This window comes from Pezoporus flaviventris, unplaced genomic scaffold, assembly GCF_033815535.1.
Source record: "Pezoporus flaviventris isolate CSIRO_AGI_PZ_B2104156 unplaced genomic scaffold, CSIRO_AGI_Pfla_v1 ptg000130l, whole genome shotgun sequence".
Taxonomy (NCBI): domain Eukaryota; kingdom Metazoa; phylum Chordata; class Aves; order Psittaciformes; family Psittacidae; genus Pezoporus; species Pezoporus flaviventris.
Genome location: NW_026892678.1, coordinates 1,340,001 through 1,623,573, shown reverse-complemented (window position 1 = coordinate 1,623,573; position 283,573 = coordinate 1,340,001). Strand labels below are relative to the sequence as shown.

Genomic DNA, 283,573 nt, shown 5'->3' with positions numbered 1-283,573 from the left:
TATCTTTGAAGCAATAGAAGTCATGTCAGCCTAGGGAACCTGTGGAACATTCAGACCAATGTATTTTAAAACAGCAGTAAGGCTGAGCTGGAGTATAAAACCAGCCTGAAAACCAGATATAGCTTCTGTGTGGTGATGGCCCTTGACTAGGTGCTGTGTATTTTTCTGCATGTGGCGTTCGTTTCTGTGGCTATACTTACCTTGATGCACTTCTCCTGGCAGAGAGGGACTTTTTACAAAGGGACAAGGTGACAGGACAAGGGGAATGGTTTTAAACTGATAGAGGGGAGATTTACATCGGGTATTAGGATGAAATTCTTCCCTTTGAGGGTGCTGAGGCACTGGCACAGGTTGCCCAGAGAAGCTGTGGCTGCCCCATCCCTGGCAGTGTTCAAGGCCAGGCTGGACAGGGCTTGGAGCAACCTGCTCTAGGGAAGGTGTCCCTGCCCCTGGCAGGGGGTTAGAACTGGATGAGCTTTACGTTTTCTTCCCACCCAAACCATTCTATGACTCCATGAACATGAACAGTGCTGGCAGCACTGCTGGGGTGCTCTTGGCACATGACTGTTGACCCCCTCCTAAACAAGTTCAGTGTTAGCAATGCCAAGTAGTCATCTTCTTAGGCTCCCTGGATACAGCCACTGCTTCGTGAGGGCAGGAAGGTTTAATGGCAGAGACATACATTCTCCTGTACCCATCAGCCTGAGCACCAGAAAGCTGTCCTGGACAAGTTTAATTTACTCATATGAACATAGGCTGCATGGCTTATCTGTTATTGCAGATGACACCTATCAGAAGGTGCTTCACTGTGTCCTGAAGCACAGCCCTGGTCCTGCACAGCACTGCGTCCTGAGCATCTACCTACTGCTGCCACAGTAGGTATTAATCACTTCACTGCAGGGCAGCAGCCCTTTCTAGACATCCAGACACTCAGCAGGTATGCACCACTGCACACTTGGCACATGTGTAATTGCAGACCTGTGTCCATCCTGCCTCTCTCCCAGCTGCCAAGCAAGGTTAGCAGCGGGATGGGATGAGGCAGTGAGGGTACTACTGTACAGCAGGCTGACACAAACAGCACAGTGATGAGGAGGTGGCATTACCACAAAGGCTCCCAGTTTCTTACAAAGGAAGAAACTTCTGGTAAACTGAAGTCTGTAACTTCATCCCCACAGCTTGTTCATGAGCTGTGCTTTCCTGCTCTTGAGCAGAAGTTCTATGGTCTGAAGTCCCTCTATGGTCTGAATGACTTAACTACTTTTTACCAAAATTTTCTAAAAGCATAACTTCAGTTAAGGAATATTTCTGTACTTTGTGCTTCCTGCAAAAATAGTTATGGAAGTCTTTTGTTAGCATAAAGAGCAAATGATCTGATGGCCTTTCTGTCTGAATATATGCCATTTCCTTTATGTTCTCTTGTGTGTGGCTTCAGAAATAGTTAGCAGTAGGAAGACTACTTGTATTGCATTAGCCAGAGATAGGAGAAAATGCATTTATGGATCAGTGTAATCCAGTCATTGGTTTATGGATGCAAAGTCCTTCAGGGACTGTCACAAATTTCCAGCTGTCCATAAGTGCTAGGTTTTGCAATGGCACCTCTGAGCTACCTGCAGGTAAAATTGTACATAGGCAAACTCCTGAGAGTTTGCATCTGCAAAGGCTTGAGAACTATTCCAGTAAGGATGTGCCGTAAATTAAGCTCAAGAAATTTGCCTGTGAAAAATTTGCCTCCAAGAAATAAAAGTCTTAGCTAAATCTTCCATGGGTGGAAGCCTCTTTAGCAGAGGTAGACCTGAGCAAATGCAGGCAGCTGTTAAAACTGAAATTACCAGCCCATAAAAACTTATTTTTGTGACCTTTGTATGCTTATGAGCATGTGTACCCATCACTTTTTAAACAAATATGATGATATTCTTGAAAACTGGTGAGAAATATTACATCTGAGTCCTTTAAACAAAACAAAACCGTTTAACTTCCTTAAATATCCTACCCAATCAATATACCATGACATAAGGATCAGATTTCCTACTGGGCAGAAACAAAGATGCCTTGTGTAGGTTCTTTGCCAACATAGCAGAATATGTTTGGGAATTGGCAAGGGCAGTATTAAATGAAGAGAAAGTCTCCATAAGTAAGATCAGCACATCTATTTTCTTCTTGTCTGGGATTTTGCCCAGTAGGCCTGGAGGAGGAGATAGGTGTATTTCCATGGCGTGAATGTGTGGGGATAAGAGAAATATAGGAATTGGAAAACAAAAAAACCCCACACACACCTAAAAAAAATCCAACCCCCCCCCCCCAAAAAAAAAACAACCAACCAACCAACCAAAACCAAATAAACAAACAAAAAAACCCACACCACCAAAAAAAGAAAAAAGAGGCAAACAACCTAGCAACCTAGGGACAGGTAATGACAGTATGTAGCTACTCTTTACAATATTGGAGTGTAACAGATAAGAATCGCAGATTACTACTGGTAATAGACAAAGCGCAAGAATTTCAAAAGCAGGGCTTAGGTGACTAAGTCCTTGATGCATTTTTCAAAATTTAACAGAAGATGCCCATATAGAATTATGATAAGCCAAACCTGCATCAGTAACAGCAAAAATAAGGACTTCCTTGCTCCATGTACACCTGCTCTTCCATCCCCATATTTGATGATGTCTAATAAAGTGATGATTCTTTTCCCTTGCAAGAGTGCATAGGCAAAATAAACAAGGGACAAGTGAGAAACAGGTTGTGCTTTCTTTTAGGATGACTGCAAAACAATCAGCCTAATTTGCTGACAGCTACATTGCAAAGACTGTTTTTTTTAATTTATTAACTTGCCTAAAGTCACTCTTAAAGTAGTTTTTTCTTAGCTACAGTCTCTAAGGCTTAGTTAAACCCACTTTTAAAGATATTTTAATAATTTTATGTCATTTGGCTAAAACATAATACAAAAGGCGCTTGTGTTTTATTAAGTTGTCATTACATTAACCTATGTACTTATATGTCTGTTAATAAAATTTATCATCTTAGTTACATCTTATTCTTCACCCTTTGCTTAGAAAGTACTTAGCATTAAGTACTAAGCATGCAGGATTAGCATTTGTACTAGCATTAGTATTAGTGCTAATACTCAGCAGTACTGAATCTTCTCTGTAGATGCAGTAACAAAGCATTAAGATCCATTAAAAACTTGCATAAAAGAGAACTGCTACCTTTCTAATTTTGAGAAAAATTGGATCTTAGTCTTTTAAATAAAAATGCCATTAGACACATAGGATATATCTAAAAATTCCAGTGTCTCTTGCAATTTCCAAGTAAGTAATACTAAGGCGCTAGCAGCTGGAATCACTAGCCAGTAATGTGCCACTTCTGCACTTGAATTAATGGATCAGTCTTGGAGGAGTGGTTGAGCCTATCTGACAATCCTTCGTAATGGGGATATATTGAATTTGGGCCTCTTTAACCTCATTTATAGTCTTAATTCCTACACCACCTTGGAACTTCCCTCCTTACACGATTAGGTCAGCATTTGTTCCTTTTTCATGTACATAGGTTGAGCTGAGGACCTACAGAGTGCCAAAGACCATTAAAAATCCACAAACATAAGGGCATCTACTATTCAGTCTAACTTGAGTTCTGTCGATTTCCAGACACTGAAGAGGCTGAAGTTTTTAAGCCTGTGAAAAAGCTACTGGAGAGAATAAATAACATTTTCTCATTGAGAAGCATTGCTTTTATAAAGTGCTTTGTGCTGAAAAAAGCAACAAGGTCTTCAACAGGTCAGTCAAGAAGTGAGAAAAGAGTTACTACTACTTTTTAGCAAGTTTCCAGTGGGACTTAGCAGTGCCTTATACAAGAGAAAACATTTAAAAATTATTTTCAGTGCTAAAAATAAAGCTATATCTGGAAGCAGTGCAAGACAAAGTAATAAAGCATATGTTTAATATAAATTACAGTTAACATTTACCTTAAGTCTTCAGACCAAGAACATACTATTAATCAAAACAGACCTTTTTAAGTGCTATTTAAAGTAGATTGTATCTTGTTCTCTCAAGAGCGTTGACACTATAATAATAATACCTCTAAAAAAAATTACAAGAGACCTTACACACTTGATGCTTTTTTTGTGTTTTAAGTGCTTGCATTAATAAGTTTTTCAAGTTGCTCTAACAAGCGAAGGAGAAAATCACTTAATCCCTTCTTGGTGAAAAAAAATAAAGCTGTTTGCTTCTGTCCTCTTCCTAGATGCAGTCTCTTCTCAATGTTCATGCTTTGATCTGTTCAATAGAAAAAACAAACCATAAAACAGACAAACAGAAAAGGGTCTGGTGTAAAGCCTAATTCCACCAAAATCAACAAAGCCAGGATCCATCATGTGATGTATGCCCTCTCCAAATCAATGGCAGAATACTGTGGCTGCTAGGACATTCTCTGTGAGTGTGCTGGTTAACAGAAAGCTGGTTACTGCTGGTACTCATGTATACTGAGAATAAACCTATTAAATAATATTGCTGGGCACCTGCACTGTGACACCTAAATGAGTCTTAGCACTTGAGTTTAATTGACAGGCCACATTCCTGGTGCTCTTTCTGCTCAGTTTCAGAGTCCTTCACTTTAGACTTCATATAGAACAAATACGGGAAAAAATAATCTTTCATTTCAAAGCTGAATTTAATAAAATAATGAAGAAGGAAAAAGCCAGCTTCTCTTCTCCAGCCACTTGGATTTCAATCCCTCCCTTTTATATCCTGCTTTACCTACCTTCAAAGTTAAATTTGTGTCATCCTTTGGATTCTTCGGCATTTTCCGTTCTTACCCATTCTTGCTCCACTTCCTCAAGGAAGAAAAGCAGACATTTAGGGTCAGCTCAGCACAGTAGTATTTCTTCCATTTCAAACCCTCCTCTATTTCGCTTTGTGGCCTGCAGCTGTGAAAAAGGGAACAGTTTCATGTTCCTAACGGAATAAAAATGATGATGTGCTGCTTTTTACTACCATTTCTTTATTCTCCCAAACAGAAAAACAATAGACCTTTGCCTTAGAGAAATTATTGTGGACATGAATTTGGCCACATGTAATGAGAAGAGCATTTTTCTCTTTTTAATCAAACAAACCTTCTCTTTTTCCAATCAAAATTTTAAATTGATCTTTCTATAGCATTTACGTTGATAAGCAAGTGGGATTTTTAATTATTTACCCATGTTGCTGCAAAGAGGTTGTGAACGACTGCAAGTTTAAAACGCAAAGGAGAAAAATTAATTTAAAGTGATGTTTGGTATAAAGTCCCCTCTGAGATCCTGTTGTGTAATTGAACAGATTAAGAAAACTGACAGTAACTTCACGGCATGCCTAAGTGGAGGTCTCTATGGGTCAACTCTCAGATCTTGTGCCGACACATTAAACAAGTTTGTCAATTTTCCATCAGATTGATTTTTCTCACAGGTCTGGAAGCCTCGTCTCATTTCATCTTATTTCCACAGGGGTTTTTAACATTGCAAACTGCCATTTACTTTTGTCTTAAAGTGTGAGGAATGATTTTTATCTCTGAGTGGCAATCACGGCAGGCAGCTCCAGCTCTGCTTATAATATCGTACATTGTCCTCCCTCACCAACTGGGGTTTCTTTTATGTTTTATCCCTCTTTGGGAATTATGTGGATTTTTAGAATACACTCAAAATAATTATTAACAGAATGTACTTAGGGCAGATGTCTGCAGTCTCTGAAGTGAACAAAAAAAGCAACAGAAACCGTGGGGTTTTTTCTTTGCAGTTTTTAGCATAATGAGGGGTCAGCTTGAGAAAATAATGATGGTCACGGGGAAGAGTATTAACCTTTCTTTACACTTCCATGTCTATTATCCCCTCCTGTTAATGTCAAGGGAAGTTATGTTCACAACATAGAAAGAGTGCATGCTTCTGAATAGGTGAATGCTGCTGAAGATTACAATGGTATATATTTGGATTAATTGCACTAATGACAAGAATCTGTTCTTACTCTACACTGAGTAAGTTAAACAAGAGCAAAACTTGTCTGCAAGCCTGTGAGACCTGATGATATTCTCACATGGCTGTACAACCATGCAGTCCGCTTGTCTCAAATTAAGCTGTTTGGAACTTAACCACTTAGTTGACCTAACGACCTATTGTTGGAAGAAAAGACTGCCATTTACATCAGTGATATGAGGGTAAAACCACTGGAGAGCCAAACCCCATGTTTTCTCTAGCCTGCTGAGTTTGGTAGCTCTGATAGTCATTTGCACTTGTGAAAACTGGCTGTAGTCAACCATTAAAAACATAATTAATGTCACGGTGTTTATAAGGATTTCTCACCAGCGTTACTATCTCTGTCAGATACAAAGCAATGAGCCTAATTCCTACTTTTCTTGGTGCTATATACATTGTTCTGGTAATAATATGGAGACGCTTATCATCCCTTCTTTTGGAACCTTGTAAATGTCACAGTTTTAATACAAATGCAAATAAGGTCCATTATTTTGTCCTCTGAAATGCAATATATTTGACCTAATTGATCCAAGAAAATGTAAAAAGTTACAGAATCATTTGGTTAAAGCAATTCATCACTGTTTGAAAATATTTGCTACAATTTTAAAAACCTATTTAAATAATATGAAAAACAAAACCAAAACAACTTGTAGTGATGTTTTTTTGCCATCAGCATGACTAGAAAGCAAAGTAAACATGAAGACTGGTGGCCCATGGTGTGATGCCAGCCCAGCAGTGGTTCTGCCCATGCCTGCTCCTTCCCATGCCTGCTCCTTCCCTCCTTCCTTCTTTGTTTAATCTTTAGTGGACAGTAATGATCCAAGGGTGCTTTTCCTAGGGGAGTTGTTATTCTCTCCACAACCCATGCTGTCCCAGAGGCTCTCATGGAATTGTCTTGCCAGAGACAGAAAGGTATAGTCTCCACTTTTTACATAGTAGCAGCCACTTTGAGTAGCCACCTCTTTCCAGGCAGAGGTGGCTACTCAAACACAATAAACAATAACAGGGGTGGAATGCCCAACAGGGGAAAATACAACCAGAACTTCAGAGAAAGGGGAAATAGTAGTGGCTACAAAAACCAACCTCAGGGCTACAAACAGTGGCAGCAGGGTCAGTTGTGAGGTCAGAAGCCATGGAGTTAGCGTTATCACCAAAGATATTATTGAATACCCAAATAAATTAACAGATAACTATTTCTTCAAAACTTTCAGAAGAAGTCAACTGTTTTCTTTAGTAGGCTAACTTTTTAAACATTCCACAAGAGGAAGTGCCTATGGGTTGCTTTTTTAGAAGCTCTGTGGGTTGATTTTTTTTTTCTCTTTTTTTGTACATTTTTAATTGCAGTTTAAAGTGATTCACAAAAGAACTTCATCGTGCATGAGAATGTGTCAATATTTCAAGGTTCTACATTCTATCTGTAAAATGTGACTTTTTTTTTTTCCACAGCAAAAGTAAAATGTTGCTTTGTACCTGGTGTCTTTTTATTAAAGAATTTTCTTTTTCCCCATCCCCCAATTTCTAAGAAACAATCGTGAGTCGTGTCACAATATGATAGAGATGTTAGCATTAGATTTGCGAGGAGGGTCCTTGGTAGCCCTCCTGAACAGCATGAGATTATGTAAAATTCATTTTACATAGTGTTTAATTAGTTAACATTAAAAATCAGTATTGAATATTGCAAATAACAGAAAGAAAGGGACATCTAATAGGTACTTTTACTCCCCTCCCCCTCCCGCCCCCCCCAAAAAATCTTTCTCTAGTTCTATTTTGCATTGTTTGATTGCAGCTAGTATGAAAAAAAAACCCTGACCTGAGAGAAACTCCTTCCATTCTGCATTGTCTGTGAGGAAGTTACTTGACTATAATGAGAGATGACTTTGTTACTTGACCATAATGAGGGATGACTTTGTTGTGCCAATGGTTGTGTCCATGACAGGTGAGTTTGATTTGCACACGTTGGCTCAGCACATTTTTTTCCAGATGCTCTGGAGAGTCTCGTGAGTGAGCCCTTCTTTTTTTGCTTGGATTTACAAAATGAAGATGCAAACTGCCCAGTGATGACGTGTTACAGCTTAACATGAAAATTCACTGCAGCAGACTATATTAGTAGAAAGGCATGTCAACAAATACTTACAGGTTTTTGATCATGGTGTACATTCCCCTAACAACACTGCCTGAAATGGTAATCTGTTGGAGATAAAGTTTAGTGAGATAAAGTAAGATAGATTATTAAGCTTTAAAATACAAAAATACCTTTTTCCAGCTGTAGTCAGTTTCTGTGCAAACGCTTCCCCAAAGCTGAGCCTTCACCATGTGAATGAGGAACAGCTTCCACCACAGCCAAGATGGCAGAAGGATAGGGCTTGGCAGCTCCCACTTGGAGTTGGGTGCCCCAGCCCACCATCCCTCTCCCACCTACCTGGTCAGCTTTGCCCGATAGAAAAAGCCTCTTGTCATGTGCCCCTGCAATGACCATTAACAGACATGATGTCCAGGCCTGGGCTGGATTCTAAGAAGCAGAGAAGGGAGTTTTCTATGGATTACATGTGTATCCCAGAAAGAGAAAATTGCAGTCTTCTGGTTATTTGGGTATTTCAAACCTATCACAAGCGTTTAAAAATCTTGTAAGTCCACTGCAAAGTTAGCTTAATAGACACTTCTCACAATTAAATATTTTAGACATCTTACATTTTTCCCATAATTCCAACAATAATTAGATCACAGTATGGATTAATTTCTTGTCAGATCCAATTTTGAGTGGCAGGATATTTTGAGGGAGTGGAACACAAAAACAAGTTGCTGACATTTGTAAACTCTCCCTTTTGTTGTACACATAAACATAAAATAGCTGACATTTTGCTCTTTCATTTTTCCTTTCCTGATTGTTCAGTGCAAATATTATCCAGACAGACATGTTAAACAAATATCATATTATCTGCAAACACAGATATATAAATCTCATTGCCCTGGTCAGAAGCTCAGGACCAAATTCTCCTCCTGAGCAAGTCTGATCTATAAGTGACCTTGAGCTAATTGCTTTCCCACTCTTACATGAAAGTCTTTCTAATCTCACAGAGTTTATTTATTTATAGGTAGCAATACTGTATCAATACCAAAAAGGTAACCTCTAAACTGTATTCATATGCTTTTATGGGATGGAATAACAGGATGATTTACAAGCAAATTTGTTACCCTGTTTTCTAGTCACTGTAATTGGAGAAAAATAATGAAGCTATATTGAGGTTTTTTTCATCTGTTTGGGGATGGAACGGGGTGCTGAAATTGTCAATTTTCTGTTCAGTGACAGAACTACAGCCTTTCTGAAAATTTGCAAGAGCTATGCCTGCTGAAACTACGTACTTGCCAGTGCAAATGGACTCCACAGTGCATTTCCTCAGAATTTGTGTCTTAGTGCTGTCATCTTTTAAAAAATATTGCAAGAATGTTGGCTAGTAAAAAAAAAAAAAAAAAAGTGTCTGCTTTGTGCAGTCATTACTGAATATTAAATGCTCCAGTCTCTCAAGACCCCTTTAAATAAGAATGATGCTATTTTATACTTTCAGATTTTTCTTGGTATGTGAAAACATGAATAAGCAGAAAAGCTTATGCTTTGCTTTAACGACAAGCTGCATTAAGAGCTGCATTAAGTAATATGATGGCCTCTGTGGTGACTTCTGTAAGTGCTGTCAGTACTCAGCATAACCCAGGATCAAACTTCTCGTAGGAAAGGACCTGTCATCGTTTAAGCCCAGAACCACACAGCTGCTCACTCACTCCCTCTCCCCTCTTCTTCCTCCCCCCACTCCCAGAGGGATGGGGAGGAGAATGGAAAGAATGTAACCCCCTTGGGTTGAGATAAGAACAGTCCAGTAACTAAGGTATAACACAAACCACTACTGCTACAACCAATAATAATAATGATAAGGGAAATAACAAGGGGATAGAATACAACCACTCACCACCTGCTGACCAATACCCAGTCTGACCCATGCAACAATCTAGCCCTTCTGGTTAACTCCCCCCAGTTTATGTACTGGGCATGACGTGCTGTGGTATGGAATACCTCTTTGGCTAGTTTGGGTCAAGTGTCCTGTGTCTGCTTCCTCCCAGCTTCCCCTCCTCTCTGGCAGATCATGAGACTCAGAAAGTCTTTGGTGAGACTAAACATTGTTTAGCAACACCTAAAAACATCGGTGTTATCATCACTGTTCGTAGGCTGAAAGTCAAAAGCACAGCACTGTACCAGCTACTAAGAAGGAGAAAAATGAGTGCTACTGCTGAACCCAGGACAGGACCAAATTGATTCACTGTTTCCTGCTTTCTTATTGAATGCTTTTATTTCTCTTTCATAAGCATGTGAAACTCCAAACATATGAAATGAAGAGGTTATGGAGGAATGGCAGAAATGGCTAATTAGAAGAGCCATTCTCCTCTGGGAACTGATTCTGGAAGAACTGCACACTTTAAGGCCCTGATTCAGGGACATATGTCAATACTGTAGATAGTGCTAAATCATGAAATCAATATTTCAAATTAAGTGTACATGCTTTCCACTTGGCCAGGAGCTGGTTTGCAATAGCATTTCCATACTGTTTAAGAACACAGTTCTAATTTCTTTTGAAATGTTTTCTTATTGTCTTGTTATTCAACTCTACCGAGATGCTTTCCTTTCATGAGCCTCCATAAAGTCTGAAGATACTATTACTGATTGTGACTTTGAACCACTTGAAGAAAGAAAATCTTTGACAAAACATTTAGCCTTGAATGGGGTTTACAAGCCTTGACTTCCAGACTCATCGGTGGCAACTGGACTCTGGTGACAGTGCAATATCCTTGAACATGATTTCTTGTGAGCAGCAAAACTAGCCAGGACCTACTCATGTTTAGGTTTCATTTATTTTTATTCTTTTCTGATGCTATCATCAGGCAGAAAACCATGATGTGTATGTTTGGCTTGTTTGGGTTTTGTCAGAGCCTGGGCTGTGCAGTCAGTGTGGTGAGTCAGCCACAGCACCGAGACACTAAAGCAGACTGAAAGGCTTTGACAGAAACTCCTAAGAAACACACCACCACCACCAAAAAATGTTGAGAGCAAAAAAAACTATGAGAGCAAAACAGTTTTTGATGCTGAGCCTGACCTGTAGAGAGCTCAAACTGGTCCATGTAATACTGAGCCTTTTTTCTTACCTTGCCAGACCCTGGCAGCATCCAATATCACACCCACTGTTTATCTTGCAAGCTGTCAACCAAGCTGTTTGTGCCCAACTTGTTACATTTACTTGCTACATTTACTCCGTCTTGAAGATATCAATCTGACCAATTGATCAGGAATCCGAGGCACTACAGATTCACTTTGGAATGGGTAGGCAGACTAGGGAAGTAAAGAAGGGAGGGGAAAAAAAAAAAGTGTAAACTTTCTTATAATTCTGGGATTAATATAAATGTGATGGAAATAAATGACTAAAATAAATATGTGTGTGTATAACGACACAGGGGGATAAAGTTACACACCAAAGATAGGAAGAAGGTTTGACATCTGAAATAATGAGCCAAAACAGATGAAGGTAACAGCAGTGATAACAGAAATATTTAGACTACAAGTAACACTAATAGAAAAACACTGATCTTGTTTCTTGCAGGCAAAGCTGTTTTCTTTTCATGAATTAATCTTTTCTCAGATACAGTAGTTCATGGAAACCCTGATAGCATGCAGCTTAAGTGATATATTTTACGGATGCCTGTAGGGCAGTTACTCTTTTCCAAGCAGGACGGTTTCATTTTGGACTGGTCATTGCAGGAAGAACACAGGTAACTGACTTACTAGTCATATGCATGCAGTATGCATGCAAGCATGCTTGCTCTCAGTAGCCTGACACTAGTCTCCACTTTCTGAACACCAAGGTGATTTTTCACATTTGCTTCAAAATTAGCAAGTGATCCATTGCAGCATGATAGCAATGGCAGAATACCAGCATGAGGGCACCTGGAGCTAAATGCTCAATATGTATTAAACCTGAATCATGATAGATAGTATTAATGGGGAAAAAAATAGGTTTAGCTGACAGGTAAAGCCCACCCAGAAATACCAGTCTGTGAAAAACAGTCCCTTCACTGTTTCCAGGGGCATGGAGCTGTGATGAAGCCTTTAGCATAGCTGGCAAAGATGTCGTTTTATTGGCAGCCTACCCTAGCCACTTGTGGTGTCACCACTTGGAAACAAGCTATAAAGACCCTATGCAGAGATGCTATCTGCTTGGTTATTACTAGTTACCTGATGTTGCTACAGTTGCAGTCCTAGCGTCTTCTGTCACATTCCTGTACGTGCTCACATGCTCGAAGTCAAGGAATAATGCATAGATACAGTAAGCTGTATTTGTGTTTCACCAGTTACTGTCTGGATCAAAACATATTCAACTTAGGGAAAAGTAACTTATTGCCAATTAAAATGAGTTTGGAAAGTGAGGAAGAAAGACAAAAACTAAAACGCCTTCCTCTCCCCACTCCTTCATGCAGGCTCAACATCTCTCCTTCATTCAAGACTCCTTCACCCCATCCCTGCATACAAGAGGCACAGGGAGTGAGGAGCAGGGGTTGTGGTCAGTATACGACAGCTCCTTTCTGCTGCTCCTTCCTCCTCAGTTAGACACAAGACAGTCCCGGGCTAAGATTTCAGCCAGTCCACTTGAGCAGACAAAAAGGCTGCATCATGACCCTACCAGGGAAAGAAGCCTGTGCCTTGCAAGCCAAGACTTAATAAGTGCCAGCACTCCCAAGACCCAGTGGAAGGCTAAAAATGGATGTGTGCATATTTCCTTCCCTTCTGGGTTCTGTGGAGCTGTTTCAAGTGGTTCAGAGAAGCTGATCCTCCCAGCAGGGTGCAGACCTCTGTTTAGTAATCAGTAAATGAAAGCTTTAATATTCCTTTGACGGGGAAAAAAAAAGAAGCGTGTTCTATAAGTTTGTACAGAAAGGATTACTGTCCCACCTCTCTGAGGAAGAGCCTGTGATAGAAGATGGATAAACAAATAATCCTGGTTTTAATGAACATATCCATTATATCAGCAACAAGTTATGGCAACAAGAATTATGTACTTTAAGGCAGCATCTCTTGCTTCTTGTAAACACCTCAGCCTTCTGTCAGAGTCCCCGCTGGGGCTATTTACAGCTTCAATATTACAAGGTAGCTACAGTCTAATTATACACAACTGGATTGGTTTCTACCATTCAGGTCCCTGGTTAACCCTTAATAATAATTATTTTTTTACTGTTATGCTGTATATCAACTTAAAACTTTCAAAAGCTAAGGTGTCCCAGTAGAGTAGAAAACCTATTAAGGTATCAAGACATGTACACTTTGCAACTTCTGTTTTCAGTAGTGGTAAAAGACCCCATACTAAAAAAAAACAAACCCACAAAAAGCCCCAAAACAAAAATTAAAAAAGGGAGCAGCACAAAGTCACTGGAAATGGGTCTCGGAGCTTACACAACAGCTCTTGTATTGCAGGAGGCCTGTTGTCCTCATTTACTTGTAGTTCTCTTTAAAGAATTAGCCTGCACTCAGGACTTGAGTCCAATGTGTAAGTGTGTTAATCAGATCTGTGATAAGCAGACAGTATGTGACACAGCCCTGGCTCAGTTGATTGAGTTTTCCTCACTGCTGAGCTTTTATTTGTTCTGCTATTGGGGGCAGCCTTTATGTAGGCATTTATGTAAGTCTTGCTGTGAACAGAATATCACCTGCTTAGACAAAATGGGGTGAAGGAAAGGGAATATCTTCTGCTAGCCTAACACAATTCTTCATAGTGACGTCCTTTGAGCAAAGCAATCAGAATTATTCTTGGGTCAAGACCAAGAGGGTAATTAAGACCTTCAACTCAACCTGCACCCACAAGCTATGCTTTTACACTGGGAAAAGGTGAAACAGTAGAAAAAAAAACGTATTAATCTATTTCTCCCAACATTCCCCCCTTTTCTTTCATAGCCATTTGATTAAAACAGTAGGCTGGGCTCTGCTTTCTTTGTCACAGGTTGTAATCAAGCAAATCAGGGACTATGCATTTGTCTCAGTCCAGGAAACATTCAGAGATACAGAACAGCTGGTGAGAAGTGAATACAGAACTGTTTGTCAGGAAGGAAGATCTACCCCTGAGAGCAATTCCAGAGGAAATAAACATCAAAATGACTGAGTTACAAGCCACTGTAACTTCATTTGTTGACAAACATCCTAGCTGTAAAACTCATCATAAAATGGTAAATTTGAGATTATAAATGCTAGAAAATCAAGTCAGGTCTTACAGTATTCACACATGGATCAACAGCGGTAACAGCCAGGAGAAGAGCACCTCAGGTGGGACAAAATAGCTCTGTTTGTTGAGCTGTAGAGGACAGGATGCTCCTGCTATACAGAACAGGTCCCAGGTGCTTTTCAGAAGAAGGCAAATGCAAGGCGACGCATCACTCAGACCTGAAGCATTTACAGGCAACAAACGGGCCTTTTGGGGTGATCCATGCTGCAGTTTGATAAGCTCAGAATACAACAGAGCTACAGGTACAAGCTCTGAATCCAAAGCTGAGAGTAGTAGGTAAAAACAAATGGACTGGTGGAACCATAGTCCCACACAAAGTGGTCAGGGATGCTGTGGAATGAGAGACTGCTAACACAGACGGGCTCCCAGTTTCGCTTTCATGTGCCTTCAGGCTAAGGTTGACAAAATGTGTTTTCCTTTATCCCATAAAGGGAAAGGAATTAAAAGGAAAACAGCTTATTTTGAGCCTCTCCAGGAGGAGAAATACAGATTAAGAAGACAGCGTTATTAGCTCTGGGAGCCATTTCTAGAACTCTGTGGTTTAACCAGAAAAATTAAATACATCTTTAGGTATTCATTCAAATTTGCTTCTCCTCCTTTATGTTTAAAGCTTCACAACTGCAGCAAATGCATGTAGAGGTGTGTGTTAGCCCTAACAATGCAATTTACATGATGTTTGTGTTGCATCCTTTCTCTTTAAACCCAGGAGAGCAGGCTGTGATTTATTTAATGTTAAGGCTTTCCTGCATTTGTCAAAATGACTAAAGCTAGGGTTTTTTTTTGGTGGGTGCATGAACACAAAGACATCCTTTAGAAAGAATAGACTTTTCAACACACAGTTGCTGTATTTCTGAGACTAGATCAGATAACATTAATTGTGTAGTTACTCGTTTGCCCATGCAAATGTGGACAACGGATATGTACACTGGTGGATGAATGTGATCATATGCAAAATGAAAACCATTTCAAATCCAGTCTGATGCACCTGAAAATATGCCAGAACTAACAGCTTTTTTTTTTACAGCTCTGTCCTACCAATATATTCAGTTTCTATTTCTTTCATTCATTACAAGGAGATTGTAAGGTTTATGAGCCTCTCTAAATTTACTAATGGATATACCTACTAAAGAAGGACCTTGAAATATGCACTTATTTCTCTGAACTAATATTTTTTGCCATTTTCTCTCAAACCAGCATGTTGCTTAAATTTATTTAGCTATTTCCCAAAATAATTTGAGTTTGGTTTTCATTTTTCATTTGTATGATGTGGGTCAAAGGCAACAAGAAATAGTTTGGCTGTTCCTAATTGTTACCTCCAGAAAATTTTGCACCAACATACCAAGCAAAAGGCAGGGTAGAGGGAGGACTGGGACAGAAATAGCAAAAAAGCAGCTCCAGAGGGTCTGGCAGTGATACAGTGTGCAGCATTATAATGCCATCATACCCTCTCAGCATGCTCCTTTATATCAGTTGAAGCTGGTTTTTCACCTTCTCAATTGCAACTTACAAAGAGAAAAGAGTGTATGGTAGAGTTCTGCTATATAACGTTTAAATTCAAACTTTTCCTATGAAACTTTTTTTTTTTTTCAGAAAAGCTTCAGATGTTGCCATTTAAATTCTTTCCTCCTTCTGCTGCTTTTTCCTTTTTTTTACCTTTTCCCTAGGCAGGCTAGTTTTTATTATTTCCATTTGTATCTTTACTTTTTTTCACCTTTTCATATTCCATTCCATATTACATTTTCATGTTTACGAAGGTCACAGAGTAACAGAAGAATGGAAATGTTGCAGAACTGTTACTCTGCATCTTGAAAATACTTCAGAATATTTGAAAATTGGCTGAGGAGAAAGAAACAAGGAGATAAAAATGAAAACAAAAAAAAATATTTTATTTTACACAGAGGCAACAGAGGGAAAAAGACAGCAAGTATGAGTTTTGGTTTTGTTTTGAAATAGTACAAAAATAATGTTTCTGTGCCCATTTTTTTCTGAAGTCCCCAGGTAAAAATCAAGGATGACATTTATAAACCAAAATAAAACCATCTCTTAAAGTTCTAGAATAAAGAGAACATTTAATGGAAAACCTTTGATCCTTCTTACTCAAACCTCTCATTCCAATCACTAATACCTAGATTTTTAATCGTTCTCCTATATCTGCAGTCCTACTGCAGCTGCTCATCAGAGGTTCAGTGGTCAGTTAAAACCATAATCTATTTGATATTGGTATGTAGTAATCTATTTGGTATTTGTATGGTGATGCTCTATTGCCTGTATTAAAAATTGATAAACTGTGGACCTGCATTACCTTCAAGCAGAAAGCTTTGCTTCTCACTAAACATGGATTAAATCTGAGCCCCACAAAAGTCAGTGGTAAAACACCCACCGGCATAAGTAGGGAGGTGTTTAGGCTATGCCTTCTGCAGTGAAAGGATTGTGTTACTTTTGTACTGACTGGAGTTGGGAATGAAATGCTGGCAAGTCTACTTTAATATCCTTGGCTTGGATTTTGTCTATCTCACTGCCATAGTCAATTTGTTTATGAAATAGGTGTAAAATTGTGTGTGTCACAAAGATCTCCACTGCCTTAAATTTATACGTTGGAATGAAAACAGCTCTGTAAATGCAAAGTAATAATAACCATGTGAAAGTATTGGATCCTACCCTCAGTGTTCATATTTATGTAGCAGTAGGCTGAAAACATCACAAGATAAATAACAAACATAGACCTCCAGAAGTCAGTTTAAACCCCCAACTAGTGCACTCTCTAGCAATATTCCCTTATTGCTCTGCTGGGTGCTATCAAATGATGTGACAATAAACAGAAACACTGGAAATGGAACAATAGAAAATAAAAAAAATAAAAATCAGGAGCTCTTCATTGCCATATGAAAAAAAATCCCCCAGTGTTTCAAATAAATTCTCATTTCATTGAAGTCATCTTTCTATGAAATGTATTAATATATTTAAAAAAAAAGCTCTCTGTCACGCTGCAAGTTCCTTGTTGACTCATTTGATGGCCCCTGACAGTGTATCTGGAGAGCTTTATTTGGAAGGACACTGGGGGAGGGCAGATTAAACAGACTTCTGGCTGCATTCAGTTTTCTCTAGTTTGGGGAGATTTTGCAACTTTCTTGGAGATTGTGTCAGCTGGGATTAGCACATTCCATTTCCTGCACTCCTTATAAGACTGAGAGCTAAAGAAAATTAAAATAAGGGTCAGTGAACTTGGCTATGCTTTTCTCTTGCTGAAAATTTGTCCATATATTTGCTTCTTTTTTGCTTTGATCACATCTTGCTTTGGCAGGCTATACATATGTGTGTACGTGTAGGGCTTTCATGTTTTTCCATTCTACTATGTAATTGTTGTGTGGATTCATCAGGATTCAGCCCACTTCCATTCACTTTTGTTTATGGAAATAATTTGTTTTTAGCTTTGCTTTCACTCTTCCATAAAATTTGCTTCTACATAATGACGGAGGACAGCTCAAGGTGACCCTTCTTCTCAATTTGAGATGGAAGTGCCCTGTTGCCCTTCATTGTCATTTCCCCCCCTACAGGAGAGATGTCCTCTCATGCCAGAGATGCAGGGCCACCCTGTCCTGCCCATCCTGCTGCAGTCCCACGGCCTGCCGTGGCATATGCTCTGCAGCGCCCTGGACACAAACACTCATGCACACCCCATGGCATTGCTTAGCAGACCCAGTGCCAAAATTGCTTTGCAGGAAATCTAGATCCTCTGTGGAAGACCCCTCTCTGCCAGAAAGTGGTGTCAGCAGTGGGATTTGGCAGCCAGGACATTTGTCTCTTGTTCTGGACTAAGGGCACCAAGCCCATGTCACCCAGCCCATCAGTCAGTCTCTTGGTAGTTAATCTGGGTCATTTGAACAGACTGGATGTAAATCAGTAACCTAATTGTCACTACCAAACTCCTGAGTCAATTGCTAACCTTTGTATATTTATACACCTGGTCTTCCTTATCATAGTTCTGAAAAAATACACAAATGACTCTTTTTTATATATCAACACCCACCTTTTGGAACACATCTCAGATCAGATCTTATAGCGTAAAAATGTACTTTCTGGCTTATGTACATGCTAATGCATGGACAATTTAATTGACAAGGTTTCACTGTTAAACCCAAGTGTAGCAGGGCAGAGGAGGCAGGTCCTCAGCAAGCCAAGGGGAGTGAGTCAGCATGAGGGCTACCTTAACAGACACCCATAAAAGCCTGTGCGAAATACTCATCTCAGGGCCCAGAATCATAACACACTCCCCTTTGCTTGCCTGCAGTACACCACCCTTGCCATTTAGTTGTGTGTTCAGAGGCTTGTTGCCAATTCTCCATTAGTGTATCATAATGAGGTCCAGCTTCTGTTTGATTTCTACAATGAGTCTGAGCAAAAGAGCCAAGAAGTCAAATAAGGGCAGACACTTTATGCAACTGGATGGGAAGTATGACTGAGCTCAACTAAACCTAGAGGGGACAGCAAAGGGTAAACCAGCTTAAAATTGGTCAGGCCTTAGTAGTTTTCTTCCCCCTGCTTCTAATTCCATGTTCTAAGTATTTTGGGCCTACAAAGAGCTTTATCGCATATGTCATTAGAGCTTCCTTTAATTTCCTTTTTTCTTTCTCACTAATATATTTCAAATTAATTTCAAGTTAAATCTGACTCTGAGGCTCCCAAAGCACCTCTGCTATATGGCTCTGTGTAGGGGAGAATGGCTCAAAAAGCTCTAACTTGTCACCTTCCCATTTTACAGTGAGTTCAGGAAAGTGAAACTCATGTGAATACTGTTCTCTGGGATATACCACACTACCCATAACTCATAACATGATAAATCTTGGGAAGTGCAAAACATCTGGCTCCAGTGCCTACAGTTCTCGCTTCTTGCTTTATAGTGCAGTTCAAGTGAGCAAACTAATGCATGAATTTGCAATCTGTAATTCCTGCTTAGCTAGCAGATTAAAAAGGAAGATTAGGATCAGAGTGAAGGAGATTAGCAGGTATTATGGGCAGAGAAAATGTTAGATATTTGAGTAAGTAAAAATACATAAATGAATGCATTTAGATTTTAGGACTTTACTTAATTTAACATATGGCAGGAATACTTTTCCATCAAAATTCCTGTCAGCAGTTCAGGGGTCCAATAACGATCACTGAAAAAAAGTACTTCAGCATTGCAGGAGATTAGGAGCAGTTTGCAGATATTTTGTACTCAAGATCTACTCACCCACTTTCATTCATGGAAAGCTGGCACCAGGCTGAGCACCATCTGTGAAGCTCTGCACGACAGAATCTGGTGAGACCCTTGGGAATATGTCTATTTCTCATCACACGTGTAATTTTTACTAGAAAAGAGTCTGTAGGGAAACCTGCAAATGATCAAAACATATGCTGTGGAAGTCAGGAAAAAAACATTGCCCGTGTTCTATTGCTCGACTAGCTATTCTCCTACTGTAGTATGGAAAGAGACGTGAATCTCAAGGGGGTTGTTCAAAAAGAGATACCTATATCACTAAATACCACAAACATGAGAAGTAAAGCATACATGAAATAGAAATAGACCATTACCAGCACACTGTTCACAGTGCTGAGGACTGGTGGTGTAAATATATTACTGATGGAGAATAAAAGAATAGCAAGTATATGGATGCTTTTTCACTGCACAGATTGCACTGTAAAACCTCAGAGGGCATGACAAAGCTAAGGCAATGAACAGCTAAAATTAGCTGGTGGAAAATATATACTGAGAGAAATTTTTAAGAACTTGTGCTAATTGTTATGTTTTACAATAAAACCACAGAACTTCAGTCTGATCAGATCATAAAAAAACTCTGATTATACAACAGCGAAGGAAAAGTTCAACTTGGGATGTGTAACAAATGGAACAGAAACTAATATCTAAAATATTATCATGCCATCATATACTGCAGAACTGAAGCACCTTCACTGGGTATTCTGGTCTACTCATTTTCCTGTGGCAGTTATGCAGCAGAAATTAATAAAGATTCAGAGACCATATATGAACTAATACGTAACTGTCCTTACAGTTCTAAGTTCAAGTGATAGATTCTCCTTTCGACTTCTTGGTGAACTGACTAATGTGACTATTAACAAAAAGAAAATGAAGCTGAGAGATAAAAGGATAATGCCATCTCTCTCTTCCTCATCTATTGAAGAAATTATGTCTTCAATTAGGTAAATTAAACTATGACCACTTCTTTTCTCAGGTCAGTGAACACCCATGCTACCTCCTTCTCCCCAGTCTTCATGGTTAAGGTGAAGGACAACACAGAAGGTGAAGGACAACACAGAAAAATAAGTTTTCTAAAATCTAAAATATGCTTCATAAACCCCAACAAAGTTTAAAAGCCATGCTATTAAAAAAAGTTTCAAAAATATGCTGTTTTCACTGTGGAATCATGCAATGGCCTGGAGTCTTGGAAAGGGTGGCACAGAGAGCCTGAGTAATCAGAAACTGTGGTGTGTTGGTGGTGATACTGCACCACAGTGTGCTAATAGTGTGCCCTTTACTTACCACAGCCCTTTAAGAATTCAGCTATGGCAATCGCATATATCAGGAGACTTAGTGCAGCCAAGTGTTAAATAGGGCAAATTGGGTGCAGATCAAAGGGTCTTTCATAGAGTCCATTCACAGGCATGGGCAGACAATGGCTTGCTAAATAAAGACGTGGCAAGCCATGTGTGAAAAATTATCTCTCCGGCAATAATTCTACTGGTGACAGATGATCAGAAATTTAAATGTTATTCTCATCTTTGGAGAGCTCCTGGAATAATGGAGGATGCATAAAACCACTTGTATTTGAAGAGAGAAGCTAAATATTTTAATATTACAAAGCAAGTTCCAACAGCACTGGGCAGATAAATGATGAAATCCCAGTGCAGTCTATCTTGTGCAGTTGCCACACTAATTACAGATCAATTACTTCCCATTTGTTTGCAACCTTATCAAAGAATAGTAAATTTACTGAAAACAAAATGTGATGTCTTTTCATTATTACAGTAGACTTGTTGAAACAGCTCTGATAAAATTAATAAAAGCTTTTCCAAAGCTTTTATTCTGCTCTCTATGTATATAGATCTCTATGTATATAGCCAGAATTTTAAAAGCTGAAAAATTCATCCTAGGCATTATCATAAAAATTTTTGCTTCTATTAGTTGTTACCATGCAAACATTCTTAATACAGAAAAGGTGGAGGAAAAAAAGATTAGTCTGGTGATAAACTGAAAGCTGTTTATAAAAATATAAATATAACTTTTGCTTTTCACAGATCAGATAATGAATAAGAGTAAAGTACAAAGACAGGAAAATCTATAATTCAGATTTTGCGGAGGCTTACAACACTCAAAAGTGAGTGTATGCGAGCAAGGGATGACTTTTATAGAATATTAGCATGAGAGAAGAAAGCAGTGAGCCTTCAAAATGTTAAAATAACTGAAATACAGTTCCGTAGTTTGAGAAGAGCCATTGCACATCAAAATATCTTGACTTTTCCCAAAAATATTTCAATGATGTTCTGACTTTTTCCCACCATAATTTCCACTCATTTGCTGTGTAAATCCTGCAAGCTGTCTCTGTGTGAGTCTGCACATCAGCCACACTAACTTACATTCCCCAAACTGGTTCTGAAGGTAAATCCATAAATTTTTACTGATTCCAGGTTTCAAGGTTCTGGAGAATTATTATGATTGCAGTGTTTTCTTTCAGTTCTTCTGTATTTTTTAGGGGTTTTTTTTTAGTTTGGTTTGTTGGGGTGGGGGTTTGTTTTTCTGCCAAAATTAGCCAGACGTGGGAAAACTGACTTTAGCTTTTGTGACTGCAATGATTTAATGTTTTTGTCATTATGACAGCTGTTTAAGATACTATAGCCGTTACTTGTTGTTGCTCTGCTCTTCTGAAACAACCCAGGTACTCTTCTCCAGGGTAGATTCTGCTATACCATCTATTACTCTAAGACAGATTGGTTAACTAATGAGTTCAAATGGGTCTGAAGCCTAATTTGTACACTCCCAACAGGACTGTGGATATTTGACTGCTAGTCTAGAAAAGCTGTAGCTCTGGTGGTGTTCAGAAGGCAAAGAGATGCAACTGGCCTAATTGCTTTCCCAAATGAAAGAGGACAACTTGAGCTTCTCTTCAGCAGATATTCGTAGGAACATTCTGTGCTGCGCACCCTTCCTAACTCCTGGCTTCTGGATGGATGACTTGGCACACAGGCTGAAATGGAGCTCAACTATTTGAAGATGAGGTACCATGGCTCACTGCAGTGCTCTCTTATTGCTTAGATAAGACGTCTTCAAGTGTCAATTCTCCTAAGTGAAAGCCTTCCAAGATGAAACAACCTTTCAGGATGCAAACTTGCTGGTGATTCAACAAGTCTAATTCATGTAACAACAGATTTTTCCTAGACCTTTTTATTGTTTGTTTTCATCAGCTCAATAACTTTTTAATTCTTCCAGTCATAATGGAAGAAGTACAGAAGTACAGGTTTAATGATTTCTATTGGAGTTAGATCAGGTCCTATCTTAAGAAGACTTTTTCCATTAAATGACCATAGAGCTGACTTGTACTTTGAAACTAGCAATGCTGAATACCATGGCTCTGAATGTTCAGAAAATAACAGTGGAATGATTAAGGTGTTTTTTGTTCCATGGCACTCTGCCATTTATGAAAGGGCAACAAAAATCAATTTGTTAATGGCGGTAAAGTATTTTAAAGAAAAAAAATGCAATTTAGATATGATATATCAAGCAATTAATTTTTCAAAAGAAAATTAATTAGGAAATAAAATTACCTATTATTTTACTTAACATACATTCCAGAAAATAGAAAAATAAAAAGGTTCAATTTAGCGGGTAATATTTTTAATAAAAAATTGCACGTATGGTTTAATATGCCATAAATTTATGAAGAAGCATTTTCATCTCTTCAATAAGTACAGCTTACTTTCAAATAAGTTAAAACAATTTGATACAAAGATTCAAAATCTGGGAACCTTGGCATTCAGACTAATTCACATGGGTCTGACCATACTTTATCAGAATGTGTGAACCATGCTAAGGGTCTTGAAAGGTTCAGAGTGAACCAGAAATCTAGCTCCCTGCAATCTTCCTCAGCATTTCCTGTTTCAGTTAAGTAAATCTTTCTCAGAATTCTAAAACCCATTCTCAGATGCCTAATTCTTCTCCTGCATTTAATTCAAGCTTACAAGAAAATACATGAGCTAAGATTCTGAACAATTGTCGGTATGTGCCCCTGTAGGTCTCCAGTAGATCTACCCCCTGAAGAACAGGTAAAGTAACTTTATTCAGGTAAAGTAACTTTACTCAAGTAACCTTAACCTATGATTTCTGCTGATGAGCTTTAAATTTGAAAGGCACTATGCAGTCCTAGTTGAGGTGTCATTACTAAGACTATAACTACCGCTGGCAGTGAAGGCACTTGTGTTTCTGAAAGAGATGAAAACTAGTATTATATGTACTACAGCAGTGTGCAGAAAGGGTTACTTTTCACCTTTGCCTATCTTTGAAGGGTGTATCTTACTTCCAGTTCTCTCAGATGAATTAATCATCTTTTGGGAACCAGAGCTTGTGTAAGGAACTGGGACTGATATCTTGTGCCAACTCTGCTCAAGGACCCTGACAAGTCCCACTGATTTCAGGGGCTTAAGCAGCCCCATGTGCTGCGGCAATTAATTTTCATAGAGCACATGTAGCTATTGACCATTTTCATGGCTTAGGATTACTCTGTGGTTAAATATTTTTCTTGCTTTAACTCCTACTTGCACTTTGGAAGCTGAGAGATTTTGGAAGAAATGTGCAGTTCTGACTCCAGAACTGACACCAGTGTTTATTGAACTAGTTAGAGCTGTGTTGCATCTGGCCTACAGATGCTCTCAAAACCTGTTACAAAAGACAGCAATATCAGGAGCTGCATAAAACCTGAGACAGCCAACAGAAACTGTTGAAGGGATGGTAATACACGAGAGGAAATTGCATAGAATAAGATTGTTTAACTAGGCACTAAGAAATGATAGTGAAAATGTGAAGGAGTTTTCAAATAATTGAAGGGCACTTATGCAAATTATAGTAAAACTGGAAATGGTTTTCTTTACCTTTGCCCCGTAGCATGATAAATTAGGAGGTACAAGCACGCTCAGAACACAAACAAGGAAATCTTGATTCTCCTGGGGAGCAGCCAGTCTATGGACTTCACTGATATGGCAGGTCCCTAAGGTAACTACTCTGGATATTTGAAAGAACTTTACCAATTTATGACAGCTCACAATATTTATAGGTTTGCAAATTAGAACAGTAAACTTAGCACAGAAGCTATGTGAGAGAGAAGACATTCTCTCTTAGTGCACTTGGGATATATCCCCTATTTGCACACAGGCAAATAGAGCTGCTTCAGAAGGCTCTGGTGTGGGCTGTTGAATTAGGAGGGAAACCACTTTCAGTGGAACTGGTGCCATGATCCAGCATGGCAAATCCCGTGCTGTTAAACCAAGGCTTTAAAGTGATTTCTCAGTATCCCGAGAGGCCTTTACGTTTTAGGCAACAATGGGAAATAATCTGGATAGACCCTGACCCTTAACCCACAACAGTGAATGCCTCAAACATGGTACAACGGATCAGAGTTGTTCTAGGTGCCCTTTGCCCTTTAGCATGTCTGAAAGCCAAACATCTCACAGAATCGGAGATAATCACTCCTGAATGCATAGCACCCCTGGGGTTTCAGCCTTTAGGGCATACGGGGTGGAAAGATGACCTTTTGAGGACCCTCCAGCTCTTTTCCTTATAATTCTATGATTCAAACTGTCAACTAGAGGTATTCCAGTGAATTTTGAGCTGAACACAGGATGAATGTGACTTACATTCCAAAACTATTGCCCAAACATTATTCATTAGCGTGTAACTTCTATGAATGAGCCAAGTTTCTTTCACTGATTGGTTTTGTCAGTGGCTGTGCTAGAAGCATCTCACACTGAGCAAATGCTGATTCTGTGCATGTCATGGCCACTATTTAATACGGATGGAGGCCAGCTGGCTGCCAGAAGCAGTAAGATTGGTAGTCCTGCGCTTTGTTTCTTTTTTATGTTTTTTTTGTTTGGTTTTATTTTTGACATATTTGCTCTAGAGGTCCTCAGTTTGGTGTATATGAGGAAGTACATTTATAACTGAGATGCCCTTTTGTAATAAAGGAAAGGTACACAGTGCCAGCAGGGACAAACACATACCTAGGCCCTAATGACTCCAGTCTCCAGAGGGTTGCTGTGCTCGTCACCCTCGCTTCCCTGCTGGCTTGCAGTATGTCCACAGACGAGCTTCTCTAAACAAAAATCTAGTCAGGAAGAAGTTTTATAAGTTTTTTCTTCACTTTTAGGAAAAACTCAAGGGACTAACTTTTTACAGTATTTAGTGGTGCAGTTTGGCATGGCATTAATATAGGAGGGAGATTCCTCCCTTTCCTCCTTCCTGCCCTGCTGTAGGTGGCTGTCACATACACACCATGGCTATGATTGCTTGCTCTGGAGTAGATTGTGGCTGCTTCTGACAAGTCCGGGAGTCCTATATGAGGAAACTACCCTGTAGCTCCCCATGCTTTCTTTCCAGGTGGACCTGGGAAGTGCATCATCAAAATCTGAAGAATAGCACATTTCTTCACATTTTCACAAGCAAGTTAGAAGCCTAGGTATTTTTATATTTTTTTTTTAATCTGCCTGTACAAATACCCTTTCAGATGATAGCTGTACTGCTTTGTGTGCCCTATCTTAAAGCTGTACTGCTTTATGTGCCTTATCTTAAAGAGGATAGCTCTTGGAAAGTTGGCCTCTTCAGCATTTAAGTCTTTAGATTCTGCCCGGTTCTTTGTGAGAGGCAATGGGGCGTGCTAGGACTCTCTGATAGTCTTCAGTGAGTAATTCAGAGGACCTGCATGAAGCCCTGAGGGAACACCCACCCAACACCACCCCCCCCCCCCCACCCCCCCCCCCACCCCCTGAGATCTTAGGGATTTGAGCTGTCCCTATAGGACCCAAGGTTTGTAAAATTCATTGTCCTGGGTTCTGTTGCTGTGAACTTTCACTTATAATTTTTTTTTACCAGAATGAAAATCATTATGGAATTAATTTAATGTAATTATAAAGTTGAATATCCCTCAGCTGTCCACATTAGATTTATGTATTAGGTTACCTAAATGGACCAGTGTCCAGTCAGGACAGCATTTTCCGGACTCTTGACTCACTGGCAGTCTGGTGCTGAAGTGAGCTAAGTAATATCGCAATAATTCTTACAAATTATTTAACAAATGTTAAATTATTTTCTTGACAGGCTTCTTCCGCCACTGCTGATTTGTATCACAGTGCCTGAAGTGCTCTGCTTCCATTTAAAGCTTTTTGTGCCTAAGCCTCTGCCTTCTGCTGCCCTACCTTTTTGCAGATCAATTTGATCTTTTTGCAGCTGCCACTTCAGAATTTGAAGATAAGGGGCCATCTAACATAGCAGCATTTTTTTTTATATATATCCCATGCCCATTAACATGATTTTTTTTTTTCTCTTAAAAAGGTACCTTTGTCTATAGCTTCCTGCTACAACTTCAAGGAAGAGACATTTATCTATTACCTTACTGCCGCACTGTGAAAGTCATGAATTATGTTCATCTACCCAGATAGATTTTCACCCTGCTTTCAGTAGGTCTCCATTAACCCGCATCTGCCAAATTAAACTGACAGGTTTAGAAAAACTTGACACAACAGATTCTAAAATTAGGTCTGCTACAAAAATCAGAGGGATTGAGACTGTGGTTTCCTCCTTCTGTGCAGCTTTAGTTGAATCAGAGTGACATGATAATACAAAGAGGTAAAAGGGGAAACAATGTTTCAGTCCTCCTTTATAATAGGGTTTTGTTATTCTTGCTTTAAATTTCAGTGACAAAAGTGGTTCAGAAATCACTAACAAGAGTTTTCTGACATAAATGCTCCTTGTGTTCCTTTACTGGGGGCTTCATAACTTTTTTCTTTTTTTTTAACTATTTTAAGGACATCCAAGGGCAGTATATAGAGCAATTGTTGGGAAAGAAGTGAACAAAATTTTAAAAAATTGCCAAGCCTAATTGTCCAAAAATGGACACTAGCTAAAGTTCCAAAAAATGAAATCCCTACAACCAGTCAGTGTGTGTTCACTGTGAAGTGCAGTCAGGGGAATTGGGAATAACATTTTAAAAGGACTCTGGCCACAATTCCCAGATAATCAGGTATTTTAGCTGAAATCTTGGCAGTGAATGCACCAGCAGGCTTGAAAGCCTTCTCCATACCAAGAACACTGGGGTAAATCCCATGCTTGCCTGAAGAATGAGAACCTGAGGCAGGAACAGTTCCTGCGGTCTGATACAACTCTGGTGGAGGTCTCCTACTGCCAACCAGGCAGAAGTGCCTAAACATTTCAGAAAGTCTCAGAGGTCTCAGCTCTTCTCCTTTCAGCTCCCCTTTGCAAGAGTTCTTTGTTAAAAAAAAACAAAAGCAAACCAACCAAACAAAAACAAATAAACAAAAAAACCCAAACAAAAAAACCCAAAGAAGACTAAAAGACCTGAAAACTGATTCTGGTGAACTACTTGAAATTGAGCATAGTGATGTGTGTTGAGCATAGTGGTGTCTGTTGAACATGGGCTTACACCTCATTGCTGGGAAACATCAGGACAACTCAGAGTTATTCTTTGCAGCCATGTAAGAGGGAAACAGTATTATCGAGTAAGATCCTCTGTCTTCTGAATCTAAAGGAAACAGAGGAGCTGGCAGAGCAAATCCAGGCTACTCCAAGATCACAGACACCACTTTCTCTGTATGGAGCTTCTTCTCATGACACTCCAGAAGGACTTGCTTGATAGGAATGTTGGATTGAAAAATATATATCGCCAAATTTTGCCCTTACTCAACATCTCTTAATTTTTATGATAGAGTCCTTTATAGAGCTCTGCTGCTGAGGAAGCCTCCAAAATTCTCCAGGAAATGCAAAAGATTAATAATTTTTCTTTAATCAAAACTTGGCAGACATTGAAACAGACAGCACTGAATATCTAGAAATTAACATTTAACACACAACAAATTACTTTTAATTTTCCTTTCTGAAAGTAAAAAGCAAAAGCAAAGGAGAAAAATGAGGAAGTTGCTGTGTCACAAGCAACAGTTTGAAATAGAATTTATCAACAGTTTTTCTTTTTTTAATCCCATCTCCAAGAAAGACTCTTTCCATACAGGTCCTGTTCAGTTTGCAGAAAGCTGGGCCTGTTTTTTGTTTTCTTGCTCTAAAGACTACTGAGATTAGTAAACCCCAAGGACTCAATTAAGCTTCCCCCTTCTGACTGTTTTTTGGTGTTGCTGTTTTACAGTTTCTAGAGGCTGGGAGCTGGTGACCTCAGGACATCTACCTAGCAAATTTTTTGGCAGATTGTGTTTCTGTGAAGGTGAAATCCATTACTTCATAGAGGGCCAAACTGAAGCTTCACTTTGGAATGGGAAAAACACCTTTTTATACCATAATACCACTGCTTTCACTTGGAGTGATGCACTGAATGGCAATATTTTAATATTTATGTTTATATTTTGTATTAACTCATTGTCAACATTTAGTTATTTTTACAGGATTTCACATTTTATAGCAATGATATAAACTCATGTTACTGTGTGGTTTCCCTGCAGTTGGCTATACCGTTACAAATATCTGCAGCCCAGTGATTTTAATATTTTTAAATTGATTTAACACATGTAATTATAACAGGCTATCATCAGAGTGATTTTAGTTCACTTTTATCCTAAACAAAGTATGAAGCGGAACTGTCTGGTAGTTTGTTTATCAGACTCCAAATGAGTAACAGAAGCATTGAACAAGTCAGTTTTATGCTGATGTATGCTGCAACACAGTCTCACTGGACTTGTTTCTCTGGGATCACCTGTAAATCTAACATTTTCCCCTGGGTATTTCTAAATACTAATAAAATCGTTCAGAGTTCTGCATCCCCTTGAAGAGCCATAAGAAACTCTTGATTCTAAAACAAGCTTCACACAGCAGATCGTGTTTTACTGTTGGGTTTTGTATTGGGGTTTTTTTTGGTTGTGTGTTATCTGGGTTTTGTTGGGTTTGGTTTTTTTTCTTTTCCCAAAATGAGTAAGGACTGTGCTGGAGTTTTTATTTTGATCAGAAATCAGTACCAAAACCCTAGCAACACATTATAATAATTTAATCAAACATCTTTAAGAGCAGGTTGTTCTGTGTTATCTGAGTGGCCTGTCACACATCACATACTACGTTATAGCATGTGCAAATCTCAGTACCTGCACAGATGTTCTTGTGTGCATTTATACACATCACTTGGTCTGCATAGATGCATATAATTTATATGTCTCAGATAGGGTTGTCCAGGTTGACCAAAACTAGATCTTTCACTCAGAATATGCTAATAACATCTAGAATAGTTGGGATTCAGTCCTGTTGAAACCAGAATTCACAGAAAGAAGGGTTTTTTTGTTGTATAATATGTATCTCTATATTACTGTGTGGTAAGAACACCTTCCTATAATCCATAGGGTTTTCTTTTCTTTTTTAATAGCCATATTTCTTGTGCAAATGTTATAAAAGCTATACACAACAGGTTTATTTTACTATTTAGTTAATTCAAAGCTTCTCTGAACTGATCCAATTTAAACAACTGTAGGCACTCGGACTGAAACCAACAAAAAAATTACTTTCTCCAATGTTGATTTTCAAATTGTTTGAAGGACCCCAGAGATTACATGATAGATGTTTGGCATCTCTCTGTTAGGATCATTTTTTATTTTTAATAGAAATTTTCTGACTGAGACAAAAAGCCAAGCAAGTTAGTGTCTAGCAAAGTATATCTCATGTGGATAAAGCAATGGAAAAATAAAAAAATTCCAAGCATCATGCAGCACCTCAATCCCTTTACATGACCCAAGCATCTTTGAAGCTAGTAGTAATTCATCCATTTATGGATCTGCATCTGTTAGCTTAATAGGTGACACAAGGCTGGATTTTAAATGAGTCTAACCCAATAACCAGACTTATTTAATAGACTTTTCAGGAAGACAGAGAAGGAAGCCTTAATGTTAAGAAACCCTAGCTCAAAGTATCAGTTCCAGTAGCTCCAATGGCTAACATTGATCCTTTCTGTCTGTCTGTCAGTATATTAAACCTTTCTGTCTGTCTGTTATAACTTTCCTTTGTATTTGCTTCTCTCTGGCTATCACATTTGCACTAAGACTCCTTTTTCCCTGCTGTTAACCCATGTGAACGCACAGGTGTCTGCATAATAAATGAACAAAGGAATTTCTTTTTCATGGTTGTTGCTGCTAGAACTTGCACATCACATGCAACTATTTTTCTTAATTAGTCCCAAAATGCAACTGATATTATGTGTCCCACTCTCTGTCACTCAAACTACATCAAAAAGCGAAGTAACTTGGTTGTTCATAATAAAGGTAGTATCTTGTTTTCTTTTACAGGGCTGTTCAGGCAGAACATGATTGTCTCTTCCTGTATGCTGATCTAACTCCATTGACTTCAGAAGAATTACTCTCTATTTATTTTGCTGAGAGATGAAGAGGCTGATGATTTTCTACCTGAGATGAGTTTCTGGCACAATAGAAGTATTATTATATGTGTTGGGAAAAAACCCAAACATTCTGTGTGGTGTGCACAAACAGAATGTCCCACATAACTCAGTTAGTTTAACATAAGAAATGTTTTTTCTCAGAAAAAGCCAATAAGCTAGAGCTACATTTTATTTAATGGTTTGGAGAAAAAATCCAAAATGTAGCCATATGAGAAATGTACTTCATTTTTTTGTTTTTGAGCAAGTCAACAAGTAAGGCAAGAGTGCATATTACCAAATTTGAGAGCACAGCCTAGAAGAGCATACTGAAAGGTCCCTTGTAATGCACAATTGGATGCAATGAAAAGATGGAGTGCTTTGTGTACCTGCAGAGCACTTTGCTGAACTGATTGGTTTCAGATGCTGTGAATCTCCAACCTTGATATTGGTAGACATTAAAACAACAGTGTAAATCTTCTGTCTCTTATTCTCTCCTGATTATAGACATGGCAGAACAGAATAAACACAGCAAGGCATCTTTGCATTGGAGACAGTTTCAGGGAAAAATACAACCCTGGCGTAGGAAGGCAAAACTCTTATTGACTTCAGACAGTGCTATGCTGGATTGCTCCCGGAATGAGTTTGATCCTCAGTGTCTTTCTAGTAACAAGAGCTGTGGCAAGAACATTGAGCACTACAAGCAGAGAATTAGCAGTTCCAGTATTATCCATGTTGTCAAAAGACATGGAGAGCAAGCAGGAGGCAGAAGGAAATACTGTGCATGCTTAACTGGTTTGCAAATATAGGCTGATTAAATCAGCAGCAACATATTGACAAAGTTAGGACTTTTTTCTGCTCACTTCTAACTGTACTTAAAAAAAAATGACATGTTTAAACCAGTTTAAAGCAGATATTGTGATGCATTAAATGCAAAGAAAAGGAAGTAGTTAGATGGTGAAGACTGTAACAACACTGTATGTGATGCTGTCTTTTATATTGAGTGCTGAAAACATTTCATACATAAACATTGCAAACCAGTATGTATCCTACCTTGAAAATAGATAGTCAATATCTTAACATGAATAAGAAAGCTCACCTAGGCATACAAGAAGTCTGGGAATGTTTATGTATGTTCTTGTTGAAACTGATGTATTCAGTTCATGTCTGAACTCCAAGTAAAGCCTTTCTGTTCAATATTATTGTATTTCATGACAGGCCAAGGAGAGCTTTAGTCTGAAAAAAAAAGGACTAAATTCTAGTAACCTCCAATAGAAAATAAAGCCCTACCATATTAAGACAAAAAAAAAAAAAAGCCAGCAGCAGACATCAAATGAGGCAGAAAGAAATAAAAAAGAAACTGGCAGCCAGAGACAGGTGAGAAAAGAACAGTAACAGGCATACCAGATTTTCAAATACATATTCCCTCTCTCTCTCTTCTCCACACTTAGCAACAAGACCACTTGCAGCCAGAGGCATGCATCCTGCTCCTGGTGCATCCCTCTGGCCTGTGTCCAGCATCACTTGGACCACACTGGGGATCAGAGGAAGGCACAGGGGAGATAGCTGAAAGAGTGCTGGCTACTTCCCCTTGTCTCTAGAGTGCTCCTTTCCCTTTGCCCCATGTTACCGGCAAGTGGCTGTGTTTTGCCAGCAGGTCCATAGGAGCCGATACCTAGGAAAGGAAAGTCTGGGCATCCCACTTGATCAATGCTGTCATCTGGAGAGGCAGCACCTCTACAAACAGCCACCATGCCAAGAAAACCTTAATCCCAAAAAGATCTGGTTATGAATTTGTGTGCCTTTCTTTGTCTGCCTCCTTCTGTTCTGTTTGCTCTCTCTTCTTCTTTTCCTTATGCTTAGAGCATGGGCCTGATCTTTTCCTCATATCTGTTGAGCACCAGACACTTCCTATGACGCTGGGTAAAAAAGTCTTCTGAAAAGTCCTTTTCAGACATAAAGAATATAGTCCTAGGGTTTATTATATTATAGCACCTGAAAAGAAAGGGGCTTCAAGCTAGGTAAGGTTTGTTTCTGAACTAGATGAAGCTATGCAAGCTACAAATGACCAATAAAGTCTTTCGAGTATAGGTGCACTGGGAAATTATTCCAGATATGTTTGTGGATTCAGTTTTGTGAGTTTATCTGTATAAATGGTTTATAGAAATAAATGTCACATTCCTGATAAAATGAAAGATACCTGGAGCTTCTATTGTGAATAATGCCAGCTTATCAAAGATAAAAGAACTGATGAATTATAGCTATAGTTTCTGTATGCAAGCTCTAATTTTTTAACCTATGAACAAGTAAACTGTGAAGGGATGGACTGATTTCTGATAAAATAAGAGCTGATAAAAGCCCTGGTGCAGAATAAAGTATACTTGGGTTGTTTATAGCAAGCAATTATTTTTTCTCCCTAATCTCCTGACCTTCGCTGCTGCTACTAACTCAAGACTATCCTCTCAAATGAAGTGACACTGCAAAGCAAAATATGCGCTTCCTTCAGGCAAAGGTCATATAGGACAACCCAACATGAAAATAGGTTTTATTCTAAACTATAGGTCTTCTGCCAAGTTACAGAAGCATAATTCCCCTACTATCTTTCCTTTAAGCAAAAGAGATCTAAGAGATCACCCTAGGAGCAGCTTCTGAGCTTCATCTAAACTAGCCCAGTGGAAATCAAGTGACATACAATGTGTGAAGAAAACTATATACTTAACCATGAGGTACTCATTGATTCAGAGAATGTTTGTTGGAAGGTTCCTGTGTAAGTCATCTAGTTCATCCTCTCCCCTGAAGCAAAATTCTCACCAGCTGTAGATTAGGTAAGGCATGACTTTGCCTTCTCAAGTCATGAAAACCTCCAAGGGTTGAGAATCCTTCAACCTGCACTATTCCAGTGCTGCAATCTTTTTTAGGAATTTATTCCAAACATTTCATCTAAACTTCCCAGCTGCCTTAAGTGCTCATTACTTTTCCGGATGTTATTTTGGATTATTTGGATATTTTTTGGATTATTTGGATAATGACTAACTCAAGGTACCTATTAGTGATTATAGTCTGGTTGTGTATTGTTTCAAGCTAGTTTTTGAAGACAGTACCTATCACCAGCTGTCATGGTTTAAACCCCACCATGCAGCTTGCTCATTTACTCCCCTCCCCTTCTTGCCCTCCCCTTACTCCTGGAGGGATGGAGAGGAGAATTGAAAAGAATGCAACTTCCACGGGTTGAGATAAGAACAGTTTAGTAACTAAGGTATAACACAAATCACTACTGCTACCACCAATAATAATAATGATGATAAAGGAAATAATAAGGGATGAGAATACAACGCCTCAGCACCAGCTGACCGATAACTCGCCCCCACTCCACCCAACCGAGCACCAACCGATAACTCGTCTAACCCCACAGTCCCTAGCCCTTCTGGGTAACTCTCAGTTACATCCTGGGCATGACCTCTTTGGTCAGTTTGGGCCAGGTGTCCTGTCTCTGCTTCCTCCCTACTTCCCCTCCTCCCTGGCAGAGCAGGGAGGCTCAGAAAGTCCTTGGCCAGACCAAACATTTGAGCAGTAACTAAAAACATTGGTGCTATCAGCACCGTTCCCAGGCCAAAAGTCAAAAGCACAGCTCTGCACCAGCTACTAAGAAGGAGAAAAAAGGACTGCTACTGCTAAATCCAGGACACCAGCACTTACTAAACCTTATCCTGTCACAAACTTGCATTTTGTAGAATGCAAGATTTCAGCTGAAGTCCATTTTTTGTAAGTCTCTGGAGACTTGAATATTTGAAATAAGGGATTTGTCTCAGTGACGCGGTTGATGCGTGTCCCTGAGTACATTAGATGAATCACCCCCCAATTGAATGGGCAATCTAGTAGAGTCCCCATTAAGAGAGCTGGACAGTGTCCTGGGTTCAGCAGTAGCAGTCATATTTCTCCTTCGTGGTAGCTGGTGCAGTGCTGTGTTTTGACTTCCAGCCTGGGAACAGTGCTGGTGAAACCGATGTTTTAGGTTGTTGCTAAGTGATGTTTACCCTGACCAAGGACTTTGTGAGGCTCAGGCTCTGCCAGGGAGAAGGGGAAGCCGTGAGGAAGCAGAGATGGGGTGCCTGACCCAGGCTAGCCAAAGAGGTATTCCATACCACAGCACATCATGCCCGGGGTGGGGGGTGACTGGGAGTTACCCGGAAGGACAGGGGCTTCCGGGTAGGACTCGTTTCTTGGCAAGTGGTATCGTATTCTCTTCTCTTGTTGTTTTCTCTCATCATTGTTGTCGTTGGTAGTAGCAGTGGTGATTTGTGTTGTACATTGGTTGCTGGACTGTTCATGTCTCAACCCATAGGAGCTGCACTCTTTCGATCCCCCTCCCTGTTCCTCTGGGAGCAGGGAAGGGGAGAGCCCCGGGGGGGGGGGGAGCCTCGATTGCTGTCAGCCCGGCACCACTCACTGGGAGTGAGTGAACAAGCTGTCTGGCTAGGGTTTAAACCACGACAGTTCTTTTTGGCACCCAACGTGGGGCACGAGGGGTTGAGATAACAACAGATCTGACCGGATTAATAGTCACGCGTCACAATGCTGATTTATTGGCTCTCAAGGTTGTTCCTCTTGATCTCACAGTTTCAGTATATCGTATCTTAACTTCCACCCAGTATTTGCTGTATTAGTGTTTTTCAAGTGTGGGGCTTGGGCTAAGGTTTTTGTCTCATTGTACTTTATGGTAATGACTTGTAATGCAATAGAATCATTGATCATGAAACTGATCTGGCTTATGTTCCCAGTGTGGTCACCACCTTTATACTTTCGGAGGTATATAATAGAAGTGCTTAGCAATTACACATCTTTTTTCACCTTCTCAGGTGCTCAACCTGTGAAGGAGACATCCTTTTACCCTCCCAGTCCTCCCCCCAGACCATTTACATTTGAGAGTTTTGAAGTTTTTGAATGGCCTTTTAATGCTGTTAAGACTTGTTTGCTGATGGTGATGGGAATCACCATGCTAGCACACATACAGAGTGTGTTTTGCCCACGACTGATTTCAAAAGTTAAGCAGAGTCAGGTTTGGGTCTTGTCTGGGGTCAAACGACAATGTAGGAGGACCAAGAGATTTTCCCTGAGGCTGGACAGCGATGAGTGGCAGGGTGTGCGGGATAGTATGGGCAAGTATCTAGGTCAGTGGGCCCCTCCAGTACTTTGGAATTTCACTACCCAACAACTGCAAAATCCAGAAGAATTAGTAAAACACTTAATGAGGTGTGTGGTCATTCTGGCCATACCTGAGACGGACAAATCATGGCAACGTGCTGGGGCTTGGCCTATGCTTACAGGGCCTTGTTCAACACTATCCAGCACCTTCAAAAGGAAAAGAATGTTGGCGGATCTGAGGGCAAAGCAGCAGTCAGTGCAGCTACTCCAGCTCCAGGCACAGCAGCTTCACCACCCCCAGCGACAAGTACAGTCGCTACTCAAACCTTGGCTGCAATGAACAGCGCAGCTACCCCAGTGGCAAGTACAGCAGCTGCTCAGACTTTGACTGCAATAGGCAGCGTGGTTACCCCAGCTCCAAGCACAGCAGCTGCACCACCCCCAGCAGCAAGTACAGTTGCTACTCAAACCACAGTGATAATCACTGCAGCCAAACCAGAGGACCAATTCGTACCAATATCGGTTGCCCCTGTACGCAAGAGAACAAGCAAAAAAGAGGCAAGAAGGGTGAAGCGAGATGAAGAACCAATGAATTCACCACCCGGTCCAGAATCTGATCAGGAGTCATCATCACATGACAAAGAAGAAGAAGAAGAGGTAACTTCTCGACCTCAGACCTCAACCGAGCTACGGAATATGCGAAAAGATTTTCCCTGTCAACCAGGGGAGCACATCATCACCTGGTTGCTCTGATGTTGGGACAATGGGGCCGATGGTCACAAACTAGAAGGTACAGAAGCCAAGCAGCTGGGATCACTTGCTAGAGAAGGGGGAATTGACAAAGCAATTGCAAGAGAGAAAAAGTCCTTAAGCCTTTGGAAGCAGCTCTTGGCAGCTGTGAAAGAAAGGTTTCCATACAAGGACGATTTTAGGAGTCGTTCGGCCAAGTGGGCTACTAGAAGCAAAGGCATCCAGTCTCTGAGGGAATCAGCCATTGTAGAGACGATCTATCACATCAAGCCGAATAACGGGGATACACCTATAGATCCAGATGAAGTTGAATGTACACGACCCATGTGGCGAAAACTGACACGGAATGCACCATCATCATATGCCCATTCATTGACAACAGTGTGGAATGACATAGTACCACTAACAGTGGATGAAATGGTTCATAAACTCCGACAGTTCGAAGACAATCTCACCCCTTCCATCATCTCAGCTGTGGAAAAACTGTCCCAGGACCTCAAACAGTTGAGGGACGATCTATCTGATTTATCCAGCTCCTCACGTGTACCAACACACCTCTCAGCTATTAACAAAAGGCGTCCTATTGTTCGAGAGAGGAGATACAGAAGGTATACGCCACGGGCTACCCTATGGTTTTACCTGCTGGATCACGGAGAAGACATGACAAAGTGGGATGGAAAACCTACTTCAGCTTTGGAGGAACGGGTGAGTGAACTGAAGAGGGGAGCAAGGGCCAAGACTGATTGCCCCATGAGAGCTACGGCTTCAGTCTCTGGTGAGCAGTTTCCAGATGGAGTGGAAGAGCTGATTTTACTCCAGCTCCTGTGATAATGAAGAATAATCCCTTTTACCGTGACTTAAGTGTCCAATGCTGCGATGACCATGAGAGGGGCCCTGCCTCCAGCCAGGTGGAGGTAGGGGACAATCGGATTTACTGGACTGTGTGGATCAGATGGCCTGGCACATCAGTCCCACAGAAGTATAAGGCTCTAGTAGATACCGGTGCACAGTGCACCCTGATGCCATCAAGCTGTCAAGGGGTGGAACCCATCTATATTTCTGGAGTGACAGGAGGATCCCAAGAGTTGACTGTACTGGAGGCTGAAATCAGCCTGACATTGAGGGAATGGCAAAAGCACCCTATTGTGACTAGTCCAGAGGCTCCATGCATCCTTGGCATAGACTACCTCAGGAGAGGGTACTTCAAAGACCCAAAAGGGTACCGATGGTTTTTGGTATTGCTGCTTTGGAGACAGAGGAAATTGAGCAGCTGTCCACCTTGCCTGGTCTCTCAGAGGATCCTTCTGCTGTGGGGTTACTGTATTTCAAAGAACAACAAGTGTCAATCACAACCACAACAGTGCACCGGCAGCAATATCGCACCAACCGAGACTCCCTGATTCCCATCCATCAGCTGATCCGTAGACTGAAGAGTCAGGGAGTGATCAGCAGGACCCGCTCACCCTTTAGTAGTCCCATATGGCCAGTGTGAAAGTCTAATGGAGAATGGAGACTAACAGTAGACTATCATGTCCTGAATGAAGTCACACCACCATCGAGTGATGCCCTACCAGACATGCTAGAACTTCAGTATGAACTAGAGTCAAAGGCAGCCAAGTGGTATGCCACGATTGATGTTTTCAATGCATTTTTCTCCATTCCTTTGGCAGCAGAGTGCAGGCCACAGTTTGCTTTTACTTGGAGGTTATGTCCAGTTCACTTGGAACCGACTGCCCCAGGGGTGGAAACACACCCCTACCATTTGCCATGGACTGATCCAGACTGCACTGGAACAGGGGAAAGCTCCAGAACACCTGCAGTACATTGATGACATTATTGTGTGGGGCGATACAGTGAAAGAAGTCTTTGAGAAAGGGAGGAAAATAATCCAAATCCTGCTGAAAGCCGGTTTTGCCATAAGACGGAGTAAGGTCAAGGGACCTGCACAGGAGATTCAATTTTTGGGAATAAAATGGCAAGATGGATGTAGACAGATCCCCACAGATGTGATCAACAAGATAACAGCAATGTCTCCACCAACTAATAAGAAAGAAACACAAGCTTTCTTGGCTGCTGTGGGGTTCTGGAGAATGCACATCCCAAATTACAGTTCGATTGTAAGCCCTCTCTATCATGTGACCCGGAAGAAGAATGATTTTAAATGGGGTCCTGAGCAACAACAAGCCTTTGAGCAAATTAAACGAGAGATAGTTCATGCAGGAGCCCTTGGACCAGTCCGGACTGGGCCAGATGTAAAAAATGTGCTCTACAGCGCAGTGCAGGGAGAAAGGTTCTACCTGGAGCCTCTGGCAGAAAGCTCCAGGGGAGACTCGAGGTCGACCCCTCGGCTTTTGGAGTCGGGGATACAAAGGATCTGAGGCCAGCTATACCCCAACTGAGAAAGAGATACTGGCAGTCTATGAAGGGGTTCGAGCTGCTTCGGAAGTGATTGGCACTGAAGCACAGCTCCTCCTGGCACCCCGGTTGCCCGTGCTGGGCTGGATGTTCAAAGGCAGGATCTCCTCTACACATCATGCAGCTGATGCTACATGGAGTAAATGGGCTGCACTAATTACACAACGAACTCGAATAGGAAATCCCAGTCGTCCAGGCATTCTAGAAGTCATCATGGACTGGCCAGAGGGCAAAGATTTTGGAATGTCACCAAAGGAGGAGGTGGTGCGTGCTGAAGAGGCCCCACCATATAATAAACTGTCAGAAAGTGAAAAGCAGTATGCCTTGTTTACTGATGGGTCCTGCCGTATTGTGGGAAAGCATCAGAGATGGAAGGCAGCTGTATGGAGTCCTGGACAACAAGTTGCAGAAACTGCTGAAGGAGAGGGTGAATCGAGTCAGTTTGCAGAGGTGAAAGCCATCCAGCTGGCCCTGGACATTGCTGAACAAGAAAAGTGGCCAGTACTTTATCTCTATATTGACTCATGGATGGTGGCAAATGCCCTGTGGGGGTGGTTGAAGCAATGGAAGCAGAGCAACTGGCAACGCAGAGGTAAACCCATCTGGGCTGCTGTACTGTGGAAAGATATTGCTGCCAGGGTGCGGAACCTGGTGATGAAGGTACGTCATGTAGATGCCGATGTACCCCAGAGTCGGGCCACTGAGGAACACCAGAACAACCAACAAGTGGATAAAGCGGGTAAGATTGAAGTGGCTCAGATGGACTTAGATTGGCTACATAAAGGTGAATTATTTTTGGCCCGGTGGGCCCATGACACTTCAGGCCATCAGGGCAGAGATACAACATATAGATGGACCCGTGATCGAGGGGTGGACTTAACAATGGACACTATTGCCCAGGTTATTCATGAGTGTGAAACATGTGCTGCAATTAAACAAGCCAAGCGGTTAAAGCCTCTTTGGTATGGAGGACGATGGTTGAAGTATAAATATGGGGAAGCCTGGCAGATTGACTATATCACACTGCCACCAAGCCGCCAAGGCAAGCGCCATGTGCTTACCATGGTGGAAGCAACCACCGGGTGGCTGGAAACATAGGCTGTGCCCCATGCCACTGCCCGGAACACTATCGTGGGCCTTGAGAAACAGATTTTGTGGTGACACGGCACCACAGAGAGAATTGAGTCAGACAATGGGACTCATTTCCTGAACAGCCTTATAGACACTTGGGCCAAAGATTATGGCATTGAGTGGGTATATCACATCCCCTACCATGCACCAGCCTCTGGGAAAATCGAACGGTACAATGGGCTGTTAAAAACTACACTGAGAGCAATGGGTGGGGGAACTTTCAAGCATTGGGATACACACTTACCAAAGGCCACCTGGTTGGTCAACACCAGAGGTTCTGCCAACAGGGCTGGCCCAACCCAGAAGTCAGAACTGTCACATATTGTAGAGGGAGACAAAGTTCCTGTGGTGCATATGAAGAATTTGCTGGGGAAGACAGTCTGGGTCATTCCTGCTTCAGGTAAAGGCAAACCCACTCGTGGGATTGCTTTTGCTCAGGGACCTGGATATTCTTGGTGGGTAATGCAGGAAGATGGGGAAGTCCGATGTATACCTCAAGGGGATTTGATTTTAGGGGAAAACAGCCAATGAACTCAATTGTATGTTGTTGCCTGCTGTGTAATACTTTTATAGCCCATCAACTAGATGTCTCCAGGTCACCAGCGACTGGCCCTGACTTCCCTCCAGCCATCATCCCAACAGAGAATGAACTTTGAACATCATTTACCGAATGGACTCGGCAGCATTATAGGGATTGGTCCATGCACTAAGAAAATGATCTTTTCCTCTTGGTCTGTATGTATGTGGATGTATATATGTGGGAGAGGGATGGTGTATTGAAAATGTGGGATCTGAGCACGACGTGAATGGTATGGAATAAGGGGGGATAATGTCCTGGGTTCAGCAGTAGCAGTCATATTTCTCCTTCGTGGTAGCTGGTGCAGTGCTGTGTTTTGACTTCCAGCCTGGGAACAGCGCTGGTGAAACCGATGTTTTAGGTTGTTGCTAAGTGATGTTTACCCTGACCAAGGGCTTTGTGAGGCTCATGCTCTGCCAGGGAGGAGGGGAAGCTGTGAGGAAGCAGAGATGGGGTGCCTGACCTGGGCTAGCCAAAGAGGTATTCCATACCACAGGACATCATGCCCGGGGTGGGGGGTAACTGGGAGTTACCCGGAAGGACAGGGGCTTCCGGGTGGGACTCGTTTCTTGGCCCGTGGTATTGTATTCTCTTCCCTTGTTATTTTCTCTTATCATTGTTGTCGTTGGTAGTAGCGGTGGTGATTTGTGTTGTACATCGGTTGCTGGACTGTTCATGTCTCAACCCGTAGGAGTTGCACTCTTTCGATCCTCCTCCCCGTTCCTCTGGGAGTGGGGAAGGGGAGAGCCCTGGGGAGGGGCCGCAATTGCTGTCAGCTCGGCACCACTCACTGGGAGTGAGTGAACAAGTTGCCTGACTGGGTTTAAACCACGACAGACAGGCTGCTGGGCACAAAGGTCTCATCTTTTCTGGGACACTGGCAGGCTGGTCAAATGTAAAGGGTATGAGGAACCCCCCCTTGTAATCTGTCAGTATTGACGTGAGGGACAAATTCAGACAAGAAGGTGCAAGCACTACACAATCTTTAGACATAAACCACTGACCAAGTCTGAGACCAGACTGGATCCAGCCACACCCAGACCGTTTAATATGTGAGAATCAGCTAGAAAGCAAGGGGATGTTTTCGGAATCTCATGATTCAACAGGACTGTCTCCTTAACTCACCTTGTCCACTGGACTAAAGTCACCACCTGTTCCATACAACTATCATTAACTAATTGTTTCTCAGTATCCAGGTTACTAATTAAATTATGGAAGCATAAATACCTCAACTCATTTTTTTCTTAGGTGCCAACTAGAGACCAATCTATTGATTACTACTAATTAGACTTTTTTTGTCTTCCTTGTCCAACAACAGGCCCAAGTTTTCTCCATGTTTCCTTTTGCGACTAGCATACTTACTAAAGTTACATTATTCTCCTAGTCTAGACCTCGTTTTAGTTCCATCTGAGCTCTGGTACTTTAGCAAACACATCTTACATTTTACCCAATCACCACAGGTGGCTGAGTCATGTGACATTTTTTCTGAACTGTTTTTCTTGTTATATCCCCATAGAATACCCAGGGTTCATTGTTCTTGATCCCAAGACCACCTGAAGACAAGCCTCTGATCTCATACTGGAGCTGAACCTTCAAGCTTCTGTATACAGGATGCAATCCTCCCTCCTCTTCTCTCCCCAGAGAAGACTGTGCCTAATGTACGCATGCTGTCCCACTCAGTCTCTGTGACTGTGCTCACACTATAGCTCTGCAACCAATTACGATCCTGCAATTCTTTCTTACCATTTCTCAAGATCCATACACTAATGTAAAGATACTAGAGGTAAGTCTCAGAATGTATTTGCATATGAGTACACACTTGTTTCATGGGAGACTTTGTCACAGAAATATACTAGCTGTAGTAAACTGAATCAATTAGGTGATCAAAGATTGGAGGCTTGGTAGAGAAACATACTATAGAAGAAAAAACAATCTGCTTTTAACAGAAAACTGATCATTCAGAAACAGTCATTGGCCCCATGTAATGGCCAGTCTTGATCCTGGAGAGCAGGCAATTTTTGTGATGTACCACCACTAATACTACAGGTGGTTGAGGCATGGGACACTTTTTACAAACCTTCTTCCCTTCCCATTTAAGTTTTTATGGGCAAAAACTGCCTATCACTTGGATAACCACAGAGTTGTCATTGAGTCACAGCACAAACCAGCCCTACTCTGTGTCTGGGTTTCATTCAGTGACTGACAGTGAATTCTACAAGTAGAATATACAGAGTGCAAAATATTTTCTGTTTCTTTTGTTCTGTGTTTACTGGCCATTACATTCAGCTTCCTCATTAGTATTTCTACAATTTCACATTTTTATTTCCTTTGGTTCTCTTGGATGAGTTTTATCTGAGCCATGTGATTTGCTATACATGACTTACAGGAGCTGCTCCCTAGGATTCACTGCAGGAATATGTCCATCAGTCTGGTATTTGCATACTTGTCTGTCAAAGCCATTACCTCCAAAATCTAAGTCTTTCTTTTTTCTCCATAACTGTTTTGTCCGTATGTGCCATTGACAGTGCTCCATTGTAGCTTGTCACTGTAGCCACAGTATTCTCCATGATAGCTTCTCTATGTTGCCCTCCAGTTCCTTCACCAAATCTGTTTGGGTGGGTGAGGTTTGCTGCAGCCTGCACTGTCTCAGACAGTCTCTTTAACAACTGTTTCATAATTATTAACCTGTTCACTTCAACCCAAACCACCAAGAACATTGTAAAGAAGAAAAACTTCTCCAAGCATTCCACCTTCTCAAATTTCGAGTATCTGCTTTTTAGCCACATAGTCTGTAAATGTATCCACATCTGGGGTCTGGTGGTTCGCTGTTTTCATCCTGCCAAAGAAATAAATGAGAGTGTGCCTCACTCTGCTGGCACTTATCAAAGGTGATCACCCAGCCCAAGATTAGTGAAGACTTACCAGAAACGTATCCATCTATACAAGCTAACAAATATTTAAAGTAGTTTCTACAAGAGCTGTTGTCATAATTGCTGTGGTTTGCAGGCTGATTTAGATGCTATTCATGGACTATTGATGTTCCTCTCTAAATTGCATGAAGTTGTAAACACAAGAGCATTATCATCTTATTTTCATCAGGCAATCCTCAGTGGTGCTTAGGAGGATTATTTCTTCTTAATGGGAACTCTGACAAAAGTGCACAAACCTCATCTTTCACTGACATCAATTTTTCTAGATAGGTAGATTGAGAAGAAAGCTTCAGCTTCTGCCACATTCCACAGTGCATCACAATGTACCAACATGCCTCAGAAGCTTACACTGTAAGCATCTGCTTTTGGCTATAGACAGAGACAAGATACTGTACTAGATGGTGTAGTCTGATCTGTCAGGACTAATTTAATCTTTTTACATTCTTGCCTTCCTGACTCAAGTAGAGACTAAAAGGGTAATGTGAAGGCCCTGACTGCTACATACACTGTCTTTCTGATGAGCAGCTGTTTGCAACCTACTGAGTTGTGCTCTACTTCCTCGGTAATTTAGTTGCTCTCTGTAGAACTACGATTTTATGAGGGGGAAAAAAATAAATCTGTGAATGAGAAGCAATATTTCCTCCTGCCTGTATTAAAGGTGACCAAGGCCACAGAAGGAGAAAAGCTGCAGAATACGAAGAGTGGTTGCAGTGACAAAAAATGGCATACATTGTTTTTCTGTCCCTAGATAGGGGAGAATTGGGTAAAAGGCTGAAAAGTAATGCCTTTTGGTAAAAGGGTGCTGTCATCATGATCAATAGCTGCAGTGACAACCCAGACTCCTGCGGACTGATAGTAACAAACACAAACATTTCCCATTCAGATAAATGCCCCTGGGGATAGATGGCCTGTTTGGCTTGAAATATTCATTCTTTGTTATTTCTTTGCACCAGTTGTGTTGAAATAGTCAGTATCCCTTCTTATCTTGTGGTAGCAAGGCTTTGGGACTAACTGATCAGAAGACTATACTTCAGGTATACTATTCTATCATATTCAGATAAATTATTTTCCTTAATACTCAGATATATAGTCTTGGGGAAAAGAAGACTACACGTAAAACGTAAAAATGCAAGCCAAACAATTTATTCCCCCATTAACTTGAGAGGTGTCTGTCTATCCTCAGTTTTTTTTTATTTAATATAACACCAGTTTATTGCTTTATGAAATATTTATGTTCTGACAGTCCTCCTCTATGGACCTCTCTAAGGTGTATCTCAAAGCCTGCTTAGTTTTTGCACTGTGTTCAGGATTGTCTTTTCATAGCAGAAATAGGAAGCATTATTTGTGCAATGGAGTAGCTCATGCTTTGTGATGGTTTAAGGTAATGTGAAGTGTAAGTGGCCCAACTATAAAAGCATTCCATTTATCTGTTACAAGGTAGTCTATCATACAGTATGTTGCACTGCCAGCAATATTATTGTTTCATGCACTGAGCCTGACTGTGTCTACCATTCTAGCAAAATGTTTAAATACCTACAGATAAACTGGGATGTTTTTTATCTTAACACAACCCCCACTGCTACAAACCCTTAATACTATTTGCTATGTTTTCTTTTAAAACACCTGTGAAACACTTACTGGATTTTAGGAACATAAAATCACCATCCCAATGACCTACATTTATCTACTGAACTGGACAGGAACAGCTACTGAACAGATACAGGCACTACAAAAAGTTGGACATGCTCTTAACAGTTGACCTGGAAAGCCTGCACAAACTTCCAACAGTTGCTATGCACTTTTCTCTTTTCTACCTAGAGCAGGACCTCTGTGTATGCTATGAAACAGCTCATGCAACAGAAGACTTGGATTTGATTTGAGCTACTGACTATTGCCTGTGAGCATTCGCCTTCTCTATTCTAATGCAAGCTCCAAGACAAAACTCACCTAGGGTCAGTTTCTGAAAAAAATTACATATACTTTCCCACATGTGGATGTTCCTGAGGACTCATAGCACTGCTTTCTTTTTTTTCACTGCATGACTGAAAAATGTTGATAGTGTGCTGTGGAGGAAATGCTTCCTACTCTCCATACCTCTGTGATACATAAAGGGGTCCCAGCTCCAGGCACCAACTTCTTTAAGTACAAAATCCCCAGGAAAGAAAGTAGGGGGGGTTGGGGTTTTTTGTTTTCTTTTTTTTTTGGTTTCTTTTTTTGTTTTGTTTTATTTTTTAACAAAGAAACAGCCAGCTGACAACTGCTAAGCACAGCAAGCAAACAGCTGCCTCAGTGTACCAAGACTATCAAGACTCTTGCCCTAGTGTTAGCATAACTTTAGCATATTTGTTCACTGTGGCTAGAAAGAAATAGGTAAAAGTAATGGAGAGGCTCATTTTGTGCCTGGTAGGCTGGTATCTTTTATGCTGCTGTCTGTTATTGACTAGATCACATTGACCATGATGTTTCAACACTGTAATTCATCAGACAGATGCTGACTAGCTACTTGTCCATTGTTTATTTATGAGCAGGAAAGGATTTCCAAAGGTGTTCACATAACTTAGAACCCAGCAATCAATATGTATATGTATTTTTTTTAGGTTACAAAATAATAAACCTAAGTTAAATTATATTTTGTTTTATGAGAGAGAAAAAAATGAACCCTCAAGGGATAAACAAACTGTTGTTACTGAAAGAATTACCCATTCAGGATGGACTCAGCTGCCTAACTCCTCATTAACTATTTATCAGTTCCTTGGAAGGGAAAATCTACTATACAGTGAATTCCCATCAATATTTAATATAGCAGTACCTGAAGTGCTGTACTGAGTTCCTCACTTGTGCAGACGGCATAAGCAAAGTGTATACTGCCACATCTCTTAATGGGGGAAATCTCAGCTAAACCCCAAGGCTTCTTTCTTCAGTTATGGTTTACTTTACATACTTCTTAGAATTGTTCATGACCTGTTGCTGAGCATTTCTGCAGTGTTCATGCCACTCTTTACCTTGAACAGCAAGTGCACTTATTGATCATCAAGCAGTTTAATCTAAAAGACAAAAAAGACACTGTACTGACTTAGCGGTACCATCTTCTGCTTTGGAAAGTACCTTTACTAGACTTGCTAGCTGTCCATCTGTTTGTTTGGTTTTATATAATAAAACTGTCATATCTGATGGGGAGTTTTGTCTTACTGACCTAGTTTTGGTCCCTCACATACAAAGCACACACTATAAAAACTCTCTTCATTAATACAATTTTCTTTCAGTTTGAGAATTATTCATCATAGTCAGAAAACTTCACCGAAAGATTGCTAGCTCTTTTGCTATTTTTATACTGTCTGCTTGCCTGTCCATTTCCTAATTATAGACATTCTGCCATGACAGTTAAACTTACAGCTGCAAGTTTACAGCTATATTGGTTTTTATCACACTTTTAGCCAAGCCTCAGTTCTCAGGATTTTCCATTTTTCTCTGTCTAGAGCCAGTTCCTGACTTTGTGTGATACTGCAGCAGGAAGTGCTTTATTCTGACAGTGTCACATCTGTCTAACCTGCCCTGAAACAGAAGTATAGGAACTCATTTTGGACTGCTCTGGGCAGAAGGTTGTCATGACATTTGTGAAGTCAGGAGTGCACAAAGATGCTGCCTGCTGAAGAATACTAGATGTTCTTGGTCTCAGAACCCACAGCTATCCCAAGAAAAGTAGTTGTTTTTTGTTATAGCTTCAAGGCATCAGAAATTGCCATGGGTCAGCCAGAGGTGGAAGAGAATTCCTCAAATATGAAATACTTTAAAAAGTAATGAACTAACACTATTTTTAAGTTTACCAAAACTGCCTGCTATTTTCTTATTTGCTCTATCACTCTATTCACTACAACCTAATGACTGCTTTGAACTGTCTGCAAAAAATACCCTGGCATAAGCTGAAGATAACCAAAATATTCTTCTTCCCAAAAGGCTTGAACACAGTAGCCTATTTATTCCCACTTGGGCATGAAGTAATCTCTGTTACCTAGCTGCCACAGCAGCTAATCTAACAGCAACAGACCTAGAGAAAAAAAAAAAAGTTAAGTGACTTGCCTGTTCTCAAAGCTGTTGGTCATACACAATAAGCTGCCAATATCTTAGCAGCCAGTGGTGGTATTTTGATCTGATTTCCCTTACAGCATCAGAATATTTTGCTTTTATTCCTTTTCTCTGGCTGCTCATATTGCTCTACAATGATCTCTCTTTGTTTCATTTGGGAACATGGAATGGCAACACGCCATGAAGACTGGGCTTATTCCACTTCATTCCACTTACTCAACTGTTCCACTTCATTCGTTAGTCTCCTCAAGATTTTTTAGAAAGTTTTATCTTATGTAGCATGCAGTCCTTCTGCCAGATGTACATGGAAGCTTTTAAAACTCAAAGCAAAGTCTGTCAAAGGAGTTGCCAATGACCTTTTTACAAGGTTGACCTGTTAATCTAGAGCTGTCACTCAGAATGCAGAACTCATTGTATTTCTGGTAGGAGATTCCCCAAGAGCACATGGCTTGACCAAAAATGTCTAGAATTAGCAAAACACATAAACAGCTCTTAAGCTACCATTAGAAATAACAGCATCTTATAAAATTTAAAAAAATTGATTATAGTATTTACCAATTGCTGTTACTAATTTTCAGGTGAAGACCTTGAATCAGAAAGCTAGTAATGCCTGTATTTCTCTTTCCATAGGTATTTTTTGAGAATACAGTGCATATTCATCAGACCTCAGATGATCATGTAGTATTTTACAAATTTGTGTTATTGGCTGGAGAATTCTGGATCCATAAACTTGTGAAAAGACTTACAGTCAACTGTAGACAGCAGGAAATCATCTGAGGGCATTACCATCAATGTCCACTTCTGCTGGAAGTCTTCTGCCCACTTGTCTCTCTCTGCTACTATGGTTTATAAACCAGACCTTATGTTTACTTATACCAGTTTGCCTGCTTCACAAATGCAGCTGTGTATTAATGCAATGTATATAATTGTGTACGAAATGTTAGTTATGCAGACTGAACATTATTTGTCTTTCCCTCAGATAATAAATTACAATGTGCTAAACAATTATCTTTCATGCACAACTCGTTGATTTGGAAAAAGCTTTAAATTATTGTCCTGGCTCTATCATTTCAGATAAATTATTTTTTACTGGGTTTGGAGCTTGATTAACACTGTGAATTTCCAGTGAATACTCACCTCTCAAGAAACTAGTAGGGCATTTCAGAATGGACATTTCATCTTGGAATGAATCCTCAGAAATGGCAACCTGTAGGCATAAGTGTAAGAAGGAGCAGGAGTGATGGGACAGAAGATTCCTGCATTCCTGCATCTGAGGGATGGAGAAAGAAGGAAAGTCTTGTGACATAGTTGAAATAATGACACTTTGCACTCATCAAATACCATCTTACTCCTAGGTCTGGTGTGTATAGCTGGGAACAGGAGAAAACCTACACACTGTACTACAGGAGGAGGATGGCAAGCAGCAGTGGAAAGGGAAGGTCCTTTCTTTTTTATTTGTGAGGATTCTTTTTTATGTTCATTTGTGACTTATTCTGTGTCCAAGAATACAGTTTTATAGCATATATTCACTCAAATGTCAACATATAAATATTCACTCAGGCATTACATGTATGTGATCTCCTCAAGTCAGATGTAGTAACAATATTATCTCAGTGTGGCAGAATAATGCATTTAGCCTATTCATGCATTTGTAAAGCTATTAGAATAAGTCATAGTCCAGTGTACTTCCCAGAGGAATATTACAGTCTTAGATTGCTATTTACTTAGAGATCTTTGCCTGAAAGGGGTTAAAATAAACCTTAGCTGGGGTTTAAAGCATATCTGTCTGGTTTGTTCATCTCTGCTGTTTAAGGTAATGTAAGAAAAAGGGTCAAAATTCATTTATGGAATGTATTCCAACAGATTTTTTTATTAAAACACTTCTCAAGTCTGACTGATGCTACTTAGTGGCTCTGGTGATGTTCCTATTACATTAAGAATGTGAGAACAGATGCACCAGGTCAGAAAAAAGGTTTGTCATGTCCAGTGTGCTGTCATGAGAGTGTCATCAGACACACTTAGGGAAAAAAAAAAAAAGTGTCAGGAAAGGATAAGTATAAAAAAATCCCAGTTAGCTAACACATCCCAACTTCACTGCTAGAAGTAGCTAGTTTAATGTATAGATCCCAGTTGTATTTTTATTCTGTTGCTTATTAAGAATGGTGTGAAACAATAGCCTGTACCATCCCTGCTGCTTTCACTCCTGATGACCTCACTAGTGCATTAGCTAAAGTGCATGTATCTTAACATAATTGCTTTCCTCTCTCTGTGGAAATAACTGCAAAATCAGTAAGGGTCAGGTCATGTCAACTATAACTGATCAACGAACCCCCAAAATGGAATAAGGCTCAGAGGAGATGGCAAAGACATGCTCATGAAGTTTAGGGAAGAACACAAGGAGTGACCACAGCTGTTGTAAAGAAAGTAGAGCTTACGCCAGCACAAAGGGGGCATTAGGCTGTCCTTTGGTTTAGATAAATGGATCAAATAGTATTGTAAATGGCCTTCCAAGAGTTAATAAAAAAGGTGTGAATGTCTTCCTAAGCCAGCCAGACCATCATATGGGAAATGTACAAGTGGCTCAGCCTAACTTGTATAAAAACTGAGCTGCCAACAAAATGAACTCTGAAGAGACCAGGAAGTTTGAGTTGCCTTCAGTCTATTTGTTCCTTCCCAGTGACTGGGGATACCCAGCACCAGCATATACAGACTGGTAACAAAAATAATATTTTTATTGCTATTTGACCATATATTGCAATTGCTTTATTATCCTTGTGTTGCCATTTCAGTATAATGCTGTATCATTCCACTGAATCAAAATCCCATGTAATGTCAAGTATCTTAAAATAAGTGAATTTGGTCTTAAAACATGAAAACTGTCCTAGTGTGGAAAATCTAAAAGAACCTGGTCAGAGAGTATTGGACTCTTAACATCAACTTAGTTCTATAACACAGAGGCAAAACTAATTTTTATCATTTTGATTTGAAACATCTTCCAATTAAATTGAAATACATGCATTCCAAGACTGTAAATCCCATGAAGGAAAAGCAATCATTTATGGATACAGCTAGCAAGGATAGCAGTAAGATTAAATTATGAGGAAGTGCAGTTTCAATATCAGAATAAAAATCTTCATGGTTAGATTTGCAACATTATGGAATAGCTTCTGAAGAGAAAGTGAAGATTTTCCTGTGGAATTTTCCTGCCAAAGATTTTTCTTAGCATTTGAAACTCCACCGGCAAAATCACTAGGGACCACACAAAAGGAGTTTGTCCACCTCTGTTTTAAATAGCATGTAATTTATTTTAAATCTACTGTATATGATTGCAATACTTTTTTCTAACTCTAATATGAATTTTTGGTTTTCTTGTTACTGATGTCTTTACTATTTCCTACTTTTAAAGACAAAGAAAGTCGAGAATATGATTTATGTTATTAAATGGGAAATATACATAATTTCGAGTGGCAAAATCAGGTTGCGGTGATCTAACTAATGCAGAATGAAAAGAACTGAGTAAAATACAGTTTACTCATTGTTCAGATTAGTATGAAGATGGAGGTCCCAGAGGAACAAAGCAAGGAGACAGGGTTCTTAAAGATTGTGCTAGTCTATTTGAAGGAAAGCAAAATTCATGATAGGGGTGGAGGAAAAAATAATAAAAAAAAAAAAAAGTTGTATGAAAGAAATTCTTGTAGGATGCAGTTATTGCCTGAGGAACACAGAAGTGCTAAAGCATGTAAAAATACAAAAACAAGGTGCACAGAAAGGCTACTGACTCAGACTTTTAGTCTCTCTAAAATTTTGAATGTATTCCTGCTACAGGGGAACATACAGTTTTTTGCAGGCTAGTCCAGTGAATGAAGAATCTGATATTCCTCCATATGATGCTTGAGCGGATTAAAATGTAGCAAATCTTTCATTTATGCTACTCCTATTTAATGCACAAGTAATGAAATAGAGAAAACATTGGTCATTTTTGTAGACCAATAGGCTAAAAGCCTTCTTTTAGTGCTGCTTTTCTCTTTAGGGTGACTAATTAAGTGCTTCTGAGTCTCTTCATATGTCTGATTCAACTTTACTCTTAGAGGTAATGCATAGGCAGAGATACCTGGCAGTGTTTGGGGCCAGGCTGGACAGGGTGGGGAGATTAGGGACTGTAGTGACAGGACAAGGGGTAATGAGTTAAAAATTAAACAGGGGAAGTTTAGATTGGATATAAGCAGGAAGTTCTTTCCTATTAGGGTGGTGAGGCACTGGTATGGGTTGCCCAGGGAGGTTGTGAATGCTCCATCGCTGGTGGTGTTCAAGGCCATGTTGTACAGAGCCTTGGGTGACATGGTTTAGTGCAAGGTGTCCCTGCCTATAGCAGGAGGGCTGGAACTAGATGATCTTAAGGTCCTTTCCAACCCTAACTATTCTATGATTCTAAGATTCTATGTAGGTAGAGAAATACTTATCTGTGAGAAGCATGAGAATCTCTTACCTTTTATTTGGCTTGCTGAGTCCATTTGCATCCAGTTCCAGTATCCACACCAAAATATGCTGAAAATTATGAAATTGTTCTGTGAAGAACTGCAAAAATGAATGGAAAACTGAAAAGTAGGTTACTATTGATCTCCTAGAACCACTCAGTTGGTCCAGTTTATTAAAGAGATTTTTCAGAAGGAAATATAAGCATCAGTTAGAAGAGATACAAAATCAGAGCACTTCTACATAGCAGACAAAGGCTAGATGAAATCAAAAGGGATAAATGCTGTCGCTCTGCAAATTTGATCCAGTTGTGGAACAACTAGTTTTATGGTATCACCAGGTTACAGCTGTCCAAGGGTATCAGATAGTCGATTCCTTGAACTTTTTAAATCCAAGACTAGACATGATTTGAGGTGACTCTTCAGCAATCACATAGCCAAATGCAGTGAATTTATACGGATACTAGTATTTAAGATTGGATGAATTATTACAACAGTCCTTTCTAGCATTTACAATTCTGAGTCTAAAAGTAATTAATTTTTTTTTTAATTGAATGCCTTTCATCCAAGGGATTTGAAGTGCTTAACAAACACGAATAAATTAAACCCCTCAACATTTGTAAAAAGTAGGTAATTACTACTAACTCTGCTTTGCAGCTATGTAAGCTGTGGATCAGCAAGGTTAAATGATTTGTCAAAGGCTGTGCAACAAGCAAATATCAGATCTGGACTCCTGGAAAATCTAGGGTTTGAGTACTCTTCTAACTATGATAACTATATTATATTCTGGATAGAACAATGTTGATCTTTTAATTTCTTAGCAGTCAGGTGTTATTAAGTAAGTATCTGCAATGATAAAGAGAGCGATCTGAAGAGATTAGGCGAGGGACTGGAGTGCTGGTCCAAGAAGCTGAAAGGTAAGTAAAAAGATACCAACAAGATAATACAGTTTATTTAACAAAACCAGCTGATGATATTAATAAGCATTGGGGTGAAGTGTTTTTTTCTTTGTCTAAAAAAGATTGTAAAAACTTTAAAAGGTACTATTTCTTGAAGCTACTCAGAACAGACAGCATGTTCTGACTTTCCACTCCCTATCTGATTAAATACAGCTTGGTGCTGCCTGGTATCAGCATGCAGGGTGTTCTTAAATCCTGGCCTGGATTATGCTTCATTAAGCTGGGCAAAATTCTCACTAAAGTCAGTAGTAAAACTCTTCCAGACTTCAGTGTTTTAATTTGTGTCACTTCAAACTTTCAGTCCAAATTAGAGTTTGCACTGCTATTACATTTTATTTCTCCCCTTACGCTTGCCTGGGGAGTAATTCCTCTCTCTTGCTTGTAGCATCCTATTAAATTGGCCCACAGAGAACCTGTGAAAATAGAATGAAAACTCTAAGGCATGCCTTTCACAGTGATTTCTCTGCAGCAAACTTCCTGAGCTGAGGATCTTGGTCCTAGTGCTGTCCCTGACAGAAACGTATTTTGGGCACCGCTGCTAGTGCAGTAGTATCCCACAGTTCTGGTTTCTTAATGGGGTGACTCCTACAGAAATCATGATACTGTTAGGCAAGTCTTCCTGTTGACTATTCAAGAACAGTTGAGGAAAACACACAAAAAGGAACTGTAAGTTTCAGAACTGCAGTATCATACTGTTGTATTTGTGAGTAACAGCCTGTTGAGTGAGTAGTGATTTTTAATCCACAGCTATCCCTAACTTCAGAGACCTACAGAAAAGTCACAGAAACAGGCTTGAAGCAGATGGTCCTAGAAAAGCTCCAAACTCAAACACCTCAGACTTACCAGGAAAAAAATAGAAAAAAAAAACAAACCCCACAATACTCTAAATATGGCATTTTATAGTTGTTCCTGCAGGGCCACTCATGCTTCAGGGTGGATTGTCAGTGTCTAGTGGTGATTCTTAGAAACACAAGAATTCAACACAGGAAAGTATCTTCTAGGACTGAGAGCGTGAATTCAACACCTTGCTACTGTAGGCAACTTTGCCTCGTATCACTGTTTGAATAACCATGGGCTAGTTCATCACTGCTAGGTTGTTATGACTTCTATGCCTGCTTGAATCATCTCCTGTTTGCATATGTCAAGTAAAAATGCTAATATAGGACTGAATGTAATGCATTATTTCATTCTAACTCACATTCAGCCTCATACATTTTTCTTTGTTTACAACCAAAGGTATTTTCTATACATTCTCCTGCATACTCCTTGACTAAGCAAGATCTATCTTCATACCTGCAGAATGCAACAAATCAAAGAATTTTCTTTCATACTTTGGAGAGAAATTTGCAAGCTTCTGAGATCCATGAAAATATAACCTTTTTTTCTGTTAGCTGCAAATAAAACACAACTATGTTAGGAGATCTGGCACAGTATTCTGACATTGAACACCACTGAACTGCATACTGCAGATAGTCTTTTTGGTGCTGTTAGATTACCTACTTTGAGTGAAATCCAGATCTCACTGACATTCAGGAGGAATTTTGCCTCTATCTTTCTAAGCAGATCAAATGAAAAACTCCAACTTTAAAAGGTCTAGGCCCATACACACAACTGAGAAGTTATCGGCAAGCCAGGCTGAATACTTTCAAACAATTGTTATGCATATGCAGTCCAAACAATAGTACATTGTGTATGTGGAAACTTTGTGCGAGTCTGAGCTCTTTACTGCTTCTGTGTCTTTTGATGTTAAACAGCCACTTCTTTTAAAATGTATGCTACTAAATTACAGACTGTTCTTACAAATCAGTAACAAAAGCAAAGAGAAGCTAGAGAATATCAACGTAATACAAGTGCAACTACAACTATTAAATGTAACCTGACTTGCTTTTTATGTGCTGTTGCTTAAATGAGTGTAAGAAAAATAGATAAATAACAGCAGATGAGGAAAAGGGCAAAGGACAATAGAGGTATCTTGGGAAAACAATACAACACAGCATCTGTTTTTTTCAGGTCTCTAAATGGCTGACATGCAGAGTACAGTTCTTTTCCAACTTTTTTCTTTTTAATGATTCCAAATAGCTTAAATATATTCTATCTATGCTTAGAGAAAGTAATAAACTGACGAATAGATGATACTTTGAAGGGATTAACTGTCTGCTGCAGAAGAAACTTGATCAACGGCAAAACAACCCAGAAACTGAGTGAACTTATTATTTATAGATCCTTTCCAACAGAAGAGCAATATAGTCAAGTAGTCTTTCTTTGAAAATTGTAGTTATTTTCATAAACAGGGCTGTCAAAGCAACAAACGTGAATACCACAAACTCTAGATCATTCACTTTCATGTAAGGTTTACAAGGTTTCTTGTGAGAATACTTCATAGTTAAAGTATGTCTTTCTTGGGGATCACACAAGCATTTCATTTTTGTTTTGGCATTGGGCCCATTGTGTTTATGAGGTTCTTTGGAGAAGTGGAATTGATTACCATAAAGGAAAAAATGAGAATTACTTATTTTAAACCATGATTATAACCTTTTAAGATTTTTCAGAAAAGACAACTATGCTTTCTTCTAGATATATATGAATAAAAAGGGACTTTGCTGCAAAAAAAAAAAAAAAAAGCGCTTTAGAGTTCCATATTTAGCCTATCAATATCAGGCTTTATATTGTAGGCTTATTTATCATGCTATAGTGATATCCTTTGCTGCTTTGCCAGTTACACTAAATACCATGTCCTACATTTTCTTGATCTACAATACACAGTATTTTTGTTGGCAACCAGAAGATTGCAGGTAAAACTTCAACTCAATTTGATTTTTTTATATAAGCTTTTAAATTATTAATGAAAATTTAATAAACTTTTTATTAATCTTGATTTCTCATCTATCACATTTTTAAATTCACACTACAGATACAAGCATACCTTTAGGAGTTCTGCAAAAGCCCTAAAGACTATGCAGTGGGGCATTGACTTACAGGTACAAGCCATGCAAAAGAAGCTTTGCTGTGGCAGAACTGTGTGATGTGTGTTGCTATAGCTTTTATCCTAAGTGATTTGCAAGCCACTCTTTCTGATAATTTGCATGGATTCTGGGCACAATCAGTTACATTTTGTAGCGAAAGACTTATTTCTTTTACTGTAACTGCCCTGGGTTCAGCAGTAGCAGTCATTTTTCCCCTTCTTGGTAGCTGGTGCAGTGCTGTGTTTTGACTTTCGGCCTGGGAACAGAGCTGATAACAATGATGTTCTGGTTTGGCCAAGGACTTTGTGAGCCTCATGCTCTGCCAGGGGGGAGGGGAAGCCAGGAGGAAGCAGAGACAGGACACCTGACCCAAACTGACCAAAGAGGTATTCCATACCACAGCACGTCATGCCCAGGATGTAACTGGGAGTTAGCCGGAAGGGCTGGGAGACTGCAGGGTTGGAGGAGGTATCAGTTGGAGCTTGATCGGGCTTGGGGGGCGAGTTATCGGTCAGCTGGTGCTGAGGTGTTGTATTCTCTTCCCTTGTTATTTATCATTATTATCACTGGTGGTAGCAGTAGTGATCTGTGTTATACCTTAGTTACTAAACTGTTCTTATCTCAACCCGTGGGAGTTGCATTCTTTTCGATTCTCCTCTCTGTCCCTCCGGGAGTAGGGGGAGGGCAAGAAAGGGGGGGAAGTGAGTGAACGAGTTGCCTGACTGGGTTTAAACCACGACAGTAACTCATGGAAGATTTAGGCACTGTAGGCCTAATCTTGTTTAGTCCCATAAAGCTCTAGGCTAGGCATCCTTTACTGCACCAAAAATACTGAAAAATGGATATGTTCAATGTATGACAGTCTCAATTGGTGCATTCCAGGAGCAGGACATTTAAGTGAGCACTACTATAAAGCAGTTGCAATGTTAGTGGTACAATGTGAACAAAGAACATCCATTCTGCTGCTTACTAGGTGGTTTTGAGCCAGTAACTCAAATCATGCGGACAAACATGAAATTTAACCTCAGGGATCTGTGGCAATAAATTTGATAAAGTTCTGATACCCTAATACATGTTAAGTGAACATTAAATGAATGTGAAACTGGTTAAATCCTAGGTCACTTGGTCATAAAAAACCCCAATGTGATTGCTGACCCCATACGTCGAGTGTCACATTCTGATTCAATTTGTCCAGGATTTTTTCCCTTTTCCTTTTTGCTCTCCACCCCCTTGCTCAGAGAAGACACAGCAACATTTGCACAGCAGAAAATATCAATTTTCACTCAAAATAAAAACCTTTTTACTGTTGTGATAGCAAATCTGTTGATTTCAACATTAGCCTTTAAAGTAATGCAATTTTCTATATTCCATTTTCTACCATATGCCTGTTGACAAAGGATTTCAGAAGTATAAAACAATTACAGTTTTTCTTTTGTTTATGCAGAAATGCTAAATGCTCTAGTGCAAAGAATATAGTGGATTTTACTAGATCTTAATGACCTCTTATAAAGAAAAGATCTGTTTATGAATTCTTTTCATTATCATATATTCACACTTTTATGATATATCAGTAATTGCTTGATTCTTGATTTTGGATTTCCTCTCCTCAACTGTAAAACAATCTTATATTTCAAAACTGTTCTTCAGTCATCTGGTAGCTGGATTCCACTACCTCCTCTGCTTTCTTCACTTTGAAATGTAAGTTTTATATAATCAGTTCTGAGAATACCTTTCTGATGTCAAATATAAGATGCATGTCTTTGGAGTGCATATGGCAAAGGTCCAAAATAAAGAACAGTAAAAAGCAAATGATGCCAAAAATATATGAAATTAATTTCTTAACTGTACAGGTCTTCTGTAACTTCAATTTCTAAAAGTAATATTTTAATGATCGATTTTCATTAAGCACTGCAGTCTGTACAAAAGCTAAGCTGAGATGGAACATGTTAAAAAAAAAAAGAACAAAAAAAAAAGAACATAATGAAACAAGAGGGATCATGACTGCCAAAAGAGACAATGTCAAAATCTAGTTTTTTGACATTATCGTCCAAGAAAATAAAATCCTCACATTTTCTACTCTAACGATACAATGTTTTGCAAGGCTATGTCATGGCTGGTAAGGTGAACAGTATTTACTCAGAACTGGCACAAAGCAGACTATGTCATTCATACTTTTGCAATGTTTCCATAAATTTGCTCTCAGCTACATCCACAGCAGTTTCACTGACAATGACACTATAATCAAAGTCCTGCTAAGCAGGCTTAAAATTTTTTAACCTGATACCTTTTCAGCTTCTGGCTTTCCATGACAATTATCAGACTGGCATTTGTCAAGCTGATGCCTGTTTTGTTGGCATAGTTCACACATGGCAGCTAATTCTGCTGGGTTCTTGTTTGGCTGAGTCTAATCTCTTGGAATTGAAGAGTCAGCCAGACTTGGTATACCGTATACAACAGAAAAGGCTGCTTATGAATACTACCACAGAAGCACTATGTTAGTGGACCCTGATAAAGAAGGTGAAGAAAACGTTCTCCTAGTCCCTTCTCTCATGCTCCTGTCTTGAAAGTTGTTGGTTAGTTGCTTTCTAAAATGTTTTTGATAACTCTCCTCCTTCTTCTGTGTGCTGAAATTGACAGAAACATAAGTCTGCAAATGCCAGGTACTCAAGTCAAAAAACACTTAGGGTTTACTTTTCAAACTCTGCTCTGCAAACTGCAGAAACGTATTTATTAAGTGAACAGATGGCTTTTCCTAGTCACATGCTTCTAAGAACTGCCTTTTTCATTAAAAACTATGTTGCAGTACAAAGAGCACAGCTAAAAACATTGCGTCTTCCATATTGCCTACAGTAAATATGTCTACAGCATTTTAACAATTAAACCTCTGAGATCTCTTTCATCCAACTAAGAACTTCCCAGGTGCATAGCTGCACAATGAACATCTCTAGAATTTCCTTGCTAATTGTAATAACATGAATCATTCTTGTTTCTGTTTGTTCTTTTAACCAGATAAGATTTTCTCCACAATGTAAAGGACCTTGTTCCATTGCTGCAATACCAGTGCTGTACCAAAAGTTGCTCTAACAAGTAAACACCACTGGTGAGAACCTACACACAGCAGTATCCACTTGAGGTAACATTTATGCCATACTGAAGGCCATCTTGAAGTCCATCACCTGCATAGACCATGTGCCATTCATGGCACGTGAGAAAAACACTGTCAGGTCTGTTGCTTCTGCTAAGAAAGCAGCTCCTCTGCAAATAGCTCTCCAGCATGTAATGCACACAAAGTTTACATCAACAAAGGAACCCTGAAGTTTCCTAAATGGAAGGACTATCTCACATAAGCTAGCCAGCTTTGCATACAAACTTCTTAGAGCTGTCATTAGACTATAGAACCCTACCTTTTACTTGTGCTACGAATCAGGGCAACTGCCTCCAGTGCTGACAAAGTAGAGTTGTAGCATGATCTGTAATAACCTACTTTGCAGCTCTTCGTTTGTTTTTGTTGGTTTTGGGTTTCGTTTTTTTTTTTGGTGTTTTTGTTTTCTTTTCTGCTGATTAATTTTCACTAACATGAGTAATGTGAGTTGATGGGTGGTGCTGTGTGAGGAGGGAATGCTATCAAAGTCTAAGACTTTGTTATGCAGTGGAAGATATGCACAAGCAAGCACAGGGTTTTGCAACATATAAGAACTGTTTATGATTTTACAGCTTATGATTCATATGTAGAAAAGGCAGCAAGAATAATGGTTACAGTTTTGCAAACTTAAATTGGAAATTATCCTGAATGTTGATTAAACTCTGGAAAGTGTTAAAGGGCATCTTGGGATCTCTTTTTACTAATCTAAAATGTGTTATTAATAACAAAAATTAATAATCATGTTTACTACATAAGGCTTGAAGACAATCAAGTACAGGATTTCCATCATGTTTCCAGATGACAACAATAGCCTACCCCTTCCTTGATTTTCTAACTTGTTTTTCTTCACTTATCTGGATATGGACAGAAAAAAATCCCTGCTAGCTGCCCATCCCACACAACAAGATATAAGCAAACAACAAATAAAAGACAGCATGCCCATAAATGAGATTATTTGCCCACTAATCAATGTATTACTACAAAAATAAGAACTACATATACCTGCAAACACCTGTTTCTGGCAATATATTATTTTGAATTCAGTATTCAGTTTTGGAGGTTTTGTTTGTCTGACTCCGGTTTTTTTAACCTCTTTCTGTCTATTTCAAAGAACAGGGTTTCTAAGTAAACACTGATATTCTAGATCACCAGCTGTAGTTACTCATTGCAGAGAAACAACCTGAAAACCTAACTTTCATCAAGAAGACTCAGAAAAAATGAGGTCTCTGTATGGGCATTTGAACTGCAAGCAACACAAAGTATCCTTTTAAAACATCACAAGGTCAAACAGGATTATTATTTAACTTAACTGGTTCCGATCCTGCCATGTCATCATAGGAGATGCACAGATGCTGAAATAAGAGCTCTCTCATGTAACATAATCTGCATATAATTATGCATTATACATCTATACATCTATAAGATGTATAGCTATCTGCAATACAGAGCTTTTTGCAAGAATTAACAGCAATCTTTGGAGTAAGTCTAGTTATACTGTCCACTATACCCGATTCTTTTTTTTTTTTTTTTTTTGTCTTATGCTTTAGCTTTATAGTATAGTGCTCAATCTTTCTTGCACCTATGAGGTTTAGGTGCTTGATTCTACAGTGATAATACTCAAAACCGGAGGTCTCGTAAGACACTGGCTCTGTAATAGTTAAGATTGAGCAATAGTTTTCAAAAGTCTTTCAAAGAGATCTTTAATTTAATGTCTTTAATTTGGAGAGTACGGAAGAACTGAACTGGATGACAGGAAAGAAAGCTATACATTTATCCTAGGGCCATGGATTCTCTTGCTTTGACTTTAATGCTGGGCTATTTCAGTTATTCTTATTGACTCAATGTTAATAAAAAATCAGTGCAGTGGGTAAAGCCAGAAACTGTACATACGATCTTGACAGGGTAGAAACAAACACTTTAATTTGGCCTTTCAAAATGATAGCATTAAAAATATCTTAACTTCACAAAGGCAAAAATTTAAAACTCCTTAAAGTGTTTTAAGCAAATTAATTCCTCATAATTAGATATTTATCAAACGTGAGTGAAAGTATTTGTAAAGACAAAACCCCATGAACTTGAATGGCAGCACACTATGTCTAAGTTATTACATATATATACATATATATTACATATATATACAGAACCGTTACACTGAACTTTAAAGTAGATTTTTCTATTGTCTCAAGGGGTAGATAAGCACCCTACTTCCATTTATGTTTTTTTCAAATCTTCTACCTTGTAATTCTTCCTATTGCAAACTTGGGGGGGGGGGGGGGGGGGAGGCAAGGAGGAACACCCAGAAAAACAAAACAAACCAGGAATTTTTTTTGGTTTCTTTTCAAAGTTTTCCTCAACATATTAAACTTCTGAATTTTTCAGACTAATATCCATAGCTATGTACTGAAGAGTTGCTTAATTTGTGAGCTGAAGCTCTTCTGACTGCTTAGCAGACACAGAGATATTGATCTGACAAATTTATATGAAAGCAAAGCTGATACCTGTAGATAATTTTCATTAAAAACAAAAACAAACAAAAACAAAACAAAACAAAAAAAACACCAAGCAAAAAAGCAAGCAAATTCTTAAGAAATGTATAGACAAAGAAGTACGTATGATTTCTGGGCAAAACAACAAGCCTGAAAAAGTCACTGGACGATAACCTCCCTCTCACTCTAAGTTGCCTAGAATTCATTACTGTATTTTCCATTATGGCATTCTCTTTTTTTTTTCTTTTTTTTTTTTTTCTTTTTTTTTTAAATACAAGGATCTCAAAGTTACTCCTTTGGACATCTAAAATCTTGAAGTTATTGAGACTCAGCACACCACATATAAGCATATATGTTATTTCTGGTTGCTAGACTTGAAAATGAGGGTTAGAGAAGCAAGGGAGTTGCCAGACAGTTTAATAAAAAGAACATTAAGAATCTTCATTTAATTGCTCTGTTCTAGCCAGCCAAAAATACACACACAAGTAAATACTGGGTCAGGTTCACCTGCAGCAATTTCATTCTGTTCTCTTCCATAAGATTATTTCTTCCTTCTATATTAAAAAAAAAAAAAAGACCCCCCCCAAAAAAAAACAAACAAAAAAAAAAACAAAAAAAAAAAAAACAAAACAACCCAAAACCAAAACAGAAAGGCAAGTATGGAGTACATACACTCACAGGTAAACGTATCCAAGAGGGAAAAAATACCATTAGGTTAGAGATACCATTTAGAAAGAAAGCTCTTCTCTTACTTGAGAATCTTTGCAGTCAAACAGTGTATACACTTCTCTGTAAAGAATTCAGTGATTCTCTCTAACAGTATTATTTATAGCTTTGGTATCTACTCCTCTCATATGGAAATTACTCTGAGGTTTTGCTCTGTATTACTCTTTGACAGCTTACAGTATCAGCAATTACAGTAAAAGATGAGAGCATTTATAATGATTAACCATTCTGTTCAGTTATTAATTTGCAGAACTTGAAGCTGAGATTGCTTCTAAGTCATCTTTCAGCAACATATTTATGGGATCAGAGAGTGATTAAAAATATAAGAAAGTGCGATGCTTTCAAGTTCCTGAAAAACACATTTCTAGCAATATCACTGATAAACAAAAGAGCTGTATTTTTGTGCAGTCCTTTTAAACAAAATACCAAAGATGATTTAAACACATACCAACTAGAGGATTATATGTTTTTCTGCCCAAACACCTTTAATCAAATTCCTGTGAAATGTTAACACACATGATTTAAAGATATACATTTTCACAAGACTTAGACAAAAAAAAAGTTTTGAAATGCAGCTATATTCTTTACTGATTTGCAAATCACATTCATTTTCCCAGAAAAGTCTTTCCTTAATTCTCCATGTTCTAACAACAGGTGGAAAAGGAAAAAAATAAGCTGGATTGGGCCCTTCTAGTTAGTTTTACTTCTGAAGCACTACTCAAATTTATAAAAGAGAAAAATAATACACAAAAACCGTAGCAAAAAATGTGGATGTATCATTGTTATTTTCTGCGCTTCATGGGTGCTGAAGTAGCTTTGAATGGCAAAGGAAATCACTTAAATTATTGTAACAATACTACCTACATTGTAATGCCAGAAGTCATTTGTATCTGCACAAGATACTAAGTATTGCTGAACAGTGGTAGAAACACAATGCGTATTTTTAAGGGAAATAAGCAGAGAAAGAAAAGGTTCAGATTTATCACTTATCCCTGAGACAAAAGTCTTAAGCTGAGCTCAGTTTAATTATTTTGAGGTACACAATCAATCGATACACTGAAATTCCTTTCAACTACCAAGAAAGTAGGTGCTGTACACTCTACGTTAAAGACTCCTTTACAGTGAAGCCCGAGATACAGCAGCCACAGAGGTTTATCAGAGGCAGTTTCAGACACTTCCTGTGCCTACACACAGTTTTTTTCTGAAGACTTAGTCAAAATGGTCTAACTGATGTTGAATCACTTGTTAATGGTCTTTACCCTTCTGCCAAATGAAGGCTAATGCCGGAGGCCATACGTATACAGAAGCAGTTTACAACTATGACATCAATAATTGTTTAATCATGTAATCATGGAAATGGAAAGTGGAATAGAAGCTGACATGCTTCTGGGTATTGGGTATTTGATGGATTCATACAAATTCATTCTGATGTAACAAAAAGCTTACCCTCTGTTCATTAATGTACTGCTTTTTTACTTGCAGAATTAATTTATTTCTTATTTTAAGTCAAAGGATTTATGCCTTTGTATTGTTTATAAACTAATAAGATAGAGCCACCTACATCTTGCTTGCTATGTAAAGCAGGGGAAGAAAAAGATATCTTCCTGCTATAGTTAGTTCTTTTTGGAGTGTTTTTTTTTTCAGTTATTAATGTTTGAGTCCTTTTACACAGCTTTGTGTTAAAGAAAACAAAACCAAACCCACCACAAACAACTCCTCCCCCCCCAAAAAAAGACCAACCAAAACCAACAAAAAAAAACCCACACAAAGAACCAAAACCAAAAAACAAATCACAAGTACTACATCTCTACAAGTGTATTTTATATACTAGATTAAGCTCTGAATTCACTATTAAAAGGTGCTTTAAGTTGTACAAACCAACCCCTCATTCTTTCCCTGTGATAATTCTCACAAGACATGAACAAAGGGAAAAAAGAAAAAAAGAAAAGAATTATTAAGCTTTTTTTACAAATGTGTCTGAAGGAACAAAAAAAAAAAAAAAAGGAAACACTGGTTTGTTTGTTTTTTTTAAATGAAAAGGAACGAAAAAAAAGTTTGGTTTTATGGTGCCTGTAATACCTGAAGCATTCAGCTGATGTACTCTGAGTCCTGGTGAGGCTAACCCACAGACATCAACATGTTAAAAACAAGACTAAAGGAGACCACAGGGAGACGAAATTTAGACAAGTTTTTAGGCCTTTAATAATTAAGACTTGCAAATTGTACAGGTCCTTCGATAATACATATATGTATTAAAAAAAAATAAACCAAGGGATTGAGGAGAGGAGAGGAGAGGAGAGGAGAGGAGAGGAGAGGAGAGGAGAGGAGAGGAGAGGAGAGGAGAGGAGAGGAGAGGAGAGGAGAGGAGAGGAGAGGAGAGGAGAGGAGAGGAGAGGAGAGGAGAGGAGAGGAGAGGAGAGGAGAGGAGAGGAGAGGAGAGGAGAGGAGAGGGACGCCGTGGGACGCAGAGGAGCGGAGTGGAGCGCGGAGGAGGGCAGAGGAGAGCACGGGAGGGCGGAGGAGCGCACGGGAGCGCGGAAGAGCCTCGTGTGCCGCCAGCCTCGACCGCTAGGGGGAGTAGGGGCGCTTCCGATGGCGGCGAGGCGGGAGGAGCGTGCGGTGCAGCCCCCGGGCCCCGGCTGCCGTCACCCCGGCAACGCGGCGGGGCGGAGCCTTTTCCGGCGGGAGCCGCTCACCTGCTCGCACTGCGCTTTGCTGTTGCCCGCGGCCGGCGCCGCCTCCCGCTCCTGCTCTGGTGCGGTATCCGCGGCTCCCGCAAGAGGGGTGACCGACCGCTGGTACCGCCCTGGGGGGTCAGTGGGGAAGGAGTTTTGTTTTACGATTGCGTTTCTCGCCGCAGTGTTCTGCATGGCAGACAGAAACTCATCCGCACACAGCCCGCTTAAAACCCCATTGCGGCGTCCGGCGCTGAAACGGTTACCTTCAGTGGCAAGGGCTGCACAGGAACGACCCTGACGCCTCAGTAATTCAATTAGTCAGGTTTCTAGAAGGTGGAGTTGGGTGGTTTTTTTGGCATGGAGGGGGAGGAGAAGCCTGGGACAACGCCTCCTTTCTCGTGTTTCGAGCCAATGGCGTCGACGTATTAAAAAAAAAAAAAAAAGAAAAAAAAAGAAAAAAAAAAAAAACCAACCCAAGCTGTAAGCAAACAGCAGGCTGTACGCTGAGTGGCTGTGCGGGCTGACCCCCCCTTCCACAAGTAAACTGCATGCAAAAACGCCACATGATCCAGCAGCAGCGCCCGTGCTCCGAGCTGGCAGCCTGCACCTCCACCTCCTCCTCGCCTCCTTCCCTCCAGCACACCGGCGCCAGCTCCTGCCTCGGATACACGCGCGTGCACGTATGTATGCGTGCGTACCTCCGCGCACCGCGTTCCGCCCGCTGCGGCTGCCTCAGCTGCGCACACGCGTGTACCTCTGCAGCGCAACGCGCCAGTCTCCGAGCTTTTCCAGGTTGCTGATGTCGGATTTACACGCAGTGAAGGGACCGGTCATTGCAAAAGGGGGCGTGACTGTTTAAAAAGGTTTTTTTTTCCCCTTCCCATAAAGCAATTTTTTTTCTTTTTTTTTTTTTTTTCCCAAAAACTGACTTTTGTCCCTCCAATCCTCGTCGCGCTTTACGATCCCTCCCTGCCTGCCGCCGCATTCAAGTTTATTTATTTGCCTGCTGGCGTGGTATATATTATCTCGCTGCTCTTGCTGCTTCAGAGGGAAAAGGGGAGCAGCTGTTGGGCAAGACCGAGACGAAGAACTGGGTTTCTTCCCCCCCCCCCCCCCGCTGTCTCCTTATGTAGTCATCTGAGGAGTGGATTCTTTCTCTTCCCCCCTTCCTGCTCTTTCAAACTGTTTTGTCCTTCCGCAGAAGTTGATGTTCCTGGGACTGGACCCTGCTTTATCACGGAGAGGTTCCGGGAGACTGAAGGAGCAGATTTCCGCACGCCGCCGTGTCCCTCCGTTCGCACCCCTAGCAGAAGAGGCGAGCCAAGACCAGCACCATTAGAGGAGTTTGCAGGCTTGATTTTCTAGTCCAAGGTTCTGCTTTTCTACGCCCTCTCATAGAACAGTTTTTTTAATTTCCATCTCCTTGGCTTCCACGCCGCAATATTTCTTGGATTTGCCGTTCGTTTTTTTTTTTTTTTTTTAACTACCCCACTCCTTTTTCTTTTTTTTTTTTCCCCTTCCATTTTTTTTTTCCTTCCGCCTTCGCTGTTGCTCAGCCCTTGGTGCATCCACCGCCCAGGAACAGGAAGGACAAGAAACCACTCCACAAAGTCTTCAAGACACTCTCTGTGCTGCAGAACAGGCTCCCCAACTCCATCAGCGCAGCAAACTCCTCAGGGCTTTTGCTTCTCTCACCCTCTCCCTCCCCCCCTTATTTTTCCTTCTTTTTCCCTCTTTTTTTTTTTTTTTTTTTTTTTAGTTTTATTGTTTGTTTTTAATTTGCTGAGGGGCAGGAAGGAAAACATAAACTTTGTACTTAAGATCCGCTGGTACTTCTCGCCCCTCTGACAGCCTTTAATACACTGCCAGGACCCCTGTGGGCTTGCGGGGTAAAGATCTTCTTCCCTTTCCCTTCTCTCCTCTCCGCTCTCTCGCTCGCTCTCCCCCAGGCGTCCCCCGAGCCGCGGGGCCGCTCGCAGGGGGCTGAGGAGCGGTGCCTCTTCGCCCGCCTCGCCGGCGGGCCGGTGTATGTCGTGGCGCGGGTTCCGTGCGGGACTCCCGGTGAATGAGCACCGCCCGCCTCTTGCCGCCGCCGCCGCCTGCCTTGGCCCCCACCATCCTCCGCAGGGGTGAGGCTCCCTGAGGGACCGCGAATCGCGCCTCCCTGACGGCTGCCCGTCTGCGGAGGCAGGCGCTCGGTGAGGAGCCGGCCCGCCTCTTGCTCACCGCTTTTTATTTATTCACCCCGCAGCCTCCAGCTTCCCGGCTCGGTCCCGCTTGCTTTTATTTTTGTTTATTTTTATCACCCCCTCTTTCTCCATCTCTCCTCATCCCGCCTCGCCGCGATGCCGCACGTGGAGATGCTGCTGCTGGCGGCCGCGGCGCTGTGGGTGTGCGTGCGCGGGCAGGAGCCCGGCGCCAAGGCGGTGGCCGACCGCTACGCCGTGTACTGGAACAGCACCAACCCCAGGTACGCGGGGCGGGCGCGAATCGAGCAGAAACTGCCCCGGCTGGAAGATGAGGGGAGGGAAACTTTCTTTTTCAGAAGATACAGGCAGCGACGGGGGAAGCAGGACGGAGGCGGTGGCATTTTTTTCTCTGTGCTCCCGCCACTTTCCCCGGGCTCGGCAGGCACCGGGCCGGGCGGATGCTCCTCCGGTGCGCCGTGGGCAGGGGGAACACAGGCGCCTCTAGGAGTTGGGGTGGGATGAGGGGACGCGGGCAGCCGCCGTCCCCCGGGGGGCTGCTGCCTCAGGCAACGCGCGTTCCCGAGGCAGGGGTCTCTTTTCCCGGCGGGACGGGACGGAGCGGGGCGACCGGCCCCGGCTTCGCGGCAGCCGCGGCCGGGATCACTGTCAGCTGCGGTGGAGGGGTGTCTTTCCCCTGGCCCAGCCCTGCCTTGCCCTGCCCTGCCCTGCCCTGCCCGCCCGGAGGGGGGCTCTCCCGGGCAGGCTAGAGGTACCCGTGAGCAGGTAGGTAGGTACGGAGCCAGGGGCCGGGGCTCGCCGGTGTCCCCGGCGGGGTGAGCGGTGCTGCAGAGCCTCCCCGCGCACGGGCGCGCTGGAGGGTTTTCGACAGCAGGCTTAGCATGCAGTTCAGCCAATCTTCTGCTGAAAACGGAGGCTTCATTAATTTTTTTTTTCTGGAGTTTTCCCTCATGTTTAGCATCAGACCTGCTCCAAATGGTATCCATGTGTTTGCGTAAAGAACCACCTGGGTATTACATTTTCTTTTTCCCTTGTTAAAGTGCTTGTGAGCAAACTCACCCTTTTTTAAATATACGCCCCCCCCCCCCCCCCGGAGAGAAAAAACGCCAAATCCACAACCCCCCCGTCTAGCTAGTCTTAAGTACATTTGGGGACATTTTATCTTAGGTTATCTCTTTCTTACACTTCTGATACTGCTGTTGGGTTTGAGATTAGTACATTGATTTTTGTCACAGGTCATGTTTTTTAATAGATCTGTGTTGCTTGCAGAAAACTCCTCTATTCGGTATTCCAGAGTAGCTTCAAAACAGGTGATGCCGAAGTTAACGGGCAGAATTTTCAAGTGCCCAGACTTAGCTACTCTGCCCAGCACTTTAATGTTGTGATCCTGGTAACAACGCCCCAATGATAAGTAGGTGACAAAAAAAAGCTTGAGACAAAGATTTGTCCAAAGTAACAATCGTGCTTGGGAATGATGAGCATTCATATTTCCAAACCCCTCTCTCTACATTTTCCTTGTTTTACACGTTACTTAAAAAAAAAAAAAATATTCAGAGTAAATAAGGTGAAAAGTTACATCTCACATCAAAGGACACACTTCTCAAAAAATTGCTTGTCTCCCAAAACCAGAGTTTATTCTGCTCTTGTTAAGCAAAATGAAATTAACTGATGACTGGGTGGGTGGGTAAGTAAAATTCACAAATTCCACTGGGCAGAATGAGGATTGTTGAAATAGTTCTCACTAAATGCACATGTTGCTGGTGTAACAGCTAAAATACTTAAAAAATAGCTTTGCATTCAATATTTTTCACTTCTGTCTTTTGTGTGATGTGCTTACACAATAACTGCACATAGATAAAGGTAGTTGAAGGTACAAGGAGCGCTTACCTAGTTGGTAGGTATTATGCATTGAATGGTTTTGTAAGGATTCTCGTAAATTTAATCTTATTACCATTCATGAAATTTCTTCTTAGTCCAATATTAAACACCAGCAGACTACAAAGAAAAGGTAGTTTTATTGCTCTTTCAGACACTAGAGAAAGAGTGAATTATGTTTCTAAACCCTCTCTTAAAAACAAACTTGTCTTTAAATATTCACTGCGCTCTCACAGTGCAAGTATGTATTTGGACATGGTAGGTTTATCTGTGAGTGAAAAATATGAGAAGGAGCAGGGTGCAGATGTATTTCTCCTTTGTTTTACTCAGTGTGCCAGTTTTTGTGTGCTTTCCATGATCACTACAGAAAAATAGCCAAACACCTGAATTGTAGGTGTAAGAGACCCAAAGAAAATAAAATCCCCTTGTTTGAATTTGTTTTGTTAGAATCTAAGCTGAAGGCAAAATCCAGTTTGGTTATCAAAATTGTCAGAGCAGTTAACAATGTTGCAGGAATAACTTTGCAGTGATTTAGCTGCAGAGACAGACTCGGGAGATGAGAAGTCTGGTTTTTATATACGTAGAAGTAAGTAGGGATGCTTACTTGGTGATAACCATTTGAAATTAGAAGACAAAACATGCTGTCATTTGTTAAACACAAATGCCAACATTGTGCTTTAGCTTGCTTCTTTATTGTATTTACTCGGAATTAATAAACTGCTGTAGAAATAAATTAATTCACTTTAAAAATGAAATGTTCATCATTTTGACAATGATTAAAGGCACCATAAGGTTCCATCAAAACTTTGAAGAATTTCATAATGATTGTACTTTCCTCAGGTGCAATAATGTTTAGGTTTTTAATATGGAACTCTAGCAACTTATTGAAATTCATTAAGATCTCATCCTTTTTAAAAGGCACATTAGTAAATTGATGAGTAGCCCAGTTCATAAGTGTTCCTGGTGCAAACAATATTTGGTAAATAAAAGAAAATTCCTAAGACCCTATTAGCAAAGTTCATATTACATTTCTTGGTTAGTTGCCAGAGTTCTGCTAGAGCAATTAAAAATGTTCTGTGATCATTAGTATGTAGAAATATCAAAGTTGCATATTCTTACAGAGCTTAAGTCTGCTGTTAGAAATATTGTAAGTATTCCTGTACTTTATTTTTCTTATGTATTTAATTATCAATATACATGAAGTACCATAAATACTGTGGTCCAGTTCCAGGTGAGAATATGTTAAGTATTAGGATCCTAAACTATAATGAAATAAGGGGTGTTAATAATGATTTTTTTTAATTGGAAATAAATCTCAAGTAAGCTTGAAAATGTGTTCTAATATATTTTTTGTTATTTATGTAGGCTTAGAATTAAGTGTACATAAATTGTAATTATCGTCTTAAAGTGCTTTAGTCTTTCAGCACTGTTTGCATATGTGTTCTTGTATGGGGCAGCAAAATGTTATTGTCAAATAGTGTTATTCTGAATCCAGCACTTAAAATAGTTTGTGAGGTTAGTTTTGTAGTAGAGCATATTCACTTAGTCCTGATTACTAGTGTCCTTGAAGTTAGAATTTATCCAAAATGTCATGTACCTGAGCCAAATTTTGAAGCGGTCTACTTGCTTAGTGCTTGCTATTGCTCTTAATCTTGTCAGAGTTCAAGCTGAACTACTTGTAATTGTTGCTACATTTTTCTGCTTGCAGGGTTGTTGCTTCGCTATTGTGGTTTATATTTAGGTATTTCTCTGTAAGTTGTTTTCAGTGGCAGGTTATGCAGCTTCAAAAATTGTTAGAAGTTTCAAGGTGGTTACAAATACTTGCATTTCAAGTCTAGTTTGTGGTCATAAATAGAGGACAAATCTTGTAGTCTCATGAAAGCAAATATTCTTTTATTAGAAGTATTATTGTATTTGTCTGTATCTTATACAGGAAAATTGTGTATAAAGTTACATCTACAAGAGAACTATAAAGACATAGGATGCTGATATATTTTCTCCCTGTGTATTTATGTGGGTAATAAAATAAAGAAATTAGGTGGTTATTAGAGAATTTAGATACTGAAAAATCATTTCAACTTTAACTGGTGAGTTTCTATAATTAAGCTGTTTATCACAATTTGATCATTATTGCTAGAGGTATAGTGTTTTGTGGTTGTTTTGGTTTTTTGTTTGTTTTTTTTTTAATTTTTTTTTTTTTTTTTTTGTGATAGGTATTTGGGAGCAGTGAACAGAAAGCTGAATGCATGCTTCTGAAAATTCTATGCATAGACCAGAATTTGACAATGGATGTTTAAACTCAGGTGGATTTTGTAGCTGAGTGTTTAGGCACTTTTTCAGGACTGCATTTGACTTCCCTGCAGAGCATGCTGATGCACTTAAGTTCTGTTGCAGTTGTGTGGGTGAATGGATGTGTACTTAAGTGCCTCCCTGAACCAGCTAAATGCATAGATATAATTTTTAGAAGCCCAGCTGTGGCTGGTTATGCCTTCCTGGCACTGCTCAGGAGCACTCTGGATGGCTGAGTGAATCTCTGAGTAGCCTACTATCCCTTTACATGTGTTTGGAGATTTCACCATGGCATGTTGGTTGATATGTTGAGATCATGTGGCTGGTTTATTTTATTTTTAATTTTTTTTTTTTTGTTTGGCTTGTTTGTTTTCCAACTAGGAATAGTTCTGCCTATGTTCAGAGATTAGAGAAACCATGCAGAAGCAGTTGAAGTCAGATGAAGACAGTTACGTGTGTTAAGAACAACTAAGAAGTTGGGGATGAACAGGGGCAAAATCAAGGCATTTTTTTTTGTGTTGGTATTCCGTATAATTCTTGTATGTCAAGGGAAGCATAAGAGCTAAAGCACTTGAGATACACACATACATTCTCACTTCTGTGTAACTGATTTGAAACGGCATAGCTTGTATTTTGAGAGCATTTTATCCAGCAGCTTGCTTTGAGAGCTCAAATCTCTGTCTGATTTCTTGTAATTAATGAGTGGTAGTAGAGCCTTCCATTTTTTACGCCTGCTTTCCATGCTTTAAATAGTTTCACTAGCACCTTGTGTCTCCAAAATATTGGTGTTTATTTTAAAAGTGGGGTTTTGAAACAGTTTGAAACATTCTGTGGAAAAATTACACAAAGAACAATGGTTTCACTGGCTTCCACCTTCATATGAAGGGCACCTTGTTAAAGTGGTACATGGTCTTCATGAAATACTTCTTAAATCTTTTTCAAATGGACATAGTGAGGACACTTCCCTGCATTCTTTTGCTAGCCCTATATCTGTTTGGAGATGGACAGATAAAGATGAACCTTTCTTTCTCTTCCCTGTTGCTATGATCCCAGCAATCTACCAGCTTCATGCTGGGCTGAGAAAATGAATGAATACAATTAGTTCTTCAGAGTCATGGTCTTTGAATTCATAAGGAGAGGGGTATGTAATATGTACACATTCGTATGCAAATATGCATACATTTCAATGTATGTATATGTATACTTATGTGTATATATGCACATATATACATATGTATGTGTACCTTGGCGTGTGTCATTAGAAGGTGGTGGGGTGTAGAGTAAATCATGACTGTTGTGTAAGAAAATAATCTCACTCTTAAATGTTTAGAAAACAAGGAGCTTCACAAACTGATTCCCAGGTCCCATCTTCCTGCTAATGTCTTTTGTTTTAAAATTATAAATAATAATGAATTTTTATATTTTTTTTTTAGAATCTGTGGTTTTGTTTTTAGCCATCTTCCCATTGTGCTAATTAGTAGTCCCCAGGTCAATAGGTGGATAGGTAGATAAGCAAGCACTCAGGCACACAAATACAGAGAGAAACAGCAAAGATTACTGGATGTGCTTTGAGAGATCTCTGGGCTTATTAGAGTACCTTGTTACTGCTTCTTCCTAAACCAGTTTGTCGCTGGGCAGAGTATTACGTTGTTGAAATATCAGACTTTAAGAAAGCATGTGAAGAAGGCTGGTTGTCTGGATCACCTTAGAGAAGATACTAACAAAGACGCTACCTTTCCTGAAGAAAGCAGGAATATACAATAGTTTGTCCATAGCTGTGAGTTATAACCTCTCTTGCTTTGGCTCACTGTTTTTCAGATTTTTGAAATCCAATTTGTAGTACTTTGAAACTGGGACTTTTTTCCAACTTTTTGCTCTGCTATCCAGTTCTCAGCACCGTTTTTTGAAAATGTCTTTAGTCTTATGATTAATTTAATCTTCCAGTGTTTCTGAATGGTGTAATCGACTGTTGAGAATAGAGGGCCCTGTTTTGTTTAGGTTCTCCTTGTATTTGTGGTTAAAATTTAGCCAGTCAGCAGCATGCCAACATAATGAAATGGAAACATTTGGTTTAAAATAAACAGACATGTTACTGAAATTGCTTTTTGGTGGTATTACAGTTTTTGTGAGTAAGCTGTACTGTAATGTGCTTCTGCATAGTTGAATGGAAGATCAGAATCCTTCACACAGTAGAAGTCTTCCTTGCATTTCTGCATTCTCTCTAGTCATTGTAGTTTCTACAAGCTAAATAATAGTTGAGCTCATTTAAAATGGTGGTATTAGTGTGCAAGCATGTATAGATGTCTGAAATATTTTTTAAAAATCTGAGCGTAGATTGTTAAGTTACAAACCCACAAATTCTCACTGCTACACATTTTTTAAGTAATCTGTGTTAAAATCAATTATTTGAAAATATTTGCAAAAAGAATGCTGGTTTGCAAGGATTGAGATTATATTCTTTTCTGTAGAATGCCAATAAGAGAAAAAAGACACACACCCCCCCAATACATATATATATATATAATTTCATCCTTCACATTTTACTGTTCACAGGTCAATGAAAATACTTTGTTAGATCCTAGTTTTAGGAAAAAAAATAGTTGTTTTTAATTGCTGCAAAATGTAGAAAAATTGTTTTATGTCCCTGTTCTGTTAACTGGTATGCTCGGAGTTTTATGGCCATTTTTCTGTTTAAATGTATGACAGTAAAAATGCTGTCAAAAGAAAAAGATACACAAGACTCCTGTTAATTAGCAAGATCTGCTTGAATGGCTAATGCCAATTTATAGCAAATTCTCCTTCAGGTTCGGCAATTTTTACTTGAAAAGCCTTGAAAATTACAGTTCTTATTGTCACTTGCATCATAGTCTAGTGGAAGAATTTACAAATCCATGCTGATACATGGCATGGAAGAGAAAAAAACAAAGATCTCAAACTGACAAAACCCCTAAGTAGTTAATTTCTACTTTGGTAATTTTCTGTCGTGAATTCAGCATGTTAATCTAATGAGGAACTGTTCAACAGTAATACCCACGCTAAAACATTTTGCTTTGTGTTTATCATTTAGTAATTTTATATTTGTTGTTTGTTTTCATTGGACTCTTGAAGAACACTGTTATTGATAGGCACCATTTTTAGTTTTTGATGATGGTAATGAAATGGCACTGGAGTGCAGACAAGGAATGATTTGCTTGTGAATCATCTGGTGAGGTAAAAAACTGGAGTAGGAGATGCATTTGCTTTGGCTCTGGCCACTCTTTGCTGAAATATCTTTTTGTTCCATTCGGAAAGATAAAATTTGGCCTTGTGACGTATAAAAAGGATGCATATTTTGACATAATGTGTATTGTGTTGTAGTTAATGTTAGCTGTGTATCACTGACATTCTTTATCTGTTAAAATAGTACAATTTTTCCTCCCAAAAATGATTTAAGTTTTTTGCTTAGAGGTGAGTGCTGGCCAGTGGCTAGCATCTTCTCATTGTGTGAGCTGTTCGTCAGTAACAGTTATCGCTGCAGTCGTTCACTAATGGGTAGCAATGAAACACCACCTTTTTGCTTTTGTAGACTTCAAAGTAGTATTTTTCATAGAATTTCAAGAAATTCTGCTCCCTGACATTATGTTATGACTTAGGGAATTGCTAAGAAATATATATACATTTTTGTTATCATTCTGGTACTATACATTGGATTTTTAATTTTAATTTTTACTTTGTTTAAATTTTATAAATAAATGTGAGTATCTTATCTCAGTCTGTACCTTTGAAACTAGAGCTGAACACATTCTAAATTTTTTCATCAAAACTAATTAAAAAAAGCCAGATCTCTCAATGTCTAGTATTTTGATGTTTTGGCAGCTCTGTATAAGTAAAATATAGGTGTATATTTTTTTGAAGGGACAGAAAAAAGTGTTTTATTTTAGTTACTGTTAGATTTGATGATGACCTTTGTAGCTATACTAGTTCATCAGCATTAGGTGAGGACTGAGAGCAGGTTTCATGATGTTGGCTCCACTGGAACTGTTAAAAGTCATTGCAAAGAAATTTGCTAATTAACGTTGTTAATGAGCAGCAAAACCAGCTATGATTTTTTTTTTTTTTTTGTGTGTGTGTTTTTTTTTTTTTGTTTGGTTTAGTTTGGGGTTTTTTTGTGGTTTTTTTTTTTCTGTTTGGTTTGGATATTTTTTGTTCTTTGTTTTATTTTCTGTACTGCAGTTGTCTGATCAGATTTCAGATTTTTAAAAAATAGTTATGTATTCATGTAGGCAGGGCATTTGGTGAGCAGAAGTTAACAAAGTAGGAGCTATCAATCCTGCTTTCTTTCCTTTTGTTTCCAGCAAAGAAGGAAATAAAGAGAGACTCTGGAATTTGAAAGTATTGACCTTCTGACACGCACACACAGCATGGTCATTGCAGTGGCACACAAAGTGCCTTAAGCCACCATAATGGCAAACTGCATTTTTGAAGTTACTGATTTGAGAGCCAGCTGGTTGGGGGATGGACTGCCAACATCGATTCTGCAGCTATTTGAAAGTTACCACTTTAGAGCCAGACAGCTTCACTTTTATGTTCCCAAACTTACCACTTAGGAATAATGTTGCTTTGTTCAGCTTAGCCAGGGATTTGTGACTGCTACATAGACATAGAACCATTTGGTCCAGAATTGTGTGGTCATTCTTCATAGAGATCTGCTTCACAGAGTAATTTCATTCATCTGGTAGTGGGGGAGGGATGAGAAAGGGACATTCAGATATAGTGCTCTTCTAGGAAATTGTGCATCCACATTAGTTAGTCACTTTTTTAAAGCCTTTTAAAGATAGAGATTTGGATCAAGTAGTTAAAAGTCCAATTCAGACCTGTGTCTTCAGACTGTATGTGATCTCTTGGGTAGGCTTTCCATGCATAGTCTGGAAAAAAACTCATATTTCATGTACTGTAACAGCTCTTCTCCCCTGACCCTCTTTTTAAAAAATTATTATTTGTTTACAGCTATTGCTCTGATACACTTATACATCTTTTTGCAGTTCTCTTGGGGCTTAGTTTATTAAAAATTAGTGATCCATCACTAAGCGGGGTACAGTACAAATGCTGGTGCTCCCAAAAGGGAGGTTTTGTGCCAAACCAGAAGAAATAATAGGGATACAAAAGCTGCCAAAAAGCATGTCTCCCAATTTCTACTTAATCAGGCGAAAAAGCACCTCAGCAACTACAGCTGAATGTGGGAGAGTTTATTGTAAATATTGAATAAAGGTGTGTTAAGCAGGCATAGTATCTTTATTTCTAGCTACATAAAATAAAAAAAAAAGTCATCTATGAGCCAGAGTTGGTGGGGATTTCTTTCATGTTGATGGCATTGTCAGTGGATAGATCTTTCAAAAAAACTTATGTTACTTTTGAACAAGAAGAAGAAGTTAGCATTTTCCTTATTTTTTTGTCCTTAAGGTGGTGGTTATTAATAATAATATCTGTAGACAATAAGCAAAGCTTTAGAGAAGATATTTTAACAAAATCATATTTTCAGTCTTCTGGATTACAAGGTATGGGAGAAAAAGAACCATTGCTGTGAATATCTGGTATCCAAAACTGCCAATCACTTTTGGCACAGCTCCCATCATGGTCGCTGTGCCATAATTAAATGCCTGTCATTAGTGTATTTTTCCATAACATTTACAATAGAAAAGGCAAGGGGTCCTTGCAGAGCTATGGCTGTCAGGGGAACAATAAAAACTAATTACACACTCTGCTGTCACCATTGGCAGCTCTGCTTTTGGGGGGAAAGAACATGGGAAGTGTGTGCCTAATAATTATATATATAAAATGATATATATACAATACCCAATTGGGGAAACTCAGTCACAGTGAAGTGACATTTACTTGGAAGTTTATTATTTGTGCATTCAAATGATCTTAATTCTGGGGTCGTATTTGTCACTTTGCTTATGCGTATGTTGCATACACTTTTCCTTTTGCATTTCGGTCACTTTTGCCTTTCCTTCTTTCTTTCTGTCTTGCACACTTCTTTGTGAACTGAGCTTTCCTATAAAATTGCTGAGATCAAAGGCAATATTTGCCTGCATTTATTAACTGGATGTAAATCATCTTAGCCTTTGTATACTTTTGCTTGTGTCCTGCATAGTAAACAAGAATAAAATAAAATCTAAAAAAAAAAAAAAAAAGTTAAGTGAAAGCAGGTAGTTTGCATGTTTACCTTTTCCTTCTATTTTCAGTCCATGATGTGCAGGTCATCTTCAGGAAAATCAGGTTAGAGAGTTGGGAATACTGCTGTAGCGGCTTTGGTGTGTCAGTTCTACTTATCAGTGCACAAATATTTCCAAATGCAAGCATAAGTCATTGCAGAGTGAATTATCTTTAATGCTGTCTTTAAAGACAATGAAAAAGTAAAGTTGTGCTTCACATTAATATTTATAATTATTATTTGTTATTCTGTAAAATGAGCAATTTATTTAAGCAAGTTTTTTAGTCCGCTGATTTAAAAGAGAATAGATCCTCAAAACCAGAATTTTGGCTATATTTAGGTACCTAGAGTTGCAGACAGGAGCCATGTGAGAATTTTGAGACTGCCTTGGTGCCTGGTTGTCTTAGATTTTATTTTGGCTTTTTATACTCATATGTTCTAAAATATCTTTAAAAAAAAAAAAAAAGAAAAAGTCCTTTAGGTGGATTAAAGTGGTTTAAATAAATATCCTTGGTTTTAACATTTGCCGGAGGCAGTAGGGGCTGATGGGTATTAATGAGGAAATTCGTCTATTTATTTGGATTATGTGCCTCGATAGATACTACAAGATCTGTAATTTGGTTGGGTTTTTTTGATACACCACCTTCTGATGCTTTTTTATTGCAGTGTTTTTGGCAGTGTTCAGATCCAGCTCTGTTGAAGTAAAAAGATTCTCCCACTGCTTTGTATTGGAGTTGATTTAGGTCTGTATTGATGATTTTATAGTGTAGATCATGAGTAAGAGTTTCAGTATTTGGGCTGGTTGATTTTTGTGAGGCCACACAATCTGCGTGTATCAAATCTAGTGAAAGGGCAGAGCAGCTTCCCTGTGGGTATTTGTCTGATTGCATCACAATAAGTTCTAGACTATATATATATATATATTTGTTTTTTCATTTTTTTTAAAACAGTTTTTGCAGAACTGGGGCCTCCATCTTTTAGGGGGTTGAAGCAGGTAAAAGAGAACCTGGTAGCTGATTTGCTGTCATCGGTTTCAAATTGAGAACTGGCTTATCATATATGATTGCTGATGGGCATTAAACTCTGAGGTGCTGGACACCTTATACAGTGGAGGACAATTTGGTATGTGCCAAAAAAAATATTAACTTAAGATCATGAAGGTAAAATTAATCAGCTATAGTAGCACACCACTGGGACACAGGTTATATGTTTTCCAAAGCACTATATGCAATATGCTGTTCTCTTCTAGATAAGATATTCCTTAAAGACCAGATGGATCTTGTGGATGCCCAAATAGGATAGAATTATTTTTTCTTTGAAATAATGAAACATTGTCTTGAGGAAAGAAGTCTCTGTTTTCTAAAAAATAGAACAATATGGAAGTCCCTGTTTTGCTGGAGTATGCTACCTCTCCTTGCAAATATAAACTCTTTAATATATAAATCATGTAATTTATTACCTATTTACCAAAATTGTGAGCAGTGATTCCTGTTGTGTGGTATGTCACGGTATTTTGAGGATGCCGGGAGAATGGGAAAGCAATTTTTCCTGAAGTTTCATTTAATGGAATACCAAGTATGACATTTTTCTTGATTTCCAGTGGACTTGTTGGTATCTAGTGGTTATGAGATACAACGTAATGAGAGGAAGACACATCTTTCAGGAACTGCAGCACATGTTTAATTTGAGACTACACATGTTGATGAAATAAGTTTATTTTGCTTAAAATTCAGCCCCACAAAAAATCAAGTTATAATTCTTAAACTGTATTTATGGTGAATACATTTGGAATTTAATCATGTTTTTGTAGCCTCTGTGTTGGTAGAACCGGTTGTAGAACACTGTGCTCTATTTAATGTTACCTGTGTGTATTCATATTGAGTTGCTTATAAGGTTTCAAGAAATATTTGAAAATTTTCTGTGAAGTTGATTTTTTAAATCTATTTCAAGAGTGTCCTGTGAATGTTTAATAGATATTTTTGCTGAGTTTATAAATGTTATAAAGGAATACATACACAGTTTTATTGAAGAATTTATGTTTTAAACAGTCTTCAAACAACTTACCTTTGTGAAAAATACTAGGAACACTTCCTGCAGAGAACACGATCATTTTGTAATGCGCTTCGTAGCATAATCCTTACTTAAAACCATGAAATAAATCACTCTCTTAAAAGTTATATTGTAGATAGGAACTCACTAGCAGAAAGGCTAAGGGATTTCAGAGTATAAAGAGATTTTTCATTAAAATAAAAACAAAATAAAAAGTGTTATTTGCAGAATCTTTAATCAAGGTGTTATGAAATTTGTCATTAAGCGTCACATTACCATAACAAGTGACAGTGTGGGTGAAAAAGGGAAATTAATTACAGAAGTAGATCATACTTGCTTCTCATTATGTAAAGGCTATTCACTGCATTCAAATTCCAAGCAAACCCTTTCTCTATATTTCAGTTATGTAAAAAACTTACTTGCAAAGAACACTTTATGAAGAGAATCTCTGTATTCACTGTTTCTAGTCTGAAGCATGAATCAGCTTTAAAGAAAAAAAAAGGCTTTTTAGTGATTTACAGCATCACTTCAATATTACTTTTTCAGACCCTGTCTCTGACTGAACTACATTTTATAGCTTACTGTAAAAAGGAATCTCTGTTTTCCATTTTTCATACTAGCTGTCTTGATTTAGTGCTGATATAATGGCCATCTTCAGAACAAAGCATTTGGAAGAGTTTTGTAAGCATTTTATTTCAGGTGTAGACTTTGGAGCTAATGTATTATTACTGATGAAAGCAATTTTGCCTTTGTAACTTCTGTGAGGAAATCACACCATTCCCATGCCCAATTAGGGTTTCTGTACTGTTTTTTCCTTATGTATGGCAGAGGAATGATGCATTTTCTTTGTGTTTGTGTGGTTATTTTCTTCATAAAACTAGTACAGTGGATGGTTATGAGACTTGATTTTTAGATTAGAATTAGTATCAGACAGGTTTAACTGAATCTTCTTGAATTTTCTGTTTTCTGTCGTATTCAGCTCTACCCTTAAGACAAAATGTCCTCTGCTTTCCACACTCTAATGAAAATGCCAGAGATAGAACAAGTTTTGGTAGTGTCTTAGTCCCCCCAAAATATGGTGATGTACCCAGGTGAAAAAGTTCAGTGGTTTTCAGTTAAATATGCTAGAGATGCATACTGATTCCTGTTAGGGATAGTAGTCTTACTGGGTTTGTTCTGAGAAACTTTCCCACCTTTGAGAAGGAAAAAAAAAATTCTGTTTTGTTTTTTTTTTAAGATAAATTCATAGGTTTGAGAACTTTTCCTGCACTTTCTTCTGATCATGGTTCACATCTCTACAGTAATGTTTTTATTTAATAAATAATATGTCAGAATCAAGAATAGTGTTTGTACAGATATAGCTTGTCAGTTGAGAAATTGCCAGATTAATGCAGAATATTCTGATTTATAATAAGGGATTACTAATTACCTTTTTCTTCAGTATTCTACAACAATATAAATAGACTTAAAGTTGTATTCTGCAATATTTATCTAATGAACAAAGAGTAAAAGAAATAGTGTGTTACCCATACTCTGACCATATGCTGGGCTATATTTGCATGAAATTCCCATTGAGCTTACTGAATGATTTGGGATGTTATTTTATTTTTTATGTTACAGTAGTAGATGACAATGAAGTAAGTATCAGTTGTTCAATTGACAGTATTTCACTGTGCCTCATTCTCTTTTATTTCTCTCCAAATTTAAAAAACATTATTAGTAATGCTAAGCTATCTTAAAAGAATAGAACATGATTAAATCTCTCTAAAAAAGGTTTAACGTGTGCTTTTGTTTACCACTTCTGCAAAGCCCGTTTTACTTTTCATTTTGGTTGTTGTTTACAAGATTTTGTTTTTCTCTTAAAAATTTTGGTATCGTCTTAGCTACTGTTTTGAGTATGGTCACACATTTGTTTTACATATATATTTAAGCTTATTTATCTGTATATTGATTAAAATTTTCACCTTGCATATGACATTAGGAGAATGCAATATAAAACATGGGTAAGATAAACTTGTTACAAACCTACACTTATTTCCTTCTGACTGGGAAGCCTCATAACTTTATTCTTTTGAACTCTGTTTTGGAAATAAGCATTTTGCAGTTACTCAGGAGTCTTACCTCTGTTGAAGATGTGTTTGTGTTTTCCTTTAATTGTCCCAGCTCATTCTACCTATCTTTCAGTGCTTAAGAGCTTTCCTTGAAAGTGAGAGGAGTGGCATTGAGAGTCAAATTTCAAAAATTGAACAAGTGCCATGACAGTAATGCAACCTTGTCAAATAAAGCAACTCACACACTTAAAACTCCATGCATTTGAAACCTGAACGTGTGAAATGGAAAGGGTCATATGTTCTGCTGTTGCATACCCTTTAACCTCAGGACTGAAAAAAAATGTGTTTTTCAAAAGATCCTGACACATGTGAAGTTAAAGCTATAATTTTTCCTAATTTATCACTGGCTTGTCAGGTTCTTTTACTCAAAACTTTCAGTGGAGTCTTGGATAAGAAAGCATGTTCGGACAGGACTCTAACCACTCTAAACAAATCAAACAGGTAAATGATGATTGTGTATCCAGTTGTATTTCAGTGATAGAAATGTATTTTTGGAAGGTTTGGTGGTTTTGTGGTTGGTTTTATTTTTTTTTTTCCTTTTTGTTTTTGTTTTTCATTTTTGTTTGTTTGTTGGTTTGGTTTGATTTTTCTTTTTGTGTAATGTGGATATGTTATGGGGAGTAAAAGAAGCAGCTGAAAAAGAAGGTGGGGAGATTCTACAAATGACTACCTCGGTTTTCCACTGTGATATTCCTTTTGATTTTGTTGGTCTTGCTGCAATTCTGCAAACTTTCGATGGATGCTTCTACAGAAGTATTCTGTGTACTTCATCAGAAGTATTCTAATGCATACTTCTACAGAAGTGTGATTGCAATGCAGAAAAAAAAATCCTGATATTTTAATGAGAACAAATATTTAAAAACATCTAATTGTTCTGTCATTATGTGTTAAGTCATCCCTTTTTGGGGACAAATAATTACAGCTTGGATATGACTTTGGTGCTTAATGTGCAAGAATGTAAATTCTTAACCATTTTTTTGTTTTTGGTCTCTTGTTAAGGTGAAAGTGTGTTTTTTACTTACGGTTTATAAACATCAGAAGGTTGTATCTGTGCATAAGGGTGCATTGCTATATCTTATTGTCATGCTATAATGTGTGGTCATGCTGTGACCTTGGTGTTGCAAAGAGGACAGGAGGTGGGTTTCTTTGCATGCTTCATTTGCTTGGGTCACTAAATGGATTTGCATACAGTAGCTGTCTGATGCATGGTTTACAAACTTGGTAATCAGTTTAGGGGTAGAATTGCTTTCCTAATTGTAAGTGGCCAGCTACTCTTCAAACGTAAATTGTAGTATTGTTCAGTGTCCTCTATACCTTTCTTGTCCTCTTTTTTCTTTTTCTGTGACCATAAATATTTCCAAGAAAAAGTATTTTTGGTTGTAATCTGTTCATTCCCTTATTTTTACCTTGTTAGAATAAAATTAAATAAGGTCTCAGGGTTCCCAACTAATGCATTCTGCTTGGGAGAAGCCATGAAACAATGGCTTCGGACTGCAGTTAAGTATTGACTGGGTCTCTGAGCTGAGCCTTGCTCAAAGCTCCCTCTGAAGATTTGAAAGGCTCCTATTGTTCCTTCTCAGTCATCACTCCACAGCCAGGGCTAAAGTATGCATGTGTAAGAAGAAGAAAGGCAATGAGGGAGATTGAACAGCGAACACAGCTGAAGGTGTAACTGCTCACTGCTGAGAAAAGGGAAGCCTCCACCAAAAAAAAAAAAAAAGGAGGAAATGGGGGGACAAGGAATTTATGCTGTGGGTTACATAAAGCTTTGCAGAAGTGGAGCATCCAAAACCACCCTCTTTCGGCATGAGGTATTAGGTGAACGTGGTCTTAGCATCAGTTAGGTAGTGTGTGGAGAAGAGTTACCAACTTTTTCCCTTCAGGGGGTGATTCCTGTGAAAGATTCTGCAATACTTTGTGAACAGCTAGGCAATGAAGGTGGCTTCTTGAGCAACCCTCCCTCCCTCACTCTTTTAATGTTCGAATCAGAGCAGAAATGGAAGTATTTTGGAGAGTTTGTCCCATGTAGCTGTTGGCTTGGCTGTGCAGAAGAAAGGCAAGATGTAGAGGATGTAGTCTAATTAGGCCACCACTTTTTATTAGCTCATTTGGAAACACAGCAATAAAAGGCTGCAGATTGTTGTGCTCGCCTTCGCCAGTTCATCCTCACTGAATGGCATCCTCATTGGATGGCAGAAGCTTATATTTGTGTTGAGTAATACTGGGTGGGTAATATATACTATTACATTACATTCACCAAAACTCTGTATGCCTATAGATCCCTGGCTTCTGTGATGAAAATAATATTCATCTCACCGTGCTTCATAGTTCCCTCCCTTCCTCCCTTCTTGCCCAAGAAAAGCCGCCTGAGAAGAATATGATTTGCATTGTATCTGCTCCCAGTCTCAAAAAAAGATAACTGAACAAAAATAGCCAAACCAAACCCAAAAAAGAAAAAAAAAAAAGCTGCACCAAACTAAAACTTTAACCCCCCCAAAAATATAGGTAATTCTTGAATGTGATGGAAGAGGTATGTCTCCCACATTTCACAATGGTCAGCTGTCCTTCTCCCTTTCTGTTTTGTCGTAGTTCTCCATTCCCTCCTCTCCTTCAGTCTAGATGATATAAAAAAACTTCAAAGGACCCACACCTCCTTTTCTTCTTACTTGCAAGACAAAACCTTGCCCTCTGCATTTAAGATTACTGAGATGACAGTGTATCTGTCTTGTTATTGTAAAGCATATTGGGATATTTTGAATATGAAAGGAGCTATATAAAAGCAAATTCTGTTTACTCTCCTCAGATGGGAATAAGATTGTCTTGTTACTGCACTATTCCTTTATCTAAGTAGCAGAAGTGCTTGACACTGCATTAATAGTGAGTTTGCACTGTGCTTTGCTTGCACCCTCTAGCAGCACTATAGCAGGAAGAAACCAGTCATCAAGGGTGGGGTAGAAGTTGAAACAAGGATGGAAATTACCTGAAATATGAATATACTTTTGATAAGAAAATTCAAGTATGGTGCCTTAAAGATAGCAAAAGCATTGTTTTTCAAGCTTATGGAGAGCAGCATGATTTGAAAGCCATCAAAAATGATTTTTGATAAGTAGGTTAACAACTTATTATAAGTTACTGTGGAGCAATGTGATTGAATTTTAGTTAACCAGGATTTTAATTTAATTAGAGATCAGTTGATTTGGTGTGTAGGTTAATTGAGAATATAAAACATGGTGGGTTGAAGTAGAACTCCCTCCCACAAACATTTTTTCTCCCCTTTATTTTTCCCCCTGATGAGAATACCCTATGCAAATACTATTTGCTTATCTCCAGATCTGTTCAAGTTCCTTCATCTCTTCTGCATGCAGAAATGCATAGTTGAGGCATTTGTAGTTGTGATACAGAAGAGGAAGGTTTAGATTTATTTTTTTTCTGCAGTATTTTCCTTTGAACTAGTGTTTTAAACACATAACAGATGTACACCTTGTTAGTTTTCCAGTTTTAACCAGTAGTTATGTTTTCTTCTGTTTTGGAGTTTGAACCAAGAGCTGGAAAATACATTGTACTGAAAACCACTGCATCACAAACTGGGACTTGAAAAAGTTAAACATCATTAGAAAGAATTTTTCTGTATGCCTGGAATTCAAAGTGACTTTCAATAAAGCCTGTTTAAGGAAACACGTAACTAGACTCTTGTCTAGGCCACTTTATTTTCCTTTTTAATATCTTTCTTATTTGTGTGTATGCTTCCCTTACTTCTTCCTTTCCTAATACAACAATTTTAATATTATGATTGATATTTTATAGACAGGAAAATTCAGTTGCTGCTTCTGCAACAGTTGGAATACTTCTGTTACCTGAGCCATAAGATTTTTATTTTAACCTTAAAGCATATGGATATGAGATACTGTTAAATGCCTGCATTTTGGAAGGGTTTATTGTTCAGAGTGGAAACCAATGTACTGTTGCATAAATTGTCCCTCTTCCGCTTTAAAATTTAGCATAGGGTTTGGTTGTGGGTTTTTTTTGTATTTGCCAGATCAACAGTTCTAAACACCACTTATTTGTGAATTGAATGGCTTTTGTTAAAACAGAGTGACCAATCATAATTGTAATATATTTATTTGCTTCTTCACTCTTATGCTAAAAAACCCAACCCCCCAAACCCCCAAATTGTGTTCCTTCACTACTGTAGCTGATATTTCAGCTGCAACCATGAGCTTTTTAGAAAGCTTGTAAGTCTTTGTTGAAATATGGTCTTTTTTATTTTGTCTCTAATGCTACAGTTGCTTCACAGTCCTTTAATGCAGCTTGATTTTGTATATTAACCATCTAAATATCTGTTTTCCCATTTCAGTAGAAGTCAGTTTGAAAAACAGGTAGTTGTTGGTACTTACTACTGTACACTGAGTTGCATTTGTTTTCTGCAAAATTTTTTGACTCTTTTATTCTGTAAAAAAAATTTGATTTTCAAGTGAGTATAACTGTACCATATTAATGCAAAATGAATCATATGCAGTCAAGATAGAGGTAATGATATATGCCTGCTATTTCTTTTAAAAGTTCCACATTCATCTTTTCTTTTTTTATAATACCAACATTTTATGATGGACAAATATCATAAAATTGAACGAGTTTCTTGCGGTCATTTGAATTTCTTTTTCTTTCTTTTCTTTTATTTTCTTCTTTTTTTTTTTAATTTAATTCTACCTGTGTTTTCTCTAAAGACCTTGAAGCCTTAGAGTGTTGAAAGGCTGTGAGGAGTTGAATTTCTTCAACACTCTCTTCAAGAAGAGTGATTTATTTTACAGTAGCAGACTGCACAGAGCAAAGCAAAATCATACGAAGACCTGTTAGACATGTTTCCATGAAGACTGACGCTAATGGATGTGAGGACAATTTGCAACATAGAGTTACATTGCCTAGTGCACTGCTAACCATTTACACCTTCTACACTGAAAAAGACTCACTTGTGAACAAAGGGAAGAAAAAATGCCCGTCATTCATGCAGATACTGATTTTCAGTTCAGGTTCACTGTAATCAGTTTCCGGGTTTGATTGGTACAGCCAATTGCCTATGGCAGTGTGGCCTTTCAATGAATTAGTTGAAATCACAAAACATGATGAACTGTTCTCCTAGAGCATCGGGTTTGTGCCCAGTCAGTCCATTGCTTTAGGCAGGTTAATCGGGGATGGAAACAGCCTGCTAACTGAGCAGAGTTCATTCATGTGTGTCTTTGCCTCTTTGTTTTGGGTTCAGAAAGGAGTTAAATTTTATGTTCTTTTGTATTTGTTTCTCAACCAGATTCTGTGTTGACTTGTTCAATTGTGACTAACGAGAAATGTAAAAATGAGGGTTAGTAGGATTTGACTTGGTTAGTCAGAAACAATAGCAAACAATGGTACTGTAATTGGGCAACATGATTTAATTTTTTGACAATCCAATACTGAGTTTCATTGCTATATTTTAATTGTAATAAGAGAATAATTTAGGACATGAAATTCAGGAAAATACACAGGTGTGTGTTTTTATTATATGTTTCAGTTATCCTTGGGAAGGATCACTGAAATTGCTGCACCACTGAGGATATGCATATATATCCTGTATGTGTATTTGATATTTCTATTAAAAAAAATCAGTTGTGACGTACACCAATGAAATAAAAACAGTTCTTGCTAAACTGTTATGTCTAAGCCAGTTTCCTTCTATTTTTCTATATTCTTCACATTTGCGTGTATGCCTTGTTTCCTTATTTCTCATCCAACAGTTCAAATATCATGATTTGCATTTTACTGCCAGGAAAATTTAGGATGCATCTATGAAAGTTCTTTTTGAAGCATTAAAATTTGCTCCTTTATAGTATAGAGTCCACAATATGCATGGACGATTTCTTTGGCATAATTACTTATTCTATTGCAAAGTATTAAAATGGCTGTACCAAACAGGACAAAGCATGAGCCCAATGGGTTCCAGAAGTTCTCCATTGTAGTTTACAGGCTCTTAACTGAACTAGAAGTACGAACAACTTAGTTTTATACCATTTTTTGTAAAAAAAAGCCATGAAAAGGTTTATTTACTCTTTGTGGATGTTAGATATAAGCCCAAATCATCCTTGAAAAGCCTAGAGAGGTTACTCACTGATTTAATAGAAGGATTTTTGCTAAAAGCTGCAGTAACGCTGCCTTGTAGAATATCAAAATTCGTGCATGTTTTACAATGGCCTGTGCAAATTTCAGCAGATAAGATTCATGATAAAATAGCATCCTGAAATTCTGGTCTAATATCTGTAAAAATATTTTGAACTTGTCATATAAGTGCCTGTCTGATCATGCAGTTCCTTAAAGTACAGGAACATTATAGTGTTTTAGTAAAGTATGAAACCATGGAGGGATGGTTTTACTTATTAATTAAGATACTGTGATTTTTTTTGTTTAAAATACGTTAAAGAAACTTACAATTTATAATAGATTCTGTCGTGAGTAGTCAGGAAACAGGTACAAGTGACTTGTTTATTCTGCCTGATCTTTTACTTGAGTGTTCGACCTCTGATGTACTGGGAAAAAATACTTATTTTCAGAAATTTATTTTGAAAATATACCTCAAAAAACAAAATCTGTAATTTTCAGCTAGAGAACAGTTGTATCATTTTATCCTTAGAGCCTTAGGTGAGGAATTACATTCATTTGTAGTATATTAAAATGCAAAGATTTGTAATGGCTTTCAACTTTATTAATGCAGAATTTTTAAATTCCAGGCTCTAGAATATTTTTTAAAACCTTATTTAAGTTAGCATAATTTCTGAAGATATGCAAATTGCACATTCAACTTCAGTTTTGAGTGCATTTTTCTACTAAAATATAGCAATTGAGAAGCTCCTATTCTTCATTTTCTTCAGCCTGTTTTCAGGATAGGTGTTCAATAATACCTTTTCAACAGGTTGTCTAAATAATTACTGAAATGAGTTAAAGATTTCAATTACTTGGTGAATTATAAAAGACACACAAAAATCCCTACACTTTGGAAGGGTTAAAGCTTTTCATGAGGGTTAATAGAAAATAAGTGTAGCATTTGAGCCACGGTGTCTATTTATCTCTAATGGTGGGTGACAAATGAAGGATTTAAGAAGTCATCCCACTTACAGTCTCCAACACAAAAACCTTCCGCTTGCATCTTTCAGCTTGCTTCACTACTTCTAATGAAGAAATGGGCAAACTGCTGAATTTTTATTAATCAGCTTAACCTAATGAGATGAAAAGACCTTTTACAGAATTACTCAGGGAGAGACATGCGCATACAGAGAAACCCAGTTTTGAATGCTTTCACATGTAGAAATTTTCTTCATAGCAGTGAGGAAAAGTCATACCTCAGTTCTGCTTCTTGCTCCCTCACCTGTCTTCTTCATTTCACTTTCCTACCTAATATTAGATCTTCTGTAAGCACATGCTTATGAGGTGTTCCCCCATTCCCTGCTCCTTCAGGAACAAGTAGAAGGAAGACTTAATGCAGGTTTGGGGTAGAGATACCTTTGGGAACTGAGGTAAGAAAGCCTAAGCTCATAAAACATGACTCTTCTGATGGGTACCGTTTGGATAACTTGCTTCTAAAGTCTTTCCCTTTCTTCCCTCACCCCCAGCTCCCTTTCTTTTTCTGTCTTGTCAAGCCCACTTCATAAATGGTAGCAGCTGGAGATCTTTTTAGTGGCATTCAGGGATTACTGCCCTTCAGGATTTTAATAAGCCCCACTGCCTGAAATGCCTGTGAGGGTACTCTGAGACAATTACGATTCAGGACTGGAATTGAGGGCCCTTCATGGCCCAGATGTCCAAGGGACTGTGCACAGGCAGATAACACTCCCCAAACAACAGATCACTGGAGCAAAGAGAGAATATTTCTTTTCTCTCCCTCTCTCTCATTTCTTTTTTTTTTTTTTTCTGTGGTTAGGATAAGGAATAGGGAGAGTGGGAAAAGTAGTGAATAAGAGGGTTCTATCACTTTGCAGCTAATCAAAGCTGTTTGCTCATCCTCTTATGCATAACTGGATTTAAACTGTGACCTCTTAAGAACCACAATTTGAGGTTACATATCCCTGTTTGTTGTAAGGAAGATGCTTTTTGTAATTTAAAAGCACAATGCCCTGATTATGAGTAGTATTTCTTAGCTGCCCCACAGGAAGAAATAATCTGCAAAGAGCTAGAACGAGATCTCTTCTTACTTTACTACTGGGAACAGATGACAAAGATTCCAAGCAGAACTAATTGGTGGCTGTGGATGTCTGGGAGAGTCTGGAAAGTTTGGAAAATACAGCTGAGTAACAGGAGGCAAACATTTAGCCACAAGGAATTGCTTATTTAGGTTTGCTTTTACCTGCAGCATGGCATGGCTTCTAGGTGAAGCACATGGAAATGAAGTGGTGGACTTCTGAAAAGACTTTTTCGTTGAGTTTAATTTTAGCCACCGAAATACGGGAAGTGCAGGGTTTAGGAGAGAATGCTTGGAGTGGTTTTTGCAAGGAGCGCTCCTTGATGACTTAAGTGCTTGTGCTTGCAAAGCCAGTTTCAGTACAACCAGAGCTTTTTGGTCTTGCAGTCCTGTGCAAAAAGTGGAAAATGTGGCTTATTAGCTGAACAGCTGTTCTCTGTCTGGATGGACAGACATTAATTTTTTAATCCTTGGACCCCCTGATGTCAGAAAAAACAATTTGTGCCTCTTCACATTAAAGTTAATATTTGTAATACAGACCTCTGTTGCTGCCCATTTGCTTTTGACTTCTACTATGAATACCTCACTTCTAAAATAACATTTAATAAGAGAATGAAATATGTTATTTCATAAAAGAGAGAAATTGGCTTAAATAAAAAGCATACAGCTGTACTCTCTTATGGCTGAAAGGTTTGGATGAATGGGACTAATTCTGTAGTTATTGATCTTGAGGTTTCTTCTCCCATACTCCAGTAAGCTGTAGCAAGTTAATTTGTGGAATGGTTGAAATTCCATCAGACCTTTTTTATCTCTGCGCTCAAGTCTTACTAGGATAATGAAATTAAGAAGAAATAAAACATTCATAAATCAGAGAAGACTTGACTTTAGCAATAGGTTTCACAGCTCTGGTATCAATGGCCAAGTGATCCAGACGGTGCAACACTTAACAGCAGTTTCTCAGTGTTACAGGTTTTGAAACAACTTCTGCTTGCCATACTTTGATGAGCAGACTCACTGGTATGATTTAGATAATCATCAAAGTGGATAAGGAGTAAAATTTCTGCAGTTTCAAGAAATAATACCAGTTTGCATGGTAACTTTTGAGTCCCCAGATTTAATTTGCATAAGAGACAGAATTATATGTTGGAACAAGTGATTTAACATTGAAACTTGAGTCTTCTGTTAAGTTTGAATTGGTGAGACTGGAAAACTTCAGCTAAAAATTACTTGTCTATATATAAATAAAGCTTCAAACAGTCTGGTATATCGTCCAACACTTCTGAGAATATCCAGTGTCATGTACAGCTGCATTTCAGCTATGCTTTGCAGACTGTATATCTTCATGCTGGGACATCTTGGTTTTTATTTTGGTAATAGATACCTGTGTAATGCTACATATAAGAGCAATTGTGTTCTTCACAAACATCAGCGCAATTCACTGATTGACCTAGAACTGGGTGAATATAAAACCAGACTAACAGTGTCATGATGAATCAGGCTAAAACTTTAGTAGGATGCATAGAACTATTTAGAATAATGGTACAGTGTTTCCTTGTGTCAGTGTAACATTAAAATTGCTTTATGGACTTTATGGATAATTTCAAGATATTTCCAGTTTCTGGTATGTGGGATTTATGCCAGTAATAGTGTGTTTTCAGAAGGACTTCTGGTCTGTGAGTGCCATGTGCATCAGCTCATCTCTGAGCATTGATGCAATGTCCCAATATTGATCAAAATAATTAAGTTCCTATTTAGTATTTCCTGTACAAGCCGTATGATTCCTCAGACTGTGTTGAACATCTAGGTTCCTTCTCAATATTCAGGCTTTTGCAAATTTTTTTTTGCCTTTTTTGTTGTTTGTTTTTTTTTCCCTTGGTAGTAGGTTATTTTTTAATACCAGTAGGAGGTGAATTTCTTACTCTCTGTCTTCTATCAGTATTCATTGTTAATAGCAAAGAATGCTAGAGATACATGTAAAGACAGGACCTAAAAAACAGAACCAGATTTGAAGGGCTGTTTGTCACATATAAAAGCATATACCACAGGAATATTTTTATTCCCTTTCCTTCATCTTCCAGCATGATGTGTCTGATCTTAGCCTTTTCGCATTTTTTTATTTCAGTGTCAGCAGACAGTGTATGCGCGGTAATTTACCTGACAGTGTCTACTGCTGCCAGGTCTAGAAGCCTGATGGAGTCATGGAACAGCATTATAGTGCTTGTCATTCTAAATGTCATGGACATTTAGCTAAGGGTTCCTACAGCCCGCATGGTTTCTCTGCATTTTGTTGTTTTAAAAAAGGTACAACTCTTAATTAAAATTTATGCATTTTGTTTAGTTAATAACATGTGCCATGAAATAATTATTGGATCCTAGTATCATAAAGTGTGTGTAAAAAAATTACCTTCCTTTCATTTATCAACAGTGTTGACTGTCCTTCTGTGTGTTTTGTATTCCTGAATAGTTGCATAAATAACTGAGGAGATACTTCTAATAAGCTTATATCAGGTGGATGAAATAAAAGCTGTTTAAAAAATGGTTGCTTGTCCATTGACATAATCTCGGGGTACTATTTATAAACTTAACCAGCAATTACAAATCTAGGAGAAGTAATAGTTTAACATTCAAATATAAATTATTTTATTAACATACATCCTCCAACTATTGTTCTGTTAACTACAGAATCATGTTCTGTAAGTGATAAAAAAAAGTAATTTCACTTCAGCAGTTCTAAAATCTTGGACTTCTGTCTCATGTCTTTAATGAAGCGTGTCTTTTTAGATTTCTGTTCACAGAGAAGGGTGTTGCTATCTCAATGTCTCCGTGAGCACATCCAGACCACGCGGTACAAAGTGCTGCCCTACAACACAATATGATACCCTTAAATGGTCAATATTTTTAAGTGTCCTTCAGAGAAATGCGATGATATTGTTAGTATGTGGGAAAATAAAGGCAGTCCTAAAAATGTAGTGAAATTTGGCAGTTAATAAGAATATTTTTCAACGTGTTCCATGGATATAGTTTCCCATTTGTATGCTAGGGTGGAAATCAGCAGTGTCTTTTCCACTTATGGATTAAAACCATTTCCTCATTCAGAAAATAAAAAATAAAAAATAACAGCATGTAGAAAGCGAGAGGGGAAAAATGTGTCAAAGAATTCATCAGAGAAGAGGACTCTGGGTCCCAGTTGGGCCCTTGATAATTGGGTCTAGTTTTATGCATCAGTGAACAAAAGGCACTTAATTGGTGTTTATTCACTCCAAGTGTCCCAAACAGTAAACAGGAAGTAAAGCGTTCAGAAGAGTCTGCACTTCATTTCCTTACAACTTGCTATGACTCCCGCGTGCTTCTGGTTTTGTCGGATTATTAGTCTGTGAAGGAAGAGATAAAGCATTTCCTTGTATTGAATTTGAGCATGCTTTGTGCTTTGGGCTGAATGAAATATTAAAGGCTGTTTGCAATCTCACAGATGAGTAGGGCAGGGAAACTTTCACACGCACATGGAAAAGGATGGCAGACTGAGGTAGAGGCATCCACAGATTTCTGAATTCAGGAGATTTGTTCATCGTTGTTAGTATTTCCCTCCAACATGCAAGGATGCTCTGCCCACATGGTTTATAATGACAACTTTTAATTATTTTTGTAAGCATCTCTGGACTATGTATACTTGTTAATCCTTCCATTGGCTGTGGCTACTTAAACTATTTCATAAGCACAGTAAACGTCACTAATCGTAATGAACTTTCCCAGTCTAGCATTCCTGAAACTGTAGAACCTGCAAGACATGCTCCTGCAAATGAGAGGTTGTGGATTTAGTGATCCGGTTTCATCAACAGAGCAGATTAATTACAGTTGGGAAGGAGAACAATAAATGATAGAGTCTATTTGGGAAAGTAAAATACTTTGGGATATGTGAGGTGGTAAAATGTAAAGGGTTAGGTGTATCATCTATCTTTATTTCTCATTTTTATAAATATGTATACTTTGTATATGTGCTTACATGGTAGCAAACTATCATTACATAGAGATCGTGAGGTAAGTATTTCTGTAGTGTTGACTAATGTTCTTAATATTGTATAATACTACACAAATGGTAATTGTCCTATAGAGAGATGTTGTCCATGGCAATCCTTCTTGATTAAAATTACCTTACATGTTGGCTCACTGCTGAGACCTTTCATCCCATGGATGGCTGGTTTTACAAGTTTGGCCTTATCTGTCAGCCTGCCTGCGTGGAACCAACTGAAATGTATCTATATTGCTTAATGAGAAACTTTGTCCTAAGTGTAGGGAAGTCTCCCAGTATGAGGCTGCCAACTGCCTAAGCCCTAAAATCCATGATAATTACCACGTCTATAAAATGCCCCTCATTATGGCACATAAAATGCTTCACTGCAAAGAACTGCTGTGTGAAGATTGTGTGCTGCATACCACTCAGCATAAAATAAAACTCCAGGGTAAAAAATAAATAAATAGACATTATACTTGGTTTCACTTGCACATTTTTTTGATGAAGGATATTTCCAAGTTGTCTGGCCATGGTACAGCCACAATGCATTCAGTCTTCACCACAGAGGAATTTAGTGGCATTCCTATAGTTTGTTGTGCTCTTCTAGTCTATTACAAATAAATGTGCTGGCCCTGGGAGAAAATGGTGCACAAGGAGTTAAGAAGGCTATTTGCTGTCTATCAGTACTGGAAAAAATATGCAGTAAGAACCCAGTAAACTTCTAACTGGAGGAAGTATGAAAACTCTTTTCGTCAATTACCAATCGTTAGCTCAAGGCAAATAATGAAATTATTTCACAATTTCACATGATTATTTATTGACTTTGGCCACATTGATTTGCTTAACCATGTGGATGCTATTAAGGTTTGCTGTTTTAAGCAACAACACCCACTGCCACGCTCCACCCCTTATTTTCAGTTGACATGGTCAAACCACAGCACACTTTTGAAACCACAGTTTGAAACATTGTGTATTTCAGTTATAGATGTAACGGTTTCATATTTCTTAATTCTGTCCCCCGACCATCTCCACCCTTTGTATTTTGGTCTTTTTCCACGTAGCATGACCCTCAGCTCAGATGTTAAACTATGAACTGTAGTATTGTATGTGTACTTTTGGTTCAAAACTTATTTAACTAGAGTGTGGACTGTTTTCGAAGTGGAAACATTCCATGTATCCTCCATTACAATATCAAATTATTACTGGATTTTCAAAGTAAACAAAAAACGTAATTTAAAGCCATCTCTCTCAACTGCAGATATTTTAAACAGTCCCCTGGTTGTTTTAAAATAACATATGCTAGAGCTGTCTCACATCTTGTTACTGTGAAGGCTGGTGACAGAAATGCTGAATCATGCAAAGGATATTACAGAAAACTAGGAGCATACTTAAACTAATCCAGATATTGCAAACTTGTTCCTTAGCCATTTTTATCTGAGAAGGGCCCCATTTTGACCTTTACTTATGCATTTTGAAGTAAGTATCAGGTGCTCAATCTTCGGCTATTTGTGAGATAGCTCTGAGTTGAATACTAGGAACAAAATTTGACTCTGGAATAGAAGTTTTAAAATTTGGTATCAGTGTCTAAGTGGCAGCACCAATGTACTGAACAGCCTAACAGGGGAAAATGGACTTCTGATAGTTAACAGTACAAAATATTTTTTTCCAATATTCTGTTCCTTAAAAAGGCAAATTTCTTTTCCACTCTTAAATAGCCAAAGATTATTTCATAGTTGTCTTTTATAACTTTAATATTGCATCCTCTGCCTGAAAACTCATTTTTAACCTTTCGTTTGAATGAGTTAGAGGTGAGGGAGTCAATGTACCGGAGTCTGCAATCTTCTCTGGACCATAGACTTTGAAACTTGCATTTTCTTACATGTGTGACTCTCAGTGATTCTCTGTTCTAATGAAGAAATTCTCTTTTAATGCTCTATGTTGCTAGACCAACAGCAGCATTACAGCAGGCCCCCCCCATCATCTCAGCAAGGGAGTTGTCAGTACATTAAAAGGCTGAGCCTTCCCTATGAGTGCATCCGCCAGCCACGTATCACTGCTAAAAGAAACATGGCATGCAGGTGTTTAAATTATTTACAGTCATAATCGGCCTTTATGTTACATTGCTGAGCCAAGACTCTGTTATTCTAGTGCATAATTGATGGTGCTCAGAAGTGGAAAAGTTAGAAAAGCAGAAGTAATGCGATGCGAAAGTTGAGTGCGGCAACTCCAGCTGGCTCAGTCTGCCTGGGCTGATCTCCTGCATGACCAACTGCAGATGCAGGGTAATGAGCTGGGACTGGGCATTGTGTCAGGGGCTCGAATTGGCATTTGAGGAGAAAACAATTTCTTCAGCTGAGCTGCATGACTAGTGAGAACTTGAAAGTGCTGGTAGTTTGTCCCAGACTGCTTCCATAAAGATTTCGTAGGAATTAAAATCTGTGTTTTTAGGAATTAAATTAATTAAATTCTGTCTTCTCAGAAGGGGGTGATTTGCCATGAATTGTGTGTAATTTTTGTGCAATGACAGGTATCAGTGGATGGCAAAAGAGTTGTAATGACCTAGTCATTCTAGAACAGAGAATTGCATAACCAGAAATATTTTATAAAGGCTATGAACCTTCAGAAATTCTGACCATTTTATCATGCACAGGAATCTCTCATACAAAAAATAATCCAAAGACTGCCCTGTTTTGGGGATGACTTTTGCAATATTCTGGTTATCTTGGATGAAAATTAGCGCAATATATAATACACACAATTGTTTGAACATATCAATTATGTTATTTCCAGGTGCTTCTGCTAATTTATAAACCAATTTAATAGCTCACTTCTGACACAAATATTGAAATACTTTGTAAAGAATGTATGTAATTTACAAATGTGATCTCATTTTTTGCCCTCCCCTCCCGTTGTACGTCTTCTTTTAAATTTTTCTGTCTGTCCGACATGCTACCTGTGTGTCTTGTACGCTAATGCACCTTGCCCCATGTTAGGACAGAGGGGGACTGATTGCTTCTTCAATATATAAAGGAATAACCTTTTTATTAAACAATAATGATTGTCATTTTGGTCTTTGGCCTTTATCTAATAAAGTCTGTGAATGTTTAGTTCTAAATTATTTTGGGACAGCAGCAATTCCTCTGTTGCTAGTTTTTCTAGATTAATGTCCTAATCACCAAGCCCCTAGCATTTCCTGGTTGTTATAATCAGGATGAAAAAGGATGTTTCACTGCAGAAGCAAGAAAGATGGTCAGAGTAACAAAGTAAGTTAGTCAGGAAAGTATTGTCCTTTATATTGTTGATCTCTAGGTACACTGTATATTTTTTGTAGCAGTATTTGTCTTTGAGGCAACTGGTATTTAGCCATGTGGTGTGGTTGCAAGTAGACTTCTTGTGTAACTGGCAATGGATGGTGCTAATGAGAAGGACTTTCTCCACTTTTGTGAAAATGAGGGCTGCAGCTTGTGTAAACAAGTACTGGTGTAGCTGAAATGGACATGTTATGACACAGGATGCATGGCTGAAATAATGAAATATTTGTGCACCTCACTTTTATTTTGATATAAATCCATACTCTTCTAATAGTTGCAGCCCCTAACACAAACACAGTGTTTTAATGCACTTGAACTGATTGTATGTTTTTATATGGAGTAACACACTTGTGTGCATGTTGGAAATGACCACAGACTATATAACTAAACCTCTGCTTATATTACCTTCTTATACAGATGTAGTTCTAATGCTGAGATTTGCATTCTAAATGGTCTTTCTGTGACAATTCTTCAGATGATAAAGTGGTTTAAAAATTTTATTGTAATGTCTAAGCAGAGAAAATGAATGTTTCATTCCTATTAATTGTTAAGAATGGTGCAGAGATCCCAAATAATTTCATCCTTATGCTTTAATAAATTTGTCTCATTAATATTTCCTGCATTAATTGGGCCAAAAAGATCCAAACAAACAGCAATAAAAGAAAAAAAAAAAATGAAGGAAATCTTGCAAAGATTATCATGCCAAAAAAAATGTGCAAAATTATATTTCATATAGACAATGCAGCTTTGTAATATTTAATGAAGCAACACAAATCCTTACAGCTTCTTTGATTATGGTGCTGTAAAATGCCCTAATAAACTATAAAGAAAGAAACCTGTGTCCTGTTGAAAAGAATTACTGTAGCAAAGTCCTGTGCTACAACATTAGAGAGGTAAAACCAGAGAAAAGTAATTAGCCACTGAGGAGGAAAAATCCTCCAGCAGTCTTTTTGCCTGGCACTGCGTTAAACAACAGTTGTAAGGATACAGTATTAAGAAGCAGATTTTTTCAGTTAGAAGACATTTTGAAGACTTGGCTTTGTCAAAGTTGTTTACATACTGGAGGTTATTTTTGTGTTCCAGAATAAGGAAATCAGTGTACATACTATTTATGTGTTTATTTATGACCATGTACATACACAGTCATGTGTTTGTGTGTGTATAATTGCTATATAAACTCATATTATTGTAGACAGTTTCTGTCTACCACAAGTATATTAATATCAGTGTCTAAATAAAAATTTCAACCTTCCTTTGGCTTCAGAAGAGATGGAGGAAGAAAAGGCTTTGTGATATGAATTTGGGTCCGTTCTTCCTTGTCTTCCATCTTTTAATATGTTATTCAAAACATCGACTTTAAAGAAAAAGATTTTTAGTTAGCTAAATAAATGAAGAGTTTATCGCTGGTAGAAATTAATATCCCAGCTGCAGAGGTTTAACAGTAGTGGTGATAGCCTGAGTTTTAAAAGTTGTGTTAGGGAAGTTCTTGCATGCCAGCACTTGTGTAGTCTGCTTTGATAACTCAAAGTATAGTTACCATTTCTTGTGTATCATACAGTTAGTGAGTCAGCAAATACAAATAGTTGCAATTTAGAAGTTAGGTATTCAATCCAAGGTTCTTAAAATGGGATATATCAATCCATGAAAAACCTTCAAGTATGGGCTACTAATATGTGTGGGTTTCTTGATGCATCATTTGTGTCTCAGGTCTTCAGCATGCCAGAGTTTTGTGTTCTTTTTTTTATCTTTTTCTGTTTCTAGGATACTTTTTGTAAGATAATTTGTATTATTGGAATAGAAATATTTATATATGTATATATGTAATGTATATTTGTAAGATAGTTATATCTTTAGTAGCTATAAATATGTAATGATACAAAATTAAGAGACTCTTCTTCTCCAGCAATAAATACGGGCTCTATTTTCTCAAATCTGTCCAGGCATGTTCCTTTTTAGACTGTAAGGAGAAAGCTCCAATGATTTAATAGCTGTAATTTTAACTAGCACTAAGTTATAGTGAATTTGTCTTTAGAACTACATTTCTTATTGATCCCAAGTTTAACTGTTAATCATAGAGTCATAGAATCGGTTGGATTGGAAAAGGCCTTTAAAATCATCTACTCCAACCATTAACCTCATTCTTTCAAGCTTACCACTAAGCTGTGTCCCTAAGGATCACATCTACAGATCTTTAAAATATCTCCAGGGATGGTGACTCCATCACTTCCCTCAACTCTCAACTTCCACAACTCTATGGATCCAGCTATCCAGCCGTTTTTTTGCCCAGTGAAGATTATGCCCATCTAAGCCATGACCAGCCAGTTTCTCGAAGAGAATGCTGTGGGAAAAGGTGTAAAAAGCTTTACTAAAGTCCAGGTAGACAACAACCACAGCCTTTCGCTCACCCACTAAGCTGGTCACCTTGTCATAGAAGGAGATGAGGTTAGTCAAGCAAGATCTGCCTTTCATAAACCCATGATGAGCAGGTCCGATCACCTGTACATGCCACATGATGGCACTCAAGATGAGCTGCTCCATAACCTTTCTTTGTTCTGTGATCAGACAAACAGGCCTGTAGTTCCCTAGATCTTCCTTCTAGCCTCTCCTTGTAGACAGCATCACATTTGCTAGCATCCAGTCAACCGGGACCTCCCAGGTTAGCCAGGACTGCTGATAAATAATTCAGTTGTCTTGGTGAGCACTTCCACAGCTCCTTCAGTAGCCTCAGGTGGATCCCATCTAGCTCCATATACTTCTGTGTGTCTAAGTGGTGCATTAGGTTGCTAATCATAATCATGTTTACTACTTAGTATGTAGCAGTCAATATTTTTGAGTAGAATTAACAGTGGGGAATGTTGTGAAATCTGTCATTTTCTGTTTGGTTAGAGAGGTGTGCTTTGGCATGGCTGGTGAGAGTCCGGCTTGGGACATAGTGGTAGGTGGCTAATGAGCTTTCTGCCAGAAGGATGTTAAATCTGGGATCACAAACAGGGCCATCCAGGCTGGAAGGGACCTCAGGAGGTCTCTTGCTGTCAGGTGTCCCTGAAGCCATCCTTGCTCCCAGTGGAGAGGTCAGATCCCTTGGCCTCTCTTTGCAGGGCTTGTGCTGGAGTCATGATTGTCTCCATGGCCTCCAGCTCAACTCACTTCAGTCTATTTAGAGTGAGAGATATTACACATGAAAGAATTGCACATAACGTACATAAAGTACAAGACCTTAAAGTGTGCCCAGAGGGGTCTGTGCAGGGCATCCAAACCACTCATCTGTCACACTAAATCAGGAAGGGCTGAGGTTGTACTTCTGAGATGGTTGCTCCACCTCCTTACTGCCATTTTGATGCTCAGGCTCACTCAAGCATCAAATCTTTTCCTGAGCGCAGGGCTTGACCTCTGCACGCTATCACTGCAGAGGGAGTGTGCTGCTGGCACTTGAGAAAGAAATTAACCAGACTTGGCCATTCCCTCAATTAGTCAGCTCACTGTGTAGGAGGTGGAGACTTCTAAATAACATTTTGCTCTCCTTAAGTAAATTTAAACTTTATTTATTTATTTTATTTTATTTTTTTTAGTTCTTAGTGTTATTTCAGGTCTTTTTTTTTTAAATGAATTTTTCACATACTACATTCCATACTGCTTGGGGTAGTGTGTCATTCACTCTTACGTGTAAATCTCAAAACATCTTGATATCACAAGTTGCTTTTGTTTTGGTTTTGTGTGTGTGTTTCTTTTTTATGTGCAAAAAGAAAAAAGAAATTGAGACAGATATTTCCAGAGGCAGGCTGCTTTTAAAATTATATTCATTATCTCAGAAACTTGGGGTTAAGATGTGCATTTGAACAGGTACTTCCTGTCACATGTAGTTTTCCTCTCTTCCTCTCTTGGTCCTTGTATTTTTACTTTTTGTGTCCAACAGTATAGTTCTGTGCTTGATTCTGTAGAGACAGAGGTGTCTAGGTGGAAGACACCCTTATTAAAGTGTATAGACTGTTTAGGGAATTGCATATGTGGATGGTCTGGATAGCTCCATGGTGTTTACCTGAATTTTTACTGGCCTTATTTATGACTTGTGCTTGTGAAAGAATATAAATAGCTGGAGAGAAAAACATGTAGGAATACTATTCTGCAGATAAAGGGAGGTGGTGTATTTCTGTATTTAGCTTATCTTTTTCCACTGGAGAAGGAAGAATTAGTCCATCCTTCAGGGACATAAAAGATTTTTCTGCCAGAGTAATTTACAGCATGGCCTAAGTATTTTTTGTAGCTGCCAAGTGCTTTTTTTAATGTTTTTGGAAGTAATAAGGCAGGATTACAAACTATAAATTATTACAGTGGTAGCTGCTCACAAGCTTGCCCACCCATTCATGCTGCATAATACCTTATGGAAAATTATGTTTAATTTCACTTAATGAATACTTAGGACTCAGTCCACTCAAATGCATTGATGGGCTGTTAAAATTACAAATGTCCTGCAGCTATAAATTACAAATAAAGATTAGCAAAAAGAGTACATTGCCATACATTTCACATGATTACCTAATGTCACAGTCCTCTTCTTTTTTTTTGTCCCCAAGCTGGAGACCCACAGATGGTGCAGCAGGGTATGCCCACCATCTGTGACAGTTCTCATGTGTGAATTAAGGTTTAATTACTTTTTGTTGTTTTGGTATTTTTTTCTGTTTGTTTTTCTCATAAGTAGAAGGGAGTGTGCACTTTTATTAACTCATGGACAAAAAAATAGGAATATGGTAATTGCTGTAATTGATAATGACATAATTAAATTGGATAGAAACACTTTTTCACCTACAAAAGGAAGCCAGTGAATACTTTTTATTCTCAAGTATTAATGAATGTTGCTTCTACCAATAAAATATACTAACCAAAGTTTATGAAAGGCTTAATCATTAAAATAATCTGTGTAATCAAGTAGACATTATTCTTTGACTTCACTGAGACATTTCTAAGTGAAAAAAGTATTATTTTCAGTAGTTTATGGATTTTGGAGTTGGGCCCAAAAATCATTTGCATTGTATACGTAACTGAAGGACAAAAGCTGTTTATACCTTTTTGAAATAGATTTTTTTTTTCTTTTTAATGTGTGAAGGGGAAAGCTTAGGCTGCAAATGAAATAATTCAATTTCTTTTCTCCTGAATATTTTCCAAATTTATAAAATATAACTGTCACACTTTAGAACGAATTGCTCTCATTCTTCTGTTCTTGGATTTCAGTTGAGTTTTAGATAAAGAAATGCCGCTGTTTTGATTACTTTTTATCTTGAACATGTCATGTTGTCCTCCCTTCCTCTCCTAAAAATAATCTTCCATTGCACTTGTCTTAATAAATGTAAAAGCTGTTGGTAATTACAACTAAAAATGGCAAAAAAGTTACCAATTTATTGGTAACTGTGTATGAACAGCTCACTTAAGGAATAATAAATGTGCTTCCCTAGTACTATTTTAAATAAGATACTTTAAAAAATATATTTTGTGGATCATTTTTCTCTAAGAGTATACCTGTAAATGAGTCATAGCTTTGTAGTTTTGCATGACTGAGATTTTGTGGAAGGTGAAGATTGCTGTTTTTAAGTGCTTTCGGGGAGAGCCCAGTATGCCTGTAAGGACTTTTTAAAAATATTGCTAGCTGTCCGTTTTGTAGGACAGTAGAAATTTGTGGAATGGGTTCCATGTTCTAAAATGTGAGGGCTGGGGAGTTATTAATGATTCTCTTCTTTTCTTTTTTTTTCTTTTTTTCTTTTTTGTTTTTTAATTTGATAAATATTAAAATTATGGTGCTGTTTCTAGGTGTAATTAAAATTTATGTTCGTGATCCTAGCTGTGCCTTCTGTGAAGACAATGAAAGCTACAGACAGACTGTAAACTCCTGTAAGAAAATCATACAGAAGAGAAATGTTTCAGTGGTCATAGATTATATGGCAAAACTATAAGTGGAGTCTTACAACAGGAACTGGCTTATTAAAGTACAGTATTTACATGTATCCATATTAAATTAAAGTGTATATTGATTGTTGTCCTTAGAAACATTCTTAAAGTGATTTTATATTACACACTAAACAAGAACATGGACTCCCTTATTCTTTTCTAAAGGGAATAATGTTTAGGAGAAAATAAAGCAAAGCAACTTACTAAAAAATGCTGATTTGAAAGATATGCCTATATGGTTCATTCTCTTTCATTTGAACTAGATATTTTCAGTGCTGTTTCTGATTTAAAGGGCTGTTCTGGAAATACAGTATGTAATTTTTCAGAGCTGTGAGGCAGTTTTTTCAGATGGGAAGTGCAGCAAAATGCTGCCATTTGCCTTTTAAGTACTGTTCACTGATTAGGTGGTAAGTAATCGCTAAGCCTTCTTTGTATCCAAGTGTTCATCTGAGGTTACACAGATGTAAGATGTGTTTCAGATATATTTCAAAGTTTACTCAATTTGAGGCTTGCTTCTTTTGATTGCTCGGCCAGTGGCCTGAGACAAATAGATGTTGTTATAAGTGATGTAGCTGGGGAGCAGGACTATATAGCAAGTTTTATGGTGCCCTCTTTGGAAACTGCAAAGGACACTTAATGTGTTTCAGAGGAAACTTCAGAAAGGACAATATTTTCAAGTATTTGTAGGTCAATATATTAGGATTGCTGGCAAGCTAGTAAGGTCATTGAACTGTGAGCACCTCCAGATGTTCTGATGAATAGCTTGCTGAGTAAACTATTGCAAGTCACTTGAACTTCTCTCTGCCAGGAATCTCAACTGTAAAAACTGACATTAAAAACACGGCTTTATACAATTCTTGAGAACTGCTGCCAAATAATGATTTTTAAATCCTGCATTTGTGTTCTAGAATCAGTGAAAGAGTGGAAATAGATGGTAAAGGAGATGGGTGAAGCCAGAAACTAGTTAAGGCTAATCTGAACATGGTAGATTTTTCTCGGGGCAGGTAATTCTTTGGAGGCTGTTAATTTAAACAAAGTGGAGTAGTATCTGAATGTTCTGAAATAATGCATGCTGGACACTGGAATTTGTCTCTTCATTTAGTTAAGTAAAATGAACAAATGAACAAAGAGGCCATTTTTGACCTTTAGTTTTGGAGGCAGAAAACCTAAGGAGAGGACTATTTTCTCCTTTTCAAAGATGCCGTTTTCTGCTATGGCAGTTTTGACAACTATACTTTGCAGTGATCAGTCATTTTTGAAAAGGGTATTTGAAGATTTACTAAGATATCAATAGTGTCTTTAACATGCAGTTTTATGTCACTAGGGGTGGATTTTTACTTGAAAACAAATGATCTTCTGCCTTGTGGATAGCTTCACTTGTTTAAAAAGTATTTGAAAGCTTATCCACATCTTTTGTTCCTGGTCATGGCTAATTCAACAATGTGTTAATAGGATGTATCCCCCCAAGTGAAGCCACACTTGTACTGATTGTATCTTATGGAAAGTGAGAATTGAAATGTTGGTTGTTGTAATGCAGTGGTTAAGGTCCAAGAATTATGTCTATTTAGGTATGGTTTTAGTATCCTCCTTAGAAGTATGAGAGGAGAGGTAGCAGTTTGCCACACTTGTGCAGTTTGGTGAAGATCTGTTCTTTTTTGAGTTCATTGCTTGCGAGTTATTATTTCTAATCACATGCGTGATTGACTCCAGCTAAATGACCAAAAAGGCAGGGAGGTAAATCTAAAACTGTAACAATGTATTTTAACTGAAAATAGGTATTATCTTGGAATATGTTCTCAATCAGCACTTGACATTTATCTGAATATATGGCTTAAAAAAAAAAAAGGAAAAAAGAAAAAAGATAAGCACTGTTCTATCCTTGGGCAGGAGCAGTGTGTGAAAAACTGTGATTGAGATCTGAGGATGAAAATTGAAGCCCTGGAGCACACATAGAAGTAATAAAGCTGAGGCCCCTGATGGGGTTATTCTAAGTGCAGTTAATATTGCAAATATATTATGAGAGGAAAATCAAGTGACCCTTTGAAATCCTTTCTGAGATTGCAAGTAATTTGAAGTTTCAGAAAGATACTTGCAAGTCAGCTAATGAAAGTGCATTTTTAGAATAAAATGGGATTACATGCAAATGTTATCGATGTCAGGAAGATGCACACTACAGTTTTGTCAAACTGTTTCTCAGACAAGATCTTAGATGAGTGCTCTTGTTTTCTCTGTAATGAGAGAAACTCCTGAGGAGGAGCTTTTCAGTTGTTCCCAAATTGAAAGGAGCTAGAGATTGTAACACTGGAATAGTCAAAATGTAAATTATTTTATTTTCAGGAAAAACATGCCAAAGAGAGTGTTTTGGTTTTTTTTGTGGTTTGTTTTTGTTTGTATTAGGGTTTTTTATTTTTTTTTTCTTTTTTTTTCTTTTTTTTTTTAGTAAGGCAAAAATAAAGCTACTTGCAGATTTTTTTTTTTTTGCAGATATAGGAGTAGAGGTTTTTTCTCTGTACTTCAGACATTTGCCTTTTAGTTTTTGTTCTCTCTCATAACACAGATGGAGACTGAGATTTTAAGGTATTGATGGAACTCCTTTTAGGTACAGCAATTTCTTGTAAGCTTTGGAGTATCCAAGGTGAACAAAGGAAATTGGCTTTTATAAAATGTGAATGTATTTGAAATTGGTAAGCTCAAATAAAAACAGAATTGATAAAATGAATAATTTACAATGCCTAAAAATTGTTTTATTTTTAAGGGAGAAAATTGGCAGCAAATGGATAATAAATTATGAGATATGTTACTTTACAATTTTTAAATCTAACTTATTAGCTCATTGAAGTCAGTGGAAAAAATTGTGATTGCCTTAAGTAAAATTAGGAGAATGATCTTTATGAGAACAAAATAGACTTAACTTCAGTTACTTCTGGGCATGTTTTTTTCCTTTTTTTTTTTTCTAGGCAAGGGACACATGGTCATATTTTGCTTTGGTGATTATTGTTTCTTTAGTAATATAAAAGTGAGGTGACTTATAAGGAGATATCAAATGTTTTGACATGGTCAGATATTAGGTTTTCTTACATGCAGAGGATGCTGATGCAAAGTTCAGCCATAAGAAAATTGATTTCCATTTGCAGATGAGAGGAAGATTTTCATTTGCTGGATGTCATATAAGAGAGTAAAGTATGGATCATCTTAGTGCATGTTGTAGACAGTCCCATATACTGGGAAGAATATTTTTTGGGAGGTTGTCAGATAGTGACCACAGACAGGTGCTTGAGTGGCTGTAGGTCCCCCTGGGATCAGAAGGTTAGACAAACTGCCCCTAGGATTTAAACAGGGCAGTTGTTTCATGTCAGTTTAATTATCCGTATGTTTTGTGAGGCAGTCACTTCAGTGGTCTGGAAATATTAGGAAATCAGAGGCTTTCACAGCTTTGAGGGCAAAGTTCTGATTGGGTTTGTGTGGTATTCATTCACTTTGTGATAGTCTTAATGCAAGTGATGGGCTGTTAGAACCACAAGGCATGCTTAGTGCCAGTACAAGATTTAATCGAGACACTATCATTCAGCGGGAAATGTCTTCCAATCCAATTTTATTTATATTAATTTACTCTGCAACTCAGTAATCTCTGCTTGGGGTCATTACTTTGATTTTAACTTAGCAATTTAACTCCTGAAGTGCTTCAAGTAAAAATATCCTTGAAGGAGTAGTAAGTTTAAATAGCTCCAAATAAGTTGAAAATAGTTTTTTAATTTAGTTCAGGCTGGGAGCACAAACTGACAGGAAAATAAGTAGATGGTGGAGGAAAAAAGAGATTAAGCAGAAATAGTTACACTGCGCCATACAATTAAAGAATTTGGAGATGGGGCAAAAAAGGTTAAATATACCCCTTTCCAACATCCTGGGATTAATAAATATCTAGTGACAGTAAATAAAAAGTAGTCACCCAAATATTATTTACTTCAATACTCAGTGTATTTGTTTGCTTGGCTTTGATTATTGTGATGGCATTGCTAATACAGGAGATATAAAAATGTAACTACCGTTTCCTAAATTAACAATTTAGTTACTAAATGAGGAGAAAACATCTTAACATAAATAAAATAAAAATCTCTAGTCATTTCAGCCAACCTCATTGCTTTTATAAAGCACTAGAGATTTTATTTTCATTAGCACTAAAAAGCACTTTGAAATGAGTAACTAGCAAATAAACAAACTGAGATAATTCAAGTTTATATTGTTGAGTTAATAAAACTAATAAAATCTCTACATTTCCCAGGGTTTTCCATTATTACTATTTTATTTTTTTTTTTATTGCAGAAGAAAATTGTTAGGGCTATATAGTCTTAGGCATCATGGGAAAATTCTTTACCAGTTTTATGTTCTCTTATGACTTGATGAAGAAAGTGAGGCTTGTTTTGCATCTTGTGAACAAGGAAAATGCATCTTTTTTGGTTTCATCTGGGTGACTGTTTGGTTCCTCGTTGTCTTTTGCCTGATAGTGAGTGCTTGAAGGTTTATTTCTTCAGCAGCTTTCCCTCTAAAAGGACTCTGGCACCGTAGCATAGATTTTACAGAATAGTAAATAGAAAGTTTAGTAGGAGCTTCTTTCCTTTAGCAGTTACTCTGCTGTATTAATACCATGACCAACAGAAACACCAGGATTTGCAGTTCCACTTGAAATGCCCCAGTCAGTCCTGTAAAGCATTATTCTTTGCCATACTGCTGACAGCTTTTCTTCTATGCAGCTACAGAAATTTAGATTTTCATTCTTTTAATCATTGCTTCTTTGTCCCCTTCCCTTCCCTTCCCTTCCCTTCCCTTCCCTTCCCTTCCCTTCCCTTCCCTTCCCTTCCCTTCCCTTCCCTTCCCTTCCCTTCCCTTCCCTTGTCCTTCCCTTCCCTTGTCCTTCCCTTCCTTTCTTTGTTCTTCCCTTACCTTCCCCATTTGTTACACTGTAATTTGCATTTATTGTCTGACACAGTTATTAACTATGTGATGCTTAAATCTCAGTAAATATCAAATGAGAAGACTATGAATGTGAGCAGAGCAAAAATGCATACAAAATAGCGTAACAAAGTTTAAGTGATTGAAAAATATGAATACACCACAAAATATTTGAGTGAGGGTTTTTTTATTAGGTCATGAGTTTTCTTTAGATTTTAAAATAAATGTCTATCTAACGTATCGGTTTTCCTGACTTCATGGTTAATAACACTGTTTTATAATCTGTACATAGCACACATAAATACAGATGCATATATATGTCTGTCTGAGTGTCTGTGAATTGCTTCTGATCTATGTGTATATATATATATCTATCTATTATTTCCAGAAAAACAAAGTAAGATAGTTGTGTTTGGTTTGTTTGGGTTTTGTGGTTTTTGTTTTTGGTTTGGTTTGGTTTTTTTTTCCTCTTTTTTTTTTGTGGTTTTGATTTTTTTTTGTTTGGTTTTTGTTTTATTGTTGGGTTCTTTTTTTATATGGCAATGACATTGAATTTAAATAAATGTCAGTTGTGTACAAATATACTAATAATGTGTAAAACATTATAATTTTCACTGCATGTACAGCAGCATTTCAGAGGGAGGGAATGGACGAGTTGAAACCACACTCTGTTTGATGCTCCTTATTTTTACCTTCCTCCACTTTTCATTGTAGCCAAAATCCAGAGAGAACATTTTTGTGCATAAGAGGTAGAACAGCATTTCTTGAATGAGCAGATATTTTCGGTTCTTGCACTTGGTCTTGCTGTTAGCGAGGTGGTATCCTGAACAAAGGCTTGGTTTGGGATGAGCTAGCCATCGAGTGGCGATAATTTCACTTCATTGTATGACTGACAGATTATTTTTATACCCCACACCTTTTTTGGGTGCAGGTCAGTTCCAGTGCTTGCTGTTTTACCCCATGCTGGGTCGCAGGTCTGATTTACAGCTCATACCCCATCGTCATTCCCTCCTCCTTCCCATTTTTTGCTTTGTTTGAATGTCACATTAGTCATTAAGGAGTTAATTTCCAGTGAGTGCTAGACAGGAGCTCCTCTGCAGTGTGGTGTTTCATGCAAGGTTTTCGTGTCTGTCACTGCCCCTCCGTTCGTGCTTCTGTGGGTATAGAAATGTTTGGAGACACAGTGGGGAGTGAGCTCTGTGGCCCCATAGCTGCCTGGTGCATCACCCGCTGCCACCTCACACTCCTCTGCTGTTCATGGCACGCAATGCTCTGGGGAGCGTGGAGGAGGGAGACAGTGCTAACTCCAAAATTGCCCTTCCGGAAATTTCTCTCCAAATCCAAGCCTTCCTCCCTCCCAGTGAGGAGGAACACCCCATGCTGGCTATGCTGGGGTATAACTGCCAGCCGACACAGTTATAAAATGCGGGCAATGGCAGCGATCGGTCACATATTTGTGTTTCATTGCAGTTGGTTTTAAATAGTCTTAGATTTGATGCCTGAAACCTGCATGTGGCATTGGAAATAGTAGATAGTCTTTTTTGTGAAACTCTCACTAAAAGTGTAGCTCTCTGACAGCATGTGCATGTTTTTTGTCCTCTGTCGCACCCCCAGCAAAGTAAAACCCAAAACACTGGGAAAGAAGCACCCATGAAGCAATGAAGAAAGGGAGTGGTGCAGCATTTTTTCATGATAAGATGTAAAAGGCTCAGCAGTTTAAGGGGTTGTTTTGCTTTCTACCTAGATTCTTTCTACCTAGTTTCTGTTCCATGATTCTCTGATTCTGTTAGTATGACCTCATTACAAAGGTCATACTAATAATGAAGCCAGTTCATGCATTTGTTGCACTGTTTAGATTTTCAATGCCTCATTTATTGGAAAATATGGAAATACCAATGGTGCAACCTCTCTGAAATGGGTATTGTAACCTCTGAACCCGAAAGAAAAAAATAGGTCATACTTCCTAAAACTATTGTACTCAGCAGAAATTCCCTGTATTATATTGGCTTTGTATGTTCAGAAATGGGATAATACCTAATAACAGTATTGTAATGAAACAAAAGAAACCTCTGAAAGGCTTTATAGTTGGCACAAAGTGCTGTTAATTTTTCCCCCAAGCGAAAATTGTCTAACCATGTTGTTTCCCTCTATAAGAAATGATAGTGCTGTGTAGTGTTTCATACCTTTATCAATTTGTCTATTTAAGTCTGGAAATAAAGGAGAGATGTAGTTTAAGCCTGTGTTTTGAACAGAAATGTGGGGCTTTTTTCTATTATGTTGCCATTCGGGCATTACCTATCCTTTACTCTTACTGTCCTTAACTGTCTCACGTACATTTCTTTAAATTTGTTTCTTTGCTCTTATTCGTGCTTGGTTTTTGGTTTGTGGTGTTTTGTTGGGGTTTTTTTCACTTTATTTTTTTCTTTCGGCCATAATAAATTGAATTTGTTACTGCAGTCTGAGATGTTCAACTTGGTCATCTTTCTTTAATTAGTTTCTGAGTTTGGAAATAAAGTAGACTACAGGCTAGTTTTACACTCAAGTATTTTGCTGTCTAGAAAGTTATGTGCAATAAGAATAAATAAAACCTTCTTTTTCACAAAGAATGTTTCTTGTGATTGTTCAAGATCAGCTGTGGTTGACTGTATACTGGCAGAAAGCTGTTCTGCCAGTGATTCAGTATGATGCTGAATCTCCCAGCCACACTTTTTGCTGGGATTATTTGGATTGGTAACTACATAAGTTCTTATTGGTGTTACTATTATTTTTTCTGAACAGTTCAGGGTGGCATCTCAGCTACTTGCCAGCTTTGGCTTCATTCTACTCAGGAATTATTTGCTTCAATCATACTTGAACCTGCCACTCCTGCAGCTCATGTTTATAACAGAGATGGACAGATCAAAGGAGTCAGAGCCCCAGGAAGAAGGAAGCAGTGCAGTCCTCATCAGCACAAAAGGCAATTAATTTTGATTGTTAGGATTATTGTCTAATCTATAGGAAAGCTTTAGTAATGGAAAATCTGTGAATTAAGTAAGTATTCTCAGTTATAAATCATGATGGTTTAAAGTTTTTTGTATGCAGATGTGGAGCTCTATCCTAATCCTGAAAACATTATGAGCAAGGCTGCTGGCATCCCACCGGGTGAACAGGAGGACTCAGTTTAGTAGGTGCCAGGCTGAATGAACACCATGAGTTGTCTTTGCAGGGCTGAGTCCACAGAAACTACCAAAACAGCAGGCCTATCTGTAAGGCCAAAACTACAAAGTCCTTGAAGGACCTGCAGTGAAGGAGCAAGGTTTTAGTCAAACCCATTTTAATAACTGGTTTAGATTAACAACAAATAAAGGAAGGAACTTGGTTTTACAGCAATTTGTGTCAGATGCTGTTGTGCATAGGTCTCAGGTCTACATTTTTGGTGGACTGAATGTTTTGGTCAGAGCCAGAACCAGAAACAGATGGACAGTAAGGAGGAAGAGCTGCATCTTTTAGAAGAAGATAGGGATCCTTGCCTTTAATTATCAGGCCTTATCGTCTTTCCAGAAAATGACATGATCAGTTTCCTTTTTAAAGTGTATCTTTGTTGTCTGAGTATTAATAAAAGTCATCCAGTCGTTGACCTTCTTCAGTCATTCTGCATCCCAAGGTGGGTTGCTTTTGTGATGCTTCTCTTTACTGCCACGCTGTGGAAAAAGAAGCCTGGCTTGGATGCTGTACTATGTTTTCCACAGCATGGCAGTAAAGCAAAACATTGCAGCTTTATTTTACTCACAAGCGGGATTGGCTTTGCTTTTCTTTTTTTCTTTTTCTCCTGTCTTACCACTCACACCTAAGCAGCCTTACTCACACTATATGCATCCTTAAAGCTTATATCTGGGGTAGGGATTGATGTGCTACTCTCCTCCCATGTTGCGGCGCTGTGTTGACTGGTAAAATCACAATGGAAAGAAATTAATTTTAAATAAAGTAAGATGCTTCTGAATTAACTATGTAGATGTGAATTTAACCGTCAGCGCCATGCTTGTGAGCCTGCCTGGGTAAGAGGGACACTGAGAGCCGCATTTCGGAGCCTGGGACTGTAAGGCATGGTATGTCGAGAGAGAAGGGCCTGGGGCTCTGCAACTGGATTGGATCAGATATGGATCAGAAACCTATCCTGTGAGGAGAGGTCTGTTCAGGAGTGAGTAAATGTACTTGGACATGGCCTGTGTGGAGTGAGGTTTTTTTAATTCTTGAGCATTGGGCTCTTGCCAGATTAGCTTTGGGTGAGCAGCTGGATGGACTTACTGAATGACACTTCGGTAATAAAAACCTGAGTGTTAGCTGTTTAATTTTAAGTGTCTGATCCACTGCCTCTGTACTGTAGATGTAACTTGTCAAGACAACAAGCAGTGTTTACCAACCACAGTGGCAAACACATTGGAAACTTTGTTCAGTGAAGAAAGGTACTGCTAATGTTTGCTCTTTCCTGTGCCATTTTAGGACTTTTTGTCTCATACCTGTCTATTTTCTCTTCTTCCATTTCTCCCTTCCCCTCCAACCAGCAAAGAATCGGAGGAATACAGGAGTAAGGACTGTGGGAACTCAGTCCTCCCAATCATTCTGCCTCAGTCTTTTTTCAGGAGCGGTAGCAATGCAGGAAATGTTTAGTAGGTCAAGCCTACTCTAGGTTACTGCCATTTAAAGGCTATTCATATGCACAAGAAAAGTTTGTGTTTTTCTCACTCTCTCACAACTTCTTTCAGTGATATTAACTAATATTTCTTTTTCATTAATCTCGTGCAGACAAGGAATAATAGATGCCTTTAATGTAACAACAAATGGCTATGCATCTATGCATCATCTAGAAAAATTTAAATTTGCTTTGTCACAAGACAAGGTCTTTTCAGCTTTCAGCATCTACAGCCTCAGCTGCCAGTGAACATCTGGGAGAATAAATATATGTGACAACAATGCTAAGGCAACTATGGGGTTTTTGTTGTGTGAGGTTTTAGTTTTTTTTTTTATTGATTGGTGTTTTCTTTTTTCCCTTGCGGGTGATAGGGGTAGCTCAGCGGCTTAGCCCTTATGCTGTTGTTGGTTTCTTATGTTTTTATTCTGTCAAACAGATCTTAATTAAATGTGTGGCAAAGTGTTTTGTTGAACATTGCACCTTATGGTGGTGAATAAGTTCATGTAAATGTGCGTACTATCAAAAAACTGAGAAGGCATGGTGTTTTCCCGTATGAGTATGTAGAAGATGCTGCTCCCTTTTCGCAGAGGTTATCGAATGTCACCTTAGAGTGAGAGTTGAAAAAACACATTCAGGTCTTTTAGCTTTAATCCTACAACACAAACCCAAAACATTAGGAATAGTAGTTATTGAAAGAAAAACCCCTATTTTGGTATGGAAGACAGTCTTTTCCGTTATGTGTGGTCTTGCAAGAAGTAGTACATTACCTGCCTAAAGTCATAAAGGGTATTGTGGTGGGATTGTGAGTTAGCTACTTTCTCAAGAATTCAGAAGGTAGGCAAGTAAAATGCAGCCATTTGCTCTGTGTGTGTTTTCTGTTGTTTATTGCGAAGGACATGAAAGCAAAACAATCAGAAAAAAACCTTTCTAGCTGCCTTTTTTCACCCTACATATACCAGATGCTTTCTGTCTTCTGTTTTGGTTCAGTTTTTGTTTTCCTTTACTTAAAAATATTTCTGAGGACTGAATTGAAAGGTGGGATCATTTGTTTTAAAAGAAATGAGAATATATTTGGTCATGGACAGTAAATATATTTAATCTTGGGCAGTAACAAATAGAAGAGAAGCCTCTGACTGAGCTCCCAAGTAGCTTGCTGTTGGGGATACTGGATTTAGGGCTTTTTGCCAGTGTCACTGAAGGACAAACCATCTTTTTTGGTTTTTTTTATTCCTATGACTTAAAGCAGGAGCCTACTTTTAGATGACTGTTGGACTGGAGAAAGGTATGTTGTTACGGTATTGTCTTTGTTAGGATTACCCGTTGAGGTGCTTAATGCAATAATATCCTGTCAAACTAGGACCAAAGTATGTAATTCTGAAGAAAAGATGGGCTGTGAAAAGGACATGCCTGCTACTAAGCTATTTCTGATTCATTCACCTAGCAGGGAAAGTCAAATCATTTGAACAGTTAAAGGATTCTTGATTTCCACCTCTCAGCTTTGTCCAGGCACTCGTGTTTTGCTTTTCTGTGATTGCACTTAAAACTTTGTACGCTCTTTTGCCTCTTAATATGTTGGGTCACCTACGCAGTCAGATCAGCTTTTCTGATATTTTCTTTCTTAAGAGAAGCAGAAAGAGTGAAAGGGACTTATTTGGCTTTTGTAGTTTGGTTTCTACGCAATTCTGATTTTCCTGGAAGTTTGAAATTCAGGTGTTTGCCATTTCACTTATAGGTGAAATGCTTCATAGGTGGAATAAGCATGGAGGGAGAAACAAGAAAGGTGGAGAGTAAAAATGCGAAGAGGCAGAACTATTTTGGAGGAACTGGAGATTATCAGCTGTTCAGTGGTTTGGAACAAGCAGCCTGTGTTGTGTCCCATTTATTCGTTCCATGTCTTCCTCTATTATCTGTAACTTTGGTGTTCATCCCACCCGAAAATGACCCTATCTGATACGGTACGAAGTTGAAGATTGTGGTAAGAGATAGAGGACTGGTGTCCCCAGGAGTACTGATTTAGCTATTTAACAATAGCTATTGAAATTGTTCTCCTTGAGTGTGTTACATGAAGTATTAGAGTAGTAAGTGGGGAGTGAAAGTGAAGAATTTCTCCAGGGAATTAAATTATTTTCTATCTTTTTTATTTTGGTACCATGTATGCATTACTTGCTGTATGTTAAAGTTAAAACTCAAAACTACTAAGATTTTTTTTTTTCTTTTCTGAATAAGCAGCATTTCTTCTGTACATGCTGATGTGCGTTGTAAACAGATGGTGTTTTGGCATTTAGAGGGGGGAGGTTGGTGAAAGAATACAAGGAAGGTTTGATCTAGCAAAGGACTGCCGTTCACAAAACTAAACTGGAGCATTAGATCTGCAGTTCCAGGTTGCAGCTCACTAAATTATTAAAACAGATGTTCTAAAATTGCAATTTTACAGCATATTTTCCATATGATACTTGAAGAAGATAAAGGTTAGATTTTTCTGAAACAAGTGCTTTTACAAGTTGTTTTTAATTCTATGACCAGGTTGCCTCACTTGCACAGATTACAAATATAATATAAACTCCTGCCTTATATATGGAGAAGAGGGTCAGTGATGCATGCTTGCTCACTTGCTCTTGCTTGTGCATACACACACACACATATCCTTACTTTCTCTCACAATGTCGATAAGGGGGTCAAAATGGTGAAGGAGACGAATATAAACAGAAAACCACATCCTGACAGCTGCCTCCTGTTACTCCTGTTTTTCCCCCAGACTTTTAAATCTTACAGTGGCTCCTAATTTGTCCCACATGAGTCTTCTCCGAGTGGGGCTGCTTTCAGTTTCCTTTTTGCTTTCATTTGATCCAAAGTAAACAGTTAACAAAGAATAAACCAATTCAGGCAGCTGTCAGTGGACCATCAGCTTTCAGGTATCTCAGACAGGAAGAGGGCATATTATTTTGTAGGTAAGAAGGGAAGATGGGACTGAAACTTTATGCCTGTGTGGACCATAAAAGTATTTCCAGGTCAAGTCTGCTTAAGACAATGTGTTCACAGTTTGTCAAGGAGATAAATTTTAGGACAATTTTCTCAATGTAAAAAGTATTTTAGATTAAAAATGCATGGGGTGCATGACTCAAGGGAAAAAAATCACAACATTTTACTAGTAATTCATGAGTTCTCAAGAGTCTTTTCAAAGGGCCCTGGACTGTGTGAACATTGCAGCTACAAAATATGATGCTGCTGCACTTGTTTGCTGTTTTTTTAAGACAACGTTTCTTACAAAGTCTGGATGCATCTTTCCTTCTACCTAAAGGAGTGTCTAGGAGCAGAGGAAATAACCCACCTTTCTCTTAGAGTTGTATAGAGCATGCCAAAGCAGCTTTCTTCTGCCTGTCCAGTTAGGTTAATCTCTTCTAAGTGCAAATTTCTTATCCTGCCTGTAAAACTCAACAAAGTAATTTATCATGTCACTTCAAAACTTCTTTAATCAATGTATAGGAAGGATCTAAAGGGTTCCTGTGGCATTTCCTCCAAAAAAAAAAACCAAATGCAAACCAAGAATTGATGCCAAAATAATACACTTTATATTGAGGTCTACAAAATAAATGGCATTGCAGCTAGTCATTATTGGCTCTGCCTTACAGTATTAGAGTAACATCTATCTTGCTGCTACCTAGGTCTTTTTGTGAAACTCTATTACTGTATTACTGAAGTTCTACTTCCACTGAAATTTGGAGGCATGTCTACTTAGACTTGCTTCCTGTTATTTCCTAGCTTTGATGGCTTGGGTTTTTTTCTTTTCCATCTTGTTTGTATGAGAATGATTTACAGAAACGATAATTCCTGCTGTAATATGTGTGCATTTGTGTAATGCAGCTCTCAGGGCTGTAATGATACGTGTGCATTTGTGTAATGCAGCTCTCAGGGCTTTGTGCAGTGTTCTGCAGGTTCTCCCATTTCTAAAAAAAAAAAAAAATCCATTAGAAGAAAACAAGCTGTGTTTCTTAAGCCTACTTTCATCGTTTTCCATTATGTTGAAATAACTAACACTGAAGAATTTTCTGATGATAGAAGAATAATGCAATTGGCTTTTAACACCTAATTCTTTCTCAGGCAAATAGTCCTGCTTGGCTACATTTAAACTTCAGGGAGAAGTGGGATTGAATGGAGGCTCGAGCTCCTGAATGGTAAAAAGATCTGTAGTCCTTGCAGTAGTCTCATAGGAAAGCAACACAGTGAAGCCTAGCTGGTGCTTGGATAAGCTTGCCAGGAAAAGTTACATCTGCTGAAAGTGAGGCAAGAAATATATGGCAGAAGTAGACCCTGAGGTCAGTCAGGCCTTGTGAGAGGGAACGGCAGGTTAAAGAGTGTTTGGGGTCAGGACACCTATGGGAAGAATTCTGGAGGCCAAGCCAAGGTTGTGAACAGATAGGCAGAGGCAAGTTTAAATGGGCACTGAATTTCAGAGAAAGCAAGCAGTAGAGCCTGTAGGTGGCATAAGGTGCCTCGTACGTGTTTTTCCCATGAAATTGCAGGGCTGACTAGTAGAATGTCAGAGAAACATAGAGGTGTGATGAGTGCTGCTAAGATGCTAGTCAGAGGCTGAGCTTAGGGGCAAATACAGATGTCTTCTGGGGTGGAGGCAGCCGAGGTATTGAACTATTGTTTGGTATAGACAGGAGGTGTGTTATGTATATGCTGCTCACTGCTCACTTGCTCACTGTAACAGGACCAATTTTTAACTTCACTTTACTTTTTGAAACAAGAAATTCAGGCTTTTTCTGTTGGAGTGATTGGTAAAGCTAGTGCACTTTATAGCATTTGCTGTATTACTGTCACCATGTTGCCATGAATCTGTGTAAATTTTTGTCTCTGTAAAAATACCCCATGTTCCTCCCTAACCTCCCAATAGTTTGCAACTGACTCAGCATTTGTTTTGGTAAAGTACCATGGTAGGGGTACTTTTTTCTCTCTTCCCCAAATTAAATAAAAGAAAAAGCAGTCCCTGTGCAATTTCATATGAGGGAACAGTGTGTATATACACACATTCTGATTACTCTTATTTTTAAAATACTATTGAGGTATGAACTCAGTCCACACCTTACCAAAAAACACAGGAATATCCAGTTTTCTGCTGCTTAGCAGTTGAACAGATCTAATATATATACACATATATATGTCTCCTTATCCCATACAAATTTACTTGTTTAACATTTATTGAAATGGATCTTATTATGCCTGATGCATACCTCATGAACAAGCAACAAGGAAAATTTGGGGCCAGTTGCTCTCCCTGAAGTTTTGTTTTCATTTTATCACTTTTGCTTAGGCTAAGTGCTGGACTGTGTTTAATTTCTGCCAATTTGTTGTCAAAATTGAGTGTCTATGTGTGCTCTGATTTGGTTTTCTGCTTTGGAGACAGGATATGTCTTACTGTTTCAGTGAGCCTATCAGCAGATAATCGTGGTTTGGATTGGAAAGAACCTTAAAGCTCATCTAGTTCCAAACCCCTGCCATGGGCACGGACACCTTCCACTAGGTCAGGTTGCTTCAAGGACTGTCCAGCCTGGCCTTGAGTGCTGCCAGGGATAGGGCAACCACAGCTTCTCAAGCAACCTGTGTCTTACCACCCTCACAGGGAAGAATTTTTTCCTGATGTCTAATCTAAATGTACTCTCTGTCAGTTTAAATCCATTCCCCCTTGTCCTGTCACTACACGCTTTTGTAAAAAGTCTCTCTCCAGATTTCTTGTAGGCTCCCTTTAGGCACTGGAAGCTGCTTTAAGGTCTCCCCGAAGCCGTCCTTTGTCCAGGCTGAACAAACCCAGCTCTGCCAGCCTGTCTCCATAGCAGAGGTGCTCCAGCCTTCAGAGTATCTTCATGGCCTCCTCTGGAGTCACTCAACAGGTCCACATCCTTCTTGTGTTGGGGGCCTCAGAGCTGACTGGAGAAGTGCAGTTCTAGGAAGGTGGTGGTGGGAAAAACACAGAACCAAAAAAAAAAAACCCAAACCCTCTAAACAAACAACAAAAAGAAACAAACAAAAAAACCCCAACCAAAACCACACATGAGTTAGAAAAAACTGCCAGTGATTAGATGTCTAAGTTGAAGAAGTACTTCTGTTAGGGGTTTATGTGTAAGTGAACAAGTTTTGTTGTGAACTATGTGTTAATTTCCCTAGTCATAGTTTTCAAGAGAGAGCTAAAGGAAATGTGAGGATTAAGCATGGTAGTTTGTGGTAGGGGAACAGGGAGATGGGTGGAACTGAAAAAAGGGCTGTGAAGGAGGAGAGGTGTCCTCTGCAGAAGTTGTGAGCTGGACTAGAAATAAGGAGGCAGACATGAATGAGTACTTTGTGCCAGAGAGAGAAAGCAGTGCACACAACACTCACACACAAAATGTGTGTACACAAATCTGTATATTTATGCTGCTGTGAAAGAGTGGTGTATATTTCTGCTCCTATGACAGGGGTAGGTGTAGAAATGAATATCAGTGATGCACAGTTTATGGGATTTTTATTCTTGGCACCAGTATTTGCCCAACTGGGTACAGTAATATATGCTTGTCTCCTGCAAAACATTCCTTTCATCTCCAGATAATGCTGTTTAATATGCCTGGATAAGGACTGCATAAACAGAAGCAGAAGCTGCATGGTTTGTGTGTGTGTGTATCTATGTTTAGCTTCACTGTTTTCAGTCTCTCTCTCACTTGGTGAAATAGCAATTTGAAAAATGTCACCTGGAATGGAGGAAGGTCCTTGTGTGGCTGTTATCTCTCACCTGTTTTTACATGCCTTTGCTTCACCTGCATCATTACCTTCTCTTGGGTTGCCTTAGAAGTAAACATAGCACTGCTGGAATAAGAATAAATCAGATGTATCTCTACATATTTGCTGATTTATATGCTAAAGTGTGTGAAAAAGAGAATAATATCAAGTACAGATACCACCATCTGATTTTTGAGAATGTGAATATGAGGCGCTTAGTTGGGAATGAAATCTATTGTTCTGTTATTTATTTTTTCCCTTTGAATACTTTCACAAATAAAATATAATCTGAGTTCCATTCTTGACATGGCAAAAGCTTAATAAAAAAAGGCTCTGGGGAGACCTTGGGGCAGCCTTCCATTACCTATAAGGGGACTACAAGAAAGTGGGAGAGGAACTTTGGACAAGGGCATGTAGTGATAGGAAGGACAAGGGGAAATGGCCTTAAACTGATAGAGCAAAGATTTACATCAGGTATCAGGAATAAATTCTTCACTGTGAACCTGGAAAGACACTGGAGCAAGTTTTCCAGAGAAGCTGTGGCTGCCCCATCCCTGGCAGTGTTTAAGACCAGGTTGGACAGGGCTTGGAGTAACCTGGTTTAGTCCCTGCTTGTGGCACGGGTCTGGAACTAAAAGATCTTTAAGGTCCCTTTCAACCCAAACCATTCTGTGATTCTGTGATTGTAAAACAGAATATTTGCTGAGATCTTTGTTTTGAATTTGTTCTTTTGGTTTTTTTTTTAAGATGGTGTTATGCCCTCCCATGCTACTCCCCCATTCCCAATTCTTACCCCCAGCAGAAAAAACATAAATGCCCTTTCTCCCCAAGTTCTCCTGCCTCCTACTCTGTCTCATACCCTAAGATGTATGAGGGGAAGTCATTCAACAGTGAAGATGTGTCTACTGTTCTGTAGTATTTATTAGAAGGATAGAATAATGCAGGTTTTTCAGAGATTGTCATGAAGTCAAAATTAAGGTGACTGAAACACTGTGAAAGAAATATAATTTTCTGCACATGGCCTTTCTACTAAAACTGAGGATGTGGTCAGACCACAGCAGTCATGTACATTTAAAGAAAAAAATTAATCCCATGACATGTTCGCTATTATTCTTGTTTCTTGTCTATTCAGTGTCTTGAGATGCAAGTAATAGATCTTGGCCTCCTGTGTGAGGTGTATCTATTTTTCAATGAGTCCCTGGCCTAGTTAGTTGTTTCTGCATTTATTAAATGACACAAAGGACCTTCCTTTGCGAAGAATTGTTGCCTTTCCCGTTCCTTATGAAAATGAATCAATAATTTTTCTCTCTTAATTTCTATCTTCTGTTCCTGTGTTGAATTCTAAAGGGTTATAGTTATTACATATTCGTAAAATCACCCAACTGTGTAAGAGAACTTTAACAACAATTTCAAAGCCAAGCTCCTCTATTATGCTTCATTCAGTGCACATTTTGCCATCAGTGATAGGAAAGCTGATCTTGTGGTCAAGTCCTGCAGATGCTTTGCTGTGGTCTTCTAACAGAAATATGCCACCTTGCCAAGAGAAGTATCTTTGTATTTCAGTAAAACTTGTACAAGCTAGGGCTTCCAAACACAAAATGCCCAAATAGCCATAGCTCTTGAATGGAGTTTTTTTTAATAATCTGGCTTACTGTAAATCTGTACTGCTCAGAATGTTCTTGCTTGCTATTGTGAATTGAATGCCTAAGAATATATGTTGGCTTTTAGTTGAGAGTGGATTTGGCATGAACTGGCAGCTTTGGCTTTCTGTCTCAAGAAATCTAAAAAAGAAAACCTGGTAGACCAAGATGAATACAATGTGGGGGCCGAATGATGATTTATTTTCCTGCAAGGGGTGAAGGGCACTGGGGATCTGACCTTAATGTGCAGGTACAAGACCTGCAGCTACAAGAAAATCACATTGCAGTGCTTGGCACAAGGTTAAATTTTGCTTCTCTCTCACCCTGCAAGTACACTCCTTTTCTAATCTTTCTCTGCTTTTCTCCCCTGTGTTCTCAGTCTGTAGGAAGTACCTGAAGGTAAAGCTTACTTTCAACTGTTTCCCAGCCATCCATTTCTTTTGACCTAGGCTTACATTGGTTATTTTTTAAATGACAATATATTTACAAGAAGAAAGAAAACAAAGATATCTCTGGATTTCCTGCTTGGCTTAATTCCTTTCTTAAAGGAATACTTGGTTGTCCCACTGACAGCTAAATAGTATGGTCCCTGTATGAAATCAGCTTTAGTAAGTGATTCTTCATTTTGCCTTGTGTGTGACTCCTCACCACATCCAGTGGGTCTTTGGTTTTACCCTGGCTTCCCCTTCACTTGCAGTCTGCAGTCCTGTGCTCTTAGGTCAATCTGAATGAACATGCAACATGACAGATGATCTTTGGCACGAGTATCAAGCAATTCCTGCAAATCAGAGATTTGAGGGCCTGAGAGTTGAGATCTAACAACTCTTGTCTGGTTACTTTTAATATCTTATTTCCCCTGGCAACCTGCTTCACCCTTTCCCTCAAAATTGCTGCCTGCTCAGTATGATGTGTTCACTTAACCCTCTGCCAGAGGTCACCAGCTTTGTACCTAAGTGCTCAAAAGGAACACGTTCCTCTTCCCCTTCACAGATCAGTGCATTAGTTTGTTCAGTGATGGAGGGGCAGGCAGGCAGCTGGTACCCAGCCCTCCCAGCATGGTTTGCCAAAGACATCTATTAATGTCCTCAGTCCTTTGTTATAAAAGTGGTAATTTTTTGCCTGCCTGCAGTGGTGAATTATAGTTCTCAGCCTCTGCCTGTGTTCTTGTTTGGATCTATTTTGGAGGTTTTGTCTTCATATTATTTGAGAATGGCCAGTGAGCTCTGGAGCAAAGTGGGTTAAATATTTATTAATCACTGTTAATGCGCTTTTTACAGTTGAAAATGATGCAGACTTGATTCTTCTCTACCTTAGATCTCAGTTGGTTCCTTACCATGCTGCCTGCCATGTCTCTTGACAGGGACAGGCAGTGGTATACTTGTAATTGTTGTCTGTACACTAAAAACCGGTTTGAACTGTGTATATGTGGTGTGCAGACTCAATGAGATTGTATCCTCAAAGTGACAGTCCACACAAGTATTGAAATACTGGAGAAAAGATCTTATCTGCATTGCCATTTAATTAACCCTTGATGAAGCTGGGAAAGTGTGCACAACAGTGTAATTTACACACTGCATCTATTTTAGGAAGTAGCAATACATTATGGGAGCTATAAGTGAGACCACACTCAATTTCAGCTTTTGGTGATAGGGTTTTTTTTTTTGAGTCCGCTGCTAATGGTAAAGGAGCTATGGGCATCCCTCAGTAGATTTGTTTGTACAGTGTAAATTGTACTCACACTGGTGAGGAGAGCTTTGAGACATGGATATTTGACACTGAGCTATAAATTTCTTTCATCTAACAGGCATTTGAATGTTTTTCTTCAAGCACTTCAAGAATCCCATCCTTCTCAGTGTTGCCCTTAGAGTTTTAAGATTTTGGACAAGAAATACATCGCAGGAGAAGGGTCAAATTCTGTTTGTGTTTTTGAAGCTCAAATATATATATAGGAATTGGTAACACTCTGCAGTTTGTGTCTGATTATATTTTGTAAGCTTGATGAAATATGTGGCTATTGCCAAATATATTCTTTCCTAAGGTCTTTTGTGGATAGGTAATATCTTCTTCTCTTGTCCTCGCGGGACAGAGTATATTTGGATCCCATTTACAGATAAGTCAAAGGTGTCTGTTGCTGACCTCTTAGCAAGTTGCTGCACTCATCCCTATCTCCTCTGTCTCTTTAAGGTCTTTAAGGACTTCTTGGAATTGCAGTAGTTTTAGGAGATATCTCTTGGGAGGTGGAGAATAAATATGAAGTATCTCAGCCTCGCTATATCACCTGTATTCCAATTATTCTCAGGATTTGGCTTTTGCTGTGTGTTTTCTATCTCTAGTTTGTGGTTGTTATTCCAGAATTTGGTGAGGAGCTACTTTAGCTTTGCCCATTTTACTGAACCGAGCTGCATGTAGGCATCTGATGGCTTTGTATTTAATTCTGAATTCAAGATGCTGCTGTAGCAACTACAGACGGTGGGGTTTTTGCATAGAATTATTAGCTCCATAGCTTAAGAGGCTGAAAAGCTGTTGAACTCTTGAAGGAATATATAGAGATTTTTTTTTTTTAATTTGGATACCTTTTATTTGGAATTGAAAATGATAACAATTTAGATCTTATTTGAAACGTAACATACAGGAAAACATGAATTAACATTCCTTCTTGTGTAGCTGGTGGCTTTGCTTTTTTTGTGTGTAAGGTGAATGGATGGAAAACAAACCAACAATACCTCTGTTTTCTAGCTTGGCTCATAGGTTTAGAAAATTAGGAATTAGTAGCTGGGAATGACTAACATAATTTTAAGCTTACTTACTGCAGGAATTGTGGTGGGGGTAACCCCCAAAAAATATGAACAGTGGCATTCAGAATGAAATCTTGCTTTCTTGGAATTAGCAGCAGTTGCTGAAGCAATGAACAAGGAGTTAAAGGCTTGTTGTCTTTTAATGTTTTAGAATAATAGCGAGGAAACAGGAGCAAAGGACTTGCTTGCCTCCTTGCCCAACAAATGGAAGAAGTGTCCCTACTTCCTCTGCTGGAGTTCTGTAAAGCAGTGAAGTGTTACCCAAAGCCTAGGTGGAAAAATGTGTTTGTGTTGCACTGAAGTATGCTTATATAAAATTAAAGTGTAGTCTCTGTACTAAAATAATGCTACCAGGTTTACATATTGCCTACAGCTTAAGGCCTAATGGGGAGACTGCACATAAAATCATAGAACAGTTAGGGTTAGAAAGGACCTTAAGGTAATCTAGTTCCACGACCCTGCCAATGTTGCTGATTGTAGGAGAAAATAATTTCACTCCTCTTCCCCAAACAAAGGGAAAGTTTGATGCAGAGCCAGTCAGTGAACCACTGCCTACAACATAAAAGCCAGAATGGTGTACACATTTGTGCTTTGCCATAGAGGCAAATCACCTGCTCCACAAGAGCAATCAATGAGTGAAATTACTACATGTAATTGATGTTAGTGCAAAACAGGTAGCACTTGTTTTTTTCCTTTCTTGTGGTTAATGCTTAGTGTAATAATGCAAATAAATCCTCTCTACCGCTCCCTCCTCTGCCCTGTCACATGTACTTTTTATCTTTTTATTTTGTCTTGTGGGTACTAGCAGTTGCTAAATGGCTTTTATGGAGGAAGCAATTTCCATTTGAGATTTTTCCTGCTACCTTTCCCTCCCTGTGGCCTAGGAAGTGGAAGGCTGATACAATACAGTTATCTTTCCAAGTTGAGTCACTTTAAAGCATGTGCTTATAATATACGGTTTTTAATAATCTTTCCTGCCACAGAGCAGAAACTGGTCTCTGAATGAGGACAACCAGATGAAACTTCCTTATGTGTAAACATAGCTTGGGCAAAATCAACCAGTTTCAAGGTGGATTAGTGTCAGTGCAGTGAAAACAGGATAAAGCAAGTCTGAATGTGGGGAGAACTTGAGCGTCAGTTGTGAAAAAAGAAAAATCTGCATTGGATTGTTTCCCTTCATCAGTCCCCCCAGCCCCGAAATCTTGTCCTGTCTCATGAGCCTTTTGTGCTCTAAGGACAGGGCAACACAACAGAATGCAAAAACCGAAGGGAGAGCTGGCCTCCCGCACAGGTGAGCAGAACGTAACACTGGCTGCAAGACTTTAGGTCCAAATCAGCAGGTTTCTGTTCCTTGTGCTCCTCCCAGGCGCTACCTCTGCTGTCCTGTTTTTGACCAACCTGGGTTTTTTGTCTTAAGTGTGTTGGTGTCTAGGCTGAGGAAGATATGTTTTAAAGAAAAAAGACCTTGTATGACGTAGCATATTTTGAGAGGTTTGTACCAGCTTCACTGGCAGAGAGTCCTTAAGCCTGGGATATCTGGACACCTGCAGAGACCTTTTTTCTTAGGAGTCCATCCTGTAAATAACCTTTCACTGGGAATGCTGTATTTGGGCTGCTGTGTACCTTTTTTCATCCCAGGAACCGCTGCTCGACTTTGTAGCAGTAAGTTACATGAAAACTTGCATGTATGGTGAATTTGCCCTTTATAACCTGGCTGAGCAGCCTGGAGCTCATGTCATTGTTAACTTTTGTTTTACCCTTTACTCATGTATTATAATAGTCCAGGAGATGCTGTGTGGTTCAATGGGTTTCTGAAGCAGGTTTGGAGTGCACTGCTGGTTTAACAGAGCCTTTTTATTCTGTCAAACATATAGTATATCTTGATATTTTCTTCCTCCAAATTATCTTTTTCCATGGAAACAATAAAAAGTGCAATTTATCCTATTTTATGGAGTTTACAAACAGCTCACTAATTCTTCATACTTCTCTCAGATGTTATTTTTTTCTAAATGGCCTGCTAAAATTATCTGAGAATGAAGCTATAAAAAACTGAGGGCTTGCACATCTGAAATGATGGATAAAAAGAAACCGTCAGAAATTTCATTGCGATTTCCATGTGATAGCAGAGATTTTGCCTTCAGGAACAAAAGATTAGCAAGTGGCAAAGTTTTTTGTAGGAGTTTTGTAGTAATGAGGTAGTTGTCCCAGCTTGCAGCAGCTCATTGAAAAGCGTAAAATATATAGCTGGATCAGCTTGCTCTATACTATGTAATTTAGGATAGCACAAATGCTTTTTATATTAAAGTGGAATCTTACATTGATTTATTACCTGATTAATGCTATCCTTCCTATACAAAGTATGTGTTTCCAAATTCCATTTCCTACTGGTTGTTAGTATATAGTTTCTCCGAGGCTGTACTGTGAAGGAAGTTTCTCTTGGGATGAAACATTTCCGGAAGAAAACTTTTTGCTAGGAAGCTGCATGTTAGTTGGCAATGTTTTCTAAGCCAGTTAAGCCAACAGCATACACATATTTGAATCTGCAGAGATTTCTGTGAAAGATCAGTTCTTTTTAACAGTTGCTTTCAGTCGTCTCAGCCTTCATTTTGCTCCTCTTAGAAAATATAAATAATCCCCCAAAATTTCTTTTTTTTTCCCGCCATCTCTTATAAAAATGGATGCAAACCAAAAAATGAGTCATTTCTGCTGTAATATTTTGGATAAGCTTCCAGTTTTACTAACCCTATTTTATTTTAATCTTCTGTCACAAGCTGTAGCTCTTGGCAAGCTGAAAAGTTGTTCAGCTGTTGTTTCCATTTTATTTTCTAAAGATGTGATATGTTTACCCAAATAATGAAAAGCTGTGAAAAGTGCATGATCAACACTTCTCTGCACCTCTTCTCCTCCACTGAAGTGTTTTAGGTGTATATAAAATATTAAATAATTACCCTGCACCTCAGGAACTACCCAACTGCTTTCTCATAGTGGGGTAGGTATAGCCATGTAGATACATGGGGAACTCCTTCTTCAGAATCATGAAAGGAATCTGGACTGTAAATTACTTAAGCTGTTTATCCAAAAAGCCAAAATTCTCCTTGTCTGATTTCAAAATGACTGGATGGCTGTTTGTGAGCTTTGTTTTATTTTGTGTTTCTCATACTTTTTTAATACAGCAAACTGTGGCTGTAAAGTAATTCTGTGCTGTAATATGGAAGCAAAGAAGTAGTGATTTTACAGAAATGATTTTTTTCAGAGCAGAATCTCTCAAGCAATTAGGCTTGTTGTCATTTTGGAATCGAGTGCATGTACTGTAAGCAATAAAATTTCCAATTCAGTGGTTAACAGTCTCTTTGAACTGAGCTGGGGAGCAAGCTGTCTAATTTAAGTCCTGAGCTTGACTCCTGGTAAAGGTAGGAGAGCATTGCGATGAAAGGGTTATTTTCAAGTTGCCTTGTATCACTGAGGTTTCTGAAAGGAACTCAGAGGAGCCTCCTCCTGTTCTTGCTATTCTTGTGTTATGCAAAACTGGTAACAACAGCTTGCTTTGTTCTGTTGCTAATTTTGGTCTGTACTTATGCACCTGGCATTACTGCAATTGCTTTGTAAGTGTTATAAACTTGCAAGGAAGGAGTCATTAAGCATCTGTTTGTAACTACAGAAGAAATGCTGTCAATGCTTTCACAACGAATCAATACCTTTTTTTGTTTTGTTTACTTTGGGTATGCACATATTAGTTTGGATAACAAGTGCAGCAGTGTTGGCTCTGGCTTGCACAGAATCAGATCTTCAAGCCTGGTAGTAACAATATGGAAGGCTACTAAGAAAGTCTACAAAAATATAAATCAATATATTTCCTTAGTGTGCTAACCTAGCTGTTGGCAGTTAGTGATTTAGAGTAAGAAAAAAAAAATCTGAAATTTCGTTATTGAGATTTATTTAAAATATTGGTTAAGAATGAGATTTGGAAGCATTTTAACTTCTTGTGATTTTGAACAGGCACTGGGTTTCTTCTCTGTGTGGGAATAGTTCTGTGAATATATTAGGTGGCCTAAAATTGGACAAAATGTTTCTTTTAGTTGCCCACAGGTTGTAAGGCATTAAAAAACAGAAGGAAAAACTCCCAAGGCTCTAGTGAAAAAAAATGACTATTCTTCCTATGTGCTTTTCTATGTCTATGCAGGGTCTTCTGTAAATTATTTCATCTATCTTGTTTTCTTTATGAGTGAGGATATAATTTGTTCACCTCACCAAAGTGTGTTTTGGTCTATCAAAAATGCTATCCTATGTGAAAATGCTTTCAACCCAAAGCCAATTAGTAGAAAGTGTCTCATATTCTGATAGCAGTAAAAATTCTGGATCTATAGATCTTGACACCATTCAAAAAGTAGAGAAAAAGCAGTAGAAGCAGATTATTTAGAATGATATTTTTGTGAATTTCATTCACAAATTAAATTAAAAAAAGCTGGGGAATAGGAGTTAAGTACAAAGTTGGCCCAGAGTTGAGTAACTTAAAAAGTATTTATATAGGTAGTTTTTCCATTTTGATTTTTAAATCCAGGGACTTTCAGTAGTAACCAGTACTCCGTCTGCTGTGGGGCTTTCAGAAGCAGTTTCTTGGATGTCTGTTGTTGCTACATAAGCTTTCTTGCAGGTTTGACAATGCGATTATGTAACTGACTAGTATGTTGTCTTTATGGCAGGACTGAGGTATTGCTTCACTCCTTGTCCAGAGCATTTAAGATCAGTTTTTATGTTCCGCAAAGTCAATTATATACTTTAAGACTTCAAGAGTGAGAAGTATGTACTGCTTAATTGGTAAGGTATTCTTTTCCTTACATGTTATAGTTGCTATAAGCAGGGAAGAGTGAAACTAACTGTCATATAAAATTATTCAACAAAGCAGCAACACTTACATGCAGTGTAAGCGATCACAAAATATGTCTTCTAAAACAAATAGGTAGAGTGCAGCTTGTGCTCCAGTAGCCTCCTGGGGCTTTCTGTTGCTCCTTTTCAATTCCCCCTCATCCTGAGTTTCCAGTTTTAATCTGGTGAGGATTTGAAGGACTTTTGCAGCTCGCTGCAGGGATCATTCGAAGATATGCATGGGAGCAGCTGAGCCATTTGAGCAAAGAGAAAGCTTGAAAATGAGCTGACCTTGAACAAAACATTTTGCTTTGGTTATCGTTAAAGGTAGGAGGGCTGCCTGTTACTTTCTACCAGGACAGCTCACCCATTGAAGTGAGAACTTTAGCTTTCCCTTGGATTAACTGTGAAGATGGCATACTAAGCACTGTGCTCCAGTGTGTATACAGGTTTGTTCTTAGTAGTGCAAAATCAATTTACTTGCTTCTTCCCAATTTGAAGATTGTCTTTTGGCTGACCAAAGTTTTACAAAATGCATAGCAAAGATTTCTGCTAAGCAGGATGGAGTAGTGATGTTCATTTTTTCCTTTAAAAACAAAGTGGTTTTATGTACAAAGAGAAAAATGCTTTTCTCATCAAAGGCATATCTCAAATCTTCAGTTAGAAGAGGGTGTTCCCACTTTCCACTCCAGCCAAATTCCAATTGAAAAGCATAACTTGCAAGTTTGAAATGGGGCCCTTAGGTTGTTTTAAGCTCCATCATACTGATGTTTTTCTTAGCTTTTGGACGGTAAACAAGATCTGTGATTTCCGTCAGTAATATACCTTTTGGCAAGGTATAGAGCTTTGTTCAGAAAGGAGAGACGAGCTTTGTGGCTGAAGCTACTGAGGGACACATTTTACATTTAAAGATCACCCAACTAATCTCCGGTTTTAGGTCCCTACAAAAGCAGCTCTTTCTGGAGCTCAGCAATTTTAAATAAAATCATCTTTGCCTTTACAAAACTTGGCAAAACACTGTGCCCAGATTTCTTCTAAGCAGGGAGAGGGAAAGCTGATCTCTATATTTTGTAACAATATTCTTTCTTCTTCTGTGTCGGACAGGTAGATTTTCTATGCAGTCCATCTAGAATGTTAGGTGCATAGTAGAAACATCCCACTGTTGCAAAGGGATACTCTAATTTCCAAGTGCTACTAGACAAATTGCAGCTCGGGTTCTCTCAACATTATCTCTTGGGGGTTTAACAGATACAGGTCATCATTCTTGGCAAAAGTGCTTTTTTTCTGTACTAAACCCACTGTTGCATAAGCAGCTTCTATGTAAAAATACACAAACCAACCCTTTGCCAGAATCCCAGGGGAGTACTGTTCATATATTTGTGATTCATTTGGTCAAAAAAAACAATAACCAAATATGAAGGATGGCTTCAGATGAACTCTGAATGACACAAGAAATGAGAATGCTGTTTGCTGCTTTGAAAGTGAGGATCTTGGCTTAGGTTTTGTGACCTGAAAACAAGTGCTGGCAGTGAAAGTTGAAAACCTGTTTGATTGGCCTGTGGTCTTTTTGATCTGTGAACACAATTTAGCATACCATCTGGGGAAAATATCTTCAACTGGCACAGAGAGGAAGTAGGCAAACGAGGAACAGTGTCCAAATGTGCTTTAATTTCTGTTGGTCTTGATGTTATTTTCTCCCTGTAAAATTCCTTACAGACATGGAGTAATTTAGACTCCTTTTCTTCTGTTTTTGCACTTCTTTGCTGAGTATGCCTGGAAAGCATGAACTAAAAAATTACAAATTAGAGAATGGAGCAGAAACACAGTACAATGTAACTAAAGAGAAAACAAAACTGGCTGTATAGAAAATGTGGAATATATGAGAAGGAAAAGGAGAAGAGCCTAAAGGACTCTTGAACAGAGATGGAGCTGAGTCTTCATGAGGCTCTGAAGAAATTTGTCCTTTCAATGTATGCTCAGAAATGCAGATGATATATTGCTGAAAGCAGAAAAAGAAGCTGCCAACACAAGGGAGCTGGACAATAGAACACAGTTTAGTGTGGCTTTCTTCTGCCCTCTACGGTGTCGAATTAACCTTCTTCTAGATTTTTCTTATTCATTAAACAAATCACATCCTCCGTGAGCATTTGAGAGTTATCTGAGACTTCATGATTTGTTTTTAGTGAAGGCGCAGCAAGCTGAAGGGGTTTCTCCCCTAGCTGTTTTTTGCCACTTTGGTGCTTCTATGGAAGGTACTGCTGCCACAGAGCTTTCGGGATAAATGCTCATTCTTTAGTCCTAACAGTCTGGGGTTTAAAACAAAATCCTGCCAGTAAAGGTGTACAAGCCTGCCCTGACTTACTGGGGCCATACCAGGCTGTATTGCCGAAGCAGTGGAGGTAGCATGTGTGAGGCGGGAGTAGTAGAGGGACCAATCGATACTGGCCAACGGTGGGACTTGAAAATAAATGTGTTTAGGAGTGTGTCAGACCCCTCTGATATTCTAATTCAGGAATGACAGAATTCCAGAATTGGTGCAAAATTGTAAAATACTTTGCCTGGAAAAAAATCTCCTGTCTTTTTTATGAGACCACTTTGTGGCACATATTTTTCATCCCTGAACCAGAGTACTAATTCTAGCATTTGACAATTCCCCACATTATTTTATAAATAACCTGTAGATTTTATTCCTTCCAAAGTGAAGTCTATAAAATGATCACTTGGTATGTTTTGGTTTTTTTTCCTTTTCTTTTTTGGACAGTAAGGGAAAACCTGGTATTGTGATGTAATCCTTTTAGCTCACTTCCTTAAATAACATTCTAATCTATTGCAGGATTGTTCTAGTGCATGAGTCTGAGTGACACCATTGTTATGTGGAAAGTACTATAAATTTGTCTTTACAAGTTTATGTGCTTGAGAATGAAAGGTGATCATGTGTAAAATGGAGATAGGGGAGCAGAGAAAGGAGAGGGTTAGTTAAGGAAACAATGTCATGGTAATTGTTTCTCTGTTTCTCCACATTTCCAGCTGAGCCAAAATGTTGATCACTTTAAAATCTGTTCTGTGTGGGGTGCTTGTTAATCTTGCATTTGGAGATGATTCTTTAGTGGCTGGGGTCTGGTGTGCATTGAATGCTTGAATTTACTGTGCATCTTCAGAGATGGGTCAATTTATACAGCACGGCATACGAGGTGTTGAAGGCATATGCTGGAGGAGGTGGTGGCCCTTGGGGAATATTTCTTGCAGGGGAATCGTTACTATGGTGATGCTAGTAAAGCAAGAAATGAGGTAATACTTTGTGATGCTTGGAGGGAGAAGTGAACAACTCTTGCAGATGACTTTTTTGATACCTTGGGCACTGAAAAATATGTTTTGATTTTCTTTTTAATGTTTAGTCTGATTAATCGGTTATGAATTTCTGTCTGCAGAAGTTACTTTTTACACAGTGTATTTTCACCTTATGGTCCACTTTGATTCATCATCCATGTCTTCCCCTGGTTGAGAAGTAGTGAGAGACTCCAGTCCCCGTTTTTGCTGTATTTCAGTGATTAACGGGAAATAGTGTTATGCTTTGTCAAGGGGTGATTTTACATATTAATGTTTACAAAGCAGAGATAGTGCCCTGCACCATTGCTCTTTACCATATTAAAAAAGAATATCCTTCAAAGTCTTTGTCAATGATGGGTATAAATCAAAGTGAGAAAAATGGTACATACAAAATTTAACATAACTTCATTTTTTAATATGTAAGTAGGCTTAAGTTTTCCCCCTGTCTTATGTCCATCAAGAATAAACTCAAGCAGGCATTCACATCCACAACTGAAACCTGTGAACCTTCTCCTTTAAGTTAATCACAGTCCAAACTCTCCCCCACTGCTTTTGTCAATATATCTTTTAAAGGCAAGTGCTAAACTTAGGTTTGCTTTAGTCTTTCTTTTCTTTATTCTTTTTCTTCTTCACAGTTTCAGGCCCAAAGACCCTTTTAATAGACATTAGTTAAGGCCTGGAATTGAGTAGACATTTGTGAAGGAGACTTGAAGTTTGGGACAGAATTGTCCTTTATAGTTTTTCCATGGAGGAAAAAAATCTTCTTATGGGAATAAAGACTTTAACTTAATCTCTTGCCATCTGGAGAATGTAGAAGCCAGAGGTTGTTGGCACTAGGTCACATCCCTTATGTAAACTGTCAAATTCTTTTCATATTAATGGCATATCAAGTTAAACCCATGAGGTTTATCATGGCCAGAGCTAGTTTATTGATTTCTATTTACTGATTTATTTATTTTTAATTCTGATTCTGTCCTATTTAGTACTTTATAGCGTTGGCTGATTTTTTTTTGGTAAATCTTTGTCCTTTAGGCTTAGTGCAGAATTTTCTAGTCTTTCCCAGTTCCTTAGTTCTCTAGTAGATTATTGTGTTTTTTTAAGCCCTTTATGTGAAATGCCCATGAAAGGGAGAATTTTCTCAAGTGAATTTTGCAGCTACTTAGCTTGAAATGAAGCTGGAGACAACTGTTAGGTACAGTGAGATTGCCTGACAAATGCCACCATAAATAATTCTAGCACTTCAGATTTCTGGATGCATGCTGCAACCCAGTGTAGTAGCTATGTGTGGATGACTCCTCCACAGCCTTAAGAAAAATCAGTGAAATTAAGGGGGCTTTCCCCTCCTCCCCTGAAGGATTTAGCATGGTTGTTGCTTTTTGTTTGTTTCTCTGTTTGTTTGTTTGTTTTATGAGCAGGCAGGCTAAGGGGAGTAGGGTTGCCATCACATCACACTCCCTTTCTTTATGCTCACAACATGCACATAAAAGTGACAGCTTGCCTCTGCCGATTACCACAGGAAAACAAAGAGTGTGGGGATGGGGCAGAAACAAAGAATGTTTATAGTCATTAATTCTTAGTCTGGGAAGGTAACTCACTCTGGAAATTGGCCCTTAAGCTCTTAGCTATATTGACAGCTTTATTCAAAGGCTGAACACTGGCCAACAGCTGCTGTTACCAAAGTTGATATGTATTGATTTTTATTTTTTTATTTTCTGAAATTTTTCACAGCTTCTCTCCCATCCCCAAATAAAAGGGAAACTATGAACTCTGTTTTAACCCTTTTGATAGGCTAAACCACTGCACCAGTGAAACTTCGTAAGACTTGTTATTGAAGAAAAAAGACTTTAATGTTGCATGCTGAGAATAATGTCCAATAGGTGAAACCATAATGTTTTATTGCCAGACACTTTGTACCCAGAATATTTTGCCGGAAGGTAAGACGTATGAAAGAGAGCAACGTACTTAAAGTACTAGCAACTTACTAGTACTTTATTCGTTCCTTTCCCCTTTCTCATGTTATTAGGGTCTTAAATAAAGTAGAACAGTAAAACAAGACTAGGCAAACTGAAAGTCTTTACAGCTGCTGATTTATTTTATCCATTATGTCTCTGCTCACTCATAGATCCCACCCTTTTCTTTGGGATGCTTGGAGGAGAGATGGGAGCAGGGGCAGGGTAGGTGTCCCCAGGCCACACAGCCCATCCTCATCCCAGGGCAAAGTTGTTCTCCCTCAGGTGATGAAGAGAAGGGTGTGGGTTTTTTTTCCCCTGGGATAGCACATCTGAAGTAGGGTAGTTAAGAGGGGAAAATGCGGCAGCACCAGTGCCCTCACAGTAAGTTGCCGGGTGTTGTTTCCAGCACCAGCGTTGTTGTTGCCGTCAGAGCAGGCAGAGCTGAGTGGAACATATTGGCAGATTTTCTTAAGTCAACGTTTCCAATTGATGATGATGGGAATGTGCTGGTGGACAAGCTCACTGTCTGTGTTACACAGGATTTTCTGTCAAAACCCTCAAGTACTACAGGGGTGCTGATAAAAGAGGCCCCTCTCTGGTGATGAAGAAAACTGTTGCTACAAAATACCTTTGTCAAACTCCAGTCACAAAACAATGTGAAAAGGGGCAGTTGAATTAAGTGTGAAGGTGGGATGAAGAATAGGAGTGTAATGGAGCAAGAGAGAGAGATACAGAAGTTTCACCTTTAGTTGCTATACTGAGACCTTAGTTTCTATTACATCAACTCCAAATAATGTGCCCTATTGTTGACTAGCAGGATGTCAATTTTTTTTTATGGCAGTACCTCATAAATACTTGCTTATAAAACTTCATCATTTGCTTATCTTCCTATTTCTCAGCAAAGGAAATATGCATGTTTCTCTCAGTACTATGGTTCTGCTGCCAGGGTGCAGGCTGGTGCCAGCCTAGGCTGAGTTAGCTTTGAAAGGAACTGGGGCTGGAAAAGTATTGTGGCTCAAGGATTTTTATTTTACTAAGCCATTTTCTTTTCTTTTATCCCTTGGTAAGATCTTGCAATGGCACAGCTAGTCAGGTTACAGCTGATTAGGGTGAAGATCTCTCCAAGGCACAGTGCCCATGATGAGGAAAGACAGGAGGATGTGCCCTGGGCAAAGGGTACCAGATCAGCAGAGAGAGGAGGATTTCACAAAATCAATTCAAATTTCTCTCCTTTTGCTAAATTAGTCAGCACTGAGGCAATTCCAGACTTTTTCCCTGTATTTTCCTTTCTAGCACTCCTTTTCACCCCCCTGCTTCCCCCAAACCCCAAAACTGGTTTACTCTTGACAGAAGCCAGGGAATTTTACACTATGTATAATATTTAGTACCCTGTGTCTACTCAAAATGCATTTCAGTAGGCAGGTTCTCTGTTGTAATGGTCTCACAGAGATTTTGCTGGGGTGTAGAGAAATTGCTGCATATGCATAATAAAAATCATCTTTAGGGAATGCCATTACTTTTTAGACAGTAATATTCCCAAGTTATGTTATGTAGTTGCTAAAATAAGTCGAGCCTTTTCATTTCTCTGGAGTAAGGAAAGCTTGTTCCTCTGTTGTGTATTCCTCCACAGACAAGGGTGTATGAACACTCCCTTGTCAGTATGAGAACCATTCACTGCCCTCGCATTTGAAACACACTCAAAATTCTAGCAGGAGAATTGCACTGAATTCTTTCTTGTAGCCTGGAGAGGAATGTGTATTCTTAGTGGTACAATTTTGTTCAGAAAACAAAGTGCTGTCATAGATTTGCTTGCTGTTACCTTTTAATTGGGTCATGTAGATTTCTCCCACTGCAGTTTGTAAGACAAGTGCATAACTTAGCATCATCCACTCCCAAAATATGAGTAACACCAAAAATAAAATATTAAATAAAATAAAAGAAAATACATATAAATAGTCAGAACTGGAGATCCCTTTTACTGGCTTTGGGTGTGTTGTACTGTACCCAGACAGCAAGCCATCTGCACAGTGAAAAGTTCACTAGTTGTGTGCTTCAAGCTTATAACCACAATGTGTTGCTTTATCACTGAGTGCCGTGGAGTGACCGACCCAGTGGGTTCCCATGCACTATCCCCCATGTCAGATTATAGGCATCCTTGATGCTGGAGTGCTTCCCATTCTGACTGAGGCAAACCAGAAGAACAGAAGCCACACAGCAGGTTGTGCAGCTTTTGATGAAGCTTTTTTCACAGACCACTTTCTCTTTAACTGGGAATGATCCCCAATAACAGCTGCTACCGGTTTTACTATTACTCACTTATATACAAATCTAATCCAGGAAGGTAATGTTAAAAAACATACATACTGTCAGAGCAGTTGAAATTACATGCTTCAGACAAATTAGTTACACTTGTAGTGTTTTTTCTTTGTCAGTTTTTGTGTACATTTTTGTTGCAAATTTCTTCTGCTTTAATTTTTAATTGTTTCCCTTTGGAAATAGTCTTGTGAACACTGTTTAGTCTGGATAAGGTTTACACCTACTGCTTCCTAATGTGGTCACAACTAGTGAAAATGTGTATACTGTATGTAAAGTTAAAATTCCTGTTAAAATTCCCTAATACATGAGGTTATGTTGTTTACAAATGTAATGTGACGAACCCATTTGGATACCAACCAGGAACTTGCAATTGCTCACACATAATTAAAATCTTTCCATGTGTTTTAATTAGTCGATAGAAGGGATTAAAATGATTGTGTGGAAAGAAGTGCAGCTTCTGTCTTAATAAATCAGCCAATGTTGGTGCCAGATCAGCCCTCAATCCCATTTGAGCAGGGTGCTTTGATAAAGGCGCCGATCAGACCGCTAAGACTTCCTGTGGCAGCGACAAGCCTGTAGATCATTTGGGTTTGCTGATACTGATGTGCAATGTGGGATATTAATCAGGACTAATTATATGCATTGGCTATGAAACAAATTCAAGGCCAGTGCAGGGCATGCTTCTGTATGTAATTACTGATTTTAAGGTACTGGGTTAATTGATAGAAATTAAGAGGACCTTTCATTTACTGATTTCATTTACTGATACTGCATTTCAGAATACCACCTAACTCCATTTGCTCCTTCTTTGTAGTTTGGTCCAGTTAGTTTTAAACACATGCCAGTATATGGTTAGGTAGACATCCCGTACACTTTGCCTATGTTTTTGCTTTCCTATTCTGTACTTTTTAATTTTCTCTTAAATCCTGTGAGAGAGGCAGCAAACAATGAAATAATTCTAATAACATTAGGCAGCATGCTCTGGGACTGCTGTGTGGAATGCCATCAGCTTAGGTTAGACATTCAGAAGAATTGCAAAACCCTGTTTTGTGTGTATAACACTGAGGGCTGCTTTTTTGATGCAGATTAGAATGTGTGCGTATTTACCATATGCATTTGATAATGCACTTTATGTGTTAGGCCAGCAAATGTGTATATGTTGGAGATAAAATCTCAGTCCAGTGTTCTTTCATATCTATGCATCTATGTATAAATTTGAGTCAGTGTGCCTTTCTGATTTATGGTACAAGTGAGCTTATTTGAGAGGTCTGAGAGGTGAACTTCAACACTTGCCCATACAGAAGGGAAACTGGGATAAAGAAAGTTTGAGTGACGACTGGAGATGCTGTTGAGGTTTTACTATCTTAGTCCATGAAAGGTCAGCTAAGATTGATTACAGAACTGGACTGTCGTTCAGGGCTTTCACCAAAATAATGTGCCAAGACAAAAAAATTCAACAAATATTCCCCTTGTTATTTATTAACTTTACACTTCTGCAACTGTAATTGTAAATGGAAAATGAAGGTCTGAGTATCTAATTAAAACAGGTATTTCTGTTTGGGTCTTAGATCCCTCCTTCCTTAGGGCATATTATTAGCTGGATGAATCAAAGAAAATGTAAGAATTTTTTAATGTGTTTGTTGTCATCTGTGCAGCTGTAAGAAGAATGCTCTTCTGTCTCAGGTCTCTTTTAATAAAAATTGGTGCTAATGGTAAAAGCACTATCTTCTTTTCACAGAAATATGTGCTTATGGTTTGCTCAGCACCATCCATAACAAGCAAGAAACTTGATACTGTCAAAGCCTTTTTTCTTTAAGTCTGAACTTCTGTGGCATAAATTGCTTGTAGATAGGGTGTGAGCCCATCCATTCCCATTGTCTGTGCAGAACTAGCCACATGAATGCCACAAATTAATCATGTCTAGCGTGAGCATAGAAAGCTCTCACCCGCTAACACGTTTGTGAAAGCAGCTTTGAATGTGAGGTTAAAGAACCTCTCAAACAAACATAAAAAATGTTGGGCTTTTGAAGGCCAGGGAATTGTGCATCCTGACTGGACCTGCCTGCTACCATGTTGGGGGGAGTGAGGGATGGGAAGACTACCAGCCTGGGAGGTTTTCTGCTAAATGATTTGCTTTGACTAAGTGGTGCTGGGGTCATAAATGAGCTGCTGGCTCAGAGCACAATGCCAGCCGTCTGCTTTGCTGGGGAACAATAGCAGTACCCTTTGGCACATAAGAAAGGGACATTCAGGCATAATGTTTTATTAGACTTTGAGATAACCTTTCCTTTTGCAAACCTCAGGATTCTTATATGGGAATTATGCAGTGTCATTTATAATTAACCTTTTTTCTCCATACCCATTTGTGCATAAGAATTCCTCGAAAATTACCCATGAATGGCCATCATTACGCATTCTGGTCTTGTCTTTCTTTTTCTCTTTTATGTTTCTTATCTGAAAACTGAGGTGATTTTGAATCATTTTCTTCGTGTAATTTAGGAGGGGGAAAGAAAACCCAGAACACCCAGAGCAATCAAGTCAGGAGTACAGGCAAAAATAGTATATTTCTCTGGGACACGCTTGTAATGCAGAGCCCCAAGAGAAGGGTATTAATGTCCTTTCCCTCCCTTCTCCTCAAGTCCTTTGCATATAAAGGAATGATGGAGAACTTTTGAGCTCCTTTGTTTCACAGGATTCTTAAAGTACAAATTCTTTGGAACAGAAACAGTTTCTATTTAGGTGCTTGCATGAAAGCAGACACATACCAGCCACTGTCAGAACATACACGTAATTATTATATTTATAGTTTATGATAACAGGGCTGAACAGGAACAGAAATCCTAGCTAAAGGACTTCTTAACTTGTGTTAAAAGCATGGTGTTTGCCGCATCAAAAAACTTCAACTGAATGCTGTTTTCCCTAGTCTTTTGTTTAAATATTTACCCTAAGATGCTACAAAATCTTGTCTAACAGAAAAAAATGTGCTTTTGACAAACACAAACTTCACTGTGGAAGGCCAGAAATCATATTAGCAAAGAAAATAAAAGACATCATGACATTTAGATGAAGATTATAATAAATACGACGCATCAAGCGGGCAAACTTTTTCTGTTTTTTTTTTCTGATCAACTGAAGATCCTAGCTAAATTGAAAGTCATTTCAGGTGTGGAGCCTGCGTTCTTGGGCTGCACACTTTGTAGTATTTTCCTCTTAAATCTTCCTAAGGCATCATGTGTAATTTTCTTCCTTCTTTCTTTCTTTTTTGTTTTTTACGCATAGAAAGCAGACAGCCTGCCATGGAAGGTGTGGAGTGGGGGAAATGACGACATACGACAATTCTGCTGTGCAGTATCACTTAGTCCTATCATGGACCTTATTCATGGCTTTGCCTTGGAATTGCTCTTATACCACTGCTGCCCTTCAGATCTGCTGCAGCATCTGTACTTTTCCAACCTTAACACTCAAGTCATGCTGAAGGTCATATAACAGCTAACCCCAGAGAGTAAAACATGAAGTAAAGGGTATGCAGTTTGTCAAAGAGATGACCCTTCTGCGTTTGGCCTCTGGGAAGCTGTGGTATAATGACAGAGCTTAACAGCTTGTGCAAGCACTAGTGGCTTGGGGTTAGCCCTGTTAAACAAATGTCTGGCTCATATTACTCACTATCTCTATCATATTAATAACTTGATATTTAAGAAGCACCCTTTAGGAAGTTGTGAAAAGGAGGAAATAGAAGGATTGCAGAGTCTTAGTGGTTCATTACTCACAGATGTTATTCAGAAATTTGCCTCTGTATCCTCTTTTGGACTTCTGTCTGAAAGCAGCTTGTGAAAGCTCCTGTATAACAAAGTGAGCAGCACTGTTTTCTGAAATGCAGAAAATGCTAGAAAAGCATGTCTTGCAGGTACTGCGGAACTAACTGAGATATAGATTTCTGAAATCAGGTTAGCTTTGAACCGCCACCTTTTTAGGTACAGTATCTGTACCCAGATTCAAATGCAGTATCATTTTAAGGAGGAATATATGAGTAGAAGTCGGAAAAGGATGACTTTATCACTGAGATGGTGTTAGCAGTATGATAATAGCTACTGTTAGTTACTCCTTGCTTACCAGAACAAGTTCTGCACTGTATCTTCAGGGTTGTTGACAGCTGATGCTTGCTTTGTATTCATAAGTGATTTTGGATCATTCATATTACTGCACTCTCTTATTAGTCTCTGTATCATTTCTTGTTGAGAAACCATAATATTCAGAAAACTACGCAGAAACCCTGTTAATGCTCTAAAAGCACAAAATACTACCTTGGTCACTGACAAGCTGCAATTCCTGTTCCCTAAGTAGACTAATAAACAAATTTGGAAACTATCACCTATTCCTTTTAGAGTGGTGTGAAGGAATCCTTGACAGGTCAGAAATGTTGTTGGCTTAACAGAACATGATCTAGGGTCTGGACATTTTGGATACCTGTGAAAAGAAGAATCTGGAAGATGATTGTCACTTACTAAATCGTTCGTGCAGTATATTATCAAGAATTTGGTGTAGTCCACCAAAGTAGAGTATGTGGTAAAGTCCTGTAGTAAAAAATGTTCACTATAAAGGGGTGTTGTTACTGCAAAAAGCTATCTGCTCTTCCCCTGTCATCTCATTACCTCTTCCTTTGTATCAGCAGAAAACAACTTTGCAGCAGAATAGACCTATGCGAGTTCAGAGGCATTGTGAACCTATAACGAGTCAAGCGATCTCTGTAGTAAAGGTATAAATAGATACCGAAAAAGGCCAGCGAGGTCTCGAAGGAAAAGAAGAACGCTTATTATTTCAAAACCCCTTTGTCTAAATTTCGGAATTTGGTTCCCTTACACTGAAAGGTTTGTTTAGGGTTTTTTTTTTTTTTTGTTTTGTTCTGTTTTGTTTTAGGAGGGCTGTGGGGGTTTTGGTTTACTTTTTTTTTTTTGTTTGTTTTGGTTGGGGTTCTTTTTTTGTCTTTTTTTTTTTTTTCTTCCTTCTTAAGTATGGCTAGGAAAAAGGTATAAGCTATGTAATCAGTGCACGGTTGTCAGAGGACAAAGTAATTTTTTACAGCCCAAAGGGTGATTTATTGCTGTGCTTGTGTTTTTTTTTAGTGTCATTAAAACTGAAATGCCCTTCTACAACTACTTGCATTTGTACGGTTATATTTATTTATACATTATATTTTGGTTAACTGTCAATGATTCTAGCCTTTACAAAAGTATTTTTGCTTCTTGTAGGTAACCTAGATCCTGAGGTAGCAGAGATCTTCACAGGTGTGTTTGTAAACTCAGTGGAATGTTCAGCAGTAAGACTTCTCCATGCTGCTGTATTAAAGCAGGTCTGTATTATAGGGACCTATATATGAGCTGACTACCAGATTCTTCCTAACACCTAATTTAAATCTACCCTCTGTCTAAATCCACTGAAGTTTAAAGCCATTCCCCCTTGTCTTGTCACTACAGGCCTTTGTAAAAAGCCCATCTCCAGATTTCTTGTCAGCCCCCTTTAAGGCACTGGAAGACTGTTATAAGGTCTCCCCAGAGCCTTCTCTTCTTCAGGCTGAACAAGCCCAGCTCTCTCAGCCTGTCTCCAGAACAGAGGTGCTCCAGTCCCCTCAGTCATCTTCATGGCCTCCTCTTGACTCATTCGAGCAGCTGCACATTGCATGTCCTTTTTGTGTTGGGGAACTCAGAGTGGCATGCAGGACTGCGGGGGAGATGTCTCACAAGAGTGGAGTAAATGGGGAGAATCCCCTCCCTCTACCTGCTAGCTGTGCTCCACGGTTGGATTTCTGGGCTGTGAGCACACACTGCAAGGTCACATTGACACAAGTACAGAATTAATACTGAGCAATTTTGACGACAGATATGGAAGGAAAACTTAAAACTATCTAGCTGTCCACCCAAGCTAAGTAAGCCTTATCTACAAAGATAAAAAAGATCTCAAAGAAATTGCCAACTAAGGCAGTAGTCCATCAATATGTAGAAACTTGGCATGCAAGTACAATGTATGACAGTAATTTTGAATCTGGGAAGGCGTGGTTTTAGCCAATGAATTACTCCTCTGCAACTCCTTTCTATTATTAAAGAAATGAAATAATATCGTAAGATTATTCTCAAAAAGGGGGAAAAAAAAAGGGATTTAGACGATATGAGAAGGTCAAATGTAGCTCTGTGGGTGTTCTGCACCATAGAGTTTTAATAAGGAGATTCAATGTGATTGTTTCCAGAGATTTATGAAACCAAATGTGACTAGTTATTTTCCTCTGCAATCACTCATTAAAGGATATTTAAACATAAAGGTAGAAACATGGTTCCAGTGCCATCTGTCTTTTTCAGAAAACACATACAAGGTGAATTCTTCAACTCCATAGTTCAAAACCTATTAATAATCTGCGGTGCCGCTGATCCATTTGTGACTAAGCTCAGACTGACTGTCTCTCAAGGATTTTCAAGCATGTACATTGAGTTTAAAAACAGTAGAAAGAATATTTTGCCTCAAAGCAGGGGAAATAAATTATTGAAAAGAAGGTTTTTTTTACATAGCTTTCTGCCTTGCTGAAGAGGGAGGCTTCTATAGTGATCTCTGCAGTATAATGAGTGGAATTACTGAGAGAGAGTGTCAGTAGCATTATAACTCAAACATAAACAGCAAAGATAGTCACTGATATATCTGGAAAGCCCATTATTTTTTAGAAAATAAACTTATTTAGATTTGCAACTTCAAAACAGAAAAATCCAGAATGGTTTAAACTGAAATGCACACATATATGTATGACTTACCTCAACATACATTTTGAAACTGGCAAGATAAATAGACCAGCTTTTGATAAAATGTATTCAGATTGGTTCTAGCCACTAACCAATTATTGTGAAGTACTCTGAGATACAAAAAAAATCTGAAAGATGCTACATAAAATTTACTTTAAATTCCTAAATTCCTTAGGTTCCTGATACTGAGGCTGAAGTCCCTTGCATTTAATATTTTTTTAAAAGATTTTTCTTACATTATGAATTGAATTACATTACAAATCTATTCATAATACAGCACTGGCAGAAGAAATACTTGCATAATGAGCAACAGGAGAGAGTCAAGTAGTCATCTCATACACTGTATAAGTCCCTATAACACAGACCTGCTTTAATACAGCAATGGAGAAGTGCTACTGCTGAACAGCGTTCCACCGAGTTTAAAAACACAACTGTGAAGATTTGGTGTGCTTGCGATACAGTTGTTTGATGGTGTTACTAAGGAGGTCTGTTGGCATCATGCAAGTTAATTACCTATCTAGAAAGTGAAGGCTGTATTATGACCAGTATCACCACTTTGAGACTTGGTAATTACTAAGGCAGTATAATTGCTTGATTTGTGTTACTAAATCAAATAGATGTTAGCATTCATTTTTATGAAGCAGGAATTGTTTTAAAGCCTTTTAAAAGGACATTTCCTACTATCTCAATTTGAAATTTTGATTTAGGTTTCTTGGTATGACATACTATGAATATACAAATATAGTCCAGTATTTTTCCAGACCTGATTTTACAGGTTTTGATGGTGTTTTTTGTGCTTTGAAATGCCAGTACTTTCACATCTAAATACTTGTTCTAATGCCTAAGCCTGATGATTTTAGTAATATGTCACTGATTCATTACAGACAGAAAACTCTGAAAGCAGGTAATTGCTTAGGACATTTAATTGCTTGTGTGTTTGCTTTCTTTCTAAATTCATTCTGTGCTGCATAGGAAATAATTTTTCACGTCCTATCAAAAAAATTAAAATAAATCCCAGTAAAGATTTTTTTTTTCTTTTTATGTGAAATGGCTCATGTTTTTCCTACCAAAGAGCAAGGTAGCCAACAGAGGGAGCACAAATTCTGTCATCATGTGCCCAGTCTTGGATGCTGGTGATAGCCTGACTGGTAGGACAACCAGGAGCCATGTCTCATAACAAATATGACACAGAGAACAGTGCTAAAATACTGCATCAGTGCAATGATACTTGAGTACATAAAGAGTGTTGTTATTTTTTGTAAGTAAAACCCATTTCAATTTTTATTCAATGAATCGTTAGGACACAGAGTATTAAAAAGGATATAATACTTAAAACCAAGGTTCACGGATGTAGAAACAGCACACATTTACTTCTGAGTTTTGTCACTGTCTTTATATAGGTCTGACTGACTACAACACTGCAAAAATAATGGATGCATTATTTATTAATTACTTATTTTCATGATTTGTGAGGGCAGGGACAAAAGGGTAGTAGCATCTGTGCATAATTTGAATACAGATTTAAAGGCCATAATCAACTTTAATTTATGTACCCAGAAAAGCTGGTTAAAAAATGAGACTCTGTAACCTTTCCATTAAATAGGCTTGGGAACAAATACTTCCCATACATAGATGCTGTTTCTGATCACTATGACTTCTTGTTTCTTTGATGTTCTGAAGTTAGAAGGTCGTATATTAGTGTAGCTATTATTATTGCTGTTTATTAAATCAATTTTCCTTGAGAGTGTAAGGGTTTCCTTTTGACTTTATATTCAATTGCATGCAGCGTTTATGCACTTGAGTTCTAAATTATTGTTTTGACAGTTTCCTTCACATTTAGTCATTTTAGCCTAATCATCCAAATGTCTAAGCATGTGTATGACTGACCTCATAGGATTGGTTACTCTGAAGTGAACAGGACTGCCTGTATGGGAGAAGGTTTGGGCATGTGTAACTTAAGTAGAGCTGCTGTATGCTTTACAGTAGAGACAAGAAAGACAGTTTTATTTAATTTAATTTAAAATGTGCATTTCCCCCCTAGGTGGTTTTTTAACCTCTGAATTTACAGGATTTTGTATGCATTTGAAATGGGGAGCTGGAACAGAGGCTTGCCAAACTCATCTCTCATGTACTTAGACTGCTAAGTATAGAAACAGCTTAATTGGGCTGGTTCAAAGTGGGGAAATCCACAGATGTTAAAGTCCTTGTAGCTTGCTTGCTAACATTGCTCTGAGACACCCAGCCAGCTAGTGGGTGCAGTGTCAAACCTTTGAGAATGGAGTCTGCTTTCTTGGCAGGGAATTTATTAAATCAAGCATTTACCATTTTAAAACCAGTAAAGGCAAGTGTTTGCCTGGATATACAAACTAAATCTCCGTCGTTATGGTCTCGCAAGCACACTGCACAACCTGCTCTCCTACCCTTTTGTAAAAAAGGCGCCACATGGTAACGACACAAACAGTGTCAAAATCCTATAATGGTCTCCTAAAGACTTTCCTATCCCAAGTGTGCTATTGATTTATACTGAAGGAGCAACTTTTGGCTACACAATGAAAAGAGGAAAACACTGCTGGTAACAATAAGGGTTCCTGTTAGTTGTAGTGAAAAGTAATGGCAATATTGTCTGGGAGGAACCTTAGGCTCTGTGTGTGTGAGCAGTGTGGTTTAAACTCTAGTTTTATAGATCAGTTTGCTGTGTTTATTCTGAAAGGTAGTGCGCATGGCTCTTAGTTGTGTCCTGCATGGGGACACAATCCCCTACAAGGGGATTTATTTTCAGTGCAATGTATCCGAAGCAAGAAATAGCTATGCTGTAAGTGTATGGAACAGAGATGCAGTTAATTTTTACCTCAGTGTTTTTACTATTGCAGTGTTTTCCTTCAGCTTATTTATGTAGAAGCCAAAGAAGAAGAAGCTATTTGCATTGTTAGAACATGTTGAAAATAAATACATTCTATACTTCTAACTGAAATAGTTTCTTAGGGTCAAGTTTTACTCCTCTGATTTGCATGAACAATCGTGTTAAACTGAGGGAAAACCACAGTACTTAAATTTGACACTTAGAATTCTGTTGAAGTATTTTCTCCTATCTACAGGCTTTGGAAGACAATGGAAATAATTAGTAATGAGTGCTACGGAAGTATAATGGACCACAGATAATGTAACCTGCAAGGGTAGCTAAGGTTTAGAAACAAGTGACAGCTTTACTTTTTAAGTTTATAAGGAGGACATTGTATGTTTCACCATGTCTCACCATTTGAATCATTTATTTCCCCCTGAGCAATATGAGACTGTAATGTGAAAAGGTTCAGGCCCTTCTTCCCCATCCATATTAGTGATTAACAGAGTGAATAATGACTTCAGATGCCTTTGTGGCACAGTGATCACAGGAACAGAGTCCCACCATAATGAAATGTGGTAACAAATGGAGCAAAGTAAGAGGAAGGCAAAAAAAATCTCTGCTTTGCTTTTTGTTTGTATTTTAAGCACAGCCAGAGCCCAGATTACTTCTCTGTTCTTTTGTTGTTCGCTGAAATAAGCAGCGATTCTTTAAATCTGTCTTAAAAGAAAAAACTTGAACTTCCCTGTTTTAGAAAAGAAAGAAGAACACTTTAAGATGGGACTCTTAGAACTCTCAAGCCTTTTTATTATTGAGTTGTTCTGTAGAAGTCCTTTTTCTCTTCACAGCAATTTAAAAAATGTTGATAAAGTTATTTGTGTGCTAGAAATTCTCTTAAGGAAAATCTGTATTAACCTCCTGCTAGGGAAAAGCCAAAACAAACCTATGAATATTTTTTTGAGGACTAAGAATAAGCAGGATGTTGGGGTGGGAATCAAAACTAAGTAAAAATGCCATTTTAGAAAAGCATAATGTGTGTAATGGAAATTCCAGTTGTAATTGGAGAGAGTTCTGTAACTATGCAGCACTACACACATCTGTTTTAATGACTTTGAATTAATTTCATTCAGCAAGTCATGTTCAGATTGCTATGGAAGAGCACTGAACTATGTGGTTGGCTCTCATCAATGCTAAAATACACAGGCAGAATACACTGTGAAGAATTTCATAGTTTCCTTGTGTGCTGAGATATCTTTTTGCATGCATCTAACTGCTTTGCCAGCTAAACTGCATTTCTTAGTTAGGATTTTGGAACTCAGCTACACAAAACTGTATGCCCAACTTGCAGGCCTGACTTCTGCTACAACAGGAAAAACTGGTTTACTGTTTGCGTGCCTGTTTAGATTGTGTGTACAGCCAAGTTTGGTAGAAGTTAGCAGCTGGCAAGTTTCTAGAAGTCCTTCAGATGTGGGTTTGGTGGGTTTAGATGAGCTTGTAAGAGACATTCTTGAATTCTACCGCTTATCCACAGAGTACATTTATCTGAAATACTGAAACAAAAGGTTCAACTCACTGCACAGCTTTCCTGTCTGGCCTTTAAAGCACTTATTTGCGTGAGGGAAGTTGAAGATTGGTTTATTCATGCCTTGACTTCTTTGCAGAAGACTATTAGCAACACTTAGGACTATTTCAAAACTGACAGAGGCTTCGGACTATTTCAAAACTGACAGAGGCTTCTGTGAATGGTACCTCTCTGCATGGGAGAACTTACTCCCTATAGTTATTAAAGTATGTCAGTGATAAGAGGCCTTACGTATTTTGTCACTGTGCTTGAACGACTTCTTGAAGTAACTTTGTGTTGCTGCTAAGCAGTTCTGTATCACTTCTGAGCTGTTAGAGCAGCCACAAAGTCTAATTTTCTCATAGTCCCATGCTTTAATAAATGTCAAAGCTAAAGAAAAATGTTTGTTATACCTTTATGGAAAGAATGTGCTTATACCATTCCTGAGCATGTTAATGAGTCCTTTTGCCCAAGAAGAACCTCTGAAAGAAGAAATGGATAATTTTATTATACTTCTAGGCACATGCAGTAGATTAGATAATATAATGCAGGATTAATAGCTGTGGAAATGATGCCTTGCTTGTATGTGTGGTGGCTTTCTGCCTTGTTTGTGAAGTGCACTCTGCTGCAGCATGCTGCATCACTCAGTCACTCACTCCATTCCATGGTCTGCAGTTGCTGCTGAAGGATGTCATCCCAGGCCCTCTATGCAGGTCAGGCTGCAGGAAGGAGAACTTACTCAGCCAGCAAAGGAATCTCAGCCTCTAGGTTTGTTCTGCTTTGTGTTGCTTGGCAAAGTTGTCTTATAAATACACTGATTAACACCACTGCTTGATCATTGGTTTTTTGGTTTTTGTTGTTTTTTTTTTTTTTTTTAATGTGTCTGGCTGATTGGTTTCCTTCTGTGCTATGCATTCAGTTTCTTGCCAGAAGGAATAATATTGACATGACTGGTGGAATTTCATACAGATCAGTAGTATATTTTTAGCCATATTTAATTTGGTTAGCAGCAACCAGGAGTGTACTGAGATCAGATACCAAGGGATTACTCTACTTCTGAATCCTCCTGCACCCCATTATCTGTGTTCTTGCTCCATAAGTTCCACCTCTTAGAAACAAAGTGGATTTGTCTCACTGTCAAGGAAAATTTTGGCTGGATATGCTTAGATTGCACTGAATGCAGTTACCGCTGAATGAAGGAAGCTAAAGGCTGTAATTATATATCTCAGGACTGCCTTGGTGGCAGCTAAAGAAGCTTCCCTTCTCCACCTCTGAGCTTCCCTTTGGCACTTTCCTGCTCCCGCTGAAAACTTTGCTAACACTGGAGGCAAGGCTCATGATTTTGCACTGGAGGTCGCACTATTACTGTATTACTTCAATGAAAACACAAAAAGAACTACAGCTCTTTATTCTGGTGACATAAAATAGGCATCTCCTGCTCCTCCATGATGGGTGCATCTTTTTAAGGAGCACACCATGGAAGGCACTTCTAAACACAGAACAAACTTGCCTTTATGGCATGAACCAAGATGTGCTAGCCACATTTTTTCCTCTGTGAGACACAGACACTGAATCAAGGCAGATCTTTGGTCCCCCAGAGATTGTCTGTCAGTTACATAGCATCACCAGACTGCCAAACAGCGATGACTCTCTTATGATGGAATCATAGAATAGTTTGGGTTGGAATAGACCTTTAAAGGTCATCTAGTTCCAACCCCCCTGCAGCAAGCAGGAACACCATCCATTAGACAGCTTGCTCAAAGCCTCATCCAACCTGGCCTTGAGTATTTCCAGGGATGTGGAAGCCACAGCTTCTCTGGGTGACTTATGCCAGTGTTTCAACATCCTCACAATAAAGAACTTCTTCCTAATATCTTATCTAAAGCTATACTTTTTCAGTTTAAAACCCTTCCCCCTTGGCCTATCACTGCATGCCTTCTCCAGATTTCTTGTAGGCCTTCTTTAGGTATTGGAAAACTGTTGCAGGCTGAACAAGCCCGACTCTCAGCCTGTCTCCATAGCAGAGGTGCTCCGGCCCTTGGAGTATGATTGTAGCTTCCTCTGGACTTACTCCAGCAGGTCCACATCCCTCTTGTGTTGAGGGGCCCCAGAGCTGGACACAGGACTGCAGAGGAGTCTCATGAGAGCATAGTAGAGGGGCAGAATCACCTTGACCTACTGGCCACAGGCCACGCTTCTTTTGATGCAGCCCAGCACATGGTTAGTTTCTGGGCTGTGAACTCACACTGCTGGCTCATGCCCAATGTTTCATCCACCAGTACCCCCAAGCCCTTCTCCTCAGACCTGCTCTCGATCCCTTCATCCCCCAGGCTTAATTGTTACCAGGAGTTGCCCCAGTTCAGGAACGGGACCCTGAACTTGGCTTTGTTGAACCTCATGGGCTTCACATGGGCCCATTTCTTGAGTTCGGCCTGGTGCTCTTGAATGGCATCCTGAAGACATCTCCAAGCCTGTTTATTTGAATCTGTGTTAGAATTAGAGGTGTATATGTTTAATGGACATTGCAATCCATTCCCTGAGAAACAGCTAATTAGATTTAGATATTCCTGTTAAATTCATGAAAACTGAATTATGAAAATTGTTTTCTGTTATCCACAGTATGTGAGTAAATATTATTACAGTGCTGAATATGTATAGCGTAGGCAGTGAAGGGTAGGATAGAACTCAACCAGCTACTCTAGGAGAGGTAAATACTACTTTGTACTTACAAACTATTAAATTTGTGTGTATACCAGCATCTTTGTTGGCATTACAACCAGGTCATAGCTTGTAAGTCAGGGTTTATGTGAAGCTGCCTTTGTTAAAAGAGTCCTTTTGTGTCTCAGGGTATGTGGGGTGACAATTTGTGTTATTTTTAATGTGTTAAAATTTTCAGACAGAGAAATGTGATGCAGCATTTTCCATGCTCTATGTTTGCAATAGGGGAACAAGACTAGAGGAATAATAAAAAGAGTAGCTTTTTCTCACAGTCTGATGGCAGCAATCGTGCTTATATGTGCTAAGTTGTCAGCTCAGGCTGGTCTCCATTTCTTTTCCTTCCTCATTTTTCCATCCATCATTCCTGAGACCATAGAAGGAGGAATAAATAGAGTGTTCTGTGCTTGCTTAGGCCTTGGCAAATAACAATTCATCAACATCCTAGCTTTAAAAAAGAGCATTCTTTGGCTTGAAAGAGCATTACAATTTACCCAATGTCCCCTGGTGTCAAGAAAATCACATGACTGGATCTAAAACAAAGATTACCCTTTCTCTCAATTCTCTTCTTGCAATAAATTCATGGAGTTATCAATAAAGATAACTGCTGTGTTGAAGGGGAAATGCATTAAAGCTCTTGTTGGGTAACCTTGATATTTCATGGATATTTCTTGGAGAAAAATGTTCAACATAATATTGCCCTCAGACACAACCTCCAAAGCAAAAGCAAAAAAATTAAATCCCGCAAAATGTTGCTAGAGAGCTTTCTATCTATAGAGATTTTTTATTACTATTGTTTCAAAGCTGTTGTTACACTGGGGAAGAGTAATATAATCAAACCAATTGGCTGCCAGAGATATTTTTTAATGCACTGCTTTGGACACAGTACATATGCTCTGCAAATAAATACAGAATTAGTGTTCTGTTGGAAGCACTTAGTGAGAATAAGTGATTTGTCTTCCTTATGAAAGGTGCATATATTTCATGTGTTAGCTGTTTATCAGGCTGCTGTTTTTCTGCTTATGGATTCTGAGATGGGATTCATCATTTGTCAGCTTGTGAGCAGATGTTCTGGAGACAACCAGATTGATCACAAGGAGTAACTGAACAGCAGTACCACTGTTGGAGAACAGCCTTTACAAACCATATCTGTCTTGTTCTGGCTCCTCCATCCTCTTATTTTCAGTCATTACCTGTCCTCCAGTAAGTTACAGGAGTAAAGAAAAACCTCATTCATGATGTGTGCATGTGCAAGTTTGTTTTTCTTTGAAGTGACGCTCCAGTACAAGACAAAAAAGAAGGCAAAGACTGAGCCTGTACTGGATTGTCTCTGCTGCAAATCTATAATGCCATCAGGGAAGGCAACATTTAGTATTGCTGGTCTTTTTTTAAGAAAATAAACCAAAATCCCTAGCATGCAAAATGCAGAATTATAACTCTTTAGGAAGTATTGGTTGCTGTTTTCTCAAGCTGTTGCTGTGATGATTTACTTTGTTGTTTGTCTTGCATGCATATCAATGTTTCAGTGAAGTTGATGGGAAGAGATAGCCTGTTACTTGTCAAAACTGACTTTCAAAAGTTTGATTTCCTCTCAGCAGACACAGAAAAGAACTGCTGGAGCTGTGTTGATACATGGACATTAATGACATTTCTTGCAAAAAAAAAAAAAAACCCTCCTTTTTTGTCTGTATGCAGTTGAAAATTGTGGGCTGATGCCAGAGGATTGAAGAGCTAAACGCATGCTGCTAAAGAGCTACATGTGGGTTTCAAACCGCAGGTTTCTGATCCCAGCCTTAAGTAATTAACAACAGCCTTTGGAATGATGCAGCACTCAGTAAAAATTGTTGTGAAAAAATACCTCCCCTTCTTCAAAAAAAAATGGAAAAGTTTGGAAGCAGACATTCTATTTTATTTAGAGCTGAGGGCAGAAGTTAAGTTCTTTATAACCTTTGTAAATGTATTGGTATGTGGGGGCGGGAGAGGGGTTACTGGGAAATGTCCTTGTCAGAATGGTGGATGAGGGAGCATATTGTGTTCAGTGGTCTACAAACAAGACTGCTGTAACAAATGCGCTTAGAAAAAGGTGAATATTTTTATAGTAGAAATTGGAAATCGCATACAGAGTTGTATTTGTGTTTAGTACAGCTCTAAATGTTTTCTACAGCATTAGGTTTTCACTTCATAATGGTTTTCTTCATTTATGCCCCAAAAAAGGGTAATGAGCTTGTCAAGCTCTTTGATACCAGTAATGTTTCGTGTTCGACTGAATATGCGCAAACATGAGGGTTTTGATGCAGCAGCTGATGCAATAAATATATATGGCTAGCAGCTGCGATCACGAAATGCATGCACCATTTGGCACATCCAGGCCTGAAGTCTTGACAGACAGGTAATGTTTGTGAAAGATGTTGTTTTAAGAAACATGGGTGGTTCAATGCATAGTTTTTATTTCCTCATTTACTGGTAAGTAAGAAGAAAGGGTTTGGGCGACAAATAAGAACATATGTTCCAAGCCTGGTGTTTAGCTTGGGGTTGCTGCATGCTGTCAGCTACGTATGTTACCTCTCTATAGAAGCACATTCATTGCAAATAGTAAATACCATAGGTAGGCTTGTGTGAAGCCACAGTTTTAAAATTAAAAGGAGGTTATCACTTTTTAGGTGTGACTTTTAAGAATTGTGTCTGTCCACAGGACATCAGGGTTCTTCAAAAGGTTTATTCATGCTGTCTTTACCTGCACTCCAGTTTTTAGAAGGTTAGAACTACTTTTGAAGCTCACAGAAATCCAGTACTTGCTTTTTTTCAAGCACTTCTTGTGCCTACTTTAAAACTTGGAGTTTGCAAAAGTCTCTGAGGAGCAGACTTTTTCACGTAGTGATGGGTGGATGTGGTTTGTGCTGCATGTTGCAGAGGAAGAAGCTCATCTGTGGTCTGACCAGCAGTGAAGGCCTGGGAGGCTGCCATGGATGCTGGATTTCAGGAGCTATGTACTGCTTATTGCTACACTCCTTAGAGGTAGAAAGGCCTCTTGTATGTACAAGCACTGTCGTTTTATTCCTTGCCTGCCTTTCTAACTCAACAAGTACCAGACTCAGTCTGCATTGGCTAAACTGTGCTGACTGGCTATGACTTGGTGCTCTCCATTTCTCCATGCAGCTCTTCTTCTGTTGCTTAAATTGTTTCAGTTGCCTAACACAGAGGCTTCACTCAAGAGGTTTCAGTGCTAGCTGCCTTTCCTTTAATGAATGAATATTAATTCAATGTCTTGCATTCAATTTTAAATTTGTATCAGGCCCAGCTCTGTCTGACTTGTGTGTCTCAATAGCAATCGCTTAAAAAAAAAAAGTTTCTAATTTCTAATGAGTTTATGTTTTTATCACAGTATCTAACTTCAGATACTTTTCTCGGATGCCTTTTTCATTAATAGTGCTGGCTTTCTCAGGAGCTGAGGATACTCAGAATATCTTATGGCCTCTTTTTCAATGTCTCAAGTTGGGTACTTCAGACTGATGCACAGAATTAACAGACACTTTGGAAATACAGCTTTTAATCTCTGTGCCCTAGTTTTCTCTTATAAAATGGAGGTTTATAATACTTGACTGCATCAGATGGGAATATGGGGTTGTGAGGATTAATTGGTTAATTTTAAAAGTAGTTTACATGTGTGAAGAGCCATATAAATGTCAGTATGTGTTCTTGCTGTTGCTGTGTTTTTCCTTTTTGCTTCCTACTTTTCATTAGTTAGTCATCTAACTATATTCCCTCTGTGTGTTTCTTCCTATATGTCTTAGATATCCTATGTCTTTTTTACTGTTCTTCTTCACCTCACTATGTAAGGACTTCTCACAAAAGATTAACAGTCATAGCCAAATGCTTGGGGTCATCTGAAGTGTACTTGGGTCCTCTTTCAAAGACAAAATGCTGCTTCAGTTAAAAATTTTGTTGTTGAGTGGTTTATTATGTTACTGATTTTCTTTGCAAAGTAGAATCAGTTACATCGTCATCTTCTTGGATGGAAAGTACAGTTTATTATATACTAATAAGCTACTTTATCCCCAGGGTCTAATTCTTACCTAGCCCTCAGAATGAGCTGGGCACGAGAAGAATACGATTTATTGAGTGAAGTAAACTTTTTAAAGAGCTCTTGTGTGGTCTTAGGCAAATGGCTTAACCTAGACTTTTCACAGATGATTACTAACTGCACGTTCCTCATTTTCTGGTTGACTTGAGTTGAAACTGTGGGATCTAATCTAAAAAAAGTGCTGAACAGGTGCAGTTGTAGTCAATGGGAACTATGTTTTGAACATGAGTGACAAAGTGCTAAACACAGTGAGCCACTGAAAATTGGGAGGGGGAGGCTGACTTGTTGGTCACTCTTGGCATTAACCTTTTTTTACCTCAGTTCCATCTCTGTACAGTGCAGTTAGTAATACTCTTCAGCTGACAGAAGTGTTAAAATGTAAGTTTTGTCAACATTTGCAACCTAAGTAAATACTGGAGTAAGAGACAATGAGAAGCTTCTGACATGTTTTATTGCAAAACTTTTTTTAAATAGGGGGAAAAAAATCCATCAGTTCTGTTAATTAAAATGTTTTCTACTGGCAAAAATAAACTGTTCCTTCCTGAGTTTTCTCACTTTGGCTAAATGAGGCAGTGGTCCCATAGAACAAACAGTACTATAGTCAAGTACTTATAGGCTGCATCATAGAAGATGCAAAATAAAACCAAGGTAGAATGCCAACTTTTCAGCATTTCCTAATTTAGAAAAACTTGACATTGCAATCTGCCAGATGTTTTTAAGAGTCTTCTAGAGTGTGCAATTGCATCTTTTTTGCTTTTTTTTTTTTTTTCTTTTTTTTTCTTCATAACAAATCAAACTGTTGGGGATCACTGGGAATGCTGGAAATTGTAATTTGCTCCATACATAGTTCGCTGCTGTTTCAGTTAACTGAATAAATGGTAACAGCAGCAGGTTGTCATCTTTTGCATAGTAGCACTGTGCAGGGAGGGATTTGCTGATGGACTTTGCTATTTTCTGACAGCAGGGTAGTGGTGGGAGTTGGGAATCTCCACGCCAGGATCTATAGGAAAGTATTTTCTAATGGACACAGATTCTACTGTCATTTCTTCTGCCTTCTCATCTGTACTGTCCTCTGTAAGTCTTTTTTTGTTGTGGAAAGTTGAGCAAAGAAAGAAAGAAATGAAAAATCGGGCTTTGCAAATGGGAAATGCTAGATTTATCTTTGTAGATGTTGCCTCCAGTGTCTCCATTACTTTCAATGTAAATGTTTTTGCTGAAAGATCTGATTATCTTTTGGTTGCAGTAATTAGTTCCTGGTACCAGGACTGTAGTAATAATACGGAAAAAAATTAATAAAATATGAACAGAAATCCCAGATGTCATGTTCCCATCTGCATAATAGTAGCTGACCTACCATTATAGAAGCAGATCTATTGCCCATGTTATTTAGCTTGTTGTTTTGGGTCTTGAATTACTGAGAAGATACGCTTAAAGGTTTATGGTCCCAAATTTGGAAAGATAGGCAGAATTCATAGCAATTGCTGTACCTGAAAACCGTGTTCCAAATTAACTCTTTAATATAGCTGTTTAAAATCTTATTCTTCCCTTTCCCTACCGCCATTTAGATGCAAAGATAAGGCACAGAATGACACTGTAAGTTTTTACCTTTTTTTAATAGAAAGTGGACATATTAAAAGAAATTACGGAGTTGCTGATGCTATTTGTAAGAAACTCAAGAGTAGGAGCAATTGTGTTTGTTTTTTTTTCCTTTGATTTTTAAAATGTGCAGGTTACTTTTGTTCTCAAGAGACAGAGAACACCTGTGTTGAAGAGACACCTTTGCCAGTGCATGCTAATTCTTCTCTTCAAAGTCCCAGCTATTTCCGTTTTGCACCTCACCTGAGAAGACACTTTCAGATGTTGGCTTACTGTATATTTTGGTTTTATTTTTGTTTGTTTGTTTGTTTTACATGAGGCATACCAATGAAGAATTAAATTTCCCCATTACTATCCCTTCTAATTATCTTAAGCTCAGGTCCTCCAAAGTTTATGTGTGATCTTGACTAACTTGATTTTCCAACTGAGTTCTGCTGAAGTTTCTTATGAAAAAACTCACAAGCCTTCATGTTCGTGGGATCTGAGTGAAGGAGAAAGAGTGAAGGGAGCAGGGAAGATAATTTGAATTCATATTTTCAGTCCTGAACATTGGCAGTAAAGAATCCTGTCTTGCCCTTCTTAGGGGGAAATGGCACATACTTGAATTGGATCAAAAAATCCATTAATGACATGAATTTGAGAAGTTGATATCTTATGAATTTTTTAAGGTGCTGCACTGGGTTTCTGAGTCTTACTGCATTAATGTCAAGTGGTTTTGAGCAACACTGCCCGCAATTGAAAGGACACAGGCTTGGATTATGTTTCCTTGGTCATGTACACATAAAGGCTATTTGCTACCAGTAGAGAAGTGTTTTTATATCTGCCTACATGATGTAGGCTTTTTACGTACATTTGAGTTTAGCATTCCTTTCTTCACCTGACCCGGTCCTGGAACTGTATCTTCATTTTTTTCCCTCTTGTTTGGATGTGGAGACTGCTGGTCTTCCTCACAGCAAACTCTTGATGTGCCTGAAGGACCACATGAAAGAGAGTATTTTACATTCAGTTATCTTCATCAATATCATGACATTATTTTGTCAGAATATTTTTTTACTTACCTCCTAATGCCTTTTGTTGTTGTTTCCCACAAGTCTCTTCCAGTCATAAAACAAAAACATAGACAAAACTGCTCTTTCAGAAGAAAATTATTAAGAAAATGGAAGAATTCTTATATAAAATACATTCTCCTATGGTGTTTCTTCCTTCTTCTTTCATCCTTTCAGTGGTGAGCTGTAGTCCAGGGCCTCTGGACTCTGATTAATATCTAGTTAAGGCCACAGCCTGTGAAAATATTGACAGAATAGTGGAGGACAATGAGGGTTGTTAACAAACGTTTAAAAATTTTGAGTATGGTGAAATTGCATTAACTTGTAGTTCTTATTACTGGACATCATTTGCACCAGTCTTAACATGCCTAATACTGTATTGAGATTTGTGTAATGAAAAACTGAGAGAATAGTCCTTAGACTTATCCTTGAACTTGGACATATACGATTGTTTTCTTTCAACTTAGGAAGGTAATAGTAGTAAATTATTGAAACTTCAAGAAAATCCTGAATCTCTCAAATAAGCCTTCTGTTCTAAGGTGTGGCTTGAAAGGATCTACTATCCTTGTATGCTTACAGCAGCTGAATTCACACTCTTGTGAATTCAGGAGTTATAATTGAAAAGAGTAGTTCATTGATTCATAGCATGTAATTGTAGTTCTGCTTGTAGACGCATGCATAGGAATTGTATTTCACATAGTGTCGTGGTTTAAACCCAGTCAGGTAACTCGTTCGCTCACTTCCTCCCCTTTCTTGCCCTCCCCCTGCTCTCGGAGGGACGGAGAGGAGAATCAAAAGAATGCAACTCCCACGGGTTGAGATAAGAACAGTTTAGTAACTAAGGTATAACACAAATCACTACTGCTACCACCAATGATAATAATGATAAAGGAAATAACAAGGGAACAGAATACAACACCTCACCACCCACTGACCGATAACTCGCCCCCCAAGCCCGACCAAGCTCCGACCGATACCTCCTCCAACCCTGCAGTCCCCCAGCCCTTCCGGCTAGCTCCCAGTTACCTCCTGGGCATGACGTGCTGTGGTATGGAATACCTCTTTGGTCAGTTTGGGTCAGGTGTCCTGTCTCTGCTTCCTCCCAGCTTCCCCTCCCCCCTGGCAGAGCATGAGGCTCACAAAGTCCTTGGCCAAACCAAAACATCTCTATCAGCTCTGTTCCCGAGCCGAAAGTCAAAACACTGCACTGCACCAGCTACCAAGGAGGAGAAACATGACTGCTACTGCTGAACCCAGGACATTATCCACCCCTTATTCCATACCATTCACGTCATGCTCAGATCCCACATTTTCAATATACCATCACTCTTATCTCGGTGCACTCTTATCTTAGTGCATGGACCAGTCCCTATAAAGCTGCTGCGTCCATCTGGTCCATGTCAGGCTCCATCTCTTGTAACAGTCTTCCAGAGCAGGAGAGACTGTGTGCAGTGTTCACACTCGTGAATAACCTGGGCAATAGTGTCCATTGCTAAGTCCACCCCTTGATCATGAGTCCATCTCTATGTTGCATCTCTGCTCTGATGGCCTGAAGTGCCATGGGCCCACCAGGCTCAAAATAATTCACTGTCCCCTTTAGCAGTTTCTGCAGCTTGTTGCTGGGGACTCCATACAGCTGCCTTCCATCTCCGACGCTTCCAAAGCACTGGAGGGGCCCAGTGGACTAGATACTTACCCATACTGTCCCACACACCCTGCCACTCATGACTCTCCAGCCTTGGGGAAAATCTCTTGGTCCCCCTATATTGTTGTCTAACCCCAGACAAGACCCAAATCTGACTCTGCTTAACTTTTGAGATCAGACAAAATGGTTGTGGGTAGCACACAGCCTGTGTGTGTGCCAACATGCTGATCCCCATCACAATCAGCAGGCAGGTCCCAAGGATACCCAAAGGCCATTCAAAACCTTCAGAACTCTCACACGATGCTGCTGTACTTGTCACTGGGGCTGGTGCAGCTGCTGTGCTTGCCGGCCCTCCCACCGCCGGCTTCTCTTTTCCTGAGCCCAGCTCTTCCTCCTCTGCCTTGCTGGGAAATGCTGCGTGGTCTCCTGCATCCTCCTGGGGCTCGGCAGGCGGCTGCCGGGGAACGCTCTCGGCCGTCGCGGGGCTCGGCTCGGCCGCGGGGCTCGGCTCCTCCGCCGCCTTACGAAGATGGAGAGTAGGGTGAGGGCCAGGACGGTGAAGAGCAGCCGGACGGCCAGGTACAAGTCCACGGCCACGTCCGTCCCGCCCTGATGCTGGAGCCCACCCGTATTACAAGCCATTGCCATAAAGCACAGTGAGACAAGAACCTTAGCCCAGGCCCCACACTTGATAAACACTATCACAGCAAATACCGGCTCTACGTAAGTTACAACGGTCTGAAGCTGTGAGATCAAGAAGAACAACTCTGAGAGCCAATAAATCAGCATTGTGACGAGTGACTATTAATCCAGTCAAATCTGTAGTTATCTCAACCCTTCGTGCCCCACGTTGGGCGCCAAAAAGAACTGTCGTGGTTTAAACCCAGTCAGGTAACTCGTTCGCTCACTTCCTCCCCTTTCTTGCCCTCCCCCTGCTCTCGGAGGGACGGAGAGGAGAATCAAAAGAATGCAACTCCCACGGGTTGAGATAAGAACAGTTTAGTAACTAAGGTATAACACAAATCACTACTGCTACCACCAATGATAATAATGATAAAGGAAATAACAAGGGAACAGAATACAACACCTCACCACCCACTGACCGATAACTCGCCCCCCAAGCCCGACCAAGCTCCGACCGATACCTCCTCCAACCCTGCAGTCCCCCAGCCCTTCCGGCTAACTCCCAGTTACCTCCTGGGCATGACGTGCTGTGGTATGGAATACCTCTTTGGTCAGTTTGGGTCAGGTGTCCTGTCTCTGCTTCCTCCCAGCTTCCCCTCCCCCCTGGCAGAGCATGAGGCTCACAAAGTCCTTGGCCAAACCAAAACATCTCTATCAGCTCTGTTCCCGAGCCGAAAGTCAAAACACTGCACTGCACCAGCTACCAAGGAGGAGAAACATGACTGCTACTGCTGAACCCAGGACACATAGGCAATATTTGATAGTATCAGAAATGGCCAGAAGTTTGTTTTTTTTTTTTCTTTGAAGTTCCCTTGTTCCTGTTGTTCATCTTAGTCTGTCAGGCCATCTGTCTCAGAATTTCCTAGCCTTCCTAAAATAGCCTGGGACAAATAGTCATGGCCATATGATAGCTAATGAGTCATTTAGTTTGAAACACCATGTAATAGCTGTGGCTGCTACCTGTTCTAACCATATGCACAAGTAAAGCTACAGATTTTTTTTTTTTTTAAGTTGTTTTGAACCCTTGTGGCATAAAGCTGTTTAAATAGCCGAACATCAGTAGCGTAGCTATTGCCTGTAGTAATATATCTGTAGTTGGTATGAGTTTAGAGTATAAGTAGTCTGAATCTTTTTAAGTTCTTAGTAAAGCCCAGGAGGATTTTTCTTAAATCCCTTTTGTGTATCAGAGTAGTTTCTTTGCAAGACAATGATCGTGAATTAAGAACACTCCCAGGAAACTGAACTGATATTCATTGCTGCCTCTTGCCGTTCTGCCATAGCTCGAGACAGGCTTAATCCTGTGTGCATGCAGTGCAGACTATAGTCCCTTGCATTTTCTCTGTAAAAGCTTCAGCTCCCCTAAAAACATAAATTAAATTAGCATGTGTTGTGCCCTTAAACAGTCCAGACGTGTAAAGCATAGTTCTCTTGCTGAGAAAATGATCATGACAACATTCAAAGAGACTGGTGTCTCCCAGCAATCTCCGAAGGACATCTCAATGTGGCATGACCTTTTCAGGATAAATGGGATTTTAAATTCAGCCTTTTCATTAGTGTCCTCTCTGTGTATTGTGTCTTGCAAGTTGGAGGGAGCTTTGAAGCTGTGAATGTTGTGACAATGGCTATTGTTTCTATACATGCATTGTTAATTGTAAGAGCAGGAAATGTGCAAGTCATATCAAAACAAGTGAGAAGAGGGCAGAGAGGGGAGAATCCTAAAGAGAGAAAACTTCAAAGTGAATGTAAACAGAAAAGGTGCAAAACCTGCAATTATGTTATAGGCAAGTAAAACTGTATAGACAAACTGAGTTGTGCCTTCCCCCAGAAAAGAGCAGTATGGAAGCATTAGCAGTGAAACTGTCTTCATTCCTGAAACTTGTTTTGCTCTGAAAGGTGTATTTCATTCTCTCTGAAGAGGTGAAGAAGGAGCCACTGATCTCAATAAGATGTAAAACAATGGTTTGAATGCTGAAGAGATGCAGTGTACATATCTGAAATAGCGTGTTGCTCTCAGGGTTGCATCTTGTACTACATCTTTGTAGTTAAATGAGCAAAACTAGAATCGTAAAGTTAGTATCTGAAATAGGCCACTAAACCTGTTTGCTGGCCATATTTTTGAGAAAAGGGGTGTTGATTCAAGAATTACTTCACTGATTCAAATGAAGCAGACCGGAGAGGATCAAAACAGACTAAAAGAGATGTATTTAAACCATGACACATGCTATTATTTTAATTAAGATAAAAGGAGGTACGTAAGGAAAAGCATTTTTATAAATGGACTGAAGGAGTAAGATTGTAGCTCAAATGTGATATGCATAGAGTTGTAGTTCTATTAACCTTCTGTTCATTTCTCATCTATGTTTTGATTTCTGTGCACTCAGAGGCAATGCATATATTGAAAGTTAGGGCATGGTGAGTCTTGAAGGCTAAAAAACTTGTAAGATGGCTGGAATCTTACAAAATATCTTAAAGCAATGTATTTAGTTTTAAAAAGTAGCATTTTTAAGGCTGTTTATAACATGCTCTTTTTTTTTTTCACTTTCTGTTCTCTTAGTGAACTACTGTAACAAGGTAAGAGAGAGGCAGGTAGAATATGAAGGATAAGGCATATGTCCGTGTTGGTAGGCTGGAAAAAAAACCCAACAAAATCTTTAGCTGTAGAAAAAAGATTGGGGCAGGGGAGGGGATATTGAATTTGGGGAGGGGATATTTTTAGATGTTTAGGTTGAATATTGTCAAGGTTGGTTATGAATGGGGAGAAAAAGTATGTATTTTTTTCTAATGTGAGTAAGCTTCATCTGAAATTGTAAAAGGTTGTCTACATAATGTCATTTGGAGTATTCACTTTACAAGGTTTAAATAACATTAATGGTTAAATACCATCACAGCAATGGAGTATTAAAAAGAGAAAGAATCAGAAAGAAAAAAAAACAATGAAGTCAGGATTCCATTCTACCTGTTGACAGAGATGCAAGTGAACTGTATGAACTGGAAAGCAGAAGCTGCTCAGATGTAAAACAACAGAAAATACATGCCCTGTAATTCTCTTGGAATATTCATGCTGATGGCTGAACCTGTAAATAATCTTTCTAAATTTAAAATTTACCTATCTGTGTGATTGTTATCAGTATTTGCAATACAGTGGTGTTTATTAAAGTCATTAACTGCTGCTGTGTTTAGTCCTGAATATGCAGTGTTTTTCTTCATCTGCACAATGCTATTTCCTCAGCTGTATGTATGCATCCTCTCCAGTGCTGAAGAAGAGTTAGGTCCTAGGGCTGTGTTCTTGATGTAGCAGAGAGCACATTACATTTTGCCACTTACATGTGTTAAACTGTATGGTGAAAGTCAAGGTCTTGATATGCTCACTGTTCCCCATTTTAACCAGCTTTGTCTGCTGCTATCATAACAGTCTTATCTGTGCAGACAGTTGTATGGATAATCTTTGGAGATCAGAATTCGCCCAGTGTCATCCAGCAATTAAGGGTTATTTGATAGTTTTGTCTGTGCCTCAGGTGGTGAGGAGCTCTTGTCTCTGGTTGACAGTCTTTATAGCATCATAAAACATTTCTCTGGGGAAATTTGGATATGGAAGCCTTTCCAAATGGAAACGGGTTGAAAAGCCTGGATAAAGTGCAGTTCGAGCTCTACTGGCAGTTCAAATCATTGACTGTTGGCTAATGACTGCAGTTCAGGTGTGGAAGATGTTTAATTATTTCTGTTACTGCATTCCATGAACGAGTGAAAAAGCTTCTGTCTCCGTGACATGGGTGCTTATGTGTACTGTGAGGGAGAACGTTAAATGTTTCAGTATTGCTTTTCTCATGACTAATTTAATCTTTTGTATGAGAACTATGTAAAAAACATACTATGTTTATGGGAATACTGAGTGACTGTAGCCTAGCTGCATAAATCCAGGTAATTGCAGTTGCTTTTTCCCCAGGTGATTCATTGGTTGATTAGGTAGAAGCTCTGTTATTGTTAGGGGTTTGGCTTTTTGGTATATGTTGAAAGAAACAAACATTTAATAACAGAGTTGCATAGGGAACATGACACAGTCGAGTTTGCATACTGTAGCATATCTTTACCTCCTTTTTATTACTAAGACTGTTCTTCCTGCCTGTTGTATGGAAAAATTAGGTGGATATACTAAGAGTTCTGTGCCTTAGGTGTTTTAAATTTCCCATTGTGCCTTGTAGGTAGATTAACTGTTGTAGAGCCTGATTGTTTCCTTGTCTTTATCCAGTGCAGATGAGGGCAGAGACAAAAGAATGCCAAACGGGATTGCTAAGTGGAGCACTGATCAATAGAGAGTACTGTCCATTTGGGTAATGGACATCTCTGTCATATCAGCTGTTAAAGAATTCAGTTGAGATGGGTCCCCATAGATCTACAAACCGTAAACCTTCCAATACAAGAACCATTACTCTACACCCCTAATATATATAAAGGTAAATCTCAGGAGCTGTCTTTGAGATCCTAGAAGCTCTCATTTGCTAAATTTATTAGGGTTTTTGTTTTTTATTTTAAACCATCCTTTGCTTGGAGGCAGCACTCCTTTCCTAGAAAGACAAGATATATTCACACACTTTATGAACATCATCGTGCTAGTTATGTTTAATAGAAGCAATAGCTCTCCAGTTCCCTTGTAGCCAAAGAAAGTAATAGTTTTAAGACTGAAAAAAATAGCTTTATCCTCTCAGAGAAGTTGTGAATAACTAGAACAACAGGTTCTAGTAATTGTTCTTGAGTCCCTCTGTGTCCAAGGGTGGCTACATTTTTACCAAGTTTTGCCACCTAGGATTTCATTGTCACTTGTGTGAAGTAGATAAGCCAATGGCATTCAGATTGGCTCTAGAATGAATCTTTTCTGATGATCACCACATAAATCCCTTCCTGTCCATGAATGGCCAGATTTTCTGGAACTACGTGCCCTGTGTCCCCTTTAGACTGCAGAGGCAGAAGGCTGAATAATACACTTCTTCTGGCCTGACACCCCCATCTGCAGGAGATCTTCTCAAAGTCCATGCTCCGCTACCGTTAGGTCAGCTCATGAAAGTCTTGCAGGAGAAAGATTTCCTTGGCAGATAGCTGCAGACTTTTGAGGTGAGAAGACATATCTGTATCTTTCCATCCTGCGTCACCTTTTTGGAGTTTTGTATAATAGGATCCACTTATTATCTTCTCCTTTCTACATGCTTTTTCACATGCACCTTTACTTCTTCAAGCTGGTAAGAACTGTCATGCTTAGTAGGACCTCTCCTGTCATTTGCTTTCCTTTACTCCAATACTCCTTCAGAGTTAAATACTACTTTTGGTTTTGGTCCATTTCTTTATGTCCCCTGTGTTTCCATTCAGCATGCTTCTCTGTTCTGTCATCGTTCATTTCTCAGGTCAATATATTCCAGTGGCTTTCCTGTAATTGCTTTCCCACAATAGCAAAAATTGGTGACCTATGCAGAATTCCCTCACTCTTCAGAAATTAGAACATCAGGATGCGTTTTTTTTTTTTTGTTAAATTTCGCAGCAAATCAGCCCAAAAGATGCCAAGAAAGGGTCCTAAAGCATGAGAGAAAAAATGTTTTGAAAAAATCTGAAAGCAAAGGGGCCTAAATTTGTTGTGAAAGTTTAAATATACTTACATTTTTAAAGGAAATAAATTAAACATTTCAGTGGGAATGGATTTGGATTAACATTATTACATGCCACCATGCTATTTTGAAGAGGCTTCTTGTTGCATGTAGTAACTGCGTTCTGTGCTGATTATTCTCACAAGTTCAAATCCGAGGCCAAAACTGTTAGGAAGTTATTATTTAGCTGTTGGGGTACATCTTATTTTTGGTATCTTCTTGTTTAATCCTCAGATGATAAATGCAAAAGAAAGTGGAATAAAATGGGCTTGTGTAACAGTGAAGAACCAAAACTTTAGCTGAAACCTTTGTTGTAACTTCTTTTTCTTTCCTCATTTCTTTTGTTTGCTATTTCTTTTCATCTATCATCCTTCACTGTTGTTATCCCATCTTTGCCTGATACAGCCACAGTTAGCTTCAGACTACTGTGTTCATATATAAGAAACTGTATCAAAAATTATCCCAAAGATGAAACTCACAGCATTGCAAATGTGATGTTGGTACAAATTAGAAAGAAAAAAAAAAGGGGGGGGGGGGGGGGGAAGGAAGGATCAAGGAAAAGGACTGACATTACTACTCCTTTTTGAAGCTAGAGGCTAAACTTTTGTGTTTCCCTAATTTAATTCAATGTAAGAAAAGTGTAAGTCAGAGAAAATAGTTGAAAAATTTTATTTCTTTTATCAAATTTTTCCTATCTCTGTCTGATTTTCTCTTTATGTTTTTCTGTATCAACTGATTCAGCAGCCTTTTCTGTTCATTAGCTGTAAAACCCAGGTAAGAGAGATCAAGTGAAGCAAAGGTAGGTTAGTAGTCTGAGTACACAGGCTATGGTTAATTAAAATAGTTCTACTATAGTGGTTATTTATTTCAATTTAAATCATATCTTATCTGAACGAATTAACTTTATGATTGCATAAAAAATGCTGACCTGTAGGTTAATAATGTTTTATCCTTGAACCTTAAGCAGCTTAAATAATTTAGTGTCAGCATAATGCCAAAAATATGCGATATTATTTTTTGTGTTTAATATAATGTTTATTTCCCTCACACTTTCTGATGCATTTTCTTGTAAAATGTACATTCGCTATGTACTTCATCATTGATATGCTGTAAAGGCCTCTGGATTGTTGTTTACAGATTGGCTGGTGTGTGCCAGTCTGTGAGGTGCTGAACATCGTATGTGATTTTCTGTGTTCTGCTCTGAGAAGCTGAATCTAAGAGAGCTTTCATGAGCTCTACGCTTGCATCTCCATCCAAATCCTTCCATCTTCTGTCTTACAAATTATGGAGTACACAGAATGTAACTTTTATTTCTTCTGCTTTAATGCTTTCTAATGCTCAAACAGTCCACAGTAACTGCTTCCTGCTAAATCCATTATCAAATGTAAACGTTGTTGTGAAGAGTAGATTTTCACTAGGCAGTCAGATGCGGTCATTAATTTTCAGCACTGCTGTTTGACTGCTAATGAGGTTGTGACCCAAATGGCAAGAGTGAGTTTATCAAATGTCCTACGTATCCCAATAGGCTGCTCACTTTCAGTCGGGGGTCTTCATCAGTAATTGTCCCATGTTGCATTCATGCTGTTGCTTTGTCTTTCAAGCTTACCTTATAAGCACCTTCTACATAGTAGAGAATTCCTTACGCTCCTCTTTACAATCATTTCTCTTCAGCAGGACCCATAAACCAAAGCTGTTCCCATACTCCGTTAACCTCCATGTCCTGATCCTAATTGATATATATACTCGTTTTGTCTAAGGACTACCTGGTTACCATCTGTATATTTCTTAACTGTTCCTTAGTTTGAGGAGCCTCACTCCCCTTTATTACGTTATGTAGTGTGCTGTTCCCTTGCTCATATGGTTGACTTTTATTTATGGTTGACACACTAAAAAAAAAAAAAAAAAATAACCAAACCAAAAAAAGAAAAGAATGATACAAAAAAATTGGTTTCCTAACATAACAAATTTAGGTTACGTATGGATTTTTATGACCTTACAATGCTCTGAGAGATCTTTCCTCTGGTGTGCCCTTGAGGTCCAGGCATTATGTCAAAGCGCACACTGAAGAGACAGCCCTCTTGTGATTTATCTCATGCTGACTGTGATTTCCATCCCTTTTGCTGTGGCATTCAATTTTGTACTCTTGATATGGATGGTGCATATTGCACTCTCATTTTTAAACATGTTTACACTCAAAAAGGAGAAGGATGTTGGCATTTGTCCTATGGCTAGAACAATGTTGAAAATAATTGTTTTGCTTTGTATTCTGTAGCAGACCGGCTGCATAACCTTGGTTAAGACTCTTTTTGTGTTCCTCAATTCTCTTCTGATAAAATAGATTTTAATTATTTTTTTTCTCCACCAGTAGGGTGGGACAGTTTATATATGCTTGTGGTAATTGAATGCTAAGTATGATACTGGAGCTTTCCAGATGCCCAGATGGTCTTAAACACTGAGATCCTGAATAGACAGTCCCAGCAAAACAGCATTCCTTTCCCACAGCATGAAGGAGTATTCTGCAGTTCTGAACTGGAGCTTTTGAATTTTAAATTATGAAATGTCTTGATTTAAAATAAAAAAAAACAATGCACATACACACCTTTCAAGCCTCAAACCAGGTATATCAGACTTGGCTAGTAAAATCCAAACACTTCCTCTTGTAAAAAAAAATGGAGAAAATAAGTTTTAGGCCACTGCCAGGATTTTATAATGAAAAGAAGAATGGTGCTAAAGACACACCAGAATCCTCATATTGGCTTTCCATATCAAATACATGTGATATTCAGTAAAAATTGCCTTTCTTTATGGTTACACATGTAGTTTCAGAGGAGTATAAAGAAAGAGTAATAAAAGTGAGATTTTGTGTATGCAGATTTGGCCTTTTTTTCAGCTGAAGTACAGCATATTTTTCAGCTGAGTACATTACTGTTTTCAGTTAATATACACTTGCTTCTTCGCTGCTGCACTTATAGCTCTGATAGAACCAGCACGTTGAAAAAATTCTTCAGCATGCAAATACATTGTATTCTGGAAAATAAAGATACATATAAATAATATATCCAAGTATATAACTGGGATCTCACATGTCAACAGTATGTATGTATGTTTAATTTATGGTGTGTAATACTGTCTTGTGTTCTATTTTAAGAATACAGGAAAGGTGTTTCCTACAATAACATTTATGTGAAATATTAAACTTTTTTTGTTTATTTTGTTACCATTAAACTATTACTGATGCCTGTATATATTAAAGAATTTATTTTCTAAAAGAGAATTAGCAAGTTTTAATGGAACACTACTTGTATTATTAGGATCTATTTATACAGGTAAAAACAAATTTATGGCAGAAGAGAAAAAATAATATGACTAATAAAAGCATAAAATCTCCATATTGGAGATTCAGACTTAGGTTTTCATTGTGAATTTCCAAAGTAAACCTGAATACAAGTATTTAAAAATTCAATTTAGGTTTATAACCCTGCATTCAAGCTTTCCTTAGCTCAGCTGCAAAATAAAACTATTATTATAACTTTATTACAGATAAGCTTTCTGAAGGCGAGCTTTCCTAGCATGTGTGCAAATGCACTTAGAACAAGCTGCAGATAAATTCACTTAATGATGACTGCAATACAATATATATATATGTATGTATAAAAGAAATTTTTTGTTTACCTTGCAGAGCACACTTGCTCCATGCTATGATGGCAGTATTTTTGCCTTATCACACCATTCAATACATTGAGTAATTTATGGAATGCTACAGTTTTCTATTTTTCTGTTTTATATGTAGCTTCCCATAACAAGGAAAGACTATTTAAAATTCAGGACTTTCCTGTGAGAGAGACCCTGTGTTATCTATTTTTAGAGCAGTATCCCTGTAGTGATGATTTGACATTATATTGGTGTCACTGGCAGCTTTGGGTCGGTCAGTTTTATTTGCTTATTTTCCAGAATATAGTAAAGTAGCTGTGGTCATTATCTTTGAGAATATAAACCTTTCACAGGTTAATAAATACTTTAAGAAATCCTGTTTTGATTCCACTATTTTTATGCCATTCATTCTTTCGCTATTCAGCTCTGTTCTCCAAAGAAATGCTGTTCCATTTACCTTATTTGGACTGTTAATTGTAATTTTTAGTCTTAATTGTAAAGGACTGCCAACACATATTTAGCATAATATGTTCTGTTTAGTGAAATCAAATTTTGATAGAGGAGGAATGAGAAAAAAAATAAGGATACATGACCCAAAGAGTCATTCTGAAGGTGTCACAGCCCAACATTAGGTACATTTTAGGGAACTTAATCCTGCCAGTGACTGTGAAGCCTGGGTTATTCTGGTATCACTTTCTGGAGTAAATTTTTGCTGTTGTTGTAGAGGTGATACTCATGCTGACGGAGATGAGCAGGGCTTCTTCCAGAATGTGACAAACATTTACTCTGCCTGTTGTGTGCAAGGGCATGCTTAATGAATAATGACTTTTCCAAGCCTTGCTCTTAGGAGTTCCAGTTCAACATATGTGACCTACCAGTTGCATATGCTAAGTTCAGAGTTTAACTTCTACGTTATGTGCTACTGATTTTTCACCTCCTGAGTGCATAGCACAACACTGTGGAAAAAATAAAAGCAATGAGAAATTTTTAACAACAGGTATGCTGAAGCTGAGAACAGCGTTGCATGAAGGGGCGTGACAAAAGCTGCAATGCTCTGAAAGCACATGTAATTACAGGAGGACAGATAAATATCCAGAGATAGACTTGCTATTTGTATGCTAAAGGATCATAAACTGAGATAAATGAGTCTGAGAATTTTATATGTCTCCTGGTCCGTCAAAACAAAGAGCCTGGCTATTGCCACCCGTGCCTGTAGCATCAAGTGCAGATTAAAGATTGTTTCTGCCAGTACTTACTGAGGTTGTGGAAATTTCAGCTCTGTAGGTTTTTTGGGCATAGGAGGATAGAATGTTTTGATTTTATTTTTCTTTAGATGTCTTCTAACATTCTTAACTTCATTAGGTTTATTTTAGGCTGGACTAAGGCATAAGTGCACCAGATGTATTCTGAGGGTCCCAGTTTCTGGTAGACTATGTTTTACATTTGCCCCTCATGACTGTGAAAAAAGTTTGCTTAAGTAGTAGTCTCAATGCTGTGGCGTTTGCTGAAGTCTGTAATTAATAATTATGAACTGAGGTATTGATGATATACTTAAATTGTAGAATCTGCTGTTTAAAGGGAGAAAATGATGCTAGAGAGGCAAGCCTGTCAATTCAGAATATCTTTTTTTTTCTCCAGTCTCTGCAATACCCACTAAGAACCTTTGTCTTTAAGATGAGAAAGATGCTCCCAAGCACTGCATTTGCTACTTTCAGGAGGAATAGGATGCTGGTGATAGTTCAGTCAGGACTAGTCCTTGATTTACTTCTAGGACAGCTCCAAACTTCACATTCTAATGAGATGTTTCCAGTCTAGAAGCATATAATAGATTTTTAAAATGCACTCTTTAACATAAAAAATTATCTATTACTTCTAGACTAATGGCTATGGGCCTAATTCACCTGCTCTATAAACATGTGAGTTCTTACAACGTGAACAGTCTGAATTTGATTTAAGACAATGAGTCAAATTCTCAAATCTGTTACTAAATCTGTGCATTAGAATACTGTAATTGAGGAGATTCGCTATGTGTAATGTGTCTTTCTTAGATATGTATCACCCTACAAACTGTAAACGCTGAACAGGTAAACAGATACATTGCAAAAATCATTAAGAAAAAAATACAACGTTTCAATATCTTGTTTGAGTAATAGTAGCAAAATCAATTCCTGAAGCACATTTAATTATATTTTAGTCCACAGTATTTGGTTATTTTTTGAGACATAAGTGTTACTGGTATGGAACAGTATTTTGTTCTGGTGAAGATTGCTAGTAATATTTCATATTAGACAGAATGTTTTTTGATTTTTCTTACAAGATGAAGGAATGGTTGTAAAGAAGTGGCACCTTTTAGATGCATCTATAAAATACTGTTGCTAAGGGCAATTGTGTATTACTTGCATACTCTATGTCTTGATGTCAGAATATGACTAACATCTAGACCCTGGAATTTCTTTCTGATAATGATCTGTATGCTAGGAAAAGTTCTGGGGTTGTTGGGTTTTTTTTTTGTTTGTTTTTTTTTCTTAAAGTTTTTCAGCTGTGCTAGGTGTTAGATAATTATGCATGAGTATTTTCACCAAATCATAACTTACGTTGATCATAGAGGGAAGTGATCACAAGTATAATTCTCTAAACCCTTTCCAGATGCAGCACGCTCAATATTAACAGTCCAGTTGTATCTGTAAGTGCAGATATTTTTATATAGAGTGTGTTTGACCAGAAATTTTTATGAATCACACATGTACAGAAGGAAGTATATACATTAATGCACTAGACATATGGAAGGTACGTTGGACTTGCTGTTCCAGCTGCACCTGATTGAGGTTAAAGGGGTTATGCTTCTAATTGTGCTACTGGCATTACCATGTCTGTGGCTATGCTCCAACTTTGTTCTGCCTGTCTGATTTTTGAAATGCTAAGTATATAAACTAAGACAGATGATACTGGGGAATTGAGGGCTACCTGCACATTGGTTTACGCTAGACAGCTCCAGAAAAAGGTCTCCTGTGGCAGAAAGCTGCAAATGGGGTCTACATGATATGTCTTTTTCATCTGGCTCACCTTCAACTTTTCATCATTTGTATGGTCACCACAACAATATTACTGAAAGAATTATTGCAGCTCCAATTTAGTCATATGAAAGTAGACCATATGTAGGTAGGACTAAAGTTATTTGCTGTCATGGAACTTCTTAAAGTTGATACTTTTAAAGATAATTTTCAGAGAAGAATAATTGTATAGAACTCTTTGGTGATTCAGCAACACAATTCTAGTTCTTCTGTTTGTCTGTGTCCTTTTTTTTTTTACAAAAAAGAAAGGCTTTCAGTGTTTCTCCGAACTGTTTAGAAAGAGAAATAGACTTTATTATGTATCTTGTTGATATATTTAAAAACTAAGAGCAGTGGGCATGTGTCATGTGCAGGAAAAGTGTGTGAGTTCAGGGCACTGGAAATACACAATTCAGGAACTTCTAAATTAGTTGTTACTTCCTTTAGTTGTTCTTCACTTAAGAATCCCTAAGACCTCCTCAAAGGTATTGCAGATAGTCAGGTAAATATAAGGGAATATATGCTGTCAGTCTTGCTGTCAGCATGTTTCTGTATACTGGTTGGGTTTTGTAAACCGCGTTCATAAGATTTTATATGCTATTTTAACTGAGAGAAGATGCACAGATACTGTAGCTCATTAGTGAACCTGTTTGAACTCTATTTTAGGAGTGTCCATGTCAAGATGGGACAAAAATCCAAACTGATTACAGAGTTCCTTACCAAATAAAAAAAAATGAAGAGTTTTAAGATTTAATTTATTTTCATTTTAGTTTCCATGTTATGGCAGAATACACAAAAGGGAATCTTAAAGTTCAATTCAAATTCTTATTCTTTGTAGATAGATAATTACTGGTTTCAGTAATACTGATATGTGCAAGGGAAACCACAGTTTCTTTCAGAAATTAGTCCTGCATCCCGCTTTTCCACCTGTTCTCTGTTTTCCAGAAACTGGACTGTTCTTGACTGCAAGGTGTTTCCATAGGTCTTAGTCATCAACCTTGCAAGTAGCAATAAACCAGCCTGAAATTACATAGAAAGTAAGGTTTCTTACAACTGTGGCATAAAAGAAAAAAAATATTCTTAGTGTATACTATTTCCTGTAGGATGGAAGGTTGATTAACTGGCAACAGACTGAAGGACAGATTAAAAAGTCTACTAAGGAAACATTGAGAATAAATTAAAAAGTTATGGTAAGTTAAGAGTGCTGTTGAAGGTGAAGAAAAGATGGAGAGAACCTCAAAACAAAAACTTGTGTTGATACCTGCATAACTGCTTAATTTATTTCTAAATTCTGTAGGCAAAGTATATTGTAAGAATACTGTAAGAATAATGTTAAGGTATTAGAATCACCATAAAGAGTGGGGTTTCTACTTTTAGAAAACTCTATAAAGATACTTATGGTCTGCAGTCTTTATTGAGCTCTTAAAGATTTCTGTGTATGGATCTGTGTTTCAAATATGAACTCTTTATATAGATACTTATTAAATGCTTGAGAAAAGGAAGGTAAACCCATGTTTATATCTTCGGTTTGTTTGGTTGGTTGGTGTTGATTTTTTTCCTTAACTATGGTGCTTTTGAAGTTATTTAATTCTGAACATACATGGACTGTGCAGAGTGACTTACTAATTTTGAGTTGTTGGTATGTAGGGGTTTTAAAATGCAGAGGAAACACGTAATGGACAATAATGGACAATTCAGCATTTTGGAACTAATCCTTTATCATCTTTACTCATGTGAATGTCCTCCTTGTCTTCTAGCTCAACATTATAGAAGTCACAGATACAGTCCAGACCTCTGTGCCCTGTTTAATGAAATCTCAGGCCATTTCTGTGGCTTTTAAAATATTTTAAAATTGTTCTAGTAGGAGTTCTGTAACTTTGTACCTTCTATGTTTACTGAAAAACATGCAATTTATAAATTGCCATTTAACTAATATGTAAATACATTCAGGAAATCCTTTTTCTATAAGTTTTTTGTCATTTCCCCTCTCCCAACCCTTTATTTTTAATAACAATGAACATCTGTATTTCCCTTCACAGCAATTTTTAAAAGCGTTCCTAAGCTGGTGAACTGTAGGGTATCCTGAACTCTGTGAGTGACTTATGCCTTTGAATGCCTGTGGAAGGACTGCAGGAATTTGGGATGTATAAATAATCTGAAACCACTTCTCCTACTTCTTCTTTCTGTCTACTCTGATTCTGGGAATGTGTTCTCAAAAATCACTGATCTAAAAATAATTTAAATAAAATTATAGCCACCAAAATTATGTAGAAAGATGTAGCTTTAAATCACTATGTATTGGAATTACCCTGTTATAACAAGAAGGGTTAAAGAATTTAAGAGGAATGGGGAAAACAAGGGGATCCATTTAGTTAATATTGTCTGTAATCCCTAAACAATTCACGCTACCTGTATTGATTGTCTTTTTCCAGCCATATGTAAAAGCAGCTCTGTCCCTCCTGATCTGCATACAGGCTAAGTAGCAAGTCTTGTTTGTTATTACAAAGGGATTTATTTCAATAAAGAAATGAAGCAGGGGTTTGGCAGATAAGGGCACTTAAGCCCTTTGAGCATTACAGCAAACTTGTGGAATATGGGCATGGAGCACGATAAGCTTTGCCTTCTTTCTTAGTGATAGAGCCTTGCTGAGAAAATACGTTGTGGCCTGGCCAGTGGTCTCCTTTCAAGCTTCTATGGCAGCTTCAGTCCTTTAAGAAAATTTGGTCTGCAGATGTGCTACTGAGATTTCCGTTTACCTTTGAAAACCAGGACATGCTGCTTCCAGCGACATAATCTGTGGTATATGTTTTGCATTTACGCATATACATGAGAGCACTTCCGCTTTTTGTTTATGTTGCATCTCAAGTTTGGGACCTGGGGGGCATTTCTTCATTACAGAGCTTTGTATATGGTTGGCACGTTTAGTGACTGATCAGAATATCTGATGGCATGATCTTTATGAAAAAGTGAAAGTCATGCTTTTTGAGTCTTTGTTGTAGTCTTAGAAATGTAGTAGCTGAGCTGACATAAATCACTTCCTCTACCTTGCTAAACCAGACATGCTGCAACTGGCCTGTGCAAGGAGCCTCTTCCTGTCACTTATTTGGTCATGCATAGCTCCAAAAAGTAACATCTCAAACTCTGAGAACTTAAAAATTGAGGCTTTCTTGCCTTTGCACACCCCTGTACAGAAAGTAATTTTTTTTATTTCTGATTGTGAAAGAAAAAAAAACACCACATTGTTGCATTTGTGAAGGGCATTTTTGCTTTAGTTATTTTGTGTTTGCAAAATGGATTGCATCTTCTGAGGGGGTGCACTTAGGTAATGGCAGCACAAGAGCTAATATTAAGCATGCTGTACATAAGTCAGGCAAAGGGACTAAGAAAAGGAAGGACTGTCAGGAGTTTTATAAAAAGATGTTAAATGGAATTGCATCACACAAGTTTAGATCTATTTCAAAGTTAGACTTTTAACACATCCCCAAAAATATGTGTATATGTCCTGTTGTGTTGAGAGAATTTGTTCAGTTTGAAAATGATGACAGGCTGTTTGTCAGGTGCTGTTACTTTTAGGATCTGAGACCAACATGTTAAGCAATATGACCAAACCACTAATTATGTGGCTTTGCATTCTTTATTTTTCAGAAGAGTACTGATAAGGCATCTTCATAGAGTATATGTCTGTATTCTATGTCACCCAGTCCACCTGCTTTGAATATCTCATAAAATACTTCTGCAAATGTTAGTAAATGCAGAAATAGGATAAAAATATATCTGAATATACTGTACTTTAAGTCAGGAGTCATTTGCTAATGTCAGAAGAATGTGAAACATTAATATCTAATTCAGTTTGACTGCCTCATTTGTTCTTTAATATGTCTTTGTTTATTTAACTTTAAACAGGTATGCTTATGTATATATATATATATATATATATATATATATATATATATATTCCATAAATATTAGTCATGTCTGCCAGCCACACTGCTACCAGAATTGAATAATGGTAGCGGATGTGGGAAAGCTTCAGATAATAGACAAAGTTATGTAGCTTTTAGTTACGTTAAAGAAATTTTGCATAACTTTAGAGGTTTTCATGGTTTCTCATGAGCTTAGCATAGCTGGATTTGTGACAAATGAAAAAAAATAATCTAAAATAGGTTCTTTATACTGAATAAAGCGGGGGTGACAGAGAGGGAGGATCTTGCTGATGTTATTTCCAGGTGACAGGAATTTCTAGCTGTAAAAGGTCACAAGAAATCAGACCTTTATATCTGCCACTTTTGCAGGATAAAACTATGCTGGACTCAACACCATTCATTTGGAAATGAAGACAAATTTCTCTGATAATTTGAAGCTACTCTAAGACTTGAAATTTAGGGAAAGATACAATGGCTATGATGCATGGGCAGGCCAAAAAAGAAATGAATGGTGAATCCAATTTATTTCATGGTGTATGTGCATGTGTGAATAAAGAAATCACGAATACTTTGAGAAGAGCAGAAGTGTAGTGGAAATAAAAAACAAACTAGAAAATGCAGTTTGCAGAAATGGGTAAAGGCCTTTTTTTTATTATTTTCCCCATAAACTTGTTCCAAAATGGCTTTATCATTTGTTGCTGCAATATGGAAAGAATTGAGATAATTTCTTTTTTTATCTCATTTCTTCTTCTTCACTGCCTCAATATGTCTAGTGAAGCTTTACTTCTAGACCATCATTTTCTTAACTGGTTTACCAATGAAATATAGTTATATATTTTTAAGTGTGTGCTATGTTGTGGGCCAGAGACTTTGGAGGATGAGAAACTAAGGCCCTACTTATAACCTGCAAGCACTGTTTGACTGTATAAATAGCCTGTGGCATCTGACGATTACTTATGCTGTGGAGCTGGAGTAAAAGTAAATTTTCAGAAGAAGTATCACAATGACCCCACCTGTCCTTTATCATTATCAAACTAGATTAGATTGAATGAAATTAGGTAGAAAAAAAAATGTGGTTTAAGACACTTGAAAATGAGCAGACCCAGGTGGTGACCTTGGTGATTGCTCATGAATGTACAGTGGAGCAGGTCCACGCAGTTACCGTGGAGTGGAGCACGCGGATGAAACAGGCCTTTGTATTCTTGTGAAGGTCTTGTCATTTGAGCTGTCATCTTGAACCTGGTAGTCAGGGCTGGTAATACCTCATGTGGTCTGCATCTGTGAAAGCTCTCTGTAACAGAGCATATCAAGAACTGAGGAACAATCTCATGGTTTATTCCATTTATAGTAGTTAGTGACAAGACAGCTGTGGTATTTGCAAACTATATCAACTAACCCATACAGAGAGGGATAACCTAGAGTGCGTTACAAGAGAGCAGCTATTGTTGTAATACAGTGACACTGTGATGTATGAAACATCGGACTAACATGCCACTGAGGAAGTCTGTTCTTTATAGCTGTCTTTTGTGCTTACTTGTGTTCTGCTGGTGACATCCTGTTCCTTTACCTCCTCAAACACTTCTGTGCCCTTGTTGGAAATGAATGGAAGGCCTTCTTTTTCTTTCCAAGTAGTAAAGACCGAGCTATGAATGAGAGATTGGGAGAGAGTGGGAAAGTGAGTCACTGTGCTTTGTCACAGTTGGATTCATTTTATCACACCTGACACAAGCTAAGCAGTACTTATAGTTCAAAGGAGAAAACCAGTCCTTACTCTGGTATCATTTAGTTTCAGTTCCAGAGCTGCTGAAATAATAAAATGCCTCTCAAATGTGTGCATGGCCTCTTTTGTTTTTGCTTTCAAAGAAAATATCCAATGAAGTTGTTCAAGCAAGACTCCATTTTCCTTCAACCCCAAGCATTTTTAGTAAGTCTGTGAAATAGCTGTGGCGCTTACTTAAGATCTTAATTTCACTTTTAAGAGGTACACCCATATTTTAATCTTTTTTTTTGTGTTACATGCTTTTCCAGCAATGCTTCTATTTTGCAAAAAAAAAATAATTACCCAGCCAAGCTTCCAAACAATATCGGGTTGGTTCTTTTTGTTGTTTTTGTTTTTTTTGTTTTTTTTTTTAAGTATAAAAAAGAGTAGACTTTGCTGGCTCTGGTATCAATTTTCTTGTAGTGTCAAATGTATTATTTTATCCATGGAACTTTGTTTCTGCAGTTATCTCTGTTTTGTTTCCATATCACACTTTAACTGCACATGAGGCTTTCACAATAGGGGAAATGAAATAGTTGAAGAGCCTAGCCCAACCAACTGAGCTCAGTCATACAACATAGGTGCTCCCATTGTTTCCAGTGTTGGACCAAGACCCAGGTCCCTTCTGGACAGAAAAATGGGAAAAACAAGAAAGCCTAGCAGGTCTTTGAAAAATAACTGTGCCAAGGCTTTAAGTCTGGTTTGTTAGGTTTTTTGGTTTTGTTTTTTGTTTTTTTTGCTTGTTTTCCTTTTGGGTTGGGTTGCTTTTTTTGTTTTGTTTTTTTTTTTTGTGTGTGTTTGGGTTGTTTTTTTGTTTGGTTTGGGGTTTTTTGTTGTTGTTGGTTTGGTTTTCTGTGTGGGTTTGGTTTTATTTTTGTGGGTTGTTTTTTTTTTCAATATGTCACAGTAGCGCTTGAAAAAGTACATGAGACAAGAAATGAACAGTAGTTCTTTCTGCAGTAGTGGTACCTTATATGTTGATGACGCTGACTTCCTTTGTAAAATATCATTTACTAGTGAAAAATGTTAAGATAAAAGTATCATTTTTACTAAAAGTGTGGTGCCTAAAGTGAATTCAGTAAAATAAAATAAGACTGATTCTTTTTTTCTTGCCATCTACTCTTGTTGAAAGTTTAATCACATTTATATTATTCTTCCTCTTGCCTATGTAGAGTTTCAGTAAAGCTTGAAAAGCATAGTCAATATTATCAGTCAGTAGTTCTATTCATTGAAGGGATACTTTCAAACACTGAATAGGGCTGTTTTTTTTTCTTTTGCTAAACAGACACAGCTGTCTTTAAAATGGTAGCTGAAGTTAGATGCAGCTTGAGGTATAACCTAATGAGTTACACCGTGCTTTCAAACCAGGAAGGAAAAGTTAAAACAGCTGCAGAAGTAGACAAGCACATACAGAGGAGGACAAATCCATGGAGTCACATCATAAAACACCAATACAAGCATGCCTGTGGAAGCAGTTTGCTGTCTTTAGCCATACATAGAACAAAACACAAACTCCACAAGACCCTGTTTAGAAAGAGAAAAATGGAGAGTCATCATCTGCTTCCCCAGTGGTGTTTCTTTCCCTTCATGCTGCCCCAAGTGAAGGCTAGGGACCGTTAGGGAAGCCATCTAGTGATGCGCTGGGTGGTGTTTGTGTGTGGTTACAGTCCACACTGTGGGATCCGTGTGGAAGGAGCCTTGTCTGGCTTGACGGCATGGTTTCCTGTCTCTGTCACACCTTATGAAACTCCAGGCTTAGTGCTTCAGTTATGGTAGGATGTAGAAACTCAAGCCTGTGAGCACTGGCTGAAATTGCTTTCCTGAACTTTACTGCTCTAGTAACACCTACCGCAAATTCCCTGGTGGGAGCCCATGCATGTGTGTGCAGCAGAAAGGTGTATGCTAAGAAGTGGCAACAAAGGTAGCTTTATGAAAATGCCTCGGAGTGGGGGAAGATCATTATTTGCATGATATACCATGCCCTCCTGCTTTCTAATTGTTGCTAATCGATGGAGAATGTAATTTGCAATCTTTCAGCCACCCTTAGTTTCATGAGAGTTTGCTTGCTCCATTGTTCAGACTACTGGCTGCCCTTTGCTTATTAGGCATGGTCAGTACTGGAGCTTGCCTCTCAAGCTATGTGTATGCATTAGAAACCCTCCTACAGGAACCAAAGGCTTGTCAATCACTGTGACCTCCAGAGCCCTCTAACAAACCCAGTAAACAAGGCATTGAGGCCTGCAGTGGGTTTTTATTTTTTCAGTCAGGCTTTTTAGAGTGGGTTTCTCTAATTACTTGAAAGTGTATGCAAACAGTGAAGGAGAATTAGGAGCATCAAGTGGGGCCTCTGCTTTTATTAGGAGATTCTTTCTTTTTTAAATTGATGTCAAACATATTCTTTACTCTTTAGACAGTTAACCTTTCATCTCTCCTGTAGCAGAAATTCCACTCTGAGGTATGCTAATTTGCTATTCGCCACATTCTGAAGTACAGGGAAAATGTCATTTTCAGCACCTTCATTAAGAAGTCCTTTATACAGATTGTACACATTTTTTGCATTTGATTAGTTACATTTTATGAAATAACAACCAGCTAGTCCCCTTCTGAAAAAAAAAAATAATTAAAAAAAATACAAACCCCCCCCCAAAAACCGAAGATGAATCCTAGACATAAATGACTCTTTCCCAGGCTTGAATTCAGCACGAAGTATTCCCTGGCTTCATTTACTAAGAGGTAGGATGCAAATGTCGCCCGCCATATCCAGTCTTCATCCTGCCCTTACTTCAGACTGAAACTACAAAGCCTTCTTCCACAGCTCTGTTACTAAATAAATGTCCTTCATGCAAGGGTGCTAGAAGGGATAAAACTGGGGAGAAGGAAGCATAACAAGGGAAGACTTGTGTGAAAAAGTGAAGCTTCTGTTGCTCCTCTCTCTCCAAAGTGATCTTCACTCTTTTTCCTGTTCAGTTGGTGTGCGATTGATAGAGTAAAATGTCCAGACAGCTCTGGCTACAGAAAGGCAGACCTGTCCTCCTGAACTGGTCTGCTCAGACATACTGCATAGTTTGAGCTAGCACAGGTTTCTCTGTAAAATAGAATCATAGAATAGTTAGGGTTGGAAAGGACCTTAACATCAAGTTCCAACCCCCCTGCTGTGGGGAGGGACACCTCACATTAAATCTTATCACCCAAGGCCTCATCCAACCTAGTCTTGAACACTGCCAGGGATGGAGCATTCACAGCCTCCCTGGGCAACCCATTCCAGTGCCTCACCACCCTAACAGTAAAGAACTTCCTCATTATATCCAATCTAAACTTCCCCTGTTTAAGTTTTAAGCCATTATCCCTTGGACTGTCACTACAGTCCCTAATGAAGAGTCCCTCCCCAGCATCCCTATAGGCCCCCTTCAGATACTGGAAGGCTGCTATGAGGTCTCCACGCAGCCTTCTCTTCTCCAGGCTGAACGGCCCCAACTTTCTCAGCCTGTCTTCATACGGGAGGTGCTCCAGTCCCCTGATCATCCTCATGGCCCTCCTCTGGACTTGTTCCAACAGTTCCGTGTCCTTTCTATGTTGAGGACACCAGAACTGCACACAGTACTCCAGGTGAGGTCTCACAAGAGCAGAGTAGAGGGGCAGGATCACCTCCTTCAACCTGCTGGTCACACTCCTTTTGATGCAGCCCAGGATACGGCTGGCTCTCTGGGCTGCGAGCGCACAATGAAGCTGGCTCATGTTCAGTTTCTCATTGACCAGCACCCCTAAGTCCTTCTCCGCAGGGCTGCTCTGAATATCTTTGCCCAATCTGTAGCTGTGCCTGGGATTGCTCCAACCCAGGTGTAGGAGCTTGCACTTGGCTTGGTTAAACTTCATAAGGTTGGCATCAGCCCACTGATTCGGAGAAAACTCCAGGAGCAAACTTGCCAGCAGAGTTTCAAATTGGCAAGCAGGTATTCTTTATTGCAGCGCCGGGAGACACGGGGGATAGCTCCTCCTAACGTATGTCCCCGAATTGCTATACCGGTCTTAATTCCATTTTGCCTTCTTTAAATGTTGCTTCTTGCCCTAATAAAGATTTCGGAGAATTTAGCATGCATAAAAATTTTATGCATTCCTATTTGTTTTCCCAATTTGTACTTTAAGAATTTCAGAAAGAATGCCCCTTTTTCATTTTTTTTTTTTTTCCTTGGTGGCCAGTAGCTCCCACATCGGTAACAAATTCTTTTCCCTCTGATTTAACGCCGAATAAGTTGCTCCTGTATCCACTAAAATTCCACTTTATTCCCTCTAGTCCTTAGTTTTAATTTAATCAGTGGATCTGCTAGGATAGATTCCCCAGTTCCCTTGTCAGTCTAGTTCCAATTCAGCCACCGGAGCCACCCCATGGCACTCTTCCCCCCCCCCCAGGGCAGTCTCACTTCCAACGTCCAAAACTCCCCACAGCACACGCACACACACCGATTCGGTTCCGCAGGAGAAGAACCCACTCCCCCTCCGCCCGACATCCCTCCACCTCTGCCTCCCCAGCACTCATCCCACGCTCAAGCACAGGAGCTGCCCGAGCTCCCCTCCTTTCACCCTTGGTTTTCCTTAACTTTAAGCATCTTTCCCCAGTACCACAGTCTGAACATTTCTCCAGCTTAGCTTTCAGGTTTTTTTTCTGTCTTTTTCCAAAGCCAAAATTAAGGGATCTGTCGGAACTATATGAATTTCGCATTCCGTCTGTCACGTGGGGCGGTTTCTTAAAGTGAAAACCATATCCGCATACATTACTTCATCCCATTTTCCTTGCCCCCTCAAAAACATTATAACAATGTATCATAGTTCAAAATCTGATTTTTAGGCTATTTTTCCTGATCTTCCAAAGTATAGAAAGGCCATCATTGGTTACAATATTTTATCAACGTTTTCTCATTTACCGAGCCCCCAGGAAACGCAGTTCTTTCCAGTGTGCCAAAATGCACTCTAAAGGACTCTTTTTCAAGATCTCTCCACTCTGCTGATTTCCTAGTATCAGTCTCTCATTCACACATACACACACGATCCCACAGACACACTCCACGCAGTTACAGCACTCGAGACACAGACTAATATTGTATCAAACTAACAATTAACAGTTACAAAAGTCTGTCACCAATACCAAAATCACAAGAACATAAAAATCTGTCACCAACACCAAAATCACAAGAACAAAGTTTTACTACACTTGAAACAATGACAACAATTAGTAATGCATTTATAACAGTCTGTCACCAATACCAAAATCACAAGACCAAAATCGTAAGTATAACAAGCCACAACATAAGTCATATACCAATAAAATCCAAAACCTTTTCTACAAGATGCCCACTGCGTCTTGCAGCACTCAAACCACAAGATGCCCCCTGCTTCTTGTGCGTATATACCAGTAAAACGTAAAACCCTTAGTGCAAGACGCCCACTGCGTCTTGTCGGACCCAAACTACAAGATGCCCCCTGCTTCTTGTGCGTGTATACCAATAAAACGTAAAACCTTTAGTGCAAGACGCCCACTGCGTCTTGTCTGACCCAAACCACAAGATGCCCTCTGCTTCTTGTGATTGTATACCGGTAAAACCAAAACCTTTTCTACAAGACAACCCACTGTGTCTTGCAGGACCCAAACCACAAGATGCCCCCTGCTTCTTGTGGGTGTATACCAAACGGACGCTAGCAGCCGGGTATACGCCTTTACCTACGAGATTTCCTGTCTCGATTTACGGAAAGTTTCCACACCAAGCGTACGGTTACCAAACCAAATTACCAAACCGAGATGCCCCATGCATCTTAAAGACTATATAAAAGAAAAGAATACCTTTTATGAGTGATCCGAATGAGTCGAGGGGTCCCTCCGGGAAAAACTCCCGCGGGCCCTAGGGAGCCCTGTCCTCAGCGAGTCCTGCAGCCGAGCAGAGAGGGTCCCATCTGGGTCGCCAAATTGATTCGGAGTAAACTCCAGGAACAAACTTGCCAGCAGAGTTTCAAGTTGACAAGCAGGTATTGCTTTGTTGCGGCGCTGGGAGACACGGGGGATAGCTCCTCCTAACGCGTGTCCCCGAATTGCTCTACAGGTCATCCTTATGTGGTCACTGAGCATATTGCATCATTTTTCAAAAAGTTTCCGGCATACATACAAAAATGTGGTGGTGGTCTTTAAGGGTCTTTTACTTTTCCCAACAAGCTTAATTAACATTACAGACATAGCAATCATCCTGGCCTTCTATTTATCAGTTAGTTTAACTGCTCTCATCCTGGACATCTGCTAGTCCGGGATACTCCCTAGTAGATGCTTACACCAGTTTAATGGGTTTATTAACACCTCAAGCATGGCAATCATCCTGTCCTTTTACTTATCAGTTAGTTTATCTGTGCCCACCCTGGGCATCTGCTAGTCCCAGATACTCCCCATCCCCAGGTCCTGTCCTTCTATACTGCTTTTCTCACACCTTTTGTACTGAGGTCCTGAGGGCCTGAAACTATGTCAATTACCTTCAAGCACCGCAGTTATTTTCCATTACAAAGCCATCAAACTTAACATTACTTAGAACTGATTACATTTTGTACTTTTGTGCCTCTTTGTTTCACCACCTCACAAGCGTGTTGAGGTCCCTCTGGATGGCATTCCTTCCCTCCAGCGTATCAACCGAGCCACACAGTGCCATGTTTTCAGTTGCAGGGGAGTTGGAAAACTCATTCATTGCAGAATGTTAGCAGTGCTGGATTTCTTACAGCATCAAGAAAACCTATGCTGCCTTCTCATTTTAATTTTAGTTGTTTTGAAAAAGGAAGGTGCAAGGAGCGTGAAAAAACAGCTTTCTGATCCTTGGCAGATTGGAAAAATATGCTGTGGTGTCCATCAAGTTAGCTAGGGTGTTACTGGTGGCTGTATTTTTATATGTGTGTACAAATCTACAGCTGCTGTAGGAAGAGGGAAGCTGTTTAAAGAATTTCCTATGCACTTAATGGGTGCTGTGAGTACAAGCTGTTTTCAGGCAGACTTTGGGGAGGAGAATTGCTCTAAGCTGGGGTGATGGACCCTAAGCTATTGCTTGTGGAGATGTGCCTGTAGAAAATCGGTGGCTTTTGTTGCATCTTTGGGGTCATCCATCAAGAGAGAAATGTAGCAGGATTTGTTAATTTTTTATACTCTTTCCCTGACATTTTCCGTACTCCTCATAAAAAGACTTACATTCATTGGCAGCTGTGAGCTATTTCAATTTATTTAGTGCTCAGAATTTTATATTGAGGGAGAAAAGGTATCAGCTCCCCAAACCACTGGGTAATTTGGGTAACTCTTCCTCCTGGTCTCCTCCCATAATATAGTTATTTTATTCCTAGAACTTCCTTCTTACATCTTTTTTTGTTTGTTTGTTTGTTTGTTTTATACTAAGTAATGTACACCTTTTTCTATCAGCTTCTGTTGGGAAGCTAAGCCAGATTTCTGTTTTGAAAGCATGCTTCTGTGAGAATCCTTTAATTTTGTCAGAGCCTTCTGGGAGGTGTTTTGTTTGTTTGTTTATATATAATTTCAATAAATACTTATTCATGGATTTTGTGATGTTCCTAAGGTAATATTTTTTAATTTACCACAGATTGTTAAAGAAGGCAATAGCAGCCATATGAGGGGAAAGTAATAAGAACTCAAATAAATTTAAAAAGTAAAAAAAAAAAAAACTATGTTCTGAACATGAAAAAGCAGCCAATTGCTTGTAAAAAAAAAAAAACAAAAAACAAACCAAAAAAGAAAAAAAAAAACAGATTCAATAAACAGGTTTGAAGAATTTTTGGGATACCTACTCTTTTTGTTTCATCCTTTTGAGCAAGGGCTTTGTTTTCCTGACAAGGTAAGAGTCTCTCATTTGGGTTATTTCTGCAAGCATTGAAGGCACACACATTCTTGGCCAAATTAATGTAGCCATTTGCATGTGAACAGTCATTCCTCAGTACCTTTGCTTTGTGCACAGCTAAGTGAAAAATTAAAGCTTTGTAAATGGATTCAATTTGGGGTACTGTTACGCTGTTTCATCTGCTTACCCTGGGAATAGGAAGGATGAAAGGGGGAGAAGAAATAGTTATGGACAAAACAGTAACCTTTTCTTCTTCTCCCAGACATTCTCATAGGCAAACAAAAACACACAAATGACTCCTTGACTATCACGTACTTGGACATTTTGTTAAGGTAGATCTTTGTGGATTGCTAGGAGGAGACTCCAATTTGTATTTAGTCTGAAGCACCCGGTGGTGGAGGGGGGTGGGGGGCACTGAGAAGGGCATGCCAGAAGCCTTGTGCAATCATCCTCCTTTGTTTGGGTGTGGGAGACTGGCTCTGTTAAGGTCTCAACTGGGGGATGGTTCCAAACAGTTTCAGGGAAAGCAGGATTACTATTTTCTTTAATGATGTGGCAGAACACGCAGCGTAAACCAGGAAATGAAGACCAGAGTGGCCAGTGAATGTGACAGTCAGGAAAAGAACTTCATTTGGCTTTTTTATTGTTTTGTTGGCTGGTTTACTCCATGCAACACGAGATGTGTTACTTTTTTCTCCCTCCTTGGTACTGGCAGTTCTCTATGTTTGCTGCAGATGTTCAGGAAACTTAATTCCATGGCTTGCACCTGTGTGACACTGACCTAGGTCTACGTTGCCACATCCTGCTTTTATTTTGCTGCACAGATCAATTTGCAGTTTATTCCTCATCCCTCTCTTGTCCGCAAAACCATCCATCAACCCTCTCCTACCTCCCCACACTTCCTAGGTTGGGGGGGGGTGGGGGGGGGAGGGGGGGTGCTGCTTGTTTCTGTGTCTGTCAAGGCTGCATTGGAAGAAGAATGGAGGCCAAACTTCTGCCAGGTCAAGGTGCCATCTATTAAGACAGTGTTCACATTTTCATTATGAGACTCTGTTTGAGGGATTTATAACTTGGCTGCACAAACTTGATGCAGGCTGAACTTGTAATACATATTTTTTACCTGCGGAAGTAGTTGGTATTCTCTTCTAGATTCTCAGCCAAAGCCCATATATAAGCTCTGCTTCTCCCCCCACCAGGAGGTGGAGACATTGGCACTTCTAGAGAGCTTTTTCACTTTTGTTTTGTTTTTGTTTTTAGTCATCTGTGGGGGTCTCAGATGTATTAATGCTTTTAGCTAAGGTTGTGTTTTGGCAGGCTTTCACAGGCTTTCTGAAACCTGGAGTCAGGCTGCTGCTGCTAGCTTTCTCCTTCTGTTTTTACATTTCTTATAACCTGAGCCTAAATTACCTTTATTTTACATTGATGTCAAGGTAATAAGGAACAAAAAGTAAAGCCACTGCTTGAGGCTTGCTGAGTGAAGGTGGAAGTGTGCTGAAGCAAGATGGCTACTGCCAAGTGCTCTCCTGGCTGGCAGCCCTCCAAGCCTTTGCAAAGGTGGCTGTGGAAAGAGGGTTCCAAGGAGGACATCTCTTCCCACCCAGCAGCCTCCCCTTGCCCTGCAAGGCACTACTGACAAGGCCAGAATGAGAGATGGCCTCTAAGACCCTGGCAGAAGCACTTTGCATGCTGTGTTTTTATGAAGTAGCCTGGTTTTGTGGCCTGCAAAATGAAGAGGCAAGCTGTGGGTCAGAGGCAAGAGTGATAGAAAGAAAGACCTCTGCTATGCTCCTGCATGCATTTTTTGTGGATGCAGCTATGTGTGAGACCTCAGCGAATTAGAGGAAACCGAGGAGAGGTTAGCATTGCTACACTGTTCTTCACTGATCCCACAACTAAAGAAACAAAGATTGGGATCTCATTAGGCAATTCCTTATCTTTCTAAATACCAGCTCTCACGGACTTAAGAGCACAGACTTAACACTGGAAATGTCCTTTTGAACTTGCCAGAGGCTGCATGTATTGCTGGCAGATCCACCTACCAGGAATTTAGTAATACACTAGTGATAATTGTTTTACTTCAGATGGGCAGATTTTCAGTGATCAGCAGCGTAGCGGAACACCTCAAGCACCTGCTTATCCATGGCTATAGAGCCAAGCCATATTTCCTAGAGAACAGGCCTTCTTCTTTAATAGCTTTCTCTAATAGAAGCGCTTTGTGCTATTTTTCTGCCTTCTATATATTGGCACACACTTTAGTCAAAGAGTAAAAACTATTGCTAATGCTTGCATAGGCTTGCTAATCTTACAGATTTACAGAGTTAAAGGAGAGAAAATTATTCAATGCCAAATTTAGTAAATACCACAAAGGACACTGTAATTTCCTTTTTTTTTTGACTTAGGAACAGAAAAATGGCACAAGTTATAGAAAAATCCACCTAGGACTCATTTATGAAACAGCTTTATCACCTAGATCTTGTTATCAGATAGATGGATGGTAGGTTTTGCATTTATAAATTACATATTCCTTAGGTGGATTTAGTACATGATCTGCAATTTACACACAATACATCTCAGGCTGCTCTGTGTGGTCTTGAGGTTATTACTTCATTACGTTTTTTGCTAAATGACTGGTAGGACTTACAGTTTCTTTCTCTGCTCTGTTACACTTATATGGTAATGCTGGTGCTACAAAGGCAGACATCGGTTTGCAGAGTCTTTTCCAAGTATTCACCAGTTCTCTTCATACGAAATGAATTTTGCTCTAAAACCAGAATATTACTGCTAGTTACAAAGTACATCTGATAAATCTAGAAAAAGGAATTTATAACAATAATGAATATCATTCCAAATGTGAAACAGAAATCTTTCAGGGAAGTTGTACATCTCAGCCTTATTTTCTTTTATTCTGGAATATATCTGTTTTGAAAAGCATCACTGTAACATTTTTACAGTATCTGTTTTCTGGCTCCTTTTCATTCAGTTGGGCTGTTGCTGTCACTGGCAATCAGCATCATGATAACTCTTAATAATTTTAGTGAAATGAATAGAAAAGTTTTTGCTTTTATGCCGGGACATGTATCATCCAAAATTGTATTTGGCCATGTGTTGTATGTAGTGGACAGCTAGTTTTCACCTCTTGAAAGTGTGGCAACCCCATCTGAAGACTGCTTCTGAAAGCATCTTCTTCTCCATAGCTCCCCTAGGAGGTGTCTGGTGTGCCTCTGGTATTCCTGAGTACCATGAATACCACAGGCTGAGTGAGGGATTTGGCATGCAGCTCACCTTTTCTGTCACAGTACTTATGAATTTTCCAGACTTTCTGCTAGAAACTGACAAACAATTATCAGCTAAATCATAGCACTTAGATCTTGACAGTTTTTTAAGGATAAGTAAAAAAAAAGAAAACAAACTTATGAGATAAAAAGATGTCTCACAGTGGGTACCTCTTCTGATTTGATTTTAAATGTATTTCTGACACTGACAGATATTTAGATCAAAGCCAGTATTTGTTATATAACTAAACTGAAGAAGACTGTAGCTGTGATCTTGGCAAGGATTTAAAACCATCTTTGCAGGCTGCTTAAAAAAAAAAAAAATCCATAGCTGGTTGCTTAAAAAAATAAAATAAAATGCATAGCTGTAGTCATTTGCAGTGCAGGTGTGTGTACCAGCTAGATGTAGTAGACTGTAATTATGCAGAAGGAGAGTTTCTGGTCCATAAGGGGCAGTAAGCTCTGAACTGATATTTTACATGGCAGAAATGGTAACTTTGAAGGAGCTTTTGATGGCAAGCATTCAGTGCTAATGAGGGGTAAGGACTAACAAGGACTAACAAGGCTAACAAAGACTACACAAATGGTGGTTCAAATTTCCAGACTGATATTGTGATGTATGACCTAGCCCTGAAAGTTCTTTTCTGAACCACAGCTCCATAGTGTGAAAGGTTTTGGCAGATCATCTGTTTCAGGCCTAATTTCTTACTTGTTGGCTGACTGCTGAGATCTCCCTGTAGTTGAGTATTTGTCATTCTCAGTTGTGTTGACAGCTTGCACACTGTGAAATGGATCAGGGGGTAGATCAACATAAAAAATAACTCTGCAGTGGGCCAGCTATTGTTATTTTATCCAAACCTCTTCATGTATCAGGGTCTACCTTGTAGCCCCAGGAGTTGTTTCTGGTAAAATTAGGGGACAGTACAGTACCATGACACATAGATTTAGGGACTCCTTTAATTGAACCACAGTGCTGAAAACCTTGCATTGCTGAAGAACTACTGCCTTAGGAGGCTGTTTTCATTAGTTGTGTGAATGGCCTGACTTTTGCAAGGTAAACAAGGTACTTAATTATGTCAAAGCTAGTTTGAAGAAATTAGCTTTTATTGTGCTTTCACTGTTAACTCCATTTTTGCAATCTGAAGACTGGGGGATCACATAAAATAGAGCAATGCTACATTTCGTATGCATAGCTTTTAAACACAGCGGCACTGGCATGTCATCTTCAGCAATGACACTCATGACTTTGGTATTTTATGTTTTTTGTCACCTGGACAATTTGCCCTTCAAATCATAAATTAGTACATAAAATGGTGATTGGTTTTGCTGTAAATGAAATTTGTCCAATCACTGACACACAAATGCACATTATTTTGCATGCAATCACTGTATGAAATCCATTGGCAAGGTTAGTTCTGCAGTTATACTAGTGCAGCCTACGTGCACACTACATATTATTTTATGTATGTATGCCAATCTGTAGAGGAGAACTGATTGTTTTCTGGTACAATTTGCTAAAGGATTCTCTTGAGACAGATACACCTGTGATTTTTATTACATCCTTTTATATGCAGTGTCACTACAAGAAGTTAGCGTACTTAAAATCTTATTTTTGTCATTAGCGTCAGCAGATAGGTATAACATCTCTAGAAATAAAAAATGTTGTCTATTATATAAACTTTTGTTTAAAAAGAAAACATTTGTTTTCTGCACAGTGAATGTAATTTCAAATATTAAATCTTGATACAGAACTTGCATTTGAAATTAATCCCTTTGCTTCTGCTTGGAATTGCTATTTGTAAATTGTAACAGGGCATGATTCCAAATTTAAATGTTCCATTCAACAAAACAGCAAGTAACTTCAGGATAATGATGCTTTTAAAGCATATGCACATTCAGTTGTGTGTTATAATATAGTTTCCTGTCTTGGTAAAGGCTTTTTCAATTTTAATAGTAGTTTTTATTTTCTTAATGGAGTGAAAAAATCGACATATTGAAATACTCAGGAGTTGAAGGTGATGAAAGTGTAGATTTTGTATTAAAACATTTTTAGCAGAGTATATCCTGAGGGAAAAAGAGGACTGTAGGAGGTAAATGACTTAACTAGGATGCACTAAAAATTCTCTCAAAATAAGCATCTATTGTATAAGCTGAGACAATAAGCAGCATGAATATAAATATGCAGGTTCAGGGGAGAGCTGATTTTTGCTGACAGCTTTAGATCCTCGTTTTGGGATGTACTGGTCTTAACATTCTCTGTACCACCCAAGTTCCCAATTCAGTTCAGATTCAGCAAAAGCCTGTAATTGTATTTGTTTGGGGTAAATCTAGCAAGCTTCTCCTGATTACATCTTAGCCTGGGACCATTTTTTGATAGCAAGCTCTCAATGGATTCACTCCTGCAGGCAATGAATGGGAAGAGGAGTGGAGCACCAACGCTGTTAGCAAGCAGATGCATGCTATCAGTGAACGTCTTTCGGCCTTTCAAGCTGCCAGCTCTCAGTATTGATGGAGTGTCATATGCCTGCAAGCCATTGCAGCCGAAGGCGAGGAAGAAGTGCTCTCTCAGGGCCCATTCAGTCTTTCTGCTGGGGTCTGATGGAGAGGAGTTCTGAAGGCACAGCTTTGTATATGTGAACAGAAGAAAAGGCTTCATTTTTCTGTGCTGCACTCCAACTTGTGCATGACCGTGTGTGTGCTTTCCAGCAGTGGGTTGTCAAAAGGCTCCCGTCACAAATAACAGGATGAGGCTGCTATTCATAACAAATTGAGTACACTCCAAAGTGTCAGGGTTAGGTTATTTTAATTTAATTTCCACTACTTAGGTTCCTGCTAGTTAATTTACTTAGGATGAGATGAAACATACCATTCTAGGGGATCATGTTTAGGAAATCTGTCCTTGACATGCTGGAGAATTTGTAACTGCTTGTTGCTGTTGATAGCACTGTTAAAGGTTTTGTAAGTCTGCTGCTGGTGTGGGGTTTATTTTGTTTTGGAGGGTGTTTTTCCCTTCAGTCCACTGTGAGCAGCAGTTCTCTTTTGCAAGGAGACTTGGAAATAAGATAGCATGAATTGCTTCATCCTGTGTCTTCAGGATGAAGCAATTGGAGGAGAGAGGTAGACAGGCAGTGTGATGGACTGGATAATGAGTTGTCTGTTAAACTTTGGGAAGCCTGAAACATGATCAGTGAAGTGAAATGACTGGTTTACAGTTTGATGGTAAGTGGTGTACAGCTCACTTCAGACAGCCAGCAGTGTGCTGCTTGTAGTTAGCAGCTTCATTTAAATCTCCTTTCTGAGTCAGCAAGGGTGGAAGGAGAATTTACCAGTTCAGATAGTGTTAATCCTGCTCAGATAACAGAGTATGCTGTGGAAGCTCCACTTGATTTACAGTTTTTGTTGATGAACTATAGAATCTGAGCCCTTCCATTATCTCTTACTTTAATGAACCAGGAAAGGCAGGGGAAAGATATAAGAAAGAAATTGTACATCCATCAGAATGTTCCTGTATCATACCCACTGCATAAAATTAAAATCCATTTATCCTGGTTCAAGGAAAAGGAAAGTAGTGAGAGTCAATCTTATGCTGCTTCAAGTAGTTCCTGAAATCTTGAATTAACAATCTTATGAATGTGTATTTGATTTAGTTTTATGAAAAAGTGTTATGACTGCATATTTAATATAAGGAGTTAAGATTGCTGATCTGTATTCAGTAGTGCCTGTCAGTAGTTCAGTATTGAGCATCTTGAAGAGGCATAAGAAGTGAAAGTACTTAAAGTTAAATAGCCTGAAACTGTTCTGTTTATAATGGTGGAATTTAATCTCTTAATCTTAATGGTGAGATTTAATCTTCAATGATGATTGCACTAGTCCAGTAAATAAGCACAATTTCTGAGATAGCACCACAGTACAAGGTGTAATTCTGTGCAGAAACTGCACAAGTGCGTAGAATGCACAAAAGAAGTGAGACGAGTTGTGTGCGTTATATCTGATTCTTCCATAGCTTTTTACTTTTTCTAAATGAAGTCAAAACTTACATTTAGTTATGCTAGCCAGTGATTTCAAAACCCAAAATCAAAAATCAACTGTTACTACAAATTATAGGAATTACTTGTGTGACAATATTATTTGGAATAATAAGCTGGATTCATTTGTGATGAGTGTGCTGCACTGAAGTGAGTCTGGGCAATGTGCAGGAGAAGCACAAGATAAGGGGGGGAAACACATATAAAGTATCATGACATAGAGCATGCTGCTTCTCAGACTGGGATTTGGAGATGGATGACTGAGTCTAGTGGCCACTTTGCTAGATCACATGCCTTCCCTGTCAGGTAGTACCTCAAGCAAATAAATAATCAAAACCTCTGTAATAAAGCTTTACAACTTGTTTTAGGAACTAGACTTTGACTATACAACTATATACTGACTCAGAAACAAGGCATTGTGGGTGTCACTTTTAGTTGGGTTTGTATTTCTCCACTAATCCCACTCTGTTTTCATTGATGTCAGCATAAAAAATCCTGCTGATTTTTGGATGAAGCTGATCTTGAGCTCTTTGTAGATTTACCTGTGGCATTTCAGGTCTGTTCTAGCTAATGAACCTCATGAAATGGTGCTCAGCAATTTTCTTGAAAGCTTCTGTAGGCAATAGCCTAAGTCATAAAACTATCTGAATAAATTTGTGCACCAGGCCAAGCTTGAGAAGTCTCTTAGCTGCATCAAAAGGAATTGTTTTTTTCCAGGTCATGGAAGCTGGCCTTTCATGAGAGTGTTTCAGTAGTACACTGTTCTTCTGCTGTATCTGGTTTGTTGATGCATGAGGAAGAGTTAAATCTTCATTTCTGATCTGGAAGTGTTGAGGTTATGTGGTGCAACATGGCCCTTACCTTGACATATTTAAAGATGATGTTGTAGCACAGGAGAGTTTCTCAATATCTTGACTATTCAACACAGTGTAAAATAGTAAACAAACAATGCATGTGTCATTGATGTTAAGCATGGGTGAAGGTCTAGCATATCTGAGTTCAGCTTTTATGCCTGGCAGTATGATACAAAAGAGAAAAGAGAAATACTTTTAGAAATGTAAACAGCAGCGCAAGCCCATGGGTGTTGGACATTTCTTAAGGCGGTCTGCTCAACAAAGTGGCAACATACAATAGAACATAATGACACTTGGTCAGGTAGGAAAATACAGATTAATGACATTCTGCTTTTTTTTTCATTATAATGGAAACACATGACAAGATTGCCAGCATGCATTCTGTACCAAGTTATAAATGAAAAGTTTTCTTTCTCCTGCCTCCCTCTCCCCCATTCCCCTGTGTGGCTTTTTTTCAAAGAACTCAACCAAAACAAAGCTCAAAAAACAGACTACTTGTTTATGATGAGCTGTTACAGTCAGGAGGAGATAATGTCAACATCTGCTGATGGGACCTTGCCGCTTGGGTCAGGCTGCAGAAGTATGGCATTTGGATTAGAAAAAAATATAAAAGGCCCTAGTCAATAGATTGTCACAGAGCCAATATTGATCATTCATATGATTTCACCGGGCAAATTTTCTCAACAAGAGTGGCTGTAGAGCACCACAGAGCTGAGTCACTGACCTGTTTTTCTTTATTTAGTTTTCTCCAGATACTCTGTATGGTTTACCTTCTTTGTGGTCTGTATGCCATTCCGTACTTGGAAGATTGATCCGTGTTAGTAATGCTTCCACCTTAAGGCATTCATATCTTTTCTCCCATGTTGAAATAGAGTATTACAATAAAATGGCTTACACTGACAGGAAAGGAGTGAGTGTGGAAGAAATAAACTCCCCGTTATGGCAGATTTAATTAAAACCATAAAATATATTTTCCTCTGGTGTAGTCAATAGTTGATACTGCTATATTTAGCATACATCTGGGCTAAAACTTTTACCAGACATTTGCTTCAACTGTTAGAGTTTATGGTTTTTTTCAGCATTGTCTATGCCTGTTAATTTCAAGAGATGATGATCACAGCTTCAGGGTAAAATATATCAGGATTTTTATGCTACAAAAGGAATAAAGCAAGGGTGATGTGAACATGTGGGGAAAATGCCTCCAAATAAGAGAAATACAAACAAGTACTGATAGGAAATAAGCAAAGAGGATTATGCTTGCTTGCTAAATTTAGACTGCTGTTTGCAGATATACTATATCTTTTTTAATATGAATTAACCTGGATACTGTTAAGTGCTTCCTAATGACATCCTCCTTGACCCTATAAGTGAATAGTAGATTGTGGGTGAGAAACAAAGCTCTTCAACACTAATATAATGTGATTTTTGTTAGGAATTCAGAAGAGGACTGTCTGAACAGGATTTTGGGTCAGCAGGTATTCTGAAGTTAAACCTGTATGATTATTTATTTAAAATAGAACCAGGCATTAAACCAGTAGCAAAGAGCCTGAAGGCTGGAGTTTGTAACCTGGAGAAAATGTTACAGAACTAGAAAGGTTGTTGTAATATTTTTTATGGAGCAGCTGGCAATCCTAAACATTAGGTCTGTTGTGCATGATTGTTATGGAGGTAACATAATTCATGTATGCCAGCAGAAATAAAAGTTTTTCTTTTCCAAACAGAGCACCCTGAAGAACAGAGTGCTGAAGTGCCTTTTTTTCTTCTTGTAATTGTCACTGTTTCAGGTGACAATGTTTCTGTCACAGTGAAACTGGAAGTGATGTTTCAGTTCACATGCTGTCATTTTGGCATATATTTGGAAGTATCTTCCATTGGAAGGGCTGCTTTCCCTTGTAACACTTTATTACTAATGTTTTAACACTTCTTTTCTCGCTGGGAGCAGTCAGAAGTGGACATGAATAACCTTTGCAGTGTAAAGTCTATTTGAATGTTCGAACGTATTTTTGTTCCCTCATTTCTCCCCATCGCCCTCTCCCCCCACCCCCCAAAAAAAAAACAGAAAAAAAACCACTGAAAACCAGACATCGCTACTGAATATTCTCGAACTGCAATGTCTCCTGCAGTGTTCTATGGGTGGCTATTTTGGAAGAGCAATAGCACTTCACATTCATAGCCTGTTGTATTTGGGAATAATTTTTCCATGTAGACAAGACCCAAGGAAGATAGAAGCATCTGCTCAGTTTACCCATGCGATTAGATAAATATTTCTTTGATTGCAGAATTCTTCATGCAGGACAGACACTTTACAAGTATTGATCCAGGTGCAGACCAGAGAAGAACTCGTAAGCTCCAAATGTAATCATCTGAAACAGCTTTTTATGAACCAGGGTTTCTATTTTCCCCCCTAGATCTCTCCATCATTTAACAAGCTGGGATAGGTAAAATGTACCCAATTCTTTTATTGAGAAATTTAGTGAGAATTTTATCTGAAGATTATGGAATAGTTTTCTGGAACTCTGTTTTTTAACTGTGGAAAAATCTTTGTTGTTATAGAAACATCCTTTGGGTTGCTTAAGACTCCCCATACCTAAAATAAGTAGTATATACTGCTAAATATTAACAGGTTTATAGTTTTATAGTTTTATAGGCTTTTAAACAGCTGATAGGTAATTTTAACAAAATAAGTGTTCTGGAAGATTCAAAGTAGTGGTGGGATAAGCCCCCCTTATTTAGAATGCATATCAGTTTGACATTCAGGATTTAGAAAAATATCAATTGACATTGCTAGAATTTGTTTGTGCAAGGTGTTTTGCTGATATAAACCCCCTGAATTTAGGCTACTCAGGAAAACTTAGCTGACTTTGGAGGAGGATGCACTCACAGTTTCCATTCTGTTGTCTCAGCAGTGAGAGGGACTACGGGGTTTTGGCTCACCAATGAAAATTTTTACTACAGAATAAACCAGATTAATTTCATTGCTCTTTTAGTTCATGTTGTTCTGGGAGCAATGTAAGCCATACCAGGAAAGGAAACCCCAAAATATTCATGCACTTCTATTCTGAAATTCTTTGTACAAGAATTTCTTGTGATACAGCCAGAGTTCTATGATTATTGTGATGTAGTAGTATGATTTTATTTCCTCAGATAAGATAAATGTGGTTGTAATAATCTTTCTGGGTAAGTAACTCCTATAGCAGTAGGCTGTCTTGCCAGAGAGATTCATTTTTAGAGGTTGTCTTTAGGTGCTTACCTCTGAGTTGGTGCAAAGCAAATTTGAGCTTTTGTACAAATGAAGGTGTCATTGAAATCAGAGATTTCAAATCCTTGCAAATGTGATGTGGGTTTTCTGCGGAGGTGTTTGGGTACTTGGTTTTGTTTGTTTGGGATGTTTGTTTCATTGTGGGGTTGGTTTCTTGTTATAATTTTTAATTATTATTACTTCTTTTGTACAAGTGTGATTTCCAGTCTCAGCTGTAATTGATTTTTTAACAGAGAGGAGGCATAGTAAAAAAAAAAGAAGAGTGGGAACTGGGGTTCAATTACTTAACACATTCTGCTACTGAGCCCTTAAATTTTTCTTATCAGTTAGTCACTTAAGAATTCTGTAGATAAAGTTGATCTTCAAGGAGAAGAAAAGGCAGGGACAGAGAGGTTTTGAGCATTTAACAGCTCATTCTAAAGAGCATTTTACTGTAAAGGTTTAAAAGAAAAACTCTGAACTATTCTGTCCATATTAAATACACAAAATGCAAATGAAGAAAGTTTAGATTGAAGTCGGTTTGCCTTTACTTGGTCCCCGGTCCTATCCTTTCTTTGCTCCATGTCACTATGGTTATCTTAATTTTTAGCAGTCCAGCGAACAGCTACTTAAGGTTAACCCCTTTTCCTGCTCAGGGCAGAACATGAGGACCTGCCCTGCTCTTTCTCTCATTTGTATTCACTTCATTTTTTGTTTGTTCACAGCTCTGCTCTCAGAGGAGAGCCTTGTCATGGGAGAAGAGCAGATGAGAAGCAAATCCAAGAGGTTCCTGTTTTGGACCTGCAATTATGATGATACTTAAGTAGTTCAGGAGAAATTGCAATTCTACATAAAGATTAATTATGATTCTCTGCACACTGGTAGCTCCAAATAAGAGTACTTACCTAGCTTTTTTTTGTTGTTATTGTTGGAAAATAATGATTATAGCGATCATGTAATCTTTCATAGGATGAGATGGTGCTTGTGATAGCGTAGGGATACTTGGGATGATGAGTGGTGGAAGGATGTAATTAACAAGCAGTTAGGTAATTTATTAATTTACCACATAGATAACTTAGTACATCTCTTGGAGAGCTGAGATTTATTTTTTTTTTTTTTTTGCAGGAAAAGTTCTTGGAGTAGTTAGGTAATAGAAAGGCAATACAGATTCCTAAGTATAAGCCAGCCAGCTGGCCCTCTTCACCCACAGTTTTGGAAACAGAGGCAGGACCAGAGAAGAGCTGAATTTTTTACTGTCATTTATCAAAGGTAACAAAGTTTTTTAAAATTTATTTCACAGCCAGTTTCTGCTGTCAAAACCACCTCTGCCTTGACAATAGAGATGCACAAGTGTTTCTATGGCTAAATTTTCATTCATACAGATGTTTTCTGCTGCTGCTGATGGCTGAGATATATGGATAACCTCTTTGCTTTGAATAAGGGACTGCCTTCTACAAGAAATACCTGTTCAGTATGCATGCTGCTCAGGTTTTATCTGAAAGACATTGAAACATGTACAAGAAGAGAAAATTGGACTTTTTTTTCAAAGCTACCTCAAAGCTGAATCATATACTAAGCAAAAATATTTTTTTATGTACCATTAGAATGCCTTTGAGTGAGACAGCCCAGGTAATTCACAAGGTAACTTGGAAATTAAATTGGGTTCTGAGTGTTCTAACTTGATCTAAGCAGAACATGCTTATTGGGTGCTTTCAAAATACAAAATTCTTTGTCATTTGTCTATCAATCATATGTAAGAGGTATGGTTCAGATCCAATCGTATGAAATAATGAGAAAAAGAATATTGGAGTCAAGATGAATCCTTCCAATTCATACTGTGACATAAATAAAGTGAAAGATTAGAATACTCAATTAAATCAAAAGGATCTGTAATAACAAGGAAAGAGCATGTTCATGTACTGATGATTTTTTTATTGTTTTTTAAATGTTCTCAAACAAGAAGGTTCAAAACTAGAGGGAGGTCTGTAGTTGATACAGTCTATATATAAGTCTGCAGAATTAATACTTCAGAATTTTTTTTATAAAATACTTCTACAGTGAATTAGCATCTCACAGGGTGCCTGCTGTAATAAACCAGTTCAGTCTCCTAGTTTGATTCACAAAATATATTTTACTTCTTTTTTATGATAAAAAGAGAGAGTTTAGTACAACACAAAAAGTGCATCCATATCTAAATACATCTTGAATTATTATGAGCTCTTTCTCATAGGTTTTTAAGGAAGAAATGCTGTTTCTTATCGTTGTTATTGACCCAAGACACAGATATCAGCTATTAGGAATACAATTGTTCTTGTGACGTTTGTGATTGGCAAAATAAATAATTATGCCATATTGTTATTATTGGGCTATTATATAGGCTCATTATATTTATGCCATCAAACATTTCAAGTAAAGAAAATGACTATTTATTTTCTGTTGCCATCGTATAGTTCCTAAATATTTTTAAGACTGTTCTTACAGGCATACAAATGTGTGGGTGTTTGACATGTAATTATTCATTGGGTTTTTTAGATAAATCTTCTTTATGTCTCTTAATATTTTTTGGCTTATAATACCTTTATTCCTGAAACCTACACTATCTATTTAGCTACAGTAATTACTACATGAGCTGGTGAAAGCAATCAGGTCCATGCATTGCATCCTACTTTAGCCACCACTGGTGTTATGACCTAACAGTTTTCTTTTTTACCAAGGTAAGAAGAGTACCAGCCATCAGTTATTTGGAATAGTCTGAAAAATCTCAGAGCATTAGCTCAGCCAGAAACACAATTCACAGTAGCAAATTCAGTCTAATTTATTATCTCTTAGGCTCTCATCTTTGAAGAGAGCTTGTGCACATCTGAATAAAGACCTGCACTTTTTCTTTACAGTAGTGGTTTTCAACAGAGGGACTTTATGGAAAAGAAAAGATGGTGTATTACTTAATATGAAGGTGGGATTGATTTTATAATATATTTAAAGATGAAAATACAGGTTTGAGAAGCAAGCCTTATTTCAGAAGTACTATTCTTCTACTGGTAAAAGGCATACTGTTTTCAAATATGAAGTGAAAAGCTGAAATGAGGCTGTATAGGTAGATAACAAACAGCAGAAGACAGGAAGTAGAAGTTGAGTGTTCAAATTAAATAAGTTTACTATAAAACATCTCACAACACTTTTACTTTCATAATCCTTTAGGGAAAGAGTGCAGCATCTTTATTTTCTTGTAGGCAAATCTGTAATAAGCTAAAGACTGTTATGAGTGTAAGATTTTTATTAGTTTTCAACAAGTGCCTTTGACTAATACTTGTGAACCAGCTTGGTTAGTAATTAATAATATGATGCCCATAAACACAGAGTGCAAACCCCAGTGGTGTTGGTCTGTGATAAAACTGCAGCAGGAAAGGACGAGTAGCAGTTCCTTGCAGTCCTTCTCAATTATTTCTCAATTACCTTTTTTGACAAGGTACCTGAGGAGCTGCATTTAGTTGCCTATGCCACTAGTGACTAGAGATTTACTGGTGTGTGCATGCAGCTTGAGTTGTGTAAGAAAGCACTGGGAACTGAATTTTGGGGCAGGAGCCTCTCCTGCTGATGTGCAGAGTGCAACAGTCCTGCAGAGCTGGGGAGAGATTTTCTCCAGTGAAAGGCAAGCAGAGCTTGTAGCATTTGCCCTCTCAGGCAGAGGTGTGTGTGTGTTTGTGAAGAGAGAGTGAGAATTCCTTTGGGAAACAGTATCTATAACACAACATCTGTAACCCAGTGCTGTGAAAAGGATTTCTTAGGGAAAAAAAAATGTGTTTGTTTGTTCTTTCCTGCAAGGGTAATCAAGGCTGAAATCCTTCTTATTGGTCATTGTGCTCTACATCATTCAGTTTATGTTGTATTTCCTAACGCTGTGTACTGGATAAGAGTAGGTACAATAGCTGTGGGTGGATGCATCTTCTATGACAACAGCTCTCTTTGGAATATAATTCTGGGCTTAACCTGTATGTTTAGGTCTCTGTTAACAATTCTTACTAGAGTCAGTCTTGAAGTCTTGTCAGTCAAGTGAGGAGGTGTTAGCAGTGGCTGATGCTGTCCTGGGAGAGTTCCTGATGTAGTTCAAGCACCATGATTTAGACTATGATAGCATGTGTAGTCAGAGTCATCAGGTAAAAAGCACAATTTGTGCTTTGTAAAAACAAATCAAAACAGAAGGTAGAAAAAAACCTCTAAGAAAAGGTACTGAGACAGTGGGACATCACACACATGGAATCTAACCAGATTTTAGCTAATGATTTAAAAAAATGGAAGTGAGCCAGATACTGGTTTAATAGTATTTTTGTTTTGTCACAAAGCTGGTAGGTTGAGGGGTTGCATCTAGTGGAAACAGTGTTTTATGGATTTCTATCACATGACCATTTAATGAAAAGTTTGTTTGTAGACATTAATTGGAGAGAGAGAAGAGTATGTGAGCTCTTCTAGATATGCAAAGATGTGTTCTAGCCACAAATCAAGAATGTGTCAGGATGAAGATGGTAATAAAACAAAGCATGAGATATTGTGTAACAATATTTCATTCACTTGAATACTTTTAATATGATGCTTTATAATCTTCTATCAATCGCAGTGATAAGTTCAGAAAAAATCAGAAAAAAAGCAATGTAAAAGACTCACCTGTGAAGATGAGCCTATGGAGGCTTGGCTTTTCTTCTGCAGAATGAATTTTCCTGCTGACCAGAAAAAAAAAATTCTTGCCAAATTGGTCTTATCTTAGCTGATGCAGTTAATTCTCTTAAGAAGTACTGCAAACATCAAAACTTTGCCTGTTCTATCAGCTCTTACGAGTCATAAGCACTGTTGATTTCTAGGAAGAAAACTTTTCTCTTCCCTCCTGAACTAACAGGTAAAACTTTCTCGAGGATGTTGGGATACATTGCTGGATTATATAAAGAGTAATATATTCATGACTTCATGTATTACTTCAAATGCTGCTAAGTATTAGATGTAAGTTAAAAAATACATGCTTTTTGCTTTAAATGTAAGAAAGGAAGGAGGAGCAATCAGACATTCTCTGATCTTCATTAAATTAGTCAAAACTAAACCATAAAATGTGAAAAGAAATTAAGAAGTTTAAAAGTCTTTCTGTGACTATAGGGTTAAAGAATTATGTATTTATGCAGCTTTGTCATTTTTTGTCTTTCATTCATCCAAGCCTGTTTACGAGTACAGTCTATGTTGAATTTAAAAGCCTGCATATGTTTAATGTTACCCAGTTTTGGGATTGCATGTGTTCTTAAAGAGAAAATTTTTAAGCAAAACTTCAACCTGTGAAGTTTTAATCCAGCAGTTTGGAATGTACATTGAAGGTTAACGGAAGTTAACATAGCATTAATATTTTTCATGATTTTCACTCATTTATAAAGTTTGCTCCTTTAACCATTCAGGCATTCAGAAATGATGCAAGCAGTCTGCAGTCACTGCTAAATCCCTGAGTAGTTGGGAGATTTTGGGTATCTTCAGTTAAGCAGCATGTGTAGCTGCTAACTCCCAGAGGAGGTACAGGCATTAACCTTCAGGGAGAAGGGAGAAGTCCCTTGAGCACAACCAGCTGGAGCTCTCACTGGTGTTCTTGCACTTGTGAAGCCATGGCAGTGTCACTGCTCCATACTAATTAAGAATTACTGTGAATCAGACATCTAAGGATAGCATGAATTTTAATGTGAATAATCCAGGGGGGAATGAAGGAGGGGCAAACAGCAAGCAGTCCTAAAGCAAGCAAAGAATCAGAAAGGAAAAGAATGTTGACCGCATGGACTTCAACAATCTGCTTGAAATAAATGTCCCTGTAGAGGACTTGGTCACTATTCACATCTATGAATACACCTCCTTGTGAGAGAGCAATATCAAGGAAAAGGTTTATGCTCTTACCAACTAAACAGTGAGATGTCTGACATTTTGCTTGGAGATAAAAGCTGTTAAAAAATACACTGTACTTTTTTCTCTCGCACCTTGTGGCTGGGTTGTTGGTGTCCTGTTTCCAGGATGATTTGTGCATTTTATGTTAATCAGCCTTTGTATAAAACCAGATATAATACCAAAGTCAGGAATTATACCAGTAATATGTATGTTACTGGTAGAAAATACTGCTAACTCACTGAATAAAAGAGGTGTACTATACATATATACCTATACTACTACCCCTTCTATACTTTAAGAAGGAAGTGATTGTGACACTGTGTTCCAAAAAGTGCAATCCTGGCTGTATGTGTTGGGCATAGCAGGCAATCCTCCCATGACCCTGGTAGGAGTCACTAGAAAGCTGCTGTCCCCAGCTCTCCTTGAGCATGTTTTGACTTGAAAATCTAACTAGCTCTCTGAGAAAATCTAATCTTTCAGTATGGGTTTACTTAACCCACCTTCAACATTAGATCAAAAGAAGTGTGACCAGCAGGTTGAAGGAGGTGATCCTGCTCCTCAGTTCCCTTCTCATGAGACCTCACTTGCAGTACTGTCTGCAGTTCTAGTGCCCTCAACATAAGAAGAACATGGAGCTGTTCGAGCAAGTCCAGAGGAGGCCACAAGGATGATAAGGGGCCTGGAACACCTCCTGTATGAAGAGGAAAAGTGATTCCAAGCACCTGAATAGGGGTTATTTGTTTCTTTATTTATGTTTTCTTTTAACTCAAGCTAGTCATTGTTGGGGAAAGTGAAAAGATGAACCAGTTCAGATTTAAAGGTTTACTTGGTTTATTTTTGACTAGTTATTATTAGCTTTTCCAGTACTTTTTGCTCAAAACAAGTTGAGCTAAGATTGCAAGCTAGGAACAATCTTCTATTACTAGGACCCACACAGAGAAAAGAAGTCATTTTATTTTCAGTACAGGCAAACAGAGTTACTTTCTGAGAGATGGCTAGAAATGAGGAATTAAATAAATTGGATAAGACTTAAAAAAAAAAAAAGTATAGCATAATCTTGAAGATCTTTGAAAAACAAATGTATTGGTGCTGTTTATACTGTTCTGCCCAAGAAGAAAAAAAAGTAAAGGCAGATAGGGTAGCTTGATGTCTAAATAAAATAATCTCCAGGAAAAAAAAAAAGATCATATTTGTTAAATTGTATAGGAAAAAAATCAGAAGATAATATGGCTTTGTTCACAGTGTTACATAAAGAAGATTAAAGACGGGGAACAAGCTGCTTAAACACTGTAAACTAATTAGTTAGACGAATTGTTTTCCTGAGGTTCATGAGATATGAAACATTGGCACCAGTGCGTGAAATACACTCTGCCTCAGTGCTCTTTTCAATTTATTTTTCTGTTAGTGTCATATGTGTATATAAAAAAAGAGCATCCAAAAAGAAAGAGGTTACAGAGGGAGACCAAAGCCTGTCAGATGATTGAAGCTGACATTTTGTCATCTTAAGCCCAATACGAGAGGGCCCCCTTCTAATAAATGTGTATAAATAACTAGCTTCATTTTCTACGTTCACAGGCTACACTGCCCAAATAATGTTGTGATGAGGCCCAAAGGGATTCCTGGTTTTGCCCTGTGCCTAGCTCCATGCTAAGCTATGCACAAGTGAGTTGACAAGTTGCTAATTAGCTCAGCCAGCATCAGGGTGTTTGGTGGGGGGTGGAGGCAAGCAAAAAGAGACACTGCCTGGGCTTTGACTGGTGTGCGTTGTGGGGGGTGTTGGCTGGATGGGGGAATAGCAATGAGAGGTGTTAGGCATGGTAAGTGTTTCGTCAACTCTGGATTTTTGTCTTTCTGTCAGTTGACATACGAATTGGGTAACAGGCCAAATCATGCAAATGTTCCAGATACTTTCTAGAACACACGTTTGTTTGTGTGCTGATGTGGCTTTCCTTCAGGAAGTCAGTAGCTTTAATAAATGTAATTATTGTTCATTATAGTTTGATAAATATAACTTGATAAATTCTGTTTAATTTGATAAGTTATTCTTTTTCTTCTGCACCACACCTAAAGATTTTATGTGTCCAGTATTGTCATGTTTGTAAGAAGATATTCCTATTTCTTGATATTGAACAGAATACCCAGGATTTTCCACTCTACAGAAATTTAGCAATATAGATTCCTTCTTTTTTGTCTTTTTTTTTTTTTTTTTTTTTTTTAAGTAGATATAACAGTATGTGAGATATGACTGTATGGAACCCCACATAAACTTTCATATTAGATGAGAACTTCAGAAAGTAGTGCTTGGGTGGGAGTATGTGTGCCTGCACAGGTATATGAATAGTTTTGCTTAGAGAAAATGAGGAGGGAGAAATCCCATTGTGACTTCAGGTTTTATTTTTAATAGCACTGAAATACTGAAGGTAGTGAACATTTCAATTTAGATAGTAGCCCAAGGGGTTTTCAGTAATATCTGAGGGGAACTGAATATATAGCTGAGGAGATAATGTAATAGGGACATGGTGGATACGTCATTTAGATGAAGCTTCATCAGTTGCTTTTTGGAGGTGAGGAGAGGAGATTTGATTTTTCCTCTGGGTTTCATAATGATTTTTGTGTTCTATGGGACACACGTGACATTCTGTTGTACATAACCAGTGCAGAACTTGGGAGCTGTTGATGTTTATGCTATTATTTATGAAAAGAAGTCTGTCTTCCTAGCTTGTTTTGTTTTTAATGAATACAAATCTTTTTGCAAATGTTATGTCTTACATGGTAATCACTGGCTGTGTTTGAGGTTGAATTCCTTAAGTATGCTACTATGGAATACAGGTTTGTAGCTCGACAAACAAAGCAATGGGTTTGAAGATGAAAAATAAGAACCAGTGAAAGGAGGGGAGAAGGGAAAGACACTCTCAAAATCAATTACTATGTCATGTCCTACTTTTTAAAGCTCCCTGGTAATGCCCTGTTTGGCAGCAGGGGTACCAAACCAGTTCTGCAGTGACATTTTTTAGGAAAAAATCATCTCACTTGAACACAAATCATTATTTGATCAAAACAGAAGAAAGGGGTACATTTACAGACCTGTTACTCCCACTTGCTTTTTCATTTTTTAGCTGTTGAGGTCAGTACTTAAGCCTAAAAAGTGAAACTAGCCTGGGAGTCTTGCTAGCATGGGTTACAGCTTTTAAATAGGCAAATCAGATTCTAATTAGCACCACAATCAGAACAAAGTGCTATTTTTATTGCCCATTACAATGTATTTGGTTACATATGTACCCTGCAGTTAAAAATGCTTTATTCATTGTTTGTTTCTGTTGGTCCGAAAGGTAGCAATTGTTACTTATGATTTCTGAAGTTACCAGCCTGAGCAAAGCTATAAAATCATTGTTCACAAACACATGAACAAGCAGCACTTGTCAAATTTATGTCAGGCCCAGTGAATTAAAAATCTGCCTAGTGAGGAGGATGATTGCATTTTTGTAAAGGTGACAACATAGCCTAGACTTCCCCCGGCAAGGTCATAGAAAAGACTTTTTTGTAGTCTGCAGTAAAGTAGAAATTTAGAAGTGAACGTCTTGGTCTTAATCCGACATTTTCTTCCAAATCTGGAGCTACTATGCAGCCTGGTGCCATGACCGATTTTGTTACATACTTCTCCTAAGAAATACTTTTTTTGTATTATTTCCGTTAGGATATACTGTTTAATATTGCTTAGTAATACTCCCTTGGAAGAACATACGATACATAGTATTCTATAGTAGAATCACAGAATAATTAGGTCTGGAAAGGACTTTAAGATCATCTAGTTCCAACCCCCCTGCCATGGGCAGGGGCAATAAGAAACAAACATTAGTTTCTTAAAAGGGTTATATTTCAGTTTAAAATGGTATCTGACAAAGAATGAGCTAATCTGTTGAGAAATAGAATAAAACCTCAAGACTTTTTCAGAAATAATTAGATACTTAGGGACCTTTATGAGTTCCAGAAGTAAACCCATGTGACCCTGTTCTATTTATTAAGACTGATGAACTCTTGTTAGTGTGTTTACCATTTCTCTCTTGCACTACCACTGTTTTACAAGCTGTCTAGAAGTTTGTAACTTTTATGCTACATATTTTTTTACCATCTGACTTTCATGATTTTTCCCATAAAATTTATTAGTTGTGGGAGTCTTAGAAATTCTAAACTACTTAATGGTTCTGACTGCATCCATTACAGTCTTTTCTTTTTTTTTGCCCCCCCCCCCCCCCCCCCCCCCAACATCTGTGTATTTATCTTCTGAAATTTACAAAACCTTTGTGACTAATCCCATAGGCTGACCAGCACACTGAAATCCTACCAGTGTTCATTGCTGCTAATTATTCTGGGTAAAGCTATGGGAATCAGGACCTTTCTTAATGAATTTGGGAAGGAACTGAAAATTTGACAATTTCGTTCACAGTCAAGACGATTACTTACCTCACCTTTGTGACTTCAGTTCAAGGTAAAACTTGTGTTCTGCATTGAGGTTGTGTCCACAAAACTGCTAAATTAATTTTGTTCCTTGTTCATTTAGACTGGGGAAGAGATAAGAGAGAAGGGACTGTGTTTGGCACTGCAGTATAACAAAAGCAGCTGTGTAATGTGGCACAAGTAGGGTATTAAATACGACATAATTGTGCTATTTCTATTGTGTCATTATATATCTGTCAGGGCTTTTGGCAGTCATTTTTTTTCTGAGTTTGAAATCCTTCTCATGTATTTTCAGTGGATATCAGTTAAAGTGTCCAGAAATCCCTCTGCAACCAATCAGTTTTTCTTCCTCTAAGTAACTGCCTTTAATTGATGGCTTGTTAAACTGAGTTAAGAAGCCATGGGGACCTCAACCTGCACTTTGTGGACACAGCCGTAACTTGACACAGAGTATGTGTCTGGAAAGTTTTAAGTGGCATGGCTACATCTAGATAATTTTTTTGTAATTAGAAATCTGTGTAATTGAAAAAATGATGAATTTTTAATTCTTCTGGTCAGGAATGTATCCTGTACCTCCATGGTTTGAAAATGTTATGTATGCCTGTTTTCTAATGACTGTTAAAGAAGAAACACATTAGCAACATTTCTTTTCTTTTTTTTTTTGTAATTGCAAAGACTCTTGCTTTTGAAGGCAGCTGAAACAGCCAGCGCTGTCTGGTGGTGTGAAAGAGATTTTTCTTGAGATACCAAAAAGTCCTACACTGAACCAAAAAACAATCCTCTGAAAAATCTATTCCTGCTTTTGCGTATCTTTGCCTTAAGTAGCCTATGTATCAGCAAATGTCTTGTTTGGGTGTCTTATTAAGTCACACACTGATATCCTTTTTGGTTTAAGAATTTCTGCAGTGTTATATGATGCAGACATTTCAGATTAGCAAAAATGATCTAGAAAAATAAAGATTATTGTATGTCAGCACAGGCTATTGGATTTCTTCCAGGATGTACCTTACATGAAATAGAACATAAAAGGAGTGTCCAAATTCTGGACTTCCTGCCAGGGATTTAAGGGCTACACATCCCAAATTTTAATAAACTGGCAAGATTTTACCCGTACAAAACTGCTGATGGCAGTTTTTGGATGAAAATGAAACTCTGAAAACCATAATCTTTGCATTCTGCTCAAACACTCTGCAGTTTTGCATTGCTGCAGGCAGCACTACAGAACTCAATAACATTCATGCTTGGAGTTATTGGTAGAGCCAAAGTGGTTAAATCTTTGCCATTGTGAGTTATTAGCTCTTCAGCTTTATCAAGCACTAATGTGATTACTTCCACCTGTATATTGTTCTTAAATGCTGAGAGCTTTTCTTTCATTAAAAAAAACCCCACCTTTTTTAAAAATGTATACATGTCAAAATCTGATAATCAATTGTTTAAGTACCATGACTAGAAATTTTTCCTTGGCAATATGGTAATAACAGACCTTTTCAAATTTCCAAGTGGTTCAGCAGAAGAAATTGGGATTGAAAGAAAAAAAGAATAGTGTGATGAATAAGAACAAATGGACTAAAGAAGAGCTGGGGTTTCTTAAATTTTGAAACAGAAGACTCTGAAGTGGGACTGCTGGGATATAAGAGGGAGGAGAAGGACTACAGTTAGCAAACAGCTATTCCTTTGGAAGTTTGGGGGTGATTTTCTTTTCACAAAAATCCATAGGGAAAATAGTATTTCTAACAAATTACATTAACATCTGTAGCTTTGATGGGTTTAGATCTTGCTGCCCACAGCTGGCCATCACACCTTGCCGCCAACCCTTGTGCATCAGTGGAGGTGGCAGAAGGTGCCCTTACCCTGGGTATCTGGCTTACCGTATCCAGCAGCCCATGAAATCTGCTTTTGCTATGCTTATGGACAGGTGTGACCGAAGTGTGGACCTACTGATTCATGGGCAAAGTGTTTGCATGTGCCACCACTGGCATGGTAACAGGAAGCTCTAGAGGGCTGAGGTGTGCTAGGGTGAGAGTCACGTAAACAGCAGCGGCTGGGGAGTATGTGCTCGGAACCCGAGGGTCAGCTATGTATCAAATTAAATTTAAGCAGAGAATGAGTGTTTCAGAAAATGCCTGCCAAAAATTGTTTACAGATTTATATTTCAATCATGTGATTTGCTTATGTAATTCTTCATGCTACCTTTGAGGACTCTGCATCCTGTTTTTCTTTAATCATGTATTTTACGGATTAAACAAAAATGATTCTTCTTTTTTTTTCCACTTTGCTTCTCTTCTCTGACAAGTTTTAATATGCCCAGGAAGCTCTCTATATTTGAAAAGAGTAGGGATCAGCCTGAAATTCTGCAGCTATCCCACACTAATTTATTAAAAGCAGTTGGTTTCTAATGGAGGTATACGAGAACAGAGTTGTAAGAAAGTTCTTTGAGTTGCATTTGTGCATGTGCGCAACTCTGCCAAGTTCTTTTCTAGCTGTAAACTTATTTTACCTTTTTAATTTCTTGAATTCTGTTTGGAGTATAATATTAAAACATTCAACCCCAAATTTGGCAAACATTCGTCAGTGTTTGCCAAAGTGTAACACGTTATGCTGGTTAGACTGAAAGATCTGTGCTTTGGGAACGGGAGAAATAAAAGTTCTAGTTTCACCTGTAACAAAGACTTCTCCCAAAGTACATCTTGTTTTGGGAAAAGGAGGGAATTCTCAGTTAAAGGATTTGCTTGCTAGAAACTGGAGCAGCAGGGACTGTGATTAAACAAATCAGGATTTTTAACTTGCCCTAAGGTCTTAAGCAAAAATGTAAGGTAAAGGCAACATAGTTTGCTTTTCAGAGGAACCTGTGGAGCAGCCTATGCCATAATGAATGAACCGATGAATGTTTTGCATTTCATTGGAGACCTGTTCTCGCTGTAAAGATTTCGGTAAGTCAGTTTGCCAATGTTACAGTTGAGGTAGTCTTATTTCGGAAGTGCATGTAGCTTAGAAAACTGATCAGGTTCATGTAACTGATCTGTATCTGTTTGTGATTCTACTCTCTCTACCTCCCACGAGTTGTACCTTTCTTGTGCAAATAAGCTGCCCCCACCGCCTCTGCTTGATCTCAACACTACAGATGTTTCTAATTAACTCTATTGTGACAGAGCAGGAGGATATAGTTACAGAGGTTGACAGGTCCCAGAGTCCTTGGAGGCACTGTTCTGTCACCTGACACATTCCTTGTGCTAACATCTTTTTGACACACTTTCCTAATTATTACAGCCAACCAGTACCTCTGTGTTTAATATGGAGAGTGTGGAATGATAATGTCTAAAAGCCAGCAAAGAATGCAGGCTTCTGAGAGCTGAAAGGTTTCAGTATCTGTTTTGTTGTTAAGAGGCATTGGTGCTGCTGTTATGCCCGCTTTCAGTTTTTTCTACATTGGTTTTATTTTTGCACCAAAATGCACTTAGCCTTTCTTAGCTGTTTAAGATCACAAATAACATATATGCCCCCCTCCCATCCTGCAGGGCTTCACACCCAGTAATTTATTAAAGCTTAATGACCCACAGGAAAGACTGTGCTAGTCTTGCATTTTTGGAAGATTTAGATCGCAAGGATCATTGGCAGCCAACCATTGGCATGCAAGTTACCATGGGCCATCTCGTTAGTATTGCAAATTTTAAGTGGTGATTGTGCTATGTGATGCACTTGCACCTGCCTCAGACTAGGTCAGAGATCCTTCAGGTGGAGAGTACTTGCATACACATGAGGAATCTCTTGTGCTAAATGAGCATGACTGTTCCTTGGTTCTGGGTGAACTCTGCATTTAAAGGCACCTGGAAGAGGTGGCCAGTGTTTGCTTGGAGGATATTGCACCTGCACCTGGAGATAGATGGATATCCTGGAAATGTCTTTAGCTTACTGTTTGGTACCGAACAAAAGTGAAAGTGTATGCACATTTTGTTAAAGCTAGGAGATACCTTTCCAATAAAGAAAGAATGATTCTTTCATAGAGTAGGAAATGAGAGCTGCCTGTCTAAGGAATTTAAGATTGGGAATCTCATTCTCTTAGATCTACCACTTGAGAATAAGAGTAATTATTTCCTATTGCTCTTCATGGAATACAGTTATAATTGCCTTACTGTAACAATGTTCACATTAACACTTAATTGTTAATGTCCTCCTAATTTGAGGAAATTATCACCTCTTCATATTTGATCACCAGCGAATCTTCTTACACTTGAAAGAGCATTTGAAATCCCTGAGTAAGGATATGACGTATCTTTAGCTGGGAGGCTATAATTTAGGTATATTTATTGACTTGAAAATTGTTTCTGTTGTTTTTCTGGGTAGTGAAACTTCTTTTAGAGGCTAAATTGCACTAACAAAATTGTTCATTGTGCAGAAACAGGAACACCTACGTAGTATACTCTAGTGTTGTTCACTGGCAGAGAAGTGCAGTGGCTTTCTTCATCTCATTTCTCCATTCAGTCTTGTGCTGAAAGATACATTAGTAAGGATGGAAAAAATTACACAGGGGCAAGGTCAGGCTGACAGTGGTAGCCTGCAGTTTTCTCCTTTCAGAGGGAGCATCATATTCCTCATCTTTTTTGAGGCAGTCTTGCTGTATTTTGGACCAGCTAGGGTGGAAGACTTGTGCCAAACTAGCACCGATTACAAATGGGTGACATCTTACAAGGTGTTTCCCTCTTCTATTTATTGTTTCAAAAGAACATTTGTAGAAAATATAGTTTGAGTCGTCCTCTTTAGCATGACAGAGGGGCATAGGAGGCTGGAAGGGTAGGGGGAAGAAAGATTAATAGGAAATTTCTTGACTGGAAAAACTCCTTTCTTCCCCTTATCTTCTGGCTGGAGAGGTCCCCTGGAGAGGGTGCTCTTCTGTTGTGCTCCTTTTTCATCAGGCTTCCTTCATTAGAAGGTTACCCCATAATAGGCCAAGATGGGAAAACTGCAAAAAGAACAGAGCTTTCTAGGACTGGGGAGAACAAGAAAGAAATGGAGAACAAAGGATAGGGGTGAACCACCCTTGCCTTAACTTGCTTCTGTCTGATTCCTTCCATTGTTAACTGCAGAGTAGCAGACATCATATTCTGAGGGTATTAACTTCATAGAAAAAACACCCATGTTTGTGTACTGGCTGTCTAAAGCCAGTGCTCTGTAATGCTATGAATACTAACATTCAGTTATATTTCAGCAATTCCTTTAGGCCCATTTTCACTCAATCGCTGAAGCACTCTGCAAGTGTGTTCTCTTTTGTTGGAGTACAAATGGTTAATCTTCAGTCATGTGGATTTTAGCATGTAATTTCAATTCTTAAATCTGTCAGAGCTGCTGATTCAAAGTTGGTTCCTAAAAACAAAATAACATGTGTGTAAAAGGGAGGAGGAGGAAAGGTTTTATAGTAGGACCCCAGGGAACCTCTTGCATTGTAGAAGCGTGATAGCTGAATAGTGGAGTATTTAAAAAACACCTTGAAAAAGTGAGCCCACTCCTCTAAATAATGTTGATTGGCACAATTATTATTCAGGAATGTCTGTGAAAGGATTGCTTCTAACATGAGCTGATATCTTATGAAACAATTTGTTGACAAGTGAAAAACTATAAAATTAATTTTCTTCTCTCATAAAAAAGCGATCATTAATTTGTTTTCTCATAAACATCCCCCCCTCTTTAAAGTACACACTTAAAATTTATTATTATTAAAATATTTTTTCTCTGCCTATAAAATATTGTTTAATTTTTTTTTATTATAAGTGTCTTGCCTGTTTTAATCTGTGTTATAATCCCATTTATTTCTTTTCTCCTAATTCTCAATGATTTTTAGTGTGCATCTGCCAAAACACTTTCTTCTAACATCCATACCAAATTATAATTTGTGCTGGTTTCATGACTGTGCAGGTGATTGTCACAGCACATGCTAGATGAATAAACTCTGCATGTCTGTGTGTGCGCATGTGAGAGCAATACATCCTAACAAAAGAGAAGTAATCCCCACTAAGAAATACTCAAAAGTAAGGGCTAGTGTGTGCAAGTTTGGCTTTCCATATTTGCGGTAACAGATCTAAGTGGGTCATAGAGTTTTATTTTGGTTATGCTTGGGCTTGTTTACTGCCCCTGACAAGGTATGTATGAACTCTTTAACAACTACAGAAAGTCTGACCTGAGATTTTCTACCATAGCATGTATGTGTGAGCACAGTTGTTCATTCCCTCACTGTACGCAACTTCTTTTTCTGTACTCCAGTTACGGTTTTCACAAGTGTTATTATAATCACAAGATACACAATGTGATCTGTTACACTCTCTGCAGCGGATGGTGTAGGAGGCAAGGGGTGCAAAGACCATGGCTATGCATTCCCACTCCGGGAATCTGGGAGGACTGTTTTGCTGTGACCTTGGTCTGTTTTTTCTCTACATTCTTTGCTGTCCCCAAGCTGTAAGACTGATGTGTTTGGACAAACTCATTTTGTTAAGTGGAAATCCCCTTAGAAAACTAGGAACAGAAATTGATGAGAACTCTACATGATAAAGTGTTCACTGAATTTTTTCCATAACCTATGATGAATTTACTTAGGAACAAAGTCTAATAATGACTTTGATTATCTGCTTCATATGCTTTCAGCTGGAATTGTCTGCATTCTTTCTATACTTACTGTGATAGGATAGTTAACAGCCTGGCTTGGCCAATGTGTTAAGCCATGTTTACAAAAAGAATACATCGATGATTTTCCTTTACTAGAAGTTTTTTTTTTTTTTCAGTTTTAAATAGCTCTCTTAAGAGAATCTTAAATATGTTGCATATCTCTCTTTTAAAAGAGGAGAAAGTAGCTAAAGAAGTTTTCAAGGGGATAGAAAGAGGGAGAGAGGGATATGGCAGTTCATTTCTGTCTAATTTTTAAGCCTATGAATGACTATGCTAGCCTATAGAAGTAATTACATCAGTAGAAGAAAGAGCTCTATTTTTAACAATGATTCCTTTGTTTAGGGGACACCCTAACTTGCCAGATCGCTTGCTTGCCCTGTAAAAATACCTGGTGGAAAGCAAAAATGTGTATTATAAAATGGTCACTGAAGAAAACATGGATTGGTTATGCTTGGGTCACAGGCACAAACCTTTGGAGTTGTTTTGCCCACAATTCTATGAATTGGCACCAAGAACAAAACAAAAGAGCTTTACATTCCCAACAGATACCATCCCTCGCTCAGGGGCACAGGCTGCCACGAAATGCCATCCCATTCCTGTTAAAAAAGAGAGCTTGGAATGAGAAGCAGTGAACTGTTCTCCAGATGTTTGTCTCTTTGATTTAACATTCCTTCGTTTGTGTGTGAGGCAGTTACCTGCAAAGTACAGTGTTTTATTTAATCCCAGGTTCTTTTGAATCAAGTAATAATTGAAAAATTGAGGAAAGAGATTTATTTCAGCTAAAGTTTGTTTCCGTTTGGTTGAGGAGATGTAACCTGCAGCAACTCTATGAATTCAGGGCAGCTGAGAGTGTGGTGGAAGTGGCTTGCTCTAATATCTCAGTCAAGAAGTTGAATATTATTATATGCCAGGCAGGGAATGGAAAGCTACAACATTTTAGGGATGAAGCCAGGGCCAAAATACCTCGTGGTAACTTGCTCCCGTGCAAGAGTGCCTCTTACTTGTCTCTCTGTGAAATTGTGTGTAATGAATTTCCTGTTGATGCTGTATCAGCAAGTAATTGCTTTTACTGTATCTTAAAAGCTTTTCATACTTTAAGTTCTTCAGTGGTCTTTACATTTTATGTATTGCTTTGAGTAACTTTCCTTCACACTTAAACCCCCTTCTGCTTCCAGCCTTTCTGAAAGTGGACCCTGCATAAGAAAATTACTGCTGTGCTTAGGTTTGCCAGCTAAACACTTCATTCGTAGATATATAGCTCAATAACTGCATCCTTTAAAACAGATCATGAGTTATGTACTGTTTGTAGCATTTTCAGACGAAAGTCTCTCACTCCCTTTCCTCTCCATATTGCTCCCTCCTGTTCTTCAAAAGGAAGAAGAAAATGGGATGTGGGAAGGTTTGTGGATTTATGTAAAACTATGTAAAATGTAATATTCAGGTGTTTGTGGGGAAACATATCCAGCTATATCATTTATAGATCAATTCTGTCAGGAGTTCTCTCAACCATATACTCTAGATCTAGTCATTCCATTGGTTATAGTTCCATTTTATACCAGTATTACATCCTTATGCTGTCTGCAGTGTTAAGCCCAAGTGATTTTATTTCTGAACACTTTTTTATAAATCATATTTTTAGCTTAATCTATTTTCTTGTTGCATAGTGATTTAAGAGGTATTCAGTCCATTTCTCGAATTTTGGCTGAGAAGAAGCTTTTGGCTTTTTTTGGAGAAGGGTCATACAGTTAAAAGCTACAATAAGTGTCAAAGATATAGAAAGAGAATCACTCCTTAAGGGAAGCAATTCAATATGAATACTTCCTTGCATTTGTTAAAAAAAAAAACGTGCTTTTTTTGTAGGCACAATATTAGTGTCCAGGTGTTTTGAATGAACTTCTTGGGTTATACTGTTTTCTGTTTTCACTTCCTTCAAGATGTTTTAGTGGAAAGAGAAGAGTTTTTCCATTTTGTAAAGGCTACTCTAAACATGTAAGAGCTTTAAAAGCACACATGAGACTCATCAGAAAAATCACAAGTAAAATTCCAGCCACTCAGATGCCGATTATTTTTTCTTTTTAGTAACATGCAGCCAAAAAGTAGAGATTTTGTGGAATCTTATTTAAGATAGCAGTAGAATTACCAATGACATTAATAGAAACAGGTTCAGACCTACAGTATTAATTGTTATCTCCTATGCAGCATTTTGGGTGGCTTGATTGGAACAAAGTTTACAGTTGAATTTACAATACTAACACCAGTTTAACAGTAGAGCAGGTATTTTGTTTTCTGTTTATTTCCTACAGTCTTCAATGCAAGCTTTGGTGTTTTGGCCAAAAGCTTACTGTGCACATCTAAAATGCTTGTATCTTAGTCTGTCTAACAACTGCGTGCAGTGAAGATCTTCAACACAAAGTACAGATATTGTAGTTTCATTGATGACCTGATACACTCAAGGTATATCAAGGCAAACCTAAAAAAGAATATTTTAAAAAGCTGCAGGAATTAATTGATTGAGAGGTTACTGTATGTAGGACACACCAGAATTTGTGTGACCTGAAGCAGAACATTCCTTTCAAGCTTTTTTTTTCAAAACCTCTTTGGTGAAGAATTCAGCACTCGGTTTAACTTTCTTAGGATGTAAAATATTGCAGGAGCCATTGCATAAGTCACATGGTTATTTAAAGATACTGCCTGTATTAGATAATAGACTTTTTTACAAATCAGCTTGACTAAATCAGTTCATCAGCTTATTGCTTTATTTGTTTAATGTCTATTGTGCTTTAAGGTGATTGTTACTGTGGTCTTTTGCATAAGAAGGCAGCCTCAATTCTGTAGTGGCTTACTAGGTGCTGCACTATTCAGCTACTGCAGCAGCTAATGCAATGGGATGGTGAGTGAGAAGTCAGTGTGGATTGCCTAGATGATTACCCAGCTGAGCAGCAAGTAGCTGGTGTGGTCCTAGCGTGGCCTAAGTCCTAGGTCCTTTCTGGGTGGCTCTGACTGGTGCAGGGGGTGAGGGGGAGAAGCAGCTCTCTGGTGTTGAAGCTGGGTTGGTCATAGTCAAGCCAGTTACACAGTGCTATACCACAAGCTGTGCTGGGCTGCAGGGCAGGGAGACTCATCAGGAACTGTGCTACCCTGGGCCATCATCAGTCCATTAGGTTGGGGGTTTCCTTCTGGAGGGGCAGAGAGGCTAAGCAATACCTCCAAGCATGAGCTGCCAAGGGGATAGTAGTTCTGGGGCAGAAAGCTAGCAAAAAGACACCTGTCCTGCATTCAAGTCTGTCTAATGTGTCTAAGACCTGAGAGGTTTATATGTCTGCTGAGCAGCTCTGGAGCCAGTGTAGGGCTGATGAAAGACTTGCAAATGCATAGCTAGGAGGACTTTATGAACCCAACTGAATATATTGAAGTAAAATATCCTTTGCTGCGTTACCCAGGCTTTTCTATTACCCATAGAATTTATTTGGTGACAGCAGTTGCCCAATTACCTTGAACAGCTCGAATAGTTAGTCAGAGGAAAATACTGTCTATGAGTATGTAAAAGGACTACATACTTGACTGAGAATAAATTGGTGTCCAGTGTGCATCGTCTGTGAGTTGGTCAGAAAGAAATTATGTAGTTTTCCATTCTCACTTTGAGTAATGGCACTGTCTGAGCTGTGAAGGATCTAGATAACTTGAAATTAAAGACTGAAGATATTCAGATGGAGCTGCTGCTTTATCTGGAGTGTTTCACACCAAATGAACAAGCTCTTTCAGAAGAACTTGAATTTAGCTGGTAATAAAGATATCCAGACAAGCTGGTTTCAGTTTTTAATTTGAAGTTATTAGAGTTAGTTATAAGAAGAATATGATTCAGAGTAGCTTTAAATACTACTTTTTGTGGTAAATGATTTCTTAAAAATGCAAAGGAAAGTTGTATTAAGAGTAGATGTTATTTTTTACATTTTTACTTTGGTGAATTATATGTTACTCAGTCAACTTTTCAAAAAATCACTCACGCTGGTATGCTTTCTGTATGACAGACTGCAACTGAACCTCATTATTCATACAGTATGTCTGTGTGTGATGTTACCAAATCAATTTGTGCTCCATCTATTTTGCACTTATGGATAGTTTGTGCTCTTTTATGAGCAGAAATAGTCAGCTGGCAATAGTAGAAGACAGAGCACAAAATGGATGGAGTCCACAACCTCTTCTTTGTGTGGCAGGTCATTCTTTCATCCACTATCAGTTTTTTCCTTGTCTCATCAGTATATACAAAGTAGATGCTAAGTCAAAAAGCACTCTTAGTTCTTTATAAATCAATCGTTTTACCTTGTAACAGGCAGAAAGTTAAATGAGGGTAGGGAAAGTTCTCTATCTTGTATGACTGGCAGGAAAGGGTCATGCCTAACAGTAATTGCTTATTGGATGTAATTCTGTTCAAAGGTATTGACTAGGCAGGCCAGTCTTCCCAGAGACTGGGCTACTGTAAAACAAAGCATAGGGTATTTCTTACATTGTTGAGATGCACTTCATAGCATGAGTGAAGGAGCAGTATGCTATATTAAGCTTGAAAGTAAGGAGAAAAAGAAATCTTGAAGGTGTCACTTGCTGGTCTATTGCTTGTGTTTAGGAATTCAGAAGTACATGCTATGTGATAATTTCATGTTCTTACTGTCCAGTTATCTCTGAATTTCATACTCTTACTGTCTTGATTTATCCCAGACAAGGGTTTTTTTCATGATTTGGAAATAAGATGACAACCGAAAAGGACAGGATATGAGAACAATCAGATGATGTCAGAATGACTCCTGCAGTTATGTGAGTACAGCTGGATACAGTGCAGGTACCGTTCCTCTCTGCCTTGTCTCTTTTGTGCTTTCCTTGTAAAGCACCTAGGTGTACTTATTGACCTTTGGCAGCTGATGCTATAAACGTATCTACTGTGTACAAATTCCAGTATAGTCCTTCACTGCCAGTTGTTACACACCTCTTTGATCCTTTCAGATACTGCATCCTTTCTCAGGAGTGGGCTTCACTGTCCCTCATTAAAAAAATGAAAAGTTCTTTTCTTTTTTCCCCTCACTGCCTGGAGAAACTTGCTCCCTGAAACTTTGTTTATTTCTAATTCTCAGCTGTGCAAAATGCACTGGGAATTGAATTACAAAGCTGATGTTACCTTGTGTTCTGCAAACTAGTTCCCTGAGGCATTTCATTGCTGTGCACACTTGAGACTTTACACTGTTGCAGCAGGGGTGTAAAGTGTCTAAGCAAAACATTATGCCATTATTAAAAACAAAATAATAACAAAAAAAAAAAAAAGGTTAAAAGGGGGAGAAACTCTTCCATCCAGGTTTCTAGGCAGAACTGCAAGTGCCACATATCCTGAGTGACGTGCCTTTGGCAAAGATATCCTGGAGCCCTGCTGCAGTCTGTGGTGAGGCAGCAGGGACTCCCCTGTGAGTCATCCTGCCCACCAAGCAGTGCTTTCTCCCCACTGGATTCCAGCCATAGTGCTAAAGCTACAGCCAGGGTGCAGGTGGCATAGAAGCAGGACGTATGCTGCTGCCCTGGGAGGGTTCCCCAGCCATGAAACAGGAAGTCAGCTGGAGTGGAGACTAGTTCCAGACATCACTTCTGGGCTGAAACACAGTGCAGAAGTAGGTGAAACTGTGCCTTGAATCCTGTGTTCAGTTGCAGTTGAGTTACTATCAATAGAGGTATTTAAATGATCTGTAGATGTGACACTAAGGGACATGGTTAAGTGGTGGACTTGGCAGGGCTAGGTTAACAGTTGGGCTCTATGATCTTGAAGGTCTTTTTCCATCCTAAATGATTTTATGATTCTATGGAGAAGGAAGAGATTGCTTTGGACTCCTTTTTACCATTGAGCCCTTGCCCAGCTGAATTGGATCAGTCACAGCAAGTTCTAGTCTTCCGTTAATATAATCTTATGCTCTAGTTTCTCATTGCTCCTTTTATGTATTATGATCACCTAATATGCATTCTGAATACTGTTTTGTTATTTCTCATATTCTCACCCATATTCTCCACTTTATATGGGGGCTTCTGCTTGTTGTGAAAGGAGCTGTCTTCTGTTACGTTGGCTCCTGAAGCTTCTGTTTAGAATTTATTGGGAGAGGAAGAAAATAAAATTGTGTGTTTCACTATTTTTAAATGTTTTTCTATGCATAAAAATACTAACTAAAAACCAGATTTGGGTGGACTAAAGGTATATAAGTTCATAAATTCGTGTTAAATTCATTCAGGGGATTTAGGGAAAATAGTTGCAAAAGGTGAACCAGTCGTTTCAGCATTAAAAAGGAAAATTTAAATTTTAAATTCTGTAAATTAAATTATAATAGTTAGGCTTTTTCCTTGCCCCAAACGCAAAAGTTATTTGCACAGGACTAATGCTTAGGTATTTATTCATCCTACACACTACAGATAGTTCCTTCCAGCTGATTCCTGTGGTGACTGCTTCAGAGAGGAAATAGTTTTGTGTAAGCCCCTGAATCTTCTGACTGTATGAATAGATTTGGGAGAAGTTCAGGTGGCAGAAGCTGCTCCTGGTGTTGGCAGGTCTCATGCCTGTGCAGATGCTCAGAATTCACTGAAAAAAAAGCCTGGGTGCTGAAACTGCAGGACTAGCAGATAAATCTGAAAGCTGGATTTTCTGCTTATCTAATCTTCCTGATTAGATATTTATGTGGCCTCCTAGTGTCCAGATGATTCAGCCATTAGTGGTTATTTTCTCACAGCAGTGAAGCACTGATATTTTTGCCATGGAAAACATGCGGTAGGACAGCATACAGGACATCTGATATGGGACATGCCCAACAGTGGATCCTGATGTTCAGGTCCCTAATCTACTGTTTCATACCTTGTCTTCTCTCACAGAGTTTACCAACCCACTATTTGATGTAAGCTGTAAAGGACAAGAATAAGTAATATTAAGGAAATAATGTAGATAGTCATAGTAAGGTCTAAATTTTAAGTGCTCTTCCAGTGTCTCAAAAATGCCTTGATGAGCTCCTCTTTTTAATGTTAAAATTGTGCAGACATTCACTTCTTTGCAGAGGAAAACAGGTCCCCTGCAATAGCAATCTCATTATGGTGCTGTGACACTGCATTCATCAGCTGTTGGGTCTCAGAGTAAAATGTAGTCGTGTGCTAAGTGGATGGGAGGTGCAGTCCTCAATGCATTCAAGTTTCTGATATGAAGTCTGTAGGTGTCCGGAAAGGCTTCTTTCCACTTGGTTGGTAAGTTGGGCAGAGACTTAAAAGCTGTTTTCTGTCACTTACCTTTCCTGCTGTGGGAGTCTGTTTAAGTCAAACAAGTTCTAGAGGATGCTGTCTTGATGGAAAATAACAGAGACTTGAGTTGTTAAAGCCTTAGACCAAAACAGAAAAGAGTGTTGAAATGCCTCCATCCTAAGATTAGGACACTGTATCTTACAGCCTTTAGCTGTAAATGGTGAAATAGTAGGACTCAGTGCAGATTTTCTGCTGTCAATGAAAATGTTTGTTGCTGACCTGCAAAATCCTTCAGAGCAGGCTGGAAACAAATATGAGAACAGTTTTGTAGATACTAGATGTAACCCTGCTGGCCCTTTAAACCATCTCTGCAGAATGTCTATTGGTAATGAAAATCCGTCCTTACTGACAGGGGGGATTTACACTGCAAAAACTTAAGTTATTTCCTGAAGTTGTAATAAGTCAGTGAGAAGGATCGTGAGGCCCTGCTTTCGTGGTCTGTATTCATACTGAAAATCAAGATCAAGCGAGCTTTTGCCCTTCTGCTCCACGGAAGGTTGCAGTCCTCCCTGAGCTCACCTTAGGACCACGATCCTTCTGGCTTTTTGGGTTTTAAGAAGGAGGTGTCAGAAAAGTTACCACAGGGATAACTGGCTTGTGGCAGCCAAGCATTCATAGTGACGTCACTTCTTGATCTTTCGATGTCAGCTCTTCCTATCATTGTGAAGCAGAATTCACCAAGCGTTGGATTGTTAACCCCCTAATAGGGAATGTGAGCTGGGATTAGACTGTCATAAGACAGGTTAGTTTTACCCTACTGATGGTGTGCTGTTGCAATGGTAATCCTGCTCAGTATGAGAGGAACCACAGGTTCAGCCCCCTGGTGCATGCGCTTGGCTGAGGAGCCACTAGTGTAAGGCTATCATCTGCGGGCTTATGACTGAACGCCTCTAAGTATCCCACCTAGACGCTTGTTGTGCTGTTGCATCATTGGGCGTGTGTGATTGACCCAGGAGATGACAGTCTTGTTCAGAATGCGTGGGTAAAGTTTTTCCCGAATCTTCGTTAGTGAAGACAGGCCTTCCTCATAGGAGAAGGAAAACTCCTATCTTCAAACCTGGGCTGATGGAGCTCGTCTAGCCTTGTGAGGTCTTCCATCAGAGAAGGACACTGTTACAAAACCTACGACCTGAGGACTTTGCTGTCACCGTCCTAGCTAACTAGGCCATGGCCGTTAAACCTGAGGTGTAAAGGGTGGGGCCAGTTCTGCACAAGCTGTGCCTCACCTAACAAATCCACGGCGCAGGCTGGAAGGGCTCACTCTCACTTGTCTGTATGGATGGGCGAGGGTCGAAACGGCAGATGACAAGGTGCATGGGAAGCTGCAGATCCAACCTTGCATGGGGGCGGACCAGCGCATGGGTAGCTTGAGATCGCTCAGGAGATGTCAGTCCTGGGCGGACGCTCCCTGATTGCCTAAGCACCCTTTTCCAACCAGATTTGCATATCCCACTTGCCCTTGGTCATCGTACTTATAGTAAGCGTGGTTAAAGCCCTTCCCAAATCTTTGCTTGCAAAGCCAAGCCATCAATAAGTCAGCGATGAAGGCAACTCTTCTGCACAGACCCTCGTATGAGACTGCTTTTAGGTCACTGGTGGCTTGGTTATGCTCATAGGAATGTATGTTCACATTGAGGTTTTTACTGTTTTTTCCAAGAGGATGTTGAAATTTTCTGCAGTCTTAATGGACACTTAAAGGTCTGGGACATGTCTTTTAGCTGAAGCAGGCATTCATGAGATGCTGCTACTGTTAAGAACCTTGAAAGCAGTGTAACTTCATGCTCTGCTTGCTCAGACAAACCCTTGGTGGCTACAAGGCAGTTCTGAGAGCAGCTGGCTCTTTTGTCTGTATTGTTACTGTGTACTGTGTGTTATTGCGCACTGCTTTTGGGGGGATGGGGGAGGCCTTTAGCCCAGAGACTAATTTTTGGACTCAAGGAGAAAGCTACAAAAAATTTTACAGAAGAGGTCCACTGGTGGCTGTGTGGAGACTTGGGAACCAGGTGATAGACACAGGAGCAAGATCCTGAGCTGGCTCAGATTCTGGCAGTGGCCAGACTTTGTGGTAACATAGACAATGCCTTTGACTACTGCTGTCAGTCACATCAGTGTAAACCAGCAGGCATCAGCAAAGTTAATAAATGAAAAAAAGCAGTGCAATCAAAAGTGGATTTAATTAGCTATTGGTTCTAATTACAGTGCTCTTTTGTGCCTTACTAGATTTTGTATCAGAAGAGGAGTTGGAGTTTATATTATATGTAAGCATATATAGCTATATTTATATGTATATAAACATACATATATATGTTTACCAAGGTAAGGTATAGGAAGTATATGTATATATATGCATTAAAAATGGACTGAAAATCCCGCTAGCAGAACAAAATGTTGCCCATAAAATCTACATGCTGAAGACTCGAAACTGGAGGTTCTGATTCAGTAGGTCAGTGTTGTCATCTATTATAGGAGCTGGGATGCCAATGTTAACAAGAATGCTAGTTTTACAGTTCGTTAGCAGTCTTGGTGAAGCGAGCAGCTCATACTGAGCCATCTGAAAAAGTTTCTGTTTCTAGAATATTCTGAGCCCTGACTACAATGTTGAGGAGAGACAGCTGATGTTTTGTCAGTCCTTGTTTGAATGGAGGGAGTTGGAGTTGAGAAAAAGATCTGCTCATTCAGTACTTGTACATCATTCTGAGACTAGGGATGGTTATTGTTTCAAGACAGTTTCTATTTGGCAAAGACTTATAGTCTCCTGACACATAGAGGATCTGTAAACTAGGTCTGGAGTAAGCTCTTTCACACATTTACTCATTCCTTCTTTGGTTAAATGATTTCCAGCAAGACACTCCCTGGATAAAACCCATTGGCAGTGGGCTCAGATACGCACAGCTAGCTTAATTCTTGCTTATCCTGACATGAAGAATGTAAAAAATGTGTCAGCTTTCAAGGGTCAGAGGCTAAAATATGGATGTGTTTATTGCATATTTCGGTTGTCGTTTTAATAGACAGTTTGACACATTCTTTCGGTGAACTTTCTGGAAGACAAATGGCTCGAAATGGACACAGGAGAAATCGCTCTTGTCAGGATTCCCATACATGTAATTACCTTCAGGTGTCAAGTGTACTTAGTGGCTGTTGATTTTCATTTTTTTTTTGCTGTTCAGACATTTATACCCGTCCGTAAGGTATTAATTTTTTTCAATGTAGACATTCTTAAAGGGAGGATGTGAAATATCAGTTGTTTCAGACTTTGCTTTCCCTTAGGAAATGCCTCATATCACATTGTAGATAAGCCTTTTGAAGACACACTTTTGGTTTGCTTTTTTCAGGCATGCCTAAATCTCCTTGCATAACTTAAGCATTGAAAGATGTTCTTAAGCTTTTCTTCTATGTGTAGGATAGCTAGATTGTTTTGAAAAACTGTTTTGAGCTACTTTGTTCCTTTGCTTTTAAGCTTTTTTTGTGTGATATGCTGAACAGTTTTTGGAAGTCATTAGATTGGCTAATCTACTATGGTACAAAAAAAGCGGCAAGATGTGCTTCCTAAAATTACGAGCCTGGGAATGTAATTGTCAATACATGTTACTCTGTATTAAAATGAATATTCAAATTTTTTACAGCACCACGCAACTAATGGAAGGATGAAATGATTGTAGTCAAAAATCAAAAGTCTCAGAATACAGAAGAGAGCACTACCAAGAAAATGTAGTATGAAATCTACTTTGAATATGACTAGCTTGAAGTTTTTCTGGTGACTGGGAATGTAAATAATGTACCAGAAAAGTGGGAGAGATGACATAGTCAGTTACAGAAAGAAAAATGGATGTTTTATTGTGGATGGACATATTTAGAGAAAATCATTCAAGACACTGCTAAAAAAGAATTCAAATTAATCTGTGTCACATGTAGTCAGATTTCAATAGTTTAATTGAACATTAGATAAACTTTTGCTAATTCAGGGACTCCTAAAATTTCACGTCTTGTTTTTCAGTCCCAGCATTTAACTGGTTCTCCAAATCCAAGAAAAACTAGAAATCAGTGTATTTTTTTTTAGTCTGTGTAAGTGAAGCCTCAACATGACAGAAGTAGAATGTTCAAGCTAATTACAAAAGGAATTATTGGCTTTGTTCATATAGGAACTCCTTTAATATTTGCAAGAGTGGTTTAATGATGTGATCTGGCATTCATTCTGCACTGCATCATCATCAAACAAACAACCAAAAAAAAAAAGAAGGCCTTGGTGTTTTTTTGCCTAAGGCCTGCTGAAAGCTGATTATTCTTCTAATCAGAATCATCACAATCAAGGCAGACAATTAGCTAGGTTAGGTCTCTGCTGATTTCTCCTCTGGCCCTGAGCATCAGATGGCCTTGAGCACTCTTGAATTTCAACAAGTTTTTCAGTAATACCTGTTTTGCTTCACCTGTTGTCATTAAGACCCTCTTTTCTTCTATTGAAGTGCTTAGTTGTGTGTATGCTTATTCATATTACACTGATCCCAAAGGCATTAGCTGCCCTTCAGAAGAGAAAGCTCAGTAGCCTAGACAATAAATACAGAGTTTAAGTTTCTAGTGAGCAGTATAAAATTGTAGACATTATTTTGATATACCATGTGTTTGTGAGTGTGCAGCTAATCCTGTATTTTTATCAGTAACATTATTTTCAGACATATGTTAAATAAGCTATGTAAGCGAATATACAACTTGGGCATATCGTGGTGAACCTTTGTGTTTGTAAATGGCAACATACTCCTCCTGTCAGCAGCCTGCTTCAGTTATTAATTCTGGTTTTCTGCTATTATTTTTGCACACAGCGGATGCTGTTCTGCTTAGCTGGAGTTTATCTACCTGAATGGCATAGTTGATATCTAAATGAACTAAATATTATACTTAGTAGGCCTGATTCTGTTCCTATTCATCCCACATATTTATGTGCTGAAGCAAGGGAGCTGCTCCCTATTTTGCCCTATTGCAGAAGAAAGTGAAACTTGATGCAGTAGCTCTTGTGGGATGGACAGTTTTGTCTACAGATCATGTGTAACTGAAGTAAATGGCAAGCTATCACGTTAACTTGATCTTCCCTTTTCTCTCCTGTATTCTTAGAAATCTTAATGACTCAATAATGCTTTTCTTTCTTCAGTTTCTAGTCTCCTTTTGCATAGTGTGTGGTTTAGTATTGTTAAAAAATGAAATTAGCCCAATATATTTAAAATATAAAAGGCATGTTTAGCTTTTCTTTAACATAAGCAAAAGAAAAGGTAGAGCACAGAAGGTGACTGAACTGGTAATTCCTTTCAACACCCATCATGATGCTCTGAAGCTTGCTGGTAATATTAATGTCAGTGTCATAATATTTCTGTAGTATGAAAATTAGTATGGAGTGACAAGTTTTTAGAGATTTTTTTTTTTCTTTTTCACAATATGGATTCCTTCAGTTACTGAGTAGAAGAATTGCTTCTTGGGACAGATGAAGTTTTACACCTAATTTAATGCATTCTTTAAAGTAATTATTCATATCAAGATGATTTTTTTTCCTGTGTTTCTTGATGGAAGAGCACAGCTTAAGTGGCTGGTTTTTAGCTGTGTGATCTTGCTACCACTGCAAACAAGATTTTGAGGACAGAAGCTGGTTTTTACAGTGTTAGGCAGCAGTGTGAAGATACTTGAATTTTATCTGCTTTGGAGAATTTTAACAGCAACATTCAGTAGATAAAGAAAAACTGATTTAAAGATATAGCAATGAGTGAAACAACATTTAGCCAATCAACCCCAACATGTTAAGAAGTCATCTTCTCTGTTGTGCTGTACTGGGAAACAATTTCTGTGTTTCAGGTTGAGAAGTTTGAAATAATTGGTTTTGAAGGGAAGAACAGGTTTCAATGAGCCTTAATAGAAGTTTACTCATTTGTAATGCATTTACAAGACTAGATGTTCCATACCCTGTGTGTTATGAGCACAAGCATTTAAACAGACTGTGTTTCTATGTCTGTACTGTGTTATGTACACACGTACATAACTGATACTAACCACTGAAGCCAATTTAGTCTCTTGCTGTCTGCGTATTTAATCAAGAGCATCATCTCAGCACATAAGAGCAAGAAAATGACATGGGTGAAGTGAATTAAGCTTTAATGTTTGAACACATAGGAATTACATGCCACCACCTACATTCAGGTCACTGGTTAGATTGATGGTAGTGTATTGATAAAGTCTTGGGTTGTTTTTCATCTTGCTTAACGTAAGGATAGTGGTGGTGATGTCATGACCTTCTAATGGACCAAGGAACCATATTTAAAACATTAATCCTGGTAAGAATTTTTTCTTTTGTGCAATAAAAGCTGCCCACTCATTAAAGTAAAAGCTTTTTAACCCTTTCTGTCTGTGGATTAAGAGTCAAGTATTGACTGCAATGATACCTGTAGTTCAGTTTCCCGGAGTAGAATGATTAAATGAGAGTCATAACAGGAATTACTGTAATAATATTGGTAATGAATGATTCTTAGTATGAAGTTATTCGTTACCATGTTTCATATCATAAAGTGCTGTGTTCACACATTCTTCTTTGGCTGAGGTAGTTTTCTTCTGACATCAGCATAATAATGAATAATTTTATACCCATGTGTAGACCACGCAGATTCACTGTTTTGTTGAATGCTTTCTGCACAGTTAGGCCTCGATGCAGGAAAACATTTAACCATGTACCTAAATCCTTCAGCTTAGTATGTGTTTAATTCTAAAGCATCAGTTTAATTGCTGTCTTGAACAGAGCTGCTTATTAGAATAGAGGCTCTTAATAGTCAAATATTTGTAACTTTTTGGGAACTTTGGAGCTGCTGTGTCGGGATGTATTTTTTACATCAGTCACAGCTATTATTTAAATAAAGAAAAAATATTCATGTGCTGTTACAGAATGCTTACAGACTATTCTGTAATCTAACAAAAGGTGTCTTAAAGTAAATTTAACTGCATTTAAATGCCTGAGTTAAAACATACCATAAAAGGTGTAAGTAAGGGTCAAAAATGCACTAAAAAGCTGAAGATATATGGTCATTAACAGAACTAGTTCATAAACAAAGGCAAAATAACTGAAATGGAAAAATAAACCCAACCCAAAACCAGTTAAACAGCTTCATTCAGCACCTCAGGAAAAAGTCTAGTAGTTTAGCAAAAAGCAGTAATTTTCTATTGCCTTTTTTCTGTCTGTAATCCAAGGAACTGTTAACCTTTTGTAAAGGATTTGGAAGGTGGAGGCTGCTTTGTTTCTTAGATGTAAAAGCTAAAGTAGGTGGACACATTTCTATAATTCATTAGTGTCTTAATTAAAACTTATTTTTAATAGATCTAAAACCATTGTATTTCCTTTGACATATTTAATGTACAACATAATTAAAGTGGGTTGGGGATTTTTTTGTTGTTTTGGTTTGTTTTGCTTTTTCATTTCATTGATGAAATGAAATGTTAGGAAAACAAAGCAAATGACCTCTACCTGTTCAGCATGTTATTTGCAACTTTGGTGGATACCAAAGCCTTAAATTACCTTTTGCTCCTGGGAGCTTGGAAGGCATGATTTAGAAGATTTTTCATTTGAGGGAAGGAAGTAGAGGTCTCTACATATGTTTCTTGCCATGTGGGAAGAAAAAGCTGGTGTAAACAAAGTTGCTGTCTTATGTTTGCTTCACTGTGAAAATTACTGCAACACATCTTTGGGCATAGATAACTTCTCGACAACCTCACAGAGCAAGCCTGAGCAGTGGAATAGTGTTCCTGCAGAAATGACCATCTGAACAGGAAATATGCATCCTTAAAAAAACAGGGCAAACTGAGAAATATAAAAGTCTAAGACATCTTTTAAGTGCAATGAACGACTTCTCAGTTGTATCATTTTTGTTGAGTCAGAATGTACAAGATGAAAGGACAGATCTTGAAGTCTGTATTCTGTTACAGTCAATCCTTAGCTAAACTTGTGTTGCAGACAGTAGAAAAGTAGGCAGTCTTCATTTGTCTAGGCTTTTTTATGTGGCAGCTTCGTTGAAGAGCTGGTGAGATGCACTGAAACAGAGATCTAATGGATTCTTTAACTTAAGTGTTTATTTTGATTAAAATTATGAACTGGGATAATAAAAATTTGCTTTTTCTCCAATAAGTAAATTTGCCGTCACAAAATCTTATCTTTGAGGGGTTGATGAGGTACATTCTTGCCTCTGACTGCTAGAGGTAGGAAAGGTGAAAACGCTCAATTAATAAACTTTTGAAGATGATTGATTGCATTTGGTTAGACATTTGTAATCGGCTGTATCGTTTATTATCACTCTTCTTGTAAACAGTGCAGCATCACAGATTATAAATTACTTTCTTAGCTATGCAATTCAAAATACAAATTGCATCTGTAGTAGAAAGGTGTGTCTTAGGTGTCAGGCTCAGAAATGCAGGGAGAGGAGCAGGAACCAAACTGTACAACTCAGTGTCCACAGACTGTAGTACATCAAATTCCAAAAGTTTCCAGGAATTCAAAAAATTATCAAAGCAACCGATGAAGGAAAAAGGAGACTGGCTTCAGCCAGTTATTCTGGATTCACAGTGTGGATAGAGACTCCAAACACAAATCTCAGGCTGCCTGTAGTATCTGATTGGGTCTGTTACCTTTCAGATTGTATCTTCAACACTGTAAATCTAAATGATGCTTTTGACAGAATAGTAACTCTTCCTTTACCTTCCCCTCCTTCCTGTCTTCATACATCTCTGCAAGTTAAATGGCCACGGCAATGAAAATCATTAGCCAGGTAGCGTCTGCAGTCATAGGGATTAAAGCTATCAGAGCTGGGACAGCTGAGAATGAGAGCCTGAACTCTTTGGTAGCACTTCTATGACATGTTGTACCCCTTTATCACCCTTATCATTCACAGCATGACTATGTCACTGAAGCCCCAAGATGTAACGAGTGCTTTGCTTTAGAGGCTGCAATAAAACAGAAATAATAAGAGATCAGGTGAAAGTAATTTGTGTCAGCTTTGAGCAAATTTTACAAATGCAGGGTCTGATGCATTCTTAATAAGCAGAATGAAAAATGTCCAGCTTATCAATTAGAAGGTGCAGAATGATGAGAAGTTAAGTGGGTGAGGGTCTTGCAGTACTTGAGAATCTCTGGAGTACTCAGATTTATAGGTGGGAAACAAATGTTGATTTGTTTATTCCTGCCTTCATAGAAAGGGAGCATTTAGTTTGTATTTTTTAATGTTTGAATTATCATTGAACATATATCTTTCTGTAGTGCCAACTATAAAAAGTCAATACAGGACCCAGCTGTACAAATATACACAGTTATGAGTGTAATAGGGAAGTGATTAACAGTAAGTAAACACATTTTTGCAGAATTTATTTCTTAAAGAGCTTTTAAGCATAAAACCAAATAAAAGATGCCTGTACTTTAAATTTAACATCATTGTTAACTGTTATGATGTAACTGAAATTTTTCTTTAGCAATAACATCAGAAGATATTTCAAGTCTTTGGATTTAATGGAATTAACACAACATATGCCATTCAAAGAACTCTTGCATTTTAAATAGGACATAAGCCTTTTACTACTGAAACTTACTCTTTTCCTCCTGTGTTTTGCATTCTTATTTTGCCATGATCCTGCTAGTAGAAGCCTCCTTCTGAATGTAGGTTTTCCTTACTTTGGAAAGTATGTGTTTCAGTCAAGGCACATTAAGATGTTTTCAATAACCATTTTTTACTAAGAACCAAACCAACAGCAATAACCCCCCCGCCCCTCCCCCCCCCAAAAAAAAACCAAAACAAACAAACCCAAGAAAAACCAACCCAAACCTGAGCTTTTTTTTTTTTTTTTTTCCCCAGAAAGCTAAGACTTTTACTATACTGGTTTTTAGGAGGTTTCTTGGTTCAGGAAGTTAAGAGAATTAAAAGGTTGTAAGTGGTCACCTACAGGATAGCTGCAAACTTTCATAGCACAGGAAGAATGAAGTATGAGACCAAAGACCATGTCATCAGTGTTCTAAAGCTTGGCCTGTTCTATTTAAGGACAGTTTCCAGGTCAATTGCCTATGTATGGGCAGATACCTCTGGCATTTCAAAAGGTCTACTTTTTATATTAGCACAGAATAATTATCATGAGTTTGGTATCTTTTAGTGATTTTTTGTGTTCTGGCCAAACATTCTTTGACTCTTCAGAGTGCTTAATAATTATTTTCTTTGAAAATCTAGATGCTAACTCAAACTGATTTCATGTTTCTTCCCATGTTCTAGTTCCCATAGTAGATCACTTGACTCATTTAAATAGTCAGTATGAAGTACCAGATACAATGGTAACTGATCAGAATCTTGTTATTTAGCAAGAAAAAATGCAGCCATCCAAATAGGAAGGCACAATGTCTCTCTTGTACCGTTGGCTGATAAGAAGAGGTAAAGGCATGAGATTCTTCATGGAGACAAGCGATGTAAAACTGATTCTTTTTCTCATGAAGTCCAGCTTAATACACTTCCGTGCTTTCTGATTTTAATTTGTTTGGAGTTTTTGCTTCTGACACCTCCAAGTAGTATAAAGAATCTCCCAGGTGAGGAGGGCGTAGCGGGAATAAAAGGGGAAGGCAGATACATGTGAAATGAAATGCAGGGAAATCACTCAGCTCTCTCAAGAAATGTGATAGGCTCTTGAAGACAGTTGTGAAACAGTAATTTGAAGTCCGGTGAACTCTTTCAAGTGCAGGAGCCTGATTCTGCTCAGCTGTGTAATTGTGGTGGAAAGGAGCCAGCCAAAGGCAGAGACCTGGGAGCAACCTTTAGGGAGGCCTGTTCCAGAAGAGTGGGTGGAGAGTAAAATGAAGGTTGCAAATGATAAGTTTCTCTGCCTGATTGATAATGAACTAGTAGTAATAAGTAGCCTTATTATAGTAATAACTTTCCCATAGAAACCCAATGATTGTGGAGAAGCTTTAACTGAAGCCTTAACTGAGTGTGTGTGACCACATCTTATTTTGATCAGCTGTAGCACAGCAAAGCTATGTAATTATCATAATCTAACAATTAGCCTGGCATCCTTTCCCAGTGTTTAATTACTCCAATAAATGCTAATTGAATTGAGGACTTAATGACAAGAGAATAAGTTTCTTTCTGTATTGTGTACTTAACTTGCAGTCATTTCTAGGCATAGTTGTTGAAAACTGTTTTTTTTTGAACAACAGCCTTGATTACTTGTTTCTCTTCTGTTTTGTCAGTCAGTATTTTTTTTTCTTACATAATGTTTTCTCATGGTGTTTTGAACTTGTATTAACTCGTGAAACTGTAACCTAAGGACTAAAAGGTCATAGACAGCTCCTTTATATTGCAGGGTTTTTTTGTTTGCTTGCTCAGGCTAGCAATACCCTGCTAGAGACCTAAAATGTCACTGACTTGCTACCATTAGCAAACCCACTTCTCTTAGCATCTGGAAAATGTTTCGTTTTCTTTTGGTTTGAAGAGGGCTAAAATTAAAACAGATCTTTGATTACTTCATTGTTTGTGCATCAGAATCGTTGTTGATGTCAGCAGAGCTATGGGAACAGAGTTTAGGAAGAGCAGAGAAGCGTTAAAGAGGTTATTTTTGCATAGCACAGAAATAACATTTTTAAATTTATCTGCAGTAAAATGGTACACTTAATCCCACAACCCCTCAGATAATTAACAACCACAAGATTTCCCCCATCACACATAACAGCTTTAAATTAGTTGAAATGAGGGGGCTTGGACTGTCTAAAAGAGTAATGAGTTACGCTGTTGTGTTCCAGGCACAGCATGTGAGTAGGACTTGGGATGGTCTAATGCACTATACTTGCCACCTGAACAGGGGCAAAAAGCTATGAGTAAGCTCACTGGTGTGGAATGGTAAATAACTGATATCACCACATCCTAAGAGCAACTAAAATGTTGTCCTTTTAAAGAATGTTAACGTTTCCTGAAAATTTTGGGGGTTTGTGTATTACTGCATATACAAATATGTACTTTATATTCATCTCTCTGTTATTAATAATTTAAGCAAATAAGTTTCACAACTAGATAACAGAAATAAACATAATTTTCAACCTATTTCTGAAGCTTTTCCTGAGTCTAGAGCATTTGTAAGAGATGTTTCTGTTGTCTAATAACATTTAATCTACGGTGAGTCAGTTATTGGGATACATACAGGATCTTTTCACCTAGCTTCTTTTCTCATGATACTTTTAGGATTGTACTTCTCTCTGAGACCTGTCTCCATTAAATTTAATTAAAACTGGCTTAGTGGCCATAAAAGTTAAAAAAAAACCTCAAAGCAGTAAAAGTAAAAAAAGGAGGAGCTGATTGACCAACAGTTACTGGGGTATGTATGTGCTGCTCACAGAAGCCTTTTCTCCTTAGGAAACAGGACCAGTAATTTTTTGCCGTATTGTTTCTGAAGAGCTATGGGTAATAGTGTTTTGTATTTAACCCAAGAATGAATGCATTCAGAGAATTTAGTTGATGTTGCTTTGCATTTCAGATTATCATTTGAGAGCAAGGCAGCTGGTATAAGGCATTTAGCGGTGGTAGTGTCCTCTGTAAATTGATGTTATAGGCTGCTCAGGCTCCAGGCAGCAGAATTTGCATCTGATCCCTTCTGATGCCATACTGAAGACCAGAATTTCAAAATTCATTGTCAGAGCAGGTATATGAAGTCTTCTCTTGCTCACAGTGAAGCCTTGTCACATTCATTTCACAGAACATACTCCAGATAAAGAAAGGTTGACATAGTAGAAGGAAAATTTTCCAGTACACTTATCTTGAAGTAGAGCATCCGGTGTGTTGATTTTACAGAAGGGTGATGGAATATAACTAACCAGATTTGTATGGGAAGCAACAAGCAGAAGTTACTGCAATTTTTCATCTATCTAAATGATAATGGGCAATTAGTGTTATTTGCTCTTCTTAAACTGGATTTTTATAGTGTTTATTCCAAGAAAGGAAGAAAGAAAGAAACAAAAACCAAACAAAACTGTTGCTGTATTCTAAATCTCTGCTTAAATAAATAGTCATTTTTTTCAGTGACCAGCAAAGTTATTAAATTCAAGATAAGCCACAGATGCTTCAGAACTTAAAATTATGAAGAGAAGCATGCACACAGTCTGTGTACTTGTGCTAATGGATAAACGGAATACAGAAGGCATTAATTACTCTGCAAATGTTTTGCTAGTCTTGTGTTTCTGTGGTTAAAATTACCATGAAGTTCTTTCTCTGAGTTCTGAATACCTGACCATTTCATCAGTGGCAGCTGAGCCAGACACAGAAACATTTGTTTGACTGTCTTTACTGGAAGCAGTATGCAAGTTTGCATAGCAAGATGATGTTTGTTGCTTATGGAAATGTTTAGGTTTAGAAGCTACATAACTATCTGTCTCTGTCTTCAAAATGGCTTTTACAGCCCTGCCACCTAATAGCTAGCTTTGTACTATACACATTTCCAAGACACTCTTTGAATGCTATCTGACAAAAAACAAAGGTTAATTACCTTTGAAGAATGTCTCTGTGTTTGCTGTGTTTAAGCCAGAGTGCACAGGTAGGAATGTCATTATTTGCAGAAGGCCTGTAAGATCCTGTCAGGCTTTTGAAGAAGTCTTTTTGGTTGGTTTATACCAGCACACAATGTTCTGTTACATAAAATCTAGATAGGACTTGTAATGAGATTTATATAAAGATCCTGATTATCACGTGATTCCAGAAGGATGTGGGAGTGCAAATGAAGATCTACCAGAAGAGGATGAAGACCTAGCTGAGTAAAGGAAAGGTACATCAGTAACATTATTAGAGAGAGCAGGAAATCAAGTTTTCTGGAAAAAGAAACAAACTTATTAAACCTTAAGTGTAGTCAACAGGATATCTGTTATACCTGTGTATTTGTTAATGGATTCTACCTTCCCTTCATATGTTGTGTTCCTTAGCATATATAGGTGGCTAAACATTGATAAATGCTTTAATTTGAAGTGGAACTTTTGTTTCACTCCAGTACCTGACAATACACTACTAATAAAAGATTTTCAGCTTGTGAATGTTAAGTGTTTTCCTCTCAGATGTGTGTTTAAAATTCTTGGAAATGTATTTCTGAAGTGTTTCCTTTAAAAGCTTTGAGGAGTCTCAGCTGATAATTTTTTTTGCGAGGTACTCATGGCCATCCCTTGCCTTTCTGATCAGGTTAGAGGCCTTTGTGTTTCCTCTTTGGGAAGCTAAATGCAGCACGCTGCCTTGCAGCTGGGGAAGTAAGAATGGTCTCAGTTCATTCCAAGAGGCATGCTGGAGATACTAGACTTTTTTTGAAAAATAAAATTAGTTCTACATCTCTTCAGTACACTTGCTGAGGTTTTGATTACTGACTTTTGTAAGGTATTACAAGAGGGGAAATAAATACCTGATTGCTGCTTCTTAGTTGGCTAATAACCTTTTTTCAGTATTGCTCTTACTATATGGAGTGAAGTGTCTGCACTCAGAGCTGCTTGGTACGTGTTTTCCCCGCAGCAGGTTCACTGCTGTGCCAGCAATTCAGCTAAAGGCCAGTTTAGGTCACTTAAAATAGGCACCATCTTCTCCAGTCTTAGACGCATAAATGTAAACACCTTCTGGCTATGGGGAATGACTGTGGAATGAAAATGTTGAGAGAGCTGGAAAGGAAGGACACTGTTATAAAAAGGACTTGATTGTATGCTTCATCCTCAGACCTTTTTGCAGGCAATTCTTGCTTCTTACTTTCCATGTTTCTGACAAGGCAGTGGTCACACAACTGTGCCAGCACTTAAGAAATCGAAAATAAAAATGAATCCACTAAAATGTGAGTGGTCAAAAGGGTTGGTTGTGGTGTGGTTTTGTTTGTTAACAAAAATATAATAGGGGACTTTGTCAGGGGGAGTCAGATGAGCCGTTTGTGTGCACTATTGGGTAGAACAGCTCACCTGGTGCAGAGTGCAAATTTGATTCCACTGATAACAGGGGTTTAAGATGTGATCATAAATGTCATTTTCTGTCTCTCTGTATTTATCATATCCATTATTATAGCCTGTGCAGTTGGATTCTTTCCTTCAAATTCAGCTGTTTAGAATACAGACTCTATCTGGAAAATGTCTGTCTAGACTCTCCTTTTGGTTAAAGGGGAGAAATAGCTGCTTCTAGAGTGTGATCCATCTCATTCCGGTGTACACTGGGCCTAAACAAGCCAGATGAATTGAACTCAGAAGTTCCTATTTCTCTCCATTAACTTTAGAAAATGAGGAGAAGCAATTCATACAAGGTCATTTGTGTTGTGAAAGTCTGATGTTAAGGAGACCACGCTGATCCTGGATGTCTTCAATTACATAAGTTTAGTTCTGAAAGCATATAGTTTCTGTCACAAAACTGTGATTAGGCATTGTTGTGAAGGCGCAACCTGATATAAGAGGTAACTTTGAGAATCCCTTAAGAAAGCTGCATTGTCTGTCACCTGCATGGTTAAAAAAAAGCACACACACACACACACACACACATATAAAAATAGATATTCATTTCTACTTATTAAAACTGTAATTAAAAAAGAAATCATTGCCAGAATGTGGCTTTCCTATTCATAACTTGTTAGATACCTTTTCCATTACATATAAGAAATGCCATACTGTTAGCTGACACAGCACACAGACACCGATTTGAAAACAGTCCATTATTGCAAAATCTCTTAAGACAGTATCTTTCAGGTGACAGGTTTTGAAAGCACTGGAGTACAAAAATACATTTTTAACTAATGATTTAGATAAATGTAAATTCTTCTGGAAGAACTGTGGTTCAGAGAGGCTTTTCTATGTTACAGAGTGGAACTGTGAGGATGTGCACTGGCTAAAATTATACAGATATATCATGCTTTGATGTGTGTTCAGTTTTTCCCCTCTAAAAAGCTATTTTCTTCAAGTGAAAGTATTGTAGGGATATGAAAAGGTGTAGTTTGCTCTGAATTTATCCTTGGAGGGCCAGCAGATCATTGCTTTTTCTCAGAAATTAGATAGAAGGATCCAGATGGCAGATTTCAAGCCCATCAGGTGTTTAAAATATGCCCCTCAGCTAAAAAGAAGTATTATAGTTAAATCTGTCATGGCCTTTTTATTGCTCTGTGATACACTTGACAACTGCAGCTGTGAAAAAGAGAAGCTACAAGTAGCCCAGTCAGCCTGAAGTGGAGTAGGTCAGTGTTTGGTTTCTTTGGCCACCCCAGGGAGTTTGATAGATGTACAGACCTGGTTTATGGAATCATTAAATCCATCATGGTATAAGCTCCCATGGAGGCAGTGAATTTGTTCCCAGATACTATGCCGTAGAATTAGAGAAGCAATGTAAGTGAAACATGGAAGGCAGAAAAAAGGACACTCTCCCCATCATCAGGAAAGCAATAATCCCACATCTCTAAGAAGTCCTCAGTAATAATAGTAGTAATAATAAAGTGCATCTGGGCTGGTGCCTTGTACTGCATTTCTCAGCTGGCACTCTTTCAGAGCTGTCACATTAGGCTGAGTGCTGATAATTCATATACCAGAATCCTTTTATCTGAACAGAGCAACGTCTCCACTATATACTTTTGGCAAAGGAAATGTACTGCTTTTCAGTATCTTTACAAAGCAATACAGGCTTTTCCTTGCATCTTGACAAACTGCTGCTAATCATGAAGAAAGAGTAAACCTGTTTGTGCTCTTGTAGTTAACTATAAGTACTCGCACTCAAATCAGCTTTCAACACAGGGGTGATCGCTGCCTGATCCAGAGAAGAGGGTATGTTTGGCTTATTTATAGGCATGAATATGTAGATGTTTATACAGATGCTGATTTAGGGAAGCTGGTACAATTTTAGATTCTTCTCTGTTTCTTGCTTGTTTCTTCAGTTAAAAAAAAAACATACCAAAACCAGCCACAACCAAAAAAAAAAAGCCACAACTTTGTTTATTCAATAAACTGTAGGGAAAGGTAGCTATAGCTTGGTGAGCATTAGCAAGGAACTCACTTTGTAAAAGCAAAGAGCAAGATTTTTATCCAGAAGGTTGTAAGATCATAGTCCTGCATAAGCTGTTTTTGATAGCTCTCATGGATTGAGGACTGTTTCTGAGTGTAAATGCTCATGGCTAAAGTGTCATTAGTGCTGCCCCTTTCATGAGAATGTTACCCTGCAACAAGGTCATCCTGAGTTAACTATGCTTACATCTGAACTCTTCCTGTGATTTTTAGATTCCAGCGGGGCGACTACCACATCGATGTATGCATCAATGACTACCTGGATGTGTTCTGCCCTCACTATGAAGATTCAGTTCCGGAAGAGAAGACCGAACGCTATGTTCTGTACATGGTGAACTTTGATGGCTACAGCTCCTGCGATCACACCTCCAAAGGGTTCAAGAGGTGGGAATGTAATCGGCCGCATTCCCCAAATGGACCTTTGAAGTTCTCAGAAAAGTTCCAGCTCTTCACACCCTTCTCTCTAGGATTTGAGTTCAGGCCAGGCCGGGAATATTTCTATATCTGTGAGTATATAGAGATTTACCACTGTTGCACAGCAGATGCAAGAAACCTAGCTAATTTTTCATCTTTGCAGTGTGGAAATACAGAGGGCCAAATGCTATATAATGCAGATGTCTTACAGTGAATGCAGGCTTAACTATCCCCAGACATATTAGGTAGGAACCTAGCTAGTGAAACTGAGATTAAATCACAGCTTCTTTTCTCACATGAAATAGCATGTCAGTCTGTTCACTGAACCGTGGCTGACTTTTAAAGCAAAACACACTATTATGTTTATTACAGCATTCTGAGGTGGCAAAGGACGAGGAGGGGACAAGAAGAGTAGGATGGAAGCTGTCCACACATATGATGAAAATAATTAATCCTTTGCTCAGTTAAAATGTTATTGTCTCTGTAATAGTAATTACCCAAAGGCAGTGAGGTCTCTCTAGTTTCCAAGTGGTGTGGCTACTGATGCTAATACTCCAGTGATATTTAAAGTTTTAATTTATTAGGGTGCATGTTTCTAGCATAGAGCCAACTGGCTTTTTTTTATTTCCTTCCTTTCCACACCCCATTTTTCTTAAACAAGCTGTTTCTGCCAGGGTGGCTGATGTGGGAGCAGGTGACAAGCAGCAGAGTGTAAATGGGCTCAAGCTCCTTCACACCTGCTGCCCAAACCCTTCAGAGCTCTGCCCTCTCCTCCAAGGAGGCCTGCATCAGGCTGCTCCAGGCACCCAGAGTACATGCAGGATATCATCTGGGGATAAGGAAATAAAAACATCAGGAGGTTGAAAAGCAGTGGGTTAAGCTGATTCCCTGGCCCTACTGTGCACTTGATACTGCTTCAGCTGTTTTGTTTTTTCCTTCAACAAAAGATCTTATTTCATCAGTTTGTTGGTCTTTTTTTTTTTTTTTTTACCTGAATCTTTGACTCCTAACAAGTTTTGACAGCTCCAGCAATATTTCTTTTGTCTGTTTTTAGTGTTAAACTAGAGAGTTGAAAGCTTTAGACAGACTGTAGATCTCAATAAATAGTGCCTTCCATGTGTGTATTTGGCCTTTCTACTGTGGAACAGTCATTCCGCCTCATTTCACCAGAGAAACTGAGCATGTATGATCCCTGTTTTTCAGCATAATTTCTTCAGCATTGAGATATTTCCCTTTCTTTATCTACAGGGAAATAGTGGGTAGTTTTTCATTAATTTATTTTTCTCCCAGCAAATAAAGACCTTTAATGAATGGTGGTTCAGCATCAAAAGAACACCACCTTGTTCTTGTGCTGAAGCGCAATAACAATAATAATACTAATAATCATAAATGTAACTTTTAAAAGCAAGCTGGAATGTTATTTAAATCTGTTTTTTCATATGGTCATGAGAAATCATGTAAAGATATCAGAGTTAAGCGGACAACATTCTAGGATAAATAAATCTATGCTGTGTAGGCTTGGTCCTACCGGAGCCACTCACAATATCTTCCCACTAACTTCAACAGTAGATTTTAGTGATTCAAAATTCTGATATCAGGCTTTTTTTTTTTTTTAGTTTGGTTTGGAGTTAGTTTGTTTTGTTTTTTTTTTTAATTTTGGGTTTGTTTTTTTTCAGTTCCTGAGAGTCATCAGTAAAACAAGAAGGAATACTTAAGCTAAGGAATGCAGTCTTTACCATCACGTGATCACAGTAAAATGTAGCACAGGGATGGATGTTGTCAGTATCCACAAGCAAAAGAACCCAGAATAACAAAACTAAAAAATGGTTTTCTAAATATAAAAAAAAAAAAAGAGGTGTTTAATAAAGCTGAAAACCAAACATGAAAGTGAAGGAAAAAGATATGAAAAATTTCAGCTTGGTCTCTCGAGCTAATAGTTTCATGTTAGATCATACAAAATCCGTTAACATCCATTGAACTCTCAAGCAAGGCAATAATACTGAAATACACCCACGTTGCTTATGCCTGATTTTCCTCATTTGTGGTTAAATTCAATATTTCACTAAAAATCATTATGCACCTTTTATAACATTCATTTAACTGAGTCATTTAACTGTCAAGGCCTCCCTTCAAGGTAATTGTTTCAAAGTGCTTTAAAATATGAAAAGCTTTATGATCTCGTACTGCATTTAGATGGATTTTTTTTTTTTAAATAAAAGGTATAATAGTAAAAAAGTAGCAGCAAAGAGATGCTCATTTACTAATTGCTTGTTTGTTTAATTCACTGAAATTAAATTTTTAGGCATGTTTCAGACACACAAAAATATTTTTCCTCCTATTTTGTATTTTTTTTTTTTTCTTCATCCTTCACTCTGCTGAAGACAGTAACAATATTGACACTGCAGCAGTTGCAGACAAGCACTGTGCACTAAGTTAACAATTATACACAAGCCCTCTTGGGGAGAATTGTCCATCCTAGAATGTTTTTCTCTTAGTTTGTGCTGAAGAAACAAGATGGTGAACTGTTATTCCTTGTTTCCTCATCAAGATTGTAAGCATGCTCTAGTTCAGGCTAAGGAGACCACCTTTATTACCTCCAGTGACTTCTTCATGTTAAAGAAATTCACACTTTCCAAGGGAAGGTTTTCTTTCCTCAGCCAATCTGAAACCTTTGCCTGCTCTGCAGGAGAGGGGGAAGGCCAACTAGGTACTATCAGTCTGGAATATTCTATTTAAGAGTTACAAAATATGCCATGTAGTCTAGACCTCTGGAAAGACAGAATATTAAGCGGATGGTTAGGTATTTAGCTTAATTATTGTTAGGTGCTTTTATTGAAGATCTTCACGGTTTACCTTTTAAGTGTGTGACTTGTCTCTCTTCCATTATTTTCAGAAAACACAATAATTTGAGAACAATTACTGTCTCTCTTTCTGAACTGGTGGTTTGGAAAATGACACTTTTATTTGTTATGCCATTGCCTGCACATATTGCTGAGGTGAACTTAGGTCTTTGCCTGCTTATTCTAGGAAAATACAAGAAAAAAACTCTATCTATATCAAATTTACATTGAAGAAGTGAATTCACAAGAAACCTCTATCTATATCAAATTTACATTGAAGAAGTGAATTCACCATTGCAGATATGATCAACAACTACTGACTGAGTTTACTTTTGAAAGAAGAAAATATTATTAAATATTTACAGAGAAATTAACTTTTATTTAGTTAGGGAGTGAACAGGGAGGGGCTGGGAAAAGAAAATAATTGATCATGACCTGAAATGTAAAGTTTTACTTGTTTCTTAGCAGGTGCTCACCTCAAGTTAGTGTATGTTCACCTGAATATAGTTAAAACAGTATTAATACTGAAACAGAAGGAAATGTAATGTAGCACCACCTCCCTCCCCCCCCCCCCCCCCCAACTTAGTGGTATAACATCGATTTTAATGTCCTTCAGAAGGGAACAGAAGTTTTGGTGTGTAGGTTTTGTGGGGCACTGTGCAAAGGGAGAGGAACACAAAGCAAGGAAGGGGAAAAAAAAATCCTAAAATGGACACTGGTTTATAATTATGCAATTCAAAATGAGAGTATAATTTTCATTATTTTAACTTAATTATCATTATCTTATTTTTATTAATGCGTTAAGTGTTGAATAAAATATTAGTAGCAACTTGACAGATATATAGCAGAGCTGTTGAAATAAAAAATTAAGACATAGCAAGTACTGAACTGTTAGAGGTTACTGCAGAATCCTGATCGCAGCTGCCAAGCCAAGCTCCTGTGTCAATTTAAGCTAACTACATTTTCTTTTCTTGAAAACAATGTATCACTGGTGTAGTGTCAGAAGTTGTACTAATATTAAGCTGTAGCCTATGCCTTTTTCTGCGTGATCAGTCCAGTTATTACATTAATGAATTAGGTATTTAACATGATTTATCCTTGAGAAATCCATACTATTTTCATCATCTTATCCTCCAAGATTTTATATGTATATTTAGTCGCTTGATCGCAGTGAATATTGTCATTTATATATATTCTTATACCCTTTTCCTAGAAAGACCAGATAGGTTTGCATTTCTTTGTAGTCCTCTTGCTGCTCTCCTGTTTTCTGCAAGACCTTGAAGTCTTTTGCTAGCAATTATCAGGTTTTAGCAGATAGCAGGCTTTACATATGGCCTACCTAAACATAATTACGTGGTTCTTTCATCACTGTTATTGAGAAAAGAGCTTCTTTCATCTTTTCAAAATCTTGTATTCTTACCTGTGTTTTATTTATGTACCTTTTTTGTTACCATTTCTTTCTGGTTTATCTCATGCATGTGTCTTCTTGATGTTATTTCAAAATGTTTATGCTGTTTCTTTGTATCACCTTTAATGATGTGTCACTATTGCTGTATCTTTGTTGTCACCATTTATTTGCATAAAGCTTCTGATTGTCATTCGAGGAAGTTTTGGTGTAACCATATTCCTCTTGAATACACCAGGATAGCATGCTTTTATGATTTGAATTCAATTATGGTTATAAATAATATTTTAAAATCATTCTTAAATTTGTGATTAAGAAACTGAGTTTGTAAAGCTCTGCTTAATAATATCCAGCTCTCCTGTACTCCTGTTCCCCACAGAATATATTCCCAGAGAGCCTGCTGTTATCTATTCCCTTGATTTCCTTTATGCTTGCTTTTGTACACCAACATCCTTGTTTCTATGCATTAATTACTTCTTTTCCTGAAATTTCTGACTTTTATCTCCTTATGGCTTTTGTTCAAATGACATTCCACCCTGATGGTCAGAGCTGCTGCTTCTATAAGAGAGCTTGTGATTTTCATAATTTTGAATATAAAATTGTCTCTATTCAGTTAGTTTGTTCCATCTCTGTGACTGGAAGTTGTCCTCACCATGTTTCAAACACTGTGAAACTGTTTGAATCCTGCTGTACAGTCTGAATCCTCTAAGAGCTATGAGGTAGTCAAACCACCTCTCTGCAGCCACCTCTGATGGCTTCTCTGATTCAAAAGATGTTAAGGAAAATGCAGTAGTACAAAAAAAATGTCTATAATACCTGCACTTCCTTTTATTCTTTCCTTTGCCTATTAATTAGGTAATTAGCTTATCTTATTAATAAGGTCTCCATTTGAACTGTTATTGAGGCAGTAACAGTCTCTGATGACAGTTAAGCTGAGCTTATTCCCTCTTCTCCCTTCTACCATGTTTCATGAGTGTGTGTTTGTGTTGTTTGTGCTATTATTTTTTTTTTTTTAGTCTCTCCTGCTGTCCTCTAGCAGTTAATTTCTGGGAGGCTTACTGGCTTTTTGTCTCAAAGCTGTAAAGATATCTTAAAATCATTATCATCAAGTTGCCTCATTCCTGTTCCCTTTTTTCCTCCTGAGATGCTTGGAGTAGAATCTGTACTGAAATGCTTTCTTCAGGTAGCCTAGCTGCTAAATTTGTGGAGATGGGAAGGACACAAACCCACCACTGCTTGGTGGTGGTGGCAGTTGTGGTAAGGATTTTTGATTATTAATGAAGAATTATTGACAAAAGTTTAGAAGTGTAACTCAGAGAGGACCTGTAAATATCCCTGCACAAATTAGCAGTTAACTTGGGAATGGCATTGTCCATTTTTTATGGAAATCAACTCAGACTTATCAAAGACTTTTTATTAACAAGAACCTGGAATAGATTACCAGATTACTAGCTTTGTATTATTCTTTTATGATTGGTTTTGTTATAGCAAGAATTAAGAAAGGTGACTTTGTAGAGGCAAAGTTGAATAGGTTGTGATACTATATAGGACAAAACTACTGAGAAATCTTTATGCTGTAGTTTAATAACAGTTACTTAGTTATGTGCTCAAAAATGGTATTAAACAGCTGCATAGAGTTTGTTGCTCTTGCTCGAGCACCAGTTTAATATCAGTGGATATCAATGTTCTGCATGAAGAGGTACAACTCACTGTAAGATGATTGTTTGATTTAGAGATCTCTGCCAGAGGTTTAGTTTGATGTAATGGGACAAAACAGGAAGACTGAGAACTGTCATCTTGACCTACTGAAAAAGGTAAATGTGAGTCCCGTAAAAAAACTACACTTCTCTCTTTTCATACTGTTACAGACCTGGAAATCCTGCTTTTCAGAACCAATTGGTGGTGTTGGCAAAGCAGTTTATACTGCGGACTGTATGTCTGCTAGTAGAAGGTGCTGTCTGAGTGCTTAAGTATAGTATTTCTCAGGTTTGAGTCAGACTTACTTGAGGAAATTCCTGCTGGAAAAGGAGAAAATGTAGAGAAATTAATGGGACTACTCAGTTGCGTCCTGGAGATTATTGGAATCAATCAAAGGTTCCTGTAGACAGTTCAGCTGGTAGCTAGGTTACTTGCTTTTTTTTTTTTTTTTTTAGGAAGTTAGCTGTTACTTCTGTTATTGTATCTCAGCTGGGGTAGAACTGTAATATTTAATAATTAATACTCTAGAAGGGCCCAGTTGGGTTTTTTTATTGTTCCTGGTTTCTGTATCAGGTTTTTGTTTGTTTTTTTTTTCATCCAACACTTAGAATACATTTTTTTTTCTGCAAGAAGGCATACCGGTAAAAACAGATCTTTTAGCCAGCAAACTGACCTTGGTGTAAGTGGCAAATTATACCATGGGAATGGTAAGTGGCAAATTATAAAATGGGAAATTCAGAGAAAGCAAAGTGAACATTTTATCTGTGCATTTACCAAGGTAAATGTAAACACACTGTCAGCCTGATTTTGAAGTTGCTGTTATGTAGAGGAAAATTGCATCTTGATGTTCACTAATGCACTTAATTCTGATTCTTCTTCAGAGTGTCCTTACAGTTGTGGTGAAGAAATCAGTTTCCATTTTAGTAGCAATATTTAATTTAGTAGCAAGTACACTTCCTGGGAGTTTCTGTTCTTCTGCTTATAGCTCCAAAAAGACTAGACATCTCTTGCAGTCAGCCATTTTGCACCTTGTGTATCTACTTGTTCAGCCAGTTGGACATTTTGTACACATCAACTGCTGTTTGTCTCAGAAAATCCTTGGCTAATCTCTATTTAGCTTCTTGACCAATAGCCATGGAGCTGTTTTCTGAAGGACAAAATAATACCATTTGTACATGAAAACAGATTATTTTGCTTTTTCCAGTGAGCAGAGTCTGCAATTGTATGAGAAGATTTTTCACCAACCCCCCTATTTGGCTGTTGTTTTTTTCCTTCATATATATAACTTATATTCTGTAAAAGGCCTGGTTTGGATATTTTTCCCACTTCAATCTGTCAATACTGGGATTCAGACTCAAAGGTTTGTCTTAGGGTGAAGTCTGGACTTTAGCTTTAGAGAGTCGTACAAGCTCTAGAGAATGAGTAGAACAGATTGATGGTAAATCTTACCAAACCGTACTCAGCTTATACTGTGGGCACTGGAGTCCCTGTATTAACTCTGTAGGCTAAGGTTCTATTAAGAATTGTTTCTACTTGTGGAAATGGTTGACTTAAGTAGAAGATATTTTGCTTTGAAAGCGAAGACTGGATTTGCCTTGCAGGAAATGGTAAACCATCTGTCTTGAATTTGACAGGTGTTACTTAATGCAGATAGGTATTGCTGGTGGTTGTATTTTCTCATTGCTTTTTGAAGACATGAGGTCAGAAAATCCCTTTTGGAGCTCTTTCTCTGGACATCCTGGTTCACACCAAAACCTTTAGATTAACTAAGAGCGTTATTAAATAATGCTGAGGGAATTACAAACACTTTTAGTGTTCTAATTGCCCTTTTCTTTTGGGGAAACATTATTTATTGCCAGGTAGTCCATTAACCTTTCAGTCAAGATCTGATCAGCGTAAGCACTGATGCTACTTTGACAGCAGTGGGCTCAGAGATGCCACTCCACTATGAATCCTGCTTTGATAGCTGGTTTACTAGAATCACTTAAGATGTTCTGAATAAAATCAAAGCAATTGGAAGGGTTTGATAAATGTGTACTTAAAAAAATATTTTTGTGTGATAGCATTACACAGACAAGGTAGGTCACCTTTAAAGGAGATTCATGCTTAGACTAGTGTGTAGATTAAAGGACTAGTTTCTCTTAGAAAGCATCAGAAGAATTAAGTGCTGGTCCTGCTAGAAAGAAAGCAGAAACTGTCATCAGTGTCTAATAGATTTTGACTCTGGTAATGTTCTTACAATCCTCAAAGGGAGCTTTAAAAACTGTTGAATAATTTGTGACTCAGGAGAAATCCATATAAAAAAAAATGAAGAGAAAACTCACAGAAGTGCTGGTCGCTATTGTTTGAGTATTTCAAAGGGAATGAATGTCTTTCAGATAACAAGTTGAAAGATGATTTGGATTCATGTGGTTCAAAAATTCATGAGCTGTTAAGCTCCTGATAGCAGCATAAATATAAAAACTTCTGTTTCTATATGAAGGAGGATATACTATATAATTGCAACTTTGAAAGCTGTCTCATGAGCATATTGTATAAGGTTTTCATCCCTGTAGGAAAACCACTGACTTGTGTTGCATTCTACTCAAGTACAGATTTTGGTCATTAGAAGAATGAGGGAGTGCCCACAGACAGAAAGGATGAGAGACAGGATTTTCTTTCCTCCTGTCTTTTTTTCTTTCTGATCTAACATGCTAATGAGGGCCAGTTTATTCTGTAGGAAAATAAAGCATGTATTGAATGTTGTTATGTGATCATCAGATTACAAACATTAAAAAGATAGATCAGCTAGATCTTGTGTAAAAGACGACCAAGAAGCATTAGGAACTTGATAAGGCCATATGTGGCACACATGCCTTAAGGCAAATGGTGATTAAATGTACCAGACTGGTGGCTATGGATTTGTGTGATTTTTAACATTTGTGATTTCTGTAAAAATCCCATTGCAAGTTTCTTAAAAGTATTTATATTCCAGTGTTCTGCTGGAGGTACAACTGAATGAAATACTCACAGCCTTTTAAATCCTGATGAACCCTTCATCATTCCTTGCTTTAAATCAGTTTTTATGTTCAACAGCTACAACTTTAACATCTCAGAGGTGGTTATGGGTGAGGCTTTTTTGCAGTGGCACTTCACTAGGATGTTATAAGATTAATAAGGTGTAGCATGTGGATTCCTTGGATAGAAGAACTCATAGAAGTGTAGAGTATTATTAATAATTATCTGAGGACTTATGACTGTAACAGCGTTCTAATTTGATTTCTGAGCAAACTGAAACCTGTTTAATGAGCTGTTGTATTGGAAGTACGTGTTTTGTAACATGGAGCAGATGCCAACAGAAATGGAAATAACATAGCAGTGACATTTGGAATAACAGTATTGTACTTCATTGCTTCCATGTCATCAGCAGCATGTTAGTCTCCCTGTTCCTCAGACTAACCCAATCAGGAAGCACTTTCTTTGCTGATACTGTCTGTGTCATGATACAAAGCGAGTGTATATACTTGCCTGCAACCAATAGACCAAAACCAAGCTCCCTCAATCAAAAAATGGTTCCCCGTGCTGAGCAATTGGTTAATGATCTTGTTTCATGAGTTAATATTCAACATTAAACTCCATATTGTCTCAAATAATACTTGGATTTAAAAGAAACAGATTTGTTTCTAAGCTACCTAACCCTCTGATATTATAGGAGGCTGTAAAGTAGAAGAATATTACAGAATTCTCAGTGATTTTTTTACTCCCCAGTAATCTATACTATTCAAACAAGGTGGACAAGACTCTGGGCCAAAAATGGCACATGCAATTAATTATCCTATCTTCAAGATTCTTGGCAAGTAGAATAAATCATATAGAATCAGATTTTTCATAGAGTATTCAGAAATGCATAGAAGTGCTTTATTCTGAAAACTTACAAAAAAATCTTTTCAGACTTCCAAATGTTTCCACTTTCCCTCAGGAAAGCAGTAGGTCATCCTTAGATCTACATTATTGGCCAAATGAGATTTTTACTGCCTCTAAAATCTCCCTGGCTTCCCTTTTACATCATGGATATTTAGTACTCAAAGTATCAAGTGGTATAGCCAGCTTAGATACAACACTGCTTTAGGGAATTAAGAATGGCTTGAAGGTATATCAGGATCTCACTCGTGCTATACCTCTATGCACGAAAGTAACCAGGCTCCTGACGGTGGCTATGGGGAATAATGTTGCTGTTGCTGATCTTCTGGGGGTGAAATGATCTTAATTATTTGAAGGGTAATCAGAACAGCAGTATATTAATCAGTTTAAGGAACCCTGACAATTCAGTAGTGATGGCATTCAAAATGCATTCAGGAAAAAAATACACTGGAATGGCTTAACGTATATTATAAGAGCTATAGGCGGGGATATTGTTGAAGATACAAGATTAAATTTCTTTTTACATGTTTTCTGACACATCTGTTTTTAGTAATAGTGGTCATCTTCCTGTATCTTGATGCCTGGGTCATTAAAAACTGTGTGTAGACTACTTTAATATTTTAGGCTTTTGCACAAGACATTTAGCTGTGGGGCACTGAAGAATTCAGTCTCCTACAGCATAAAGCCCTGTATTGGGACTGAAGTCAGGATCCCTACTGGCAGTTGCAGCAGGGCATGCTGTCTGTACACAGCTGAGAAATCTTGATCAGAAATAAAGTAGCCTCAGGCTGAAAAAGCTGTGTGTTTTTTTCAGCATCCTAGGGTCTGTAAAAGAATGCAACCTCTCCTCTTGAAGAGGGCTTAGTATTAACACCTAACAAACAGCATCATCTGCTTCTGGTTGGTGATGCACAGAAAAAACATGATTTCCTTTTTTCCCCAGGGGAATGGATTTTTTTCCCCAGTTTTTGCCCTTGGTGCTTCATGGAGGTGGCATCTGACTTCCTTAGCTCCTTACTATAAACAGCATTAAGAAGTAAAAGGAAGGAATGGCATAGTTGAAACTCCATGGGTACCTCAACAAGGTAGACAATATGTTTCTTTCTTAGAGAGGTGCAGAAGCAAAGCATATGTTTGTTTAGAAATAAAGGTATTTTCCAGTGAGTATGATGGCAGTTTTGTATAGTTCAGACATGAGCAACTGACACAGGTAGGTTATTGTTTAGCAATTTCTTCTCAAATTTTCTTATGTTTCACGAGACTCCTAAAATTATTTTATTAGCAGTTGAATATAAACAGGCAAAATATAATGCTATCGGAGGTTCAAATTTGTAATCAGGTGTAACAATACATTTAAAATACATCTGTAACACAACAAAGATATCAGTTGTCAAACCAGGTGTCTAAAGCCTTGAAATGTAGATATTATTCATTTTCCACCATTGGTAGTGCTGTATCTCTTACCTGGTTCTCACTGGAGTAATCTCTGCAATCACAAGACTGCCTCTGAAGAATGAAGCATCTACTTGACAGCTGTTCGATGGTATGCTGTGAAATGTCCACACTCCAGCCCACGTGCTTTGCTGCAGTACTGCATTTCAAACTTAAACTGGGAGGAGTTTAGCTGTCTCCCACTGTGACACTAAAAAACCCACTGCCAACTAGATAGCAGAAGCAACAGCTACCTCACAGCCTCAGTATTGTAACTGGCCTCCATGTTTGTACAAAACGTGCCACACGCTCCAGATTACAATAGGAGGGTGTTAGGTAGCTTTCACTGCTGACCCTTTTCCTCTGGCCTGAGCAGAGTGATGAGCCAGCACAGTTAGAAACTACTGCCGGAGATAGAGTTCCTCATCTGTAGTGCTGCACCTGTGGGAGCTTTCCTTAGAAACATACACCAGTGCAACAGCATGTTTTGTTCGCAGTCCCACTTGAAGTACTCAGTGGCAGCTCAAGTGAAACTGTGTAAATTAGTCACTGTCACGTTTAGGCATTAAAAGTGAATTAGTAATTTATATTAATCACAAATGTTTCTCCAGGTTTTATTAGCAAGCATATTGGCTGCCAAAATGCTTTCTGGAAGACAGTTTTTTCTCCCAACTGCTGCAGAGAACAAAATGGTTATTACGGGCATTTAGATAAAGATTAACGGTTTTAGCAATTCATTTGAAGAAAACTGTGTTTTACTACATATTCCACTTCAGTGCAGACCATCGCAGCCATAATGATTTGTTGTATCCTTGATAAAATTATACAGTGGAGATACAAGATGGGTAATTCATTTTAATAGCAGAAACAGGTTAATCAACAAAGCAGAATAAGGTTAAAAAAAAAAACAAAAAAACAGACCCACATTTCTTAACTTTTTTGGCAAGTCCAAATTTCCAATAGGAGAAATGAGATGTCTGTCTGACTGCCATTTTAGCACATTTTTGTTCCTTTTGTCTTCATGCTTTCTCCTTTCTTTGCCCACATCATGCTTTTTTTTTTCCTCAAGATGGCTTCATGTGCCCTATTTAGATCTCCAGGAAAAAGCAGTACAGGTGACTGCTTCATATTCTGTGCATCTGCAAGTAGTTCTGTGGAGTACTGTAGGAGTGGTCCATGAACTCAGTACAGAGCATGAAGAAATTACTAGAATGATAAGAAAGAGGTCAAAATGAATGTTGCAGAGTTTAACAGCAACGCAGGGCAGACTGCCAACACGATCTTCACATTTTCAAGTATTTTGGACAATCAGTTTCTCAGCATACTACTTTTTGAGCTTATTGTGTTCAAAATAGTTAAAGAATAGACATGCTATATGTTGTTTCATTATGCCTAGCTCCCTTTTTTAATTCCACTTTGCCATTTAGGAAGGCATAAGATAAAGGAAATCAAAACACAAGTGAAAAATCAGCTGTTTGCTACAAAGGAGACAAACAGGGAAGGTTTGAAAAAAGGGGTTGAAGGAGAAAAGAAACCTCATTACAGAGAGATTAGAAAATTAATTGATTGGTGGCTCTAGCAGTTCCCCTTGGATATCTAAGGATCCTGTGAAAAGAAAGTGTAATCTCAAACATAAAATTTCTTTGTATTATTTCTTTCTCTGGCATAGAGACTCCTCTGAAGCATCATAAGGTTCCAGTTATTGTCAGTGAAATAATTCACAAGAAAAGGGCATGATAAAATCAGTAGAGGTAGTATTAATCCCCTGAGAAACTTACTGTAGCTGATACTAAAACTGTAATAGGGAAGGCTTCTGTTCAGCGTCAAACTTAAGAGATTTCTGCAGGGGTGATTCTCTTTCATGGAGGTTTTGGAACTCCTGTGACATGAAGTTAATGTGACCTCTTTTTTCTCCAAATTAGCACGGGGCAGCTGATGAAATCATTGGGGTCTGAGAACTTGGTCATATCCATGGCTCAATATAAGCATGTGTGACATTTGCAGCAGAACTATTTAGTGAAGTATCTATTACTTTTCCTTTTTTTTTCCCAAGGTTAAGTGTTAGCTTAGAGGTACTATTCTTTCAAAAATGACAAAATATTTGTAGCAGTGTTTTCTTCTCTACTGACTGGCCTTTTTTCCTGTGTTTATCATGTATTTATTTAGCAGCTATATGTGTATGCATTGTATGTTCTTACATGTGCAAATATATCATAGAATCATAGAATGGTTTGGGTTGAAAAGGACCTTAAGATCATCTAGTTCCAACATCCCTGCCATGGGCAGGGATGACTCACGCTAGACCATGTCACCCAAGGCTCCTTCCAGTCTGGCCTTGAGCACTGCCAGGGATGGAGCATTTACCACTTCTTTGGGAAACCTGTTCCAGTGCCTCACCGCCTTCACAGTAAAGAACTAATTCTTTATATCTAACCTGAACTTCCCCTGTTTGAAGCCATTACCCCTTGTCCTGTCATTACAGTCCCTAATGAAGAGTCCCTCCCCAGCATCCTTATAGGCCCCTTCAGATACCAGAAGGCTGCTATGAGGTCACCACACAGCCTTCTCTTCTCCAAGCTGAGCAGCCTCAATTTTCTTAGCCTGTCTTTATATGGGAGGTGCCTCAGACCCCTTATCATCCTTGTGGCCCTCCTATGGGCTTGCTTCAACAGCTAAATGTCCTTTGCACATATATACACACGCATATGTTAAAAAAGTAACGTTAAAAAGTCACATATTGGTTAAGTCTTCGAGTTAAAAAATCTTTTTGTGTTAAAGGCTTTAGCTATTGTGATTATAAAAATGCCAATTTTGTCAAACTAAACATATGCATAATTCTTACTCCTCTGACAGATGAGATCCTTGTAATATAAAATGCCAGTGAAGTGCCTTCTGGGCATTGTATTATACTTGCACTAGATTATCTTTCTTCTCTATGGGCTGGGCTGACCATTTGCTCTTTCTTGTCTTCGATTTGGTGTAACCATGCTATTATCACTATCGCTTATACTTTCCAAAATGAAAATGAGGGTAAAGATAAATTCAACCCTAATTTAGAACAGAGACTGCTTGCCATACTGCCCCAGGTAGAGGCGTGACTGTTGTCTCTTTAATGACTTTACTTCCCTGTTATGCTTATTTTCCGTTTAATTCTTCCGAGTGACTAATGTGGTAATGGATATGCATTAAAGGAGAAACATTTCCACTGAAGTCTTTCCATGTTGAAGAAAATTTCAGAGGGAGCCATTCTCTACAAATGTGATTCAGCTTCCAGAGGGAATTATGTCCACTTTTCAGAAAGTTTGCCACCAAGATCCATGAGATGCAAAATATAAAATGTTCATTTTCACTGACTCTCCAAACTAACTGCGTGTCATGTTATGCTATTGCTGCCTTCTTAGTTGAGGGAAAAACAGTCTTCTCCAGTAACTTCACAGTTACCTGGCACCAAATTCTGTGTAATGGTCAGTGTTTGCTATTCATTCTGAGCCCCTTGAACTACTCTCTGTTCGGTCACACCTACTGCTTGTTCACATCAAAAACAATAGCATTGCTTCTAACCAAGTTACGGGATAATTTTGAAATCCAATAATCTGTTATAGTTTCTACGCAGGTCTAAAAGGTGTACGTTAAGAGTTAGCTTGGAAAAAGACCTTATAAAAGACTGTCTAAGGAGGATATTTCTTAATATGCTAACATAGCTGAGAAGAGTTGTTTCTGCCTAGACTTTTTTCATTTTAGTCATCTAGAGAAGACTTTGAGTGAAAAAATAGTCTTAAGCCAAAAATCAGTCTCTTGGAGAATCTAGTGTCTAATTTGTAGACAGAAAAGATAAAATTTTTGGAACTGTATTGACTGTGAGGATGAGGAACATTGTGCTTTAGAGATGTAAATTAAATTACAGTTCTGGTACGTGCATGAATACAGCTGGATGTATGCTGTTCCACAGGGTGCCTGTGAACAGCATATGGTATTCTGTGTGCTAATATGTACACGTAAATCTGCACTCCACCCTTATAAATATGAGGTGAAATTATAAGCACATGTACATTCTACAAGAAGTCAGCAGTGAAAGCCACACAAATAAAACAGCACCAGAAAGTCCCACAACATTGCCCTAGCTCTTCAGCAGCTGTATTTTAGGCTGAAAAAAGAAGACCCTGAAATAATAGCTTTCTATGAAGGGAGTGGGGAAGAAAGTCTGAAAGTAGTGGTAAATTCTTTTCTGTGCCATTTCATGAAGAAACAGCTTTATTTATAGACATAAATTTCCCGCTGGTGGTTTTGCTTGAGATTTTAAAAGTAAATAGAGATTATGTATGTACATTGAATGCTAAAAATTATTAATTTCATTCACTTCAACTGAACTTCTGAAAAAAATCTCTGACAACTATGCACACAGATTACCTGATCATCATATTCTTTTTTAACTTGACTATCAGTGAAAACGACATTTATTTTGGCGCATCTACATTTAAGTAGAACCTTTATCTAGGCTTTAGGGGACTGATGAAATGCACCTGAACACACAGATGTAAAAAAAAACAAAAACAACAACAAAACACCAACGATTCACCTAAACTCAGGTTAGACATAGTAGCTGTAATTTATTCTATGTAAATTGCACATAATGCGTTTTCAATCCTGTTCTTCCTTGATCCCAGTCCAAAAGTAGGTAAAATAAATAGATTGCATAATACAGGCCATATGTCATAAGTGCTTAGTATTCCCAATTAGAGTCATAATTTTAGAAGTACTTAGCTGTCACTTAGGTAGCTAAATATTTGGCCTGATTTCTAAAATGCTTTGCACATGAACCACTGAATTCTTCTAAAAACATCTTGAAAGCTTGTCAGTAGGTTCTTTTGAATGGTATGTTTGTATTTTACCCATTTTGTTTGTTGGTTTTTTTTTTCATTTATGTGGGTTTTTTTTCTGTTTTTGGGGGGTTTTGTTTGTTTGTTTTTGTGGTGGTGTTTTTTTTGGGGGGGGGCGGAGTTGTTTGTTGGTTGTTTTTTGTGGGGTTTTTGTTTTGTTTTTTAAGTACAAATACTTGAGCCCTGTTTCTGCTTTCCCATAATCAAAGGCTAATATAAATAGGTTAGTATTGTAAATTGTTTATTCCTTTTAACATAAAGTGTTAGCTTAGAAACATTTGAAGCACAATGGAAGTGTCATTGTAGCATTCATGTGGATGGAAACTGACTTTAAAGTACAAGGTTTCTTTTATGCACTAGAGTTTTAAAGGGCTATCTCAAGAGCAAGTGTGTGTCTCTGGACAGGTAATGGCTCTCTTGGCCTTTTTCTCAGGTTCCGTGCTCCTCAGAGATGGTGGGAGCAGGGCTCATACTGTCTTCTGATATGAAGGTGCTCCACTACTCAACAGTGAGATTTCCTGTAGAGCTTTTGCTATCTGTAGAACTGTTCAAAAAATGTGTAGATGAGTCCCTTAGTGACATGGTTTAGTGGTGGACTTGCCAGTGCTGGGGGAAAGGTTGGACTTTATGATCTCAAAGATCTTTCCCAACCTAGATGATTCTGTGATTCTAAGTTATGTAACAGAGCCCTGACATGAAATGGATGGAATTTTTGTTTGTGAGCCTGTATGCAGGTGTGTATTTGTCAGCAGTCATGTTTCAAGTCAGAAAATTTTAAAGAAAAATCATTAAACACGTGCCCCCACCTTTGTCATGAGCTGCTAATGACCTGTAATCTGTGGATACAGCCATATGAACTTCCTTCTCCTCCAAGAAAGTGCTCACAATTTCTGTAATTGGAGCTGATGGAAACTTGTCTTTACAAACACCATCACCTTCCATTTGAAGTGGCTCCCACATCCCTCTCATTGCTGAGGCTTGGGCTGAGAAGCCAATCTAATGAAGGGAGTTTTCCAGCTTTTGGTGCACTGATAGTGCCTGCTCTTCCTGCTGTGCTTTATAGCACACTAGCCATTTGTTGGCAAGTTCATATTTCACACTACAGGGAACTGAAATGATTGAACAGACAGGAGAAGAGTTTTATTTCCAGTAGCCTGTGTATCCCTAGACTCTGATTTGGCAGAAAACATCTGCTTCGTGATCTGTTTCAAGGCCAGCTCCCTTCTGCCAGCAAAGGTTATGACTTCAAGCAAGCTGTGCTTTCGCTGGTGGGGGGAGATTAGCCGGAAGACTTGATTTAGTCAGAATCAAAGCATCCTGCCACAGAAATCCTTTTTTCAATTACTTCTGAGAAAGCAGCCAGACAGTAAATGTATTAACATATTGAACAGTGAGCAAAGGAGGCCATTGACTTCTGTTGTATGGTTTTTTTGTGAGAAGTTGGTATAATCCATATCTGTATGCATGCGTAGCTAGGAATTAACTTTCATTAGTGTTCTGATAGTAGGAGAAATAACAGATATTCTACATCTACCTGCTTAATGAGTAGAGTCAGTAAGTAAATCTATTAGTTTCAGCTACAATTTATGCATATTTTCAATTTACAAAGTTAATTGGTGCAATATTGATGTAGTTTCTGTTAAAGTCTTGGGGAAAAGGCCCTACAAGATGCAATATTTGGAGACAAATTGAATCATTAAGTCTTTTTTTAATATTCATGGTGAGGACCAAATTTCAAAGAGTTTTGTCTCCTTCCAAAAAAGTCAGTTTTTGAAAGACTGATACAGATTTCCGTGAGTATTTGATATAGATTCCTTGCTTTCCCTCCACATAGAAATGTCACCTTGATCCACACTTACGTATATACAAATAAAATGGATGTTCCTTCTTGCAATAATGTAGTTAGAGTCAACCTTTATCAGAGAGAGCAGCATATCAAAATCTGTGTACTTCACTGCCATTGATGCACAGTCTTTACAACATATGGCTATTTTTCCTTCTCAGGAAAATATCCTTTCTCTAGGTTAAAGCAATTAGTAATTGAATATTTGCATATCTCCAAGGAGCCATGCAGGTTAAACTGTGTGTTTATCTTCTGCAGTACTTAGGCCACTTTTAGTTTAAGAGTAAGATCTATTGCCTTTATGAAGCGCCTTTTTCTATGAAGTCAAAACCTCACAGCAGTGCACAGAAAGCCAGTGCTATAAAGGAGCTAAGTAGAGTCTTTAACAGAGCAAGCCATGTTGTAAGTGTTTTTGTTCCTATGGAGCAGATAGATTTGGTTCCATCTGTTCCATATTCATAACAAAGGAGCTCACTTGCAGGAGGACTGACTTCCCAGGAGTAGCATCCTAATGATCTTTTCACCACAGATTGAAAGGATCTGAAAATGGTCACTTCAGCTCAGCAGAAAGCAGCTAGCATTGATAGCACTTCTGACCTTTTCTGCAGCTGTTTTAAGGTGTGTGTTTTTTCTGAATAAAGCAAAACAAAACCATAAACCTTGATCTCCTCTCTCCCTCCTGCCCTTCCCCTCCCCTCTTTCCCCCCCTGTCAGTCCTCCTTCTGAGGAGTTCAGGATATTTTCTCAAACAAAAATGGAATGGCATGTTACAAATAGAAGGTCAATTTTTCTTCATTTGCTCTTGGTATTAAAGGCAGAAGTGGAAAATGATTTACTGCCAGTCTGGGATCTGTCCCCTGAACTTTTCTCATCATCCCTACTGTCTCAGCAAGGAGATTCTGTGAATGAGAAATCTGAAGTCCACAAAATGTGTGTGAAAGTTCCTTGCTGGGTTTCGTAATTAGGATGCTTCAGTGCCACCTTTGATTACACACCTTGTGGGCTTTCAGAAGAAAACAAAACAAAAAAAAATTCAGCTTGATCCAAGAAAAAATGTTCCTATCTCTGCAGGATATTTCACAAGGGAAGAACAGAAAAATGCAGGAGTGTACCACAAGCACTCTTGCTTGGCTAAAGAACAAATTACTTAATGACCCTTGAAAGGTAAATTGGAAGTTTACAGAGATTATTAAAAATTACCTAGGAACACAGAACAAGAAGAATCCTTTTGTGTCATTGGTTCTGGCTATGCAGAGCTGTTGTGGCTGGAATTCCTGCTGTGGCATGCTGGACCCCCTGTGTGTCCATGCTCCAGGATGGGTTGGTGGTGCCTGAGGCAGCTGTGAGAGTGGGATGTGCAAGCAGCAGGCATACTGCTAAGGACGCATACAGCCAGCATAGCAGTAGCAGCTAAGGCTTAGCCTGCTTTAGCTGTTACTGCAGTATCCATGTAGATGCTGCATACCAAAGGGTTTTCTGGCCTTCTGGCCAACAACCCCATATCGTGTAATTCATAGATGTATATGAAAGCATTCACTCTCCTTGTTTAAGACTGCAGATCAAACAGGGCATACATATTTGCAGATCTGGAATTCACCTGATAAAGATGCACTATTACTGATACAGTGCTGGCATCTGCTATTGTATTTTGTCGTGGTTTAAACCCAGTCAGGTAACTAGTTCACTCATTTCCCCCCCCTTCTTTCCGTCCCCCTACTCCCGGAGGGACGGAGAGGAGAATCAAAAAGAATGCAACTCCCACGGGTTGAGATAAGAACAGTTTAGTAACTAAGGTATAACACAAATCACTACTGCTACCACCGATAATAATAATGATAAAGGAAATAACAAGGGAAGAGAATACAACACCTCAGCACCAGCTGACCGATAACTTGCCCCCCCAGCCCCGACCAAGCACCGACCGATACCTCCTCCAACCCTGCAGTCTCACAGCCCTTCCGGCTAACTCCCAGTTACCTCCTGGCATGACGTGCTGTGGTATGGAATACCTCTTTGGTCAGTTTGGGTCAGGTGTCCTGTCTCTGCTTCCTCCTGGCTTCCCCTCCTCCCTGGCAGAGCATGAGGCTCACAAAGTCCTTGGCCAAACCAAAACATCGCTATCAGCTCTATTCCCAGGCCGAAAGTCAAAACACTGCACTGCACCAGCTACCAAGAAGGGGAAAAAGACTGCTACTGCTGAACCCACGACATTATCCACCCCTTATTCCATACCATTCACGTCATGCTCAGATCCCACATTTTCAATATACCATCACTCTTACCTAAGTGCATGGACCAGTAGCTATAAAGCTGCTGAGTCCATCTGGTCCATGACGCCAGGCTCCATCTCTTGTAACAGTCTTCCAGAGCAGGAGAGACTGTGTGCAGTGTTCACACTCGTGAATAACCTGGGCAATAGTGTCCATTGTTAAGTCCACCCCTCGATCATGAGTCCATCTCTGTGTTGCATTTCTGCTCTGATGGCCTGAAGTGCCATGGGCCCACCAGGCTTAAAATAATTCACTGTCCCCTTAAGCAGTTTCTGCAGCTTGCTGCTGGGGACTCCATACAGCTGCCTTCCATCTCCGATGCTTCCAAAGCACTGGAGGGGCCCAGTGGACTACATACTTGCCCATACTGTCCCACACGCCCTGCCACTCATGACTGTCCAGCCTTGGGGAAAATCTCTTGGTCCCCCTATATTGTCGTCTAACCCCAGACAAGACCCAAACCTGACTCTGCTTAACTTCTGAGATCAGACAAAATGGTTGTGGGTAGAACACAGTCTGTGCGTGTGCCAACATGCTGATCCCCATCACAATCAGCAGGCAGGTCCCAAGGATACCCAAAGGCCATTCAAAACCTTCAGAACTCTCAAACGATGCTGCTGTACTTGTCACTGGGGCTGGTGTAGCTGCTGTGCTTGCCGGCTCTCCCACCACCAGCTTCTCTTTTCCCGAGTCTAGCTCTTCCTCCTCTGCCTCGCTGGGAAATGCTGCGTGGTCTCCTGCATCCTCCTGGGGCTCGGCGGGCGGCTTCCGGGGGATGCTCTCGGCCGTCGCGGGGCTCGGCTCGGCCGCGGGGCTCGGCTCCTCCGCGGGGCTCGGCTCCTCCGCCGCCTTCTCCCGCTGCTCGGCAGCCGCCTCCTTCCTCTCCTCGACCGCCCCCACCTCCTCCACCGGCAGCCGTCCCCTCCCGGCCTCCGGCCCCTCTCCCGCCGCCGCTTGGTCCCCGGGGCCGCTCTCCCGCGCCTCTACTTGTTCATGACCCAGGACCCCACCGTAGTAGGTGTAATGAAACAGGTCTCTGCCTTTAGAATCTTTACTTGTTAGAATCAGAGCTTGACTTAACACTTGCACTAACATGTGTTTTCCGACTTTACGTTTTCTATTTTATATCTGGTTTCCATCCTGCACAAACGTGGATGTCTGTGTAAGGGCTGACTGTGTGTGTAGAGGTTCTTTTTGTAAAGGCTGTGCTAAGGTGCTATTAGAGTTTTGGCACGAGATAAAGCCTCAGAAATCTTTTGAGCAGTGGTATTCTCTTTAAACAGTCCCTTTGCAAACTCCTGGGCATGTATATGCACTTATACACATTCAAACTTGCATTATTCTCACTGTTTACCTTCATATTAAGTAACAGCAAAATAGAATCCTTAGTCTGTGCTTTTTTTTCTAAATTTTCCCCTATCTTAAGGCAGCTTCTTGAAGATCTCTTCCTGTCTTTGCACCTTCTTCTCCTCCATGAAACATAAAATATTTTCTTGCTTTGCTTCAGTGAGTCAGTGGAAGTAACATTTCATGTCTTTGTTGACATGGTTGGATTGGGCTTTGAGCAACTTGGTATAGTGGAAGGTGTCCTTATCCAGGACATAAGGGTTTGAACTAGATGATCTCTGAGGTCCCATCCAGCCCAAACCATTCTATGATTCTATGTATGTGTCACACTCCTAACAGGATACAAAATTTCTAATTGCTTCTGTATTTTTATAAGCTAACAGTATTTACAAGCACAGCATAGAATTTTAGAATTGCGTCTAAATATTTTACAGGTAATGGCGAGCCCCTGAAAATGGAGTTGAATGAAACACATCTCTCTGCATCATTTATAGTTTCAGAAGTGGTAAAGCTAGACATCATAATATGGAGTTCATTAAAGCATATGAGGTTTAGTAACATGATACAATACCCACAAATTCCATGTGGGTGACGGTCATTGCTAGCAAAACTGTAACGTCTCTTCAAAGGATTTACTTATGTCTAGTTCTTAGAGATGGAAATTAGCAAAATGGATAGCCTGCTTGAAGAAAAACTTTCTCTTTCTGGTGATACCAAGGGAAAATCAAAGTACAGAAGTGCTTATGAAAAGTATGAGGAGGATATATTTTTCTCTAAGTGGTCTATTTGATAGTATTAACTTGTTTTATTAGCAATTTACTCTAATACAGTCTTAATGTTGTACAATAACTGTATTTGGTTTTGTTAATGCCACTGAAAACAGTAATGAGATCTGAGGTTTTTATTTCATTCAGTTAATAAGTGTTGGTTTGTTGCAATAGAATAGTATGACATCAGTCATTTATATTGTGCTAGTGCAGAAATATTAGCCCTTATTTTATGGCATGTAGTACAGTTTGCCGTTATGAAAGAGAAACCTTCTTCTATTAGAGAAAGGCCTGTAAATATTTCATGTATGAGCAACTATATGATCTGTTCTTCACATATACCTCCTTATTTCACAGGAGCTTACTTACAACTAAAAGTCCATGCACAGTAGAATATGCCTTTCATTTATTTCCAGCTGAGCTTTGGTTTTTAATAAGAAGAAACACCAGAGAGGCAAGACTGCTTCTGCAGAAAGCTCAGATTGCAGTTAGATGACAGCTTTGTCCTGGTACATAAACAAACATAACTGTTCTTGTTTTTATTAAAAAAAAAAGTCTTTGGAAAGAACATCCAAGTTTGGTTCTTGCTTCTCACTTTGGTTCAAAGACTTGGTGCAGGGCAACAGCTAAGCCAGGGCTGGGTTTTTCTGGAGAAAAAATGTCTGCTTTGTTGTCCTCCTGAAGGCGTGAAGAGTACAGGCTGCCATGCATTAAGGTGATTTTTTTTTTATCCTGAACTCAACCAAACTCAGTGACTTGGGTGGACAGATCATAACAGTATGAGTGTATCAAACCTTTGGACTGAACCTAAAGTGGTGCTGTCTGCCTTATATGAGCCCTCAGCTGCTACTCATGTCTGGAGATATCCAGTGCTGTGAAGAACTGGGCTTTGGAATGCTTTGACGTTCTGCAATGGATTAGAAACTGCAATAAAAATTATGTTCTTCCTAGCCAAGCAGCTGCAATGGGAAAGTTAATTCAGCATTAAGTGCTAATGCAGAAACAGGGTCTATGTATTACTTTCTTCCAAGAACTCTCACTAAAATAACATTTGTCTGAAAAGTTATTTCCATTTTCTAGGGTCTTTTTTTATGGGGTCTGAGAAATATAGTCACCTGTGAGATAAACCATAATAATCCAGTGTTTTTACAAGTGCAAAGCTGGTGAGGATTAAGCATTAGAAGCTGGTGAGGTATAAAACTTTAGAAAATTAAAGTAGTATTTCACAATTTGTTTGTTGTTGTGCACACACCTTTTATCAAGTCTTTTTCTCCATTACTGTGCACTTTGTGATTTATATTTTACATGAAGTGCAGAATATAAGTTTGTGTATTTGTCTAGGCATGTATATACCTGCGTATAGAGATGAGTACAGAAATACTATGTGTTTTTACATTCACTTCATAAAGATGTAGCTGAGCCTGCAGGAGTAAAGCAAATTACGCATTTGTATTAGGTGCCCTTTTAATACCATGGATTTTAAAACTTAATTTGGAAATACTAGTATCCATAATAATTTTGCCTTTATTAAGCCATAAGCATTTGTATGATTGTTTATTTAATTTCCTTGTTAGGTATTTTTTCTAGTTTTCAAGTGTTCTTGGCATTGCTAGATCAGATGGTTTTATAGACAAGATTCATGGTCTGTTGGCTTGAGATTCTGAGTCTTTAGCCTGCTCAGTAATTTTTTTTTCGTGAAATCTCATCTTGGTGATGACTAAACAAAGAGACTTTGAAATAGCAAGAGTACAAATAAGTTTAGTCACAATTTACTGAGGAAATGTGTTTAATTTTTTAAGTCTGAAGAATGAGTAAGTCGTGGACATTCACTGTTTAAATTTTCTCAGAACGGAGTTTCTTTTTTTGCTACCAGAACAAAACTTTTGCTGGTATGTTGCAATGAAAGAGCAGACACACGAAACCTCTTTCTTCAATTTAAACTCATGAATTAGTGAAAGGTATCTATTTTTAATTTTTTGTTTTAACACTTACAAGGAAAAAATGATCATCAAATCCTTTAAGGTAGCTTCTTTTTGATTAATAATTTTAAAGACTGTTGTCCTGATATATGGGTCTTACTTCATGCATGCACACAAAGGAATGCTTTATTGATTCATTAAATTCTAGCTGACTTTTTCAGTTGTACCATTTATGCAAATTTGTAACATATTTCAATCTAAAGAGTGATAAGAATATTAATAACTAATTCTGCATTTACTTGCCTAATTTACATACATTTGTGTTGTGTGGTAAATCACATGAAAACCTACAGGGGAAAGGCTCAGCTCTTCTAACAACTAATAGGCTATTTTTTCTTTTGACTTGCACAAATTGAGAAATATTGCCTGTGGCAGACATGATGGAAAACTGCATTTTTAATGCTTCCACACATACTCATTTCTTTGCAAAGAAAGAAGCAGATGATTGTTCTTAAAAATAAAACTTTCTAAAGGTCTGTAGCTGACACAGAATATTGGATGCTAAAACACTTCAGGTTGGTGGAATTGTGATTTGCAAGTGTTGTGGTTAAAGCCCAGTTGGCAACTCAGCCACCAGCCCTCGCTCACTCCCCCCATTTCCTCCCCCTGCTCCAGGAGGGATGGGGAGGAGAATCAAAAGAATGTAACTCCTGTGGGCTGAGATAAGAACAGTCCGGTAACTGAGGTATAACACAAAACCACTACTGTTACCACCAATAATAATAATGATAAGGGAGATAACAAGGGAAGAGAATGCAACTGCTCATCGCCTGCTGACTGATACCCAGCCCGACCAGAGCAGTGATCTAACCCTTCCGGGTAGCTGCCCCCAGTTTTACATCTTGGGCATGATGTGCTGTGGTATGGAATACCCCTTTGGCTAGTTTGGGTCAGGTGTCCTGTCTCTGCTTCCTCCCGGCTTCCCCTCCTGGCAGAGTATGAGACTCAGAAAGTCCTTGGTCAGACTAAACACTACTAAGCAGCAGCTAAAAATGTTGGTGTTATCAGCGCTGTTCCCAGGCTGAAAGTCAAAAACACAGCACTGCACCAGCTACTAAGAAGGAGAAAAATGACTGCTACTGCTGAACCCAGGACAGCAGGTCATGTAAGGTTACCTGGATGTTGGATTTGACTAATGGGAGTGGTATTGTGCCTGAAAGAAATAGAGGCAAATCATAGCTATAAATATTTTCTTCTGAAGAGATTATCTGTACCTCACAGGACTAAGAAAGTGGAAAGACTGCATAAACATGAGTTTCTGATTTACAACATGCAGCATCCTGTGTATGGGGTTGCTGCAAGTTCTCCATTTGTGGTGTTTTGCCAGGCGATTACCAAAGTTACATGTGCAACCCTTTTGACTGGGCAGTATTAGGTGTATACTCTGGCTACATGCATGTGGCATCTCAATTTAGTGTGCTGGAGAGAATTTAAAAATTAGTTCCCTATTCTCTTCTCATTCTGAATCAATATTTATGGTCAGTACTTGTGGTTGGGAAGTATTTACCAGTGCCAGAATCTGTGTAACACACACAGAGGATGTTAGTAGTAGTATATCTGCAGTGAACTGAAGTGAGATGTTGGTGTGATATCTCAGATCTTCTCCACAAGGAGACCCTGTTTCTAGACATCTTAGCAGAGGCCAGAAAAAAGCATTCATCACAGTTTCTTGAAACAGTGAGAACAGTCTTGCCTCCACAGTATTTAATGAACACTGCTTTATAATTCTTCTGAGAATACTCCAGATGAGCTGGTAATAGAAACTTGAAATACAAAACATCAAGAGTTGTCATCTGCACAATAGCTGCATCATGCTATGTCAGGGCTTGGGGGTGTTGCAATTCTGTGTAAGGAAAAAGTTTCTGCTCTTTTGTGTCTGCCCTTTCTAAAACAGAAGTGCTATCTGAGTGACTTAGGTAAATGGAGAGCTATTTGTACACTGAATGTTTCCAGTTTTGCTCTCTAATAGGGTTGGTCCATAGTGGGTTGTGCCTGGGATATTAAATATATTTGTAGTGCTAAATGAGGACTTGAGTTGCTTTTTTTTTTTTTTTTTTTAATATCAGAACTTGTGTTTGAAGAAAAGATGCAATGCTGTAATTAGAAAGCTAAGAATGTGCAATGAGACAAAAAGAGGAAACCACTGATTACATGTGAATATCAGTAAATGGAATGGTGGAAACACTTCCCGTATGTGGCATCTTAGTAAATTGTTCTTAGCTTAGAAACAGAGGCTGAGATAGTTCCCAGCCAAACTGCTGCCTGTCTTAGGAAAGGAAATACTTAATTACAGCTTTAGTCACATGACTAGCAAGCCATTATAACCAAGTTATTTTGGGGCTTTTAATAGTTATTCTTTTTTGTATATTTAGTTTTCAATTACCTATCTTTTTAGGTTATTGGGCCATATATTGATGGCATTTTTAGGAGTTTGGGGGATTTAACATAATAAATTTCACTCCAATATTGTTGGGGAAATAAAAAACCCATGCTATTTCTCTGTGTGTCACTTTTTGTTCTCTGCGTCACTTTCTGTTCTCTGTTTGTGGCTTCCTGCAGCCGTTGAATAGCCCTGCTAAACCGTATCAGTCTGAGGAAGGACCTAACCTGTTTTCTATATGCTATATGCTATATTAATACTGTACCCTGTGTTTTCTAGCAGAGAACTGCTTAGGAGTGGGATGAAAGGAGCTGGATATCCCCCCCCCCCCCCCCCCCCCCCATTTAAATATAGCTAGCAAATACTGAAATATTTATGGTTTGGTTCTAGATGAGGAGAGATTAATTTTCTTCACTCCCCTTTCATTACAAGAGGAAGTAGTTCAGAAAAGAGAAATTTTCTTATCTAATTTGGTGTTAATGGGCCATTTTTGGATCCAGCTTAGATCTAGTCCTGTGTGCAGTAGCTCATTGCAAGGAATTTTTTGTAGTTCAGTTAATGGATGCAGAATATTCATCTCATGAGTACACACATCATTACTTGAATTTCTTCTAAATCATGTAATTTTCCTATTAAAAAGAAAAAAAAAAGAGGCACCAAACCAGTTATGTTTATAATCACTGAGGTATTTTCTTGTATCTTGTGATTTCAGAGGGATTTTGTTGTACACTTCCCTCTAACCCCAAGTCTTTGTGTAACTGTAAAGTCTGAAACATATTCTTTAAAAGAGAGAACCATGAAATTGTCATGAAGTTGCTGGTAAAGCTGAGGTAGAGCCAGGAAGGAGTGAAGTATCATAGGAATTGTGATGACGTATAAGAACTAGTCACACTGAAGAGTTCTTTTTCTGTTTTCCATTGTGGTTCTTCCTGACACAGACTAAACAGTCAGACCTTTTCTATTCTAATATCATTCATGAAAAAAAAAAGAGGATATAATCTCTTTTGCTCATTATTAGAGATCTTCTTTTCAAAGCTGGGTTTTGGGGTTTTTCGTTTTGTTTGGTTTTTTTGTTGTTGTTGTTTTACAGCAGGACTTCAACTACCTTTTTTTTTTCCCTTGGGAATTTTGGCTTTTGAAGTGGAAAATGTTTCTTGAGATGGGTTCCATTAACATCAGAGACTTCCTGCTCCCAGAACTAGCCTCTATTTTACAGCTAATATCACCTTTAAAATGGGCAAATGGAAAAGCCGTATACCAAAGCCTTAGGAGCTTGCCTGGTTTTGTGCCGAAAGGAGAATGAAGTTCTCTTAGTATGTCCTAGAAAGGCCATCTTTTCTTATACTATAGCTCATTTCAGTGGAATGTAGCAACAGCAATGCTTAACCTGGGAAGCACCTTTTAGCAGATCCCAGCTAACAAAGGGAAGCAATCTTTTGCCTTTCCTGACTCTTCTGTGTGGGTAATATATCTGATCTTAAGGGAAAAACTAAAATTGGTCTTTGCTTTTTCTTTTAAGATGAAAAGAAGAAAGGGAGGGAGGGAGAAGGAGAAAGGAAATAAAAACAATTGATGGCAGTCATGCATCTTAGCAAATAGTTAACTTCTCAGGGAAGTGGAAGAGATTGCAATGTATTCCTACATCAGCCTCAGTCTTGGTTGTTGAGGTAGAGATAACAGAACAATATGATGTCACTTGTTTTGTTTTTTTTTGGTGTTTTTTTTTTTTTAATTCATTATTATTCCTTCTGAAAGAGTAAAAAAAATATTAAAGAGGAATCTTTCTGGGTTTATTGCAAACATCGACAATACATAATTTTCCTAGAAAGGTAAAAAGCACCTTTTCATACTTATTGCTAAAACTGTCCATTTCTGGGATGATGATTTAAATGCAAGTGCTATGGTTGCAATAGGACTGCAGTTTGTGGTATAATTTGTAGCTGCAACCCAGAGGACTGCTGGAAAAAAAATAAGTAGGGAATGGATTTTAGTGTTTTTGTTCCAAAAAACATGGACTCATAGAATAGTTAGGATTGGAAAGGACCTTAAGATCATCTAGTTCCAACTTCCCTAGGCCCATGGACAGGGGTGCCTCATACTAGACCATGTCGCCCAAGACACTGTCTAACCTGGCCTTGAACACTGCTGGAGATGGAGCATTTATCATGGCCAATCACTAGCACTGTTTGCTCTTTAATGTGTGCAAATATTATGTACACATATAAACTTAAATGTAGAGAACATTAATTTTCTGGTTTTCCAGACAGAATATTATTACCTCCTCACTATCTTAGCTAGTCAGTGGTATCCTTGTTAGTTACTGGCTAACAGATTATTCTAATAAACAGCAGTGAGCAAAGCATGCTTATCTTACGGACATTAACAACAGTATGTAAGCATCAAAGCTAAAACTTCCCTTTAAATAAGTGTGTTTCATGATGCACTTCTGAAATAATTTCTGAACAGAAGAATCTGTTAGTGATAAAATTACTGTAGGGACTCTATTTTGGCTAATGTTGGAAATGTTATTTCCACCTTCATGCTAGTAATATTGTAATGACTATATAATTCTTATCTTTCAAGATGTCTGTTTAGTCTGAGTGAAGTATTTAGCCAGTTGCATATATTCAATCAGAGCCACAGAAAGGACACAATTTCCTGAGTATAACTACAGAGTGCAAATATTGTGCCCTAAATAACACACCAGTTACTGTAAATGTCATTAATGACAGTTTTTCTGATTTTGATTTAGTAAGAGCCTATAGCAATGCCAGCTGTTAACACTTCTTTACTGCTTGTCATTGTGAAGGGGAAATATCATTTCTACACACTTTTGTCTTTTGATTAAAAGAGGGAAGCAATTTTTCAAGCACTTCCCAACAGGTGCAGACCCATGGCATTAGCTGTACTGGACTCTTTACTTTGCTCCTTTTTTGTGTTTGTACTGAATTTTCTAGTTCTTGGCAAGGTTTTCTAGGAAAAAGCTGACATCTGTCTTGGAAGCACATCATCAAAGATGAAGGGAATTTATTTCTAGCTGGTTGGGGAGCCCTTCAAGTGTAAGATGAGCATGAAGACAATGAGATCGTGTCTGTGTAAAAAACATTTTGTTATTGTCACAAACTGGACAAAATTAAGAAAAAATAGATGAAACAGTGATAAACAGAACAAACTAGCATCTTGCCAGCCCAATCATCTTTTGTAGGTCATGACAGTTTCCAATAGTTGCCATTTGCTACAAAAACCAACTTATTCTGCCTTAATACATAGCTTTTTTAGTTATAGGGGAGACTATGTAATGAAACAAAAATTACTTTATAGTGCTGCAGGCAACATTTTCAACTATAGCTTTTGAGGTTTTTTGTGAGGGTAAAAAAACATGGATGTGAACAGTTTCTCAGAAATGAAAATCTGGATGCCCAGGTCAAGTTTCTTGGATGCCAATGTACAATTTCAAAATTGCAGACACTGGTGAAAGTTACCAGTGTGTTCAGATTGGCAGATAATACACTAAGGAATCCAGTCTGTGGTGACAGGCAGGCACATTTCTCTATAATCATGCCTTTTGAGGCAAGCATAGTTCTAGAAAGGAAGTTTTCACAGCAACATGTATTCCTGGGAAATAACTAGGTGCTGACAGTAGTCTTATGTGTATGATCTTTTGCATTGGACATTATGTTTTCACTTTTTGTCAGTAAGTACTCTTAAAATGAAAAACTTTGAATGGACAATTATGAGGTAGGACAGAAAGAAGGAATAAGCTGGTTTTGGTTTGTTAGTTAATGGAATATGGGGAATCATGTTTTGACCGAAGCAATGTCTTTTCTCAACAAAGGCAGATGTATTGGAACATGGAGGCTGACTTTGACATATTAGTTTAGTGGCATGTTTTTCTACTTTTGTTGGGAGTATATACATAGTTCTATTTTTAGCATTGTCACCTTCAGTATCACTTTGATTTTTCATCTCTTTTTAGATTGTTGAAGCCAAGACTAGCTTTTCTCTAAGTGATCTTAATTATTTTGAAGTGTAATTTTTCAGAGCAGACACCTGCATTACGGCAGAAACCATATTAAAACATCCTCTTGAGAAAAAAATGTGGAAAGGTGAAAGGAGATAATGAAACATTGACAATACCATGTGCTTCACTTCTTCTATGTAAAATAATCAAAAAAGGGATTAGAATAAATTGTGAAGTTCTTTCCCTGCTTTTCATAATCAAAATATTTTATGCACTCGAAGTCCTTACCATCAGTCTGAAATGTCTCCAGCCATTCGGATGAAGGGGAGGTAAAGGATATTTTATTTTAGCACAAAAAATGATTTTAATTTTCACTTTCTTACTTTTCCACGTCTTTCCTTCTTTCCCATTTACAGCTTCTGCAATCCCAGATAATGGAAGGAGATCCTGTCTAAAGCTTAAGGTCTTTGTGCGACCAGCAAGTAAGTTCTTCAGATTAAGCTTCCGAGGGTAGCTTGCTTTACTGTGTGGTCTAGTAAACAGCAGTAAATCTTATTTTACTGTTAAATCTTGTGTATCTGTTCTGTATAGCAATATTTGTGCTATGATTTTCATCGTATTTTCTTATCATTTTTCATAAAGCTTGGTTTTAATTATATGACAGTTGCTAACTTGTTGTTTCTTAGACTGTTGTGCAAGTGGAAGGCTATACTGGCATTTGGTCAAGTGCCACAGAGTTTAAAATATAAATATGCTTAACTATGTATACTAAATTGAAAGACAAAAGAGAGGAAAAAAGGAAAGTGGGGAGTTTAAGGGTGTCTCACTAACATATTTGGCTGTTATCTCTATTTTTGTTATAGACAGCTGTATGAAAACTATAGGTGTTCATGATCGTGTTTTCGATGTTAACGACAAAGTAGAAAATTCATTAGAACCAGCAGGTTAGTATGCTTAGAGAATCTCTTTTAACAAATGCGTGTATCCCTCTGGTGCTTCAGTACTTTTTTTCCCCTTCTCTCTGCATGCTTTGCATGGTACAGCTGCTCCACTTTTGAACATTTCTAGCAGTGCTAATATCGCTTATGCTTTCCTGTATCGTTGTTTAATGCAGGGGAGGAAAATGTTGCTTGATTTGTTTTTTAGGTGATGTGGTTTAATAAAATATGGTATGTGCCAGTGTAAAATTTTTTCCAGTCTCTGAAGTCACTGGCCCATTCAAGCCAAAACCCCAGCTCATCGGCAAAACTCTCTTTACTAACTGAGCACAAAGTGTTAGAAATAGTCAATGGGCACAACTTCATTTATTATGTGCTTTCAAAAGACTTTCAGAAAAACAGAACCACTCCTTATTTCATGCTAGTGTATGAAATAGGTATGCATCTGACTGTGTAAGTAAGCAATTAGTCCTTTAAAATTATATATATTTTTATGTATATTTGGTTAGGCAAAGTATAATTTTTTACATGTATGCACACAAACACACACACTCTTAATATCTATAAATTCCTATCCTGTTTTTAGTGAATCAAATTTAAGTTTTGGGCAGCTTTTTTATCCCTTTTATTTGCAAAACACTCCTTAGGGATAAGAATAATTCTTGCTATGATAAGAGCCCTTCAATAGCCTAGGGCAATTTACATTAACCTCCACCATCACAAGCTAATGTGTTTCCTGTGCGAAAAGTGCATGTATATGGTTTGTATAGCTTAGATTTATGACAGATAGAAGCATTTTTAGTTCTAGGGGTGTGAGTAATCCCACCAAGTTGAATGAGATGACTCATGACATTAAAATTAGGTGTATATGTAGGAAGAATATTTGGAATAGTAGTACTAACTGTTCATTTTATATGTACCTACATATTACTCACACTTTTTATTCAAGCCTCAATAATTAATATACATAGTTCTAAAAACCCCAAAATATACCAGAAAAGAATTACACACAAACCATTTAGTACATACTGTGACAAACAGATTACCAGTATTTCTTCCCCCCCCCCCCCCCCCCAATACTATTTGAAAGAGACTTCCTCTTTGGTATGAAGCAACATATTTTTTTTCTGTTAGTTGCATTTTCTTTAACTAAAAGTCATTATTTATACAGAAGTATAAATAATGCTTCCACAAGTCATCCAGTTTGAATGATTTACTTATTGGTACACAATAGATTTTATTACTTTTCTTTTAAGAGACTTTTTGGAACTCTCATAAAAATTTCAGGTTTTAGAATCAAAGATGTTCTCTAAGCAAAGTTAGATGCAAGGAGAGTGCATTTATATTAAGATATATTTGTACATTTCTTAAGAGCATTCTTTTACAGAAAGCATTAGGATGATTTTTCACTACCTCTAAGTAACCTATGAATCTAGGAATTCAATTCACTTCTGTGTGTTTTGTGATTTGGTGAACTTGGGTGAATTGATGTGCATTTCTCCTGTTAACTGGTTTGCAAAACAGATCATCTGAGTGTTATATGCCTTATTTTAGCAAACTTGTTAAACATTTTTCTTACCAGCAGTGCTGCTCACTTCCCATTGAATGGCTATACCTAACTAGCACCATCACAAAATCATATTGTTAGAAAGCAGTAGGCAAACCAGCGAACAAAAGTCATACAAAGTGCATCTTGCAGTCTGAGATGAAATACTGCTTTTGTTACCAGTGGGAAATAATAGATTTAATGAGAAGGTTTGGTAGCAGAAAGTTTCCACTCCTGACATCAGTATCTATTTGCATTATTATTTGCACCAGTCATCATTAGATAATCAGTCGTTCCTAGATCTGCCAACAGCTGTCACACTTTTCTATTATTAGGTTATTAAACTTACCACTACCTTGGTGGACCTTGTTGCATGTGATCTGTGTCATGTACTAATTTACCTGCTCCTGACATGCATCTTCTGCTTCTGTGCTCTCCCCTAGCCTGCCACTGACTTCCACAGTAGACAGAAGAACTGGGAGGCAAGAGGGTCATGTTCAGCAGATTACTTACTATCACCTTTCTTTTAAGAATCACAATTTGTGTAATTTTTGAACACTTGTAATTACACTGGTCAGTTCAGGAATTTATAGGAAAATGGTCTATAGAGATCACGCTTGTTTCAGAAGAGATTAAAAGTAATTGGCCTATTCCTGTCCTCCCCCTCTTTTCATCCTTAATAATAAAAATAAAATGTCACTAAACAAAAATTGTAGCTGTGCATACCTGGAAAATCTATACCTGAAGCATATGATGTAAAGCTACGTGATCAAGAAAATTCATGGCAGTTGAAATACTTTTTTCTAATTTCTGCTGCATTCCTAGTCTTCAGCAGTGATCTTCCAGGTTTTAAGCACAAATTTTGTACCCTTCATCACTTGCCTTCAGTGTTAAAAATAAAGCAGTACCTTTTCCCCAGGCATTAAAGATTGTGCAGTGTTACAACTCTGCACCTCCAAGGAAAATCATATTTGTATATGATTTTGAGAACACAGATTAACCAAATGCTCTAATGTACAAGTGCAGAAACCTTGGGACTGCGCTGACAGAAAACCCAGATGATTTCTGGAAAGGAACCCATTAATGTTACATAAAAATTAATTCCCCTATGAAGAATGGCTTTAAAAAATGGCACCACAGAAGATCGCCATATTTTTCATGTAAAATAAGTAATCTTTTGTTAATTTTTTTTTTTTTAACAGTAGCCCATGTTCCTGTCATTGCAGTATCTTATAGTCAAAGTGAATGAGAATTTATTACTGCTTTACACTAGTTTTGCCCTATTGTGTTTTAGTGCTGACTCATGAATGTAATTAGGACCAAGCCTTCGACATTCGACATTGCAAATTCAGGTTTATTTCCAATTCTGTTGGTGATGCAAGAGGTGAAAGGTGTATATCATTTTCCTCTGCAGTTTTACTTCATCAGCAGTGAGTAAATATTTTCAAATCAGGAAGAACTGACTCTCTCTCTGTATATATATATATATATATATATATATATATATATAAAAGAAGAGTTAACAGTTACAATAGGGATATTTTTTCCTCGTAACTTCTTAGAGTATGATTTAATTAGGACCTGCTTTTGTGAAATACTGTACTCTCGTTGCACTGTCACCAAAGCACAGAAGTGTAATTCAGAAGTGAAATGCGAGACAGCTTTTGGTACTCACAGCTGCTGGAACTGGAACATTTCAGTAGCCAACATTCGCTGAAAGGGCCTTGCTCAGGGCTGAAGTGCCTGGTAAGGTCTCCCTGCCGTACATGGTGAAGAGCTGTAACCAGTCATTCCAGCCAGCCTCTCCCACTGTCATCAGTGGGACTGTCATCTGATGATGTACTTTTCTTACAAGTATGAATATATTTACAGCTGATCAGTGCTTGCTTTTCATACTTTTGCCTTGAGCAGCCCTGAAGACCTGTTGGTAAGCTTAATGTGATTGTAGTACTGAGAAAAAAAAACGTGATAAATCGCTAATCCAGATTGCTATGCATCTTTCTGTGTAACTGAACTGGGGCTGAAGAGCCTATTAACTTAAATTGTGCTAAGTGCTCTACCTGCTTTTGTGCTAGGTGTCAAGGTTATGAAAGAAGGGATCTTGTTTCTAGTTAAAGCGAAGTAACAAAGCAGCATGGTGATCCCATGACTCAAGCGTTTGACAGTCATATTGAGTGTCCTGACTCAAGCCTTTAACCAGACTTGCAAAGCTCTCACCCAGGGCCATTCTGGCAGTGCAGTTTGTTGAGATGGGAGCTATGAGACAGATACATCACAGATACATCAACATATCTCGCAAAATGGGGGAGTTTAATTACACTAAGTAATGAGATACTATTAATCTTCCTGGAAACTTAGGCACTCTAAAATAAGAATAAATTTTGAGGCCACTTCATACTTCCTGAAAAGGTTTAGCTTATTTAATTTATTTGGTACTAAGAAAATACAAATCCAGAGATGAATTTTTATGGCAAGTTTCAGACAGATTACTTTGTAAATAGTCAAATTAGATAACTGTGGATATGGAAGACTTTGCAGAGGAAAGTATCATACCTGTAACAGCACTGAAGTTGAATTTTACTTCACCTACCAACATTTATGTTACAAGCTGTAGCTTTAAGGCTGATCTTTGGTTAGCAAAAGCTAAAGAGAGCTTTATTTGGTATCATAAATTTAGTATTCGCTACTGTGTTCTCTTCTGCCACTAATGTATGTTTACCTAACTCAGCTGGTTCTTTTTTCCATTATTTTTAGCAGTATATACATAAATGGGGGGGGGAGTGTACCATAAAAGGTAGTCTGTTACCTGCGAGGTTTTCCAGATTTAGTATGTTCTATAAAATTGGAGATTATCATGTGTTAGCCTTTAGAATTCTCTTTTGAGAAAGGGAGACTGATCTTATACCCCCTGTACATCCACAGATGTGGTACACTTCAGTGGAAATTTCATGTGTGGAAGTGGAATATATGCCTGGGCTTACAGGCTGTCATTTCAAATTTAGGACCCAAAATCTGTAACTCAGTAAGGGGATTAACTGTGAAATTAATTCTGAGCATGTGCAGCTCTTCTTCAAAGCCTTTTGAAAATCAGGTGTTTTTATTTAGCTGCCTCCCTATTGACATTGCTATCTAATAAGCCATCCAAACCTAGATCTACAGTGTTTTATTAGAAGAGGAATCATTCATTCCTCAATGTGCTGAAATCAGACTTACTTTCTGCTCCTCTGGTCTTCCGTGGGACTTTTGCCAGTAAGAAATGCAGGACTTGGCCCCAGGTTGGTTACATAATGAGGTATTACACGCTTGTGAAAGTCAATGACAGCACAAGGTTCATTGCCCTATTTCATAAAGGCACTGAAATCTACTTAAGAGTTGTCGGCTCAGTGAGGGTTTATTAAGGATGCAAAATCTCATTGGAATGTATGCTTTATGTTTGAACAGATGATACCGTACATGAGTCAGCTGAACCATCCCGTGGCGAGAACACGGCACAGACACCAAGGATACCCAGCCGGCTTTTGGCAACTCTGTTGTTCCTCCTGGCAATGCTTTTGATATTATAGCACAGTATGCTCCGGCAACCTGTCGCAGAAAATAAGAGGGTCTTGGAACATCAAAGATCCACCTAACTCATCATCCCAGGAAAGGGACTTTATTGTTTTTGCAGATGTCAAATTGTTATTTTTCCCTTTTTCCCTTTTCTTCTCCCTTTAGCCTGAACTCAGCAAAAATTTGAAGGGGATAACTAGCTTCAGCACCCACCCCTACCTACCCTTGACTTTCTTAACCCCTCCATATAAATAAAAGGACTCCAAATGGAAATGCCAAACTATGATAGTGACACTAGTGATTCTTATTTTCCTCTGCATTCTCCTGTAAGAAGTCACCTCTGTTAGCTCACTGTGTCATCCATATGTGGACAAGGAAGAGCAGTGGCAGATGCAGTCAGTGAAGGATAAGGAAAGTGAGTTAAAGCCTGAGAGAGTTTTTCTCTGATACAGTATTTATGCCTTCTCATTCAGCACTGTAAGATGATCATGCAAGGCGGCGTGTCACCATGTCAGGACTGGAGGGGAAATATTAAGAATAGATATAACACCATTTCCTCCAGGAGTTTCTAAGTGAACAGGCTTCTGAAAGGGAAAGACTGTGTTTCTTACAGGACTGTCTTGAAACATCTTTGACAGTAGAGTTTGTGCTCAAGAGTAGAAATGCTGTCTTTTGGTGAGATGAAGAAGTTCATACTTAGGAATGTTAGCGCACAGAAGGAAAGGTTGGATTTAGGAAACTTCACTGGGGGTGTGAGTGCCTCTGTTATTTCGTTTTAAGGGGATATTGCACACCGGATTATTTTATTTTAAAACAAATCACCGTGGTGCTACGATTTTTTTCTTGAAATGCAGAGGCACTTTTGAGAATAAAGTGACCTTCCCCAGCACTGACTTAGTAGCTGATAGCCTTGGATGCTGCTCTGGGTGTCAATACATGCTAAGAGAGGATGTAAGTGGCCTGAGAAAACGTGTTCATGACACAGGATCTCCAGTGTGCTCTTGATTTGTCTCTCCTGCAAGTTCCTCAATCATGAGAACAAACCACATGTAGAAGCCAGGACAATAGTAGCATTGTTTGGTGGGGGGAAAGAAAAGAAGAGTGGACTACAAATTCAAGTGTTGATTTTTTTATCTTTTCCCCTTCCAGCAGAGTTTGAAGAGTAAAGGAAACGTGTTTATCAGCCAGAGATAAACTAGATGGGCTCCCAAAGACTTAACAAAATATTTTTTTAAAAATCCTCTAGAATAGAATGTGCATTATTTAGATATACTTCATGCTGAGAGTAAGTATATATGCTTGTCCTATTTAAACATGTGAGAGAAGTGGTAACCCTTGATGCAATTAGGAAATGGGACTGTCTTGTTTGATGGAATTAGGAATGACCCTGTTTAAGGAATCTGAGCCTTGGCTAACACAGAACTTTAAAAAGTCATTTGCCAGGAAGTGCAAGCCTTGGGATGTTTTTTGGCTAGGCTGCTGTGAATCTTGGACTGCTAAGCATAATCTAGGAAATATCAGGCCAAGACTGAAACAAAGCTTTTCTAACAAAACCTGTGATAATTATGTTAAATGAGTTACAAACATGAACCGGGTTCGAGCAAAATCAGAGTTTTCTATATTAATTCTGAAGTCTGCTGTAACAAAATTGAGTAATACCATTAATGGACAGCACTTCGTCGGCTTTTTTCTTTTTAATGGAGAAAAGCTTTTCAGAAGTTGAAGCAGCCCACTATGCAAAAGAGAAGAAAAGGGGGAAATAAATTTAAGATGTAAAGGGAGGTTTGTGAGTGCTAAACTATGATCTGGGCTTGCCTGATATTGTACAACATTAGTATAGGGCCTGTGCTTACAGGAGGAACGTAGGAAATTTCCTCTAGTATGAAGAGCACGCAGTAAGATTATATGCAGTCTAAACAGTAGGGGAAGTCATCATCTCATTACAGGCTATCTATCTGGTACGTTTCTCTCTTTAATGTGGTTGTGAATGGTACACACACTAGTATCTCCAGTAGGCAGGAATGAAAACGCTTTGATGAAGTAAGCTGAATCAAAATGCACCTTATCAAATGGGTTATTAACCAGAGTACAGACAATATTACATTACTGGTAACCATATTAAAATTGTTCATAGCAATTGCAGGCAGTCATACCAGTAGTGCCAATTTAATGTAGAAATGGCGACTTCATTTTTCATTCTTTGCCTCTGAATGATGTCAGAGTTCAAGACATATGTTTATCTACAGCAAAGGATTGTCACTAGTTGTGCTCCTAGTGAAAATCACTCCTTTGTTTTATCACAGAATCCTGTAAGGTAGGTGAGGAACACCACGAGTGATGCAGGGCAGATCCCTGAGCTGCCTGACATGGTGTGGCTTTGAGCATACCAGGCACTGTCAGTTTGGTACTCAGTGGCATCAGGCAATCCCAGTCATACCAAGTACATAAACGCTGATGGGCTTTGTGTTGCATTTCATATTTCTGTATGCTTTAAATACACATGTTGGTGCAAATTAATGGAGATTTCTGCTCCTTTCCCCTTTATCTGCCCCATCTCGAGTCTGAGGGACTGATTCTCCCTCAGCCTAGGTGGCTTGCTTATTTCCGAGACCTGTACTCCTGGCTGCCAAGGACATTGCAATGTGAAGCAGGGAAAATAGGGATTGGTCAGTTTAGTGGATACTGTGTATCCTTTAATAGACAAGGTAACATTTCGTGGTAGTTTAGAGTATTGTTTTGTACTGTACTTACTTGGACGGTGAAGAAAAGACAAGTAAAACTTAAAGCTATGTTCTTTAAATTCTGTATTATTAGTAACCTCTGTTGTATATAGTGTTTGATAATAAAGTATTAATTTGATTCTTATGTCTTTTGTAAGTGAGAACAATAGACTTTCAGGATATTAAAATCATGCGTTGATTACAAGACAGAGCTTTGAAGCATCAAGTGTGATCATGGCTGAGTACTGAGAGACAAGTGGCCATGACACTGCAGCATACAGGACTCATCTTTGAAAATCATTCATCTAGTGCAAGACTTCACAATGTCAAGACCTGGAACAACATGACTTGATGACCAGTGTTTCGTCCTCAGTGTTTAAAGGTCTGATTTTGGAGCCCTATGGTTTCTGTGTTATTTTTTTGTTCTTTTGTATCATTTTTGTTTCAAAAGGGTTTTTTGGGGATATGGAAATTCTTTTCTTTTTTTTTTTTTTTTGTGTTTTTTTTGTTGTTGTTGTTGTTTGTTTGTTTCTTTTTTCTTTTCTGTTGTTTCATTTTATTTTTTTTTTGTTTGGGGGGGGGGGGTGTTTTTGGGTTGTTGGTTGGTTTTTTTTTTTCATTCTGGTTTTGTTTCCATGAATAGTTTTTTCCAGAAAGGAACTTGCTAGTGTCATGTGTGATGTATGTATGTACTTGGTTCCAAAAGAACTAGAAACAAATTTGGGAGGTACTGAGAGTAGGTGAAGTAGATTGTTTCCTCTCCTATGTAATTGTGGAAGGAAAATGGTTGTATTTGTACCTGTTGATTCCTACCCCTAGCCCTCAAAATTGAGCTTAATCCATTGCCTTGTGAGAGCAATGATTTATTTGCTTTCAGAGGCTTAGAGTGTTAACTCTTCCCCTCCTTTCATTATGCTTGGATTTTGTAATCACCAGTTTTAATGTACAACCCTACACACTTCTCTTCCCTTTTCCTGCCTTTCGTCTTCTCCCACCCTTCTTTTTTAATTTGGAGCTATGAATGGGCAGATCTGTTTCTGGTCTGGCATCACTGAGTTTTTCCCATGCATTCACCCTTGAGCTTCTCAGATGTGAGACAAATCTCCCTACAATAGGCTTGCTGCCATTGTCTGTACAGTTTAATAGATGCTGGCATGTTGGAGGTTACCCATGAGTCTGTGAAATCTGCTTTCCATGCTTACTCTTGACACCCCATTGAACACACTCATTGTGTATGCATCTGGGTATGAAAGTCCAGCTCAGTGTGGTCCTGTGCTTGTACTGCCCTGCTTTGCAGTTTCTTTGCACTTATTCATTGAGTGCTGGTTTTGAAATGCTTACATTATATGAACTCAAGAGAAAATGTTAAAACAAAACAAAATAAGACAAAAACCCCAATAAAAAACACCGAAAATCCCCGCCCCATAAAATCTGTATTTGTATATACACGTGTCCGTACAATTATACTTAAATAAAATTAAAGGTTTTCATCATTTTAATTGGTTCTCTTAGGCTATATTTTTGTTCAGTTAATTATGTCTTCATTTTGGGGGCTTATTGTACCTACATTACGTAGAATCATAGAACAGTTTGGGTTGGAAGGGACCTTTAAAGGTCATCTAGTTCCAAGCCCCCTGCAATGAGCTGGGACATCTTCAACTAGATCAGATTGCTGAGACCCCTGTCCAGCCTGACCTCGAACGTTTCCAGGGATGGGGCAAGCAATGAGGAGTACGAGTATTAAAGTGTGAAGAATGCAGTGGGCACAACTGACTATCCAGAGCTGTTACTACCAACATCCTGGCTGATCTAAAGACTGGCTGCTTTTCACCTTTTTTTTAATGTGTTCATAGCTCTTCCAGATACTTAGGAGAGTAAGGAATTATATCAACCATGTGCTGAAGCATTACATGGTTTCCATCATCACTTTTGTCCAGCCCTAGGCCTCCTGAGCAGTCATCCTTACTCCCCTGAGTGTGGTATGGTCTAACTCTGGCTTCTTGAGGAACAGAGCTAGCTCCAAAACCATGCAAACAGGGCAGTTGCACAAGGTGCTTCTGTACTCAGGAAGCCCCTCAGACTGCCGAAGGGATGGGGTTGGAAGTGGGTTTGAAATCTCAGCCATGTTTTTCTTTACAAAAAGTATGAAAAAGGCTCAGAGCAGTGGGAGCTTTGTGGATGGAAGAATTTGAGCGAGGGTGCCTCCTGAAGGGAAAAGGAAGAATGGGGAAGCAAGCAATTAGCTGCCTGTTTCTCTTCTTCCTTACTTCCACTCTCACCCCTACAGGGTGATGTAGTGCCTCTAAAAATGCACAGGACTGGATTGGTGTTGATTTGTATTTAGGTCTGAAATGGTTGTCTTTGACAGTGCCCACCCACTAATCATATGATGGGTTAGGTCACAAAAGGTGGGGGGCACATACCAAAACCTATAATACATGCACCATGCATTCAAAACTCAGCTGTAATTACACCATGGTAGAATTAAACTCACTGAAAGCTTTTTATTACATTTAATTAGTTGACAGGGCAGCAAGTACTAATTATAACTTACTCTAACCTTCCTTACAAATGAAAAGTGACAGCTTGCTGAGAGGAGAAGTGTGAGTATTTGATACAAAGAATTGATGCACCAGACTTTCTGGAGCTGTGATGTTACAACCAGGACAGGGTTATAAGTGACACATGCTCAGTATGTCTTAACATAATAGCCATGTGCAGAAAATATCCTGCAGTCTGACACACTTAGTAGCCTTTGCTCAGAAGACACTCTGCTTTTGCTGGGAATGGTATTTGATTTCATTTTTCTGCATTAGTGTGCACAATGGGCCTTTGTGCTCCTTCATCTTCTGCAGAATAATACTGCTCACAGAGTACCTCTGAGAGCATTTTTTAGGAATATTCAGGCATGTACCTTACCACTATGATATGGTTGTATGCCAAAGTGTTTTTATTCATTCAAGACAAAGCTTTGCCGTATATGTGTTACAGATGTGGTAACCAACTGAGATGGTTAAATTTTTACAGGCTTTAACAGCACAGGATTGAGAAGTGCCCCCTTCCTTAGAGCTCTTATTTTTGTTAGCATCTACCCTTACTAGAAAGTTTAGTTTAAAATATGATTTAACTTTGTATTACAGGTGTATGCCTAAGATCCTATATCAAGGCTCCATCTTCACTGTAAAGTCTGCAGAACAGTCAGCTCTTGTGTGAGATAGCTATTTATGTTTGTTTGTTTTCAGTATCATTTTGATTTGCTGCTATGAATAAAAGCAAGCTGAAGTATCACTAATTTAAAATTTTTTGTTAAAATTTTCTCCTGGAGCACATAGAAGCTTTTAAAACAAAGTGGGTTTTAAATGCAAAATATTCTTTGAAGGAAATTCAAATTGGAAGTGCTATTGTGAAAATATTGAAGAACTAAGCAGGTTTTTTTGTTGGTTCCCTCCCCTACAGATGAATCTGTTAGCTGACTGATCTGTCAGTCATATTTAATTTGGGAGAATTCAGATCACAGGATAACTCTTGCAGCCACCAGCACATCTTGAAACACTATTTTTTCCTATGATGGTTCTTCAAGCAAGTTCTTGTGTCAGTTACAGAACAAGGAATATAAATACAAGAAATTGCAGGACAGCAACCTTGATATCTACATGGCAGGAATGAAGAATTTTGTTTTGCCTAGAACTTTGTGAAAGCATACTGTATTCAAGATCAAGAGAAAAGAGTGATTTCTAGATGCTTATTCACACTGTAATGTACCTCTGAAGTAAAGAAAAGAAGGAAGCTCTTTCTGTATATACAATCTCGACTGCACACACATCTATCTTTGAGTTCTTATGTTCAAAGCATGCTCTAAGTGCTATATTGTGGGACACCTTTGCTCACTTAGCAAAATATATTTTCCAGTAGTAATTTTAACATTTAAAAACATTTCTTTATCCACAGACAAAACTGCTGTTGGCAAAACTGAAATTTTTGTCTGAGTGGTATTTGTAAAAGGAAAGGTCAAATAAATGAATAGGATACTGTAGGTATAAGCATCCCTATGTTCTTTCTATTGCTGAGAACCAATTTTGCCTTTCATTCTCATGTACTGTTACTTGCAGTAATTTTAAGTAAAGGTTCAATTAATCTCTGTCCACCTAGCCCAAGAAGTTTATGAAGTTTTTTGGTGGGGTTTTGTTTGTTTTTCTTGCCTCACTGTCAACTCACCTATTGCAAAACAGAGGAATAATTCTAGAAACTGAATGCAACAAAAGCAAAGCGTCTTTAAGCCTTAATTCACAACCCTGATGTTCTGATCCTTTTATACTTAGGTATTGGGAATAAACTGAGTGCTACATATTGCAAATGGCAAGCTGTGGTCCTGCAGCAACTGTCCCTGCCTGAGGAGGATCAGAAGAAGCAGGCCCTTGGCTGGGTGTGAATGCTTTAGTGGAAACTTGGCATGCTGTGCTTTACATTGCACTGCCTGTATCCCAGTCCTTCTGCAATGAAGATGGAGAAAAGGGTGGGGAAGAAAGAGCTCATTCAGTCACAGATGGCTAAACAGCAGTGGAAAGTATACAGCAGACTTTGAGCCAAGGAAATGTCTTTCTTATTTGTTGAAATTCATAAAACCATTAAAAAGAAAACCTGCAAGGTGACAGATTCTGTTTTTTAGAAGTGGTTCTCTGGTCAAGCACTGCTGTGGAAGTCGGAGAGATTTACCATTCAACCAGGCCAACATTAATCAGTTTTGGAAACCCACTAGCAATTAGAAACATACATCCTACCTTGCCATTCCAACATAGAAAAAACTTGTAAACCTTGCAATTACCAAGGCTTCTCCAAGGCTGTATCTAGAGCTGTTGAATGTGAAGCTGGCAGCTCAGGATTTTGAAGAATCAGGCACTTGTGAGAGGTCTCTGCCTGTTGCCGAGTGCTCTGTATACTGAATAGTTTAATGGTGTCTTTTAAACTTGGGTTTGGAAGTAAGTTTTTGTTGGTATATCTTTGCCATCAAAAAAATCCTGAAGCTGAATTAGTAGTGCAGAACACACATGACTTTTTGGGAGAGGGATATAGCTACATTTCAGTTTTGGAGGACTGCAGAAACAAAGGATGGCTGCTGTGCTTTAAAATGGGTTGGTGGATCATGCCCAGTGTTAATAGTTAGACATTAAATGTGTCTAAATGAATTCATGCAGTGATGCTTATCAGGCTTTGTACATTAGTTTTACAATATCCTGGTTCTTTCACATGCATTACAAAAGGCCTTGTGTTCCCCTTGAAACAAAAGCCAAAACAAGTGTGCATATCATCCTTCCTAGTGAATATGTGACCCTTTTGTTTTCATTTATTTAA

The 283,573-nt window shown here is 38.5% G+C and overlaps 1 protein-coding gene and 2 long non-coding RNA genes across 4 annotated transcripts; 2 read left to right on the top strand and 1 right to left on the bottom strand.

Annotated features, from left to right (window-relative positions):
- Positions 1-59,867: 59,867 nt before the first annotated feature.
- On the bottom strand, positions 59,868-66,243 carry LOC133282621 (uncharacterized). Its single transcript, XR_009747674.1, has 3 exons — positions 66,079-66,243; positions 62,456-62,530; positions 59,868-60,344 (listed from the first exon to the last, which is right to left on the bottom strand). It is a non-coding gene; the product is annotated as an uncharacterized LOC133282621 (long non-coding RNA).
- On the top strand, positions 65,378-66,798 carry LOC133282620 (uncharacterized). Its single transcript, XR_009747673.1, has 2 exons — positions 65,378-66,060; positions 66,582-66,798. It is a non-coding gene; the product is annotated as an uncharacterized LOC133282620 (long non-coding RNA).
- Positions 66,799-67,665: 867 nt separating this feature from the next.
- On the top strand, positions 67,666-278,369 carry EFNA5 (ephrin A5). 2 transcript variants are annotated; one of them, XM_061478700.1, is made up of 5 exons: positions 67,666-67,850; positions 238,573-238,865; positions 269,888-269,953; positions 270,335-270,415; positions 275,397-278,369. In XM_061478700.1, exons 1-5 carry the CDS (start codon positions 67,726-67,728, stop codon positions 275,516-275,518), a joined length of 687 nt encoding a protein of 228 aa, XP_061334684.1. In that variant the 5' UTR covers positions 67,666-67,725; the 3' UTR covers positions 275,519-278,369. The 2 variants fall into 2 exon arrangements, with proteins under 2 accessions (XP_061334684.1, XP_061334685.1); XM_061478701.1 differs by lacking the exon at positions 270,335-270,415.
- Positions 278,370-283,573: the final 5,204 nt, after the last annotated feature.

Bases quoted from the DNA above. Each gene is read 5' to 3' on its own strand.
- EFNA5 (XM_061478700.1), top strand. From the start codon at position 67,726: ATGCCGCACGTGGAGATGCTGCTGCTGGCGGCCGCGGCGCTGTGGGTG. The intron at 67,851-238,572 runs GTACGCGGGGCG...TGTGATTTTTAG, and splicing joins TGGAACAGCACCAACCCCAG to ATTCCAGCGGGGCGACTACC. The intron at 238,866-269,887 runs GTGAGTATATAG...TCCCATTTACAG, and splicing joins CCGGGAATATTTCTATATCT to CTTCTGCAATCCCAGATAAT.